Raw genomic sequence first — 253,133 nt, 5'->3', positions numbered from 1 at the left:
TTTTGCATCTCCCGACAGATTTTTGTCCTACAACATTCAGAAGCTTTGCAATAGGTTTGTGAGTGCCAGCTACCAACACCTCAGTCAGTAACATATGACTGAAAATCTGAACTTACACGCTGTATGAGCTGTTTTAAGAACAAACACTAAATCTGAACTTTACCAACAGTGAGAATAACATGAATAAACAACCAACCTTCTCTCAATGGAAACTGTGTAGCGTATCTCTCATTTAACAGGAGACAATATTTAGAATAGAGAACCTAGGAACTGAATTTACAAATGCTTCTTTAGCTTGATTTCCAAAATGGAGTGAATTAAAAATAGCTTGGTTATCTTCAGCTGAGCATCCAGGAACCTGTTTGTGTGTGTTTGTAACAATATTAAAAATTTCATACACACAAATTGTTTCTTCCACCTTTTTTTTTCTTTGACAAGACCAGTAATTTCAAGATACCATTTCCTCTTTCAAAGAAAACGCTTTTTATATTTCATTTATGATTAATAAATTCCTTTTATTCTGGAGCTGAGCTACAGAATACTTTATTAGACAAAAGGTAGAACGCAGAAGGCTCTGCCGAGTAATTTAAACCCAGCTGTCTTCTCTCCAGAACCTTCCTGCCACACATCAAGAAGTATTTAACCCCATTTCTACAAAGGAGAGCTGCCCTGCTGAGTCCCAAAGGCAGCAGTACAGAGCTTACCTTTAATCCTGTGCAGAATAATGAATGATACACTGCTGAGATTAGCGAGGCAGTATGAAACGAAGGTTTCTTCCTCTTTGTACTCTGATTCCACCTGAGTAAAAGCACACTGTTAAGACCCCTCAAGAATACAGAATCTCTAATCAAGATTTCAGCCTGGGCCTTTTAGTTAATTTAAATTTTAAAAAAGTGCCACTTTCTTCTGCTTCACAAGGACAGATTTTGTTATGGTTAACAGGGGAAAAAAAAAGAAAATAGGGAAGTCATAAGAAAGAGAGTGGAACACTTATGCTGAAATACTCCACTTTCAACCAGCAAACTCTCTCTTCCTCTGTTGTCTTCATGGGCTGAGCTTTTTTCATGCTTAGTCACTTGCGTCACACATTCATAACGAAGTAACATATTAATAATGTCCCCACCTGAGATCAACACACTTGTTACAGTGTCTGGTTTGTCTAGACAAATTCTGAATTCTTTGCTTTCTGTTTTCTAAACCTGTGGGATGCCTTCTCTTTCTGTTTTTAAGCTTTCTTAGTAACCAAGGGAGTTTGTAATTTACTTTTTAAACAAACACTAAGAGTCTCATGGACTCTGCTCCTCCAGCAACTGGGCTTTAAGGAAAATATCTATTATCTTTAATCCTTCGGGAAACAAACTAAAACAAACACAACAGCAAAATAAAACATGAGAATTGAAAGCACTCATTTCTGCTGTATGTATTTATAATATATAAAAGCAGCCACATGCTGTCAGGACGAAAATGCGGATGTGAGGACTTAAAAGTTAGACCAGAAGACAACTCTTGGGTTATTACCTCAGAGGGAAAAATATTAAAAGAAGGTTCCCTTTGTCAATAGCTGATGATTTGCACCAATTTTAGGTTCTAGTTTAAAAATAATGAAAAAAGTTGAAGCCGAGTAATACCGGGTTTCTATTTATTTCTACTCAAATGGTAATACTAAATTATAAATTCATCTGTAGATCACTCTATTTATAAGTAAACATAATTTTAACAGTTTAAAACAAAATCCTAATATTTATATCAAAATGGTGTTCAAATATGGCAAAACAGTTCATTTTGTAAGTTATTTTGTGAAAACATAACAAAATATGACATCATCTGACCAAAAAAAATATTAAAAAGTCAGTTTAAAGGCTCATGCAGAAATACAACTGGAGAAATAGTCCTTTATAGGATCTATTAAGAGCAGCCATCTCCCCGTACGTGACAGACACCAGCTTCCACTGGTCTGGCAGCACAGATGGAGGTAACACGCAGAGTGTTGACTTGATAACAGAAGTCTTCAGCAGAATGAGGAGACCTTGGCTACTCTTGTGGAAGGAGAGCCTCAGTTACAGAGCAAAGGCAAGAGCTAGAGCTGCTTTTTGATGATTTGTGTAGTCTAACAATAGCCGGACTATAGCACTTGGCATTGCAAGAGCAGTATTGTTGCAGAAAGGATATATTTTGCTGAGAAAATACCAAAACCAAAAAAGCAGCAGAAGAAAATCCTTGCTAATGCAGAAAAAGAGAAACAAAACATTTACAGCCTCCTCCTATAGTGGACATTGGCAAGGTACTCTGATGTGAGGGAGGAAAATGAGTCAACAGTATCAGAAATGACCAGGGCTGCAGGAGGAGTTGTCTTCTGCATCTGCAGAAGTGGCTGCAATGCTTCTCCATTGTGCACCAGACGTACGCTCTGTTCTGTCTGTAGCTTACCTTCTTGTGAAGAGCAGCTTGCTACCCCCAAAAGATGAGAGATAAGGTCAATGGGAAAGCAAGGTGTTGCTACACTGTGGCTAATTCTTTTAAATATTTTTATCAAAGAGAGGAAATAATGTGTGCAGAGCAGCAGTGGTTCATACTGGGTCAGTCAGGAAGTGTGGGGCTCGGTATTTAAAAGACACATAATTTTGTTTCTTGTTTCTGTAAGGGAACAAAAGCATACAAGAAAACTTATTTTAGCTAAAAAAAAAAAAAAAGCAAATTTAGGTTCATATAGATAGCTGAATTATCAATGGACATCATGTTTCACACTGACAAATGCCACTTCGGGTTTAATACATTGCATCTGCATCTGTAATTGTTATGGAAATGCCAAAGAGCTAAAATACTTGGATAATAGCACTGATAACAGCAGAACACAGGACAGGAAAACATTGAGAGATTATTAACTCTCTCCCTGAAGGTGAAGAGCAGAGGCATAATTTGTTTAAAGCTGTTTCATGTATATATAGTGAAAAAAGCCCTTATAATGAAAAAAGGTAGTCCCAGCTTCTGCTGTCCTTCCCTGCCTCTTGCTGTCTCTACCCCAACTTGGACGATGTAGATAATAAAGAAGAGGCCTAAGGCATCTGAAAATACAAATCCAAAACTGACATTGTGAATATTGCAAGTAGTGGAAAAGAAGGAATCGTCTGGAGGCATGTCTTTTTAAATTACAAACCAGCTTTTAATCTGGCCTTCCATGATCATTGCTTATTAGCAGTAAACTAGCTGACAGTCTTTACTGCTGTAAATGTTAATGAAAAATTAATGCAACAAAACCACTCAAGCTCACAACAATAGTCCTGGAACAGCAGAATAGGCTGGAATACCCAGAATTCGATCTCCATGTTACACAGGTAGTTGCATCTATCGTCTGATGAGGAAGCTGGAAGAAAAGTGACTCTGTAATTAAGCAAAGCATAAGATTTGTTAATGAAAAATCTACAACTGGTTCTTGTGATGACAAAGAGATAAAGGAAAAGCTCTGTTGTGCCAAAACATTTATGGACACCTTAAAATACATTAAAACATATCGCATTTGATTTGCAAAAAAAAAAAAAAAAAAAAGAGTAAGCCATTTGTCAAAGATACACTAAAACACTAGAAAAAAGAGCATTTTGCAAACAGAATAAGAATCACCAAGTTTTGTAAAAACTTCCATGATTATGAAAACCTCCTTGATGATTAAAAAATAAGTCCACGCTATAATTTCTGTTGAAATATTCAAGAATGCTCATAATAGTAGAGAGTAGAGCTGCCTTGGAAATGCTGTTCTTGCTGACATACCTTTTACAAAGTTTTTTAGACCTTCAGACATCATGGCGTTATTTATGTGTGTGCTGAGAACAGATCTGCTGTCTTCCCAGGCCTGATCAAAAATGGTGTTTAAGCACTCTATCAAAAATCAGGCTCTGCAGAAAACTTAGGATCAGGTGGAGATAAAATAAGCTGCAGTTGCTCCTCAGGGTGTGTAGAGCTCCTGCATCACACTGGTTTAGCCCTACCCTCTTTTCACTGGTCGAAGCAAAGGTGGACGTTCTGGGGATAGGCTGGTTCTACCAGCATAATGAAGATGTTTTCTAATTAGTCCTCCTACAAAGTGGAGAAGACCAGCAGTCTTTCTGGATACATTTTAGGTGAGAAAAGACATGGGGGATATGGCTGTACTTGTACAGAAGTGCTAGGTTACTGCAGGAGGAGAAGGTGGCCCAGGCAGGGTACAATCCTAGTTGATTTCACAGGAAATGGGTTTTCGTAAGAAATTACAGACATATTTTTAGCAGCTGATTTGCAACAGCTTGTTCAAAACAATACCCTAAAATCCAAACACAGGCACTCTTTATTTCTGTAGGGTTTGCTTTAGGCCCTTGAAAACAAAGACCATAATAATAATACGGCCAAGGACGTAACTGAGTCTGTGGTTTTGCAGCATCAGGTCACACTTCAGACACCACCATCTGATGTGCTGCTGTTGTGTGGCCACTGTCAGGCCCCTTATATTGAGATGAGAACGGTACTGGTTCATTTGCTTGCTCATACCGCTACAGGAGGAAGCCAGAACGGGGCTAAACAAAACCCTTGCAAAGCATCCAGGGGGAAACAGTGAACTCTATGGAAAGCAACTGGTATTTTCTTTCCTTATTTGACCTCAAATTGTTTGAGCAAATACGATGGAGGTTGAGATGCCAAAGAGGACAGGGACAGCTTTCTGCAGAAAGGCATCCGGAGACAACAGCAGCACTCAGAAAGACTGTATGCCTTCTTCAAGGGACTCAAAACGTCTCACTACAGTGTGGTCTTCCCAGTCCCCTGGCCAGACCCCCTGTATGGATGCAGATGCTCTGCACAGCACAGGTTTTGCATGTCGACGCAGACTTCCTCCTGGGATCCTGGCTGCAGCTGCACTCTTCTCTCCCCAGCTCTAAAACACCTTTGGGTGTCTTTGATCAAACCACTTTGTGCCCCAGTTTCCCCAGCTGTAAATCGGAGAAGACGATACTTCTCTTTGCTGGGATCTGCTTGGAGTACAGGAGGCAGTATTTGCAAATACAGTACTTATCAGCAAGGCAACCCTGCTAATGCTAGTATTATCATTACAAATGACATGGTTATTATGTTACTATTGGAATGGAATCTATGCTAACAAAAATTATGTTGCTCTATTTAGAAATTAAATCTGTGTGAGTGTAGCACTTAAAAAACAATTTGTGATTCTGAGGCCAATATGCAAGCTATACTCATCTATATTCTTCTTTTCTTAGCGAGCATACGATAGAATCATGTTAGCAAAGAAAGAATGTTTTAAAACAGCAGTTGTTGATGGCAGCTTTAGCATCTTCTGTACTAGTGTCCTGAAGGCAAAGGATTATGTAATAAAAAGAAAGTCAATATTACAGCACTGAGGTTTGAAATTAGTGTGATAAATTTAATTTTAAAACAATCCTGCCACTATCATGTACTTACAGATGATAAAGCATATCAGAGCAGATGATTTATAGTGTTGCCATTAAGAATATAATACAGGAGAAGACTGCCAAAGTAATATTCCTATTCATATATGTCACATTACATTTGTATGTCACTTCTGTTGCATTTCCTCAAGTTGGAAGGCTATTGTGTGGAGGCTGTAAGCCTCAGTAACCAAATGTGGTCCAGGTCCAGTTCCACTCCTCCTGCCTAGAGCTCTCATGTGGGATAAATCAGCAAGCCTCTATGAGCTCCTGGCTACTGTGGTTCCAAGCCAGTGACCCAGAAACACCAGTGAGCATCTTTGCATTATTCAGATCCACAAAATTTTCCTCTCCCAGGAGGTTAGAATATAACCTGTGTTATCTGTGAGCACTCTGACACATCTTTCCTTACACAAACCAGGATTCATGCTCTTTCTTTTAGTACCATCCATACCAGCCTTCCTTTTAATGATAAACTGGTGATGGCTCAGTGACTCTGAACATGCCAGGTGTTTCCATCATCAAAACCTATTATGTAGTGCATTTCTATGAGCCATGAAGAAGGCACATCAGTTCACAGGGGGAGAGGAGACATGACTGCTTTTCTTATCACTGTGGACTGCAGAGAGGAAGGAGCAACACAAGCTCCTCTGGCAAATGACTTTATTTCCCTAAGATGCACTATATGCAGCATTACCTTTGGCATATGAACAGGACACCAAAATAGAGTTAGTATCCCCATCCTGCAAATAACCCCTCCTCAGCTTCTCATCTCTGCTGTGTCTAATAATCTAATTTATTTGCACTGCTGCTTCTTCTGTGATACCACAATGCCACTCACTGCCTATATCCAGTATTAACAGGCTTTCTGCTCGGGAGTCATTAGTTAGAAATGTTGCTTTTTCAGCAGACGCAGCAAGTGTCTGGCTTGGCTGCTCAGTGCCTTTCTTCTTGGTGTGCACCCACTGCATCTTTTTTGACTGGTCTCTTTCAAAGGGGAAATATAATTGAGCAGCTAAATCTAACTGCATCAGCAAAGTCACCTCCAGACACCCCAACAGCCACCAGTGCAAGATCTACTCCAGCCCTCTGACATCTATGAAAACTCACCCAAGGGGAAGAGACACTCTGTCTGTGCCACAGCCCTTCACCCATCATAGATAATGAAACTGCATGACATGACCAAACGCCTTCACCCCACCTTCACCAGTTACATCTGCTCTTCCCAAGGGTGCTGGTTTTTGCATAGACATGGTAAATCAGATCAAGGAACTAATCCAGAGTAACACCAGCTGTGTTTTGTTTGCCTGGCATGAAGAAAAGAAGGTTGCCTTTCTTCTGCCTTCCACTTCAGACAATTATGCCATTACAGTAGATTTTAGGGCGCAAAATCTCCACTTTCTCAGTTTCTCAGTTTTAACTCATCCATGCAGGCTACTTGGTGCCTAATGATCTTTTTTGAGATAGTTTACAACAAAGATGGATTAAAGATCAAGTCAACTATTAGCTTAGTATGTTGCTAGCTTGACTTTCTTCCAGAGATAGGCCAGTTTAGCAGCTTATCTTCTAAAATCTGCTGTTGCACATGTGGCCTATATTTGAGTATGTTACATATCCCATGATAGAGTAGTTTTACTCCTTTGCACACTGTATGTTACTAGCCATTATACATTCTTTGGTTTTAGTAAATGCTACAGGAACTCACATAATTGTGCATCATATTGCAAATATTGGGATTTAGCCACAGGGAGGTGAGCAGCAAGAACAACTTTGTGCTAAAATTAAGCTTGAATAAAATGAAAGCGAAGGTCTACTAAGTTGTAACTAGAAATGGATACTGTACTGAACACATTCAGAGTACCAGAGTTTCGCATAGGTGAGAAGCAAACTGAATTTGGACTTCCTTGATAGTTAAATCTATGATTTGATGCTTTCATTAAATACAGTGTTTACTGGTAACAGCAGGAAGAAGACCATAATGCAAACAAATTTGTAGTATTGCCATCAAGTTGGACCATCCTTCTTTGATATCTGTTTAGGGCTCAAGGCTGTGTTAGGTCTTCAGCATGAGTAGTGTTTTCCTAGATTACTTGCTCTTGGGAGGTCTTGCTGATTAGCCTCCTAATAACTTTGGATGGAGAGCATTAGTGAAGATCTTATATAATAAAAAAAAACCACTTACCAAAGAGCAGGCAAGGACTCCCTGCCTCAACAAGCACAGATTGATAGCTTGGTTTGTTAGGTGGATATTTCAATTTCAAGACCTGTCTTACAGAAGCTTAGATTTATTACTGAACGTGCCGAAGTCCGTTGATGATCAATTTTCTGTATTATTACTGTGGAAAGGGTTCCATCAGCACTTGCAAAGCTGCCCATAAGCCTGTTTTAGCATTCACAAATGAAAGATGTCATATTCAAACCATGCCTTTGAATTTGCAACAGAAGATGCTTATTTTCTTGCCTGGAAGTGCCATGGGAGGGCAGCAGAGATTGTGAACCGGGGACCTGCTGTGCCAAGGCTCTGTGTGGACAGTGCTGGGTGGCACTGATTTGAAGGGTGTCCCTGGCCACCCTTGGCTGCTTTGGTGGCTGCTCTGGTTGCTGCCGAAGACAAGCTGCAGGGACTCCTCTACTCTGCACCGAATGTGTCATGGGATGCAGAGGCTGTGAGGAACCGAACGAGCCATCCAGAGAATAGATGATAAAACTCTACTGGGCCCACAGTATTTTAAACTTTTATTGTTTTTTATTTAGTTCTGATGGGAATATCGAGAAACACGTACAAAGCACAGCTCAACCTGGCAAATGTCACATTCCTGAGCTGAAACATGAACACAAAAGCAGTCGGAAAGGAACATAATACAGTTTGAAAGCCTGTTTCAGAAGAGATGTGTGTTCCCGTCCCTCTCATCCTGTGTCCACAGCTAGTTTACTTCAGCAGCAAGTTTCTCCAAAGCAGGCACAGAGACTGCAAATTTTCAGCTTCTCAACAATTTATAAGCAAATATTTATAAATACATTAAAAGAGAGGAGGATAGTGGAAATACTTGGTGGTCTACGCAGTGGCAGTGCTACTCTCCCCACATATAATGCAAAGAGCGGAGACAATGCAGAGAAGCCAAAGCCTGCATGTATCTTTCATGCCTTGAGCAGAAAAAGCTCAACACCGAGATTTCGGCTGCACCTGACCCTGATTCCCAGAGTCTCAGTTAACTCTGTTTGACTTGGTCATACTCGGCAGTTATTTTATGAAGAAGGAAACGGTGTCATTCATCACCCCGTGAGGCCAAACCACAGCTTCAATTCTTTCCTTGCATATTTGTGCAGTTGCCATGAGGTGGAGCCGTCCACCAAATCCCAACCGCGAGTAAACGCGACCAAGAGCTTTAGCTCTGATTTCTTTCAGCTCCAGCAAGGGTGATCCTAAGCCTGTGGCTGTGTTGGGCTGTCCTGATTACTCTTGGAAAAGACACTTTGTTCGGAGGCTGGGAGGGCCAAGTACAATTTGGAGTGGATAAACCCCAACACAAAGAGGCAGGTACAGGTGCTTTTCTCTAAACTGCCTCTTGACCCTGTAATAATCTTGTCCCCTATAACCTGAAAGCTTCAGATGTTCCTATAAGGCTCCAGTATGCCTCCTTTTACCTCTGTGCCCAAGGGACACTGCATGCTGGCTGCCAGGCTGGATTGCATTGCTCCACCCAGAAGATGACTGCAGGTGTCTTAGGAAGCCAAGCCTGTTCACAGAAACTGGTGGGACAAAGCCTCTCAGCATAAGTCTGACGGCAGCACAGACAAGGATTGGGTGGATGTTTGAAACTGGTCCAAGGCAAGCACTGTGATTCGGTTTCATTTGGACCGCTCCACCTTGAAATAGCTATTCTATTCCTGGTATAATTTTCCTGATGGAAATTTGAAAACCTGAGAGATTTTAATTTTGCAGGAACACTGTTTTCCACTTAAAAACAAGCATGTTGGAAAAATTCCCAAGAAGCTCTGAATAATGAGGCTGTAATACTGACAGGCGTAAACCCTGTGATTGTATGTCTTTCAATGCCTGGGGTCTATTTAAGCTATGAATCCCATCTGTTATGCACAAGGAAGGCTCCTGAACATCCTGATAAGAGAGGTGTGATTTTTCTGGAAATACAGCATACAATAATGTTTTCTAATATTTGGTGTAATAAAGGAAATATTGTCGTCGGTTACCTCACTGATCTGTAACTTTCTGTTGGCAAATCTTTTGCAGTAAGGTTATAATAACATCACTCCTTGGCATCTCTGCCAGATACTAAACTCTATTTTCTGTTCTGTCATATAAGCTGAGTAATTTATATGCCTGTTCAATACAAAAGGTGGTTATTATATGTTTGAAGAAAGAGATTTGACAATACCTGCCTTGTAAGAACTACCAAATGAGTTGTAGAGAGGAAAGGCAAAGGAAAATGCTCTACATCAAAAGGTGATAAGGCAGTTTTCAGATGGAAGATTAGAACATTGTTCAGGGTTCCACAAACAAATATGTTGAATTATAGACAAAAATCCACTTTCTAGCATTTGTCCCCTTGTTGCTGCAGTCCTTTTAGGGACATAAATCCCACTGAAGTCAAATCGTGTCTATAAACTGAATTCCAAAATTAATCCATAAGTAGAGTCTGTCATGGAAATGCTTATTATTAGTTTGATTTGTACAAGATGTATAGATATGATTTCAAATAAACATTATGGAAAAAATTACGTCAATTGCAGTTTTGTCTGAATAAGGACTGCACAGTATGAATGCTCTCCCAAAATAACACATCTGCAGTGATCTAAGTGGAGCTAAGCTAACATTCCCTACACTGTATTTTTACACAGGTAATTTTGTGTGACTGCTTAACCACATCTCTAAAATGGCATTGATTCCCAAAGCTTTGACAAATGTATAGCAGGAGAGCCCATTGCTCTACCCGGTGAGAAAAAGCAGTGATGGACACTGGCCTGATGCCAGCGCTGCTCTTCAATCTGTATAAAGATGCAAGTATATGGATTTCAGCTGAGGGAGTAAAACCACTTCACCAGTTGCAATTGTGCTGAAACGTGCCATACAGCCCAGCAGCCAGGCACACAACTTGAAGAGCTTAAGTAAGGCAAGAAAAGGAGGTGACAGAAAGCCCCTTTGGGTATGGGACTGTGTGCCAACACAGCTGCAAGGGAGCTGTGGAAAGCTCCTGCAGATGACCACGCTAGGTAACCCCAGCCCAGCCAACAGGATTCAGAACACAAAGTATTAAGTATGTCGGATTCCAAGAACTGTTCATGCAAACTGCCTTAATCCCGCTGAGCAAGGCAAAGGAGAATGCCTGAGCACCGTGGGAAGCAGCAGCTCGTCATAGACAGACATCCAACACTGTCAGACACTGAGCTCCTCTTAAAAGGATCATAGGACAAGCCCACCCTGTTTGTGCTGGTCTGTACTGTCCTGCTTCCCAGGGCAGTGCTGCTCCACCAGCCAGCTCCTGGGCCGCATCCATGGGGATTATCCCATTTTCCCTGTGCCCTGGACCCCACCATGCAGCCTGGTGACCCTCAGCAACTCCAGGGAGCAGGGCTCCTAGCGGGAGCATCCTCCTCCTAGGTAGTACCTGTTTTTTTGACATTGCAGAGGGACAGCAGACCAAAACATGGAAAGTGACATGCATCCTGCTTTCATCTTCCCCTTCAGAGAAGATGTTATTTTCCACTCTGAAGCTGGAAGTCCAGATCCCAATTCAGAGAATGAAGGATCTTATCATTACATCTAAATTAAAACAGGAAGATCATTGCCACTGAAGATGGAAGGGGACATTCCCTGTCTTGGAAAAGTTCACTTTGAAAAGGAAAAGCATCCTCACATTGCCCTGGGGAGAAGAACTCGGGTGGCTGCTTCTTTGCAGAGGCAGCTGGGGTAGGAGCCTGGTGGCAGTAGATGTAATCCTCCCTCTAGAGGAGCTGCTGAACTATGAACATGCAGAAGTGGATTTCCAAGCCAAACAATACCTGCTGCCTCGAGTGACCTACTTTTTTTGCACGCTATGTGAATAGGATGAGGCAATAGTTAATTTGGTGCTGAAAACTAAAACTGCGGGGCAGCAGCAACTATCACATGTTGTGAACCACGTTGAAAACCTCACTGCTTCATGACAGTGGTTACTGGACAATGCCCCATTTCAGACCTATGTTTTGGCAACATATCTAGCAGGAGCACAGCCATTTTCTACATTGAGCATAATCATTCAAATTCATTAGTCAGACCCAATGGGAGTTTTTCTTACTACTATGCATGGTAATTTAGCAAATGTAGAGGTTTTTAATGTTACTTCATAAATCACAAAAAAGTGAAAGGCATTCTCATGCTGAGCATCCAAGCAGTTCTGTGCATCTGGATGAGCAAGGCTGAGTGAGCAAGTGCAACTGTCAGCAGGATGAGCACACTGGCAAATCCAGCTTTTCCAACAGCATTGCCACATATCACAAGGCACAGCAGTTATAAAATCCCACCCAATGTCAAGTATCACTCTTCGCCTGGCCCTGTGCTAGCATGTCTTCTCTGCCATTATTTCATCTCATCTATGCCAGCAAATGCTCAGCTGAATCTGTACTGAGCCATCACTAGCTAAATTTTCACTGAGATTTTAAATGTTTGTCACCCATACAGAGAGGAGAAATAAGTTAACAAGTGAATCACTCTTTTGGACTTTGAATGAGTTTCTAGTGCCTGCACTAAGTGACTAACAACCATTTCAGAAGTTGGGATTTAGTATATTTGCTGATACTTTGACTTGACACATATTTTGATTTTTATTTTAGAACAACATCTGATTTCACGGTATATTGGCCAATCAAAGCGCTTCTCAGAATGACCCCTAGGTACCAGCAAGAAACGTAACTCTGATGATTGCAGCTCAAAGCCTGGAACGTTTAATCTCCCCTTTTTTTCCCCAGAATGAGATCCCTGATTCGTGGGCACCAGAGCTGATCTCCACAGAGAGTTGCAATCAAGTCAACTCTTTCTTTGCAGCACAAAGGAAATCACATTTCTTTGAAACACCAAGGAAATCTGAATGTGTGTTCCTGTTTAGCATGATTAAGGTGTCACATAGCACTCCCACACACCCCGACACAGAGAACTTCTTGCCGGCTGCTGATGTCAAAGCAAATCAGCTGAAAACACAGAGGGGTTCTGAGAAACACAACTAGGACACGCCAGGCAGGCTGCCAGCCAGCACCCAGTGTTGTATAGACCAGGCAGCCTCAAGGGCCACCTCCATGCAGGGCATGGGGACAGCACACCTCCTGCCCTCCTCCTGCAGGCTTTTAATACAAGCAAGGAGCACACAACATTTGCCATGTAGGAATTCCTGCGTGTGGGATGCTTGTTGCTGGTTCTAAACCTCTTGATAGCATTCGAGAACATCTCCAAGGGTATGAGTACATGTTCTTTGCTTTTGAATTTACCCAGAACCTTCTTTGTTTGTATTTCATCTTGGTCTCAGTCACCTGGGACATCTCTCTCTATCCCAGTCTGCCTCTTATCATCCTGATGCCATCCTTTTGCTTTTCTTCAGCTCTTTCTTCTATATATTTTTGCTTGTGTCCTGTGGTTTGTCCACTATTAACATTAATAATTTAGGGAATTGTCTGCTTCTGCTGAAATCAATTCCTATGCTACTGCTGGTAAGTGCTGGGCCTGGGCCCAAGAACCACTATGATGGGGCCTAAACAAGGCAAGCAAAATGAAAAGAAAGCAGAGGAAAATAGGCCCTTCAGTGTTCAAGACCAGGTTGGACGAGGCCTTGGGTGATATGGTTTAGTGTGAGGTGTCCCTGCCCATGGCAGGGGGGTTGGAACTTGATGATCTTAAGGTCCTTTCCGACTCTAACAATTCTATGATTCTATGAGTCTACGATCTTTTCACTATCCCGTGAATTTAGATAGGGAAGCCCAAAGCCTAAGAAACACAAGCATAAATTCTAGTTGAAATCCCTTCACTTTCAAAGCTTTCCCATGTATGTGCTTTGGTCCTGATGCTGGAAGAAGTAGCCTCAATGCAGGAGTCCCAGAAGGTCCACGTTACCTGCTGCTTAGGTACAGGCAAAGGGGACTGACTTGGTGGAAAATACATTGCTTTCTGCCTTTGTAGGTGTCCACCTAATGAAAATTGTAAAGGACTGAAGTGCTTGTGCAAAGCTATTGATCCAAGAGGCTCTTTCTAAGCCCCCATCACACTTCCATCCCGCTGCTAGGGACCATTTCCAAGAGCTACACCAACCTTATGCAGAAGACCTAATTTTTAAGCTGTCTGCTGTCTTGATGGCAATCCATTTCCTTGCAAGTGGCAGAGGAAGTAAAGCACATGGTGTCTCAGGGCTTAAGCTTTGTGGCTTAATGGGGACCAAATTATTTTGTTATTTCCTTCTCTAGCAGCTACACTGCTGAAGGCCACATGTGGGGAAACCGTCAACTGTAGAGGGCACGAACTCTGTATCAGAGAGACATTTTGTGTTCTTAAGCCCAGGACTTTAATAGCTCTGTGGGGGAGACAGAATAAATAACCAGACAATGTAGACAATGATTTCAGGACCAGGTATGCAGCTTAACTACGGCTGAGAGGATAAATTCATCTAATAAAACATCACAGAAGCTCAACTCTCATCCATGTTATTGAGCTACACAATTGAGCTTCTCTGTCCTTTCTCAAGCAGCATTTTTAGCAGAAGAAGGACTTATACATTTAGCTTTAAGTGGATGGATTAAGATGCTGTCCCCAGACACACGCAGGCTGCAGCTCTTCCTGATGGCAGCAGGTGCTGGCTAGCCAGCAGAGCACTTGTGCAAGGTCTGGAGCATGGCTCCCACTGGGAGCTGCCAGCACGCCACAGAGCACCCAGCCTGCCTCATCCCACACCCGCGGCTGGGAGGATTACCAGAGCACAAGGAGAAGCCAGCACAGATCCCAGCTCGTGCAGCCGGGAACAGGCACGCCGAGTAGGGTGTGAGCACCTCCACCTGCCTCCTCCTCAAGGGCTTGGCTGAAGTCCTTTTGGGGCCACTGGCCTGGATGCTGGGGACCCAGCACTTCACCCACCGAACCCTCAGCTGGGCTTGAGTCCGTCCTTACTCTGGTGTTTGCTAACCACTCACAGCACCTGATATGCAGAGACATGAGGATACACTTTCCTTACCCACCGGTGCCTGAAGTACTTAGAGGCTGGGCAGGAATGTAGTGCCAGTTGTGATGGGTTATGGACAGAAGCCAGAGCAGCGTACCATAGTCACATAATTAAATAACAAGAACAGATTAGGCAATTTCTGTGCTCCATGTTGACAAGCCTGAAGGAAAGAACAGACCATGTAATCAAAAGTTGGGGGAGTTTGTTCTTTATTTTGAACGAAAGACAATATTACAGTAATATAAGAGGTGGCATAGCATGCACTAATTATGCTACTGTGGATATTTCCCTCTTGCAGATCTAAGGATAAGAATGAGGTTCTTATTAAAGCCCAGGGGGGCAAAGAACTGGACGAGCTGGCATTCATTGGGAATGAAGTACCCAATTCATTTAATGCTTTTTCAATAGCTTTTGCCCCTCTGTTCAACTAACCTGCGTAGGAACACATTCTGCTGTCACATCAGCAACCTGCAATCAGAAAAAAATGACCTGTAATTCAACTTCCTTCAGGAACAGACCAATACCTGCATGGTCTTCTTAATCACAGATCAAGCTGAATTAAAAGTACAAATACACAATCTTCTCTCAGGAAACATCCAAGTCTTTGTTCTTTTGATGATTTCTGCAGAGATAGTCCTGCTGAGTCACTGGGTTTGTAGTGTCATGTGCTAGCCCAGGGCAGGGGCTGCCCGCTGCTGCCTGCAATCACCGGCTGTGGAGCCTCAAATGGAGATGTAAGGAGCACCTGGTTGATTTCCTTGGGCCCTCTTGGTCAAAGCAGCAAGCTGTGATTGGAATGAAACTATAAAGAAGAATTAATGTGACCTGTACCCAAGGCTTTTTAGCTGAATTGCTTCCCTAACTTAACTAGCAACTAAACAGCTAGTTATCTGGCTACTCATTTCCCTGACCCAAGGATGTAATTTGTTGACTTGACTTACCACCATCCAGGTACCAGTAATGATAGCTGGAGATTTTTTTTCCCCAAACAACTGATTTCAGGTACATAATTAGTTTAGATCCTGTTAAAGATAAAAGAAGTCTGCTCCTGATTTTTGTCTCTATGGCAGTAAACACTTCAATATCAAGTAACGCTTTCTGCAGCAGTGACCTTGCTTACTCTGCTTTTGGGAACCATTCAGATAAATGAGGCTCTTTGCCTTTTTAAATCACCTTTCTGAAATGATCTGTAGAGAAAAGCTCTGCCTTAAATGTGTCAGGCCAACACTGCCAAGATGTCCCCAGGCTTTAGCAAACCCACTACAAAGCCTGCCAAAATTAACCCAGCACCTGTAGTAAAGAAGTGTTGCCGCATTCAAGGGCCAGGTATAATGGGCTGCAGCAAGCCACACTCCACGCTTGCAAAGAGGCACTTTACCCTATTGTAAGAAATTGCTGGCTAACTGGTAGGTGACACTGTTCACTGGCATTGTCATTTGCCCCAACACCTTTCTGGTGGGAAGGCAACTTGTCACAGCCGAGATGTGTGTGGAGTTGCCTTATTTACTCTCATGGGGTGGCATGAATCACAGTTGAAAAGTGCAGTATGTTGAAGCCAGCCCGAATTCCCATGATGTGTGAGTGTGAGTCACTCAGCAGGGAGATTCTGCCAGGGTCCCTCCTGGACGACCCGGTTCTGCTAAACACGCCGGAAAACCCATGGATAAAAACAGCCCCAGTGACGCATGGGAGTGAGCAGGCTCCGGGCCTTTTTGGGGAAGCTTCTGAAACGCCAACGTTTCCTCTTGATCAATAATCTGGCTGGCAGAGCAGGGCTTTGAAGCAGCCCAGAAAACACAGCATTCTGCTTGCAGTCACTGCTGTTTCCCTGCGGGAAGGTGACAGCCTGCGTAACTCCAGGCAAAGGCAAGGCAAGGATTTCTCTTCCGTGTGTATTTAAAGCTGGGCCCTCCTGGAAGAGCTCTTGCTTACAAGGAAGATACTGCAGGATGTGAACAGGCTTTCTGTAATGTGCAAAAGAACATACGTAAAGAGTCCTATCCCAAGGTCCCACAGCTGATGTCTCTTTCTCCTCATCATCTCCTTTCTCTCTTCTCTCCACTGTTTACGGAGTTATCGTGGAATCTGTGAGCAAATCAGGCTGCATACTGCAGCCTGAACAATCAGAATGAGGTTTTTTGGCCTTACCAGCCATCACTCATCTGATCCTATGCTTACCAGAGCTGACCCTGTGACCATCACAGTGAGGGCACCTCTGTCCTCAGCAGTGAGTTCCATGCTATCATCCCAACTTGGACTGCAAAGAAAAGACACTGACAGGAATATATCCTTATAAATATCTCATTAATTTTAACCACAGGCAGCCGTGAGTCATTTCCCCTTAACTACACTCCTCTCTTGTGACCAGAAATCGGGTAGTGGAGATCTGGTGCTGTGTAAAATTCATAATTACTTTGAAATAATTTGAGAATCAGTCTCAAAAATTCAGGCCTAAAAATCCCCTTCAGATTTGCTATTAGCTAATGGCCTTTACTCCTACCACAGCTGTATGATAAACCCAAGTCATTTTACTGCATCTTTTAGAGTTCAAGGAGCAGGTTGGCCTTCCCTTCAACTGTAGTTCTGCCTCCTGGTAAATTGTGTCTTTTCCCTGGCCAAACTAAACCTGGTGTGAGGTGATGCTCACCCTTGGGCACCCACCACAGCGTGCCCTTGGTGGTGTTCCCCACTGCTGGCTGGCTCCTGCATGCTGCTGCCAAGCTTTGCTCTTCCTTCCCTTTCCAACAACTGCCTCAACTCAGCCAGCTCGGAGCCTGATTAATCGCAGCCCCTGAAGCCTGAAAGCCAGCAGTGCCTCGCATGCCAGCAGATGTTTCTCTTTTAGATGCATTGGTTCTTTCTTTTCTATTTCTGAAATAACAACAGCACGACCAAGATCCCACCCCGCAACTTCGACAACAAAAGCTGGAGCAGTACCTCGGCGCGCAGAGGCAACCGGAGGGTCTCTCTGGGTCACGCAGGGCTGGCTGCCGCTGCACTTGAAGTGATGCATCAATTGCCATGATAAATCACTGGATCCTTTAAGCCTGTACTCAATATCCACTTATAAAAAACCAAACAAAATTCCCCAGACTGCTTAATAGTCACTCAGGCCTGCCTTAAAATACACTAAAAAAAGAATCTTTTCAATCAGCTTTCATAGGATTTGTATTACACATTTTCACCGGAGGTGAATTCATAGCAGGACAGGCCTGTCAGCAGTAGCCACCAAATGACCTTCTGCAATGCTGGAGGGGCCTTTTGAATCCTTTTGGGCTGCCAGAGCTGCTGTGGGAGCTCTGGTTGGGATGTTCACACTTGGCCAGCCTAGGGCATGGCTTCAGCTGAGGGTAGCACTGAGATCAGGGCTGTATTCAGTTCCAAACCTTTCGCCAAATTGTTTTCCTCACTTCAATCACTGCTCCTTAGCCTATGGGTTCACCCTGGTGACTAATGACAGCTCTTGTCTGCAATCAGTGTATTTCAGTGGAATAACCAAACTTCAGGGGGAGTTTCTCACTTGTACTGATGAAAGGGGAGGGGGGCTGAAACATGGTGGTGGAGGATAAACACTGTTGCTTCATCTCATTAAATCCCCTAATTCTCCCGGGGGGGTGATCCCTGATGCTGAATGCACTCACAGTCTTTTAATACATCCCTTTCAACTCAAACCAGTCTGTGATTCTATGAACCTGAATCATAGCGGTGGGAAAGAATAACACAGAACTGGCCCACGTTGTGCTGGCACAGCCTCCCAGCAAAGAAATGGCTGCAGATGGGTTTGCTTTGTGCTGAATTTCAAGCCATGGAGGAATGTGCAATGTCCCACCTTCCTGCTCCGACACTGATCACCCTCCAGCCACTCACTGCACTGGCAACAGGACCATGCACACTGCGCCCTGTGGCTTGTGCTGCTCTGGGCAAGGAATGGGCTCCACACCACGCCGGGCTCCTTAAGCCCAGTGTCAGTCCAAAATGGGCCCCAAAACCCAGAGTAACCTCACTCATGAGCACATGGAGGCCAACAGCTTTGTTGAGGTCTTCATGACGACACAGGCATCCACACCAGCAAACAGGAGGTGACCCATGGTGCTGGCAGTGGCCGGTCACAGAGCCACCATGTGCCATGATGATGGCACAGCACCCTTGTCATTCTTGGGCCTCGCTGGGATGTAGCGAACCCCAGTGAGGGACAGGGAGTGGGGTGCAGCTCCTCAGCAGCGGGACAGGGTGAGGAGGATGAGGAAGAGGAGGAAGGCCCGGGGCCGCTGCAGTGCTGTGTGCCGGCGCTCAGGCGGGTTTCCTTGGCAGCCGGAGCTCACCATACCTAAGTGAAGATTTTGTTGCCATGGCAGCATTGATGTCATCAGCTCTGCAGTGCCTTAAACTAACAACTTTCTTTTTCTTTAGGTTTTTGCTTCTTCTCCCCCCCTCAGTTTGGGATTGGTTCTTACACACTTGTTCATCCCCCTCAGGACGTGACCCTTTCCATAGGCCCTGCAGCAGTATGCACCGGACCCAGACCCTTCCTCACATCATTCAAGTTCATAAACTGACAGTATTTCCAAGGAAGATGGTTTGAAAGCTCCCAAAACATGAAGGAGGTGACCTGGGGAGAGGCTTTGCACTGTGGAGATGGCCCACAATGGCAGACCTGCTCCAAACGGTGCTTGCAGCTCTCACCACACAGGTCCAGAGGAGGCCACGAGGATGATCAGGGGACTGGAGCACCTCCCATATGAAGATCAGCTGAGAAAGTTGGGGCTGCTCAGCCTGGAAAAGAGAAGGCTGCGTGGAGACCTCAGAGCAGCCTTCCAGTATCTGAAGGGGGCCTATAGGGATGATGGGGAGGGACTCTTCATTAGGGACTGTAGTGACAGGACAAGGGGTAATGGGTTAAAACTTAAACAGGGGAAGTTTAGATTGGGTATAAGGAGGAAATTCTTTCCTGTAAGGGTGGTGAGGCACTGGAATGGGTTGCCCAGGGAAGTTGTGAATGCTCCATCCCTGGCAGTGTTCAAGGCCAGGTTGGACAGAGCCTTGGGTGACATGGTTTAGTGTGAGGTGTCCCTGCCCACGGCAGAGGGGTTGGAACTTGATGATCTTAAGGCCCTTTCCAACCCTAACTATTCTATGATTCTATGAATGCAACGAGCTCACTGTCACACCACATGACAGTGGAGCTGCTGCCACGCACTTTCCTATCAGGACTCAAACAGACTCACCAGAGTGGAAATTCCACATCTCCATGAGGGACATAATGCCCAACAGCAGTATCCAAAGGCTGCACAGTGGTAGCACAGCTCTGGCCTTGGTGCTTGGATGAACTCCCCACATGCACCAGCGCAGTGTCACTCCAGCACTAAACCCATAATCCCTCTTCAAATGACATCCAGCATGGTGTCATTAGCTGTGACAGTGGGACCTGGCTTCTTCACCGGGCTCAAGCAAGGGGACTCAGACCTCTGCTGGCCTCAGGGATGGATATAACCCTGTTAAGCAAATCCTTGATTTCCATGGAGCATCCTTTAACTTCCATGTATCAGGACTATCGCTGTTAATAACGGACCAGTGCCAAAGTCTGGGTCAGGCTGTCCTAGCCAAAAGTATTCTACATTTTACCCAGTTCACTGCCATGTCAAAACAAGAACTTCACCTACATGACAGGACAGGAGTAGTGCTACAGCGCAGCTTGGCTTTCCTGGGCAACCCACTCACACACAGCCCTTTTCCTTGAGCCATGAGGAACTTCTGTTTTAGATGTAGCTGGGATTTTTATAAAGATCTGGTTTATTTTCATTGTTCTTGTTACACTGAACAAATCCTGCTTCTACACCACCTCATCGTGCAGAGTGGGATATGTTCTTTTCCTTAGGAAGATCTTGATGGGCCTCATTCAGCCAGCTCCAGTCTCGCAGGCATGGGGATGCTCACCTGGCCTCACTGCTTATCCCACCCATCAGGGCCGGGGAAAGCACCACAGGGTAAAACAGGACTGGAGAACACCACAAAATCACAGTCAATAGACTGGTTTTTAAATACTTCTTCTCTTTTACAAAAACAACAGCCAAGCAAAACTTGCATTTTTCTAACATGATGCTGAAACTGAGATTCAGGTCATTGTGATACATGTGTTTCTTCAAACTTCAAGGGTCACAACCCTGCCTCTTGGAGCAGCAGTAAATAACAAAACCAAGCTCCAAGATCTCAAAGCACCTGGTAAATGAGTCAGTACATTCGTTATCTTTAATGTCATCATAATTGGTAAAATATGGAAAGAAAAGTATCCCTAAGCCAAAGTTTCTGTATCTTAAACATAACAAGGTATACCGCATACCAAAGACACAAGCAACACTTTCATTAAAGTGAGACACTCAGCAGGTCAGCAGGACCCAGTATCCAAAACAAAGTATTCTTTTCAACAGAACTTAATAAAATTTAATACAGAAGCACTTACTTGCTGGTTTTGTCTGAATACATTTAAAATATATACATATGAAAAACGATAAGCCCTATTTTAAAGTTACAAATATATTTCAGCACTTGTTCTAGCTGTAGGTGAAAAGCATGAAAATGAGGTCTAAACCGAAAAAAAAGGCAATAAAAAAAAGCAAATACAGGGATAGCAGGAAAAATACCTGCATATTTAATATTACTGGCAAAAAGGGTATTCCAAAATCTGTTATTAATAAAAATGGTTTATCTCAAATATTTACTTCAGATGTTCCCCAGTCAATAGAAAAGAAAATGGAAAAAACCTGCATGGTAACATCCTCTTAAAACAAGTATTTTGATACATGTACTCTATTTAGTTGGAAAAAATCATTAAAAATTCAAGACACGGCAATATAGTTGACTGATGTGTTCTAAGAGGTACAGCTGGTTGGCTTTATAGGGGCTGGGAGAGGTCAGCATTGCCTTCAGCGTGAGAACGGTTGTAGCACTATGGCCCTGTTCCTCATAGATGTATAGAAAGTTTCAAGGAGCTCTTTTCTGAATTAGAAACCCTTGTACATATGAGGCAGGAGGTTGTTGCTCCTAGTAAGTTCTCAGTTATCAGGGAAGTGGAAATCCCAAAGAAGGGAACAATCCTAGATCCTGTGTTGTCCAGAAGACATCAATCTTGGGTGGCATTGCATCTATGCTTTGCTTTTGAGCCCATTGTTCCTATTTCATACCTCTGCTGCATTTACTTGTATTTCCAAGAGGCCTTTACCTCTTCAGAGTCTTTGGATGTCTTTAGAGGCTTTGATGCTCTCTGGAAAGTGTAAGAAGTGAGGAATATCAGAGGCACTTTCTGTGCTCGGTGCTGATGCTTAGAGATGGAGCCTCTCCCCTGCTTGGCAGGGGTGCCCCGGCATGGTGACAAGCCTGCTCAGAACCCACTGACAATGTTTGTCCAACCTGGGGACACACAGCCAGCTCTCGGGAGATCACACAGACCTCAACAGTGCACCTAGCAAAGTGCAGATCAATGCACAGATGCTCCTCCACACCCTGGTGCCATCTACCACATCTCCCATCAGGTCCCACAACCAGCACTCAGTTCCTTGTAGATAACCCAGGCTCTACCCCGTGTGAAAGCACCACATGAACATGACATACCAAATTCTTAAGAGGTACAAATACAGCCACACAAGAGTCCAGGTCAGCAGCTATTGCAGCACTCCCCTACAAGCCATTGCATTGTGAATTGTAAGGATTTTAGGCATATATTTTACTCTGAGCAACAAACAAGCTGTATCCACCCAGTGGGAGACTGGAGGCAACTGACACTTTGCGTGATTTGAGGTGTTTTGTCTTCTGAAACTCAAAACATAGCTGTGAACAGTGGAAGAAACAATAGGAAGGTAGTACCACTGCTGAGTTTTAACGAGGACATAAGAAAAATACTCCTGAAACAGGCAGTGTTACAGCTTTATGCTCTTCTTTATGCTCTTTAGACTTGCATCAAAGCCATTGCACTAGTTCAGGTTGAAAGCCAAAAACTGCAGGTTGGACAAACCCCTGGTATTCGCAAGTTGTAGGAAGATGGGCTGCAGTAACCTCCTAAATGAAATAGGGCAGCTTCTTAATGGCTCTGATTATGAGCCAGCTGCAGCTGAAAGGCAAGAGGGCATCATTATCCAGGTGAAAACACCAGGGCCCTGGTGCCACAGTAGGAAAAATAATCAGGGAAAGCTTTCTGAGCCCAAGCTGAGATACAGCAACTCTTCCTACGCCACAGGTATTCCTCCCCTTTGTAACCAACACAAGAATCCCTGGTCCAACACAACCCTTAGGAACTTCTAGCAACAATGCTCTGTAACTGCCATGGGCTGGAGGCCAAAGGCATCTGCCCTGGCTCAGAGATGACTCCTCTAAGGTGATACAGACCACAGGTACCAGGTTATTTAACAACACATTGGTCACCTTTGAGCTCACTCTGGTTTTGTTCAAATCAGAGCACTGATTTGATGGTTCAGGAGGGGAATGAGGCACAGGACAGTGATTTGTTGGAGGTCACTGCAGAAGGCAGGACCAGTGCTGTTGGGTGGGCTCACACATGCTTTTCCCTGCTCAGACCAGTTCATTGCTGGTATTCCAGCAACACTAACGTACCGTAGATGTCCAAGCTCCTTCCATTGCCCATGAGGCTGCAGAAGACAACGACTGTTACGGATTGCCCAGCAGGCAGAGCCTAGGGAGCAGCAGGCAGGAGCCATCACCCACAGGAGGAAAAGCAGCTGTGTCCAACCTGTGCTTCACAGAGGCTTAAAGCTCTCCTTCTTTGGGCAACTTCTCAGTACCTCATGCAACATCTCAGGGACATTTCTGGCTATTCAGGGCCCAGAAAGGCTTTGCAAAGAACCTGCTGTTGCCAGGGGAGGACAGCCCTTACACAGCAGTCACTGCTCAAGGGGAAAAGACTCAAAAAGCCTGACAGCTCCAGCTGTCTTCTTTCAGTGGGGGAGAAGTACACACATGGTTTATTCTCTTTATCAAGGGCCATCCTGTGACTGCTACTACTCCAAGAAGTACTAGAAACACAGTACAGCTCTTGTACTGCATGTTCTAAGATCTGTTTTGTGGAACAGGATAGAAAGCAGAATACAGATAAACAGAATACAGATAAACACAGGAGGGTAAGAGCCAGGTAACATGATGAAGGTGAACATCTGCAGAATTGGTTTCAAGTGGGTACCATTTGTTTAAAAGCTGAAGAGGTTTAGTAATTGTGTAGACAATGGAAGCAGGGTTGTGAAGCTTCAGCTGGATATTCTGCTGGAGCACAGCCCGCACACCGGTGTGTTTTATCAAGGGCAGTGAGCAGACTGCAAATGCAGCAGATTCCTACACTGGATGCTGCCCTGAAACACACCCTAACATACAGAAACCCCTCCCGAGTTTGGGTATGCCCCAGCATTCCCAGTACTACTTCAGACTTCAGGCAACCAGTGAGAAGAACAAAACCCAAACCACAAATGCAGCTCTTCTGATGGCCAGTGCAAGGACTCTTGGAGCCTGGGAAGGATTAGGAACAGTGCAGAGATAAATGGTCTAGGGCAGGGATGCAAGAACTGGCTGCACAGAGGCGCAACTGTCCTGCTTCTCCACCTCTCAGAGAATCATAGGTTAGGGCTGGAAAGGACCTTAAGATCATCTAGTTCCAACCCCCTCGCACTAGACCACATTGCCCAAGGACTGTCCCTTGTAGGGGCTCATGCCTTGAGATCTGATGACTGGTGGAAAACAACCCCTGGTGCTCTGCTTTGCAGATGGGAGGAGAGGCAGTACTGAGGCACACCGAGGGGCACAGAGCAGGAGTGCTGGTCCATGAGAAACTGAACATGAGCCAGCTTCAGTGTGTGCTCGCAGCCCAGAAAGCCAACCGTATCCTGGGCTGCATCCAAAGGAGCGCGACCAGCAGGTTGAAGGAGGTGACCCTGCCCCTCTGCTCTGCTCTCGTGGGACCTCACCTGGAGTATTGTGTGCAGTTCTGGTGTCCTCAAGATAAAAAGGACATGGATCTGTTGGAACAAGTCCAGAGGAGGCCACGAGAATGATCAGGGGACTGGAGCACCTCCCGTATGAAGATAGGCTGAGAAAGTTGGGGCTGTTCACCCTGGAGAAGTCTGCAAGGAGACCTCATAGCAGCCTTCCAGTGTCTGAAGGGGGCCTATAGGGATGCCAGAGAGGGGCTGTTCATCAAGGGCTGTAGTGAGGACAAGGGGTGATGGGTTCAAACTTAAACAGGGGAAGTTCAGGTTAGAGATAAAGTTCTTTATAAAGTTCTTTCCTGTGAGGGTGGTGAGGCAGTGGCACAGGCTGCCCAAAGAAGTGGCAAATGCTCCATCCCTGGTGGTGTTCAAGGCCAGGTTGGACAGAGCCTTGGGCTACACGGTCTAGTGGGAGGCATCCCTTCCCATGGCAGGGGGAGTTGGAACTACAAGTTCTTCAGGTCCTTTCCAACCCAAACCATTCTGTGATTCTATGCTTCTATGACAGCAGCATGGAGCAAGCTGTGAGAGCCCATGGCTCCTTGAGACCCCATCCTCATGAGGCCATGACCCTCCAGCTCTGTATCTCCCACAGCATCCCCACATCATTGGGCCAGAGAAAGAAAACACAAAGCACGCAACTAAAAGATACTCACTTACAGTTTATTTTTGCCTGAAATTATTTCACATCTCTTTGTACACAGCTACAGAACAGTAGTAGTAAACCATTGGTAAAAGCAACAGTGCTAAGGAAAATGTTGGCTTAATTTTTCTTCTAATTTGTTTTAATTCTTTCTTCCCATACTGCATCTTCATACAGCTTGGGATTTGAAGGGGGGAAAACCTGGCACGTTACTTGAGTTAAGACTCAATTCCCCTTTCACTCATTAAAAAAAAAAAAAAAGAGAAAAAAAAAAAAAAGAGGGAAACCCCATGATTTGGGCAGCAACAAAGGTTAAAAATAAAATATAAAATAAAATAAAACCCAAACCAAACAAAATAAAAAAGAAAACAAACAAACAAACAAAAAAACCACACAAAAAGCTATAGAAAACAAAACCAAAACAACAAAACCCAAAAGCTTGGCTTCCGCTGAATAAGATTAAATATAATATATTTTTATATATAAAAAACAATAATTGGCTGCATGTGAAACCTTGAGGTGCTGAAGAATAAAATAAAGAAATAAAGGTGTTAAAACAGAAGAAAGAAAACATCATTTTGTTTTGGTTTGCTTTTTTTTTAAATAAGCAGGTCTGTACAACAAAGGCTCATTATGAAAAAAAAGGATTCGACAGCGCAGATATAAAAGAAACCACAATTATTAAAAAAATCACCTTCTAAGCAATTGTGGAGTTTGAAAAATGTAGCAGTCACATTACAGACAGGTCAGAGCTATCAGATCAGCAACAACGCTATTTCTTCAGTCTCCCCAGAGGAACATGCAGAACAATGCGTGCACAGAACAGGTAGTGAGGGAAAGGGAAGGGGAGGGGGGGGGAACAGAACGAACTGATGCACAACATGGAGGGAGAGCTTTTTTTTCCTCTTTCTGAAATATCGGACGTACACAGAAAACAACGGAGGCAACTTGTAAAAGCTACAGAGTTTGGCGAATACCCCATTGGCAAAATACACGGTATCTCGTTCCTATCCCCACATTTAAACCTGACACAGTTTAAAAGACTAGAAAAAGCTTATAGGCTTCAGAAGGAAATGTGGCTTGTATTAATCTCTGCACCCTTCCCCCTACAACTATAACCCCATGAGAGATATTTTCCTTCCTACTTGGTAACAGGAAGGAAATATCTTATAACAGTAGAGGCATTTCGAAGTCAGAAAGGACAATGCGATGGATGTCGTGACAGAGAGGGAGTATAATACAGTATGCATTACTGAAAGGCAATTCTTCAAAGAGGACAAATCCTTTAACAAAAAAGAAATACTAATAACAAGACAGCAAACTAGTTTATACAGTTCTAAATGCAAAAAAAAAAAAGAAAGAAAAGGTAAAAGAATTAACAACTCATAAATAAAAGACAGGTCCCAGACCTGTTATTTGTGAACCATCTTCTTAAATAGGTGCATAATGTAAATCTTATGTACAAAAAAGAAAAACAACTACTTTGCGTAACAACTGCAGGACAAGGGGGGGGAGGTGAAAATCATACTGGTTTTGGTTTTTTCCTCTTGAGATTTCTGTAAGTCGGATTTTCTGGAGCAGAACTGGTGGCAGAGTTCTGACTGGCCAGGTGCCAGCCAAGAAAACCCAGGGAAATTAACGACAAACGAATTATTCTTTTTTTCTCCACACCGCATAAAACACAAAGGCAAATAAAACCCAGTCAGGTTTTTTTTTTGTTTTGTTTTGTTTTTTTTTCTTTATAATCCTCTTGCTGCTACAAAGTTTTTTTTTTTCTTTTTTCTTTTTTTTTTTTTTTTTTACTTTTCTATTTAAATTCATGTAGATTCGTGAAATCACAAAGCTGAAAGAATCCATCTGGGTCCAGGCTTGCCCTGTCCCCCCCCAACACACACACACACAACACCACTCCTCTCCCCCACAAGCACAACTCCCGACATTAGATCCCCAAAACTCACTGCTCTACAGGGATTAGACAAAAGTTATTTCTTAGTTTGTTTTTTCTCTGTTTTAAAAATCCTTTCCTCCTCACAAGAAGTAAAAGAGAAGAGTTGGAGGCAGAGATTTCACCACGCTTCGGTGTAGCGGACATCCACTTCCTTCAGATTGGGTAGTTTCGCCTGTGTGGGAGGGTAGGGAAAAGGCAGAATTAATGACCTGTGTTTAGGACTCATGGATAAAGTTCCTGGCAAATCCATACCATCAGCATCCTGGAAGGATGGATCTATCAGCCACAAAGTGCAGGGAGATGCACTACACCCTGCAGAGTACCACTGCAGAGCACTACACTGAGCAGAGTATCACTGCTGATCATCAGCAGTGATCTGGAGCACACAAATGTTAATGAAGGGACACAGTGGACACACAGGGACCAAGTCCAACTAGTGGCTTCGGTAGCATCCATGCATCAGTCACCAGGTCCAGATCAGGTCTCATTCATTACACTAAGGCTTAGCAAAACGGGGCTTGGTGCAACCTGCTCTAGTGGAAGGTGCCCCTGCCCATGGCAGGGGGTTGGAACTGGATGAGCTTTAATTCCTTCCAACCCAAACCATTCCATGATTCTATAAAAACCTTGTCTGTCAAACTGCAGCAAACAGCCCCACGCTACTTCTTCAGCCTCCGCTCAGTCACTGCTTGATTTTTCCCTCCATGCATTAAAACAATCTGAGTGTGTTTTATCAACTTCTGGTGTCTTTGTAGTCTCCTTTCCATAACTCACTGCTGTTGGTCATACTGTTCCTCAATCACCCTGCGTGAGGCAGAGGTGAATCTGCTGTTTGCAGGGTTCCCACTTAGCCGATCCTGTTTCCATGCTCCCTGACCATAATTGTATGGCTAATTCTCTCAAAACAAACAAACACATTTAATTAGGCTAGGGCATAATTGAGGAGTTGGAAGTTTCTAGGAGTCATTATTACCTCACTCCTTGATTTATGTGCATGCATATTTTGATAAGAGCTAGTCATAATCCTACAGACACTGCCAGCAAATAATTTTTCAGTTAGGCAATAATGACTTCAGTAGTGGGTGTTTATTTATTGTCTGGTTCAGCCTGCCTGGTACATATGTGGGTGTCTGTGTGTGTGCAAGTGTGTTTAGTGGGGTGGGGGATGGAGAAGGGAGAGGAAATGTCATCACTGGCGTGTGCCCCAAGTGCTCTCACAGACCAAGGGCAGAAGAAGGAAAGATTTGTATCAAAAACGTGTTCTTTGAAGTCTGAGCTGTTCCCAACAGACCTACAACCATGTGCCCCAGGGGAAGAAACTATTACCCTCCCTTTGAACACACACAGAGCACTGACAAAAATGGCCACTTAGATAAATCTCAATGAAAGAGGTGAGAGGGGGGAAAAAGTGACGCACAAGTTTCCTCAGCTTTTTTAATTCTCTGCAATCATCAGGCCTTTGCTCACAGCCAGTTCTGCTGTTCGCCCTGGCAAGTCACTTTCTCAGCTGCTGCTAAGAACTGTTAATGCAATACCAGACCAGAGGGAACTGGTTAGGAAAACATGAGTTTCGGTACAAACTTAGTGGCAAAGGGGCTCAGAAGCAGGGGTAGGACTAGGGGAGCATTTCAACAGACTGATTTCAGAGGCCTAGGCCAAATGCAGCATTGACCTTGATTGTCTGTAAACCCTTGAGGCCTGATACAAGCTCCATTGTGTGAACCCGTCTGCAAACCAGCTGTTAATTCCAAGGGGGACTTCTTTGCATATACAATTGGACACAAGCTTTGAAAACTTGATCTTGAAAAATCCACCCTAGCAGCATTGCAACCAAGTCCCCGGGGGAGCCCTGGCTCCACAGCCAGAGCCAAAGAGAGATGCTGCAGTTTGAAAGCAGAGCAGCTTCAGGACTTGCCTCAAGTTCGAAACTCAACCCAAGTTTGTAAGCCTGGCACAATCAAAGGTTTCAACACACAAGACAACATAGTGTTGAGTTTCTTCTTCAGCCTTTGAGTTTATAGGGTAAGACTTTGGGAGATGCAACTCAGGCAACATCAGAGTGAAGACAAAGTCCACCTAAAGTCATGAAAGCCAACACAGCTCAGGCAGTCTTTGCCTGAAACCACCTGGGCTGTTCCTCTCCCACAGCTACATTCTAGTTCTTTACACCATTTTGTTGGGGCAGTTGTAAATTCATGGTACAAATCTCACACGTCAAACTCAGGAACTGGGCATTTCTGCATGTTTTTCTGTTTAAAGCCCAGGTCCAGTCCAAAAGGCATCAAAGATAAACCTGTACCTTCCCCAATGCTTTTAATTCTCCCTTTGCATTCTGCATCATGGCTCTGTAATGCTGTTCACCCAATTACTTTTGATCCTGTTAAGAGTACAGGACACAGCTCTGGCGGTGTGAACTAGATTCTACCTGTCTCTGTATCCTCACCAGAAACAAACAATATGCTCCTGTTTCTGAAACCTTTACTGTTGATAGCACTGGTGAAAAGACTCAGTTTCTGATTCCATCTCATACTCATCTATTCAGCATATTAACTGTTTCCTGAGTCAGTCAAAGCCAGCAACCTCACAATGCTGTTTTCAGTCATCACCTCCCCAAAACAATCCAGTTCCCCCTCTTCAGATGGCTTTCATGCTACCCACTCCACAGGACCAGTTCTCTCTGCCCTAGGCGCTACTACCATGCACTTGCGAAATGTGCAAGTCCTTGTGGTCCAGCTGCTTTTCATCTTTAGTGGGTGCAATTCAGAAATACCTTGAGATCTTCGTAGGTATCTGCTGAAAGTTTGGTGCTGTTCATATTCAGGCTGCACAGGCTCTTCATGGCTGAAACAGAAAACACACAGATATTTATGATCATGCTGCATTTTCTTAAAATACCAAGCTTACGGTAGGTCAAAGCATAAACAAGACATGACTGTGTGCGGTGCACTCAGGAAAAAGCTGAATAGTGTAAAATATAGAAGTACAAATGGATAAACAGCTGTTTGGGCCCTCATCCAGGAAAAAGTCCCTATTTAGGAAGGGCCATTAAGCATATGCTTAAGTCCGCTGACTTCAAAGGAGTTCAGGCAACTTCTCATAATCAGTTTCCTGCACATTATTCTGCATAGTGCCCATTCTCAGTGCATGGTGCACGCAGAGGCCATGCTGATCCAGCAGTCCTCCCTCCCCCCATTTCCATTTTAGGCTCCAGTACTTAGCAGAATAGTTTCCTAAGATGAGCCGTAACTACTGGCCTGTCTGGCATGTCTGTGTAGGATCAAGCCTATTAAAGGAGCCCTTTAAACCCAACAGGCGAGGTTTATAATACACTGTGTAGGAAAGGGTTTCATTCTGGCACGCTGAGCAGCTTGCAGTGCACGGGGGAATCCTGAATGCTGCTTAGGTGGCGCTGCTCTGCCTCACCCTATTTAAACAGCAAGAGTTTCACCTCCCCAAAAAGAAGAAACAAAAAAGGGCCAGAGAGGGTACGAAACCTGCTGCTCACAGTTGCAAAACTCTTACAATAACTTGCTACGTGGTTTTGCAATCTTCCCCTCCTGCATCACAAGGTCAGACTTCCACCTGAGGGGACACCGCACACGAAACAAAGCTGAGAAGTCTCAGGGCAACAGGTCACCACGTGAGATTGAGACAAGTGCCACTGCTAAAGTCAGAGGCAGAGCCGGAGTAGATCTTGGACAGCAAAGCCCACTGAGCACGGGGCTCAGATCATCCTCTTGCTTCCCCTGCCTGCAGCTTTAACAGCCCAGCCACTTGAGCAGGCAGGGAGGAGGGAAGTTTAAACCCAAACACAACCAAAGCCTGTCCTAAGTCCCTGCGGAAGCAGCACCGTGGCAGCCGAGAAATCAATCTTCTATCTGAACCCACGTGAATTCTTCCGAACCCATGTCATTTTCCTCTGTAGCTTATTTTGGTCACTTACAACTAAGTGCCAGCAGCCCAGCATCTGTGACAGGCGTCTCGCAGAGGTTGAGCACTTGCAGCATCGTGAGGTGTTCAGAGAGAAGCCGCAGCCCTGCGTCTCCAAACTGTGGGGCAAAAGCAGAACTGCTTTCAAACAGTGCATGAACGTCACGTGCGAGCTGCTCAGTGCAAACATGGCACACTGAAACGAGGTTTGCAGATCAGCCCTTAAAGCCACACTCTGATTGTTTACCACAGCCTCAAATGACAGGAGAGAAAGCAAATAGTTTTATCCCTGTTTTTGCAGATGGGGAACAGAAAAATTAAGTGACTTGTGCACACTTAACCGCAGGCCATCATTTAATCAGAATGGTGCCTTTGAAGTCTGGACTTTGTATGAGGGCGTTCCCACCAGGGCTATACAAGATGGTTATGGCAGGCTCAGCCAGTTCCCAGCCACATCACAAAACAAGAGCATAATGCAAGTGGTATTAATTAGCTATTTTGGTCTCAAGAACAATGCACTATTGATTGGTAATTGTTCTATTGACCCACTTGGTTTCTGTTGTTGCTAAATCCTAGATTAATGGAAACCAGCATATCACAAAATAAACGGAATTTAAACTTCTTTTTTTTTATAATTAAAAAAAAAAAAAAAGATGATACAAAAAGCAGGCTCTTTGTCCAGTGAAATCAAACCCATTTTGAGCAAGAAGCATCAAAGTTTTCAAATCCCAAAGTTACATTGTTAGGACAAATCTGGAGGAGATGCAAGGCAGTGTTAAAACAAGGAAGCAATGAGATTGGACTTCATATTCCCCATGCAAAAAAAAAAAAAGAGGAAATTTCTGGGATACAAAAGTAGTTAGGAAAACAAAACAAGATTATTTACATGACATTTGGGTGGGGAAAAAAAATGCTGCTTTTTGTGGCTGCACTGAGAATAAATGTATTTTCAGTGAGCACTGCAAATAGGTGCTAACAGAAAATGGGGAAAACCTGTTTAATGGAGAACCTCAGAGACCAAAACCAGCAAGGAAATGTAGAAGAAAAATTTAACTTAAAAAGCTCTTTCAATTAACAACTGAATAATTTATTCAGTTAACTTGGGTTCTTTTTGCTTACAAAATAGAATCATAGAACTATAGAATAGTTAGGGTTGGAAAGGACATTAAGCTCATCCAGTTCCAACCCCCCTGCCATGGGCAGGGAATAACCACATTCTCATTTATAGTTTCCTTCCATTTATTCATTAGTTGAGTTTCTTTTTGTTGCTGTTGTTTTTAAAGAAATTCTGGTTGATCAGCATTCAGAGCAGTTCACTGCCTGCACTGCAAAGACTCAGTCTGCTTCACTTGACCAGATGAGCTGCACACAGACTCCTTTTTGTCACCTCAAATGGGCGAAAGCATAAGTGCTTCTCAGATGAAAAGCAGCACAGCAAAATACACAGTATCAACAACACCCAACTGGAACATCCAACCCAAGCAGCAACTCCTTTATAATTGAAAATAAAATGGAAAAAATAATAAAAAAGAAAGGTGGCAAAGAAGAAGCAGCCTCCAAGATGAGCTAGACCATAGACAGGCCCTGTAAAAATAGCACAAAGACAAACTCATTCTAAACAAGCCTCTTCACACTCTCTTCTCGTGCTGATGTAATGTGAAATTTCAGAATTAGTCAGCACTGTTTCCTGCTCTGAGTTTCAGTCTGCAAAGCACTTACCTGAGTTGACCACAGGTTCAGCTGCTTGAGAGAAGGCAGTTTAATGAGGTGCTCAGCACAAGCACTTGTCACATTGGTAAAGGCCAGGCTGAGGTTTTCCAGATTCCCAAAAGATCCTGAGCTTAGCAAGCGGGCCAGGTCTGCATCCTGAAAGCAAACCAGAGGTGGATAAGCAAGACTATCGACGACTCAGCCTGCAACATGCAACGGTATCACAGATGCTGTTAACCAGCAGGAGCTTCACCATTATAAGACTTGTTTACAGTAATAGAGAACCACACAGAGAAGTTTCAGTTTGTTTGGCAGGCAGCTGGGCTCTTGTGGCAGTGTTGCTTTATATACCCTGGGAAAAACTTATTCAGACATGAGGACTGAAGTGTTCTTTGCGTGTGTATCCTTACGAGACACAAAGGCTTCAGTGGGCCTTTTAACTTAATGTTTCACTGCAGGTTCTAGATCCAAACCATACTCAGGACCATCACCTGGCCTCAGTGAAGTTAGTCTGGGTTTACACCAGCCTTAACTGCAACAGTGATGGGTCTCTTGCAGACCTACATGTCCAAGATCCAGAACTGGGCATTGTGAAATCTGCTTTTTTTTCATGCAAAATTCTTCCCCAAAAATCTAACATTCCAAACCTGCACACCAGTATAAACCTGACAGACTGAGGCTTCAACTTGTACTGGAAACTGCTGCACAGGCCCAAGAGTGGAAATACACCCTTACTTGTGTAAACTCCAGCTGTGTTGACAGAGAGAGTCCATGACGCCCCTCTCAACTCACCAAAACCCCTGTGCCACATGGCAACCATACACCAAGTGTCTAAATATGTTACGATAAAGCTTGTTTCTCTATTGACGTGATTAACTTACGGTGGATTTGGATGGCAGTGTTAATCTTGTGGGACCACCTTTTCTTTGCTGTAAGACAGAAGACATTTTGGTCAAACAAGCTGCCATTCTACATTTCAGACCATCTGAAGTCTATCTAGCTCAACACTAGGGTGAACCCTGCTCCAATTTCAAAGCTCCCTGCCAGCCCTTCCACTTTCTCCCTGCTCTCTCTGCACTGACAGATTCTTTCCTGAGCGTGCTAGATGCAGGCCTGTTGCTACCCAGGGGACGTCCACTAAATGCAGCTTCATGCTGTGGGTCAGCATTTTGTCTGATTCAGCCTCCCATTACTTGGTTACTTTCACTTTAAAGAAAACAGCCTTAAAATGCTGGGCTAAGATAACAAAGGGGTTGAGGCTGCACAGCTGATAAAATCGTTTGTCTGACTTCAAAAAAAGCATATGCATTTCAGGCAGGGTTAAAGACAACAAATACAAGTGTGAAAGAGGGAAGAGGAAGATTGTCTGCATAGGTGAAAAAGTGTTAATGAGAGCACTCAAAATGTAGATCCCATCTTTAAAACCAGGAGGAAAAAAAGAGGGGGGAATCTTTTTCTCATAGGCTCTTAGAGCCTCTGAGAACTAGACCTAAAGACCATCTCATGAAATGGTTGTGAATGTCACAGCATTAAGAAATGCTGGCCAGCACTAGAACCATTTGCTATTCATACGTCAAAAGGTGGCAGAATTTGACAAGCTGACTTGCAAGATCTTCAGACATCAGGACTTCACCTTCTTTCACACAGATTCTAAGCAGGTTATTGAATATCATTTATAAACATAGTATGGGATTAGACACATCAGTAAATATCACACAGTATATATATTCACAGTAAAATCCTCCAAATACTGCTCCCATCCTGTTGTTAAACTGGGAATTTCACACCCTGCTTGTCTTTCTTTTGTACCTCCATTTCTGGAGAGGACAGACCACAATGTGCTATGGCAATACTGCATGCCCGGTGACATACCAGCTCTTTTAACTCCCTCTGCCTGTCACACAGCTGTTCATACATTCTCTTTCCCACGTCTGTGCTTTCCAGGGTAGAGATGATCTGGAGCTGGGTGTCGTTATTTTCAATGATGTTGTATTCCAGCATCAGACACAAAATCTAGCAGCAGAAAGAAAGAAGAGTGGTCACCGCAGTATTTATATTCAGTTGGTTCCAAATATCCTAATTACACTGGCCATCTAGTTTAAATTACTTGGGTAAGTCCTGAGAGCACGCATTATTCAGGCTAGACGAGAGGATCACAGCAACCTTTGCTGACCTTCCAACACAAGAAACCAATTTTTATCCGTAAAGAATGAACTCTAATGTCTGAAAGTCAGACTATCTATCCTGTCTTCCATTAGTGCTCATTCCTTCTGACTGAGAGGCACAATTACTTCGCATCAGTCCTGGAAGATGGATCCATGCCACAGCCTGATTCAGAACAGGTACAATCGATCCAGTATTTCCCAGGTACACTGGCTAGACTGCAGATTGGCACACTTGGGATATCAGCATCAGACCATCAGCAGCAGAGTAAAGCATCTCCCTAAGTTCTGGATTTTCTGTCCCTAAGCGCAAGCAGAATGCAGGTGAAGTGTATCCTGTCTGTGAGGCAGGTTAAGGCAAGGTCAGGGAGGCTCCAAGAAAAGGTGATGCTGGGAACTTGCTGCTGTGGGCAGAACACCTTACATCTCACTGGGAACATGCCTCACTCACCCCTGGTCAAGAGGCTGTTGTAGGTGCTGCACAGGAGCAAGTTAAGACACCAGGGAATGATTCCAAAGGGTTACATGGGCTTAGGACACAAGCTGCACCCCTCATGCTGCCTTGCCTTTCCAGCCACACATCATACCATTGCAATTAGAATGCAAAGCTTTTATTCCCTGCATCATTCTAATTACCTTTAATAAAAAAAAATCAAGCAACATTATATTCAAATTCACACAGCGCACTCTGTTATTTACTGGATTAAATTAGCACACACAGATCTAGCTCAAGGAAAAACTGTAATTCCTTCCACCTATTTAACCATGCTCTATTTCCATTTAAAATGCATGATGGCATTTATCAAGAAACATCTTCAAAGGAACCCAGAAAAAATATGTTTAAAACTATTAGTGCAACAAAAATAACCAATCATAGGCACACAAAAATCAGTTTATTAATGCAAGTAAATAAGGCTCTGTAAATGCAGTACTTATGCATTGTTCATTTTGCACGTGGCAAGACAAGCATCAGGAATTTAGTCATGGAACAGCCTTGTGGTTCTGAGTTCTGACCCCTCGCCACAGACTACATCACCATGGATGGCCATTTATCTCCCAACTTAGCCTCTCCAATTGACTTAGAGCAAACAATCTCTCTCCAAATATTCTTGCACTCACTGTTCATGCAATTTGCACTGCAAAACAACAATATTCCACTGCAGTTAATGAAAAGAAACATGACTGCTGGTTTTTGGTATGACACAAACCTGAGCTTGGTTTCTACAGTTCCACTAGACCTAATTCTTGGAAAGGCAGTGTGAAACCTGAATACTGCTCGTAAACCATAACCACGTATCTTTAGGGCTTACCTCAACCATTGTCTGGTTACCCCTTAAGGCCAGTAGCATGCAAGGTCCCAGTTTATTTTCAGCCAGCGAAAGCAGAAACTTCTTTGTTTTATAGCAGGATCCCATTAAAATATGCACCTATTTGAGAAACAGAGCTAAATTAGAGGTGTTAGCCTAAGAAACATATATACCTCTGGAAGCGACATTGTTAGACAGTCACACAAAACGTAGACAAATCTAAAGAAAAGGGGTCCCTCATTACCATTATGGTTGCAATCTCTCAACAGCTTTATTGCTGATTGGAAGTGATACCTAGTGAGATTAGAGGGAGTGGGTAGTTTTCCTCCATGAAGGAGCGCAGCTGACAGAGGCCTGATACAGGCTCCGCAGGAAACATCAAAGCAGCTGTGCAATTGTCCCCATCCCTAGTAACACGATGAACCCAGCCCCAGGGGAACCACAGGAGACTTTTCCTTCACATCTGTTTGAAGTGCCAGCTGGTGAGCAAGGGTTGTGTGGGCTGGACACCTAGGTAAAAGGCAGTGGTGCTGGCTGAACACTAGCCTTGCTTCAAGGGTGGTGACAGACAAAATCACCTGTTTGGAATGAGCAGACAGGAACTGACTGGGAAAGGAAGGAATGCCTTAAGAAAGCAGTCCTGAGCCCTAAGTCAGAGGTGACTTCATGTGCTTTCACATGCTCTTGTGTCATTATCTTGCTTTCTCTCTTGCTCAGTTTTCTCTGAAAGGAAAGAAATGCTGAGAACACTGCCTGAGTAAAACTCTCTTGAGTCCACTAGTTGACAACACTGTCCCGCAGACTTCTACCTCCAGAGAGCATCGGATGATATCACATAGTAACACCTATGGCAGAAATGCAAAGCCACTTTTACAAATGAAACGTTAGAGAGTCTCTTCTCACAAAAGATATTGGCAATATTCTTTCCCATTGAAAGGCCCTAGAGACTAGCCGAAGACAATTTCAGTTTCCCAGCTAAAGCCCTGTTTTATGGCCCAGACAGCTGATTCACCAGTTTGCTGGCAGAGCACTGTGTGTCAATTTGTAGTTTCCAGTGACCTGGGCAGTAAGAGCTCCATTAACTACAGTTAAGTCTACATTACAATAAACTTGTAAATACGTTCTGTGGTTCCCCTGGTTCATAGTATTGCCTGGACTATGTTCAACACTGCTGAAAATATCACAACCACGCCATGGTGGGGTCAGTTCTATGCAGATCATGTGCTACCATGCAATTCTTCTTCCTCGTGGCTTCATTACCAGCAAGGCCTTTAGAAAAAACACAAAATATTTTCTTAAGCATCCATGTTTTTAAAGGTATCCTTTAAAAACAGTAAGCTTAACGCCAAGAAGGATTTCATTTCATGCAGTTATCATTAAGCTTTTTAGGAGGTTTTCTTGAGTGATGGAAAATACTGATGCTACCACTTAATGCAAGGTCCATCTATGATCAGGATGTTTTCCATACTTTATCGTTAGTCATTAGCAGCTCTTTAAGTATTTATCAACATCCTTGCAAAGGGCACAGAGTACTGCATATTGATGTATGTTAGCACTGTACTCTCATGCACGCCATCTCCTGATGCTCATAAATATCGCGGACCACAAAAGCTCTCAGGAGAAATTATATAATTCTGAAGTTTTCTTTCCAAACTTAAAAGACAGAATCAGTAAAGAGGGACGAAACCTTTTGTGAACAGTCTTTGTCCATTACCTGTTTTAAAGGTACCTGATCCATCTGGATTAAAGTGTATAGTAAGTTTTAAGTGCAGAAACAGACGTGCATGTTCAGCAAGAGGCAGATGCACAAAGTATAGATCCCCCTGAAAGTCACTCCACTGTACACCCAACTTCAACACACGTTATTCCCCTTACCAGGGAAAGGAAGTAATACCATTTCCATCTTACTTGGCATATGGAGAATTAATAAACAGCGAGACTTACGTGACTTGACCCAGGCTGCACAGGAAGCCAGTGGCAGCATCAGCGATTAAAACTTACTATTTTCTGTCTAGTCTTTCTGAGAGTTACAAAAGAAATAACTACTAAGAAATAGAATGCTGGTTTCTAATACATCCCCACAACAATGTAATTGGGCAGAGAAACTGCTAACATATTTTTATATCTATATATCCACCCTTTGATTAATTCAATGTTACTGCTGGCTTTAAATTCCAAGGTAGCTATAAATGAAAACTATAGGTGTGGATGTGTGGAACAGCCTGTCGCACCTGCTTCCCAGTATTCCATATTCTGAAAGAGTTCTTTATACAGACAAACACATGTATTTATAAATACAAAAATACATATGCACACACACATATATATATATGCATGGTTCTGTGCACTACACAGTGCAAAAACAACCAAAGTTCAAGAACAGAAAGCTGTCATAGTAGCCAAATTGTGATTGCAAGGAATTTCAATCACTTTGGTGATATAAAGGTTTAGATTTCCTGGTGCATACTTGTAGTTTACAGAACCATGACAAAACCGCATTACTTACTGCAAAGAAGTTACTAAACTCACATTATGGCAGACACGTACCATACTGGCAAACAGCTCCCCATCATCATCACATGCCACTCCACCAGGGCTGTAGAGCTGGAACCAGCCATCCTTGCCAGCCCGCACACTCAGCAAGCATGAGTGGACCTGTCAAAAAGTGAAGACATTGGGAAGGTTACAGTTCCTACCAGTAAGCACGGGTGTCTCCCACACTTGGCCAAAAGAAGTCACTACAAAACCAGGGTCTGCTGGAAATTCACAGTTAATATTCCAGTCTACAGAGCTACAGGCATGTCTCCACTCACAGAATCATTTTTGCAGTACAAGCAAGGAGAGAAGCTGTATCATCACTCATTGCATGGCCTCTTTCATTCCCTTTACTTGAAAAACCAGAACAAAAACCAACACCATCCCCAAAAGAAACAAAACAAAACCACAAACGAAAATGAAACAAAAAACTACCATTTCTGAGCTTCTGCCATTTTTCCCCCATCCTACCGCCATGTGTGTCTACGCTTCTGATGTGATCTGCACACCAAATGCAGTTGGCTAATGGCTTGCTCCTTCCAATCATTAAAAAATCCTATTACTCCTGCTATAATAAAATGTGACCAGTGTCAGGGTGAAGGAAATCCACAAATTAACAGGAATACGTAAGAAGCTGCACTGAAGAACTGGCACTAGCAAGCTACCATTAGTCTAAATTTGGCCCACTGTAGAGATTACTGTATCTGTTCCCACAGCTTAATAGAGGAGTCTTAATTAAGGTTTTCTCCAGCTGATGATGTTGAACAAGCTACACGTGCAGCAGTCAGCCACCATGAGGCTACAGCTATGCACTCCTTCCAGTAACACACCTCCCACCCCCTTTCTCCTGCTAATTCATGGGAATTATGGTCATTTGCACACAATGTAACTGAAAAGCAGGCACATAAAACCTGTTATTTCGCAAGCTGTAAGGGTCCATGGATTTTGCTTTCCTTTTTTTTTTTTGTACGGAAGAAAAGCCCTCAGAAATTCAGAGTGAGAAGATCTTGCTGGTTGCAGTTTACTGCAGAGCAAGGACAGCAACTGATGCCAGACAAGGAGGTCACAACACGTTTATACATAAAGCTAGAAACCATTCATATTAACACCGTGTGCCCTGAGCGGCTATTACTCCCTAAGCAACATAAGCACAGCAAAACCACACCATGTTTTGAAACAAACTACTTAAGGAGAGATCTTCAGAACAAGCATTCTTTCAGCTCCCCCTGTTAATACTCTGTGTAACCTGTCAATAGACTCACTTCTTGCCTCAGGTCTTCTGCAAATCTCTGAATCACATATTTCAGCTCCCTGGGGGAAAAAAGGTAAAAGGACAAGAATAAGCAGTTGCTGGTTGCAGTATTGATGTGAGTGTCACATTTCTCTTCAATTACACTTTATATATATTCATGCACTTTACAGAGAAACAAGTTGCACTGCTTCCACAGGAAGGAAACGTGAGGGCTAAAAGTGATTACCAAGGACACTGTCTGTTCACAATAGCCTAGAAAAGGTTTCAGAGACATGCAGTGACAAACACGTTTGTAAACCCTATCAGCACTCAGTGCCTTTAGCCCTTGGGAGACTGCTGCCACAGTAAATTACAAAGAAAACTACATCTTTTTATTATTAACAGAACATGCTTACGGCCCCTCACAGGTAAAAACATTAGAGACACAATACTGAATAATGCACCATTGCTATTATTGACCAGTACAAGTATTTTAAGTAACTACCCCCCTTCAATAAAACAAGCAAGCCCCCAAAACTTACTTTGTAAATTTCTCATGCGCAAGAGCCCTGAAATTTAAAACAGAAAAGTATGAGGATTTGGGAGAAGGAAGGAAGGAAAAAACAAAGAAACAAATGGAAAGAAGGATGCAAGGAAGGGAAAAGAGAAAAAAGGAAAAGAAGAAAAAACAAAGCAAACCAAACCACAACCACTACTCAGCTCTTTCCACATAATAAAGGACTTGCTAAGATACTGCAGCACACAAGACAAAAAGAATAATCTTTCCAAACAGACCAGGTAAAGTCTCCAGGGGAGAAAATGAATGAAAACCAAAATATTACTTGGAACAAATCTTGTAGCTTTTCCTGAGTCCTGTCTAAGGACTTAGACTAATGGCAGTGAAAGCTCTGAGTCAGAAGAAAGCTAGTAGAACACTTACAATAAGGCTGTATCATTACAGAATTTTTGGCTACCTAGAAGAGTCAAGTGAATTCTTTAATTGCAGTGCAATTATAGTATGGTCACAACTAATTAACATCATGCATCAATAAAGCAATTAGCGGTCATTCTGTGAAGTGCCTTGCATTGTGGTATGGTTTACACCTCCCCCAGGACACACATTTGACTTAGGCAAATGATGCCTCTGTTGCCTATCTCCAAGCTCTTGCTGTAGCCCAGGTAACCCGGCACGGAGGATTAGACCTCTCTGATTCAAGACATCAGGTCATTAGGGGATGTGATAAGCTAGCAAATTGTACAATTACAGGTTGTAATGTTTGTCCGTGGAGGTCTGCATTTTATAAACACTACTGCTCATTAATAGGTTTCCGAGGAAGCCTGGCTGATCCGTAGGGTAGCTTCTTCATTTAATGCAAAATACAAACGATAAGGGTCTCTGTGACGCCAGTAAAGCATCCTCCTCCACTAAATCTCTCTCTTTGCTCTTCTCTGCACCAGCTTTCCTTCCTTTCCTGTCTGCCTGTCTGCAGTTAACCATTTTTCTCTTCTGTATCATCTTAGAGATATGGGAAAGGAAGATGAAGATGTCCTTCTGCCTCGAAGTAACTCTTCATTTTAAATCAACATTAGAGGCACAAAGCTCCTATTACCATCAGTTTTCACTTGACGTTATATTTCACCACAAAACAACAGTAATAAGAATATCTCAGTAAATACTAAGAGAGTGCAAACTTACTCCTTTGGAAATGGGATAGGTTGAAGCAAGCTGGCGAGGGCTGGTCTCCAGTCATCATAGTCTGACCTGAAAAATGAATATTCTGTTAACAGGTTAGCAAGTTTTAAACATGTTTGTCAACAGTTAATTCAGAAAGTCTGAAGTTAAAGTTGGTGCAGGCACCACAACCCTTCTGTTTTACTGAGACACTCAAAAGATCCACAGTGACATTTCCCTTTGAATTTTCAGCACATTCTCGAGCGAGGCACAATACATCTGGTATTCAGAATGACTTCCAGAGAGTCATTGTGACTTCATGTTGATTTTATGTCAACTTAAAGAGTTCATGAAACCTGTTGACAATTAATCACTAAGTAATGCTTCCATCTAAGTTGGTACAGCAATTACCAGGCCATTGCTATTTACAGCTCTGCTCTGCATTTACTTGGAATTTTTTATTTTGGAGTGGGTTTTTTTTGCTATAAAACATAAGCTCATTTGTAGAAACAAACATAACCCCCAGGCTATTTTGACCTTGGCACAAAGGAATGGATCAATTCAAACAGCACAGAGTCTTTAGCTTAAGAGGAGAGGGACTAGTGAAGGAAACACTGTGTGTGATCAGGTGTATAATAGGATAAATGAAGATAACCACAGCAGAGAGCTAAGGCCAGTGGACCCAGTATGAAGTGTCTGTTAGCACCACAGCTCCCAGCTGATGCGTTTTGTTTTCATCTCTGCTGTCAGTATACAGACAGTACACAGTATACTGCATACTGCAGACAGTATACATGTGGACAAGGTCTGTATGGCTCTGAGGAGCCATCCGTATGGGCATGCTCGTGTAAACTAGGATAAAGAGAATGTTTTGCATGCATTGGTCAGTGCAAACTAATCTGGCATCATATCATCTCAATCTACATGCAAAATACCAACTGCTTGAGCACATGTGGTAGAGCAGGTATGGCTTCTCGTGCAGCAGGAACACTGCACACTTCCATCCCTCTCCTCCAAATGATCTCAAACATTGAGGGGTTAGTTAGCACCTTCTAACTGCCCTACCAATGCACTGCATGAAAAGTATAATCATTGCAGGATGGATGAAGGATACAGAAGATAAGAGAATTGGAAAAGTCAGCACCAAAACAGGGCACAGAACTCAACAGCTAAAGCCCAGATCCCGGCACTGCCTTGTGAGGCCATTCTCACTCCAATTTATACTAATGAGTGCACACTGAAGTAAGAGTAGTAAATCTCATATGGGGTGAAACACTTTGGGATGTCTGTAGAAGGCAATGTACAAAGCCTACCATCTCCTCTTACTGCTGCTACCCTTTGGATTTCAGTTTGAAAAGTCAGATTATTGGCTGCAACTTATGGAAAATTTGGCACAAAAGTATGGTGTTTCTTTAGGATAGAACGAAGTACAATGTTCTCAAATGGACAGTAACTACTGATAGCATTAGAAACAGACAACATATGCACAGGAACCATTCCAAAATAATGCGCTTTTTTTTTTGCAAAGGAAAGGTTCTATCCCAGAGAAACTGAAGATGGATGCATTTCCAAAAGTCTCATCTATTTATAGAACCACAGACATCAGAAGTCTCTATAAATTAATAATACACATTATGTTGGACAGTCCACAAAGACATCTTCATGGCCATAAAGAAAACTTATGTGCATGAGCAGGGTATTCTTAAGAAGCAACATCAGTGCTGGCTCTTCGGTCCTCAAAGAACTGACAAGTCTAATGAGCAGTCCTTTAACAAGCATCTCTGGAAATTCCTACTAAACTTGTGACCAATTTTACTCTAAAACCAACACATTTTTATTGATAGATGCAAACAACTTTCAGAACAGGCTATTGGTCTTAAAGGAGAGAAAAGGCTGAGTTAGGAAATTCAAAGGTGTTAAAGGTGTTTCACATCACATGTGATACAGTACCTACAAATCTTGCCTCTAAGAAGCCTGAGAGGCACTTGGAAGCTTAGGTCCTGTGACATCACAGATTAGTGTTACACCACTAACATTACTCCTTGAGCAATCTGTGGAGTTCTGATGAGTAATAATGTGAACCAATCAATTTTCCATGGCTGATCTTCAAAGGAAATTGCAAGAGGAATTTAAAAGCTGCTTTGTAATGGACTAAGACCGAGTGAAACTGCAGACAGAACTGGACAGTATCACACCCTGACTTTTCTTGAAGCTGGGAGTTACGTGTGGCACCTATTTGCAGAGTAGGTCTGTGAGAGGACAGTGATAATAAACTATAGCTTGTTTTCCCAGGAGGAGAAGAAAGGAAGAAAACTGTCCCATGAAACACGCAGAGCTTGGTCACATGAATGGGACCCGAACATAACATCTACACAGCCTGTAATCCCTTCAATCTGAGCTAGGAAACATGAAACAAACATAGCACAAGAATAAAACTAAACTACTTATTAAAAGCCTACGGTGTTTCTCCTCCTCCCACCTATTCCCTTTTCAAAAACATCTTCCTTCTGTCTGTGCTCATCTCATTTGCACTCTTCTTTCACTTCAGACAGTGCTTTTTTCTTTTCTCTTTTTTTTCAACTCATTCAAAGCTCTAGCACAAGAAGAAGTGTCTGAAGCGGGGAAAGAAAGGGAGATAGATTAGCTCTGGCTGCAGTTAACAACCACTGCTATGAGCTAGACAAAGAGGCCATGCCAGGAAGAGGAGGGAGCACCTGTGACAAACTCCTTTTGGAGCTCTTCAAAGGGTGCTGGGCTGAACACTCACACTAATATACAGCTGAAATCCCAAACTGGCCTTATAAGATGTGGAGAAGGACTCCCTGATGTACTCACCTGGTCTGATTTGCACTTTTAAGGTGAGAAGCACCATGTGCTGGTAGGTCAGGGTGCCAAGTGGGTGAAGGCTGTCAGAGCAGTCACCTGCTGCTGCACACAGCTTTACTTACCCAGAAACCTATGTTGGCTAGAACACTGGCTTAACCATAATAATTAAGCCCCAACTGCAGTGACTTTGCCTCTAGGCCATCGTCGCTATTGGCCTGCCAACATAATACATTTTCCTTCCCCGGGATCACCTTTCACCAAAATGAAAACCTGCCCATGTGTCCTGTGAGGCACAAACAATCCAAAACACACTAGCAACCCGGGGCAACCCTGATAAACATGACATAAGAGAATCCACTTGGGATATTCAGAGCATGCCACTGACCTATTGGGGAATGCAGAGAAGGCAGGGGAAGCTCCAGTGGGTGCTTGCATTCAGAAAGCTGTCAGTCTTAACACCAAGAGATTGCATGCCCAGAGCCCTTTGTTTTTAGAGGGCAATAAAGACGCAAAGAGTAACTATGTGGAAGCAGCTTGTTTTTCCAGCTTGGCACAATCAAAAATCCTTCATGTAACTCCTCTGTTATCAGAAAATAGTAAGATGATCAAGCCCTCCAGTTACATACCTTATCCCTTCTTTCCCTTGCTCTATACCAAATTCCCTACCAGACCCCCTGTCATATAAGGCATAAACCTGCTATCTGGAAAACTGTGAGGCTTCTTTTTATGTTCACCCTTCTCTGAGCAGGACTTTTTTGTTTTTCAAAAGAAGAAAATGTAGAACCATAGAAAGGCCCTAGAAAGGTCCTGTCCTGGCTGCTGAGAACAGAAAAGGGTTCTTCCAGATGCCCAAACACTTGTACCCCTCTCTTGGGTCTTTGCGACCAGGGTAAAGTCGGCTCCTTGGGCAAACTTGCATTGCTGTTTCCTGATGCTAGTACACTGTGAGCAGTGCAGATCTGTTCTAGCCCAAGGAAGAGGAACCACAGCCCTTTTTACTGCACATGTCAGTACAGCTGTTCAAGCACAAGTTTGGCTGTACAAGGAATTATCTAATGCATGGAAACATTAACATGCAAGTAGGCGCTGGACAACACAGAGCATCTCTCAGATCCTCTAATTTAATGTGATGAAACAAAAGATTTCAATTAATTTACTGTATTTTCTACAGACCAGTTTAAGCCTTGCAGAATTCAGGACACACTGACTGGCCTCAGTAACACTATCAGAGTCCAGAATGCATTAGAGAATACTGACACAGAAGTTTGATTCATGTTTGAGCGCAGGACAAAAATACCATGTTCTACTAGAGACTATCTCCCCTTTAAAATCTGCCCTGACCTTGCGTCATCTGCCAGCATCCTTAAAGCCATCATTTTCTGGTCTCCTTTAGTATGCAATAGCTATGTTCTGTTACTCAGTTACATTAGAAAAGGATCAAAGACGTTCTTGGTGAATTGGTAACAGCCACAAAGATGAATTTTCTAATCTGCACAATTATCCTTCTGTGCAAAAAGTGAGGTATTGCAGTGATTATTAAATAACTGCTGCTACACTTGTATCAATATTAGAAGAGCTTCTCCCCCCCCCCAAAGTAAGTATTGTGTAGGGGTCAGGTGAACGATAAAATGTCCTATGCTGAAGGTACTCTTAAGAATCCTTATTTACTAGACTTTCAATAATTAAAATCTGCCTAAATAAATTACTCCCTGCTGTCCTAAGTTAATTATGTAAAAAAGATATCATTGTTGGTGACTCTCTTGTTTTGATGATAATATTGAGTCAGACACCTAAAAGAACAATGAAATTCAATGCTAAACAACTTATTTATGTTTGGCTTACCACTGTTATTAATAAGAACATTATTTTAGTGACTGCCTGCTGAGAGCTCAGCTACTGGATAGCAGTGGTCTTATAATTAATGTTTTCTTCCTACTGGCATGTTCTGCGACTCTCTTTATAGTCTCAGTTTTTCAAAGTACAGTAATAATATTTAGTGCATCAGAAAGCCATCGTTCAACAAGAATCTGAGCATGCAAGGAATAAGCACCACAACAGCATCATCTTGCATTTTTGTTAATAACTACCAGCCCTTCTACAATGCTTTTTTTCACTGGTTTAAGAGTTTAAAAATCAACATTCAAAACCTTTACTTGTATTTTAAAGGTAAGGAAACTAAGGCACAAAAAGAAGCAACTTAAAGCCTCCCAGAAAACCAGTAGCAGAATCAGGAGCAGAACTAACTTCTGCATTAATGCTTTCAGGTCTGAAAAAAACCCAAGGGATGAACAAGAATGGAAGGGAACCTAAATCAGGGGCTCTGCCTTAGAAACCATCCTGTATTCTCATAGGTTGTGACTTCTCAAGCAGAAGGTAGATTCTGGCAAGGCAGTTGAGGAAAACTGCACCAGTTTTGTAGTATCGCTGGTCCTTCACTATACACATGTATTCTGTATACACAACCTGTGTGTACAGAATTACCCTTGTACAAGCTGGAAAATGGCACAAAGCTGCTCCCCACCTACAACCTGTGCAGTAACAACAACACTGTTTGTGTTGTTTTTCACTGTTGGTATTGAAGAGCTTGACTTTTAAAAAGACAGCAAACACAGCCAAAAAATACCTTAAGGTACAGAGTGGAATAAAAGTTCTTAGTGTAGGAAATTATATGGGAATTGACAGCTGGCATATCCACTGTTTAAAATGTGGAGAGACTGTGCAGAAGAACATGCCCATTCGTGAATTTGTTTATAAGTGTGTGTCAGCTGCGTGATGAAACCAAAACCGTCAATGCTTAGTGAGTCAGCATGCAAGCCAGCATCAGGACTGAGAGAGTTCATAGTGTTTATAGAAAACATCTAGAGTCAAGGGGACAGGAGTAAATACATGATGTGTTTAATGTAGCACCTGGAAGTGTGAAGCCACCAGATGAAGCAAAGTCACATACTGTGCTATTTCAATGCAAGCTTCTCCAAAGACAGAGGAGACTAGGCCAGGGAAAAAAAATTAACAAAAACGATTAGACTTCAGCAACTTCCTGCTCAAGAATCTAATGGGAACAGTACCTTGGATTCCCCTGTTCTACCTCCAGTTCCGTATGCGTGCTTACGGATGCATTTGCAGTGATTTAAAGAACTGTGCTGTAGATTCGTAGTTATGTTTCTTGAAAAAAAAAGGAAGCATGGGAAAAAACTTTCACAAAATCCTTGATTGCTTAAAAATAATTAATGTAGACATACAAGAGTTTTGCCGAAAAGCATACTCCAACCCAACAGCAGAGCTGGCTGTCAAAGCAAAGAGAGTTGTTTCAGGGTTGTTTTAGTGCAACTTTATTACAGGCTTCCATTCTGCAGTCCACCTTTTGTTTTTCTCCTCTGAATTTATTTATCCAGGAGAAAAACAAGCTTTTCCTGAAGAACTTTTTATTTTATGTTCCTTCTGAAGATACTGAGAGGATTTGCTTCCCAGGAAACCACAGAGCCATCAGTTTGTAAAGGCTATTTGAGCATTTGTTCACTAACAGAGGTCTGCCGCACCAAAGCAACTGGTTGACAAACACAGGCTCCACTCCAATACAAGTAAATCCAAACAAGTCATAAAACCTCTACAAAAAAATTGAAGGGAAATCACCTAAGTGGAAGACAAGATACTGACCTCTACCAACTCCTGCTGAAGGCAGGGGAGCAGCGCTGCCTATCACTGCACAAGCACTAAGCCTAGCACAGACCTGCCTTTTTCTAGCTCTGTCTTGGGCAACCCCAAGAGCCCTGAAGGAGGCCAGTGGATGATTTTTTGGGGTGGGCAAGAACAAAACAGAAACCACTGACAACAACATCCCAGCTTCTGTAACATGCCCGAGGCTCACTGTACAAACAAGCTTTCCATTTTCATCTTCCCAATGCTATTTTTAGAGCATACTGGCAGTGCCAGATGTCTCTTTCAAAGGCTGGACTCTTCAGAGCTGGAGTTAAGATTTATAACCATGTGCTTGCTCGCCAAAGATGTTGAAGATGACAGGCCTGCGGGAAAAGCCCCCCATTGTTAAGATGACATTGTTTGAAAAGCTGTTTAGAATAGTTACTCACAGCATCTTGAGTATTTCAACGTAACAGCCAAGGATCCTGTCTGCCTGGGCACTCAGCTCAATGCTCATGGTGCTGCAGGTAGGACTGACCATCAAGCAGTCAATCAGGTTGGGCTCGCTGTCATTGCCAGCATTGGCTGTCATCTTCTGATTGGCTGTGTTGGTGCGCTCCATTTCCACATGGATCTCATTTGAAGTGACAATAGGTGGTTTGGTGCGGGATTCAGTCACGGTGGCCTCTTGAGAGACCAGATCAGGACTTGTATGAAGAAGGCGGAGAGGGAGATTAGGCTTTCGGTCACACTGCTGCTGGCATCCATTCCTGATTTCCTTCAGGCTCGGTGAATTGTCTCGGCTGAATTTTAAGAGCAAACAAATAATTTCAATGTACGAACAATAGCAGCAGAGCAGGAGAGAGCGTTCAACACTGAGAAGCCAAGATCTTTGGCAATTTCCCACTGCATTTCACCCCAGCCCACTGAATTGCTTTCTTCCATGTAATTGGATTACTGCAATCAATTCAAAACATTAAAAAGCTCCAATAGGACTCCTCGGCAGTCCCTATTCTATAAAGATTCAAGCTTTTCATTACTCTAATTGGCACGTCAGTTTAGTATAAAGGTGAACTTTCCTATCCAAGTTGTGCAAAGCTGTAACAGAATCCATGCCCAAGTATGTATCTGGCTACAGCACATGCCCAGACATTTGTCTGCAGCCCTCACGTCTGGAATTCCTGTTGGACACTAAGCAGCTCCTGTCCGTGCTCTACCATGAGGGAAGCCAGACAGGCATAAACAAACAGGAAACATAGCAGAGAGGAACCCCCAGTGTCTACTGGAAATGGCTCGTGTGCCAAGAGCTGTGGCATCTATTTTGTGGTTAGTCAGGAATCAGGTTTTCTAGAATAATGGAGACAGCATTGTGAAACCAGCTCATGTTCAGATCTGTAGATACACAGGGGTTTACACACCACCCCTCCCTCAAGACCTCAGCCTTCTCTTTGCTTTAGGTGTAACACACACTTCATCTGTCAGAAAGGGAGCAAAAAAGCCACTGCTCTGGGTAGTGCTTACTTCCCAGAGACGGTTGTTGAGCACTTTCATCTGCTGCAGGCCTGAAAAGGCTGGTTATGGTTATGGCTGCAGCCTGCCTTAGAGGAATATCTAGAGAGTGGCCAAGCTCAGCATGCAGCTGGCTGTTGAACTTCATCCAGGAAGTTACTGCAGTACTTCTGTACTGGGAAGTGACGAGCTCCTTGCAGCAACAGCACTGTCCCCACTTTCAAGCATGGGAGCTAAAGATGTGCGATAACAGGCTGCCATGTTTGCTGCCCCCAAACATGCCACAGTGAGTACAAGTGAATAAAGGTTCAGCATCTTTCAGGTTTTCAAGCAAAGAGCTTGACATACAATCGCATATTTCCAAAACCATGCATGTGATTGATCAGAACCCCCACATGTAACGCTAGCAATGAGGAGACACGCTCTCACATACCCACACCGATCTTGTTTACAGATGCCATGCACTTGGAAGTAATGTGCAGTCAGCTGGGAATTCATACTGACCTGTTGATAAATTCCTCGTAACACGAATAAATGGCTGCTAAGCAGACAGCTACAAGATTTGGCAGGACCCTGGGGTGGGGACATTGTCCAGTTGGACCATGCATGCTGAAAAACAAACACCAAGGTGACATCATTGTGAAGACTTCTGTGGGCAAAACCAGTCAGACAGAATGGGGTGCCAGACCTGGATGCACTGCCTTGGGGAAACTTCAAAAGGGCAATAGGAGAGAGTAATTTTAACCCTCTAAATCCCTTGTTTATGAAACGTATCTCTACAGTTGTACCCCTCCCCCCCCCGAAATTTCACCATGACTGAGCATTATGCAGTCTCAAGTTAATGGGAATCTCTCTAGAGAGCTCTGAGTCTCAATGCATAAGAAGAATGCACACACAGGCAAGTCCATGTGCTTCCAGTGTGCAGCTAAGCAGAAAACCCCAGCCTTATTTGAGAATTAGTTTTAAAATAAAAAATAAAATAACGAAAAAGATACTTCAGCAACATTGCCTCAAGGACTCTTCTGATTTATTTGCTGTTTGCCAGTACCAAAACGCACCAGCTACTCGTAACAGCCAGCAAAGAGATGAGCAGGGCTGTGAGAAGTAACACAGGTAAGCACATACACAGAACCTGAAATGCACCATACATTAAATGTAACTAACCTATGAATAAACTTCTTCACCACCTCCATTCCAGCATTCAGCTCATTCAAAGCCAGAATATACTCCTGAGTAAAGAGCCGCAAACGAGGGCACTTCCCAAAATCCTGTCCGAAAAGGAGAGACTCAGTGAAGATGGTGAAACATGCCTGCAATGGACATCAAAACTGGGCTTTCAAAAGAAATGAACTCAAAACACAACCAAATTCACTTTGTACTGTTGTCGTGGGTTAAGCCCAGCCAGTAACTCAGAACCACGACAATTATGCTGACAGCTTCAAGAGCACTGTGTCACTCCATGCTGAAGTGTTCTTCCCACTAATAACAGTGTGCATACCAATCCTCCTCTTTCCCCCATACCCACCTTGAAGCAAAAAGACATGTTTAGTGGAACAAAGCCCTACCTACACTTATAGTTCTTTTGTACACTTCACTTTACACCTTCATTTTGAAATGTATTCTTTTGTTGTTTTGCATTTTTGCTTACATAACTTATAACTCCAGATTTTTTTGAAATACAACTCCTAAGTAATTTTTTTACTTCCATTTTTCACATTCTATCTATTTGGGATTTTGAGAAAATGTTTCTGACATGCAATCAGTAAGTGATCAAATATAAAACCAGAGACGAGTTCTTTCTCCAGTGGTCTTACTCCAGGTACAATGTGATTTTGACAGATGAGCTGACTTTCTCCTAATCCTGAAGTCAGAAAAGCACCTGCTATCCAAAATCCCGCATCTCCACATATCACTTGCTATTTTTAGATGCGAAAGGAGTAGGATCTACTGTCTGGTGAGTGTTCCAGCATGTTTCTTCACATTTACACAGGTGTAACCTTATTATACAGCTGTTACTTAACTACAAGGATGTATATAAAGCGGTCAACAAGGCCCACTGAGGACAAACAAACCCTCCCAGTTATCCCTCAAGCAGCTGACTGTCAAAGAAGAGTCATCCTGGGAAAATAAATGGCAGGCCCCTTCCAACCTTAACCATTCTATGATCCTAACTGAAACTTACGGAAATGCCACAAGTGGTAACACCAGAGGTCTGTAAAAGGCACGATACACTCCCAAAGCACTGAAACCTTCTGTTCCTTATTTTAGTTTCAGGCATTTCTATAGCACAACCTATACGAACATTTAAAAGGTTATGCAGCTACAGAAAATTACCAAAAATGTGAATACAAGCCTAGATGTGAATACAAGCCTTGGCAGAACAATGTCTTCAAGTCTAAGTCTCACTCTTTGCTAGCACTGAATGGCTATCTGGTAACTTCACCCAGCAAAGGGACATTCCATGGTTGGTATTACAACTGAAAGTCATCAAACTTCTAACAGCTTCTGGCAGCTACAGATATGCTTGGTGCAAGGGTGCGAGACAGTGTGTGCTTCGTGTATGTTTGGTGCCATTTAATTCAATGAACATTCCTTGCAAGACAGTTTTTGCAGTTGCAATTTGTTTATGAAATTCCTCAACCCAGGTAGGTGTCCTAACTGAAGATAGAATGGAAGTCTAAGAGATCATAAAGAGGATGTCACTGCTGCCTGCTCTAAAATAAAACATCTCTCAAAGTAAGCATGATGCCCTGTCACCATACCAGGTACAGAGCAATACAAAGTCAATACTGTCTGTCCCCCAGAAAGATTAATAATAGTGCTTTTATTTTATTGAAACATTTGGGTTGAGCCTACAAACAGCTGAAACCCAAAGGTAAGGAGATGTTGCTGAGCACTCCCCAAGCAGCTCAGCATACCATAGTCTCCAGTACTGTGTGTAACAGGTTCAAAGCAATTATCAGCAAAACAAAAAGCTATCCTTGTTCTCTGAGATTTCAAAATGATAGATCAATGGAGCACTTTCTCCCTATTTTATATGTGGCTAACTGTGGAACAAAAACTTGCTGTAAATTTATTAAAGACCTCAGAGCAAATCAGCACCAAAGGTGGGAACAGACAGATAGGTCTCCTGCTCTAAGTACACTGAATTGCATGGGGCCTCCTAAGGTTATGAAGTTTACTGCCAACAATACTGTCCCCCTAAAGGATAACTTTATTTACATGCACACACACATTCTATTCAGCAGTACAGAAGTCCCTGAAGAGCAGTAAAGTGCCCAAATCCACTCCAATTAATACATGACACAGTAAATTCTCTGACTGCACACTGCGGTATAGACATGTTGATTTTCAATCTGCAAATGTTAAGTATGGTAAATATACCCAATTCTCTGAAGCTAACCAAATACAAGCATTACGCTATGCATTTACTTTTTATTTGAGACCCCTCAAGATCTCTGGATGCTTTAAAAAAAAAAGTCAGTCTGGAATCCAAGAATAACATTTACAGAGTATTTCATTGAACACTACAGAATATTCAAAAACGTTTACGTGTCTGCAGAGTGCAGGCACAGAGCCAGGACTGTGACCTGTTTGCCATCTTGGGCTTTCTACCTAGTTGTGTAAACTCAAGGAGTTAAATAATAATACTGTTATAAAAGTAAGAAATATTAACTGTTTTCTGCTAGGGTCATACTATACACAGCAGGATAGCAGGTGGTCTCTAAAATTACCTATCAGTTAGTGAGGAGAAGTTGATTGTGTAGTTACAGAGGTTTAAGATCCATCCTTGAGATCACAGTCAAGTCAACTGCCTTGAATATTTTGCTATTCTTTGCTACACCATTGTGAAGTGAAATTTCTGTAACTTAAAAGCTATGCCAGGAAACGTGTCCTCATCCACAAAGGATGGAGGGCTGGTAAACACTCAGACCTTCTTAGGAAAATAATATGGATCATGTAAGAGTATCTTCAGAGTTAGGTGGAGAACACAATGTTGCCATGGCAGTCTCCTGCATTTATTTCAATCACTCGCAAGGAACTGGCAATGTGAAGAGAGAAAGCCTGGGAGAGAGTAATCATAAAACAGCAGAGTACACAACTCCTGGACTAACGAAGAAGAATAGCAGAAACACATGAGGACATTCAGGAAACCTAGGTAAGAACTCACTGGACATGAGCCTAAAGAAAAATGGAAGTGCACAGAGCTGGGAGTGTCTTAAAAAAAAAATGTTGAGGGCCTCGGGTCAAAATCAACAAAGTCCCTACTCTGGTTTTATTATTTAATGGATTTTAAACCACTGTAACTACAAGGATGCCACGCAGGGAGTAAATAAGGAGCAAAGAGCCACGTGGGAGAGAGCTGGGACTGCATATACTGGCAATGCTGCCAAAGGAAACATTCCTCAAATCATGGCTTTGCTTAGATGCTTTTACAAGTCCCACTGATTGCTTATTAGTTCTGCCTTTACAATGCAACACATGATTGCATGCAGCATTCACTCTTTGAGGGGTTAGATTTTGGTATCACAGTGCTTTGATCATTACAGGCAATACAACTTCTAATTACAAAAGGTATCACAGCAAAACTTTCCCAAACTGGAGAACTCCTGTAACATGCACTCACCATGTTGTGTTTGAGAATCCTCTGTACCACTGGTGTGAACACTTCAATCACAACCATGGACCGCGGGCGCTCCCGGCAGTGCTGTAATGAGCAACAATCATTTTGTGAGCTGCAGAAATCATGGAAAGGGGTCTCCTCTTCACACCCTATGCATGGATTACACCAAGATTAACAAGATCCAAGGGCTAAATTAATCTTTCCTCGGATTAGGGTACTTGTAATGCTGCTCCTTCCTATATATTTGCTGGCATCCAATGGAAGATTATCATGGGAGCTCATCAACATGAGTCCCTTTCCCTGCTGCCCACTCTCCACAAAACTCACTGGATGTTGTATTCTGGGGAATTTTACCCATTTTAAAACTTGCCAGCAGTTTTAAAAGTAAAGGGATTGGGAAGAAAAAGATAGGTAGACATGGGCAGCATAATGGCACAGACCTCCTTTCCTTGGGATCCAGATTAAAAATCTGTGGTGGACCTTGGAGGGTACCAACAAGCCAGTCTCCCATCACAGGCTAAAACACACAATCTTAATAAATCAATCAGAGTAATTTAGGTTGGGATGGACCTTTTGAGGTCATCTGGTCCAACCCCCTGCAATCCATTGCCTTGAGTCTGAGGCTAGATATGACCCTAAGACTGGCTTAATAAAATGCAACAGTCAGAGGAGTTTCTGAAACTTGACTTAGATTCTGTAGGAAGAAGCTGATGATTAGTAACCCTGGATGGGAATTATAAATAGCATTCAGAATGTACCCAGTCATCAGTAAGCAAATTTAAGCTGACACACTAACAGGCCTAGAAGAAAAGTAGTGTTTTCAAATCCAAAAGCTCTGCAATCCAAAGTACTCAGAAGTTTATGGAAGCGAATGCAAAATACAATACAAGCATGGATTTACCAGAAAAGAGTCCTTATAGTTTTCCCACTGCCATTAACCAATGACATAATAACATTAGGGCTGAGTTATGCATCATATTACCAACTCATCTGAACACAGTGACTCCAATGACTTTTGCATTAGCTACATAGAACATGGAGTAGGACATCTGTGGTAACCAGACTGAGGTGTGGGAGTCTGAAGCTTTTTACTCTCACAGAGCATCACAACTATGCAGTCTGATGTACAAAGAGTATGGATCTATTTATCATAATGGTGCTGTTAAATATTTGGTTGTTGACCAAAAACTAAAATCAATTTGGGCCCGAGGTAAGGCACTATAGGAAAAAAACAACCAGCCCCTCAAAGAGCTACACTCATAGACAACTATGAGATTTCAGAAAGCAGAGCTGTTCTGGTACCTTGCAGAAGAATTCACAGAGGTCAGGAGGAGGATGGTTGTTTTCCAGCAAAGGTGCAATTGCCTTTAGAAAGACAGAAACAGAGAAAACAATTTAATTAGAGGATTGCAACTAGAGTTAGCATTTCACAGAGAAATGTTTTTCTTGCGGGGAAAAGATTACTTTTTAAAAGGAAGGACAAAAGTATCAACAGAGAAATGAAAGATGGGTGGGTTTGTTTTATATGTGTGTTTATTTTACATGTAAGCTCAAGCACACCTTTGCTATGCATCCTCTGTAAAATCTTGCCTTTAACTGTGTCAGTGCAAATATATAACACATCACAAAAGGAGCACAGTTTTTATAATGGTTTAAATGAAAACAGGAGCAGGCCAATTGCTTCAGGATGTAATACAACAAGGATGAATCAGGCTCCCTGTTTCAGTTACATCTCTCCAAAAGACAAAAAAAAAAAAAAACCACACATCCTTACATCCTTTATGAAAGAGTTCAAGCTCTTTTTGTGAGAAATAAGTCACTACAAGTACCATAGCACTGTTCTTACCTTGGTTGACACTATTCATCAAAATCAAGCAATCTAACTTTGCAAGTTGAGATTAACTATTCCTTCTCTGTTGCTACGCAAACCAATGTGCTTATGCTTGGTAAATACATTAGAGGTCATACCTGCCACTGAGGTTGTAATGAACTTATGTTGTTGTTACTTCCTTGGTAAATTAGAAAATGGCACTAGAATAATGTATTCTCTCTACGTGCTAGTGCCTTTGGGCTCTTCCAGTCTTGAGCTAAAGGGATTCCTAGGACCCATTTAAAAAGCAGCTAGCACATTTTGTATTAAGCAAGTGAATGCCAGATATTTTATCTGGATGGCATCTGGAGTTTCACTAAGGCAGCCTGCTTTGGTTTTTTGTGCTCCCTCCTGTCTCCTTAAGGGTTTCAGCCCCAGCGGCTCTGCTTACAATGACCCTGTTTCACAAAAGACACTTTCATGCACAAATAGGTCAAGATTAATACGAAACCCAAGCGCATCTGCAAAGATCTGTTTTGGTTACACACATTTGTGAAGTTTCTGCTCATTATCATGTGCTATACTTCTGCAGCTGTTCACTCTTCCTCTGGTGGTGGTCCAGCAACAGTGGTCTGATGGGAGACTGGGACACTATTCAGTGAGACTAGAATATCCTTGCTCCCCATCCAACAACACCTGAGCTAAAGATCTCCCTTCAATCCATCTTTTGGAGTGTTTGCTGTAGGGCCTGCCATATCACAGGAGTCATGTGCTGCGAAACCACCCAAGTGTTCACACCAATCTGGTATCTGCTGGAGGATCACTGCATCACGGATGCAATTGGCTGGTTGTCAGCCTAAGGAAATGAGCTTTACTGTTTCAGCCCAGTCTTTTCTGAATGTAGGGAATAACCACAACAGACACAGTCAAGTGGGTCATGACTCTGCCTGTAAGGTCAGTGTGGAACAGCGACAGCACAAAAGCACACTGTATTTTCTTAAGTGTGCTCTGGGCAAAATCAGAAACTTGCTGTTCTGCACTGCTGAGTTGTGGCAACATATGCTTCCCCTTCCTTACCAGGAAAGGATCAGTTGTAATATTGATCTATTCCAGCACCATCTAGAGAAGGAAATCTGGTTCCATCTGCATGGTAAATCACTGTGTACTTTCAAGACACTACATAAATACATAGTACTAGCAATACTTCCTGAGAGTAGCATAGATTAGCTGTATAACAGTGGTAAACTCTGAATGCCCATAAACTGCCATGTCCTTAATGGTTCAGGCACACCTACAGTAGGGCAGGACTTGAAGCCATCACTCAGAACTGATAAATAATGTAAGCAGAAAGGTCCTTTGGAAGACCCCTGGTCCAACCTCCCTGCTCGCAACAGGGCCACCTTGCATCTTTCATTAAGAAATCCTTCCCCAAAAACAACCAGCTGTAACTGGGGCCTGAATTTCCCTTGGCAATAGAGTGAAACGAAAGCTGCAGCAGATCTTGAAGAAAAGTAAAAGCCACTTCAGAAACTCATCTCAGTGACTGCTTCCGGCTAAAATGGTACCTTATGCTTATTAAAACTTATTGGTACCTTATGCAGTCACATCTAGTGGCAGCTACACACCACCTTGTCGTTCTGCAGAAAGAGTCATGGGGATGAGGTAAGATCAGGAGCTGGTGAGGTTTTCGATTAGATTACCACGAAAATCTCCTGGAAGTTGCCAGTGGCTGAAATTCAATTACAGTGATGGGAAACCAAGCAACTTTCTGATCAATCATTGAGATTCTGTATTTTGATGCACAAAAAGATGACATTCGATCCTCTTATTTCTGTCTCTAAATATATGCAAACTACAGAAAAGACTTGAGGAAGATATTTGCATAAATCAAGTAAGCAGGGGGTTAAACTGCAGTGCCATGTACACATATCCACACTACATAAACAATCACTTGCTCACGTACCATCAGCAACGGAGACATTCTGTATACGGTAGCGTTAACCCCTCAGGAAAATCCTAAGCCTGAAGGTTTTATAGGGCGGATCTGGAAATCACGTTTTTTGACTATGTGAAGTACATATATAGAAGTGAACACGGCAGAGTGTAGTCTAGTAAGGACATCATTTTGGGAGATAATTAACCCTGAAGGTGCTGTGCTTGACAAGGATACATTGTTGTTAGCCAGTTATGAAACAACAGAAATGACAAAACCACACAAATCACAGTAGAACAAATTGGTTTGATCCTGCCTCAGTTTACCACCATCGGTGGAAATGCTTTCGTGTTTGCCTGCTTCACTGGGGCAGAAGCAAGCATTAACAAAAGTGTCAACAAACCGTACGGATTTGTCCTTGGATTTTGTCAGAAAGATACTCACCACAATAATGCTCTCATGGTCTTGAGTGGTTAAGTTGTTGTTCTGAAAGAGTTGAATAGAAGAAATAAATGAGCAAAGAGTACTCTCAGTTGGCATCTCTGCGTACACAGTCTTCTTAACTACCGACAGCTAAAAGAAAAAGGCTAAAGACGTAAATTGCTTATTTTCAGAATAAAAATCATCACCTTGAAATCATTCTCTTAAAAAGAGGTCGTATATTATGAGGACTTGTGAAAGCTTCCGTTTTTCCCTCAGCACATTAAGATTCAAGTCATCGGAGCCATGAAAGCTGCGCACAAACACCAGGATGCCAGAGCAGGTCTTAATCAGTTGGAAAACTGAAGCTAGAATACATTTCTCAGAAATGTTTTCTTAAGACCAGCTGTATATTTCTAAGAAAATAACAGAAGGATTGTTGTGGTGCTGTACACCATTATGTTCGTGGCAGACTAACTGCTGCATTTTTCCTGAAATTCCTAGTATATACATTATTGCTACACGAATTGCCACCTGTAGAAACGAAGACAATGGAAGTCCAAGGGAGTTTTGTCACTCACTTAAGACATGAATCAGACCCATGATAGATTTATCATAAATAACCAAGAGAGAAACACAGCCAAACAAAAAGCCTCAAGAGAAAAGTGTTTTGTCTTGTTTCTGGAAATCTACCTAACATAGGTCAAAATCTCCTCCTCCTCAGCAAGCACAATTTCCACTCAAATCAGTAAAAGTCAGAAGCAGACTCAAAGGTAGAATTTGGACAGACCATGCTAAAATAAAACTCACCACAAACTTCTAACTTCTGTCTCCCATCTAAATCAGTGACTGTAGTGATAGGACAAGGCATAACAGGTTCAAACTTACACAGGGGAAGGTCAGGTTAGATACGAGGAAGAAGTTCTTTACTGTGATGGTGGTAAGGTGCTGCAACAGGCTGCCCAAGGAAGTGGTAAATGCTCCATCCCTGGCAGTGTTCAAGGCCAGGTTGGACAGGTCCTTGGGTGACATGGTTTAGTGTGAGATGTCCCTGCACACCAAGGGGTTGGAACTGGATGATCTTAAAGTCCTTTCCAGCCCTAACTATTCTATGATTCTAAATGCAGCAGTGTTTTACAGCACTACTGAGGTTCATACCTCTGAGAGCAGCTTTGAGACAATCTCCAGTGGTGCCTGGTGAATGGACTCATCCTGAAGGGGAGACGACAGCGCCATGTCCACCAGTGTCCTGATCTCCTTCAACACCACCTCCCAGCGGCCTGGGTTGTCGAGCACTTTCTTGTACTTATAAATCTTTTTCTGCAAGAAAAGTGAAAGGGTCACACTGACAACACCATCAACCCCTTGAAACAACTGACTGGATATGTGCTTCCTACATGCAACTGTCAAGGGGGCTGCTTTGTATTTTGGGTTTTGTCTTTTCTGACTACTGAAAAGGTGTACTTGAAACATTAAATGGAAAAGTAAACTGTATGTCAATACCAACTTGTTTTGTGGAAGCAATGAAAAACTGTGATTCCCTTTTTATATTTTAATGTAAATTTATAACTCCAAAACATTTTTTCTCCACCATTTCCTCTTGTAAACACTTCATTCCTCACGATTATAACAGATACCAGCTAGTGCACTGTTTCCAAAGCTGTAGGTCCTTTTAAAGAGAGGTAGTCATAAAGAAAGCAGGAGAGAGAAAGGCCATCAAAGCATCATTCTGTAGACACTTTATTCTGCACTGCTAATCGATGAATTCACATTCAGAATGAATTAAAATCAGTGTTATCAAAGTGCAAAATCCCAGTAAACCCACAGGCTTTCTTTTTCCTGTCTTGATCCTGAAAAGTCATGCTGTCATCCTCCAGTTGTAACAAACTTGTGAAGTCTCCATGTTTTTCATGCAACAACAGTTGTACTCTGAAACACTCCTGGCTGCCCGATCCTATCTGCCCCACTTCTCTGCAAGCCCCTGCTTTACATCTAGTCATGCCCAAGCTATTTCACTGATTGCCCTGTCCACAGACCAGCAGAAAACAATTCTTACCTCCTCAGCAGCCATGTTTCCACAAATGACTGGAGCAGAGGCTGCTGTGTATTATAAATAGTGCTCTTTAGCGAAAACCCACCCTCCCAAATCCCCAGAGGGGGCTTGATGCAACTCTTTGAGTTCAAGGAAACCATGACGAGCGTTACGAGGCCACTCCCAAAACCAGCCCGAAGGGTACAGTGGAACCAGGAAAGGTTGCCAAAGCAGTCATCGGCCCCTGGGACTGGTAGGGAAGGCGCTCTGCTGTTAGAGGACAACAAGTGCCAGGACCACAGCACTTGGTTCAGTTCACATACCCTTCCACTCACTGCGATGTGTGAATATGGCCCTCTGGCCAAACCGCAGTCAAGAAACCTGGAACGATCCAGTTTATGAAACTACGAAGTCTGGGCACTTCTATATGACATGAAACTATTGAGTGTTTAGCGCTAAAATTGGACCTTAAATTCCTAGGCAGCACTTCCAGGAAAATCATAAAAACTGCCCATGTGGTGCAGATTGAAGCTTGCAGACATAGCTGTGCATTTGGGGCTTTCAATAGCCAGTGCTTATTACACTTTGCAAAGGGTCAGCCTGCTCTGTTTTGTTTTGGCGCTTTGTTGCTTCTTGTCATTTCCCCTCCGCTCACAGAGGGCAGCCCCAGCAGGAACCATACGAACAGACTGGCTCACTGTTTATCAGCTACTTCCTTCCCACCATGGCAGCAGATTTAATGCTCAACACAGGACACAGCCACCTCTGTACCCTACCTGAAACATGAGAGAACAATGCGGAAAAACAAAGATTTCAGATGCCTTGCGTTTGTCAATGTTGTTAGAGGATGGGAGAAGAGAGTGGCACTGGGCTGACATGTCCAGGCTGATAAAGCAATCCAATTATCTTTTTAATTAAATTCATGCACGTACAAAAGCATGCTGGCAGAAGTTCACACTTTCAGTGCATTTTAAGCCACTGAAAAGCTAGAGGAACATAAAAACACATGCTGCAGACACTATCAAATGTGTTTGGGATTTCAGATACTGAGCAAAAATCTTTGTACTGAACTCCTTGGGGCAGTGAGGGTTGCCAGTGTTTTGAAGCCACCGGCATTACTTCTACCATAATCACAGATTTTCTTAGAATCTTGAATCAGAGTTGAATTTCTATTATAGTGCCTTTTTTTAGGGTCTTTTTTAGACCATCCCCAGCACTAAGTAAAATCTAAACTTCAAAGCCAACCAGCCTTGTAACGTGACGCAACTCCTTTCTGACTAATTTGAGGACACCAAAGCAAGCTAGCTCCTCTTCCATGCTGAAATTTATCCCTTGGTCCTGTACCATGAAGAAATCAAACTCAAAGCAGAATTCAAAGCTGGATGAGAAGCAGGAGCTGGGGGGCACAAGAGGTGGAGGACTGGGTTACTGCATCCCTGCCTGCTACGGGCTGCCCCTTACTGCTGAAGGAAACCCTCTTGCCCAACAGGACGCTGCTCAGACAACCCTATCACAAATATCTTTCTTCCACTGTCAAATACACTCTTGCCTGGGGGGGAGGGAGCAGTAGGGGAGGTTTCCTTTCCCCTTTAGATACGTCCATTAACAAAGTTATGATGATAATGACGTACATAAAAGAACAGACAGCAGGAGCTGTGCTCCCTGCTACATATGAGAGACCTAAGCTACTGCTCAGACCCGGCAGACAGTGACTTCAAGGGAGTATTGGGGACAGCTACCTTTGCAGACCACTGCAAGCAGGAAATCCAAAGTAATCAGCCTCTGCTTCATGCTTTCAGCACAAAGGGCTGTGCCTTACCGAGGTACTGAGCTGTAATCTGCGAACGGCATTGCAGAAGTCTGGAATGATGGTGGGAAAGCAGCGGAAAACAAATAAATAAATGGAGGAGCCATCCCCAAGAGGGTTGAACTCTGCTGTCCTGAACCTTTGCCCATGGTTACGCTGCTGTTTTTCTCAGCAGAATGGTTTTCACTGTTGAGCGCCTTGCTGAAAGCCTCAATTAAAGCTTGAAACCTATCAGTCGGCTACAGAAGCGATTTGCTGTGTATCAGCAAGCACTTAGCCAGCACCAAGCCATCTGCTCTATTCTACCTGTGCTTACTCCAGAGCAAGCAGAAACAACAATCACTCACAGGCTTAAAAGCAAAGCTGCCTGGTAAAGACCCATATCTGAGAACAGGCATGTCAATACGTGTGAGGAGTTCGTTCCCCCTGGATGTAGGTGTAAAAGATGCCTTCAGTTGCTGAAAATACTCACACAACATTCATCATTAATAGCATATACTAGACAAATACTGGGGTGGGAATCCAGTTTCTCTGGGATTTCACTAAAAGCAGCAGCTCCTGTGACAATTTATGTGAGTGAAAATAACACATGCCAACTTGGAATTTGACCCTCCTAGTTACTGACCAGCCAGAACCACACAGCTAGTGTCATTCCAAAATCTTGCTATGCTGACTTTAAAAGCAAAACCACTGAATTTAGTAAGTACCCAAAAGAAGCAGCATGGGGAACTGAGTGACACTGACAGGGGATCCTTCATTCTCAAATCACTCTAATTAAGTCTTGCAGAAACCCAAAGACTGAAGTGCCAATCCTCTTTTAGAGAAGGAGTCCACATGTGAAGAATTACTTTTCCAGTGTTATTAAGCAAGCAAATGTGACAAAACTCTGCAAGCAGCAGTCTTTGCCAACAGTGCTCAAGAGCTCCTGAAGACCACCGTGAAAAGAAAGTTTAGGAGAGCCTAGGAAACTTTCAGCTTTTTTAAGTAACATCGTTACATGTTTTTCAATCCCATAATAGCCTCATTCTGTAGCTCCGGCTCAAACACCACTTCCATGGACAAGATGATAACACCGATGTAGTTGACATCTAGGAAAAAATGGACTCTAATGCACAAAATTGGATGACATGGAACAACTGCCTTTTTCAGCCCTAGCAAGACCTTTTATGTTAGGCACATCTCCAAGCACCTGATACAAAACGGGCAAGAAATTTAGCCCTCTTTATGACCAAATTTCATCTCTGCTTTGTTACTAGTGGTCAGGAAATGTTCTGTGCTCTCGGGAACCTATTTGCCCGTCAGCAAATAATATCTTCATTACATTAAAAGAAAGAATTAATCGCCAACCCTATCCCAGCGCAGTGTATCAAACTAGCTCACTGATCTTCAGCCCTTTACCACACAGCAGCACGCAACTCATCGCTTCTTCACTGGGGAAGCTGGAGCTACTGCAGGCGCATACGCTGACTCGGAGGCTGCGTGTGCCAGCAATTGTTTATTTCTTGCTGAGCAACGAGGGCAGTTCCAGCAAAGGGAAAGGTCAGCCTCCCGCACAGAGGTCCTCCCCAGCTCATCACGGCGATGGCTGAGCCAAGCTAGTGTTACAGCTTCGTGTTGATGGCGCTTGTGTTAAATGGAGGTGCCTCTTGATAGATGCGAACATACGGAGGGGGGAAAAAAGCCACAAAGAGCAACACCAGAAGGGTCTTCTTCACTGTAGCAGCATGTATGTTAAAATGCTGCACCACAACAGGAAGAGTTGCTTGTGATGTTCAACAGACATGCTTGGTTCCTCCTATAAAGCTCAGGAGCTGCACCATGTATTCTTGAGCACCACCTGCTGGTATTCTATTAACTCCTTACCTTCATGGAAACAGATGGCATGGCATCCCCACGCCATGCTACATCCATGTTCCGCTTTTAACACTAGCAGGCATCACTTCTTTCCCAGTATTCTGAGAAATACGCAAGAGTAAGTTGTTGCTAGGAGGAGTTTCCCTGATAGCCAGAGACTGGCTTAAATCACTAGGTGGATCCACTGAAAGCCTTCTGAACTAAGCTCTTACCTGCAACGTTTACCAATATGAAGAAAAAAATGCATCTCACCTGAAGAGACTAGGTCTATAAAAAGTCTCATTCCATGCACAGGCCTGGGGCCAAGATAAGCTTATAGAAGCTTTTCCCAATCAGGGAATCCAGACTGCTCATGCTGTATCCGTACTCTTCATGACCTTCTCAAGGTTTTGCACGAAAGACTCTTCCTCTAAAACAGTTTCAAAACAGCAGCAGCAAACTTTTGCACTGTACCATGTTTTCAAATCAAGGCATTTTCATTTTAGCCAAATGCTAAATGCTGAAGTACATCAGCTCCTTTGCTTTGGTGGTTTCTCTAAATGCAACCAGTTTGGTCAAAGCTCACTTGCCTGCAAACTCCTTGCCACAGGCCAGAGAACTGGGGGGAAACATTATAAGCTAGACATGTCCTGATTCCCACTCAGTTAAGGTCTAAATAACACTTCATTTTTTGCCAATTCATGTAAATAAATACCCTGATGAAACCACCGTTATTTATTGCACTGAGACTGGCACCCATGAATTATGCCCTGAATAAATATATCAAATGACAGTCTGTGCCCTGAACAGCTCACGGTCTTGATGATTTAAAGCAAGGAGAGACAGAGCAAGAAAACCAGGCTGTTTTCCTTGAGGTTGTATGGGAATTCAGGACCACAGCAAAACTGAGATACTCTCATTCTCACACCTCCATATTAATTGCCAGCTCCTAAGGAAAAGCACCACCTTAGGGCACTGGGGCCTTAGCAAGCAATCTGAATGTTGATACCTACCCTGTTGCTGTGCTTCCCCATTAACATCATCTTCCCTGACCCCCTTTTTCAGCCTACAATCATACATCTATTTTTCCCCAGGAGTCTCTAGCACCTTGCTCCAGACCTCACTAATATCCAGGAAGGGACCCCAAACACTCAGACTGCACTGTCTCAAAGCCAACAGAGTTCAGTGGGTTCAGCAAGTGGTGACGTGGGTTCAGCTGTTACTAATGCACTACTGGAACAGATACTTCCCACAGGCATGGAGTTTGTCCTTTGCTCAGATGCCACTTGGACAGTACCACTGCAAAGTAAAGGAATGCTGAAATAAACAAATTTAAAAGGATGGAACATGGATGAAACACATTTCTGCCTGGACCAAGTGCAAAGTGGATGGGGGAGCAGAGGGCTCATAGGGCAGCCTCCTCACTTGCCTCCCAGCATGACACTGTACAGCTGCCATAATAATGCACTGAAGAACTTGCTCCTGAAACTCACTGTGTATCTAATATATATATCTCCATTTCCTTTGCACAAGGGTGTCACCTAACTGACCATCCCTTTGGGCTTCTGCTCTCCCATGTAATGACTACTGCAAAGATACCATTCAGCAACAAGGTAGGATGAGGGGATGGGAATGGAAGGATATTCTATCCAAGGGAAAAAAGGAAACTAATAGCACTGGGCAGTGCTATTCACTGAATTTCAGAAGACCTGAGATTTAAGAGGCTGAACTGAAGACAAATCTGCATGCAAAATGTGTGCCCGCCCAACAGGGAAGGGAAGAGGGTGTCTTTGGCAGACCTTCCTACTACTAAGCAGAGAAACTAGGCTTTGTTTTTGCTGGTGGTGTCTTTCTCTGAACTCCCTGCACTGAGCTGGTCAGCCACTACGATGCAGGAGCACAGCTGGCTGATCCAGACACAGCTCTACCTTTAGCCAGCTTTACCTTTACTCGAGATGCTATTTCCCCAGCTAGAAAATGCAAAAGGCCAACTGCGGCTCCAGCTGCACTCTGCATAGGCTAATGTGGTTACTATCGTAATCAGACCTGTCCACAGGGAAGACGGTTTTTGGCATGGCCGACATCGATGCATTCCCCGAAACCCTCCATCCCTGCTTCCATTTCCTTTTGGCAAACACTCCCATTCTTCAAGCCTCAGTTCCAGCACCAGCTTTACACTTCAGGTTGGCAAAACATCAGCTTTCATCCTGCACACAGCAACTGCTGTTCCATATTTTTCATGTCAGAGCCAAGCTGGGGTTTGTTTTTAATGTTGCTTTGGCTATGCGGAATTCCACTACGACTGCAGATACGTTCCTAACAGGAGCACAAACCACTCCCTACTCACAAAAAGCAATGGTAGAGATGCAGCTGCTATTTCGGGTTGCAAATCCCATGTAACATCTCTCCTCCAAAGGAGAAAGATTTTAAAAGATATTGTCCTGTGTATTTGGATGTTTTAGCTCGGGTTTTAAAGTGAAAGCCACAGAACACCTTTCCCTCCTGATCCTGAGTAGGAGGAAACACTTCATCAACTTCAATACAGTTGAAGAACACAGTTGTCCCACACGTACAGGGAAGATCTGCCCTAGCTGAAGGCTGGTGGGTTACTTACAAACCCTTCTGGTTGCTTTAAACTCTCATGCAGAATGAGTGAGAAAAACCTTCACATAGAGGTTGCTGGAGTCACATAAATAGGACAGGATCCAGACACACTGCTTGATGTACAGCACTGTAACAGCCTCTGACTCATCATCAGAGGGAAGATTTCAAACATGTTTAGGCACAACTGCCTCCTCCTCTTGCAGGACCTCACTGCTGCCTGCTGCAGCATTTCTGGCCCTTCTCACCAGAGCAGCAAATACTCAACACTGTCTGCATGCTGGGATCTTGATGTTCTGGCACAACCCACAGTTTCCAGAGGTGTGAGAGCCTGACATGCTCCTGTGTTTGAGATTATGCAGTATGAGCTGGAGTCAGCAAAATCATGTTCCATTTGAATAATAATAATAGAAGTAATAATAGAAAAGACCACTAGAGGAAAAGCAGGACTGTATGTATGATATACAGTCCATACTTTCCAAAAACTTCAGTGGACTAACTGCATTGCAGTGCATGGGAGAGGAAAAAAAAATAGTGTTAAACAAATTAACTATAGCAGGCACTGTATGACTGTGGAGTTCAGCATGTATCAAACAGAAAGCAGAAAGCACAAAGCACTGTGACATTAACTGCCACCTAAACGCAGTCCTTGCTGAGTGCTTCTTTGTGTGGAGACCTACATTTACTGACCACATTACACAATTCTGACATCAAGCTGAACTGACCCAGGCTTTACATTCATGCACTTTATATTCTACACATGACGAGTGTGCCTGCAGAGCCTAGCCCTTGACATCCGCCAGCTCTCAGCCTGTGATGGGAATAAATGACTTTGCCACTGCAGAGAAGAGATACGTGTGTAGGAAAAAAAAGAACATGCACAATCTTATCACCACTGAACTTTGACCAGTTCTGCCAACTAAAAAGCTGCGTGCAAGGCTACCGTGGAGAGCAGCCAGGCAGCATACCTGCTGTGCAAAAAAACCCCACACTCTGGCACTACACCCTTCAGATCCCATTCAGGCAGGAGAGAGCTGGCCACCACTGGGCAAACAGGACGTTGCTTCATCTGCAAGGCTGCAAAACGTGTGCCAGTCACTCCAGGCATGCACGAACTCTGCTCAGAAGAACTTGCCACCTAAGAAATCACCTCAAATTGGGATTAAGCAGCTACTAACACATCATAGTAACTGCTAACAGAAGATAATCTCTGCATGATAATCCATCCCCCTTCTATTTTCCAGGAAATGCCACTAAGATTAGGTAGCACTGGGTAGCACACAAAGCAATTATTTCTTCCCAGATATGCAAACCGGATTAGAAAGCCACGTCATCCCTTTTCCTTATTACTCTCCATTGCTAGCAGTGGACACCCTTGGCTTTTCCTGCCTGCCTCCCCTCTCACCAGTCAGCAGAACCTTCCAAATGGACTCTTACCCACCTGTTTCCCTTTCTCCTCCTTGGCAAATGTAGTATTTTGCTGAGTTTCTAGCACTGGCAACACCATAAATGGCTTTGAAAATGGCTTCTCTCCCTTGTGCACCTGCATCATCAATGTCGTCAGCAAGAGAGATGTGCACGACTCGAGGAACATGTTTGTGTCAGAAAGCTGCTGCAGAGCCTTAGGGAGAGCATAGATACTGGATACTGATGTGATGCTTGCAAGCATCTTAAAAGGGACTTCAGAAATAAGGGTATATCTGTCTTCACATCGCTGGGCTTTGGCACTCTGAGTTGTCCTATTTCTCGCTGGGAGATACCAGATTTCAGAGCAGCATTTGCACCTGAAACCACCACTTTGTTCCATGTTTTTTTATATCACATCTTATTGCACCACATCATCACAAAACCCTGAAGTTCCTGCAACTCTTTACTCAACCAAAATGCCACTGCATCTCTTTGATTTGCTCACTGTCTCTCTCCTGTGCATGACATCCAAGACTGAATCAAGACTTGTGACATTCAGTTCTCTCATCCCCAGGCTAGCTTCCTCACAGAGGATCAGAGGCCTTTGGGGTGCTACCAAAACCATTGCCCACCTCACCTTCAGGGACCAGCCAATTCAAGTCAGTCACTCACAACAACTCCATTATCCTTGATGGATCTTGCCTCTGGTCACACAGCCTAATCTAGTATTCTCATGTTAAATACTACTGTAAAGTGCCACAGAGACCAGTCTATGATAAACAGATGTGATGCAACAGCTTCTGAATGAAGGGCATACTTTTACTAACATTGCTTACTGTTTGTTGGTTGTTTGTTTTTTTCTGATTTTGAAACATTTGCTATTGTGGGTAAATAAAAAAAGACAAGGGGGTGTGACAGACAAGATGAGCATGTGACTTACTGCAAGAGCTAGGGAAAGTGAAACAGGCTGTGACACAACACACTGTATAAGGGGTTTTTGTGGATATTAGCAAGAGTTTTATAATCCTGTACTATGTTAGAGAGTTTGTGGGTCAGGGTTAAAGGGAGGACAGCAATGGGGATATTACTGTGGGGATCTGTTACAGAACGCCTGATCAAGAGGAACCTGTGGATAAAGCACTCTATGGACAGATAGGAACAGCCTCACGCTACCGGGCCCTTGTTCTCATGGGGGACTTCAACCACCCTGATACTTGCTGGACGGACAGTACGGCCCGGCACAAGCAATCCAGAAGGCTCCTCAGTTGTGTGGAAGACAACTTCCTTCTGCAAGTAATAACCTGCCGACAAGGAGAGGTGCCATGCTTGACCTTGTGCTCACCAACAGGGAAGGGCTCGTTGGAAATGTGGCACTGCAGGGCAGCCTTGGATGCAGCGGCCCCGAGATGGTTGAATTTGAGATCCTTAGGACAGTGAGAAGAGCGTGCAGCAAGCTCACTGCCCTGGACTTCAAAAGAGCAGACTTTGGCCTCTTCAGGAACCTGCTTAGTAAGGTTCCATGAGATATAGCCCTAGAGGGCAGGGGGGCTCAAGACTCTTGGTTGATATTCAAGGATCACCTGCTACAGGCTCAGGAGTGTTGCATCCCAACCAGAAGGAAGTGCAGCAGGAGGGCCAGGAGACCTCCTTGGATGGATAAGGAGCTCCTGAGGAAAATGCAAATGAAAAAAGTCTTATAGAAAGTGGAAGCAAGGACAGGCGGCCTGGGAAGAGTACAGGGATGTTGTCCGGGAAGCTAGGGACCAGGTTAGGAAAGCTAAGGTCCATTTAGAAGCAAACTTGGCTAGGGATGTGAAAGATGACAGGAAGGGATTCTATAGGTACATAGCAAATAAAAAACAGATTAGGGAGAACGTAGAACCCCTCAGGAAGCTCTCAGGAGAACTAGCTACACAGGATTTGGAGAAGGCTGAGGTTCTGAATGACTTCTTTGCCTCGGTCTTCACTGGCAAAGGCTCTGACCGCACCACCCAAGTCCTGGAAGGCAGATGCAGGGAGTGTGAGAATGAAGACCTTGGGACCACTGTAGGAGAGGATCTGGTTTGAGACCATCTTAAAACTCTGAACGTGCACAAGTCCATGGGACCATCCTGAAGGGCCCTGAAGGAGCTGGCAAATGAAGTTGCTAAGCCGCTGGCCATCGTATTTGAAAAATCATGGCAGTCAGGTGAAGCTCCCGAAGACTGGAAAAAGGGAAATATAACCCCCATTTTCAAGAAGGGGAAAATGGATGACCCGGGGAATTACAGACCAGTCAGTCTCACCTCTGTGCCTGGCAAAATCTTGGAGCAGATTCTCCTGGAAGGCATGCTAAGGCACATGAAAAACAACAAGGTGATTGGTGACAGCCAGCATGGCTTCACTAAGGGGAAATCCTGCCTGACCAATTTGGTGGCCTCCTATGATGGGGCAATGGAACTGATGGACAGCGGTAGAGCAGTTAATGTCAACTACCTGGACTTGTGTAAAGCGTTCGACACTGTCCCACACGACATCCTTGGCTCTAAATCGGAGAGACATCAATTTGATGGATGGACCACTCGGTGGATAAAGAACTGGCTGGATGGCCACACACAAAGAGTTGTGGTCAATGGCTCAGTGTCTGGTTGGAGACCAGTAACGAGTGGTGTCCCTCAGGGATCGGTGTTGGGACCGGTCTTGTTTAACATCTTTGTCGCTGACATGGACAGTGGGATTGAGTGCGCCCTCAGCAAGTTTGCCGATGACACCAAGCTGTGTGGTTCGGTTGATACGCTGGAGGGAAGGAATGCCATCCAGAGGGACCCTGACACGCTTGTGAGGTGGGCTGATGCCAACCTCATGAAGTTTAACCATGCCAAGTGCAAGGTCCTCCACCTGGGTCGGAGCAATGCCAGGCACAGCTACAGGTTGGGCAGAGAAGAGATTCAGAGCAGCCCTGTGGAGAAGGACTTGGGGGTGCTGGTCGATGAGAAAATGAACATGAGCCAGCTTCAGTGTGCGCTTGCAGCCCAGAAAGCCAACCATATCCTGGGCTGCATCAAAAGGAGCGTGACCAGCAGGTCGAAGGAGGTGATCCTGCCCCTCTACTCTGCTCTTGTGAGACCTCACTTGGAGTATTGTGTGCAGTTCTGGTGTCCTTAGCAAAAAAAAAGCCATGGAACTGTTGGAACAAGTCCAGAGGAGGCCACGAGGATGATCAGGGGACTGGACCACCTCTTGTATGAAGACAGGCTGAGAAAGCTGGGGCTGTTCAGCCTGGAGAAGAGAAGGCTGCGTGGAGACCTCATAGCAGCCTTCCAGTATCTGAAAAGAGGCTATAGGGATGCCAGGGATGGACTCTTCATTAGGGACTGTAGTGATAGGACAAGGGATAATGGGTTAAAACTTAAAACAGGTGAACTTTAGATTGGATATAAGGAAGTTCTTTCCTGTGAGGGTGGTGAGGCACTGGAACAGGTTGCCCAGGGAGGCTGTGAATGCTCCATCCCTGGCAGTGTTTGAGGCCAGGCTGGACAGAGCCTTGGGTGATACGGTTTAGTGCGAGGTGTCCCTGCCCATGGCAGGCAGTTTGGAACTTGATGATCTTACGGTCCTTTCCAACCCTAACTATTCTATGATTCTATGATTATGTACTATGATGTACTCAATGCACTAATTACACTGGAAGAAAGAAATGTACAGACAAAACTGTGCAAGAAATGAAAAGGAAATTTTTAAACAACACCTAGATCCCTTTTGCTCCTTCAGGCTTACTTAGGTCTTCTGACACCAAGAGTCCTCAACATCCATACTGCAGAGTTGGGCCCCATGACAGCACTTTAACAAGGCACACAGCATGTGTCAACTCAGAGAGTTAGGTTTTCACACCCGAAGCATCATGAGAGGAGGATAATTACAATCCTGGGAAAGATAACCAGTCTTGTCCTGCCTTCATCAGACAGCTCCTAAACCAGATTTTTCTGCAGCTAGAGACTGATTTTGGTGCTGCTCTGTATTATGACAGCTCTATAGATGAGAAGTTGTGATCTGGTGGAACTAGTGGTCACCATGACCTGGAAGTCCTAACATGCAAAGTTTTGGTCTTAATTTTAGCCCCGTAACAATGCAGAGGAACAATTTACCAGCACAAAACCCAACCTCCTGGCCAGCAGAATGCTTCTCAGCATTCCTGAGAAGCAATCGACTCCAGCAATTGTACTTGCTCCTCTTCAGAAATCTAAGTACCCAATAAGAAGCTGATCTGTTTTTTTAGCTGGTTTTGACACCCCTCTGTCTTCAGACCTACTATTAGTTTGAATAGGATAGCATCCAAGTCTAGGGGGAAAAATAAAGAGCTGGTCCTAACTAAGCTAAAGCAAGATAGAAAATAACTAACTAGTTTCTACTCAAATTTCACCACTAGGCCACAAATTGGCTTGAGTTCTGTCTGCTTAAAAAAGCCTGTTTTGGCAGTGCAAGAGGCATCTACGGGTATAGAAAACTATGTGTACATATGGCTGCATGAGGGCAGAGCAGCTCCAAGCACCAGCTCAGATCCAGGCTGGCATCTCAGCACGTTGCCGAGAGCCTCTTTCGGTTGGACAAAGTGCTGTGCTGACACAGATATGCAGCTCCCAGATTTAAAGTGATTCATGTTGAGCCAATGCAAAGCACAGACGATGATCAGCTGCCACTGCTGCAGACGTGCCTTATGGGAGGAACCTGCTCCAAAGTCCCTCACAAAGAGTGAGGGATTTCCTAATGCAAAGGCAGTGAAAGCTTAAAAATCCCCTAACCACTCTACCAGTTCTTAAAACACCACCAGTGTGTCATGAAAAAAAATGAAAGAAAACTTTCTGTCAGCATCTTGTCTGTTCTTCATCTATTCATTCCCACTCTCCCCAAGCGAGATCAATGCCCTTCTGCTGCAACAGCACTGCTGCCTCTTGCAAACTGAGATCCCAGAAACAAAACAAGGCCAAGATCTTTCAAGTAACTTCTGATAACAGATGGCCCAAGACTGCTAAAGCCTGCATGGGAAAATGAGAACTGACGGACTCCATGTGCTATGAAGATGTCCTAAGATGTCCTTCATGTGTACCCCTACACACACACACACACAAGTAGTAGGGGAGAATACTTAACTACAAAAAAAACATTAGGGATGTAAATGGCTGTCTGACAAGATTTCCGTAACGTTCCCCCTGAGTTTGCAATGAGGTTGTTTAGTCTACAGAGTGGTCAGTATTTTCAGTTGCCGCATGAAGAGCAAGGGGATGTCACTGCAGAGCCCCATGCATGCAGACACAGCTGCCTCTCATGTTACCTTCCAAATACAGAAGAATGAATCTTGGCAGTAAACATCAACCTAAGTATGAGAGGGGGCATCAGGAACTGAAAAATGCCAAAATATGTATTTAGTTCACTGGAAAGCTCTAACTGGTACTGGCTTCTCAGCAGCACAGATGTGTTAACACTCTACTTGGACCTTCTATCCATCCCCTAGCCCCTGAAGTCCAGTATGAAACTCCATCAGGATGCTTAAAGTCCAGCAGGAGAGAGGCTCTGGCTATCTTAAAAACCTGCTCGTGATGTCCCACAGCTGCTACTTCTGCATTCCACAGGAAGAATAAAATCACCAGCCAAAAACTTGTGAGCTGCCTTTTATTCATTAAAGCAAGAAACCCGCTCCTCCAAAACTTGTGTGTCATCACGACCTGCAATGCTTTCAAAGCCCCAAGGCTCTGAAAGGCAAAACTTAATTCCACAGCTTAGCTTTCCATCAACATAGTAATCAAAATACTATTGACTTGTATACAGACAAAAAAGAAAAGAAAAAAGAAAAGAAAAAAGAAAAGCTGTCATTTGCCTAACTGTATGATAATTATTTATTATTTCACCACAAAATAACAGAAAACGGGAACTAATGTTCTGTGAAAGTACCTCGGCTTTTCAGCTAAAGAAAGCAAAGAAACTGCCAAGACAATTACAGTTGTGTGTGCTGTGTAACCACCACAGAGAGGATCTGAAGTCCAGAAACTACCACTCCAAAGAACTACTGAGCTCTTCGAGTAATACTTTCACTATGCAGTACAGCAAAGGGCTATAGAATTGTCACAGAGTACCAAAGCTTCCTCTCTCAGATCATAAATTAGGTGATCAAATACAAATGACAGACATGGGCCCTTTTTAACCATAACCAATGTGCTTTTTTCCTGATCTCATAGTTTTAAGCCATAATTTACCAAGATTTAAGGCTATAAATTTCTTTAATGTCATCATTTAAATTCTATATAAACCCCACTCCTGTATCAGCACTATTTTTAATCATTACCATGGTGACAAAACCATAAAGGTGCTTTTTTACACAAGGAAGGCTTTGCCACACTTTCAAGAACAGTTTCTGTTAACTTAAGTTTTTTTCGCAATTGTAAAGCACAGAAAAATAATTCTCTTTGAACTTTCACCATTAGACAGAAAAACTGATAGTCACCCACAGCTATTGTATAAAAATATTCAGTTCTAAAAGGCAAAAAATTCATACCCTGGACACAGTAAAGACCAGAGAGCATAATGACATTCAGGTCAAGTATGACTTTATATGACAGCCAATGCCCTTGCAATTAATAGGGCTGCTTGTGCATGGAAGTGTTCATTTCCTGAAGACACAGGTACAACAATCCCTATGAGAACCAGGGAAGTATTAATCCAAAGTCAAGTTTTTGAATGAAGGTCAACATTACTTGTTGTAGCATTCAAATGCAAAGTGTTTGCAAATCCCAAATGACAGCGTTGCTCCAGTTCCCCAGTTCATGGGAACCAATACATGGAAGTTTAAACAAAGGTAGTATGATTGTTGACTGCAAGTCAGGGGCATGTATTCATGCTGGGCTGCAAGAGCATGAGCACAGGCAGCAGGATGAGAGAGGTGACTGCTCCCCTCTGCTCAGCACTTGTGTGACCACACATGACTGTGCCAGGTTTGGGGCTTCACACATAGCTTCAGACACAGCTCTGCTGGACAGGCTCTTACCAACCCTGTACAGCTTCAAAGTGTACTGTGCACTGAGTGAGGGAAAGGATAACATGGATGGGGAGAGGACCAGATGTGTTCAAAGGCCCCTTCCAATCTAAGCAATTCTACAATTAACACATTTGCATCATCCATGCTAACAGATGGGTAAACCCCCTAACCAAGCAGCACTACTCATTAGGGGCCAGTCGAGAGCTGGCTAATAGCATCAGTAGGAAAGACAAGGTATGGGCAATCCCTTCTTGAAGATCCAGGTCAGAGATGCACAAAGCTCAACCCGAGTCATGCTTTATGCTTTACATCAGGTCTGTTCTTTCCATATTGTGTCAATTCAGGACATTCCCCCAAAGGCTGTCAACTGACACATTTCATTGCTGTATCATTCAGCTAACTAGAAAACACAAGCAACCCACATCCCATGATGAGGGTGGCACTCAGGGTTTACTGTCAAGCATGCTAAAAACCAGCATGCCCTGTGTAACCTTTAGGTGTATTCCCTCTTCCTCAAAATGTAAATCAATACCTGTACTCTGCATCAGAAGAGAAGACCTAACTGATGTGTTTTTGACTGACAACAATAAACATGGTACTATATTACAAGCGGGTCTTTTAATGACTAATACTTCAAGCATGTGGTGCAACAGGGCTCAAAGTTTTTGCAGAGAATGGCACCTCTATGTGCTCCGTACTATACGAACACAGAACATTCTAAGCCCAAAGATGGCAAGATACAACAACACAGACAGATGCTTTCTGGGGAAATGCGAAGGGTATGTAGGTATTTTCTTGTGTGTGTCCTAAAATTACTAGTCACAGTACCCCAAAAAGCCAAGTTTAGCTGTGTTCAACCCCTACAAAGTAGTTGGTTACCACTGTATCTAGCCTAGATCCACAAAGAGCATTGAAATGCATGTGTTACTTTATTTTGTATATTCACAGAAAGTGTTATTATACACTGTTATGACTTATCAGCTTCCAAATACCAAAGATTACGTATCACGGTTACAATCCAACCTCCTTGGTTGAAAGGAACATTCCTTACACAATGGATTAATGATTTGTTTATGTGTGAGAATCTGGAGAGTTGTTAACATGCTCTGTTTATTCTCTAGACAATGATAGTTTGGCTTAGCCCTAACCTGAAAGAAACCAGGATTTCTAAAAATTGGCTAAGGTGGCCAATAATCCTTGAATTGTGATACACACAGATATCCAGATTAAATGAGGAACTAGGGGTAACCCTTCATGAGAGGGTTTAAATGGAAAACCCAAAGAGAAAATAACTACATAGGCAACAATCTGTCCTTATATCCATGTTTTCTTCAATGAGCCCAGCATTCAAGGAGAAAGTCATATCTAAAAAGCTGTGTAAGCATCCTGTCATCCAACTACTTAGCTGGATGACACATAAAACCACTTGGAGCTGGATCTAAAACATGGATAATTATGTGCTTGGTTTTCTTTTATTTCTGTTTATCTGTAGCATCTCTTTTATTATTCTTAGGATTGTAGAAATAAATTATTCTTGATTTTTGTTTCAATGTTTGTCTCTAGAACAGAAAATATTTCCAGGGTGCTGGGTGACAAATTTAATTCCCACAGCATGTTAGTCCTTAAAACTGCATTACATAAAAGCTCCCTTACAGACCTCAGCACCTTCATACAGGACCAAAGGATAACCAGTACATGCCTGAACCTAAATGCTTCCCCAAATATTTAACAACACTTCTATTCAACCAGCCATTTTCCAGGTAGCTCAGATTATATGCAGCATCTGACTCCCAAAGGCTTGAAGCAGAGAAAAAGGAGCCAGAAGGACACTGACAGAATAAGAACCTGCTCCCACAACTGTGATCTGTGGAGAGGCAATCCCCACTGCTGGAAACTCTCACAATATTAGTTTGCTATCTGTCAAATGGGTTCCTCCAGCCTTGTTTGGGCAGGGCAGTGGGAGTGAAGGTCTCCTGCTCCACCTACATCTATACTACTATAGCGGGGCTCTGGGCTCAGCTGGAGTCCTCAGTGCTTCCACCACACAAGTATGAAATTAGGAAGTGCATCTCTGTTGAGTGTTTTCCCCTGAGTAACTGCTCCAGCTATCTGCACCAGTTTGCATCTGTGTTTTACATGCCCACAGAAATGTTTTGACCTATTATTTGTGAGACCACTGGACAAATATACCATTCATCAGCACAACCACCCAATTACAATACAGCTGCGGCGATCTTCCTGCCAGCTGCTGCTTTGTGTAAATGACCCATTCCAGAAGAACAGGCTTCCTGGGGTTTTTTTTGGTGAGTTCCCTCACTACCTGCTTAATCATCAGACCATACAAATTACGGAGTGAGATGAACCTTGGCACCTGGCTCTTAAAGTCTTAGGCTATGGTACTAGTAAAGCGATAAACCTCACTAAGGTAGACCATGTAACTGCACCCTGCTCCACTTCTTAGGTACACTGCTTGTCTTGCCTCTTAGCTTTGTTGTGACCTCACTCACACCTGCCAAATGTCAACCGAAGTAAAGAGCAGAAAGCTACCAGGTGCTCTTCCTCTGAACTGTTAAGCAACAAAACCCATCAAAACTATCTCCATTATAGCAAAGAGGAATTCATTAGTGTAAAGTACCTGGGCAGTGACTAAACCCTGTCACTGTTCTTATGGGAAAAAGCTACTTGCTATTCTTGGTAAAGGGAAGGTCTTTCAAATAAAGATAATGTTTCACTTGTTTTTAAGAAATGAACTTAATGGGGGTGGGGAAGGAAGCAAAAATAAATTCTACTTTGCAACAAGTTAAATTACTCAGAGTTTCCCAAAATTAGAGGCTTGGTCAGGAGCATTGGAAAGTTTAAGAAATACTCCTTTAAAAACAACTCCCACAGAGCAAAGCTCCCTCTCCATGACTGAAAGGCATGTGAGCAAGCCAGGTCATTCTGTCTAGGCTTGCTTTTTCTTTTTTCCTTTCTTTCCACAGTTTAACTGATGGGGTGTGTGGCCAGGTTGCATTTTTACCACTCCTTACCTCTTTTTACAGAGCTGCAGCTCCGACCCCAGTTTTCCCCTCACTGCAGGAGCAAAGCTGGCACATGCCATCAGCACATCATTGTACAATCCTTGCTGGGGCCGAGGCAGAAAAAGACATTCCAGCATCATTTCTGTCTATGCTTTCTCTGATCATCCCTGCCTGCCAAAGCAGGAGGGAAAATAACAGCCACATGGAGATACTGTCTCTGCATGCTTTAAGCTCTTTGTTATCCTCAGGAGTTGCAAAGAAAGCAAGACTGGCTGGGCATTGCGTTAATGATACTGTCAAGAGGCCAAAATAAAGTGCCACACCACAGCCCAGCCTTCTGCTATCAGCACTCTGGTCCCACACTCATTTAGGCAATCAGGGTAACAGGCTGGAGAATATGCCAGTGGTCTGGAAAAGATCTTGACACTTGGCTTTTCCTGATAAGAACCTGGATCAGCTCAGAGTACAATCCTGCCACATGCTGATGGCTATACAAAGCACACCAATGCTGTAGTTTTGCCACACAACTGTTTTCCAACTATCAAACACACCTACAACAAAACCAGTTTGGTGGGAGGGACTTACTTATATTCTCACATGTGGCTGCTGTCATCAGGCTGGAATCTTGATATGCTACACAGCCAACCTGGCTGACTTCGCTGGAGCCCTACCAAGGACAAGTCCTGAGCTGAAAAGCTACTGCTTGTGTTTCCCACCACAAGACAGGAGAGGACAACTGTATGCAACATCTGGCCAAAACTTGTTTCCAGCTGCATCAAAGATGCACACAGATTCCATCCAAAGGTCAGCAGCTACAGTTCTCAACGAGGAATGCACTGTTTTTGAGACACAATGTTGTCACTGTGCTCCACTTCCCCTACTGAGGGCAATCAACCCATTGTTCCCACTGAAAATGAAAAAGGGCTCAAGACATCTGAAATCAAAAGTGCCATTAAACCAAAATCATCCTAAAGCATAAACACAGACTGATGCATAACAGATTGATCCTACTTGCAGTAAGCAACTCTAAAAGACACCCTTTCTCCCTAGTTTCTCAGGAAAAGAGAAAAACAAACAAACCCCCCAACTATCTCCAGAGTCCATAGCATGTGATCGGGCTGTGGGCATTCTGTAATGTATTATACTTCATAGTGCAAACCAAAACCATCCACTATACTGTTTAAATGTGAATTTACTGGCTATCTACTTTCTGAAGCCTATCATGTTCATAAAGCTGGGCTATATAACAAGTTAATTTGTACACTTCATTCATGTTATAAACAAGTTGAAACTGCATACATGTCCTGATTTACGGTTTCTGAAAGACAAGCACTTTATCCATTCTGGGCTTTTATAATGAAGGAATAGGGAATGCTAAAAGGTACAGGCAGACAAGAAAGAAAGGGAAGCACAGAACTTACCTTCCACTGCAAAGAATGGAACCACTGATCCCGCAGGTAACTGTTTGCAGCCTGTAACAAACAAAAGTTACAGAATCATTAGTTTCTACCAGCGTTTCAGATTACCCAGCCAAAACTAAGCAAACCACCCACGTGTGTGCCCTAAAACCAACGAGGCTGCCCTCACTATATTCTTCTGAACTTTATGACCCTGTTTAACTTCACCCCCAGCCTCAGAGTGAAGGAAAATCTTCACTCAAAGCTACAACTTTACATTATAAACAGTTTACTTTCACAGAAAGCACTGAAGATCTTGCTGCACATGTAAAACACTGAACCAAAACCTTACAAAACATTAACCACCTATGAAACAGTGTCCAACCTAAAGACTGTGAAAAATCCTCCCTGGCTTCAAGCAGGTTTTGGTCAGTACTTTAATGTCTGAAGGACATTTGCTTTTGCTATTAATCACCAGGAACAGAGTACGAAGATGGGTTGACATTTTACACAGGGGTAAGGCGTCCATACGCTATTTTCCCTTCTAGTCCTGTTCCTCGGCTGGCCTCCGATGCAATTCAAACAACATCTTAGCCCTTTCAGTGGTATTAAAACAGAGTGAAAAGTGTAGCACACACAGGGACTCGCAGCTACATGCACAGACTGCCTGCAGCAATGGCACAGATGTTGCAATAATCACTCCCAGTGATCGCCCATTTTTGTCCATATTGAGCACAGCTGCCAAAAACCCTCCGTGTGAAGCCAGGTTCGTAGCCAATGAAGGAATAGTTCAACTCTCCCAAAGGTCAAAAGGCTCGGTATCAAAAAACATAAAAGCATCTACAGTGACGTAAATATGCATGCCTTAACAAGGTGACATAAGCTTGAAGTATTTGAGTGGGTAGAGATGCCCTTTGGCTCTTCCAACTCTACCTTGCCACTGCCAATGGGTGATTTTTACTCACAACTCAAAACACTTCACACAACCAGTGAAAATTACAGGATAGCCTGTAAATTCCCATTAAAAACCCAAACAAAAACAAATAGTGAGGTACCTCACCAGCTAAAAGCCACATATTTCCAGTAAATTACAGCATCATTCATGAAATTTCACTGCCCGACACCTTTTCAGGTTAAGTATTCAAAATCCACATCATAGAATGCATTTCATTTCCTGACACTGGCTCAGCTGACTGATAATGGCAAGAATGGTTACCAAAACCATGTTTAATCTCAAGATCAGATACTGACGTCTTGGTGACATAAATTTGGACTGGTTTCTCTGAATTAAATGGAATAATGCTCGTTTAAATATGTATTACATATTTATTTATGAAATAATGAGATTCTATTGCTCCTCCAGAAGATCTCTAGGCAGTACAGCAGAGTAAATCTATGATAAATAATCTTGGCTGACCACAGGGTTTATCAAAAACAAACTTCCCATTCCATAAAGAATGCTGACTTACCAGAATATGAATTTGCTACAAATAGAAAAAAAATCCATAACTTCGTTTTCTTTTTTTCCCCTCTTTGCATGGAATGAAAAATTATGAAAACTTTCAGAGTGCAGATCCTCATGATATATTGGTGTGCCAAAATTCAACCATTTTCTTCCCATTATTTACACAGTATTTTCTGTATATGTGTGCATTAGAACTGATAAAGGCAGGGGGATTGAAACTAGACGATCTTAAGGTCCTTTCCAACCCAAGCCATTCTATGATAAAACAGATCTTTCATCTATGTATTACAGAATTTCATTTCAATTTAATATACTTCATACTATATTTTAATATAATAAAGGTCAAAAATAATTTGCCACAAAATGCCTGAAGAACATTTTTAACATAATCAGAATGCATGAATACGGTTAGATATTTTCTATCTTTGTCCAGACAAAATTCTTTTTAAAACCTCCACACTTCCTCGAAAAAAATCAATTTGGAATGGAACTGTTTTTCTTTTTTTAAGAAAATTATTTCATGGATGGAAACAAAAACCCCTTCATTTCAAATGCCAGCCTCAAAGCCCTTTAAAAAGTAAGTAAAGCTGAAAGCTTTTGTAGGCTTGAATATGTATACAAAGAAATAGCATAAATAATAGTGCAATTTACGCATCCAGTAATTTCTTAAAAACCCCATGTGCAGATTGAGTATATATGACCTATGCAAATTAAGATATTGCTATTTAAAATGATGAAATCCAAAATATTCTAGGGAGATGAAGTACTTGTCTCAAACAGGCAAAATATCCATCTGATTTAGTCCCTGGTCTGACTGCTACATGATTTGAACCAAAAACGCACTGAAGTCTAAAGTAAGAGCAAAAGCTAAAGTCCTAAATGGGAATTGGAGAACTGTTAATTACTCTGCTACTCCTCTGAGACCCCACTTAGACCACTGTGTGCAGTTCTGGTGTCCTCAGCATAAGAACGACATGGAGCTATTGGAGCAAGTCCAGAGAAGGCCGAGAGGATGAGCAGGGGCTGCAGCACCTCCTATATGAAAATAGGCTCAGAAAGTTGGAGCTGTTCAGCCTGGAGAAGGCTGCATGGAGACCTCATAGCAGCCTTCCAGTATCTGAAGGGGGCCTATAGGGATGCTGGGAAGGGACTCTTTATCAGGAACTGTAGTGACAGGATAAGGGGTGATGGGTTTAAACTGAAATGGGAAGTTCAGGTTAGATATAAGGAAGAAATTCTTTACTGTGAGGGTGGTGAGGCACTGGAAGTTGTGAATGCTCCAGAGAAGTTGTGAATGCTCCATCCCCGTTAGTGTTCAAGGCCAGGCTGGACAGAGCCTTGGGCTACAGAGTCTAGTGTGAGGGGTCCCTGCCCATGGCAGGGGGGTTGGAACCAGATGATCTTCAGGTCCTTTCCAGCCCAAACCATTCTGTCATTCTATGATACTGGGATGTCAGTAGCTACAGACTGTAAGATCACTACAAATAATTAGAAAACACTATGTTTAGACAAATAGTGCAACCAACCGGAGCCTTACAGAGAATGATAACAAGAAACTTGAATGAGGACAACAGCATCAGGCAGAGGTAGAACCACAAGTGGTCTGGACAAGAAAAGACACAAAGAATGCTGTAAAAGGCAAAACCAAAACCAGCAGGGGAAAGACTTGTTTAGCTTGACAACAGCAGTATATGAAAAGCATTCAAAAAGTAAAATTAGCAAAGTGATCAGGATTGAGGCGTGGGACCAAGCACTGTCTACATATAGTGTTAGCTACAGTAAATGAGAAGTGACGAAGCAAACTTGCATCTGGATCTAGGTTATGAGTTTCGGCCACTCTCAAACTAGAACCCCTCGGGAATGTGGGTTGTCATTCAAGACCACTTCCAAAGAAAACAAAGACAAAGACAACAAAGTAAACACAGAAGCAGAAAACCAAACCTTTAGGGAATCCCCACACTTCTATTAATGGTCAGAACTCAATGGTCCAAGGCACTTGGCGTCATTTCACCAGCATTCTTTCCACAGTGTTCACTAGAGATAGACTGAATGCATTTAACCCAACCACTATTATCTGCATGGAGCTGTCTGACATCGTCATTCTCCGCTTCTCCCAGGCAGCAGAGACTAATCCCTCCAGTGCACGCTTCCGCCTGACTGATTCCATCATGCTGCAAAACCACAGCAATGTGCAGGAAATGCTGCATCGTTTGCAGAGGACAACAAGGAGCTCGTTCTTGCACAGCATCTCTTGTTCCCCCCTCCTCTTGTTCAGGCTTACATTGAGAAAGGGACCACAGGGAGTATTTCTTTCTTACCCAAAGAACCATGAGCTTCAAAGCATGCTAGGATGACAGAAGAGTCACCAGGCTCTCGTCAGTGCTCATCCAGACATCTGCCCAGCTGATGGCCACCTCTGCACACAGTGACTTACTCAAGAATACACATTATTGTGCATGGAATATTTTGGAGCAATGAGCACCGAAGTGTAAAATAGTGGAGGAAACTACAATTCATGTATAGGGGCTGCACACACAGATTTACAATCTTATCTGATGTGCACTCCTGGGAGCCCAGCACTTCTGCACTGAAGTCATCACTTCCTAGGAACTGACACTTATATTTTTGTACTCCAGCTGAGGGCATAGCCTTCTGTATTTGTTCAGCTCTAGGGTACAATAAAAAGGAGAAAATGAGACACAAGACTTTAAAATAGGCTTTCCTTAGGGATCCTGACCACACAGGGAAAGTTGTTCTTACTCTCAGACTTGCCCACACAGTGCATCCAGCTCTACATGACTGATCTTACTGCTACCTCTTCAACTTAAGTAGAAATGTTTTACCTGTTGTTGCTACAAGTAGTCAACAAGATAGGAATGAATCACCATGGAGATTTTATAGCATATCTATATAAAATAATAATGTGGACCTTCTGTTTGTTGAGGCCACAATTCTGCTAAGTATTTTGTTCTCAAATGCAATGGCTTTAGAAGGGTAGAGGGAGGCACCCGGTGCAAACTGATGGGCGCTTCTTGCACAATCAAGCCCTCTGGTTGCTTTTGCACAATGACAACATCATAGAAAGTACTGTAGAGAACAGGAAAATGTGGCAGTAAAACTCCTAGAAGTGCAAGAAGATTCAGACTACTTGTAGCTTACTTATTATTCTAATGAGGAAGAATATTTAAGAATGCCTACTGTAGGTAATACCCTTTTTTTCCTGGAACTGTGTGCTGAAGGATTTTATAGTCTAATTTTGGGGGTGTAAATGTTCAGTCAGAAAGGAAAAGCCACCTGGGATCAGCTCCAGTACCAAGTTTACTCATAGGATTAATTTAATCAGCTTCAAAAAGACTGCTCAGGGGAGCAAAACTGTGGAAAAGATTAAATGTCAGCATACATAGAGCTTTGGTCAACATGAGTAAATTTACATCTCTGCTCAAAAAGGGGAAGTATTTTTCTCTGCACCCAAACTACTTCATTTCTTAGTCAACGAGTACAAATACACTTCTTCATTAACAAGCAGCAAACTTTTTAAAAGCAGATTTTCTTCTTGTTCACTTAAGTGGGAAACTGAACACTTTGTTTCACGCCAGCATTACAGCCCCTGCAGTGATTTCCACCCAGGCAAGGGGGAGGCAAAATAGGAACCTGTGTGCTGCTGAGAAACAGAACACTTGAAACTCTGCAAGAAACCAGCCACTACAGAAATGATGGTGAAGACCTTTAGCTAACATGCTTACAGCTCCACTGGTAATAATACTTCTACAGCAGCAAGCATCAGCAGAAAACTTGTCATTTCTACCACACATGCCATGCTATCAAGTTCCTTTAACAGTAAGTTAGCGCTACACCATCCCTTTTTACTGGCATGTGTGTTACTCAGAAAGATACAAGAACAGGCTTGTCCACGTAGCAAAAAGTTCCCAGGTTTTCCCTTACAACAGCGTCCTTCACACATACCCTTTAAGGGATTTTGCCATCTGAAAAGATGTGGCAATAAATGGGATTTGATGATCCAGGTTTTGTTTTGTTTTTTTAACTCACCCTGTTTTCATTCTCTGTTTCTCTCCCTTGTTTGCTTTCTGGCTAGCAGGATAGGGTTTGTTATGCTTTCCTCCAGCTGATACTCATTACTGGGACCCATAAAATATTGCAGGCTTCTCTGTACCAATTTATTATCAGCTACAGGAACAGCAGAGCAGCTCGGGGCTGCAGGAAGTCAAACCCTGATGGCACTGCTGCTTCATGCAGACTACAAAACCTTTGTATTGCTGATGCAAACCCCAGCCGCACCCCCACAACACCGGCAGCCCTGTGAAATCTGCCACTCTTCTGGCTTAACTCAAGGTACAGAGAGAGCTGCTGGTAATTGCTAAAAATGCTGTTTTCCTTGTGCGAATAATACCCGTGTCTGCTGGATTCTGGTCCTGGCACGATCTCTCCACACCAGTAGCATCGGCTGGACTTGCGCTTAAAACAAAAGCCAGGTTTCTCCAAGGAGACTGAAATAAAACGTTACTAAAAAACCCAGTGGGAACACTTGCTGTGGGGACTCCCTGGCAAAAACAGTGTGCTGGAGCACTGAGCTGAACGGGTGACTGCTGTGCTTGTCAAGGCTTCCTGCTCTGTTTGTTTTTCCTTCTGACTACACTCGATTGCCAACAAATGAATAAAGCAACACCAGCCATACGGATGGAAGTGGTGGCTTCGAGGCATTTAGGATCCATCCGAAAGAAAGGACACCATGGGAAAGCAGGCAGTGCTGCCATGCCTGAGACACCAGAATCTCTTTCCTGAGACCCTCTCTACATGTCTTAAGCAGGTCTTGAAATGACACCCTGGAAGTTTTCCCCAATGTCTTTCAAAAGGTTATGCCGATTATTTCACTACCAGTACCAGCATTCTCTCCACAGTCATCCACCCAGTACCATAATCAACACTGTGCTTTAAAAATGGAAGGCAGAAGAGCAGAAGTTCTGCCCCGTTGTTACTAAAGAGCTCACACACTTCTTCAAAGGCTAAATTCAGTTCCTGTTTCCTGGCCTTAGAGTTTGTGGCCTACAAGCTAGCTTCAGCAACACCTTTCTTCACACCTGCTATGCCAATTGTAGGGAAGAGAATAACACCCTGTGAAAGTTGACTGCCTCTTATCAGAAGGACCAGGAAACATCTCATTTGGCAGGAGGAAAGAAAACACAAGTCCCTATTATGCCTAGAAAACTGAGCATGACTCTCCAAAACTGACTGTGACTTCCACAAGGGAAAATGGACATCCCCAAACACCAGGCAGTGAAACACGTCTGTGCTCAGACAGTTGTGCTGTAGCAACAAACACTGAGTGGGAAGCACAGGCACAAAGATGCCTTTTCGATGCAATCCCAGCCCAGATTAAGCTACTGCTGCATGAGAACCAAATCCTCCTCTGAAACCCAGGTAGACACATCCTGTTGATCATGATCCGATTTCCTAGGAGGAGCTGCATCACCTCCGGTGCTGCTTGTCAGATTTCATGTGTTAAAATAGGTTGGCATGGGTCAGTATTGCTATGGGAGGACATGAGGATGATGTAAGGAAAGGTAATGGCACTCTTCCTTCTCTGACTCATTACTGTGCAGTAATGAGCCAGAAATAGAGCTTGGTGACAGCAGACAGGGGGAATGAGAACTTGAACATGGACTCTTGTGTTTGTCACAGAATCATGGAATCATAGAATCATTTAGGTTGGAAAAGACCTTTAGTATCAGCAGGTCCAACTGTTAACATAACACCTCCAAGTCCATTAAACCATGTCCCTAAGCGCCACATCTACAGGTCTTCTAAGTACCTCCAGGGATGGTGACTCAACCACTTCCCTGGGCAGCCTATTCCAATGCTTGACAACACTTTCCATGAAGAATTTGTTCCTAGTATCCAACCTAAACCTCCCCTGGTGCAACCTGGGGCCATCTGCTTTTAATCTATCACTTGTTACTTTGTAGAAGAGACTGACCCTCACTCACTCCATCCTCCTTTTGGAATTGTAGGGAGCAATAAGGTCACCCCTGAACCTTTTCTTCTCCAGACTAACCCTTCTCCAGTCCCTCAGCCATTCCCCATCACACTTGTGCTCCAGGCCTTACACCAGCTCCCTTGCCCTTCTCCGTCCCCGCTCCAGCACCTCAATGTCTCTCTTGTAGTGAGGGGCACAGAACTGAACACAGGATTCAAGGTGCAGCCTCACCAGTGCCCACTGCAGGGGCACAACCACTGCCCTGGTCCTGCTGACACACTGGTGCTGGTACAGACCAGGATGCTGTTGACTTGCCTGCCTGGGCACAAGCTGCTCATGTCCAGCTCCATCAGTCAGCAACCGCAGATCCTTTCCCACCAAGCAGTTTTACAGCCACTCTTCCCTAAGCCTGGAGAGTTTCAAGGGGTTGTTGTGACCCAACTCGATCCCCTCATCCAGATCATTGTTCAAGTTTTTAAACAGAACTGGCCCCACTGCTGAGCCCTGGGCAACACCACTTGTGAGCGGCCACCACCTGGATTTAACTCCATTCACCACCATGCTTTGGCCCCAGCCAGGTTTTACCCAGTGAACAGTACACGCATCCAAGCCATCTGAAGCCAGTTTCTGTAGGAGAACGCTGCAGGAAATGGTATCAAAGGCTCTATTAAAGTCTATGCAGACAGCATCCAAAGCGTTTCCCTCATGCACCAAGTGGGTCACCTTGTCATAGAATGAGATCAGGTTAGTCAAGCAGGACCTGCGTTTTATAAACCTATGTGAACTGGGCATGGTCACCTTGCTGTCCTGCACATGCCCCATGACTGCACTGAAGATGATTTTCTCCAAAACCTTCCCTGGCACCAAGGTCTGGCTGACTGGCCTATAAGTCCCCTAGATGTCAAACCACACAAACAGTATCCCCTGCTATTAAAGAATTTACGATGCAGCATGTGCAAAACATATGTCATAATATGAAACTGATATTAACCAGAAATATTAAATAAATTTGGGGGAAGTCAAAACAGTTCATTTAAATGTTCTTCTATACCTGAACTTCATTTAGATCAAGACCTTGGGAACAAACAAACAAACTAACAAAACAAACAGATTTTACCAAAAGCACACTTCAGAAACAGTACGTGTTTTGGACCAGTTCGACTTGTTCCACTATCATACACTTCCTCATACCAGAGTTGGACATTACATCAGAGAATGCCGCTGCTCCGACTAGCAGGGCAGAATGACTTTGTAAAAGATCGGAAGTCCCCATTTCCCATAAACATGTTGAAGTCTTTTGGAACACTGGAAATAACTGAAGTATGTAAGCACCGATTTCTTGGCATCTCTGTCCCCCAGCTCCTCAGCTCATCTTTTGGATGCTTAGATTCTACTACATGTACTAGAGAACATCAGCTGAACTCAGCTACTTGGTAAATCAAGCTTGTTGGATCTTGATCTCTTAAGTATACTAAACATAACTTTTAGTACTGGTTTGGATTTTTGAATACGCATTACAATTGTATAAGGGAAAACTATTTTTATATTCCCTTAATCTGACCACATTTGATGAATCGAGACACTACCGAAGACCAAGTCATACTAAGAACACTTTCAAAGTTTGTATTTTCAATTATGCTGAAATTCCCTTAGAGTTCTAATGTAACCTGATCCAGTCTGCTCAGCCAGTCAGCAATAAACATAACAGAAGCCCAGTTCACTCCACTTCTTTTGCCAGTCCTATGAGGTTACATAAAGACACAGATCTTTTCCAAGAAAATACCAAAGCTTCCACGCTAAGATGTTGCTTTCTCACAAATGTAACTATTTGTGTGTTCCATTTGTTGGCTTTTATTTAAAGAAACAAATGTCAGGCTGCTCCGGATTAAAGTCCGCACACCCTACCAATTTCCTTTAAACTCAGCAGGGAGCTGCGGGTTCCAACTTTTATCTTGTTTCCTATTAAGCAGGGCCATAAAGGCAGCTACCACAGACTAGAGAATACTTAGAAAGGGTGTTTGTAAAGACAGGTCTAACTATTCCAGCTGTTGAAACGCATAAATGCTAGCCACTAAGGAAATCTATGGAAAAACCAGTCAAAATTATCAGACAAAAAATATCAAAATCACCCATCAACTTGACAAATGAGTTTGTTATTAGTTCAATTAATGGACAGGGCAAAGAAGATTTCATCAATAATGAGGACTCTCATCTAGCTGTGGGGAAACCATGGCTCACCTTCCTGTGTTCCCCAATGTCACACACAGTAAAGGCTTTTCACACCATAGAATCAGGACACAGGTGGACTTGCAGCAGCCTGTCTGAAATTCAGGCTCCCTATACCCCCCCAGTAATGCTTAAAATTGGTAAGTCATTTTGAGCCACAGAAACTCAATAAGCACCAAGCAGAGGTGTTTATGTATGGCTGTGCAATGAGGCACATGCCTGTGCTTCAAGGACATGTGGAAAGACACATAAATGCCACCTATAGATCAGGAGAGTTAGATGTTCTCATGTCATCCCAAACATACTTTACTAAACCATTTTTGGATCAGAATGGGGGAATGGCTGCAGCATCCTTTTACAGGGCTGCAAAACCACAGGATTACACCAGTGAAGAAAAAGCAGCAGAGCTCCGGAAATATACTTCACAAAGGATGTGTCCGCGAATGTTTCCGTGTACACCTCTAAGCGTTTCAGAGTGAAATTTGCTATGCTGAAAACCATCAAAAACCTCATGACATTCCAAACCCCAGGCACAGGATCCATGTGAAGTGCTGAAGTGTTGTTTTGACTGGACTGCTGCTAAACAGCTCTGTGTACGGGCAGACCCATCAGCCTGTCTGAAATGAAAGCAAGGGAGAGCTGGACCTAATATTAACACAACTTAGTGCTAGTCATATTGGCTTCCCAACTCAGAGTCAAGTTTGCTGTTCTATGTCTCTACAGAAGTCTATAGCATGGAAAACAACAGACCAGCTCGGCACCTACCCCTGGGTTACTGAATTGACACCACTTGGGTTATTTTTCTCACGATCTGCAGGTTATGAAGAAAGTCAATTCAGAAGAGCTTTAACTAAATCCTCTCTAAATACAGATGGTGTCACATACTTTGTGGCCCTACAGGGGCTCCAGCAGGCAATTCACCACTAAGAAATGATTAAACACCGGACTGTGCGCCATGGATCAGTGCAATGTGTACCATGATTCTCTTGGACAAAGGATACAGCAGGCAAGGTCATCACCGTCATCAGGGCATCATTCACTATGTTCCCGCCTTTTTACCTACTGGACTACATTTTGTGCAGAAGTGGTATAGTCAATGTACATCCCAGTACATAAGCTCTATTAGTATCAATCCTTTGAAGTGGTTAAATAGGGAATTGCTCGGTATGCTCAAGTGGAAGAGGAGAGTTTACAGGTCATGGAAAGAAGGGCTGGCCACTTGGGAAGAATATAAGGCTGCTGCTAGAGGATGTAGGAAAGCTGCTAGGATGGCTAAGGCCTCCTTGGAGTTAAAGCTGGCGAGAGGGGTCAAGGACAGCAGAAAGAGCTTTTTCAAATACATGGCAGGTAAAACTAACACCAGAGGCAATGTAGGCCCGCTGATGGACGGGACGGGTGCCCTGGTGACAGAAGATACAGAGATGGCAGAGTTACTGAATGACTTCTTTGTCTCTGTCTACTCTGCCGGAGGCAGTCCTGAAGAGCCCTGTACCGCTGAGACCTCGGATGAAGATAGGTCAACAGAGCGGTCTGCCTTAGTTGATGAGGAATGGGTTAAAGATCAGTTGAGCAATCTGGATATCCATAAATCCATGGGTCCAGATGGGATGCACCCGCGGGTGCTGAGGGAACTGGCTGAGGTCATTGCTAGACCGCTCTCCATCATCTTTAACAAGTCTTGGGAAACGGGAGAGGTGCCTGAGGACTGGAGGAAAGCAAATGTCACTCCTGTCTTCAAAAAGGGCAAGAAGGAGGACCCGGGTAACTATAGACCGGTTAGCCTCACCTCCATTCCTGGGAAAGTAATGGAACACCTTATCCTTGGTGCCATCTTAAGGCATATCAAGGATAAGAGGGTTATGAGGGGCAGTCAACATGGCTTCACCAAGGGGAAGTCGTGCTTGACCAATCTCGTAGCCTTTTATGAGGAAATAACGCGGTGGATGGATGATGGTAGAGCAGTGGATGTGGTCTACCTCGACTTCAGCAAAGCGTTTGACACAGTCTCCCACAGCATCCTTGCGGCTAAATTGAGGAAGTGTGGTCTGGATGATCGGGTAGTGAGGTGGACTGTGAACTGGCTGAAGGAGAGAAGCCAGAGAGTTGTAGTCTATGGGGCGGAGTCTAGTTGGAGGCCTGTATCTAGTGGAGTGCCTCAAGGGTCGGTACTGGGACCAGTATTATTTAATATATTCATCAACGATTTAGATGAGGGAATTGAGTGTACTATCAGCAAGTTTGCTGATGACACTAAGCTGGGAGGGGTGGCTGACACGCCAGAAGGCTGTGCTGCCATCCAGAGGGACCTGGACAGGCTGGAGAGCTGGGCGGGGAATAACTTGATGAAATATAACAAGGGAAAGTGTAGAGTCCTGCATCTGGGCAGGAACAACCCCAGGTTCCAGTATAGGCTGGGGAACGACCTGTTAGAGAGCAGTGTAGGGGAGAGGGACCTGGGGGTCCTGGTGGACGACAGGGTGACCATGAGCCGACATTGTGCCCTTGTGGCCAAGAAGGCCAATGGCATCCTGGGTTGTATTAGAAGGGGGGTGGTTAGTAGGTCGAGAGAGGTCCTCCTTCCCCTCTACTCTGCCCTGGTGAGACCTCATCTGGAATATTGTGTCCAGTTCTGGGCCCCTCAGTTTAAAAAGGACAGGGACCTGCTGGAGAGAGTCCAGCGCAGGGCAACTAAGATGATTAAGGGAGTGGAGCATCTCCCTTATGAGGAAAGACTGAGGGAGCTGGGTCTCTATAGTTTGGAGAAGAGGAGATTGAGGGGTGACCTTATTAGTGTATATAAATATATAAAGGGGGAGTGTCACGAGGATGGAGCCAGGCTCTTCTCAGTGGCAAACAATGAAAGGACAAGGGGTAATGGGTACAAATTGGAGCACAAGAGGTTCCACTTAAACCTGAGAAGAAACTTCTTCTCAGTGAGGGTGACGGAACACTGGAACAGGCTGCCCAGGGAGGTTGTGGAATCTCCTTCTTTGGAGACATTCAAGACCCGCCTGGACACGTTCCTGTGTAACCTTATCTAGGTGTTCCTGCTCCGGCAGGGGGATTGGACTAGATGATCTTTTGAGGTCCCTTCCAATCTCTAACCTACTGTGATACTGTGAAGTGATTCTTACTTTTTCAAGGAAAAAAAAAATCCTATTTGATTTTTCATGAGTTATCCACAGCTTACACTGATCCTTCCATTTTCTGCAGAAATTGCTCACCCAGTTTCTTGACAGTCCTACCTGCAATAGCCATGGCTGTATATTTAAGTGAAAAAGTAAATTCCCACAGGGTAACATGTAAAACTGTCTTTGAAGCAATGTGAAGAACTATGGTAAGAGTTAAGTTGGAGTCAACTCAGCCTACGTTATGGCTGTTCAAAGTTCTCTGGGGGCACTGCAGCTGGGTTTTCAATCGCTTTTCTTTTCCTACTTGAAAGCAGCTCCAAAGTTCAGTGCTGTGGAGTGCTTTTCTGTCTCTAAAACTTGCAGTGACCTAAAGGGTCTTACAAAGCCTCAGAAGTGGATGAGGAAATCTGGAGTAACGTAAACACAGCATGTCCTATTTGAAAACCACACTTAGAGAACCAGCATATGTAGACATCCGTACAAATGTAATGTATCTTCCAGTGAAGATCAGGTATCTGTTTTAAAAAGGTACCTGTCAGAATCAGTGCAAGTTATGGGTTTTCTATAAGAATTGAAGGATGACATTTTTAACTTGTTTCGTGCAGTAATAGGACTATATGTAGACTATACGATTGTTCCAGGCCCGCATCAACGTGCCTTTCCACAGAGTATTATACTAATGCACAAAATCAGCAAGAAGATTTAATCGCTGTGGCCCAAAATTTCCATTCTAACTGTCAAACAACATGAAGTGTTTCAGACTTATCACCCTGAGCAAATTTTCTGGTGGTTAGATAATTTGACAGCATCGAGTTCTCTGCCTTTTCAGAGTCCATTTAATTAAGATTTCACGCATAGCAAACACAAGTTAAAGGAGATTCATAGTAAGAGAGAAAGAAAATTGTACTTTAATGTTTACTGTACCTGCAGTAAGACAGTACCCCCCGGGATCGTGAGCTGTAAACAGTACTTAGGGGCATTCTCCCAGGAGAGCAGTTGAACGTCTTCAATAGCACTGTAGGAAATGGAGTTTTCCATGTACCCAGTTGGCTGCAAGAAAACATAAGAGAGGGGAAAAAAATGCTTAATTAGTCATCAGAAGTTCCACAATTTCAAGGTAAGAACAGCACTGTCAAAGTTATTCTTGCTGTTGAAAGTATCTCCAAGATACCTAATTGGAAAGCAAAATTCCTGTACAGGCCATTCAACGGACAGATTCATCCAGACACCTTCATCCAATTCATTCAAGTGTTAAGATTATTCACACAAAAATAAAACCAGGTGAAACCAAGGTGCCCAAAATACAAAAATGTCAAACTGCATTTGTTCTGGACCCAAAATCAATGGAACCTAATTTCAAGTCGAAGGAAGAATGAAGGGGTCTGGCCATGCACGTGCTATCAGTGCACGAAGAAGCAGCACCCCAATCACACATACAGAATAGCAGCGTACTACATTAAAGTAGTTTTATTCCAATTGTTCTTCTCTCTTGCTGCATGGTTGATCAAGCACATCATCAAGATCTAGACTACTACATTTGAAAGTGGTTCTTGGGGCTCTAAAGATTCAACCTTCAGCTTTTGGATGCAAGCAAATGCAGAGCAACCAACCTACTCATCTTAGCCTATATGTAAGTACTGGTTTCCTTCACAGACTGCTGATGCCTAGTTTAAAGTGAAAGTCACAATTAAAAGATAAATAAGTAACTTTGCAATCACATGTACAATATAAATTGGTGGTAGTAAGGAAACAAACTTAAACCTGAAACTCTTTACTAGTAACCCCTAAATTCTTAGTCATTACAGTACAATTATCTCTGAGATAACCTGAAATATAAATGTATGTACACAAACATATGTAAACTTATGTCCTAAATGTAAATAAATACACAGAGATATAGCTGTATATCTACTGAGTATGCGTACACACACCATACTTTACGCAAGTCTTCATGTTGTTTAAGTAATTTGAGTATTTACCAGAGGTCCTTAATGATGTCATTTATTTCGCTTTGCTACAGCATAAGCAAACTCATCAGTATTGCTATGGCAGAGAAACTCTTTTTTTTTTTACAAAAATGATTAATCTCACCACATGGAAACCCTTTGCATTGGACATGACTTGAAAGGAGAATAAAGCTCATCACATTTATGAATTATTTTCTCACTATTACTAGTTTACATATAAGTTAAACTTCTCAAACTTACTCCCACTGTGCCCAATACATTAGTATTTTTAACCGACAGCCTTGAAATAAAGAAGGCAAGGGAGAAACCACATCTATTTCTGGGTCAAACGGGGCCAACCCTTAAAATCACAACACAAGATTCCTGGGGGCGAGTGTGAAACAAGCAAGTTGCATTTAGAACGTCTCTGCTTCTAATTGGTACGGCTTTCTTCCATAAGTTAAGTAGGTGGTGCATCTGGGAATCGTACTTTGAAGTTATACACTTCATACATGTTCATAAGGCCATAACGTCATCTGCCAAAATGCAGTGAAGGGCCTATCATCCACCTTTCCTGCTACACAAAGTCAGTTGCTTTTTTCAGCAAGAAAACCCCAGCAAGGCAGGGAACTGAACTTTTAATACCTTTCTCAGTAATGTTTGTAGTGGCAGTGCTCGTTCTACACCAGCCCTCACCAAAAACAATATTCACTGTCTCTTTAATGAAAACCTTGTTATGCAGGAAGTATGATAAACTTCTGCTTATTCATTTACCCACAATATTGTTCTACACTAGTGACTGGAATCCCAGTGGCTTAACGCTGATACTCTACGTCATGCACTGCCTACTGGAGAGTAATTATCTCGTTTTCACAGGAAGCCAAAGGCCCAAGATCCTTTGGTAATCAGCATTGTAACACTCAGGGAAAAATATGAAAACAGACAGCATAAAATCTAGTATGCTCAGGAGGAAAAGTTATCAAAAACATGCTCTGAAAAACTGGAGAAGGGAGAAATCCAGAACCAGCCGACGCAAATATGGAATGAAATGAATCAAAGCAATTTAAATTTCTCTCTTAAGGTGCTGACTGCCCTTAATACCCTCCATTAACTTCAAAGAGGATTTGAAGAATTCTCACAGAATCTGTTCCCAAGAGAAGCCTCTTCTATACCTTAAACCATCCTTTTAAACAGCAGTAAAGACAACTGATCCAGTTCAATCACAGACATATACAAGTAATTTCATCCCAGGCATAAACCTCTTCTCAGAGGACAGTCCTTTTCGTTAAGGGGAATGAAGAAACAGAGTTCTGCAGTTCGCAAAGGGTGGGAAGGCTACATGGAATTACGCAGGTGGTTCATCTCTCCAAATAAAAGCATTGTGCCAATGAGGTAGTTGATATGTCATTTGTATGATTTCACTTCCATACCTTCCATCTAGCCATAACACATGCAAAGCTTTAATAAAGTTGTTTGCCATTTTATTCCAAAAATTAATAGCTCAACTCTACTTTAATCCCTATACGCACCATCATATGCACTATTTCTGTTTTCATTACAAATACCACGTTCTAGGAAGTGTTTTCAATTCTGAAAACAGCAGCTATAGGCAGCTTCATCTCAGTTTTGCAGTCAAGAATCTAAAGCAAACTGATTTATCACTGCATGGAGCTCCTTGAAAGCTCCTCCTCTAGATGGTGTCAAACACTGACAACCACACACACCAGAGCTGTACAGAGCTGAAACAGCTGCCCTCAGACCTGAGACTTCCCTGTCCTCACAAAGCCATGGTGGTCCTCACAGAGAGACCACAACACCAAGGAGGTGAAGGTCAGCCCCACATAATGGTGTCCTTTCCCTAATCGCTGCACACATATGGAGGCAGGACAGAGCAGTGCTCCCCAGTTGTGTTTTCTCAAGACCAAGTACAGTTCAGCCGTTTATCAGGAAATGGCCTGAGGTAAAACCACAGCTTGAGTCACTGGCTCCTCTTAAAACACAGGCTATTTTGACATTCAGGTATGCAAACGTAGCTTACGGTGAATCACTGTGGTCGATAAATAAGCAGTGCAAGTGCTGGACCTCCTCATATTCCTGTTGGTCTTGCTCGCACACACATCCCCCCAGAGCTTCATCCTCACCCCCAGGTTGCTCCATGGGAAATTGAAATTAAAACAAAACACAAGACCAAAAGTGTGGATTCAGAGACTTGAGAACACCAAAAAATGAGACAGATCCTCAGTGGGTCACCACAAAGCATCCGGCATCAGTACTAGTCTTAAGCAGCATTCCCACCTCCATGCAGCCACTTCTCTCTGCCCACAGGATTATTTGCCTGGCTGTGGAATCAGGCACATCAGGGAGCACCCATTCAGCTTTTGACAGATTACTTGAGCTCCTCTGGCCCCAGTTCCAATGGGAACCAGAAACTAGTATGCTAACATAAATTAGGGGGCAGCAGTGGGAAGGGAGTGAGCAGTGAGGACCTGAATATTTCAGTCTAATTAATAATATGAGACAGTCAAAAGCCACTGCATCTTTCAGCAGTAATACATCAAGTCCTCCTGAAAATGCCTTTATTCGAAAAAAATAGTAATTTTTATTTTTATAGCTGTCAGTTTTGAATGGATATTTATATTTCTTGGCAAAGTCTGAAATTTATCAAACGAAGCAAGATAATGCACTGTTCTCATTCACTCTACAAAATTAATCCTGACTTTGGAAACTTTGGCCGGAGTATATACATATGTCAGCTTACAGATTTACAGTTGCAGTTTTAACTTCTGGCTGTTTGCTGTTGAACATGTTCTGCAAGAGACTCATAAATGAAAACGAAATTTATTACAACAAACAAAAACCCTAAGTCAAGGAAACATTTTTCTCCTCACATTAGCCTTTAGCCTCCTAACGAAACATGCAACTTCTCCATTGGGAAATCAGGTATGTTTTAACCTCAGTGAGAACTTCGTCTTTCTTCAGTTCCATAAAGATTTATTAATCATACAGCTTTGAAACAACTTTGTACCAGAATAGCCACAAACCAAAACCTACTATAAATCAAATCTTAGGGGAATCCAGTGCTCCCAAAACTCCAAGAACATGTAGGCTCACACGAAAGGACAGTTTTCCCTTAGTGTTTCTGGGAAAAAGTCAGCAGCAGCAGACTACTCAATAATGCAAAAATCTGCCTACTTGCTTTCATGGGAAATTCTAAAAGGGAAAGAATAAACATGATGTCTATTGTTAATACAGGGCTTGTATATGCACTTACTCATATAATAATGCACTAAATCCTCAGCTGTGTATTTTCCAAAGAAAGTGTCTAGAAAAGATGGATTCTACAAACGTAGATGGTTATTTGCATTAAAACATATTTAGACTGACAACTCCCACCAACACAGCAACAATGAAGAATGATTTTCCCAATTAAATACTCCAGATGGTGGGGGGAAACGGGGCTATTCCAGACCCTTGCTCTTCTACTGACAGGTGCTTATTTCTTTCTCGGCTGCTCTTAAGAATGAACCACGCTGCTGTAGCCCAGGATGATGAGCATATTGTATTACATACAAGTTTTCCATACCCAAATAAGATTCAGTCCTGATGAAGAGCATGTACGAAGAGCTGATTGGTCTCAAAACTTTGACGGGGGTGGAGACTATTCAGTCAGCACAATGAAGGGCAATGGACTATGAAACGGCTGAAAACAATGGGCAATTGCAAATAAATCTCTGTTAGGAGACATCCATGGCTCCAGACAACGTCCCTGCAAACACAGCTAGTTCAGATAAGGGCAATTAACATCTTTGTTCATTAACTCCATAACCTATCAGGCAACATTTATCAAGTTAAACAATTAGTAATACTACGCTATAACATGCAGCGCAGCACAATTTGTCTCACTCTTGATATGGAAGAATTTACTGCCATGCACACTTGTCAGAATGACTTGAAAGAGTGTAAAGTCAACGTTAATCTCCCAGAGATTGATGTGATAAGAAAAAAGGCTGAAAGACTAATGGCTGGGAGACACCCAACTCTGCCCCAAAGCTGCACAGAGGAATTTCTGAGCTTCCTTGGAACAACACTGAATCTAATCCATCACACTTCCTGGACCCCCAGCTTGCCCATCATCACCATTCCCTTCCTATTCCACACAATACGTAGGAGATTTCATGTGCTGAAGCACAGCAAAAACCCTCATTTGCTCTATTCACTGCGAGCATGACTACATTAGGTGAAACAGATGCTTAATCCAGGGAAACGGTGGAGAACGGATCTCTCCATGGGGCAAACCTGAATTATTTCTGCTTGGAGCTGCTGTGCTCCCAAATGCTTTCAAGTTTGGTAGTGCTGCTTGGTGGGGTTCTGGCTGGTTTTGCAGCTTTCTGATGCATGGAAACAAATTTGGACACAGAAGCCCAAATCTTCATGCTCCATCCATCCATGTTAGTTGCAGCCTACAATGTACTAGTGCGTAATTAATGATAGGAAAAAGAGGGAGTGGTTTTCCTACGACATTTGTTTGTGTGCAGTGACTGTGTCTACAAACACCCATGCCTGTATGGGTCTGTACACATGTACACACACACCTGTCTTTATGGCTACACACAGATGAAAGATAGTAGAAATATATCCTATATTTTTCTACACAGAAAATACATCAGCAACTGTCATATGCTCAGAGCAAAGCAGCTTGTGACACAACTTAATTGAGAAAAGCCAGATCCCCACCTGTGCTGATCACGCAAGAGGCTTCAGTGGAACTTCACTGATTTATACCAGCTGGGAATCCAATTCAGAAATTCAAGAGAAATTCGACCAAATCTAGCTTTGCCACAAAAATACGCATAAATCTCGTTCCTCTAAATATTTAAGCTCAGTAAGACCAGAGGCTGTTGCATTAACTAACCTTACCAACTGATAAAAATGTAAGAGCTGCCAGTAAGAAACAGGCTACCCCAAATTGTGCAGGGAAAAAAAAACACCCTTCTGATCTGCAGTGGGCCTGAGTTACCAGTTCTGTGGAGCTACAGAAAATGGACAGGCCAAAACCATTCCTCAAATAGCTGATAAAAAAACCTCTGGTCTCAGCATTAAGACATATGAGCTATAAAATCTGTGAAATGGGCACAGCAGACACCAGCAGAGGGAAGGACTTCAAATTGATTCAGATCTAAAATAAGTTTAAAGCACAGAACAGAAGTTCATCATTAAGAAGAAAGAAGGGAAAATAATGTCATATTATGGGATATGTACCGTGACATATGGAAAATGTCATTATTTAGCTGAAATGAATATCATTTTCATTGGGATTTTGTTTTGTTTCACTTTAATTAGGAGATCCTTCGCATTTACTGCCAAAGCCAGATGAAGGGGCACTGCTGAGTGTTCAGTTTATTTTACCCATGGAGCTATTTTAATTTCTGGTGTAAAATAAAACATGCATCTTGACTTTCTGAAGATGCTCATCATCAAGATGATCCCATTAAGCAGCCCATAAGAAATCAATCCCTTCTCTCTGGCTACCTCTGCATGACAAAAGGAATCCCACTGAGACTTCCAGGAGCACTGAGCACTTTTATCAGTTGCAGTGCTGATGTCCAAACCTCTCTGAGGTCAAACCTTGCCTCCCACTTTCAATCCTCTGCTGGCAGGGATGAGAATGTGCTGCAAGGTGCACCCAGTGCAGAGCTGGAGGCTGACCACAGCTCACCATCAAGATGGGGGCCAAATCGACCAAGTCACTGCCAATGGGCAGGAAGGCTGCTCCCAGACCAGTGATCAGGAGCAGGAAGAGGAGGGAGCTGTGTTTGACACAACCTGCCATACAAGAGACTTTCAGGCACTGGCCCAACTTGCCTGCCAAGATGCAGAGCTTCTGCTTGGGGCAGCAATTCCTCAAGCACCCACTGCAAAAATGCTGATAAAAACATGAGCTACAGCCCTCAACCCCCTCCCAGTGAACACAGGAACTCGAACAGAAGAATTCCTATCTCCTCACCAACCCAGAGGAAGAAAACCTCAGTTAAGGTTGCAGCTGCATCATCCTCTTGATCATGCCCTAGGTGACATGAGAAGCCTGAGGGATGTGGGAAAAAGCTCAGACTTCCTGACTCCAACTATGTGAATCAGCTCCAAAAGCATCCTCCTCCTCCCCCAAAACTGCATGACCATAAGGACCATTCCTTAGCAGGGTTCATGGTCTCCATCCCTTTGCATCTATCACTGCACTACATGACCTCCCCTCTGGGGAAGAAATACTTGTTAACCTTGATAAGACAGGTAGGTTACTTATCTATCTTTGAAATTAATTCAGGAAGGAAGGGACTCCACGAGCCAAAATACAGTAGGTACACACCTTCTTCAGAAGCAGCAATAAGTAACAAGAGCAGCAGGGACTTACTGCCTAAGACTATACACACATGTACTTCTGTGAAATGACTGACAGAGGAATATTATAAAATCCCTAACTTTTGCACAGAACACGAAACATCTACTGACTGCTAAACAGATCTTTGCTAAGTCACCATAGCAACGATGATGTGACAGAAAACAAAACCACATCCACAAACTGTTCTTTAGTCAAGGCTGCTCTTTATTTTCAATTCCCTTTCAATAAACCAGCCATATCACATGCCATGAAATGCATCAAACGCTGATAAACCAGAGCAGAAAGGGTTGTGTGTGAGGATTTCACACCACACAGACAGACATAATGTATGCTATACTAAAATGACACCCTTTAATGAGTACTTTAACAGGGGCAGCCCTGAGAGCTGGAAATGAAAGCTGCTTTCACAGAATTGCATAATGGTTGAGGTTGGAAGGCTCCATCAGATGTCAGAAAGTCCAAGCTCCCTACTTAAGTCAGGTCACCCTTAACAACATTACTCAGGATTGTGTCCAGATGGCTCCTGAACCTCTCCAGGCAATGAGACTCAACAACCTCTCTGAGCAACCTATTCCAATGCTCAGTCACCCTCACAGTAAAGTTCTTCCTCATGTTCAGGTGGAACCTAGTTTATGCCCATTGCCTCTGGTCCTAATGCTTGGCACCACTAAGAAGAGTCTGGCCTGAATCTCTTGACACCCTCCCTTCAGATGCTTAAGCACACTGATCACATCTCCCCGGATTCCAAATAAAATTTGTCACATAGAAAATAATCAGCGTGCTAAATAACTGAAACTGTGGACAAACTGACATGTACCACAAACAGGAGATTGCTGTCCAGCTGTGTTTCTCAGAACTCATTTAGGTAATTGCAGTAGCTTGGTCCTGCTGCATACTGTCCTTGCACTTACAGCAGCTTTTACTTCTCGTTTACAGATCCCTGAAGGCCTGTTGCTCATTATCTCTCATAGGTCAACAGAAGGTTAAGAAGGAAACCACATCTGTTATCAGTAGGGTCACATCCACTATGCAGGGATCTGCACCTCCCATGGAAAAATGCAGGGTTTTACAAAGCAAGAGGGCTGAAGGCAGCTGCAAGGGAAGAAATATATTCACCTCTGTCACCTGTGCGTATGAAGTTTAACCTGAAAGGTGATCCGAGTAAAAAGTACAGAACTGGGAAGAAGCTGAGCTATGTATGACCCCATGCCCTTTAGAAATACAAAATCAGACTTACGGGCTCTGCAATCCTGACAGTTCTCATCACCTTTTTAATGTACATACCAGCTCATTTCTTACTACATTTTTTTGTGAGATCTAGAAATGAAATAGTTGTGAAACTAGACATAGCATAAATGTTATATATTGAGGTTTTTGTTTAAACAAGTATTCACTTTATCACGCCCATGCTTTTTACCTGCAGAGCCATGAAACCCCTGGATGCTGTAACAGTCAAATGGTTTCCATAAACAATTTGTCCTTTTATTTTTAATTCATTTTTGATTTCCAGAATGCCACATCCAATCTCAATCCGATGAAGAAGTACAGGATAGGGAGTGCAGTAATCCAACTACGCTTCTAAATTCCCAATAGGGAATGTTCTATTCTGACCTTTTTTTGAAGAAAAGACAAGCAGGTCTTGAGCCCCCAGCAAAAATATTAATACAGCTCCCTGGTGTGTATTAGATAAAAGAAAGGACGTGTAGCTGAGCCTTCAAAAAAGCAGTTTTGTCTGTTAATGATAGTCTCACTAAACTCCTGCTGTTATTAGGCAAAAAACCCCAGTGACCTCCTCAGGATGAGTCACAGCCACTTGGAATCACCTTCTGCTACTGGCCGAGGTGGGAAAACATAGTTAAAGTGCCAGTGCTCTGTTTCACATGTCTTATTGTCAATACTAATTTGGATGGTTCTACAGAGCTTTAAGTGAGATCCAGCTCTGACATCTGCTGCAGCGATTCCCTCTTGATTCTGTCTCTCCCTCAACATCACACAATGACACTCTGACACTAACGGAAAGTGTCTCCCTTGTCAGCAGGAAGTCTTTTGCAGAACTGTGCTTGCACACTCCTGGCCCTACCCATAACCTCCTCCACCACTGGTCTTCCTCATTGTTTAATGACTGACCCAGTGTTTGTACTGGGAGGGAGTGTTGCTATTTAAATAGAGGGTAACTGAAGTATGTGTGATACCTCGATGGAAGGGAGATGGAGGGGGGATGGAGAAGGAGAGGGCAACTGCACTGAAATATCAGAGTAAATATTTGAGAAAAGTGTCACTTGACTGGTAAATGCATAATGGAGAGAACACAGAGCACCAGTTAGAACCTAAATTACCTTTGTAAGCTCCACTACTATGCAGAAGGATACAGTGAAGTATAGAAAGTGGTACTGTCTCTTTGGTTTAAAAAATACGAATTGAGTATTTCATTAAAACCATAAAGGCACTGTGCTCACAGAGAATGAAGTGGTTATGAAACTGGCATACCCAAAAACATTTTGTTCCAACACAATTACTAGCCTAGTAAGTTGTTTTTCAAGATAGGTAAATATGAGTGCCTAAAGTGAAGTATGAGCACCTCCTTATGAAAGGTGCCATTATCATCATCCCACCACACATCCTCTGAAAAGCAGAGAGCTTCCAAAGTGAGAGCAACCCTGCAATCAGGCACTGTGAAACTGGCAAACCCTTTTATCTGTGTGGCTCCTGAAAGGCTAGAGAAGAATTCCAAAGAATTGCAATAGTCCCTCCAGGGATCATAATGCATGTGGCTCTAAAGAAGTAAATCTCCACTTTATCAGATACTAATGCACTGCTCTTCTCTTTCACACTGTTTTTCGGAATCCTAAACCACTTGAGTCCTCCAACAATATTTTCTGTTCCAATTGGATGATTCAGCCCTCAACAAGGCACACTTATCTCCTCCGTATCCTCTGATACAGGGTTCACACATGGGCAGTGAAACAGCTAAATGTCCTCACAGCTTCCGTTTCAAGAGATCAGGCTGGAGCTCACAACACATCAGTTTATGCAGATGTGTCTCTAGATGATGCAATTTGGGGGGAAAAACAGCTACTTACCCAGCCATCAGCTAATGATACTCATCTGAAGATGAGAAGCAACACAAGCGCTTCCCAGGCTATGGGAGAGATCAGACAGCTTTTTGGATTTCCTCTGCCTGTTTACTTGACCATAAGGATAGCTACACAATGCTACACAATATCAACACAAAGATGGCTTATACAGTATGACTTGAGAATTAAACGTTCAGTGAAATAAACCTCTCCCAACAAAGCAGCTTTTCACATTAGACGAGGCTGACTCCCCGCCTCCCTTCCAGCTTCATATCAAAATCTGCTTTAAAATAATTCCAGCCTTTCAGACAAGCTAGAACTTCAGGTTGTATAAGCACAATGTCTGCAGGTTTCACTCCCACCCTTGGCAATTATATTTTGGTTTTCAAGCTCAATTACACCGTCAAGTCAGCTTTCCTGTGCATAATTCTGCAGCAACACCCTTGCCCTCTGTCAAAATTATTTTATTAATCTATTTACTATCTCTGAAGGAAATAGATGGCTTCTATAAATGTTAAACATTGCAAACAACTTTGTAGACTGAGTTTTCCACTTACGGAAGAAAGGGCAAGAGAAATGTACCATTTCAGAGCTTTGACCTCAACAACCAGACAGTTATTAACAAGGAAATCTGAACGATCCTTGGTGAACTGTTTGCCCAAAGTTTAGCTAGCCATAGATTTGCCAATGGAAAACTATCCGAAAGTTAGTACTACCAAAGTACATGAACACTTAACGGTAAATCTTAATCCCAACCATCAAGGATTTACAGCTACCACTGAGTGTTATGATGTGGCCTCTAAACTTTGATGCAAACACCAGTTGCTCCCCTGCTATGGCATTTTGCTTTTAGCAGAATACAAAAGCTTCCAAATTAGATATACGTTTGACCTCTATACCTGAGCTCACATTAATGGGTTTTGCCCACTTCTCCTTTTATCAGCTTTACCCAAGGCAGGAATGTGAAAAAAGGATAACCATTCCTGCCCTCCTCTGTGCAATTAAAATCCTCAAATACCATCACGTATCTGTATTTCACCGCTGCCGCACAAAGTGTAATGGTGATGGAGGAGGAGCCCTGCTCCCTCTAATCCACAGGGTAGGTTTTCTGCAGAGCTAAGACCAGTCCTGCGTTACGTACCTATGCTGCTTCCCTGGACAGCAGAGAATCAGTGACAATAGGAGCCTAAAAGCACAACCAGCTACTTGCACTAAAGTGCATAGATTTGTTTCTCATCTTTCAGTTCCTTAACATTTTATTTGATAAACTCAACTCTCACTAACCATGACTGAACAAAAGGGTATGTATGAACTTACTCTTGATACTTTCTTCCAATTACTTTGGCTACATGTTCTTACAGCATTAACAGGATATCTCATAGTATTGTTATGTTTGCAAACACAGAGAAAAACAGCCAGAGCAGAGTTTAGTAGGAAAGGTTAAGCATCAAGAATATAACACTTAATTTTAATACATATATCTTCCCAGATGTATGTAGGAAACATTTAAAGAAGAATACTTAATATAGAGATTGTTTAGCAATCATTTCCCCAGAGACAAAGAAAGAAGTTAAATAGAAAGCACAGCATCCATGTTAACCTCTGAAGAAGGCCCAAGAGATCAGCAGGCTTCAACTAGACATTATAAAGGCATTTTAGGGAAGTATTGTTATTGGAAAGGAAATATAAAGCTTGCATAATACAGTAACCTCTGCCTTTTTCTGTAGCTTGCACCCTGCTGAGAAAGACCTTTTTGCTTTCTCTTTCTGAAAAACACATAATTTAAAAATATCTATATCTGAACACCAAATCACAATTTATTCCTGCTTCCTTGCAACAAATTACCAGCTCTTACTGGAAACAAATGAAAAAGAAACTAAAACCGAATTCAAAACTATGTACTCAGTAGAAGATTACTTCCAAATACAACAATGTTTTGTAATATGTTGAATCACTAAACCCAACTCAAAAGTTCAGAGAACAACTAAGGAATATGCTTCTTTGCTTCAGATTTAAGCTGAGAACCTTAATATCAAATCCCATTCTTTGCAAAGTAAGAAAATCAGACTCAGATCCAAAGTACTGATATAAAGTTTGATTTTGACCCACATCCTAACACCTCCACAGCCAATCCTAGTAATTCCCTGCCAATACCCCTCTCAGAGCACAGATCAAAGTCTTTACTGCACATTCAGAGCCATTCCTATGATGCAAGGATTAGGCATGAAGAAAGAGTCATATTTTCAAAGGTGCAACTGCCTATGAGCGTATCTTGTGCATATCAGAGCATTACGAGCCCAGCCACAAACACCAGTGCCAGACAAACCACACCTCTGAAATTCTTGTCCTGTCTCCCATTTTCTTTTTATCTCATCTAAGCACAGTCTCTACATGCCCTGTTACAAGGAAGATCCACGTAGTCATCACCCCCTTTATGCTTCTATTTTCATTAATATTTTCATCAATATTTTCACTTAATTTCCAGTATATCCTTCATTTGGGAGGTCATTACACAGAGCTGGAAACACAATGTTCCAGCCTGTTGCTGTGACCCCTGCAAGAGGCAGCGATGCACCAGGAATGCCTCAGTGGCAGCAGATGTGCTGGAGATGTCACTGAGCTCTAACAGCACCTCTTAAAGCACAGCCCGCACAGGTAATCCTGGCAGTGATCTAGTACTAGATTAAATACATCGTTGTCAGTCTACAAATACCATATACGACTTTAAATATACAGCTGCAGATGCACACAAGATTCAACAACATCTCATAGGAAGTACTCTCTTCAGGATGAATATAAGCCTTGCCACTTTTAAGAACAAAGGCTGCATCATGAAGCACCAAATTAGTTATTTCAGTAGCTGTGATACGCTTTACTCATGAGAAGAGAGTGAAAAATAACTCTGTCCTTCAGTAACTAAGAGCAGTGAGGGCAAGACATTAGGAGAACTGTTGCTGCACTTCATTTAGAAGTCCAGATCCTGCAGATGCATTTTGAGACAAGCAACCAGTGGTTGCAACAACATTCATTACACAAGTAAAGAACTGCGTTTCAACGCCTAACCTTGTCATCTATTCCCTTACTCTTTTGTAACAGAATGAAAAGCTAGTGAATTGCCAATTGCAAGTCAATTCAAAACTCACGGGACGAGGTTTTGAGGACATCAGACTAGAAAATCACAGTTTCTTCTCAGATGTTAAAAAATACAGTCCCTGACTAATGCTGCACCCATTTTGTTTTCCCATCAGGAAAAAAACAGACTAGGTCAAAGAGGAATGGCAACTGTATTGTTCTTTCCGAGAACTAAGTACCACAGGCTCTCGACACTGCCACAGCAAATACACAAAGCTATTGACAAGGCCTGTTATGAGAACTGTCCATCAGCATTACCAGACACGAAGCATAATGAACCATGTCAGACCATTAAAATGTTGGATGAGAAGAGCTGAAGATGACACTTTCACTGCCAAAAATACTGGTGTTTCAGGCATACACACACACAAAATCGTACATTTCACTAGTGGCTGCAGGATGAATGCTACTGATGGTTTTGCTCATCCTCTCAACATCATTCAATACTGTTCTGAGCATTCTGATACAGTCCACAGTTGCTGAAGGTCTACGAGAATAAAGGAAACCCCACAATGTCTGAAACTTTACGGGATTTGTTTTTTCCCTAATAACCTACATCACACAATTGTTCTCCATACCACCTAATTAAAATACCTTTGAAATGACAGTCCTACAGGAATCTCGAACGTAAAGTTATCAGACCACTCCCAGAGATGACTCCAGTCACTACCCAAGTCAGACACAGAGGATCAGCAGTTTACATGTCATTATACTTGAAGTTTGGACTCCTTGAGATCTTAGTCGTCCCATTAAACCCTTTAATCAATTAATGACATTCATTAATATACACTGGCATTATTTGGAGACAGAAATTAGCAGCTCAACCCTCAGCACAGCTTTAAGAAGGTTGAGACTGAACAAGGCTGAGGATGGAGCTGACTTGGGCGACGCTCTGTGTCAGAGGCTGACACTTTAGTGTTGAGCTCTAATGAAATCTAATGATCTTCACAAAGGAAAACATCACAGGTGCTCACTGGAGTGCCCAAGACAAAACTAACTCTGTGCTAAAGAAGTCTGTGCTTTAAAAAATTCTCAGAAATAACCTATGAAGTATTATAGGGTTTTCTTATAAAGGTTTCTTTGTGGTTTTGTTTTGGTTTTTAATATTAGTGCTACATAATGCACCAAAGACCCAAAGCTAATGGCAATCACAGCTGAGGACACACAGTCACTTTACTGCACTCACCAAGATTCTGCAGTTCACAAAATACAAAATGTTACCAAGTGAACCCATCAGCTTTTACAAGTCTCTTGTATCTGATACAATATTAAGAGATGAGTATGAAGAGATGAGTTTAGCACCAGCCATCAGAAAGCAAGACTGCAAAAAGAGCAAAAATCCAATCAAATAAAAATAAATAAAACATCTGCCACATTACTCCTTTTTTCTAGCAACACACACCTCCAGCAAATGGAACAGTGAATTTGCAAATCCAGTGGCACTGATCAGGAATGATGCCCTCTCAGATGTTGGCAAGAATCATGCAACAAGACCTCTTCTATCAGAAGAATGTAATTTAGAACAACTTTCTGTGGCCACTGTTCAAATATAAGCCTTAAATTCCTGAACAGGGCAAGAATACTGAAAAACTGAAACCACTCATCTGGCAAACGCAATGGCAGGTCTTTTGTGCTCCTATTCTTCAGTGCTGCACTTTGTAACTCATGCATAACTTAAATTCATAGAAAACTCAAGAGTAAAACCACCATACAGTGACAAAGAGCAGAATTTAAAATAGTCCCTTGCTAGATGTTTTAATCCTCTTCTGTTAAAACAGTGTGTTTGTATTATGCTAAGTAACAAACTACATGTCTGCAGAATCCCTTTTCAATTATGAGCTAATTATTTTTATACAGCAAAACAAAAAACCCGAGCTGTGTCTACTGCTTCGCTCAACTTCTTTATAAATTATTCTTAAAGAGCAAATGAGATTCCTCATTCCAGTTGTATTTCAACATGATCAAGACTCACTCCTCACAGCTCAGAACCTGTAATGCTCTTTCATTTTAGGGACTATTAGAAATAAAAGGATGCCAATATTTTATCTGGCAGTCGAGCAAGCCTTTGAAGTTTGATGTCTACAGTGTCAAAAGACAGGTAACTACAGAACTTGGTGTGTGCAGACGAACAACTGTTTAAAAATCTGCAAGAATTTCAGCAGCACCCGGTGAGGATCTGTGCTCCCTGAGTGCATTCCAGTGAATGCTTCCACTTCTAACCAGAATGTGCCCATACACAAGGGTGTGAGCTTGAGATAGTGACCTTAAGTACACACAAGGGGAGTTTAACATCTACTCTCTACATGCTTAAAAAGAATAGGAGGAAAAAACACAGCATACCTTTCAGATTTCACTGTACATTTTTGGACAGTCTTTCTGAGTACTCGCTTCTTAAGCTTGGGTTTGCTGTGCTTGGCAGTCACTTTTGTATCTTTTGCAACACTCTGCACACACAGCCTGTGGTTTCATGCTTTGCTTCCCATTTAAAACTAACACTTAAACAGTAGCTTTATTTTTGTTAAATAAAAGCATTTTTTTTCCTGAATTCTGACATCTATTTCTCTTTTTCAGTAGGAAGGAAAAATCATTTTTATAAATGACACCAGTGATTGCTAGGAGCAGTGTTTTTTCTTTACCACTTTGATTCACTAACTCTCATTTGTGCTATTCCTCAACTTTTTGTGCTGTGTTCCATAAAAGCAATCACAGCAGGTATCATAATGTTGACTTCCTGGGCATTAGGCTCTGACAACACACATATTCTGGTTCTTGAGGCTCTGAGCTACAGAGAAAAATGCTTAGGTAAAGAACATGTAACACAAACAGACCCACTTTCTTGCAAATGCTTATGTTGAGTGGAGAAAACCAAGTCAGATAGATAATTTTTCTACATGGTTTGGGTGCTCACAGCAGCATCTGCTTTTGACCTCCTAAGCAAGCAAGCAAGCCAAAGGCCAACAGGTACCACCACACAACACAACAGAGACAGCTCCAACAACACACCGGTTCTGCTCCAGCAAGACATTCCCTGTGTTCTACATGCCCACCAAGTCATTATCAGCAATATCAGCTCCTGCCACCAACAAATCAGGCAAGGCTGGAGCAGACTTTGTGTTACTGCTCCGTATCACAGAATATTAGAATGGTTTAGGCTGGAAAGGACCTTAGTATTGTCTAGTTCCAATCCCCTGCCAAGGGTAAGGATGCCTCACCCTAGACTATCTCACACCCAAGGCTCTGTCCAACCTGGCCTTGAGCACTCTATCAGTGCTGTGAGGTGAGACTTGTGGAGATGCTTCTCTGCAGTGACGTGGTCTGTCTTTCCAACCACAGATTATGAAAACACTGTCAACCAAAGAGCTTCCTCCCTCACACAGATTTCCAGGACCAGCGGCGGGAGAGCTGAACCCTGCACTAGCACTCCCTAATTGCTTCAGCAGAAGCTGGCAGACGTCAGCAACTGGACTTTCTACTCCTTATTCCTTGAGAAATCAAAGAAAAATCTGTGGAGAGCAAGCCTCCAATTCCAGGTTTGGTGTTAAAAGCGGCTTGATCTTTGGCCAGCTGTGGAAGCAAGATAAAGATGACCTTGCATGCAGCAAGCTGTGCTGCTTGACCAGGGCACAGCAAGGGTTATTCCAGCAAGCACAATGTCAGTGAATGTACCGAGAGCGCTACTGTAATTGCACAAACATCTGCAGCTAAACACATCCCATGAGGAGAGGCAGACCTTTCAAACAACCAAACCTGGAAAATCAGAAGCATTTTAATTGCATGACAATGGAGAGGAGCCTCAGCTGCTAAGTTTGACCCGCACGTTGCTGCATTTCTGGCAGCTTTGTCCCGGCTTTCAGCAATCTGTGCTGCAGATTTTAACAGGTAGCTTTGACCTTTAGGGCTCTTGAGGGTTTCTAAGCTCCATATGCCTTCATTTAGGCCATGCCTTAGACTGTATCACCCTCAGACTTCTTGCTTAGCTCATTCTGAAACTTCTGTTTTCAGCTGAAGGAAACCAAGTATGTCAAATACAAAAAAGAAACAACACAAACCCATTCGCTGTCACACAGAGGTAGCCACTTTGTCTTTATTTTATATAAAATAGTGAAAAAGGCACGGCCCCAATCTTGAAGATCTGTCAAAATATAATCCTTTCACATGTAAGACGCCTTACTGTAAAGTAGCAGCAGCTGACCTCAGTTTGTTTTCTTAAACTGCCTAAATGAACTTGGCAAAAGTTAGGATGGCACCACTCATAACATGGCATCACACAAACTTACACTGTGTGACATTTCTACAAAGCAACCAATCACAGCCTGCAAGTTCCACATCCTCACAGGCACAGGTAACCCTAACCTCCTCAACTAACACTATTCACTTACCAGCAAAGAGAATGAGTTCAAACAACGTTAATAGTTCATATAATTCAACGGCAATCAGTCCATAAATTGTACTGGTGTCAGCTTTTGATGAAGCAGGGGCTACTGCATCCTTGGACCATAGAAGATGCACATCCCAAGCACCACAATGTGGGCAGTACTGACCGTGAGTGGTTCACACAGCAAGAGCATGAGGGATGTTTCACTGTAAATTACATTAAGTGGTGGAGAAATAAGGGAGAAACATACCCTCTAGGACAGGGGACAGTGTTCGCATTCCTGCTCTTGATCTGAATGCTGTTGTTATGAACGCAACACTGGGGCTTTGCAAAGTGACAGCTGGCTGTCAATGAACAGACGGAAATCAACGTCATTCAGCCTCAAAATCTCTTTGTCTATCCCACTTAATTTCTTTGTGCTAAAATCTTCGAACACAGCAAATACAAAGCCACCGTGTATTTGCCTCTGTAGGGAAGAAGCTGGTAATAACCACTGTCTAGCACAACTGTGCTTGGCATGGACTGTCAGTGATGAGCAGAGTCAGAACGAAGGCCAAGGGAAAAACTGGGTCAGGAGTGTTAAAGCACCTCTGACCTCGCACGATGTCCCCAGTGACCAAGGGATGAGATGTGCATTAGTGGGAGGCTGTACTGTTGATACTCCAGCTCTGTAGATAAACAGAAAGATTTGATTCTGGAAGCAGATAAACAAATCTCTTTCATCGGAACTAAAACAGATACATTTCAGAGCAGTGTGTAACTGCCACTGATCCTTATCACACAGTCCCCTTTTGATTTCAATTTCAGAAAAAGATCAGCTTACACACTGCAAAACAGTGCTGCAGCTAAAAACAACTCTCCACTTACACAAGCAAAGCCATGGCTAACCATATGTGGGATTATTTATCTATGTCACGTATCTGTATGTCAGTGAAACCCCCATTTCACCAGCCTCCTTCTGAAAAAGAGACATCAGAAAATTAAGTGCAACACGTCTCTTTGTTCCCTTACTATCCTACTGCCAACTGGAGAGAAAATGGGAGGTGTCACAGGCACAAAAGGAAATACTAAACCCAACAGAAAACACACACACCTAACTTACATGCAAAAGCAATCTCCAGAACCACAAATTATAACGAAATCTGAGAGGCTTAGAAGGAAATTACATATAACATTCATCCAGTTAGGAGAAGAAATGCAAGACAAACCTTCTAGAAAGACATGGGCATGCAGTTACACAGCACATAGCACAAGGATGTAAGTAGTCAGTAACGGTGGCCACTTGTATAAAGAGCAAATGCCACTTGTCCACGGGGACTCAGCAGACCTTGCTTCCCTTTGGGGTTCAGTCCCTGTCAGGCTGGATATTCACTTTGCCTCCCTGTGCCCTGGGTTCCCCATCCTCTAATATGAAGGAATTTTCTTTGTAAGGCACTTTGAGATCCACAGATGAAAGGCACGGCAGCAGAACTAGGTCAGACAGTGCTGATGTATACAATTATCTCTGCAATTTACGTGGCTGGAAAGTGTAATTAAAACTCTAGATCACTTTTCTCAAAGGTTCGGAATAAGACAGGATGGTTTTGATTCCAAAATATAAGGCATACATTTGCACTTCGTTTTGCAGAGTTGCATAACGACTTTTTTAAGTAAATGCTGCAGTTTAGAAGAAAGCAGAGAACACATCTAGGGATTAGCAGGCGCGTCATTTCCTATGACCTATCTATTACTTTACCAAAACCTTTAACAAAAAAAAAAAAAACACCACCACACACACCGACACAAACTTCCTGTGCTCTAACCACTGAATGAGCAAGCACAGTTACACTTCAAGAGATCCTCTGAGTAGCTGTACGATTGCACAAGCCACTGCATACAACACCCAAACCCAAATCCCAAGCTGTCGGTTTCCTCCCGTGCTACCTCACCATAAACCTAAAAATAAGGGCCACACATACCAGTCAGACTGGGCTACATGGCTTCTCTTGAAAGACATACACAAGCTATTGGCTTTACAGTGACATGCAGTGATAATGCAGCAGGCACATTTCTTCCTTTATCTTCTTATAGAACCAAAGCCCACAGGTTTTCCTGATCTCAATTACTAGTAGACACAGCACAAAACCCCCATAGACACAGCACAAAAACCACCATGGCAGTTGGCAGGAGCTGGCACCCTTTCAAAGAGCATCTGTGGAGTAGCCCAGCAATGACTGGCACGGGATCCCTTAGAGGTGGTCTCACCACAAGGGCAGAGCACCACAAGGACACTGTTTTTCCAGCCCTCTGCCCTTGCTGCGGGCACATGACATCACTTGGCCAGGCTGCTCCACCAGCAGTAATTCCAGCCAGAGGAACATACCAGCCACTCATAACCAAAATTATCAGGCTCCATCTCCAACACAGCAGCCAATACTGCCTTTGAAGTGGAAACCGAAGCCCAGGGCTTTTACTGTGTGAGAAGGGTGCAGATAAACAAGAGTCTGCCTTGGTTTCCTGGAAGAAAGGACAGGAGTGAGGGAAGCAGTGCATGGCTGGTGAGGTCTGATGCTTGATTCAGCTCAGAACTCAGCCTCCTCTAACTGCATACCTTTGCACAGGGGAAGCTGGGATGTTTGTAAAGGGGTGGAGGTGTAATAGGGAATGGCAGCTTCTGTGACCAAGAAACACAGCCGCTCACAGAGACAAGTGTTTCTTCACCCACCACCTATTTCTATAGACAAGACATCCCCACCAGCTCCCCAGACTGCAGAACAAGAAGATAGAACAAATGGAGCGAGACTGCTGATACCACCTTTCTTTTTATAAAAGCAGGTCTTTAACACTGGCAGCATAGTACAAACTATGTTTCTAGACAACAGTTTAGAGCACAAAGAAAATAAGCAAATCTCAGTGAATCTCCCCAGAAGTTACTGGTTTCAGTGGGCTGAATTACGGGGAGACAACAAATGACAATAAACAGTGAAGCAACACTTGCCCAGAGCTCTTTTTCTTGTCTGCTATACAGACAAAACCATAGGTAAAAACATTTTACAGGCCAGCAATACAGGGAAAACATAGGAAAAAGGCCACAGGTAAGTGCATTATCTTTCCTACTACCCAAATGGTTAATGCTAGTCTGGATGATCTCCAATGGCATCAAGATGATATACTCAAAATGAAAAGGCTATGTAAAAGTCTCTGCTGGAGCCCTAAATGTTAAGGTGTTGTGTTTTTTTCTCCTCTACCTCAAACAACTCAGCTGTTACTGGAATTTATTGGTTAAATGGCAGCAGAGGACTATTCAAGTAAAAAGAAGCAATACAACCACAAGGGAATTTATTTTATGATTTGCAACACGGTACAAATCCTGCCAACTACTTTAAATAATCAGAGCAAACCTAATTTCCTCTCACTGGAAGGATAGAGAGTATATAAATCCATGAGAAACAGAAAAAAGGTCTGTTTCATTTCTGATCCTCATGAACTGTCCTCATAGCAACTCTGACGAGTTATGGTATCACCCTTGCTTTTTTGACATGAAAACTAGTCATCTCTTCTTACACAGCATGAGAAGGATAAAAGGATGCCTTGCCCACAGGCACCCAACGTGCTGCAAGAACTTCTCCCAAAGCTTTCTTCCCCAGCAGCCCAGATATCTACTGACATTTGGACACAGCAGGACCCAGTGGCCTTTGCAGAAGGGCTTAGGTCTACTACAGGTTGTCACACGCCACTGTATGCCCTAGATATCTTTAAGTATATAGATGTCCCCTTATTCTTATATGGAGGCAACTGAACCCCATCCTTTGTAACTACTGTTCCACAAAAAGTTAGTGACTGTGTAAGACTGCACCTTCTCCTCCCTGTTTCAGCACCATTAAACTCTAAAGAACATTAAAATGAAGGTGACAGAACAAGGCTTTCCTTTAAGTGCTGGCACTGGGAAAATGAGAAATAAACCTGTTAGAGATGTAGTCGTATACACCAGCTGCACAAACCACCATTGAAATCCTCCTTTTCTCCATTTGGCATCTGTCAAAGAACAAACTAGGGAAAATAAGAAAGCAGAGGCTTTAAAGGACAGGGCAACTCTCCCAAGGCTGTTTACGGCTTGCCTCTTGTTAAAATGTTTATTTGTATTGATATATTTAGATGGGGTTTAAATGCAAATGCTCCCTTCTTCACGCTGATCTTTCATGAAGTCCACCAGTTACATCTGTTAGTATTTATGCGAGAAACAGCAACAAAAAATTTGCAGCTCTTGCAAACATGGGTAACCAACACATTATCATGTGTGTGGCTGTGGTGCACTTACACATTCCTTGCGGAGGAGATGAAAAGGCACAACCAGGCTGCAATCTAAAAGCACCACACAAGAACAGCTACTCCAAAGTGCCTAAACGTCAAGAAGTCTCTGCTGTTCCACAAGAGCTCAGCAGCTTCCCTATACATGCCGGAGATGCAGTACTCATTGTGGCTTGGTCCCAGGAGTCTGCAGGCAGTGAAGGTGGTGCTTTGCTTTATACAGAGACAAATGAGTACTCTCTCTTAACATTTCCTTCTGACTCAGGGCAGAACAAGACAAGGGACACACTGACTTGCTGTGATTTACACCAGTGACTGGCTGACCTGGATGGAGGCATGGCATCAGCACACTATCAGGGATTTTTGCAGGAACTCTGTGGTCATGCCTGATTAATTACTTTTAAGAAAGGCACCTGATGTTATAAACATTGATTTTAACTCAAGCAAAAGGTGTCATCAAAAAGGCCATTCATGCAAAAAAGACATTTTGCATTCATACAAAAATACACTCATGCAAATCCTTACAGCAGAGCCTACACCCAGGACTCCTGTCTCTGCTAGACCTTTACTTCTGCACCAGACAGACAAGCCTGAAAAGCAAAACTACAAAACTGGGAAGGACCAGCACCTGAGCCTACAGCAACAGTCATGAACCAACTCTGACAATCCCCATGCATGCCTCAAACCAGCAGATGCAATGAGCCACACTACAAGGATGGGGCACTCTCCCACTACCCAATTTTGATTTACAAAGATCAGCCACCAATAGGCTGTCCCAGAGACATCCTTTTATCTGAGAAAGGAGAAAGGAGACCTCTCCTCCTCCACCGTGGCCGGGACCTCCTGCAGCAGGGCTGGTTGCTGAGGAACACGGGAATCATTCATAAACGCGGCTGTTCCAACAAACAAGCTCAAAAGTGTGGTCACTGTATATTTACACAGTTGCTTTATCTACTGTAGCTAACACGGCGTGTTTGCTTCGGTTTTTAAAAGTACAAAGTACCCACAGGCAGGAGCACCACAGCGAAGATACATTAAATAAATAAAGAGAAACCTAAAGAAATGCTCACCAAGGAGGTGAAGACTTCACCAACTCACCTATGAAAACAGGCACCACAGTGTGCGCAGAGCAGAGGTCTGCAGGTCAAATGCCACTGATCATCCTCAGCATTGACCCCTTCCCCCAGAAAAAGAGTCAGGCCTGAAACGCTTTTACCTCTAGCTCAACATTTTTGGGATGCTTCTACTATGAACTGCTGTTGTCCTAAGAGCTCAGCATCAAGAGGAGAGAAATGAGCTGAAGGTCAGCACTGCCAGTGCTATGTAAATAGAGAAGAGAGACCCAAGCCAGGAGGCAGACACACGTATAAGGGCTCCCACTTGCACACAGCTGCTGCCTCTAACAAAAATCGATTGCTGTGTGATTGGAAATGGGCTGCATGCCTGGCCTGAGGGCCGGTCGGTAAATGCACAGCATGGGTGTTGCTTCCAGTACGACTTGTTGTAAAAGTTGTTGATTGGAGATCATTTCTGTTGTTGTCCTTGCTGTCAGCCCCTAGCAAAATGTTAATGAAGTTTTCTGTGGGTAAGATAAATGAGTTCAAATTCCATGTGTCAAAAAATCCCAGTAGGAACTGCGAGGCATTGACAAAGGACAATCAAATGAACAGTAAGTGTGACAGACAGATTAGATATCTCAGGACATCAGATTTCTAGGCCTGCAATTAACAAAAACCTCCTCACAACCCCTGAATTAGCTCTAGTCAGAAAAACTACCCTTAGCTTGTAAAGAAGGGGGATAAAAAAGGAAGTAGATCCTGTATGCATATAAAGAATACAGAAAATACATCAGGGTAAACACCTAGTTAAATCAATTCCGTTGTTCATTCAATCTTCTAAAATAAAAATTAACACCTCAAAAACAAAGCAGAAAGGCTCATTTGTGTTTAGTGCACAGAGCCGTGTTCTGCTCTGATCTATCAAATACTTGAGATATGACCAAGTTTCCTACAATCAAACATTCTTCTCCCATCAATTCTTCATGACTAGACATTTGCACTCATTCCAGCCAACAGGACCTAGGCATCTAGGATACGGACTTCTGAAATCACCATCACAAGCAGGCTTAGAAGCAATGTAGCTCCTCTGAAACTAGCTCACAAGTATCTTAACCCACTCACACAAAACCGGAATCACCCAACCAGCCGGTCTCCTTCAGAGCTTATCTTCCAGCCTATCAGTTTCCTCTCAATTAAACCTGGCTATTAAAACTTAACTGCAAAAGGAGCTATTCATTAAAGTTTTGTCACATTCTTGGATGAAAATGCTCAAAACAGATGTGAAGAGTTACAAGATTTGTAACTCACAACCAGACCAAAAATGAACATAAACAATAATGGTACATTTGCACACAGCATGGGAGATTCCCGCTCCTCCCATCTTCCTTCATGCTCCAGCGCTCCCTTTTCAGAGGATGGCAGCTGTTAGCAAAACAATGAAGGAAGCACGAGTACAAGAGTATTTACACCAAGAATAAAAGATTAGATCTCAACAAGCGATTTTCTCTCCTACTTACACAGACCAAGTACTCATGCATATATATGCACACACCAAGACATGCACAAAGGATTCTGGAAGAAGAGAGGATCTTCAGCACAACTGCATCCTTATCATCATAAAAGCACAGATCACTCTTAGTCAAATATTGCTAGAAATTACTAGATGTTCAAGTTCTACTTGTAATTACTATTTATACACTAAACAGTAAAATGATGATACACCAAACTCCTGTATTAGCAACACATACACTATAATATAAGCCACACACCCCAGGTGTGTGTGAAAGAGCAGGTATGTCTTCCCGAATTTATTTCTAGTGTACTTCATCCAGAGACAACATTAATAACTGGATAAACGTCAGTGGAAATGGTATCAATATGGACATTCTTTTGAATCACAAATGTACTTTACAAAGTAGAATTTGAGAAAAACCACCACCAGTCATCTGAAAATATTAAATAGATCTAATGTTTTAACAACACCTCATGACAACATATTGTCAAGTAAGAACTGAGTTCATTATGTTCCCAACTACCATAAAAGTACTTTTTTCTCCCACAGCAAATGTACTTTATCATTAAATTTGCTGGAACACCTGCCTACTTCTGAATGACCAACAAAAATTACAATCACCAAATTTCCAGAGAAACTTGAGCAAATTGTGTCTTCAGTAACCAGCATGCATTTCTGTTCATGCCCTTCAACATCCTCTGCTCTCTGCCTGGTTCTCTGCACTCGTTCACATCTGTTATTAGCTGGAGTCAAACATAATCCACACACTAAAACAGAAGCACCATTTCAAAAAAACCCCGTAACTTGTTGTCCATGTGCAATTTTTGTGTAACTGCAAGAACCATTCCTAAGCATGGGCAGACGCACAGTGCAACAGCTGAACTCATCTTCACCTGCCCTGAACAGGCAAATGGTGTGTGAAGTGAAAAGAGCAGAGCAAAAGTAAGGGACTGCACTGAAAGCGATGAAGAGTGGTGTTTTGAATGTAGCTGATGGAGAAGTTTAATAATCCCAGTACCTGAGTCTACTGGGAGATTTATTACGCAGGTGTTGACCTTCGTCAGCCCAGACTTTTATCAAAAGCTGTTCTATGAGAACGTTAAAATGCCACACCACATTGCAGCATTCACATCAAGTCTGTTCTCTTTGCTTCTCTCACACTCTCGAAAACTGAAAACTTCACACAGTGCTGAAATGACTGTGAATACATCTGTATACCAGCAGGTATGGAACACAGAGAACTATTTTTATGCTTGTATTTCAAGAGAAAGATTCCCCAGATTTCTCAGGAGATAGAATCATAAAATCATTTAGGTTGGAAAAGACCTTTAAAATCACCAAGTCCAACGATTAACCTGGCACTGCCAAGTCCACCACTAAACCAAGTTCTTAAGTGCCACATCTATATGTCTTTTGAATACCTCCAGAGATGGCAATTTAACCACCTCCCTAGGCAGCCTGGCCCAATCCTTGACAACCCTTGCAATGAATGACTTTTTCCTAATATCCAGTACAATATCCAGTGCAACTTGAGGACATTTCTTTTTGCCACAGAATCAAGCATAGTTAAGGTTGGAAGGGACCTTAAAGATCATCCAGTTCAAATCTTATCACTTGTCCTATCATTTGTTATTTGGCAAAAGAGACTGATCCCACCTCACAACAGTCTCCTTACAGATAGGGACCAATAAAGTCTTCCCTCAGCATCCTTTCCTCCAGACTAAACAACCCCAGGTACATCAGTCATTCCTATCAGTCTTGTGCTCCAGACCCTTTGCCAGCTTCACTGCCCTTCTCTGGATCCATTCCAGCACCTCAATGTCTCTCTTATAGTGAGGGGCCCAGAACTGAACACAGGATTCGAGGTTCAGCCTCACCAGTGCCCAGTACAGAGAGACAATCACTGCCCTGGTCCTGCTGGTCACACTCTTGCTGATACAGGCCAGGATGCTGTTGCCTTTCTTGGCTGCCTGGGGACAAGCTGGATCCTGTTCATCTGGCTGTTGACCAACACACCCAGGTCCTTTTCCACTGAGCAGCTTTCCAGCCACTCTTCCCCAGGTCTATAGCACTGCATGGGGTTGTTGTGGCCCAAGTGCAGAACCTCATGATATTGCCCACAGCCCATGGATCCAGCTTGTGCAGATCCCCCTGGTACTCCCTACCCAAGCAGTAGTGAGCTTAGGCCATGGGTGGTCCTTCAGAAGCCAATTTGTCTATCTGCAGTAATTAACAACTCCTCTGTGCTCCCTTGGTTTTCCATTTTGAGAGCCCTGCCCAGGGAGGCAGCAGTTCCTGGCAGCCAGTGCTGGCACTGAAAGCAAAACATACAGATGCCAATTTCTCAGCTCAGTGAAAGACAGTGAGAGTAAAGGCAGATAAACTGAGCTGTCTCTGAAATCTCCCGTGTGAGGTCTCTTCCCAACACAGGTCTATTGCCACCAAGCAATCCATTTCACCTTAGCAGAGCACTTGTAGAAAACAAGGAAAATCACTTTTCTGTGGACCAAACTTTACAGTTGCCTCATCACAGACACCGGGCTAGGAATTGATCCACCACACATTGTCTTTTCACACAACTGCAGATATTTATACTGGCCAATAAAGACTATGGGTCAGTCTGGGGACCAATGATCTAGGTCCATAAATACACACCTGGGATCCATAAATATCTGTAGAACCTTCCCCAACTAGCTAAGAACAGCTGTTTAAGGAAAGGCAACAGTAAAAACCTCCCTTCTCAATATGCTTTTACTGGCCAAACATTTTTTGGTAAAAAATCCCAAACCTTTGCGTGGTTCATGGTACCAGGGTTGGAAAGGCAACACATCATCCATGTTAGCAAATCAGTGAGCTCAGATGTGGTATTGTTTGTGTCAGACTTGCATATTAGCAAAATTTTGCTGGTCTCAGTTACAGGTACTCTCAGTGGAGTTTAAAACAATGAGCGATTAGCTCCCAAACAATGAATGGTGGAAAGCAACTCCTCCCAATGAAGTTAGGTCTTTAACAATTGCCATCACCCCAGAAACTGGAAGGACATTCCTCTTTTGAAAGACAAATACAAGCTAGCAGTGTCTGGCAATAACCTTGTTAAGAAAATCTGAGATTTTAAAACCAAAATTTTAGCTTTTTAGCTAAAAGGCTACTACAACATGGCAGCTGGTCTTGGGCACTGTGTAGGGTATTAGGATGAATTTACAACTGTAGCTATGACTTGTAGCCACAGAGGCCAACAGAATCTGCTTTTCTTCTCTGCAGTCCAGAAAGGAATCTACAGCCTGACATGAGCACAGGGAGACTTTTCCCCTGGGATACAAGGTCATCGACCCACCTTTACGTTTTACTTTCATAACTCAAGGCTTGATAAAACAGGACCCTGAACGCCGAATCTGACATCAACTTGTTAATCCTCCCTAACTGCAGTGCTGCCTCCAAAATTTAACATATTACCTGATAAAGGGGGGGAGGGAACACATTCTCACACAGACACAGATTGCACCACACCTTTCCCAGCAATGTGATGCTGGGAGGAGACGTGCATTTTAATGTACCTGGTGTTTCAGCATGCATCTGAAGAGTCATGCCTTCCCGGAGCAGACTGGTAGGTGGCTTGCCAGATCCATGTCCTGCACTGCTATTCAGGTCCCAGTGGGAAACGGCTGAAGACAGAGCAAAGAGCACAAACTCCCTGCCTCAGTTTTCAGTCATTCATGGTTAGGCTTGTTCTTTTCCTTTTCTTTTTCTTTTGTTTTGTTTTTAAGGGAAAATTCACACAATATTTTAGTCCTAAAAATTCCCAATTATAAAACCATAGTTACAAAAGAACTCTAGTTAATCTGTAAACTTTACAGGAGCACTGGGGCAAAAAACATATACCTGTACTAAAGTTTATAAGGTTGAATTTATCATAAGGCAGCCAGAACTGGATGAATGCTAGGTAAACAAAACCCTATCCCTGCCAAAAAGCTGAAATGCACTGAGCTGCAAATTGGTTTTCTTTTTGAAAAAAATCTGGTGCTTGGAAAATGAGTATGATGGAGCCACTTCTATAGCTTATGTGAGCCAGAACAACACAGAATAAACCTCTGGCTGAGAAGCCAACTTCACAGCTCTTTATTTAACCTACAGTCAGTGAAAAGGGACAGTTTGTCTCGGGCAGAGTTGTGATCTAACCCTTTCCCCTCCTTCTGCATTCCATTTCTGCTTTCCCACTGATTGCCCCCTCAACCAGGCTGGTTCAACCATCTGCAGGCCTGGGAGGTCAAAAATAATCCCCACTCCTTTCTTTGAGCACTGATGAATCTCTTGACCTCACTCACTGGCTGCCTGTAAACAGCTGGACCACCCAAGCAACGGGTAATGTGGGGTGGGAATGATGGGACAGGAGGCCTGAGGAGCTTCAGCCAGCACTTACATAGACACAGCTTTTCAGCTGACAGCTTTTGTCAGGGCAGCAATGGCCTTTTCCACCAGCTCCTATAACGGTACCCTCCTGTAGAGACCCCCCCAGATTCACACTTCTCTAAAACTAAATTCTGCTTTGCTTTTAAAGTCAATTTTTTGCACAGATTTATAGATGACTTGTTCCTATTTGTATAATACTATTTTCTTATAAAGCATTTTCAAGTATTTGATTTGGCTTCACAATACATACTCAGCTAGTTAGCCAAGAGAGAATTGATGGTCTGCATCCTCCAGCACCCATCCTTGCACTGTGTTAAGAATGATCAGGAGTATTTTCCCTTGAGCACAGATTTAGGAAAGAATACACAGCTAAATACATATACACTGGACTCCTACACGTGCAGAACCAAAAGCACTGAGTAGCTATCAACTCTTGATGGCATCAATGCTAGAGGCAGCATTGCAGACCGTACTGAAAATACAGTCACCTACTTCATAGATGCATGCATGGGTTCCCACTAACTGATCAGCAGCCCTGACAAACGTAAAACAAGTATTTTGTGCAACATTTATTGTAACTACCTTCATATTTACAGCTTCCACTGAAAGCTGGTTGAAAATTAACTAAAACTTTTACCACTTGCTCAAACTGAAGAATCCAACGCAGTGAGGTCAATAAGCAATTTCAGCTTCACAATTCACACTACCCAAAATACTGAGTAACTCCACAATTCCACCTAATTTTGTATTTTTTAAAAAGAATCCAAATTCAAAGACTGGGAAGAAATGCTAACACACCAAGCTCAGCTACATGCAGAATCAGAGGAAGGAATTAGCATCAGGGTCTCCCACACCATTCAGCACTGGCAGCCTGCTGCATCTCACAGCTCTAAAGAGCTTTGCTCAGGTAAATGATGAAAAGTAAGTCAAACCCAAAACCAGAGAACAGAGTTCATACCAGATGTGGCAAAGCTGTTGCTTTTCTCTATGGTCAGCCCTGGCTGTGAAATAGAGGCTGGCTGTGATAGAATTTCAAGGAGCAATGACCTATTTCAATGTTTTATCCTTTCCGAGCTCAACAACAGCTGAGAACACAGGACCTAGGCTGCTCAAGTGATGAAGATAAGTAAACTCTCTATCCAAGCATCATTGGGTTAGGCAATGCAATTCAAATCCAGAGCAGCATGGTGAGATGCAAGAGCCTGCTATAAGCTGCTGCTGGAGGTTATTACAAAAGTAAGAATTCCTAATGAACCTAAGCTTGTATGTGCCCACTTGTTATAAAGAGCGCTGCTCTAGCTCCCACCAGTCAGGTACAAGATAGAATCACTATCTGGTGTTTCCTAAAGAGAATTTAGACACTCTCAAGAGTAGCAAAGGAAACTGCTGTCCTTATGCTGCCAATACTTATCTCTGTCCAAACCAAAAACACAGTGTTAACTGTTGTTCAAAAGTACATTTTAGCATCCAAACAGGAAACTGGAATAGTTTTACACCACTTGTCTTGCTTCAAACTGTTTTAGCAGACAGCAATTCTCAACCTCTGGTAGCACCAGTAACATTTTCATGAGAAGCTGAGCATTCCTGCCCATACATATACATGCTCCTCTACTCACAGCTGCATAGCCAACTTTAAAAAGTGCAGAAGCAAAGCACATCCAGTAATTGTTTCCATTCAAAATGCCTTTTGTAAGCCAAACTCGGGGGGTGGTGCAAACAGAAGAGATGGGGTTTCCAAATAAGGATGTTCAACTAGAGGCCAAATTTGAGACCCACTGAGCATTCTGTAGTGTTCTCCATCAGCACCTCCAAAGGGCTCCACTCTACAGGAAAACTGGGCATTCGTTGAAGAGACTAACTTCAGATTTTGGCTAAGAAGATCACCAGCTTTAGTTAGGCTCTAAACATGAGCTAGGACACTTCATCTGCCATCCTGCATCAGTACATCCAGGCACGTCTGGTTTCAGAAGTCTATGCACTGGTGTACTGGTATAAAAGCCTCTCCATTATTTAACAGAGAACCCTGAATACATACATGCAACCGCTGCCTGCTGACCTACAATGAACTTGTAGACACGTTGATCTTATCTCTCTAACAGATGAGGTTTGCACTGACAGATGGACAATGCTACTGCTAAATTAATTAAAAATTAATACCATTAATGTTGGATGAGCATGAAACCAATTACTTTTGAGGTAAGGCACTTCTAAATAGGGGGAAAAGGGAAGCAGTTAATGAGGTTTGAAGGTAATACCTCCCAGCACCTTTAAAGATATTTCCTTCCAGTTTTTCCCTTTTTCTTCTGTTTTTTTTTCCTTTATCAATGCTTTTGCTAGCCTATACTCCTGCATTACCTATTTTTTTTAGTTAGCTAACTGTTATCGTACTTACTCAGATGTACAGAATGTAATGGCAACCCAAACCACTTCGAATTATTTCAAATGTCCGTTTCATAGAATATAATGTAACGGCCAATATTTAGAGAACAACTGAAAATACATCCAATCACTCCGTTTTCTACCATTAGCTTTCTGTTAGCACAAATCAAGTTATCCTCTCCTTCAGCTTCTCCTAACTGGCATTTGTACAATGCCCATAGATGAGTTCTCACTGCCACTCTCCTTACCCTTGAGCGGCAGAAGATTCAGGCTTCTGGGTAGCATGCAGAAGGTAAATTTTTCTGACATCACTACCCGCACAGTTTTGTGAGTGTGCCCATTGAACCATTGCTTGCAATCAGGTCTTCAAAATTACTAACCAGGGCAAAAATTCCGCGGTGCCAAGGAGTCAAGCTGAGCTCCTCATTTCTTAGTATCCACAACTCAATTAGCTGTGAATACCACACCAGCAGCAAAACAGTGTTTCAATTTCTGCTGGCACATAAATCTACAAACTCATTTTAGTGTTTGGATTTAAATCAAGTAACCTCTCCACTACATAAATCAGAGCTTGATACTTAGAAGTATCTCCCCAAAAGGAAGATAAACAGGGGTTAGAGGAGATTAGGAGAATTTTGAGATGTTATTTTAAATCTGAACTAATAGATCAGTTGCTACTGCAATTATCAGTTTTGTGTTTTTATATCCAACAATGGAAGATTAAACATGTTGTAACGGAAGATGACCGTATCTCCACAATGATGCCCAAATATTAGAAATCTGATAGGCACTCCAAGCCTAAAATGCAAAGAAACTAAAGAATAAAACTTTCTAGTGGTTGTGCTGGACAAGTCAACCTAAAGAAATGAGGAACCAGGTTATTAAAAGAATGCTATTCTTGACTTCAGTGACAGCACTTACACGTATACATTTCAGTCATATATACAAAGGGCTGTCAGAGGGCACAATATGCACACATTTTACTGTTCATGATGATCAAGACAAACTGGCAATGGATTTAGAGCTCTTTTTGCTTTAGCCCCTGCTGCAAAATTAGCTCAAATATAATGTTTTAAGTTCAAGGTGGTAAAAGGCCTTGTAGCCCACAACCTGCAAGGGTAGGTTACTCATAAAACTTCATGTCTTAGGACATGCAGTCAGTTTTAAAAGGACTTTTTGAAATCAATTTCAGTGGCAGGCACAAGTGACAGACTGCCATGTTTTGGCATGAATATGTACAACCCAACCAGCTTTTTGTAGGCCTATGTACAACACTGGTATTCTGTATTTCTGCTTAAAATGGATCAATTACAGCACATTAATTAACACAGCATTTAATTAAATACATTTAAAATTAGTGACGAGGTTTTTTTAGCTGCCTTTCCATGCAACTATGTTCCTCTTGGATTGTATATAACCCTCTTTTATGTTTCTTCTGTGAGGGCAGGGAAGGGGGAAAAAGGGCGAGAGCATTTGGTTTCCTAACTTCTGCTTTTCACCCACTTTCTTTGACTTACACTGCTACATCCCCACCTATTAAGACACGGCCCCAGAGCATCAGCAGGTCTTGGCCTAACTGCTCACCCAAGCAGTCCAAGGCGAACTGTTGGTACTCACTCTGTAGGACAGGCTCCACTAGTAATACCGGATGGGGAGGGCATCTGAAGCACTTGTCACATAGCCTGTCCCTCTGGCCTCTTCAGCTGCTGAACTACTTATTAACTTTGCTGCACTGGATTGTATAACAGCTTCTCTCTTTACCTTTTTAGTGTGGCACAAGTCATTTTCAACATCAGAAGCACCAAGCCTCCATGCCGAACAGAGATTAACACAGCTTGTTTGTGCTCCTGTTGTCACAACAGAATTTAGACTAGTGACTTGGTTTCAAAGGTGAACTTAACAACAGATACAAGCAGGTGAAAGGCATCACAATGAGGCCACCACCCAATTTCACCACAGAGCAGCCCCTACATACATAGCAATACAGCTCCATCACCAGTTTGTTCTTTGGCCTCTGATCTAAGTCCTCCAACAAGAATATTGATAGCTGCTGTGGAACCATGGTTGTCTGGCATTCTGTTTGACCTTTTAGATGGCATAGATACTCAGGAGACGTTCATAAAGAGGTGATGTAACTGCGCACAGAGTCTCTCTGTGTAATGCCCACAGCATCAGCACAGGTCTTTGCTGCTTGGTCATAGCACAGTCACCTTTTAACCAAAACATGCCTGTGTGCAGAAGGGGCATTCCTAGAGAGAACACCACTTGCATCAGATGTGACCTGAGTTTTCCTTTGAAATCAGTTTATTCACTCACACCCTTGATGCTTTATCAGTTACAGGGGGGGAGTATAAAATAGAAAAAGATGTAATTCAGTTGTCAAAAATCACAACCAAGTTGCACTACAATCCAGGCCGGCAATATCAATGCCAGTAAGGATCAATACTCCCACAAATAGTGTTATGCTGTGCCTAGAAAGCAGAGGGAGCAGTAACAGATACCTAACACAAAAACACCCTATTCTCTTCAAGAATAGCTGTGAAAGCAGTATCAATGATTGTACCATATGAACAAGTAATTACTGTCAGGACTCCATCTGGATCAAAAGTTTGGCGACTATTTTACTAGAATGAGTATCTCCAAGTTAAAACCAAATTTTGAGCTACAAGCCAGTACCTCCTTGCAATTCCCCATTCTCCTTCCTGTATAACCACAGCATTTATCTAAGGATTTTGTTGTTGCTGTTGTTTCTAGTTCTTATCCTGCAGAAGAACTTTGATTCAGTCAAGAAATTTTAATTGAAGATACACACACTATTATTGTCACTGCAAACAAACCCACTTTTCTCTTTCAAACTATTCTGTGGCACCCTTGCCTTCCCAATAAATGTAAGATGAAAAGAAACAAACATGCTATCTAGGTTTCCCTCTCTCAGACCCTAATAAGACTCTGATGAAAAGAGCAGAAACAAGCCCTGCACAGCTGTGAAGCCAGGGTTTTCAGGTGAAAACAGAGCGATTCTGGTTAAAGCTTTGTTCTGCCCAATTTCCTGCCTTTTAGAAAGCTCTTATTAGTGCCTAAATGAGATCATGCAGGAGGAGGTAATTAACTGTACTTTCTCACTACTGCTTACCTTGAAATATCTCATCTACATAGAAATGTCCTCAGAGCAGAGACCCAAAACCCACTCTCCTTCAGTCAACAAACATACACAGGCCAAACTAAATACTCTAATTTTAGATTACAGCTTTTCCAGCATTCACTGCTAGAATTACCCCTCTGGCAGAGGGGGAACATAAAAAAGCCTTACTGATGAGCTAAGATGTCCCATCTCATCCTCTTCCTTTCGCATCGTCCAACATACCTCTAGCGAAGAATCTAAGAACAGGGAAAAGCAGTGACTTCCCCTGTAATGCTCTTCCAGCCGTCAGCAATTCACGACTCCTCTGGATAGAAAAAAAAAATCCCACATAGATCAATTCCACTGCAAAAATCCCTTAAACTACATTAAAATAAATTGAGATACTTAAAAAAAAAAAAAGGACATAAAAACCAATGTCCAAAAAGCAAGTTTTCAGGTTTTACCAGACTTCTACCATACTCCAACTGTAAGGGCCTTATTCCCCCTTCTACAGTAAAACCATCCTCAAAGACAGAAGTACAATAGCACCAGCACAACCTGGAAATTGTGTACCACACAGGCAAAGGAAAAGGCCACAGCTATTAAAAGAGCTTAGAGAGCACATGGAAAGCGATCATTTTGCTTTTGTGCTTCTACTCCACTTAAGGAGCTTCTTGTTTGGAGTGGCACGTTTCAGGTGAATATGTCAATATTGACCAACAGAAGGTGGTTTTAATACAAGTTACTATTAATTGCTGGGTGTTTTTTTTCTTTTTTTCTTTTTAATTGCATTTTCCTCCTTGAAATTAACTTGTGAACAGCTGAGTGTGTTATTACATTTCAAGTTAGGACTCAGTTTATAAGCACAGGAACAAGCCAAGTTCTGCAGAGTAAATATAAACAAAATAATGCTACAGTTCCACCTGTAAAGGCTTTTATCATATTCACAAACTCAGACTGTAACTCAGGTTTTATCTTCAGCCCGTAACACTAGTAACTCATCAACCATCAACCACTTCCTGCTGAGACAGCCTCTCTGCTCGGCCAGTTGCCTTGCATGGCTCCTGATGTCTCACACCCCAGTCACTCCTTTCTCCATCTGAGTCCTATGACATGGGTGTACGCATTTAAGTGACTATTGCACTGAAGACAAGCCCACTGCCTTAGATGATTAATACTTTTATAATCTATTGTGCAAAGAGTTACAGATTAATACTGTTTCACAGGAGGGAAACCAACGTGGAAAGAGCAAATAAATACCATTCTGGAGACTATGGGCAAGATCAGCTGCAAATCAAAAATTCCTAGGGTATCATTCAGCTAAACACACACAGTGATGATAATAACTGCAAAGAGATAACTGAAAGTGACCAAAAGCAACACCCACTCAAAAGTTTTGTGTTCAAGCAGAATTAATAACTGATTAACCTAAAACTCATTAATCAAAAAGGTAACCAGAGTCACTGCCTATTTTTGAGGAACATAACTAATTCTTCTTAGGTATTGAGGACTGATATAACCTTGTTTTTCCTCGTGCATCTCAACAACTCTCCACCCCTCTGGCATTTCCATTGAAATCATACCCCATTTCTGGTTCATCTGAGATTACATCAAACAGGAAATAATGAACATGTGTGTCTGTTACAGACTCTTCAACACCTGAGGAGTATGAGCTGGAGCTAAAAAAAAAAATAAATCACTGATGTTGGAGCTTTTCAGAACCCAGTTCCACTCTGTGTGAGCATCACTTGTACAAGAGGCTCATTTAAGAGGAAGCCACACTGCTCAGTGAGTGCCTGCCCCAAGAAGTCATCAGGATTTGGATGGCAGACAGACAAATGACACAGTAAGGGTGGGAGCCCAGGCAATACTGTTCGCTTGGTTTCCAACCACCTCCTAAGTTCCCGTGCAGGTCAATATGCATGAATCACATTCTGAGATATGCTAGTAATCAATACAATACAGGAAGATGGTATGCTTGAAACAGATTTAGCAGTCTTGTGTTTACTCCTCAACACAAAAATTTACTCTGTTTTCATCTCACAGGCTGGCTTACTAACTATAAGTGAACTATCTTCTGTTCTGATCAGAGAATTACCCAAGAAGTTGAAACACTTGGTTATTTATGTGGCACAAACAACTTTATCCAAGGACACTTATTCTTCTAGAAGGAAATAACCAACCTCAAAAAACAAATGGAAAAAATGCAATGTCAGCATCACACTATTTCCTGAACTGTTCTATATTAGGTAATACACTATTTTCATCTAGGATACACCTAAATTGTGCAATTACCACAGTACCTCACCTAAAAATGGGAAGACGCCCACCTAAGTCTATTGCTGTTCCAAGATGAAGGGAAGAAAAGGGCAAGCACATTCTTCAAGGTTTTTCTGTGTCTTACCATAAACAAATGGTAAGAAACAAATATCTGAAAGAAATGGTGAGCATCCAGACTAGACCCTGGGAATGAGTATGAGAGGCTGATGGAAAAGCTGCTTTCAGTGGTGTCAAAAAATGTAGTGAGAAGGAGGAGCAAGATTAAAATAACAGTGAAAATACTAAGAGGCCATTGTATCAGACTGATCCACTATGAGGAACTGAGGAAAAAACTCATTGAGACCCTCTGGCCTGAACTGAAAAAGTTATCTCTTATCCCTTGACTGCAAGGCTCCTGACAGAGGCCGTCTTTGTGCATCTTTATGGCCATCAGCCCAAAAATAGGGGTTAACAGACAGAGAATCATAGAACAGTTAGGACTGGAAAGGCCCTTAAAGTCATCCAGTTCCAACCCACTACCATACCATGATATAGGGAATACAAACAGAAACTGATGAAACATTCTCGTTTACTGCACTGAAGACTAGTGACGGTATCTCAGATGTATATGAAAATCTTCAAGGCTCCAGAGACAACTAAGCTAGCTTTTCCTAGCACGCAGCTCTGCTTCGTGTTAATCTATTGTTGCACGAGTTAAACAACAAAAGTACTGCTGCGCTGCCAAACCGGAAAACCATGCGTTAGAGAAAGCCAAAGCTTTCACAAATTAGTATTGTGGGAGGCTGAGAAACAACTCGAGATTCGAGGTCTTCCCAGCAGTCACAAAAATAAAAGGCATTTAATGAAGGTTAGATTTTTAACTGTCTGTAAAGCAGATTGCTCAATGTCCAGAACATACATAAATGGATAATGTATGCAGACTACTCATGTCAGCAAAACCACGCGTCATTTACAAACAAGAAAGATTAGCTAAAAAGAGGGCTTCTCCTAAAAAAGCCCTCTCTGTCATTGGAACTTGTGCTCCAGAAATGCCACCTGCATAGCATCCCTTGTAACTGCTCATTTTTACAAATAATGATCCAGCCACTTGAGGCTTATTCTAAGGACAGTCTCAAAAGCCATGAAGGAAAAAAAAAAGGAACCAACCAAGTCCAGAACCAGACAACTTTATATTGTCCAGCATAATCAGTGAAAACTCAAATGCTCCTTCAAAATACAACAAAAAACAACATTACAGAGTTAACAATCTCTTCCCATGGTCGGTGCACACATACAGCCTCCTGCTAAGGTCCTTGGTTATCTGCCATACACCTAAGAACAACGGTAGCAGCAGAAGAGTCGTACCACATAACAGGCAGGATCTCATCCTTTTGCTGGTCAAACACTACCTTAACAAGGGCTGTAAACAAGCTCATAATGTCTGAGGTTTTGGGATGGGATTTTAAAGACTGGTGATGAGGAGAACCCTATGCAACTTCCATGGCATCTCATCTACAGCATGCAAACAAGCAAAAAGGCCTTTGGCCATGGGTAAACTACACGGAAAGTTACGCTTCTGCTGCCTTTTATGCCTCCCAATTTAAAACACGTAATTGTTTTAAATGGCCTCCTGGTTGCAGGTTAGCTTCAAATTTTGGCCATTACGGTTAGGTAATGAATGAAATTCCTCAACCATGTTGTTCTTAGAATGTGTTTTTGCATAATTATTTCTTTTGTAAAGAGTAGGCTACCACAGAGAGCACTTCTGGATGAAGCACAAACACTGCCTGCGTTTCTTCCAAAGAGATGTTTCACCTTTGACAGTTTTCAGTGCAAAATTACCTCAGTTACAAAGCAAGCTTTAACAGCAAGATCACTTGAACTTACAAAGCACCCCATCATTTAATGGCACCAAGTTAAGGTAGCAGCACCATTCACTATTCTAAATCACCTCCCAGCGTTTTAACCAAGTTCAGCATAGAATTGGATTTATAGTCCTTCTGTTAACAAAAGCACGGCCAAGACTCCCAAGACACTGCTCCAGAACAGCAACAGGCAATAATTTATGCTCAAGTGTTTGCACAAGAGGAATTCTATAGGATGTTTTAGGTGCTCCTAATTTGAACTCAGAAAACCAACTTCAAAACAGGAGCCTGCCAAAGGACTGTCATCATCTCACAGTGTCCCTGTTAAAACTTCTCTGCCCAGGAGAGGCAAGATACCAGACTGCCAAGGAGCTCAGGGAAAGGCAATGCTTTTGGGGCATCCAAGGATCAAAAATTGGAAAAGCACTCCCAAACAACGGTGTTTGTGACAGCTGAGAAAGTCTTTACTTGCTGAAAGGTTCTGGTCACTATCAAAGTAGGCCAGATTCAAAATGGAATACAGTTTAAAAGGTTTGGTAATTAGTATTTTCCTTGCCTCTGGAGGTTTTCATACAGGTTCAAACTGCCTCTTTAAATACTTCTAAAGTGTTCTTGCCTTATAAAGAATGGCCCTGCATGTTTAAAAACCTTAGCCATGTCAGCATTTAAAGACAGTCGAGTGATTTCAAACCTGTAACCACATGAGTGATGTGTGTGCACCGCAGACAGAGAACCCAACATAGAGGTACAATTAAAGAAGCCCCATAGCATCTAAATCTATAGGTTATATACAGACAGGACTATCATCAAGACCTAGAAAACGGCTATGAAGGTAACCTCACCATAACCTGCACTGCCCAAGAGTATCCATAATGGACAGTAAGGATATGGAGAGTATGCTCCATAAATGCCTGACTTGAGTCCCAGCTACATGACACCAAATGACTAAACCTGCAGAGTATGAATCACTCTCAGCAGCCACTGAATTCAGCTGACACAAAAGGATTTTAGCAGACTGGTTTAGACACCTTTATAAGAAGCTTTATACTTTATAAGTCAAGTAAGCTTAATTCCATCCCAAGTCTTTCATCTTGGGTTAGCAGCCTGGCTAAAGTAAACCTGTCCACAGCCCAAGGAAAGAGTGAAGGAGAAGAGACCAAATCATCTTTGCATAGAAATATCAAGCAAATATACAGAGAATTTTTATTTTTAAACTATATTTACATTTACACTGTAGGCTATTTCTTTGCATTTCTCCACAGCATCCACTAACAAGGCACTGAAGGTAGCAAATCTTGATTTCCATAGGCCTTCCATTCCTTCTTTTTTTAATGATTCCAATCTGCATTTGGTTTTAATAACATTAAAACCAAAAATAATATAGAAGATTTGCTATCAGAGAAGATAAGGAAAACAGATTAACCACTCAAAAAACATTGCACCTGATCAGAAACTTACTTGGGGAAAAAAGAAGCAAGTCAGCAAGTCCTCAAAGGCTAGTTTGGCAATGGGAGGAAGTTTCCAAAGCCTAAGCTTAGGGGACTGCAAGGCTTTAAGGCAGTCTGATTTCTAGGGTGGCAATGCTAAAAAGCATTGTGCAGTGCAGAAAAAGCAGCCAATTCTGCTGTATGTTTCTGAATTCATGATGAGCAGAACTAGTAAAGCGAAGTCCCATGAGCGAGACCTGAAGGTCTGTACAACAGCCAGAAAGCAGAGAAGAGAGAGAGGGAAGCAGCAGGCATCACATTTCAGCCCTTAAGCATCTCATGTCTTTGACCCTCTGTCTGATTCCAAGCTCAAATACAGTTCTGACGTCCAAGGTGTCACCCTATCTCCAATTAATCAAAGGAGAGTCCTGTTTAAGTAGCCCCTTCTCAGGAATCCCATGGCCTGGCTTGGAATTCGATCTCTGCCATAGCTGTCAACAGATCCACTTCTTGCTTCTCCCTTTCTTTTGTTTTCATCCAAGGCAGCTCAGTAAGCCTGGAATGAAACATGCACAGACAAAGCACAGGGATAGTGGGCCTTTCTAGCAGGAAAGAAGCATAGGGTTTTTGCTGTGGTGAGCAATGACTATGTTATGCAGGTGCTGAGGACAGGACTGCCAAAGGTATGCCAAAAGCTCTTGTTACCACTTAAGACCACGCAGTTAAACCTGGCAGTCAAAATAAATTCTTACCATGCTCTGTTACATGAAGCCCACTGTTTTCTGATTTCAGACTTTTTAATTGTTTACCAAGCCATCAACAAACCTTCCCGCAGTGCTCCCATAAGCATAAAGCATCTGATCTTTAAACAAACTGCCTGGAGAGACCAGTTTGATAAGCAGTGAAAAAATAATTATGCCATTGAGAAATCAATTTATTCTTGGGTAGAAATGTATTGCAGCAATTATCTTAAACACAGGGTGAAGTCCATGCAGAACCACTGAGCCAGACTTTAACACAACACGCTATGTCAGTGAAGTATGAGAAAGCTGACAGTATTATCAGAGATTAAGAGTCAGACTGACATATCTTTTCCAGTGACTTTTGATCAAAACATGCTTAATTGTGTAGAGGGAGGTCTCTGCTCTCCAATAGCTATGGCTTTCAACAAAAAACATCTTTACGAAATCAATACCCAGCGTTCTCCACACACACCTAACCTTTGTCCTGTCATTCACTGCCATGCATCTCAGATAAACACCATTTCTTTCCTCCCAGGTTACACCCATTACATGCAAACTGTAAATCAAAAACTTGAGAGGCCTGAAGTTGCAAGAAAAACTATCTGAATTCTTGTTCTGTACCAGAAAAGCAGGAACTCCCCCACTTTTTCCCAAATAATCTTCTACCCAAAATATCACAGGCAGATCTAAATATGGACAACTGTACAAGTCACCCCAGGACTTTGTGGTCTAATCACCAAGATTCTCCCGCAAGGGCTGAAAACCCTCAACTCCTACTTGCTCACAACGGAATTAGAGACATGTATTTTGCAGTTTAAACTGAAACCTGAGGGCTAAAAATTAATGCTACAATAAAGAATAAAGAAATCTGCAAGGTTGATCACATCTTTAATCCAACTCTGCAGCTGCTCATCCCAGTCCCAAGGTGAATCTGGGAGTCCTCACAGATGAAGGCTTGAGCAACATGAGAGCTCCAATTGAGAGGAAAAGCAAAGCAAAAATGGAGCTGCCTACTGTGGTTCATTCTAGCTAAGACTAAAGAAGGGGCTTGGTTGCGGATTTTTCATCCTTCCTTTCTTCCTGCCTTCCTAGTCCGTGAAAAAGAGAAGGCTGTGAATAAGGTTACAGATGGTAATCACAAATTAGAATCATAGAATAGTTAGAGTTGGAAAGGACCTTAAGATCATTAAGTTCCAATCCCCCCCCCCGCCATGGGCAGGGACACGTCCCATTAAACCATACCACCCACAGCTCTGTCCAACCTGGCCTTCAACACTGCCAGGGATGGAGCATTCACAACTTCCCTGGGCAACCCATTCCAGGGCCTCACCACCCTCACAGGAAAGAACTTCCTCCTTATATCCGATCTAAACTTCCCCTGTTTAAGTTTTAACCCATTACCCCTTGTCCTGTCACTACAGTCCCTAATGAAGAGCCCATCCCCAGCATCCCTGTAGCCCCCCTTCAGATACTGGAAGGCTGCTATGAGGTCTCCACACAGCCTTCTCTTCTCCAGGCTGAACAGCCCCAACTTTCTCAGCCGATCTTCATATGGGAGGTGCTCCAATCCCCTGATCATCCTCGTGGCCTCCTCTGGATTTGTTCCAACAGATCCATGTCCTTTTTATGTTGAGGACACCAGAACTGCACACAATACTCCAGGTGAGGTCTCACGAGAGCAGAGCAGAGGGGCAGGATCACCTCCTTCGACCTGCTGCTCTTGATGCAGCCCAGGATACGGTTGGCTTTCTCCATTTGGTCTCTCAATTTGAATCTATTTCCTGAATCTTTTGGCAGATCTTTCGCTTTGCACACTCTCACAACAGATCACAAAGCATAAAGCCAAGTCCTACAAAATGAGAATTATATGAGAGGACCGCCTCACTTCCTCCCTCCTGACATCTCTCACTTGCAAGCACATACTTATCCAAATATACATTCAACTGGTAATCAGTCTTGTTTTCTTAGTTATCCACAGAGGAGAGCATAATCCCACACTTTCACACAGATTTTAACTAAATTAGAATACTTCACTTCTCTGTTCTAGTGCTGTATTTTGATTCACAATATTTTCACCCGTTTTCCCTATGGAAATACTTTCTGGTTCGTGAAAAACAAAGGGAAGGATTGACTGAAGTATTTCTAACTAGTTCGTACCTGAGAAAAAGCTCAATAGCTTCTTCAACCTCACTTGGCTCTACTATGCCTTTCTGGGTTTGGTTTATGCCTTTGGCTTTCCATTACTTGATCATTATTAAGTGATTAAGCAAGGAGAAATCACCTCCATCTTGCAGATTTCAAATCTACTGTATTAGAAGTTTATGTTAAGCAATTTTTATAGGCAAGTACTCATCAGATTTTGTGCCTGCCCCCTCTCCCATCTTTCCCATTCTCCCTGCAGAATGTTCTTGCACATGTAGTCTCACTCCTCCCATCTCAAACAGGCACGATGCATACTGCACAGGGAGATCTCAGGGTGAGAATTACCTCTTCTATTGTATTTGCCATGATGAAACTGAGCCCCTAAGACAGCTGTCTGAATGGACCCAAACAGAAATCTATCTCTCCCTGCTCCTGATCACTTAAAGGATAGCTGCATCAGCCCACTGGGAAATGCAGAGTTAAATTTTGGCAAAACAGGGCACTACTCTCCTTAAAGCTAGTTAATGTGCTGAAAACCCAAAGCCAACACACTGGGAATAGGAAGTAGAATTACTGAATGTGCGTCACTGCTTCTAGGTTCCCCTTTTCTCCTGTTGCTGAATTACTGTAGCTTGCATGTTCTCAAGGGCACAAACTTGAGTAACAAAAGGAAAGCCATTCACCCGACCCACTGAGCTGAAGAACTGCCATCATTTTTGGTGGAATTTCAATGATCACTTGGTTCAATGAAAAGAAAAAAGGCTACTGGGGCCAGTAAGGAACAACACACGCTGCAGCATTTTAATAAGTTAAGCCATTATAACTTGCTCAGCAGAAACATCAAGAGGTTTTGTTTGCTTAAAATGAAACAGTTAAAGTAGCTGTTACAGTATTTGCAGTGACTCTTTCCCCAGACTCGGAGCTATTAATGACTGTAATCCTTGCTAGAGTGTGATTTAGCAATAGTCACGCTGACCCAGTGCAACATATCATGGGACCATACAGCTTCAGAGCACTCAGCAAATATTAACCTGGTTATTCCCAAAGACACGGAATTCCCATTTCTATTTTTCAGGTGAGGAAGCAGAGACTGAAAGCAAAATGGTGCCACACCAAAACATCAAAAGATGAGAAGAGAGAACCAGGTCTGGGAAATAGTGTCACACTTGTAGATGAAGGATCTATTCTGTAATAGAAATGTCATATTTTGATTGCAGCACAGCAACTTGCTTAAATCAACCATGGTATTTCAGCAGTACTCACATTGTGCATAGCTTGTGCAAACCAGTACTAAAGGTCAGTGTATTTAACAGCTACATAAAGTTAACATTGTTTATTGAATGCTGCTGGCCTAATGCAGTAAAAAAAACACAGACACAGGGATTTGCTCAGGATGACCACAGTAGAGCAAACCCTAATGTTTAGGGTGAAAAAGAATGAATGCCCTCAATTCTTTAAATAATACAGCACCACTGAATGTCTGCAATTCTGGTCAGAGCAAGTTTCCCATGTGCAGTAAAACTCCTCCTGAGGAAAAAAATGGCTTTCTTTTCAGGAGGTTTCAGTCCCAGTGTTTATCATTCCTCTGCTGCTCATTGAAAGAACCAGGCAAACAGAAGAGAAATCTGACTCACTGCAATGGAGAAAACATCACGTTCATCCTGTGAGTTAAGGCAACTTCTCCAACCAGAATTACTGCCTTTGCTTTCATTCCTTCCTAACTTAGCAGTTTCAGGTAATTCTGCAACACTTGCTCTCCGCCTTCAACACTGGGAAGATACAGTATTAATTTCCCCTTTGTTAGTACCAGGGGGTTTCTAATTTCCCAAGGGACAGAAATTCCTTACAAAACAGTCAACAACAATGCTAATGAAATGGAAGAAACACTTGTCTGGTACCATATGGAAATTAGTAACAACATATTTGCCAGGCAAGCTGATAACCTGCTTTCTAAAATTCATCTCTGACCCCCAGAGGTAAAGAAATAATGAACAAACAGCAACAAGAAAGTTATGAAACACAGGAACTGACAAGCGAGGTGTTTTCAGTAGTACCGGAGATAGAGATACTGGCTGATGCTGACCTATTTTCCTGGCCTTTATTACACATTCATACATGTGACTGGGAAAACAGATTAATAATGCCACATAAGACACAGAGGATCAGAAAATATCTTCAGCACTGCAGAACAAGTCACCCATGACTAAGAAACGGTGAATTGAGAATTCCTTGGTGAATGAAAAAGGCTGAATGAGGTTGAACGTTGAACGTTATTTTCCAGAAGCACATAGTTAAATGCTTTATTTCATGTTTGTACAAGGATTTTATGATATAAACCTGTCACCAAGTATTAGAAACATCTCTCAAAAAACAAACCCTTCATGATGAGGGGGGTGCTGAAACAATTCTGTAGATATTTTTTAGTATTTTCAAGAGGGTGCATTCCTTTAAGAACAGTTCTTCAGGTTTCTTCATTATTATTATTTGTACAATTTGAACACAATTTGACGTGTAAAACATTAATCACCAAACATGTTTAGTAACAACTGGCTTGCATGTCAAGAGAAGGTTCTATCAGGGTTATAAGTGCTTGTATACAAACAATTCTTTTTTCAATATTAATTAATTTCCATTGTTCAACTTGGGCTTCTGAAGCTCTTGTTCCACTTCTTGCTCTGACTCAGATTTTGAATATGGCTTGGTACAAGAGTCCATGGCTCCCCTTCCCACCAAAGATACACAGATAACACTGGCCAATTATAAAGCCTATCATGACAATGCACGTCATGATTTATCAGATTCACTGGGTAACAGTCCACTATAGGCATCTTACAAAGTGGCAGAACTACACCAGACAATGTTAATGCTTACTAACAAACACCCCTTTGTACAACATCACACCAGTAAGGAGTTTGCCACTTGACACCTACTATATACAAACCTAAAATACTTTACTAATATCCTTCCCTGTAAATGGCATTTCCCAGAAGAAAAACAAAGCACTTTCCCATAATAATACCTGTTAGAAATCATGATCCTTAGCGTATGCAATACTTACAGAATTGGAGAATAATTAGTGTTGGAAAGGACTTTAAGATCATCTAACTCCAAAACCCCCCTGCCACAGGCAGGGACACCTCACACTAGACCATGTCACCCAAGGCTCAGTCCAGCCTGGCCTTGAACACTGCCAGGGATGGAGCATTCACAACTTCCCTGGACAACCCATTCCAGTGCCTCACCACCCTCACAGTAAAGAACTTCTTCCTTATATCCAATCTAAACTTCCCCTGTTTAACATATATATAATATATATATTATATATTATATAGCATTTTATACACTAAGTATATAGTGTTTTATACACTAAGTAAAATTATTCCTCAGAACTAAAGTCTCAAGATCTAATCCAAGGGCCAGCATAGCCAATTCAAACGTCCCCCAATTTATTGCCTCAGGCTCCTACACTGCAGTTGTGTGAGGCTGTAGCTCAGGACCAAGGCATGAGGATCCTGTAAACATTTACCATCACAAACAGCTCTGTCATAATGAAACAAGTGTTTGCCAGATCACTTCCTAGTGCACCTCTACCTGGCTTGATAGCTTCTTGGCTCTGATTCTGCACACTGCAGAGCACTCGATTTCCAACAGGATTTGACAGCATGCAGTATTTTGCATGATCAAGACCTAAGAGTCCTGGCTGTTGATTCCTCAGGATCTTAAACTCATTCTTAGTGTGGTTGACACCTAGTTTCATTTCCATTTGGGACTGCTAGAAAGCAGTCTGAAATTAGCACACAATTCCAGCAAGCTGGTTTCCTAAACACATACCCCAAATAGAAACAAACCAGACATTAAAATTCAAATAAAATAAACCCATTTCATCATAATTTCAGAAGAGCCTTTTGTCTCCAGTACAAGTTCATTGCCGTAATATTTGCAGTTTACATTTCTGTAATTCAAAACATTTTGCTTTTGGTTGGCAAGCTTTATAAATCCAATTCAGTAAGGCATCAGTTGCATATACAGACTGGGGCTTCCTAGTGGGTAGCTGTTCTTATTTGTATTATTTAAATTCCTTCCCATTGACCTGGACAGCACGGCAAATGATACTAAAGTCATTTTACAAATGTAAAATTTTAAGAAGAATCCTCCAAAATTCATGGGATTTTCTTCATATACATCTAGTACAAGTCATTCAAATGGTTGCAGCACAGCTTTTAAACACCCAAGCAAATCCTCTTATATTCTGCAATTTGTGGAAACTCCTGCTAGCATCTAATGGAAGCTTTCTGTTGGCATGTCACTGCAAAAGTCTCAGTGGTTTAAATTAATTAACATGCATTAGGTTGACAGTTTAGAACAAACATCTACAGTTTCCAAAAAAACAACAACAAAAAAGTCTGATAAAAAAACCCCCACATTAATTTCACATCTAGTTTCTCCTTTGCATTCAAAACCTAAAGCAGACTTCTTGTTACCCTGTCACTGACCCCCACGTACCATGGCAATGGCTCTGCAGGCAGAGGTAGGCTAAACAGGGTATCAGTGTTACAGTTTACTATCACCGAGATGACTACATGTGTAAGAAGCACATTCCTCCCATCACTGCACTTACTCCATAAGGAAGCCAGAAAGGGCACCAGGCCAAAGTCTGGTAGTTAAGCAGACACGCTATCGGGTTTCCACATTCAAAGAATCTTGCTGCCAGGGAAGCATGAAAACTGCTTCCTACAGGCTGGGTGGTAGCGGGAAAATGAAGCGAAACCTGGGCAAGCACATTATGGCACTGATCTGCACAGGGCTTTTAAGATTTCTATCTAGCTGAAGTCCAGCTCTCAAAACACAGCAGCTTCCTCTTATCACCCAGCAGCTCTTTCATTTTCAGCCCCAGTTCTTTTATCATTGTCCCCTGACAGTTTTATCTCCAACAATCCCTTTTTCGAAGGCCAGAGGATCTCCTGAGCAGTTTTTAATCTATCTGCAAACACACATACAACCGTTGTGCCTGCCACAGCCCTTCTCCCAGCATCTTCACTGTTTCCAAAGAGAAGCTCTGAGCAGCACCAAAGGAAAGAAAACTTCCCATGACTCTAATATATACCTCCTGCTCTGTCAGGCTGACTCCCAGTTCCTCCAGGGCAAAGCACAAAATTCACCTTCACATCTTTCCCGATGTGACAAAGAACGGAACCTGGTTTCACACAATCAGGTGACTTCTGATGTAGGGTGTATCAGGCAGATCAGTGTGCTACAGCAATTTATCAGCAGCAGAAGACCAGACTGAGTCAGGAATTGGTTTCCTGATCCCACGCCAGCGAGCTCAGCAGGTCAGCCCTGATGGAAAGGTCACTCTCCAAAACAACCAGGTCCAGGCCCTATGCAAGGAGCCAACAGACAGAGCAGACAGGCTCTGACAAGGAGTTCAAATGAGGTCCACACTCGAGGTGAAAAGCCCCACACAGTGCACAAGCAAGGGAAGCTTATGGCAACTAGTCAATCCATGCCTGATGTTCCACACAGAAAGCAAAACAGTCCTCAACACCCAAGAGATGCGCGTCAAACACGGCACCTCACAGGAAACAAAGTCGTGTGCATACAAAAGCTCCGGTAAGTGATGAAAGAATTACAAGACATGCCAGGGCTGAAATGTTTCCTTTTTTATGGCATTTCTCTGTAAAAGAGCTCATTTACTGCTGCCCCTGGTATTCATCGTTGCACAATAACTTCGTAATGGCACGTCGAACTGCTACCATGTAGTGTGTGAACGTGCTGGCCAACATTCAGCTCACATTAGAAAATTCATCATGAAAGCCATTAGTTATTTTAATGCACGTGGCTGTTCTGGCTGCTTCTGAAAGGTAAATTTTGAGCAGGAGCTGTTACCCACTTCATTTTCATACAGAATCCAGCCAGAAAGACACACACTGGCTTGAAGACCAGAGGGAACAAAACTGATTAATAAAGTAATCCTACTAGCCCAGATAATATGTAATGCAGTCAGGCAAGTGAACTTTCCTAGATGCATTTCTGTCAAACAAGGTCACTGCTATTCCCTTGTTAAAAAAGGAGTCGTCTTTTACTCTACAGAAAAGCTTTGCGTTAGTATTCCCTGAGCAGCCAAATGTGCATACACAATTGTAGTGAGACTCCCAAAAAAACACAAAACGTGGCCAACACAGAGCATTACTGGAAACTCTCATTCCCTGACAGCATTGTCAGGCTCCTGTGTCCTACCTGTTTTGACAACTTTCCATACCAAAAATGATCAGCTACACCAGAACACCCGGCAGACCACACACACACACACACACACACACACACACACACACACACACACACACACACACACACACACACGAGGATACAGTGCAAAGCCTGCTGAGAGAAGGAAAGCTCCACAACAATTTCAGTGAAAGTTGGGTCTAACAAAAGGTCGATAACAGATACGGTTGAATTAAGCTTATCTGAACCTGGCCAATCAGAAGATAAAGCTTAAGGTTTAAACCAACAGATCTCAAACCCACTGATGTCCTGCAGAGAGTTTGTGTTGCATACTGTTAAGTCTACTTCCCTCCAGCAACTACACTTGTTCAACATAACACTACCTTTCCAATGCTTTTATCCCCACATAAGCTGCTGTGCAGTCACTAGAATGTTGAACAATAGGTCGCCCATTCAGTCACAGTTTATTTGCATGCAAGGCGAATTTCAATGGAGTGCTTAAATACAATGGAGACAAGTTCTTGCCTAAGGAAAGATAAACTACAGTCAGTCACTTTATCCTAGAACTTAATTCTGATGCTTTGGGGGTTATGTTTTCCCCATCAACAGTTTCTAAGCCATTTAGGCAGAAACATTTGCACTACAGAATCTTCCCTTTGGTTGCTGTCTAACTGTAGGCATGACACACACCTCCAAATGAATTCTACTCCAGCGTGGTCATAATCTGAATCCTGACCCAACAACAGGAATCATGATGAAGAATCACAGCCCTAGCAAACATCACTGGTGTTTTACCAGGCATTGGGTCCCAAGTAATGCAGTTGCTTCAGCTGCATGGATGTCGCACAAGCCTCTGTTTAAAAACTGCAAAGTGGTAATCTCCTGCTTTTGCTACTTTGAAACTGAGGAGGCAAAGGAAAATATCTGAATGTGCAGTCCTGAGGTCAGAGCTAAAGTTTGATTTGGGTTGGTTTGGATTAAGGAGAAACGTCCAAGAACAACTCACTGATTTACTTTATTTCAGGACTTGGCACACAGCTTGGACCCAGTTCAAAATCCAATGACACTGAGCCAGAAAATGCTACAGAAAGAGCAGAGATAGGAGACATCTGGACTGTGTTAGGAACTTAGAGCCACAAAGCCCTTTAAAAAAATATTCTCTGCTCATGTTGGGACTTCTCTTGTTTTTGTTTTGAACAATCCAAATGTTAAAACTGTGTTTCAAATTAAAACTAAAAAAAAAAAAAAAAAAAAAAAATCAAAACCCAAAACCCAACCAACAAAGCTTCCTCTCCCCCAAGAAGGGCAACCTAAGCCAATTAAAAAGACTATTTTATGATGGCAGATGAAAAGTGAACAGTCCTACAGAGAAAGTGGTAATTTCCAATAGCACTGAATAAATGCTCCTGAAGCATCATCTTCAGTATTATTACATCAGTGCAAACTTCCCACACAAGTAGGACAGCAAACGTGTCCTATCAACACCTCTGATCATTCAGGATTCCTGCTCTGACACACCATTTTAACCTATCCAGCGAGTACTGAAAAGAGTGGAATTACATAAAACTCTTCTTTATGTCTAAAATACTGTGGTCTGGGTTCTAGGATATAACTAGGAAAAAAAAAAATTTAAAAATTACCATTTAACTGTTTCCATCTTAATTCCATTTTAATTGTCATCGCCCATGGCAGGAAGGTTGGAACTAAATGATCTTTAAGGTTCCCTCCAACCCAAACCATTCTAGGATTTCACACATCTGGCAGCAGTCATGCTGATCACTACAGCTTCTTAAACACAATGGGAGTACAATGGGATTTGTGCACTCCCGTTCCGTAAAGGCCCTTAGAAAAATTAATTAAAGATGGATTTGGGAACAGAAAAAGTTACTACAAGCTTTTGATATTTATTACAAAACTAGAATAAATACAAGATTAATTATTCAGAGAAGTCTAGCACAAAATTGAGCAGTTTTATAAATCAATTCCTCAGAAATTCCACTTGATGAAGTCTGATTGATTAACCCTTAGAATAAATACATACAGTAAGCAAGCCTTTTAACACCACCTCTCCAGTGGGAAAGCAGGCAAGGCTCCCAAGGACTTTGCTATGGGCTATGGGTCAGTGGTAGAGCTGGAGGAACACAGGAGCTTCTGGAGCTTATAGGAGCACACTGACTATCCCTTGATGAGAAGCAGGAAAACAGACACCTTAACTTTGGCATTTTAGCCCAGGTAAAACAAACGTTTTGTTCTCATTCAACTTTCCTCACCTGCAGCTTTCCTATCTGCTGCCTGACAACTACTGCCAGAGAAGTGTTGAGATGCACAAGACACAACACACGTGTAGCAGCATTCTCATCTGTAAGAGACTGCACCTCCACTAACTGTAGCGAATGAGTACCTCGTCCCCCTCCAAGGATGAGATCAGTTGACTGTGCAAGGTTTGCAACAGTGCTGGGACCTTTTAAGATTCCATAAAACATGGGTCAAGCCAGCATAGGATGAATTTCTCTGCACAAAAACTACATTTCCCAAAGCCTGTTGGATATAAAGAATTCATAGTACCTTAAAATAAGAGTTTTTTTAATAAAAGGCAATGTAATTCTAGCCCAAGCTGTCTTCCAATACAAGTTCAAGCAGGACACTTTAAAGTGAATAAAAAGAAAAAACAGAGTATTAAGAGAAGAGTCTGAGCAGTCAAATTCAACACTTTGACCAAAGACAAGGCTCAAATATATTCAAACAGGTTTGAGCGGAAAGTCTTTAAGGTGTTCAGCAACAGTGAAAGCCCCTGATAAAAGTACATTTAATTTTAAAATAAGCTACTTTCCACCCTTCCGATTGTTGGGAATGCTTTCTTAAAATAAACGATAAAAAAACTCAGCCCATATTTCATTTATTCCATATTTTTTATTATTTATATTAATTAATAGGACACAGTATCCCATTCTTCCAAGTACATGCTTTGGCACAGCAAGGACTATTCTGCATTCAGCAACATGCAACATTTCCGGCAGTCCAGCTCCAGGAATAGAAAACCAAGGGAAGGCAAGACAGCCAGATAAACAAATCACTCGGATACCTAAAAACCCTGGAGATACTGCAGCTATTGTCATTTTACACCTAAGCTGCTCTGAGACATTCTGACAGTGCCAAATGTAGATGAAAATAATTAATTGGCTTCTTGGAAGTGGAAAAGAATTCACAGAATCATGCTCCTAAGCAAACAATCCAGACACTAAATCCTGCACAGGACATTTTTGCCTGCACTGAACACTGCCCCGTCCAACACAGTATGGTGTTTGTTGACCGCACCACATTTGTCCAGTGCTCAACGACACACCTCATTGAAGATTATTAGTTGTGCCATCTGCAAATTCTTTGGTATCTCATAGGTCTGATGCTGCTTCTACAACCTGCAGTCACTTGCACCATCAAAATTTAACTGTGAACTTCTACCAAGCCTGTACCACAGTGTTCTGCCTGCTGCGCAGGAGGCAAGACTGTCAGCTCTCGTTCAAAATATTTATCTAAATCTAAAATTATTTCATAAGGCAAAAAGCAACAGCCATACAGAACTGACAAAAAAGATTACCTGCGACATCAGATTTTCCTGATGAAATCCATCCATGGGTCCTGAAGGAGCTGGCAAATGAAGTTGCTAAGCCGCTGGCCATCATATTTGAAAAATCATGGCAGTCAGGTGAAGCTCCCGAAGACTGGAAAAAGGGAAATATAACCCCCATTTTCAAGAAGGGGAAAATGGATGACCCGGGCAATTACAGACCAGTCAGTCTCACCTCTGTGTGTGGCAAAATCTTGGAGCAGATTCTCCTGGAAGGCATGCTAAGGCACATGAAAATCAACAAGGTGCTTGGTGACAGCCAGCATGGCTTCACTAAGGGGAAATCCTGCCTGACCAGTTTGGTGGCCTTCTATGATGGGGCTACAGAACTGATGGACAGGGGTAGAGCAGTTGATGTCATCTACCTGGATTTGTGTAAAGCGTTCGACACTGTCCCACACGACATCCTTGTCTCTAAATTGGAGAGACATCAATTTGATGAATGGACCACTCGGTGGATAAAGAACTGGCTGGATGGCCACACACAAAGAGTTGTGGTCAATGGCTCAGTGTCCAGCTGGAGACCAGTAACGAGTGGTGTCCCTCAGGGATCAGTGTTGGGACCGGTCTTGTTTAACATCTTCGTCGCTGACATGGGACAGGGGGGATTGAGTGCACCCTCAGCAAGTTTGCCGATGACACCAAGCTGTGTGGTTCGGTTGATACGCTGGAGGGAAGGAATGCCATCCAGAGGGACCTTGACACGCTTGTGAGGTGGGCTGATGCCAACCTCATGAAGTTTAACCATGCCAAGTGTAAGGTCCTACACCTGGGTTGGAGCAATCCCAGGCACAGCTATAGGCTGGGCAGAGAAGAGATTCAGAGCAGCCCTGCAGAGAAGGTCTTGGTGGTGTTGGTCGATGAGAAAATGAACATGAGCCGGCTTCAGTGTGCGCTCGCAGCCCAGAAAGCCAACCGTATCCTGGGCTGCATCAAAAGGAGTGTGACCAGCAGGTCGAAGGAGGTGATCCTGCCCCTTTATTCTGCTCTCATGAGACCTCACCTGGAATATTGTGTGCAGTTCTGGTGTCCTCAACATAAAAAGGACATGGATCTGTTGGAACAAGTCCAGAGGAGGCCACGAGGATGATCAGGGGACTGGAGCACCTCCTGTATGAAGATCAGCTGAGAAAGTTGGGGCTGTTCAGCCTGGAGAAGAGAAGGCTGCGTGGAGACCTCAGAGCAGCCTTCCAGTATCTGAAGGGGGCCTATAGGGATGCTGGGGATAGACTCTTCATTAGGGACTGTAGTGACAGGACAAGGGGTAATGGGTTCAAACTTAAACAGGGGAAGTTTAGATTGAATATAAGGAGGAAGTTCTTTCCTGTGAGGGTGGTGAGGCACTGGAATGGGTTGCCCAGGGAGGTTGTGAATGCTCCATCCCTGGCAGTGTTCAAGGCCAGGCTGGACGAGGCCTTGGGTGATACGGTTTAGAGCGAGGTGTCCCTGCCCATGGCAGGGGTGTTGGAACCTGATGATCTTAGGGTCCTTTCCAACCTGAACTATTCTATAATTCTATGATTCTAAAGACTGCACCTTTTGAGTGACACCTCTGTAGCCAACTAACTTCAGCCATGATGCTCCTGCAGAGACATCTAGAAAGTAAAGTTCTTCCAAACCAATGGAACTCGGCCAAATCAACCCAATGGAGTTATCAATCAAATCAAATCAAAGCCCAGCAACAAACCAACCCTCTTTACTGCAGACAGTATTCCTCTTCTACTTTCCCATAAGAACTCAGAAAGCCAAACCAAGAAGCACAGATGCAGGCTGGAGCTACAAACCCCAGACTACATTTCCTATTAGTCCACTCCCCCAGGAGCTCAGGAGTGTTTAGATTCTGACTTGTGGTTTAAGTCCATCTGTGCTCCTCAAGTATAAACATCTTCATTGAAAAGAGACTCATCCTGCACAGCCATTCACTACTGAGCTCATCTGTGAGAGACACGGACTGGCACATTTCTATGACAACCAAAAAGAAATTAGCAGCTTGGCAAAATTTAAACAGCTTTTTAGCGCCTCTCTATTGTTCCCGAGGCTGCTTTCTCTTCCTCTAGCATGTATAGTTATCTTGGATATACTGCCCAGAACATCAGCTCTCTCTGAACTGGCTCTCTTTTCACTGGGGAACAGGGATTTTGTAAGATTTGGATTCAAAAACTAGAAGAATCAAAGGGTGCACTGTCCTACCTAGTTTGACTGAATTAGACATGCATATACAACCTAAGGACACAGTCCAACAGGGACCACAGAAGACTGAATCAATAAAGCGTTCCCCAAAAAATCCTCTCTTTAAAAATAAGGAGGAAGTTCTTTACTGTGAGGGTGGTGAGGTCCAGGAACAGGCTGCCCAAAGAAGTTGTGAATGCTCCATCCCTAGCGGTGTTCAAGGCCAGGCTGGAAAGAGCCTTGGGTGACATGACCTAGTGTGAGGCATTCCTGCCCCTAGGAAGAGGGCTGGAACTATATGATCTTAAGGTCCTTTCCTATGATTAAGTCCCAGTAGCTTGTTTTGTTTAAAGATCTTGCTGTGGATTAACTCAACAAGAAAAAGCAAAATTGTAATTTTCTCTCAATTAAAATCAACAAAACTCAAAAACAAGTTTCACCATTTGAAAACCATCTTCCCTTGCTGGATCTCAATCTGGGTTCTTATTTTTACACTATGACATCCTAATTTAAAAAAGAAATAAAAGGTAGGGAGGAAGCAACAGGCACAATATAACCAGTACAATGGTTTCTTTTTCCACCTAGTAAAACCACACAGATAGAACAGGGAAAACATGACAGTATCTTCTTCCTTCTCTTCACATGGATCTCATGCCACTATACACATAATGACATAAAATTATGCCATATTTCAGCCAAGATATAGGCTTCAGCTCAAGCAGCTTGTACATTTTCTTAAAGCACTGCTTATTTAAGAGTTCACACACTAAAGCAATTTAGCACCAGAAAAATAAAGCAACTCTTTCTCTGACATATGTTGCCAGTCAATGCAGAATTCACATTGTCCTTATGTTTGTTATTCCATCCCCTCAGATCAGTGACTGCCAGCTTACACGATTCATTAATTGTAAGTAGTTAAGATTGTTTTTAGTACTATGGTACAGATGCCAAATCACTCTTATTGATTCCCAACAAGAGAGAAAAATGGTATGACTAAAAACAATGGAATGGACTCGCAGGATCTAGACAAGCCAAGCCACAAATACAGTGCCAGAAGAGTAATTTTTTTTTTCACTCCCATCTTAATTTTTTGATATTTAGTCTCAAGCCAGACTCTGCTGAGCAGGCAGCCTAATGGATCTTCCACTAAGACTCCTTCATACTCGTAATAGCTCAATGCCATGTGACCAAAGGAATAATAAACCACAGGAATAAAGAGATTATTTTTTTAAGTCACAGAAACCTCAAGTGCAACTTTGTCTGTTATGGCCAAATTTTCTCCTGCTATCATTAAAGGTTTTCCAGTTACATATAGACTGCACCCATCAAGTCAATGATTTTCATCTCGACAGTGTTTTGACTTGATCTTTTACTCACAAGTCATTTTGTTTAATTTGCTTCAGACATTTTTCTACACACGATTCAGAGCAGTGATACACCGCCAGGCAAAGTACTGAAATGTTCCCAAAGGCATAGATGAAGGAAAACTCTGTTATTAGTGGATCTAAAAGGTACTTCTTATTACTTAACCAGCTTGCCACAAAGAGTGTAGGTAGCACATTACTGTTCGCGGTAGATGTGAGCTTGACTCATGCAACAGAAACCACTACAACCTCCTGGTGGAATCAGATGCTAGAAAGACAAAAGGCATCAAAGTCCAGCCCTAAGGTCTCATTGATTCTCTCATAATTGAGGATAGCAGTGGTACATAAAGCCACAAGAAAGAGCATCTCCTTTCGCTCCAGCTCTCCTTGCTCAAGGATCAGATCAAAAGCTGTAAGATACAATGATCTTCAGAAGTGCTTTATACTTACAAATTCAATCAATGGCAGAAATCTTCACAGAACCACAGAATGGTTTGGGTTGGAAGGGATTAAAGCTCATCCATCTCCAACCCGGCCAGGGACACCTTCCACTAGACCAGGCTGCTCCAAGCCCTGTACAACCTGGCCTTGAACAGTGCCAGGGATGGGGCAGCCACGTTTTGATTTTGACCAATTTCTAGTCAAATGAAAAAAAAAAAGTGCATCCCATATTTTTAAGCAGTAGCTATTACACTGTTAAACTGTATTTTTCTGCGCAATGTCTCCCACATCATAAAACTAACACAGGGAGAAAAACTCAGGCTGAAGTGTCTTAAGAGGCCACGTGATAAACTATAGCAAATGCCATGGGACTGATTCCATACTAGCTCTCATCTGGACTTGCAATGGACAAGACAGTTGGAAATACAGGCACTCCAGTGAAGAAGAGAATTAAGGTACTTCTGATTCCGAAAACTGAGATATTGCACATGGTAAGACTGATTTCCATAAGTGCAGCACATTCCCTTCTCCAGTTTAAATCTGCAAATGGTGGGCTGCACTGTTTATTTTCTGCTGCCCACACAATGCATCAGATCTGTCTACTAGGAATACGTTACTATCTGCAGGAGGAGTATGCTCCCCTGAGATATGTATACTCCCATCCACTCTGGAACAGGCAAAGACCACACAGTATCACGTTGTTTCCAGCTCTCTCCAGCAGTATCCTATGGCACGTCCTCTCTCCCCAGTATAAAGATACACCACTTCTGAGATCAATGCAATCATCGCAGATGGTGACCAGTTACAAACAGGAAGCATCCGTCCTTCTGCTGTATTTCACAGAAGAAACCAGCAGCAAACAGTTCCCTCATCTCCACTGCTCACTTCTGTGCACTCAGAAATGCACATCTTCACGCTGCTGTCTCTGTCCCCAAAGCAGATAGTGTGGCAAAAAAAAATTCAAGCTACATGGCAAGAACTTCAATATGGGCAATACGCTGGGCAACATACACAACCTCTTTTTACAACTACTAAGATTTACTCACAACCACAGAGTTCCTGTTTTCTCCCTATACGGATGAGACTTCCAGTTCCCTGATGAGGAAATGAAGTGATGTGACATGAAGCAGCTCATGAATCTCCTCAATTAATGCATTCTGCACAACGGAGACTTCCAGGGAATTATCTGCAACCACAGCACTGCCTCATTCCCACTGCCATGTCCCTGAGAATGAGTCACTTCAATTCCCATGTTCTTGCTGCAGGCAGAGACAGAGTCCTCTGTCTTTGTTAGTCTGGCTGGAATCAAATGCTGAAACTACTCGCACAAAACTTTAATTAGGGTTAACTTATTTTCTGCAACTATTGAAAGCATAATTACCGTCAGCTCTCCACTCTTCATGCTGACTAGAACTTATGCTACAGGAGACAACATTCCATCCCACCATCTTCAGGGAACAACTGTACAAGTTTATAAACAGTACCAAGGGAGCAGGAGGCTTGCAAGCCACGCATCTCCAATGCTGAGCTATATCACAAATCAACTGCAAAGCTATCTTGGCACAGGACCTAAGTTGCAGGAGGAAATAGGACAGCAATGGCTGAAGCCAACATGAGTAGGTCACTCTGGGACCCAAATACATGGCCAAGCTCAGTACCATTCCACAGTGAGACCCAGGGGCACCACTCTCATTTCTGAACGTGTCAGCCCTTTCTAGTAAGTCATGGGAAGTGGAAGGGGGAAGAAGAGAGTTTTGAGATAGGAGGTAAGCCTTACTGCCCTCCATCATACGAAGGGTCAAGAAGGTCTGCTAAGCCTGCTCTCCTAAGCCACTAAACTACAGCAATATTTAGAAGATTTAAAACATATTATTTACTTTAAATAACTTTTTATTTAAAAAAATAAATTGCATTTAAATTAAATAATGCCAATTTAAAAGATATTTTATCACTACCAAACTGGTTTAGGGGATACAGGAGTTTGACAGTGGCTGGTTTTACACATTTCTGGATACTGTAATTTTCATTTAGAAAAAACTTCCCAGAAAAGACACAGAATCTGTGTTAGAAGTGTTTTAAAGCTTGAGAAAGCCTTTGCTGAATACAGCTAGTAGTCTGTATGTGTTTCATGTGATCTGCAAACTAGAAACACTGGAATTTTAGGCCAGGAAGATGTCATTGACTAATGGGGATTCTCCCTTCCCTCTGGAGTATAGGTTTATAGAAGAATAAGATCATGCTCTCCAGGCAAGTTTATATGAAATGATTGATCTCCAGCCAGCTGCAGTCAAGACATCTGCTTGTTTTCATTTCACTACAGGGAGCTTCACCCCCCTCCTTACCTCCAAAGGCAGCCAAGATTATATCCAATTGTAAAAAGAAAACTTTTAACAATTTCAGAACTAAAACTTGAGAAACTGGGTAAATTGCAGAGGCCTCAGACGCACCTCTGCCCCACCTAAAGCATTACAAAGAACATGAAGTGAAAACTAGGCTGAGGAAGTCCTCTTTAATCGAGTCTATTGACCTTAGCACAGACATCACTGCTGTATCCTGTGCTTTACATGCAGATCTGCCCAAACACATGAAGGTATTTCTTTGTTTTGAGAATCTCTCACACATTCCACATGGGATCATGCAGACGGGTCCTCATGTGGTCAAATAAAGTTTGTGAACCCGTGCCTTTATAGCTTTTCCATATTAATCCTCACTCTGGGCATATATCCAATTAAAGCCTCATGTATAGATCACTAGGTTACTAACTGGCTTGCATACTTGAGGGCAGGGGAAATAACAAGCTCATGACTACATAATTTAACACTGCCTGTGCTTTCACTTTTACATGCACAAAAGTCTTTTAATCTAGTCTTACCATAAATAAAGAGTAATAAGGCTTGCTGATAATACAGTTGGGTCCCTACATGCTGGAACACACAAGCTCGTGGTGAATGTACTTACATTAACACTAACACCAGTGCAAAGACGACAAGGTCTTTTCACGAGCACGCTACAAAAACAGGAAGCAAAGGGGAAAAACTTCACAGTGTTTGGAAACAGCAGAGCATTGTTTGTACAGGCTTTTCTAGCAAATGCAAGAGAAAATAAAATGGGTAACATGAAATCAGAGCACAGCACAAAAGTCTCAAGACAGCAGCTCCCTAAAGATCTCCAGGTTCAGACTACATAGACAAGAAGATGCACAGGGTAGGGGGGGTTTCCTCTTTATTTCTGCTAAGAAAATCTGACAAATAAAGACAGCCAACTTCCCAAACCCTTGACATTAAGGCTAGATAATGTAACGGAGCACTGCACCTTCACCTCAGTTAAAGAGGGTATGATACACAAAGAGGTATTAGGAAACACATAATCCTAATTGTAAAACAATGCCAAGTATTTCCATGCGTTTTTAAATATCGTAATATTTTTTAATACTACCATATTTAAGTATTTCCATGATTTTTAAACTGCATTCAAAGGGAAGATACAATGGCACAAGCCTCACACACTGTGGGCTGCCCCAGAAGGCCACCTTCACCTCATATGAAGAGGCTGCACTGCGCACTACATCCCTTCAAGATGAGTCAAAAAGCTCCAGTCACAAGCACGCTGTGGTCACTAAGTCAGAGACTTCCCCTTTCAGCTGGAACACACAGATCCGCTCTGTGAGTTGAGGCTGCTTTGTTTAAGTTTTTTAGTATCATCACCTCTTTTCTTCCCCTTCCCTCCTCGAGTCCACTCAGCCCATGCTGTAGTACCGCAAGTGCTCACAGCCTGCACAATATATACATAGTGCATGCAGTTGGTGCTGCCTCAATCCTGGCTCAGCACAGGTTTAAAGCAACAGAGGACTGATTCTGTATTTGGGCAAGCACCAAGGAGGACTCAGTGCTTTCCCACCTCATCTATCTCCATGAAGAAACAGCTTTATACACAGTCAATTCCCACGACAGATTTGATTTCACCAGATTTAAAGTACATTAGTCAACCCAAGTCACTGGGGACATTTGAAATAACTTAAAATAAATCAAGAGAGGATTAATTTCAAAGGAAGCATTGACACAACACCAAAAGAAGTGTAGGTTAGTGTTAGGAGAGAAGTCATTAGCAGTATTTCTCAATGCCAATAATTTTTTCACCACAAACAGCACAGCAAGAAGATGTTACAGTCTTGGGGCAAATGCTGGGCTCCAAAGGCAAAACGGTTACCTAGAAGGGGTATGTCAATATTTAATACCAAAGTGCATGTCTGATCCTGCACATTTCATTTAATTTCAAGCTCTTCCAGCTTTATTTCCTGTTTCATTCACAGCAACCAGAAAAGATGGATTACCTAACCTTAGAGAACGTGTTTTCAGTCAGACGAGACATGTTAACTGTGTCCATCCTTTCACCTTCAGCACCAAGTTTTGTGCCAGCACATTCTACGTTTTCTTCAATGTCCACATTATTTGGTTGCAAAGCAGGTGGGATTGTCAGTGCCAGGAATCCACTCAAGCTGCTTGCTCCTCTGGGAGAAGAGGAAGAGCCTGTTCTGTGCCTCTGGATGTCAAGATACTTTTTAGTTAAAAAAAAAAATAACACAAAACCTATAAAATTATTAGCAGAACCAAAATAAAATTAAAAAAAAAATGAGTTGAAAGAAATACTGAAAGTAATGACTAATAACTTGTGTAATCTATTTCATCAATGTTCCTCACCTCCATATGCCAGGAAAAAAAAACTGGCTGTGTTTCATAACAAAAACGATCAGGAATACTACTTTGAGCCCTTATGACACAGCTGGAGCTGCTATTCCTTTTGTAAGGAATGCATGAAGTAGTATCAGAATTGCTGCACTGAAAGAATAACTGCACTGAAAGAATAAGCTGAAGCTCTTTTGCCAATACTACAATCATGCCACTATAAGCTATATAATATAGGCAGAAGTTTACAGCAGTTGCACAGATTTTTGTCTTCTTCAAACTATGACTGAACATCTGTAACCTGATATTGTTTCCTCTTTCTCCAGACATTTAAATAAACCTCTCTCTGTTGTATGTTACTGTTGGATAAGGAACCCTTCATTGAACACGATTCATCTTCCACAAGGAATCAACAGGTACTTAAACTATGGGCATATCACAACTGAGTGGTAAAACAAGGACACAGACGGATCCTGTTCAACACAGTCCATCCAAGTAGATGGAAATCTCCTCTGCTGCAGAAGTAAATGCTGTTCTTCAAAGAATCACTGGGCCTTTCACAGTTTTGGTCCCCTCCTCCCACTTTTTCTCAGTGCCAAAATACTAAGCAAACTGTTGAGATGACAGAACACTATAACTATAGTCACAGCATCACGGAGCCAGAGCATTCAAGGCAGGCTCACACTCACAACTCTCCGTCAATCTCTGATACCCAATGGGCAAAGAAACCTCTTGTTGTGCAACTACCTTTCAAGCTGACAGGAGCAACTTAACACTGAGATCCCCAACTAGAATAACTGCAGATACCAGAAAAAGTCTGCAGAGTTGCATTAGCTAACACTGATGGCTCAGAGATCCACTATTTAAGAGCCCACATCTTTTTACTTTCAGTTTCCTACTTTTTTTACAGCTTACACTGTAGCAAATAGAAACCTGGTGTTTTGGTATGCCTCTGCAACCCTATTCTTCTCAAACGATTCCTATATTTAAGAGCTCAACATCAAGAAGTTTGTATGGTAAATCCAAGGTATGAGAAGGGAAAGAGAATTACCGATCTTCTCAAAACCAAATCTCAACACCCTGCTTGTATAGTAATTTTGAAACATCATTCTCATACTGAAAATTTCAGTGCAGTCAAGGTTTCCCTGACTTACTCTTTACTGCTGAATTCAATCTAACAGCCTCTAAATCAAAAGCTAAGTGGTAGGCTGTCAGAAGTGACTATTAAGCGAACATACAAAGCATGCACGCCTCAGAAAGCAAGAGACTTGAAGTGATTGGCACCTGGCTCCACGACAGGTATTTTCTTTGCAGGAAGATGGAAGGGTAGCAAAAAGAACACAACACCCTGGGCTACATTCTGCTGTCAGTCACTCTCCCACACTTCCACTGATTTTTAAAGGAGGTTTACAGCCATTAAGAAAACAAATAGCCATCAAACTCAGGAGGGAAGATGCAGCCTGCCAGCCAAAGCAAAGGAACTAAATTTCTGCTCCAACCCCTACCAGTGATTTATTGTGAACATTAGAGCAAGGCATAACATGCTAGTGGTTCTTGATGTCCAACCTATGGGTCAACTCCAACAGTGAACCATAGATGCACACATCAACTGCAAACTAACCATGAACCAAAGTAGTAGCAGACATGTCTGAAAAGTCTGGTCTACATCTGTCTCTTTGTTTTCCCCGTGTATAAAAACACTGACAGTAAAGCACTCTGAGATAGCTGAAGTATAGTGAAACTGAAACCCAGTGACTTATAGAATTAAGTCATCATACTGTGATCCAGAAAACATTTTTTCTGATTACTGTAAAGGCCAAAGATATTTTTTTTCTTTATTTCGTACACAGAAGGTCAGACATTCATATTTATGGAAAAAACATACACACCCTCAGTATTTGATTTAAAAGTTGGATTCCACTTGACAAGTTTCATAAACTTGGTTTTTTAAAGCAGTTTTTACTCTACTATTAAAAATGCCTATCCCTGAAAATGGATAACAAAGTCACCCAGTCTTATGTTAGCTGCTTGCTCAGAGAGAGTAAAATCATGGCCTGCTCACAATACGCAATGACTGTATTATAGCAGCAAACAAAAAACTCCCTGGTACAACAGAACCCCAGTACACCAGGAACCAGACGGGGCAACTGACACCAGCTGATCGCTAAAGTTTATATTCAAATAGCCAAAAGAGACAAAGACTGGCAGGAAATGGCCACTGCCATGTGAAAAATTACAATATCACAGTTTTACCACTGAGAAATACCTGCTCTGTACTGTCTGAGCCGTACTTTGTGAACACACCATTGGCATCTTCAGGAGGTTTAGTGAGAAAAGAGTTTTCTTCTCAAAATTACCCAAACTGTCTACCTGCACATGCAATTACCTGATTTAGCTCAGTTAGATGTTAATTGTCCGTACACAAATAAAGAATGAGGTAACTTTCTGGTTTACAGAATTCCTGCCTTACTTTTGGGTTAACACCACCAGAAACCTCATCCATAAAATCTGCACAGACAAATGTACACATCAAAAATATGTACAGCTTCTAAGAGAAAACAGATTTTATGATTATCCCTTTCAAACAGTTTCTCTTGAGGCCTAAGGAAAACATTATGCAAAAAATAAACATGAAATAATTATATTTCTGAATACAATGAATGTATTCCCAAAAAAAAAAAAAAACAACCCACCTCTGATTTAGCTTAATCTCAGCTTTCTTCAGGCAATGTTTATTGTGCCACATGTGCATCTTTGTAATCAAAATCCTACAAACATAAATCCATTTCTGTGTGCTTTTAGGGTTTCAGGTTTAGGGTTTTTTCTTCAAAAGGAGAAAAAGACTTTATTTTATTCAGCACTTCTCTAAGCACTGGAAATCCAAGAAGCAAAAGCCCTTTAGTGACAGTTCCAAACTCCTGACATCTCCATTAGTATCATGGAATTAAAGGTCTGAAATTTTAGAAGCATTGGATATTCATTTTTATTTCATCCTTTTTAAAGCCCTGGTTATTACTCTTCTCAATGAGAGTGAAAGCAATTTCTCCTTCTAAATTTTCCTTCCGATGAGAAAATCATGTAGTCTCAGTCACAGGAACAAGAGCTTTAGAGAAACTGCAACATACTTTGAAAAGCACAAGAGCTCTCACCCCTGAAACAAGTGGTAATTCTGAGCAGACAACGGAGAGACACACTTCAAGGGCCATAAAAAGCTCATTCCACTCTCAACCTCAGATTCTGCCACTGCCTACAAAGTGAAAATGGTTATAGCTGGAAATATCAGGCAAGATGACAGCAGACGCAGCAAGAAATTGGGGGTATCCCCTATAGAGGATACACCCCCATGCAAACCTCAGCCAGGACCACATTCCACAGCAGGATTTCAGCAAATTCCAAGACCAAAATGGGGGGGGAGGAGGTCAACTTGCAGCAAGCAGCATTTTTTTCTTCATAAACTTCTATTGCCTGGGGAAGACAGGCAGGGGGGAGCTGGCACATGTCCCATAAGGCAGCAGCAGTGGCTGGCAGGACCTTTCTGGGAATCCTGCATGAGAAAGGCATGCACCCCAGTGCAGTGTGACCCCAGACCAAGCCAAATCACATTCCCCTGCATCACTGACATGGGCTCACACGCCTCCCACAGTACCTTCACTTTTCAGCTATGGGGATGACGTCGGTAAGTACATTTGCTGACCCACCACAACTCTACTGTATAATTAAGCATTAATACACTGCAGCAAACCATGTATCTTCCCCAGCTTTGCAGTGCATGAATGCACAGAGAAAGCACTTGGTCCCATGGTCTGTCATGCCTTTATGAGGTTCACTGCTGTCCATGCCAGGCTTGTCAGACTGTGGTTAGCAGTCCTCATTAGTTTCTGTCTTCAGTCTCCATATTCCCCACAGAGGAAAGTAAAGTCACAAACTCACTTTCCATCAGGACAGCACCTGTCTGAATATTGACATAAAAAGGGGTAAAATACCAACAGCTTCTACACCAGTTCTGTCTAACAGTGACGTTTCTAAGCCTCTTGCTCATGAAACAGCCAATCAAAGGAAAAAAGCAGGGCTCTATTCTGCAGAAGCCTGGCAGCAGAGCCAGCCATCCCCCGCAGCCAGCAGCCAACCTGAAAGCTGCACAGTGATCTTTCCCTGAACCTTTCTGGCTCTCTGAACAGCACATCCTGCCATTCACGTTACAGGCAATGAATGGTAATCCCTCTCCTCATATTACCCTACTGATTTCAACAGAGCGAGACCAAGAATGTACGTGACCAAGTGTACTTCCAGTTCAGATTTTATTTGTTACAACTTGATGGGCTTCTTCAGTTCAATTAGTAATGGCACACATCTAGCAGACATGTTCAAATCCAGAGGAAAAATGTGCCTTTTTTCCTAAGATTCTCAAAAACACACACACAAAAAAAAGAAAAATACTTAAAATTATTTTAAAACATACTGAAATCCAAGATGAAAGCAAAAGGAAACAGCCTGCACCATGAACTCATTCCCTGGACACTACAGTCTGTGGACTGGCGTGTTAATCTGCTTTTGTATTTCCCACCCTATCGGTCCTGTCCCGTTAAGACATCGGACAGCCTAAGTGGCGAAGTCAAGAAATAACTTTAATTAATGGAAATGCCAGTAACATCAGATGTCCACAAACCCCGAAACGAGACCCGCTTCCACCAAAACCTAAAATGTATTGTTAAATTATCCTGATTTTTAAGCCTATGTAGTGAAGGCCTTTTAATTTAGCATCTGTTTCTGACTCCTCCATGTTTTCTCTCCACAACCACAAGAGTTGAAACTTCACTCACAGTTGACGTGTTTGGCTATAATGTATGCTTTTCAATTGTCTTTTCCCTTTCCTGGTATTGCCCCTGCATTCTTAAATATTGTGCAAAACAGGAAAATTTTACGCAATGATTTAATAATACATTGTTTTTGGCAGCAATTCCAGCCTACCATGTTTCCCTTTCTCCTCTTCCTCAACAGTCTGGCGGACTATACAGTGAAACAAATCAGTTCCTTGATCCAGTTAAAAGACAAAAAGTCTGCAAAAGGTTCAAACAGAGATAGTGTTTCCCAACCAGTTCACACAGATTTTCCCAATGTGACCCTGGAAACTGTTAAGCACATAGAAAAGACATATTGACACAGTATGGCACAGATAAAGAAATGAACAGCACAGGCCAGGACAGCATTACTGCCATGACACTTCATCATCAGACTGTGCAATGAAGTTACTGAGTGCACATACCTGCACAAGCACGGTATATGGATTATACATGCTAAAGTATTAATCATCTTCAAGTACACAGTTGTTTATGGAATGAAGCACTACATACCTATAAACACATGCAGACACAGAACAAACCGATACAACTAGCACTGTTCAAAACACTAGTAAACAAGCCACAACCTACCCATGCAACCCACAATCTAATTACTTGTAAAGACTCTGAAATATTTGAGGTAAGTCTCTTCTTTCATAAATCCTATACAGGGAGATAAGTAAGCACCTAGTAATCCAAACATGCTTTCTAACACAGAAGAAAATGAACGTACCCTTTTTATTGTATGTTAAAACTCACTGTTATTTAGGAGCTTCAAACATATAAAGCAATTATAAGCAATAAATAGCTAAAAAAAAAATCACTCCTCTCTATGTGCTAAACCTACCACCATTGTCCTCTGAAATGTCCTTCAGCATACACTGTTCTGGCAGTGATTTTGGTGGGACTAAGGCTTCAACCTGTTCTCCAACTTTCACTAACAACATAAACCTCAACTTGCAGTTGAGGTTTGTCAAAGCAAATGGGACTCTCAACACAGCCTTTCAACTCTGAAAAACTGAAGATCCTTTTTGTGGTTTACAGAATCATAGAAAGGGTTGTGTTGGAAGGGATCTTTAAGGATAGTCTCATCCAACCCCCCTGACCTGGGCAGGGACATCTTTCACTAGATAAGGTTGCTCAAAGTCCTGTCTAACCAGACCTTGAACACTTCCAATGATGGGGCAGCCACAGCTTCTCAGGGCAGTACTTCCTTTCCTAGAAGGACCACACCCTGACTTCAATGATCTGATGATCCAGCATCACCAGTTAGAATGTTCTACTACAGAAAAGAAAGATGATCTCACAGTTCCACAAAGGCCCAGCCCCAGGAGGGATGCTGAGATTCTCCAGTCCCTGCTTTGATACAGGATCAGGTCTCCGCTGAGGACCAGAGGTAATTTAGAAGCTTCCTCAGGGGGGCTATTACCACCATGCTGTGGCTATCACCACATCTTTACTCCCCAGCCAAAACAAAAAATGAGGCAAAAGTATTTCTGAGTATACTTTTTGCATGTAAAATTTACTGCCTGGGTGTTAACACTAATAGCCTTGAGAGTTCTCACTCTATCAATGAATACAGCTTCTGTTTTCATATTTTATATAAGCTCTGCGATATATAAACACATACCTTAACACTACAGACTTATAAATATCCCTTTTAACCACTGTAGGAACTATATTTTCAAAGGTATGTTTGATAGGCATTAAACAACTTTAAAGAAATACCATTTTAGGTTTTCTTATGCAGAGCTACTAAGTAATACAGCAATAAAATAAGTCTGTCACAACACAGTAACGTTCCATTAAATCACCAGATCTTCAGGAAAGTTTGGGTTTCATTACTGCAGGCACATGCCTACCTTTACTTCTGAAACAGAATCTCAATTTCACCGGCATAGATAACACAGAGCAATTTGGTCTCAATTTGCAGAGAATTCTAAATTATCATGGTTATATGCCAATTACAAGATCCAGTGTGTTCCCTGATGTGCCTGAAGAAAATACCTGATAGATAGAAACAGGAACAGGCAAATCATGTACACCAAAAACTTCTTGTCAAATGAAAGCAGTCATCTGCAACAGTAAAGAATGAGAAATATTAAATTTAAATAGTAATTTATCATTCAGACAAATTCAGATTAAAAAAATATTGTTTTGTTATGTATGTGTTCATACTTATTTATACATGCCATGATGGCAGGTCTATCAAGCTAGTTATATTTGTAGAGCCCCATCAATAACACAGGGCTCAAGGACAGCACCTGGTTTACCAAAAAGACAGTTCAGTTTACTTTTTATTATTATACCTAATTCATAATAATTCTATTTAGGATCTGGCTAATGCTACAGTATTTCTTTTCAAGGAAAGCTTTAAAACAAAAGAATCTTTTAAGATTGTTTTGAAACTTCTGAGTTGTGCATAATACTTCCCACTTGAACTAATTGTTTTTGAAGGGAAATTTAATTTTAAAAAGTATGTTTTTCTAACTAATGGGAACCTGTGCTAAAGTAAACAATGAGTTCGGCTTGATAGAAGTTTTTGCTCTATCTTTACCAAAAGTAGGAAGGAAAAGACATGCAATAGCATGCTGAAACACATGCAGTAGCAATTGTTGAATTTCAAATAACACTTAGAAGACAATTTTCTATTCCACTTCTACTTGAGACAGATCATCCTGCCCTGCCTCATTTAATATTAATTGGTTATGTTCCTGTCTGTAGAAGAAAATATAAATGCAGTTCCTAATCCACTTACTTTGTTTCAAATATACTTCTGATTAGCTATCCTGTCAACAAACTCCTGTCCTCACATGCCACTTTTGTACAGAAAAAAAGTGTAAAAGATGCATCTTTTCAGGACTGTCACCAGCTCTGAATATAACATTACCTTAAACTCAACTTACCTGCCAAGGCAAAGCCAAGAAACATGAAAAGGGCATGAAAGCCGAAGTTTCCACCTCCTTGAGGGGTATTAATGAGTAACTTCATGGCTTCAATTATGTCTTATCTTCCCAGATGGGAATTAGAGAGGTCAACCCTAGCCAGGGAAAACGAATCGCTTGTTTATTCTTCCCCTGTCTGCTGTGCATACATATGTATCACAAGTCTTTCTCACAAGCCAGTACTCTAAAACTCATTGTCTGAAACATCTTCTCCCAAGTGGTGCAAGAAAAAGAAGGAAACAAAAAAGCAGGGCAGAGACATGAAAGGGACAAGGCAGAAGGATATTAAGAGCATGGAAGTTCAGTTATGACAGCTACCTTTAAACTACTGAAAATTAAATTTTAACATGGCTGCTGAAGATAGCCACAGGGTTATTCTTCACACACACAGAAAGAGAGTCACACAAGGAATACCAAATTGGATTTTATTTCTGTCTTTGTTTTTACAATCGCTGCCCTTCAAGCTGTGCAAGGACAGATCTCGCTAGGAAAACAAAAATTAGTAACAGAACTTCATCTGAGTTTGGTAGGTGTTTATAAAATAAACATTATCTGTCCCATAGGGGAGAAAGTCAGATTCATCCCCAGGCAAGCTGATGTCTTGGCAAACTAGGTTTCTGAGTATCAAAATTTCCTACAGGGACTTTAGAATTTACATTTTTAAATAAATAGATAAATGGAGTTACAGATATGTATTTACTTTCACCAAATAAATCTTAACTAGAATGAAAGCCTGGGCAAGATGGGAGTGAAACTGTAACAGTGAAATGGTAACTGTGAATCTGTACTGTATTTTACCCATTCTTTCACAAATGAGAAATGTGAAGCAAACAATGGAAACAACACATGAATAGATAAAACTCCTAACACCTACAGTTATGGAACTCTCCACTCCACAAGCAAACACTTTTCCAGTGCATGTACCGATTATTTTATTAACATGGACCAACTTTAATTGTACCAGGTGTTTGCAGTAACATTTCAGTGTAGAGAACATTATTTTCTTCCTCCCTAAATTCAGATAAAATAGGAGTCCTAATACTTGTTCCATCACATTGTTGCGTGGAGCTTCTGCTATCTTGTCAGCACAAAACATGTAACTGTCTAATTAAAAAACAGGAGTAATTACCTCTCACAAAAAAAAAAAAAAGTAGGTAAGGTCTCATTATTCAGACTCATATATGGTCACATACAGTGTCTACTCATGGAAAAAGCTGCAGATGAACCACCTGTACACAAACTAATGCAAACTCCTACTTTACAGCTCAGGCATTGACAAGTAAGAGCTTGTGGGGAGTAGACTTGAATTCAAATACGTGTCTCAAGTGACAACAAAAAGGACAGAATCAACACATAACTTACCCACTGTAGTCAGACATAATTTGCCAGATCTGGATTTAGCTGTCATTACAACTTTTGCTTTCAAATGCAAAACAAAGTGATGTTATTTTCCTGTTCAATTTTATTCACGTTACGTAGAATGCAGTAAAACTCGTCATGCCAGAGGATTTGCAAAGGGATGATGTGAAGATTAATTACTAGCTGCTCATAAAGCACCCTGCCTGTGGAAAGCCCTGTGTGTAAAAATGACCCTGTTATCAAAGTTGTTGAGTGCTCCCAGTGCTCGCTTTCAGTGAACGGTATGGATATTTTTCCACAGCTCCTGAAAACCAAATCAGTTGTGTTTAAATACCTACCTACAGTTTCAGGAAGTTTTGGCATTGTTTCTGTACCTCACTTCTGCAGGGACTGGGGGTTAAACTGCCATGGATTTTGCTTAAACCCTACCTTTTCAGCTCAAAAGAAGTTAAATCAAGACATCACAGAACCAATGTCTGAAAGATACCCGATAAACATACCCATGCATTCAGGCAACAAGCGAACACGACCTTATCCCAGTGCCCTAATTACTTTGTGGAAACCAAAGACACTATTTGAAATAATAAAGCACAGATATTTCTGTGACCAATGGTATTTACTTGGTGAGTTAGCGCTGGAACAAAATGATAAGGAGCCAAGACCAAGCACAAAGAGCACTGCTGAACAAAATGGAGCCTGCAATGGTATGCACAATGTTTTAGTATCTTCTTGTTGTTTATAGACATGAAATAATAAGGAATGAGAACACCTCAATGTTAATTAAATCACAACCCCAGAGGACTTCATACATTTTTTGAGAGATGGTTTCTTTGGTGACAGGTTTGCCAGCAGCTAGAGTTTGGAGTCTCCTGTACAAACACAACTTCATGCCCCGTGTTGCCACATCGCAGAGATTAACATCTGAAGCATGATCATGCCTCTCTCTACCGGCATCCTTCTGCTCAGAAATAATCGACTATGCATACTGCCTGGAAAATGCCTCCACTGATACTCACCTTCTCCTCTGTGCTGATGGTATATTAATACAATGAAGAAGCGAAGAAACTCACTGGGCTCATGTCTTTTGGGGGTTTTATCAACACTTGACCAAGTTTTTCCTTCTCCCCTTACACCATAGATCCGTCAAAGAAAGGAAACATTACCTTGGAAACATCCTCGACAGCCCGGTGGAAACAGCAAGCAGGGATGTCATTGTGGCACACAGAATTGCCCTGTTAGCACAGGCAGCTGGCCTACCTGAAGGTTAAAGAGGCTCCCACCAAAAACCTGCTTTGAATACTCCACACCAGAGCATGATGAAGGGGAGACATTTATACGTGCCCCTGTGTGCCAAGGGGTGAAAAAAAAATCCACCCTCGGAACACAACCCCAGCTGCATGAAAGCCATTTCAACACACCATTGACAGAAATCCACACAAAAGCCAATCCACTCTCATACCACCAGTGTCCTATAGGAAGGCCAGAATGAAGCCATTGAGAAAAATGAGACATTCACATATAAATCAAGAAACGACAGCATCTTAGTGCTGAATGATTAAAAATCAGTGCAAAACATGTTTTGTGTGCTGTTTTAATCACTGTTAAGACATAATACGGGTGTAATCACATCACATTCTACGTGAATGTTCAAATAACACTGGCTATGAAATTTTAAGTTGCATGTGTAAACGTGAATCAGATTCTTAACGACTGTATTCCATTCTATTGTACAGCTTTTGTACTGGTGATATCACCACCTTGCATTTTTCTCTAGCATCATTTTTCACTAGGAAGAAACCCTGAAGGAATCTCCATGTTTTACGATCACATTACCAGTGTCTGGGCAGGGTATGATACGACTGTCAAATCAGAGCCCCAAAACGAGGCCTAAACCATCCAGACGGTGCAAACCGCGAGCCTTTGCTCTCGAATTAAAAGCATCTCTCACCTCTGAACTGGCCAACATGCCAGCAGGGATCCGCCGGCTTTGGGTTGGTGTTTCTAGGTGTAGCGATTTCGTGTCAGTGTTATGTTGAGATGGGAGGAATTAGAAGAAAAACGGGGGGGAGGGGGCGAAAGCCCGAGCGATACTGATAGAAATAGTGCTAAGAAGAAGGTTACTGGACTTGCCCGGGAACCCCCACCGAAACTGCAGGATTAAACATCCGCAGCATTACGAAGAGGGAACCAAACCCCCGCAGGCATTCCGGGAGCCCCCCCTCCTCACACACACACACACACACACACACACACACACACACAGAGCCCGGGGGTCCCGGCGCGGCCCCGCCGCACACATCGGCACAGGCGGCCCCGTCCCCGTGGATGCCCCGCAGGGCGGGGAAGCCGCCGGGGCCGCGTTGTGGCCGCCCCCAGCCGGGCCCGTCCAGGCTCTTACCGTGGCCGAGGCGACGTTGTTGTCCGCCAGGGTCAAGTGGTGCGGTTCCCACCGCCGCAGGAACTTGGAGGTGAGGATCTTGCTGAGAAACGTCCGGGGGTGCCGGATGACACACACCTGGATGTCCCCCTCCTGCAGCAGCTTGTACCTCATGCCGTTGCAGTGGAGCGGGGCTCTCCGGCACGGCGCGGCACCCATTTTATTCCCCTCGGGAGCGGACATCTCGCCCAGCAGCGGCTTGCTCTCCTCGGTCTGCCTGCGGTCACTGGCCCCGCTGGAGCAGCCAGTGCGATCCATGGCAAAGCCCCTCGGGTCCGGGTGGCGCTCGGTGGCAGCCGTTTGGGGACACCGGTCTCTATGGCGGTAGAGACGGGTGTAACCAAGTAAAATTAAGATAAAATAAAAATTAAAAAGAAAAAGAGAAAAAAAAGAAATTCAAACCACACTGTGTGGGTTAAAAAAAAAAAAAAAAGGAAAAAATTGTGACGGAAAAAAAGAAAAAAATGCTAAAGGAAGATGGGGGAAGGGAGTGAACCGCACCGGAGAGGGCAGGGGGAAAGGGAAGCGATAAAAATCGTTATTCGAACTTCCCAATCCGCCCTCCGGCGGGTCTCCTTCGCCTTCAGAGCGCCGCGTCCATGCTCGCGGCCAGGCGCCGGCCGAGCAAAAAGGGTCGGCTCCCGGCGAGAGCTGCGGACAAAAGCCGGCGGCTGTGGCTCCCAGCGGAGGCTGCGGAGAGTCCGGCCACCGGTCCGTCTTTCCCCGCAGGCTGTGTCCGCGGGACTGAACGGCGGCGGCGGTCGCGGTCTGCATATACGTGGGTACGTGGGTGCGGGTGTGCGGGAGGGGTGCGGGAGGAGCGGGGGGTGGGGGGGAGCGGGAGGGGGGGGGAAAGGGGGGAGAATGTGTGTGTCCACGCGCGCCGCCGCCGCCGCCGCCGCCGCCGCCGCGGGAGGAGAAGGAGGCGGCGAGAGCAGCGAGCGCTGCCGACAGCCTCCAGCCGGAGCCGCGCCGGGCTCACCCGATTGGCTGCTGCGGGGTCATGTGCCGCCCTCCCTGACGTCAATGGCGGCGGAGCCGCCGAGGGCAGTGGCCGCGCGAGGTGCGCGGGAAGCGGCGCGCGCGTGTCCCTCGCGCCCCTCCCCTTCCCCTCCCCTCCCCTCCCTCCTCCCCCCCACTCCCTCCTCCCCCCCAGTCCCTGCCCCTCAGAGGGGGCGCGTCCCGCTCCTTTTCGTTCCTTTGCGTTCCGTTCTGTCCCGTCCCGTTCCCCGCCTCTCTGCCTCTCCTCAGGGGGGCGCGGCTGAGAGCAGCGAGCGGGAGGTTTGCGGGTACACGCGTGCCGCGTTCCGCATCCCCGAGCGGGGAGGCTCCGCCGCTACCACTCTGCCGTGAGGGAACCCCCAGCGCAGCGGGGGAAGATGTGAGGGAAAGGCGGCGGGGATGGTGAGGGAGATTAGTGAGGTAAATCTCGCTTGGTTTCGGCCCCCGCGCTGACTTGAGCCCCGGGGGTGGTCGTCTCTGCCGCAGGAATAGGAAAGCGTGAGGTGCCTGTGCGCTACAGGTTGAGTTTCGGGGTACGCGCTCCTGCGGGTAGGGGCTTGGGCAAAAGGCGAGGGAAGCCCCGCTCGCAGCGGGTGCCTCTTCATCAGCGGCTGCCGCAGGTGTTCCCTTGGATGCACGGCGGGACTGGGAGCCGCTGCGCTCCGCTGAAGCGCTAGCCAGGGAAGGGCAGGGATCGGAGAGCAGGTACAGGAGAGAGGCACCTCGGTAGTTGCAGCGGTGAGTGTCCTCCGATGGTCCGTGAGCTAGAACAAGCGTTTACCCAAAAAAGAATGATGAACTCCCTTACTAAGACCTCTAACTGCTTAACAGCTCAGCTGTGTGCAGTGTGTGTGCCGTGTAAAGAGGAATGGCATCGTTTATCCTTGCCTATTTCTCAACTATTTAAAAGGTAGCTGTAGAACGTGGATTCCCTTTCCAATTCCCTCATTTGAACAACGAGGTTAGGACTATGTACACTTTATATAGTACATGCGCTTGCTGCTAAACTGTGGAACTCATCATAGTGGGGGTATTGCAAAGGTCCAGAATTCAGAAGGAATGTACAAGGCTGGTTTATTTAATGCTAGAAAAATACTTGGAGAAAACAAGTTTAAAAGATTAAGCTCATTTCTAGCTGAGGGAGGTTGGGAAAAGGATGATCTGTCTAACAAGCCAGTTATTTCGCAGCGTGTACCTCTGGCTGGGTGTCTCGTGGCATCTCCTAGTGCAGTAGATCTCAAACAAGAGGTGCCAGCAGGTACGAGGGGAGCCATGAGCCTACCAGAGAGAAAGCCCTTTCATCTGATATGCACACATCACGAGTCACACACATTATCTGTGAGAGAGGCAAGCTGCAGCTAGAAAGGTTTGGGAGCCGTTGCCATAAAGCCTTTTGTAGTGACTGCTGTCAAAGACAATGCATGACTGGCTGTACCACAATTAGTGCAAGCATGTCCATCACTTGTGTTGTTGCAGAGTTGAAACAGGCTTGCATTTGACAGGAGAATTGCTGTTTAAACATTTTCAGGAGGGAAGGCTTTGTCATCTATTGATTACTAGCAAATTTGAAGGACATTTTTTGTTTTATGTTAGCTACGAAACTAAAAAACTAGGATGTTTCTGGAGTACTCCTAAGTACCAGGTGACAGAAGGATGCAGAAGTACACAATTTGGCAAAGGTGAGCAGAAAGACGCTCATTTAATGAATAATACAACCAACAGGAAGACAAAAATTTCTTACAGAGGTTCAGATAGTCAGTATCTTTTAGCCCTGGTAATTACTTACCTCCCGAACTTAAACCAACCCACTAGGTATTGTGCACTAAACAGTACAGCAGTTCCCACGGAGTTTTGGATACCATATACTGCTAAGGGTGAATGATGCATGTATGTACACTGAAATAAAACTAGATCTACTCATAATTGCATCTCTATGTGCATCTGCAGAAGAGATGACTTGCAAACTGAACTTTAAAAGGACAGCTCTATTTAGGTGTAAGCTGTTTACTGCAGCAACTGTCTTTTTCTAAGAATCTGTAAAATGTCCAGTACAAGGGACACCTGTTCTTGTTTGACCCAGCGCACTGTTGTGGTACAAACAGTAATGTATCAATAGTAGGACTGTGCGTATACACTCATCTGCACGAACATATCTTCCCTCAGCAATAACTGCAACCAGAGTGACTATTTAGGTGAAAGTTTGTGCAAACTAGCCACCTGCTCAGCACTGCTTTAAATCTACCATAATTGTCATCTCTGAGGTCTGCTTGCCAGCAGGAGGAGATTTGTGAAGAGGCTGGTGTTCTTAAGTGAAATTCCTGGCAAATTAAAGCAGATGTTTTCCACTCGTGTTCCATAGAAGGCAGCAAAAGAAAAAAGCAAGGCTGGTCTATAGGGGCAACCCACAAAACACCTGAAACAATCCAAGTATCCGCTGGAAATCCACCATTCCAAAGTATTGAAATCCACTGAGATATTGCAAAAGCCCAATGCATCAGCCAGTGCTGCTCCTGTCCGTGATGGAGGTCCAAGACCTCAGAGGGGCTCTGCACTTGCAGCTCTCACTGAACCCATGCTCTCAGACTGCAGGTGTTCTCTCTCAAGTGAACTCGGCACAGCACGGTAAGATCAAGGGATTAAATCTCACACTGCCTGCCAGAACGGGGCAACTGAAAGCCCTGTCTAGGCAAGTGAAATTGAAACACACTGCTTCCTGCACAGCTTGCCAAAATGCACATCCAACCTGCCCTAAATGGTTGGTGTATGACCCGAGGCTAAGCACATGAAAATTAACACCCCTCCTCATATCTCTTATAAATTACACCAACACAGGTTGGATGAAGCGCATTCCTGGCTTTGTGTTTTTCCTCTTCTGGCTCCATGTGGCCCAATAGACATCTCAGGTACACATGCTTGGCAGTATTTCAAAGTGGGTTTTAGGGATTGCTGTATGTTTTGGTTTTCTCCTCAGAACCTCATTTTTGTGTGCAAATCAAACCAGAGTTTATTGTGGAAGTAGGAGATACTCATGTAATAAAACTTGAACAACTAAATCATAATAAATAGTAAATCAGTGGAAATGTACCTCTAGTTACTTACAAGGTGCTTATGGGTGTGCTGTAGGGTTTGAATAACTCAAGAATTTGTGAGGTTTTCTACAAAATACTTAATCTCTGTGCTGGAAAAGAAGCACAGTCTTTGGAAATAAAAACTGAGTAGTTTACTGTCATTGATACTGCTATCAAGTAGTCCTTTGAAGTCAAGGCCTCTAGATAAATTTGAAGGAGGAAAGAGATGGAGACCTCTTTTGCTCTGCAGAAATATCAGTGCAATTGGACCAAAATGAGAGTCGGGCTGGTGGGGAAGCAGGCAGAGGTAAAGAAGAGAGATGTGACAGAAGGACAGTTCAGATCTGCATGCCAGTCCTGTGCCACATTCCTGAGCTCTGCCTTTTCATTTGCCTTTCTTTGTGTCTTGCTCTGTATTTATTATTCACTGCCATTTCATAATAGGCTTTGTAAAGAGAATCATCACTTCCTGAAAGACACCATAGCCTGGAAAAAAATTTGCAACTACCAGGTCCAGTCTTAAAAAAAACCACATTTCAGCATTTGGTCTCTTGTCTGTCAACACGCAAGTCCACCAGGTGTTTTGCAGAGGCCATTGCTGGGAGCCAAAACAGAATCACTGTCCTGACATAACTTCTTAAACTTGATAGCACCAACTTACAAACGTGTTAAAACGATGTGACGTTCTGAAGGAAAGGAAAACAGCAATTTTGAGTAGTGCTCAGTGCCAGTAATACAGCTTGTATAACAGTAGGGGGCTTAGAAGACGCATGAGAAAACTTGAGATGCCAAAACCTATGCAGGAAAAATATACTGCCTAAAGGCACCTAACTTGAGAGTAAATCCACACAGTGGCATGGGCCAGATACAAACGCTGAGATGCCTCAAAAGGCGATGCGCTTACCAGGGGAGAGAGCACTGTTCCAGAGGGGCTTTGCTGGGTTTGTTGTATACTTTAAAAGAGAAAACAAGAAAAAGGAATAAAATATACCCTTACTACACCTTTTAATTATTCCTGATGTATTTTACAGAATGTTACAGTATTAACAAATGTTTTGGCAAACTCTTTCCCTAAGTCAATCCTTTTATTGTCTCTCACTGAAATTTTCTGTCAGAGGCTGTGATGGCCTACCACATTCACACTTTCTGTCAGAAAACATTGCTGGTCTTGTCTGCTTACTCTGTCCTTGGGAATTGTCTGTACAGAGGTGCCAGATTCAAGTTTTTCCAGGCAGAGAAGCAGGCACCAGGAATTCCCAGCTTGTATTCAATATCCGTTCAGACTCTCACACAGCAGCTGTCCCTTCTCATGTTTGAATCCTTGATGCACGTTACAGGTAATGGATCTTTCTTCCTTTCACCACACAGAGGTGCTGTGTGGATTATGGAATTCATTAGTCAATGCTTGCAAATTGCCGCTGTTGACTCAGAGCAAATTCCTGCTATAAGACTCACTAGTCAGCTCATTTTCATAACAATGCTGTATTGATAAAAAAAACACTTTTAAATCATTCCTTAGTGAAACTGGGGAATCCAACACATTCAAGCAAACATATAAAACATAAAAGAGATGCTGTCTTAGTAATGCTAAGCGGCCTGCATTTGAAGTTTGTTTAAATTAATCAGCATGGTGGTGTTAAGGGGATTCAGTAAGTTGTAAAACTTTGGGAGACAGAATTATTTCCCAAACAGAATTGTTTCCCTAAAAGGGGTGATGGACGTTTAAAACCTAACTAGATAAAGATTAAAGAAACCACCCTGCAAGGAAGAGTTCTTAGTTGCCCCTAAGGGAAGGAAGGACTTGATTGGGGTACCATTTATCACACACACATGGAGATTACATTTATAAGCATCTCTCCTTTTCCTCAAGTTTCTCATCACCCACCTCTGAGCCTAACACTAATTTTGGAGGGCACCTCACAGGTGGAGTAAGTAAGAAATCAGAATCTGATGTGAACTTGTAATTCTCTGACATCTCTGACACCCACATTTCTAGTCCTCTGTTTCACTCAGTAGCAGCTGTGTTCTTTTTTTCCCAGCTTATGCACATTACACTATGGGGCTAACTGCATGCTGCACAGACTCTGATGACAAGTATATCTTTGATTCCTCACTGACATAATGCACACTTTTGAGTGCATGATGCAGAAATCCTACTTTTTTCTGCCTGTCATCATCAGATGTTCTCATGTAGGGGGATGTAGGATGAAGCTGGTGGTAGCAGTTGCTAGAAGGAGCCTGCCATCTGCTGATCTGAACCATGCTCCAGTCTGACTTTCACCTGATCTGGTATTGGTAGGATGGAGCACTACACAAAGCACGTAAAATACATCTAAACAGAAGCAGCATCAACAGACCTGCTGTGGTGAAGTGAAAAGAGGAAGTGCCAACTCTATAACCTCAGATCTAAGTCTGAATTGGATAAACAGAAACAGGCAACTAAAACAACTAGATAGGAAGGAAATTAGCAGAAGATGCAAGGAAGATGGGGAAGAGCCTGAAATGTCTTTTCTGCTTTACTGCACCCAATCAGATAGGGTAACTAAGGTATCAGCTGTCCTTCCCCTGTATTCACCCTTCTGAGTGACAGCAGCCCTAAGTGTTGAAGTTCTTCCCTAAGAGCATGTGCCTTCTTCCAGAGCCACACATGCACCCAGGCATGGAAAAAAAAATGGAAAAAAAGAAGAGCTCCCAACAAAATTCATCAGGCTGCCATCCCTTTTTCCTTTAGCGCTTACTGCCCTCAAGATGTATGCAAAAACCTGCCATTTGGCAGGACATAGCGAGAAGTTACCATTTCCATTAGACTATCTGCATTATTGTTCCCACACCGAGCTAATATTTCCTATTTCATCAATAGGTCACATCCTACCAGCCATTCCAAGTTGTGAGTGCTCATCAGTCCAAAATGCTCTATTATCTCTTACGTATAAAACATCACCATAACACAAATAAGCATTAAAAGTCAAAGGGAAACGGGATATGATGCAGAGCTGAGAGCTTGTCACAGTGAGATGAAGTTTCCCCAAAAAAGATGAAGAGCAACTAGAAAAGAAAAAGGTAGTCAACACATCAGAGAAGTGTGTCTTCACTAATGGGGATGTGAATTCAGAATTGGACAAAATGCTGAAGGACTTGGACTCTTTTCTGAGAGACCAGAGGGAGAAAAGAAAAAAAAAAGGCAGAATAGGAAAGAGCATCAAGTATTAGCAGGATTAGTGTTCACAGATACTTCCTCTGGTGAAGAGATGTCACAAAGTCAAAAAAAAAAAGAGAAGATAAATTATTATCCTTAGTTACTGTGTTTATTACTGAATTTCTGTGTTAGAAAAGTTTCAAACCAAAATTCACAGAAGGCAGCCGAAACTCTCACACTTGACCTCAGTTCTTACCTTAGTATGAACAGGGTTATAAAGCAAAGTACAAACTCCAATCTGATGATGGTACAGGCTTGCTGGGGCTTTGTTGTGCTAAGCTCCTTGTAAATATATCTAATACAGTCCTTGGACTAAGAGGTCTAAGAACACCAATACAAAGGGCAGAGAATCATCAATTTAATTTATCCTTCATGACTTACAGATTCCCAGATGCAACCTAAAAGGATCAACTGTCGGGCTATACTGTGATAATTATATGCTTTGTAATTTTTATCTGTCCCTTAGCTGGCTATAGCTGATTTCTTGGAAATACAATGCGTTTGGGGACTTTACAATTTAAGGGGAGACAGAGAATAAAAGAAGGGCAGTGCTTTGTGCAGGGCAAATCACTCTGTGGCACATCAGGTGGGGAATGATGTGCCACAGAGGAAGAAGATGACAAATTGAGAAAATTCTCTGAAAAGAACAGATAGTCAGTAATGGACAGGCTGTACCATATACCTAGAATAAAAGCTTCATGCATCATAACTGGGGGGGGGAAGTAAAAAGGATAGAAAAGAAAAAAATCATATATAACTTTGATAGTCTCCCAGGTTGCAGCTGACTCACAGAAATCAGAGTTTCTGAGTTAGTACGGTATTTCAAAATGGAAGCATTTTATATGATCTATACATTTGGCTTCCAGTAGATAAGGATTTTTTTTTTAATAAAAATACATTAAATGAGGAAAAAAAAGGCTAAAAAGTGTACACCTTGACTGAGCTTTTCACTAGTGCTATGGAAAGCTTTCAAATACAAACGCAGAATAAGACACTGGGAAAACATCACTTATCCAGTACCAGCTCTTGAAGCCTTTAGTAAAACCTGAAGCATATTAGGGATGGTACAGGTGTTACTGCAAGACAACTTGTTAATTGGTTAACTCCATCAGCAAATTGCAGCGATGCAGGTATCCATTTACATGTTTACCACATCTACACAGGTGATGGGAGGAAAGGGAGGAGCTGCAGGAGTTAGTGGATGTAACACCTGGGCTAGGTTACCCTTGTCAACAGGAGTAGAATAAGGGCATTCTATGTGTACTGGGTCATGTTTGTGAGTACAGACAGCTGGGGTTTGGCCTCTTGTTTCTCCTGTGGTCAAGGACAGAGGTCATTACAGTCCTAAACACTACCCAAATTTTAACAGTGAAACAAGAAATGTTAGGTGGGTTTAGCAGGATGGGGGCACTGGGTAGAAAGGTTCAAATAGGGATTATGGGGCTGATTTAACATGTTTAGAGGCCTCATATGATTGAACTTATACCTCAGTATAAGCATATTGAAGATACTATTGAATCCCGCGGTTTTAGGTCATCTAAAGAGATTACACTTAGCTTAGCAGTTGTTTTTAATGAGAAAACCTGTATGTGGGACAGAAAAGAAAGACGTTCAGCTGGTTTGCTTCATGCAGCTGTTTCAGTCAGCTTCTATATGTGGCTAAAATGCCTCCTGAAGTGGGTGTGAGGGTAATCAAGTACCAGGTGTTAATGGACTGCAGTATTTTCTAATGCCTTGTATTCTGAGGACAATGAGCATTTGAGAAAAAGTCTATTTAACACATTGGGAGCTGTGTAGCTGGGTTCTGGGAATACTTCTTTCCATGATTGTACACAGGGAATTCAGACTGCTTTCATGTCTTTTAGAAAGAAAAAAGGAAAAGAAGGCTGAAGAGCAACCCAAAGAGGGAGTTCAGGGATGCAGGTTCCAGGAATCATGCCTTGCCTGGGAACAGGGGATCAGGCAAGACTGCTATGCTGTTATCATACTGACCTTGATTATGAAAGCATATGGGTTCACACTTGCAATGCAGCAGGAGTTGCCATGTCCTTGGATAAGCCAATTAGTCTGCAAGATTGAATAGAGATTTTATCACCTTTAATATCTGGTGCTGCTACTGCCACTGCTTTTCAAAAATAGTCTCCTGTGCGCCTTAAAAGTGATGATTTCATTTATCAACCAGTAAAACCCCAGCTTTAACCCATCTGCCTGCCCTGTGTGTATATATCTGGGTAATTTAATGAATGCTTCTGGGTGTTGATTTACGTCATTGTATCTCTATATAAGCATGCCTCTGTGAGCATGCTCTTGGTTGATTGTGAGCGCCTATTGTTCGCGCTTTGTGTGTCTGTGTCTGTGTGTCTGAATGTGACTGTGTTTAATATCTTCCCCTAGAAAAACCAAAGAGTCACACGTTTCATGAGGTTGTTTGTTACTTAAAAAAAAAAAAAAAAGGAAAAGAAGGAGGAGACAGTAAAGGATAATTTAGAGAGAAAAAGGGGTAGGTTTGGCTACAGTTAATCCTCTGCCTCAGTGTTCACTGGAGAAGATGGGGGAGTTCATTACAGACATTGAAACATCTCAGGGGAGGATCACATAGATCATGCTGAAAGAGAAATAGAAACACTAAATTATCTGGAGGCTCACAAAGCAATAGAGCCAGATGTCATCTGACCCCAAAGCAAAACCAAGGTATGCCCAGGATTCCCTTAGAAACCATATGCAGAAATAGAGAAAATTATTCCTAACTGCTATCAGTGAGGTATATCTCTGGGATACCAGATTAATTTTGAGCCTATAACCTGCTTCTGGTTGTAATTCCAGCTCACAGGGAAAGATACTATTCTGAGTTAGAATGCAGAACAGAAAAAAACCCAAACATTAACATCAAAGTAAACGCAAAATCTCCCAACATGACAGAATCCCTTGAAAAATAAGCCTTAACAATGGCCCATTAACATTATCATGAGTCTCCTCAAACCAACAGCTAAAGGGTTCAGATGGATTTTCCAGCTCCAGTGCCCAGATCACTTTGCACACACAGCTCGTTTTCCTGCACTTAAGCAATCATGGGCCTCACAACCCCTTCACTGCACTATTTGGTCAGTTCAGCTGCAGCATAAACAACTGAACCCAGTGGCACCTCACCAGGGTAAACAGCAGTGGTCCTGTGTGCAAGACAGTGACATCCTCCATCTCAAGCAAGAGAAAGCCAATTCCCGCTTTGGAAGCTGGTACACCTCCTAAGACCACAGATACAGTCACTGCTCATGTCTTGATATACCAGAATCAGAGATTTTTGGCATTGGTGGCTGGGTATTCAGAGGACAGCAAATCTGCTCCTACCAGCTTGTATTGTGCTTTGTTAGACAGACACTGCAAATACAAAAATGTTTGTGCATGGAAGTGCTGGGTATATTACTTACATCCTCCATAATTTTGGCTTCCATCCAGCACAGTTCCTGAGAAATACCTGGGACATTTCCTATATATCCTCTGTTTGCAGAGGGACTCCTACACAGCACAACTCTTCCCAGTAGTGCTATTAGACAGGAATAACATCAGCTCTGATTTTTGCATGCATTTCCTACAAGAGGTAAAACAAACTGAGGAAACTGGGACTTATATCCCCACATACAATCCTTCAAGTGAAAACTAATTAAACATTTTTCTGCAATGAAATAATCTCTTTCTTACAGAGAAAAACATGACTTGGGTTTTGAAAGAGTTGGACACTTACAGGCTATCTTCCCTTTAGAAGTTTACACTAAATTCATAAGCCTTTGACGATCCTGTTCATGCCAGTTCTTTGCAGGAAGCTTTCCCTGTGTTCCCAGGCATATTTCCCCTAATTAACATCCTCCATGAAGTCACTTCTTTCCATCCGTACATCTTTCCCCAGCGCCCTGTGTTTCTCCAGCCTGCTGCCAGCCTGGGATGCCAGCAGTGACCCCTCTGCAGAGACCCCCAGTGCTAGCAGCCACGGGGTCCATCTGCCCCTAAAGCCCATCAGGCTGTTCACCAGCACTTAGCTGCGTGCATTAAGAGGGGATGTTGTCAGCCAGGGCTATTGTTTTTAACAGGAAGCAAGTTTGGCTGCCTCTGTAATTGAGATTGTGGGCAATAAGCAGGGGTGTGGTGTGCAAAGCAAACAAGGCAGGATTAACAGCTCTTTTCACTTCTGGACAAGGAATCAGTATGGCGGTGGCCCACAGGATCCTGTCCCACATTGGCTACGGCTTCTCCTCGTGACCACAGCCAGGAGTGAACAACCAACGTCCTCCTGACTTTTCAACTGGTGAGTGAAGATAAAAGACCAGGCCCCCATGTTCTAACAGACCTTTACAAGTTCCACATCTTGAAATGAGATTATGAGAGAAAATTAAGAACAGTCTTTTCCTTTCAATAGGTCTTTAAAAACAATAACCAGGCTTTACTGTAATTTATTTACCCTCCGCGTGCCAACTCTCAAGCTGATATCTCCTCTGTGTACCAAGGATATATATAGATCTAAACGTGGCAAGAAAACAGAAAGATTTTATTTATTTTGCATAAGGGCAGCAATGTGGGGAATTCTTTTTTTCCAGGAAGAACTCATATCTGAGAGGTTATTAAAGAAATACTATGAGGTAAATAAAATCCAGATTATATTTAGCTCAAAGTAGGTGACAAATACTGACCAGGTTGACCATTGCCTTGCTGAAACTCATTCAGAAACCACTGTTGAATAAAGCACGAGAACAAAGAAAACAGAAGAGCACATATTCAAGATAGGTCTTGTATATGCTAAAGTGAGCAATGCTTTTCTGTTTATTGCCAGCATTTTTAAAACCTAATTGTGAATGCAAGGAAAGGGACCTAATATCAAATGCTGGCCTGCATTCTGCTGAAATCACCTAAACTGCTAGTTTGAATCTCCAGAACTGTCTGAAAAACCCTCTAGCTACACATAGGACTGTTAATGGCAAACACAAAACCCGCGTTCCTTGTCCTGCCACCTCCATGGGGCCACACAACATCCTTCCGTACCTTACCAAGGCCAAGTGTGGACATCATTCCCCATCGCAGCAAATGTGGATAGGGCAGGCTGGATGGAGCAGGGGCAAACAGAGGAAAACTGCAGATAAGTTTCCTTGCCAAAACCCAAGTCTGTGATAAAACTAGCCCAGACATCAGTGTGGCAGTGTGTATTAGCTCAGGAACAAATTCAAAGCAGGGATGAAGCACCCATAAACATTCATACCCCTGGATCCAGACATTCATTTAATCCCTAACACTTCACATGCGGGGCTGAGCTTTGAGGAGATGCCCTAGATCCATCCAATGATCAAACACGCTTCAATTCACTCACAAGGGAGAAGTACCTCATTTCACCAAGGAAACCCTACCCTCTTCACATCTCCCTTCTGGGCCATCCCTCCCCACGGGGCAAGTGGGTGCCGCTGGAGGATCATCATTCTTTCCTGGCACAGCCCCTAATCCACCCAGCCTGACTGCAATGAGATAGCTTGCTGTTTGGGAAAGAGCAGCCCTGTGGGGGGAGAGTTTTTAACCTATTCTTGCCTTGTTCCGTGTGAGGAAGCCATAAAGGCTCTCTCACTGAGGCAGCTGATAAAATCCCCTCCTTTGTTCAGCAGTAGAGCAGAAAGGACATTTCACCAAAGCAACTGGAAAGTAACTTCAAGAGTTATTAAAATCTGCAAGCACTTGCAGTCATTTATGTGCACTCTACTGAATGACCATGTAATTATCAAACAATTCACCCACCTCTGCTAGGTTGTTGGGGTTCTTAAGTGAAAGTGAAGGATTGTACTGCACACCCGAGATAAAAGAGCCTGCAGAAAGCTACATGAGACTTTGCTATGCTAACAGTTGCTGTCTGCAGTCAGAGTTCCTTCTTAAGCAGCTGAGCACTGTAAAGCACTTGATGGGACACCACCTTTGCCTAGGGATAGATTTTGGGTGAGATTTTGGAAGAAAGGTTTGCATACAACTAGCGTTTGATCACCGCTGGAATGCTGTTTTCCTGCTAGACACAACACTGATTTTGTGACCCTGTGTTCTTTTACAAAAGAAGAGTGACCTACAAACCCCCATCATTTCATATCTCAAAGTGGTGGGGCAATACAACCTACATAACAGTAATGAGTCATTGGGAAACAGAAGGATCAAGCTCCAAGGATCTCCTCCTCAGCACAGGCCTGCAAATACACTGGAATGATTTGCATTCCACAGCTTGCAGAATTCACAGATAAAAATCAAGCTTGGCATGGCTAGGATAGCTGAACAATATTTAGCAGTAGAACAATGAACCACCTGGGAAAGTACATACCTATCCAGATTCAAGAAGGGAAGTCACTTTGGGCAAGATGGTTCTTTGGGGATTGCCTGCACAGGGAGGTTGGTACAAGGTAAACTGAGGTTTGAACCAGGGTGTGTAAATCTACTCCAGATAAAGGTGGTGTCAACAGTCTGGTTGTTCTCAGTGCAGTGGATGAAAATTGCCTGTGGCTTTTCTGGCTGTACTGGAGTGGAGGTCCCCAACAATCAGAGAGCTGGAACAGCACTTCCTAGCTCTGCCCATAGCCTGACGCCTTGGCTTGTGCAGCAACTGCAGATGTTGCCTGTTCCCTCATCCACTGCAGGGCAGGAGTTACTGCCCCCATAAGAGGAACTGGAGAAGCAAACCTTCAGCTCTTCAAGCCCCCCAGGCCTTTCTTTACTGGTGCAACTACATGAAGCAGTGTGAAAGCTACACCAAATTTGGGATGAAAGAGCAAGACAAAAGCAGCACAGAATCTCAGTGTGAGCCACCAGGCTGTGAATGGGCACAAATGAAGTGTGGATTCAGGTCCTGTCATGTAGGGCTCAGGCTGAAATCGCAACCAACCACTCTACTCCCACAAGTCAGGGATGTGGGTGACCTGCAGTCTCCTTCTTCTGAATGGCAACACAAACAGCAACGACCTTCGGGGAAGGAAAAAGAGAGGCAGTCCTTACTGATGCTTACTGATGGTGACTTGTAGGTATGGTTTTGCTGAGCCCTTTTAAGGGAGAAAAAAAGGAAGAAAAGACCAGAATAGGGCTAAGGAGGAGCAACAGAAAGGGAGCAAGCCCCAGGCAGATGCGCCCAAAGCTAGGGGCTCTGATCAGACTTCCCTGTTCCTGCACCCATCAGACATATGACCTGGCATGCTAATACTGAAAGAGCATCAGAGGAAGTGAGATTTGGCACAGTGTGCCAGCACAGGGAGACAGATGCGTTTGGTCCATAGTGCAAGACCAAGGCCATCTGTCTACAACACCACAGTGTCTCTCTCCAGCAACCTCTGGCCTTGGCTGTGTTAGCTCTGGTGTGCAGCACCAGAGAGGAAAGACGCATGGGGTTGTGATGAACTGCTCACCCAGGCATCTCTCCATTCCCATTTTTGGGAGCAAGGCCATCTCTGCCTGCAACAGAGCCACATACGGAGCTTTTCCCACTGAGAGGCTGCTGTGGGTTTCCCTGTGGCCTGGGTGAGGGCAGCTCCTTCCTGAGCAGAGCCACAGTGATGCTGATGTGGCAGAACAACCCTGCTGCCACATGGGAGGGATGGATGCTGCAGCAGGAGGACTTAAGCCCAGCAAATTCTATGAGCCACGCCTGCTCCTAAATTCTCTGTCCTCTGGGAATGCTCCAGATTTGGTGCCTGTGTCGGGGGACCCCTGGTAGGCTGTGGCACTCTGAGCCCCAGGATATCCATCAGCAAAAGTGGCATTCAGGCTTGATTTATCTTGCATGCTCAGAGTAAGTTTACATACCATTTGCATAATGCTTTGGGTGAGAAGTCTCAGAGGAGGTTAGGGTGTCACTTGTCACCAGATTGCCTTGTGAAAGCAGATTGAGGTGTGTGAATCTACTAAGGAGGCTTGCTTAAATCTCTGAGGGAAGGGACTCAGCCTCATTCCTCCTGCCATCAGAAATGCAGAGACACTCACCTGAGGTTTATCTTGGAGATTATGGCACATTTCTGCTGGGTAGCAGAAGAGGGTTAAGATGACCGCAAAAGCAAAGTGAGCAGGGAGGGCTAAAGGTGGAGCAGTTTCATCTTGTTCAGACTTCCTCCTTCCAGCAGCATCTCTGTGCATTGAAGCATTACAGGTGAGATCTCTGTGCATCGTGGTGGGCCCTATGGCAAAAGGAGGTACTCATCTACAACTACAGGACAGTTTCAGAGCAGGAGTATGGCAAAAAACTATCTTACAGAAGAAGTCAGCTGACAGCAGGCTTTTCTGTGTGTCAGAAAGCAAAGTCCTTCCAGTTGTGGTATCAGATGCTGTGTGGGCAGCCTTCCCACCCCTTGCCCTAGTCTGCACCCTGTTGTGGTGGCTCTGCTCCTCAAATAACATCTGAAGCTATTGCAGGTGCTTCAACAGCCCCTGTTCAAGGAGGGGTGAGAGCCTTCTGTCATCACAGATTAGTGCTGCACACCGGTTCAGCTCTGTTCTTTCCTATCTCAAAACAAGGAACAAGACAGAAGCATCTTCTCCAAGGAGATCAGGGGATGACATTGAATGACTCTCTGGCATGTTCAAAGGTCAGCCTTTCTTCAGCCTGCCAGTCATACAGATGGTGCAAAGGAGGACAAGGGCCAGAACTGAGGCCATCAGGGAACTGTCCTCCATCCTCAATGCTGGACCATTTGCCTTCATCTCCGCTGAGTTTCTTGTAACAGTGCACCTAACTGCTACCTGCAGTCATTTGCCAATAAGCAACACGTAGGGCACTTGCAGTTAGCCAAAGCAAGAACAGCAATTAACCAAAGGAAGCAGGTAAGATTTTAGATCCTTTCTGTCTCCGAACAGTATATTGTCTAAACTGAACTACTACTTTTGTGGCTGGTTTTTTTTGGCATGGAGGAAACTTGAACTACCATAATTTCAAGTTTCTAGGAGTTTTTTGTTCATAGGAAAAAATAAGTGGTTAAGATTTGAGGGCCTCAGTATAAACAAAACCAGATTGTATTTATGAGATTAGGGTTTAGTATTTGTGGGCAATATTTGTGAATTTGGTGACACCCATGATTTAGTAGGAGTGCAGTGCAGAAACACTAAATCTACAGTGTGCTTTGGACAAACCACTTAATCATTCTGATTCATGGCATCCAGTGCTAATGAGAAGAGTCTCCTATGCTAAACTTATCACACATGCAAGCTTTGTTTTGCCAATCAGGACTGTGCCAGGGAAGCGCAAATACCCAAAGATTATAGGCAATGGGGATGGGTGTAGCAATAAGGATGAACTTGGCAATTACGTACCTTCAAGAGAGAGGAGAAACTTGTTTTGACTTGCAAATGGAATAAACCTGTCATAGCTGTGATAAGAGTCACCCAGCCTAGCAAGAACTAGGGGTTTTATTCAAGTTTCTTTAATAAACTGGTGTAGTGGGGGAGTGGAGGAAGAATCTGTGAGAAGCTCTGCTTAGAACACACTCACTTGGTCCTTCAGACTCCCTGATCTGTTCTGCTTTCAGCCATGTCCAAGCAAGGCTTCCCTGTCTGGCAGCCTCCTACATTCACAGAGGCCTTGCAAAGCCAGACCAAATACAAAACCTAAGCATAGTTTGTTGGACTGGGGCCTTACTTTGCAGCGTTAATGCTGCTTGTACCGCAGGATCAACCCCAAGAGCAACACTGACATGGCATGTTGGAAACGGGGTGTTGGTTCGCAGGAGTATAGATGCCTGTGGCTGTGATGATGTCTATTTTCTCTATGGAACTATGTTGTTCTGGTGTTCTCTGACTCACATAACTCTCTTTTCCAAATGGCTATATGTGATCATAAAGAAAGAAAGGGCATTTCTTTTAACCACAAATCCAAGTACATCTACAGAACTGAATTATTACGAAGAAATATTGTAGGAAAATGTTCTCTTGCAATACTGCCAATGACAATGAAAGAGTGGAAACAGAGAAGATGTCTAGTTAAAATTCACTTCTAGAGATGCAAAACAATTTGGAATTGTATTATACCTTCCTTTTAAAACTCAAGGATAAAGTAGGCAACAGCTATGCTACTCCAAATAATTCTTGGCATCTATTTATTTATCTGTTTAGGCAAGGGAAATGTTCACTTTTAGGACCTTTAGAAAAATGCATTTGTACAATAAAGTGCAAATCCATGGAGCATCTGTCATCTCAGAACAGGGTCAGAACTTTGTGCCATTTTAATTACAACAGCTTCAAGGAACAGGTTAAGCTAAGATAATAAAGGAACTCCAGAAAGCTGGGGTGAGCAGTCAATAACAAGTATCAAGAAACTTATTAGATTTTGGTTATGTCGGTCACTCGGCTAATACCTGGAGAACATAAAATGTCATTCAGCATGGAGGAAAAAAGTCAGGAAATGCTGCACACACTGAACCAAATAGTGGTGCGTCAGTTCTGATGCTGACACGACACGTCTGAGCAGAGAGAAATGGAATATGTCTGTGTTTCCCAAGATTCCAGCTTAGGAAAACACTACAATGGCATAATGCTATTCCTGTACCAAGTAGTGAGTCCAGCCTATTTCTCTGAGCAGGGCCTGTTTAACCTCAGCCACCGCCCCACACCTGAGGGGTTTCTTTCAGACTGTTCTTCCTCAGTCCTTTCCTGGTCTCATTTCTTAACACGTGGGTTTCACAACCACCTGGCTGCAAACCAGTTTTGTTTTCATTTTAGCTTGCACAACCTTTCTGCTGCCTTTAGACATGTATAGGTAGCGGGGGGTTCGCTTTTCCAGCTTCCATTGAAATATTTGTAGTAAGATGGAAAATCCCAGGGAGCAGTTGGAAAAATGAGAAGGCTAGAATACTGCACACCAAAGGGAATCAGCGTTTGCTAACTCCTTCGTTTTACGTGCATGTGATTCACAAACTGCTTTATGAAAACGGAAAAATGGGTGAGGAATCAGTCAGGTCCTGACAAAAAATAAACTAATAGTAACAACCTAATTTCCATGAAAACGGGCTGGTCTCCAAAGCATCTGCCAAGAGCAGACAGCACGGTGCTTGCAGCTTCCCTTTGCTCTTCAAAGCAGGTAGAATGAGGAATGTTCTCATGGCAAGCTCTAAGATGTGGTACATGACTTTCAGATGAGGGAATTTCATGTTTCTCCCTGAATATTTCACACTATGACAGCAAGGAGAACAGCACAGACGTAGCTGAAATGAGGAGATGAACCGAAAGGCTGAAAATGGATTCTTCAGCATTATTCTGTAGTACAGGGAACCGAGAGGGCAATTGAAACCAACATGAAGGAAGATGTAATTGCAAATCAGCAAAACATGGTGAAGCACAGATAGCAAGAAGCAAAGAATCATCCCATCTGATGCCCTTCACAGAGGAGAGCATGGTTCTTAGCTCCATGGCCAGCTGATGCAAATAGATAGGCCCTTTCCAAGGAGATACTCAGATCTCATAGGCACTTTCCAAGGACGCATTCAGATTTCATAGGCCCTTTTCAAGGAGACATTCAGATCTCATGGGCCCTTCTTAAGGAGACATTCCAGTCTCAGACCCAACAGCCCTTGGAGCAGCATCTCTCTCTCCTCAGCACCGGGTGAGTCACTTCAGCCATGAGCATCTCAAGGAGAAGAGCTCTAGGGCAAGCTAAGGAAATCACAGCACAGCCCTCCCAATCCCTGCAAGGTCACCACATCCAATGACGCAAGCAAAACCAAGGTGAACTGCGAGCAGGCACTGATTGGAGGCTACAAGGCCATACCTAACCCACTGCCTCATCACATGTGCACTGTGCAGTTACTTCAGTGTATGGGCCACAGCTCTTACATCTGAGCCTGCAATAAAGAGGATGAGCAGGAACATTAGGGACTCAACCATACTTGGAGAAGAGGGCTCTAGGGAAAGGCATGGAGTAGGAGAAGAGGGAGGCAGGCAGGAGATGCTAGCCTGGATTTGAGGAGACGGGCAGCACTGCTCGAAGGAGGCACCATGGTAACACCCTCACCCTGTCGCTTTGGTCGGGAAGCTTTTGTCATTTCAAAGCGCTTCTGTTGTTTGTGACTCCTGCCACTGACTGGAACAGGCGAACAGATGTTTATGGGGTCAGCAAAACCCCTGCTGCACAGGGCCCTGAAAGGAGTCCTTATTGTCTGTCCTGAAGCAAATCTCACTGTGCTTCAATGTGCTCTTACCTTTAATTGCTTTTCTATTCCTGAGGCAGAAATAAGGCACAGGAGAGCAGCAACAGGCTGTGCAGAATGTCAGGGCCACGCTGCCCGCAAGGTGAACCCTGCACTCACCGTGTCCCTGGGGTGGCAGCACTCATGCAGGCACCAGGCACAGCAAGGGATGGATGGATCCAGCCCCTTCCTGAGCAAAGCACCCAAGCCAAAAAGCAGCCCACAGTGGTAAGGACCTGATGTGCTGCAGAGGCAGCAGGGTGGGTACTGCAAGGGGGATCTGCTTTCCTCCTCAAGAGAGAGAACATTAAAGTTGCCCTTAAGAATGAACAGGCTGTCAATGCATTTAGAAAAGCATACCAGACTGATTCCAAAGCCCTCTTTCCAGAGGTCCTTCCTGAACGTACATCACACGCAATGGAAAAGGACGGCACGCCTGGCAGTTAGCATTTTTCACCTGTGACCCAGGACTGATGGCTGTTTAACGCCCTCATTTTAATCCGATGGCATGCCTCAGTGAGAAAAAAAATCCCTGTCAAGAGTTTGGAAAGGAGCTGGAAAGAAACTAAAGTCACGCTCCGCACTTCCCCTTCCCTGCAGAGATAGGAGCGCTGCTTGGCCTTTCCTGGCGATAAGCATATCCTGGTGGTTAAAAATACCTTTAGCTCTTACCGTAAATTCTCCATTAGCCAACTCCTTCAGCCCAGCCCACGGTGCTCGGGTTCACAGTTCCTTAGAGGCCACACGTGACAGAGCTTGAACTGTGGCACATCCAGATGCGCTGGAGAGAAGGCAGGAATAATGTCCCTGGTGCTGCTGGCATTACCTGGAGCAGCAGGAGCTGGTGAGTGACAACCACTCATCCCGACTTGCACCTTCCACAGGACCATGCATTACCGTTAGATTACGCCTTCACAGATGCTTCCAGACAGAAAGCAAAGGGTTGTGTTGAATTCTGAACAGCAATTAATTCTGTTAATCTTACATTTGCAGTGATCAAAGGGCTGACTTAGCAACACAGAGCTCCGCAAACAGCAGGGCTTGCTGATGGATTTGCCACTCCAGAAGCCAGGAGCCACTTACCTCCTCTGCAAAGCTTGTCGTCCTTCCCACATTACCTCCTTACCTGGAGAGCTCAGCCTGGGGAAAGCCTGCTCTGAGACCTCGGCTCTGCAGAGGGCACAGAAGCCGCCTCTTACCAAGGAGGCACCAGCCCTGGGAAGATCCTGGCTCAGCAGAGCCGGGGCTGCTCCCACACCCCAGCACCTTCACAGCAGCTGCACTGTCATTCCTGCTAGGACAGAGGTGGTGGGATGCTCTTCTTGCAGGCTGGGATAGAAGTGGTCCATTCGGATTCCCTGTGGCACTGATATGCCAAGCCCTGCTGTGTAAATGCAGCACACAGCTGCCTTGGTTGGCCCAGCATGGTGCATGTGGGGTGGCAGAGGGAGGACTTGCTCCAGGCCATTGAAAGCCTTGGCTGAAAATCCTGTTCAAGGAACCATTCCTGGATTTCTTCTGCAATATTTTAGAAGAAAACTGAGGAGGTAAAAAGGGGAAGAAATGGAAACTCGAACTTTTATCTCCTTCGTGCATAAAAGGTAAAGGAAAACCAGGCGGCAGCCCTCTTCCCTTTCTGTTAGCATTCCAGGCTGTGGAATAAAGATAAATCTCAAGTTCACCCTCCTGTCTTTGTTCCCCAGGACTTAGTAAGACAGGGGAGATACGGCAGAGCCCATCTACGCAGCCATAACCATGGGAACACCAGCAACAAGGGTAAATCAACACGAGATTCCCTATCATCAGCCCATATTTACACTGGAGGCCTCGGGCTCTCTGCACCAAACTGGCTCGTGGTTCAGGGCCTGTGCTTTGCTTGGTATGGCTGTTGAACTAAGCAGAAAAAGGTTGTTACTGTGCAAATATCCACCTTTCTGTCCTAACACCCATCATCCCTGTTAAAATACATGTTCAGAGCACCCAGCACTCTGCTGTGGCACTGCCTTCTCACTCCACCGCCCTTGCACAAGCTACCCCTAACCTTTCCCTTGACCCTAACCTCACATCTGGCCTTGCCTCAATATCCTTTCATTTAAGAAAAGGTATTCAGAGCTCTGGGTGAAATAACGAAATTTCCTGAAGCCCAGAAGCACAGGACTGCTGCAGTCAGTTTATTGCAGTCACTGCACTCCCACCTCTCACTGCAGACAGTATCCCTCCCATTAACAGTCTGGTTCTTGTGCCTTGGCAGAGGCAGCAGCAGCAGAAGCAGTGGCTGGTGCATCAGTAAAGGGAGAAGTGCAGCATGAAGGAGGCAGATGGTTTAATCTGGGTTGCAGCTGCTTGGCATCTTAAGAAAGCCCTGAGCTCTGAACTCGCAGAGGCTGTGTGTGCATGCTGTGGTGCAACTGAGGATTGCCACAGACAGGGCAGCCCCGTAAGGAGCTGTTCGTACCCACCCCTGGGAGCACTTGTGCTTCACATCTTTTTTCTCCTCTTCTTTTAAAGTGATGTGGAAACACCAGGACTTGTGAAGAGGGCAAGTGAAGGTGATGCAGAGGAGAACAGAGACACAGAGAACAGTGAGGGTAAGCAAAAGCTCCTTCCCATTTCCATGTCTCATGGAGTGGCCACCAAACACCCATGGGTCCACAGCTGTAACATTCACTGCCCCAAACAGAGGCAGAGAGGGACCGTTCCCGCCTCCCCTGATTTCCTTAGCCTTTCCTCCTCCATTTATTTCCTTTGGGTTTTCCCCTTTCATTAAACTTCTGGCATGTAGAAATGTTAAATAATAGAGCAGATAACTCATGGGAGATGGTATTTATAAAATGTACTGCTTTCTTTTTTTCTTCCTCTTCATTTTTCGTAAGACCTGGAGAGAAAATCTAGAAGTATGTCCTTCCTTCCTCTTGAAATTAGAGAGAAAAAGCATTAAGGAGCAGTCAGCAAGTTTTTCAAACCATCAATGTTTTATTTGGTTAGTTTATTAAACACCTTTTAAGACAATTAATTTTGGTCTGTACCCTTCTATAAAATAATTCAAGTTCTGAACAAACCTCCGATACATAAAGCAAAGTTACTTTTACCATATGCAAATTTCAGATCAAAATACAACACTCTCATTTCTTACATTTATAAAACCCGGTCAAATACAAACGACATTAAAAAAGATAAAACACTTCCACTTATCCTTGGTACAATATTACAGCACAATTTGCACAGTGGCAACTAAGTCCCCAAAGCACAAGTCAAACACTTTAGAAAGGGAACCTCCCTTTTGTCACCCAACATTATACTGAACACGTAAACGAAGCGAGTGCTACTTAATCCAGGAAAATTCTTGTCTCCCTTTTCGTCTCGTGAGCCACAAAGCAATGCTGCAAGGGAGGTTACTGGTAAGTAACCACACAGCTTCCCTGCTCTGCTCTTACAAACGATATGTGCAACTACTCCATAAAAGTAAATGGATGGAGGTGGATCAGACTCTGCACTGGGCAACTTATGGCAACCGAAGTAAACCAAGGAAAGTGGATTTTCCTAAAATCAGATCATAAAACTATTGGGAAAAAAAAATGAAATCAATACCAAATTATCTGTGGGTACAACTGGAGTAACTGCCTTTTTCTGTGCTTTCAGGACATACACTATAGACTCAGAGTGTTTTCAATTGTTGAGAGTTTGTTCCATTGCAAAACTCGATGTTCCAGCTGTAGGTCAAAGTGCCATTGAAACTGCACATTTTTTCTTCCATTATGAGAACCCACGGTAGCATGCAATGTTCATTTGCTATTACGCCTAAAGCTTGCACTTGCACTAACCTATGAACGAGGCGGGATCCCTTACAAAACAGGAACAAAATACAGGCATAAAACTATAAAATGGAGGTGTCAGTTGACAAACATTCCGAGGAAGCCTTATAATAACACCATGAGAAGAGAACTAAAACCAGAGCAGTAACAGAAGGGTCTGATGCATCAAACTTGGGTTATACTTTGCATAGGCAGCCAAGGCAATTGCACTGCAGGGCAACTGAAGGGTGTTTTTACCTGCAGTTCTGCAAACCCCTTCTTTATCTCCCCCCAGACCACTAATTTTACTTATAATTCAATTGTAAGTTCAGTTCCTCTATTCTTAGCTAATGTAAAAATGTGCATGTAATTAAATGGAAAAATACACTATTTTTCTTTCTTCTCCCTCCCCTAAACTTATGTCTTCTCTGCTGGGATACGGCACTTTCCAAAACCTTTCATGTCTGTTAACATTAGTATTATCCCAACAGAATACAGAAGGAGAATTACACTGCACAAATAGTACATTTAAATAATGTTCAAGTGTAAACAATACAGGATGGAAACAGCTTAAAAAATCCCAGCAAAAACTTAATTTCCTAATTTAGTCTTTTAAGTGCAATTAAAACACGGCCCTTCTCCCAAAAGATCTCTCCATAATTAAGCTACACGACTAGGCTTATTCCCTTAAAGCTACATACCCATGCTACAACTCATTATATTGACTTAATGCAAATATCTGTGGGGGAAAATTAATTTACAGGGTTAATTAAAACCTTTGTAGTATTCAAAAGGAATGGTAGTAGAGGGATCAACCATGGAAAATGTGGTAATACACATTTTTAAAAAATATTTCCAATAATTCTAACACAAAACACAAGTATATTTTGAAAAATGCATAGAAACCCTGTCAATACAAAAATCCCCACTGCAGTTACACAATTAAACAATTTTAATTTAAATATTTTATGTGCTTTTCCTATAAAGGCCACTTTGACATACAAATACAAAAGAATTTACATAATTTCCCCCCCCCCAAATAAATTATTTGTTCCTCAATTAAAAATACTGAACATGGAAACCTAACAACTCCCTTGATGCCAGCTGCTTATCCACAGTGGCAACTTCCAAAGAAAATCTCCAAATCTCCAAATAGTTTCAATCACCAAAAGAAAGGAAAAACAACTTCAGACTTTGTTCTGCCTAGCACTAGGGAAAACCTGGTTAGGGGCTGGAATAGGCTGAACCCCTTGCACTGCATGTGCTGGGGTGGGAATGAACACACAGGAAACTGCACAGATTTTTCTGTGTGTCTCCCATGTTGTGCATGCACTGAAATCCCCTTTTGAAGTCAGAGAAGCAAATCAAGCCTAACTTGAATCAAAGATCGACTAGTGAATGGTGTTAGGAGGGAGAAGCAGTGTGATGTACAACATGGATTAAGTAAATAACAAATGCAGGTGAACTACTCAGAAGAACGCATGTAAAGGTGAGGTGATCAACTAGTAGCAAAGACCCATTCACGGGATGTAGAACTAGGGGAGAACAGTGTACCCGTTTCATTAACAGGGGGAAGAACAGGAACATAAAGCACAAACTTAACTGGGTAAATGAAGCAACAGGAGAATAAAGAACCTTTACCAGCAGTCCTGACCACGTGGCCATTTATCCCCAAATTGCTATGGAAGCAGCAAAATCAAACTCACATACAAGCAGTGGAAACGAAAGCTCAGTTGGGGTGGATTGCAGATCAAGTCACAGGTATTCTTTACTGTAAGCACCACACCCACACCTGAACAAGACAGGATGCACTAAAGCTAGACCTACAGCTACCTGGAGGGGCACAGCAAAGCCAGAATGCCTGACACGCTCTCCAGCAGAGATGCAAACATCACAAGGTGGCCTCTAACTCGCTCCAGAGGGTAGCCCACACTGGTGGATTTGCAAGACAATCTCCAATTGACAACAATATGAAACTGACAGGAGGGATACACTTTGACAGCCCATAATTCAGAGTTGCAACACCTATAAACTGACTGGTGAGGCAGGGAGAAGTAGGAAAATCACTGAACAAGAGTTACTTGGCTGCAAGACTCTTGGGCAGCCATTGTGTACAAGTTCTCCCAACCCTGGACCAAGGACTGGCTTTGGAAGGACACAAGAGCTGTGCAGCTTCTGTATCACAAGGAATCTAGCTCTTTGTTGTGCTATTGCATAGTTTGACTGAGGCCAAAGAGCATTTACGTCTCATTTTTCCTTGGTTTTAACAGAGATAACTCAGCATACTCATGTCTGAGGATTCCGAAGCCTGGCCCCAAGCAATTAATGGATCAATTCCTAGAGCAGTTCAGGAAGATTTTTGGGGTGGGCACACAAATGGATACAAGCAAAAACTCCATTCCCACAAAAAGCACAAAGACCCACAGAAAACGTAGCCCATAAAAAGCCTGTAAGAGTAAACACATCTGTAATATGCAAGTCCAAGCACAACAGCTGGATGATGGGTATAAACCTCGCTGCCAAGCTGCATGCCAGCGATGGTCAGCAAGGCCAGGTGAGTGTTTCTACCACAACACACTGATGTATTTTCTGTAGAAAAACCAGCAATATATTCTGACAATACCCTGGTACTTATCAAGATCTCAGATTTGACAGAATGCTGAACCTTTATGAGAGCAGCACCAATGTGGCATTAATGTACCAACGCCCTCCTATTACTCAGTTCACGGAGTACAGATATCATAGTTGGATTAATCAGTTATTTCATTCTCTTACTCTAAAAAAGCACATTTTTACAGTGCAAATTCAAACTAAGTGTACTAGTCATCATTCATGTAATATATATTTCTGTAGCCCAATCCTACAAGATTTATGGTACTCAGTAAAGATGGTTTACAGAGGGAAAACTGAAAGTAGCACATGTAACATGAAGTTCTGCTTTTGCCTTTTGAAGGCAAAATTAAAACAGTCTCAGCTTGTCAGGCTCCCACTTCAGATTATTCAGCAGTTAGCCTACAAACTGGGACAAGATCGTACATTTCTGTTTTCTCAAAAAACCCCCAAAAGCGGAGGGGAAAACCAGGGGACTGGCCAGGAGCTCACCAGTTATTTAGGGCCATAGTTGCTGTTCCACCCTGTAGAAACAGTTCCAAAGCCTCCTGAAACCTAATTTCAGGTTTCAATAGAACAAATGCAGAATGTTAGATCTCCTGTAGCACTCAGCCTAAAAACCTGTATGTCTTATACTCATGTAAGGGACAGGGTGAACCCATCTTTACCCACCCTGCCAAGGCGCAGCTGCAAGGTTCAGACTCTGCACGAGCCTGACAATGAATGGAGCTGCTCTTCAGCCTTCCCTAAAACAAGAGGATCGAGGATTTCGGGGTCCCCCATTTAGTGGCTGTTTTTCAAAGCATTCTGCATGTAATGCAGATACTCCTCATAAAGGCCACCAGCCCAAGGTTCCTGGCAGTCTGGGTGAGTTAGGATGGTCCAGAGAACAGCACCCAACATGTCCTACAATCCTAGAGTGGTTTGGGTTGGAAGGGGTTCAGCACACACAGGAAACTGGTGACTTCCCTAAGCTCAGCAGCTCTGTGCTGCAGAACAAGGCAATCTGTGGCCTCTTCAAAAGGCTAAAGGGCTCTTAGATTAACAAGACTGAGAAATACTAAACTGGGACTGTGAGGCCTTTTCAGGCCATAACCTGATGTCTGGAGATGGGACAAGTTCAAATATCACCCCCAGCTCCTTCCTACTGCTCCACACAGGGCAGGAATATGACTTTTTCTCCTCCACAGAAAGAAAAAGTTCTAGCAGTGATTAATCACCGAATCCACAAACCAAACTGATGGTATGGATTAAATAAAAACACAGTGCAATAAGGATGACAACAGAGTTCCCACCCAGGACTGAGCTTCAGCTCTCTACTCCACAGCTGCCTCCTCCTCAGTCCCACCAAGCTGATTACCCTGCAGTGATGGCAACACTTGGTACCAGCCCTCCTCCTGCCTCCCAACCACTGGCACCAGGGGGTGAGCCGAACACACCTTGGCAGCCAGATGGCTCCAGAACAGGCTCAACTGAGGCACAACCTTGAGTCTAAGACACAACCCACACCTGGCCCCCCGCAGACTGATGGAAAGAGCCACATGGGTCACAGTGTCCCAGGCAGGGAGAAAACAACACATCGCCAAGACCTTGAGAGCAACACCATGAAGATTGGTATTTACAGAAGAGACACAGTGATCCCAACAGAAGGCTCTGGAATTAGCAGGTAATTGGTAGAGAGCCTTGAATAGCTCTTTGTTTCATCCCTACTGTTTGTGCCTTGGCCAGTAAGATGATTGCTACGCTTAAGTCCAAGTTAAGCTGCTACTTAAAATTGTATAGGACAATGTTTCCCGTAAAGCATTCAGGTTTGCCTTTATAAAGAAGAAGAAAAAGGCAATTTTACCCATTACATTTTGTATTCTTAAGGCCTTTGACAGTCCAGAAGCTGTCCTTATGAAAAGGGATGAATACTCCAAAAAGACCAACCCAGGAACCAAACACGAGCCAATTATCAGCCTACCTTGAGTCAAGCACAGTGTAAGGAATTTAAAAATATGTCAAAATAGCACCTTTAGAAGCAGAAAACACACTTTTTTTTTTTCTCCTAATTCTTCAAGCTAAGCAAAACCCTGCACACCTGAAGATCCTAAACAGATGGGCAAGCACATCATGACAGGTACAGAAGGTGGGTATTTATTTGGACAGTTCCTCCTCCATAGGTGAGTAAATGGGACACTTTATGGAAAAAAAAAATCCAAATTAGACATTACAGAAAAATCAGTGAATCTATATTGAGATAATCGGTCAAGTTCACAGGCAAAGCAGTGCAGAGTAGAGGCAGAGAGATAACCATCTGATCTCTCCTTAAGAGAGCAGACACTTATATTTTCTTAGACAGATTTTTTTCCCCTCTTTACAAGTTGCCAGGACAGTCTTTCAATTACTTCTCTCATTACAAGTATAATAGTTACTTTCAAGTAATTTAATTTTTTATTTACTTTTTACAGCAGCTCCAGGTCAACCTTGGTCTTTTTTGTACAATGCAGTTAAAAGTAAACTATCCTTGGACAACGGCATCATTCTGCCCCACTCCTGGTGTGCTTTTAGCTTTTTGTTGAAGGACAATATGCAATCTGAAACAAAACAAAACAAAAGAAAGCAAAACAAAAGATTTGACAAAGTGAAAAGGAAAACAAATGAGGTAGGTGGGAATAGAGGTTTTTCCCCAGGGAGAAGGCAGCAGACTTCCAACCACGAGTAGCACTCATAGAGGGGAGTGGGCTACAGATGTTCTATCTACAGGATTGCTCACAGATGTTCAGGTGATCTCTATTCTGCTAACATTAGTTTTACCAGCTTGATGAAAACTCATTTAATCATTTCATCATCTCCCCACATACACCAAGTGGAGTGAGACGATGCAGAAGTATGCAAAAAGCCAGTGCACAGAGAGGTGAGGGGTGTCTGGATGCCCTCCAACCCCTATCAGCTCTTCACAGTGATTGTTAGCAAAAGCAATGTGCTCAGACGTACATTTGGGGCAAGAGTGAAGGCAAAATCTTGTTAGTAAAAGTGAAGGGCAAAACATCTGACACCAGCAAGCAGTGTTATTCAAGGTGTCAGTAATCTGCATGTTTGGTCTGGACAAGGCTTTGAGGATCAATTCTCAGCCAACCACAGCCTCGACTCCCAGCAACAACCCAGACATGTTCCATACACCAAAGGCAACAAGGGGTAGCAATGACATAAGCCCTGTGCAAAAACAAGGCTGTTACCCCAGTAGATGCACACAACAAGGCCATGTGCAGTAAAAGGAGAAGCTTGTTTTGCTGATACTTTCATCCCCCTGGACAGAACCAAAACATATCTTGGTGTTTCTATCAACTAAACTAAGGTACAGAATAGTCAACATACATTGCAAAATACAATCTCAGACCCTTAAACAGAAAAACGTTTCAATTGCAAGAAGTAAATCATTAGGTTTTGGAAGTCAAGGAGGTAAAAATGCTTAAAGTTGACTTATCAGCTGTTTCCCCAAGCAAACACAAGCTAGAACCGATCTTGGTTTCTCTAAGCCATCTAGAAGAGTCCTTTGGAATGCTTTAAGACAAGTTCTGAAAGAGTTTGAAATTGAAAATATTTCTTAAGAGGGTACTCCTTGGCTTCCCTTCAGAAAGAAACCTTAACAAGAGCTTTAAAGAATGCCAGCTCTGTTCAGTTTGAGCACCTTGCCAGCTCCCCTGGTGTTCTGGTTTACATACTCTAATAACTAAGCAGACTTACTTTTTAAAGACCTAAAAAAAGCAAAGCAAGTGACAAGGATGACAAAGCTTTCCTGCTATCGTGTAGATTAATAAAACAGATGCTGCCAAGACGAAGCTTTAGCATGTGAGATCATTAAGGTGCAAATCCCAAGAACAGCAACGAGGTTTCTATGGCATATATGCCTACCACATACCACATTATGAAATTTGGAATTTCCAAAACGGCTTTTGCTTTCATCAGGTCCAATAATATTCTAGTTCTTATTCTATTCTGAAATGAGCAGAGGTGGCAGCGTGCTAACAGAATGCACAGGAATTATACTTGGGAAAGCAGCCCACTGTGCAGCCTGCTAACATGGTATCAGACTTTGACTGGGTTTAGAACTATTGATGAGCATAAGTTGCCTTGACCAAAGCAGAGGATGTCTTAGGATTAATCAAGAGGAATGGGACATAGAAAGGCAAAGAAAACAAAAAATAAATCAAGGGCATTATGTGATTATTCAAAGCACCTGGTATTAAAATGAAATAAAATTACATCCTCATGTTTTATCTTCAAAATAAGGTAAATTACATGGACAAGGCCTCTTTTTATCCTATTATTGTAACCAGATCCATCAGCTTTCACAAGGGCTCAGCATACTCTCATCTAATTATGAAAATTCAAGGGCGCAAGTAGGCAATGGCATTGAGCTTGTTCAGTTCCTGATACTCTGACAGATGTTCACTGTTTACAGGAACCCCTGCAAAGAGGTTTAGCCTTTTACACTGGAAAGTTCCAATCTTTGTCTCACTTTTCAAGACATTTCAGTAGCTTACTTCAAATAACCTTCAAATAACTCCTTTATGTATTTTAATGATTAATAAGCACCTACCTAAAATAAGCTGTTTAAAAAATACCTTTAAGATTTTGCATCACTAACAAAGTTACAACATAATCACCTGTTGGTAGCGGTTTATAGTTTAACTCTCCTATCACCTTACTCCTTTTAGAAGATGTTTTTAGCTAGGTAGGCACTTTGCATGGTTTTAGTCTATTCTAACAGCTCACCTGTTCATCAAAACTTTGAGAGAACTGATTACTGGAGTGTAACAGCAGTTGGATTTCAGAGTCACACAGGACATGGCTGATCAGAGATGCCACCTTAAAGCCTGGCTGCAACCCTTCCTTCCCATATTAAGGAATTTCCCAGAAAATAAAACCACCAAAACCCATAGGGATTCTGGAGAGGAGGTGACCAATCTGTCAGCAAGCTTTAGAGCACGCAGCTTTGGCCCTTGCAGAAAAGAAACAGGGTTTACCCAAACGTCACTGGCTTCACAGCCATGTCTCCAAGTCAGCCTTTACTGACTCACCTTCCCAATCCTAAGTGACCAGACAGATATCCCTTCTCTTTCCCAAGCAGCGTGCCACAGAAACACATGCCCTGCTGACACAGCTCTCAACTCCAACAGCAGGCAAGGAAGAGCAACAGAAAATTGCAAATGTCAAAAGGCCACAGCACTGACAGCTACAACACCGGCCTGCATTTGATCCTTAATGGTAAAAGGAAATACTCCATGTGAAGATGGAAATAGTAGCTTTAACTGCAAAACAAACATGTATACAATTAGCACCTGGCCCAATCACCTGAAGCAGCTGTTTAAGTATACCGAAGAGTTAACAGAACACAAACACCAAAGCTTTAATGCTAACACTAGAAGCAGAAAGGATCCACATCCTAAGTCAAACAGAACTCGCTGGAAAACATCGCTGTGAGTGGCACCAAAACATACCTCAGTTACCATCGTCAGTATGCCTGTACCCCTGGGTGTAGTCACACTCCCAAGACATTGCATTCCTTCTGCACATAAGATTAATGCAAGCAAACTGCATTTTATCTAAATATTTATAATTTATAATAGTAAAACCTGCTGTCAGCTGCCATTTGTTATGTACTTGCATGGCACTAGTGCTCTAACAAAGTGTCCATATGCATCACAGGGGGTGATGTCTCAAGGCAGCTGTGAAGAGCAACACAAACATGCAGAACAGTATTAAAAGATTTACAGTGTTTTAAATAACATTCATTAAAAAACACAAAACACAAACCCAAACATAACAGAACCACTGGTCTTCTTTTGGAAGACAGTGAATTTTAGGCATCTTCTATATTTTAACCAAACAGTTGAATTTTTATGCACAGAGGAACCCAAAAGTTTGGCACTTGTAACAACTTGCATTTGTTATTGCATCCTACTCTTTGCATGGCATATGCGTGTTACCAGAACCCACACAGGCTGTACAGCCACAAGAGATATGGAGCCAGGCAAAGAAACTGCACTTAAACCAGGGAACAACCCTCCCTAAACCCCTCACTTCTGTACTTGTGCATTTACCAAGTCATTCAGGCACAAGAAATACAGCCAAAAAAAAAAAAGGAATTTAGCTGCCTGGTGCTTTCTGGAAGGGGTTTTTAATGCAAGCCAGGTGCTTCAGAAGCTCTGATGAAAAATCTCCTGTTTACACTAAGAACTCTGCTTCAGAAGGCAGGCTGTACCGTGTGCAAGGAATATGCAGTCAAAAGCAAAAGGAATGGAGCTTGCCCACAGTTACTGGTGAGTGCATTTTGTCAATTAGCTTTTGTTTAAGATTCACTGCTGTTCTTTTGCACAACCTCATACTGATTTGCCTTCAATTTAAAGATGCAGTACCCTCAAAGCTACAGAAAGTCACCTGACCGGGAGCAGCTGAGCTGATAGGTTTTAGTTATTGTGGAAATGCTGCAAGGAATAGCTGATAAAATATACGAGAACAGGTAAAACTTAACAGAAGACTCGTCAGAATGCCTCTTTTTCAAGTTATTAAAACAGAAAGGATGAGAATTTGAAATCGAACACTGACTCTTCAGGAATACAAGCATCTCACAAAGCCAGATAAGTTACAGAGACCAGGCCAAGCCTCTGCCTCCCTAAGAAACCCAAGAGATTTACTTTATGAGAGGAACAGCACTTTACTCCTTTATGTCTGTCATCACTACTCCTGCTGTGGAGAGCAGCCACAAGACTACACAAATAGAACATGCATGGAGAACGCTACTGTGTGCTTATGGTACCGTCTCTTTTTCTCCCCACTTGCACTCTCAAACTTTGGATTTTACCCTTAAATTAGCAATTACAGAGGTTCTCAAAAAATAGCCTCTGGCACACAGAAAACAGAAGAGGAAACTTTTGGAGGGGTTAAGAGCTGGAGTGAGGATTGAGCCACTGCTACTCCCATCTTCCACAACCCCTACCCCGTATTTGGTGATTACAGTCATAGAACCCTAAAATGGTTTGGGTTGAAAGGAATCTTAAAGATCACCCAGTTCCAACCCACAGACTGCAAACTCACAAAATGCATGGAGTTGCTTCCCATATGGTTCAGCCATCACACGCAGGGGGTACACAGCCATCAGGACAGCTGGCGTGGTGGCACGCACCAGTGAACCCAGTTCAATCTATAGCTGTCTGTACATGCTCAGGAAACTGGTGACCTCCCTCCACACAGCACTCCTTCTGGTATCAAAGCCTCCCTCCTCTACTGCAGTCAACTGTTTCTCTCTTGGGAAAAGTCAGGTCAGTTCCCTATACACCACCAGCTGTACAATCAGGCTCCCCCTGAGGAAAGGAGAGCCTCGGATTCAAAGCCTTGCTCCAGACTGGGAGGCAGCAGAACCTGGTTATTGCACGTCTCAAGAAATGCATTCATCAGTGGGCTTGCAGATCAGAACCGGCCAGACCCTGAAAGATGCACACACAGAGACTAGAGCATCTCCAGGGTCAGCCCCACAGACAACAGAGACTGGCAATAACCCACACTTCCTTAAAGCAAGGCCGAGGAAGCCAACTCTGAGATCTAGGGAGTGCTTTAATCTTCTGCTTGAGCATGCACCCAGAACTCCAGGACACAGTGTCTCTAGAGACTTGATCCCTGGCAGCCAACATATGTGGCTTAAGGAATTAAGTTTGTACCTGTTTGAGGTGAAGAGGCTTAAATTTCTTGGTCAAATCTCACTGAGTGCATTTGCAACACACTCCAATTACTAGATTTGTTGCATTTATGTTAAAATTAAAAAGTAGGACTACTTATTGTTAATCCTACTTTAAGTGTAAACATTTTGTTCAATAACTTTAACTGAAAAACACTTCTACAGCATATACAATTTGGACTTATTATGTGTATTTATTACTTGGGGTTTCTGGATGCTGAATGACTTCAAACGTACTGGGAAGCTACAGGGACTCAAGAGATAGCAGCCTGCGATATTCTGAATAACATTTTCAAATGCTTTGTAAGCCACTTAGAAAACAGCTCAAAAGTGAAATAGATACTTAGGAAACATTCATCACTTTTCAACATGGGATCTTGGCACTTGTCTAAGAAAAAAAAATTGAAAAATGTAAGATTTTTCAAAAAAGGGAAGTTTTACAGATAAACTAACAGCACTTGATTTATTTCACAAGACAGCCAAGGATGGAAATAGTTCACATTTCTGTAGTAAAGCACTATATATAAATTTAAAATCTGAAGACATATATATATATATATATATACACATACACCAAGTTTACTGCAATGCATAAATATATAAACTTTCTAATATGCCAACTAATATAGGTCAGAAAATTGATGTATATAGTTCAAGTTTTGCAGCACTTCAGCATTGTAAAAAATAAAAAATAAAATAAATAATGGTCAAGGGTTTGGCTGCTGCCCTCTTTTTATCCCCCATTCTTTTGCTCAGAGTCCCAGTAATCCCAGCTACACACCCGCGCTATGGAGGGACTGAGCAGAAGTAAGTTTAAGAATGTCTCTTCAAGGAATATTTAGTGAACTATAACTATTTTGTACTACTTTGGGATTGTATTTCAGCATATCTAAGATGATCCCATAAAGATGAAGGTTTACACTAGCAACTGAGGGCAGAGATTGGTTTGTCTGAGGTCCACAGAGTTGCAGAGTGGAAAGTATTGTATGTAGTTATAATACTGGTTATACAGTCTTTTTTTTCTGAAGGGCAGGATGTCTTATTTCTATTTCCATCTTATATTATATCCAATATTCATTTTAAATAAATACAGGTTATGCCCCACCCATCACAACAATAATGAAATTAAAAATTGAGGTAAAAGTGTTCTACCAACTGATCTTGACTATGAACAAAACTCAGAAAAATACCACTACTGATGTGAACAAGACTTAGTAAAAAAACAATGCAAGACATTAAATTCTTCACTATAACCATACCATAAAACCCAGCTTTCAAAGTCAGACAGCAGTAAACAAGACTATACCTTAGCACAGAAATCGTTAGTAAACCAACTTTTGATCGCAATTTAAAGTCACTGTAGAAATTTTTCTTAACTTTTAGTCCAAAAATCATGTTTTCTGAAAAACAAATACAGGCTTGTCATGTTTCACCTTTGTTCTATCAGAAATAAACTGCACTTTTCTATAATCCCCAGTCTTTAGAACCATTTTTAGTTAGCACATGATCTGAAGTACAAAGGAACACACTTATTTTAATTTGTCAAGTTTTGCTGATTTTAAAGCAAAAGCTGCCATCATTATTAACCACTCCAAACACCATTTCCTTTTTACTTCAAGGAAACAGCCACCAGAGCCCACACAGGAACACATCCCACCCACCTGTACACCAGTTCATCAGGCTATCCAAATGACAGAGTAGAAAAACACAGTTTACTTCTCTGTAGTATACTGTATCCATTTCAGATTAGTCCATTTTAAATATATTAACAATATTTGTAGGAATGAAACCATTGCAAATGAATGAAAAAACCGTATGTACACACCTCCAACATTTTTAGGCACAGACCTTAACTTTTGAGAAAGGACTAGAAATCAAAGGTGCAACAACCAACATCTCCTATGGCATTATGGTCAAACCAGTATACCAGAGAGGTTGGTTATCATATAGCTTCTGTGTATTACAGCTATCCAGTCCAAGATAGCACATTAAGTCTTATCAGTTCCCCTCAGGGGAAACACATCTGAAATCTTACTGTCAATAAACTTCGCCAAAGGAATACCAATTCCCACCTATTTCAGACATAAAAAAACCTCCTTCGATAACACAGTTCTAATCTTCCAAATGGCTACGACTGAAGGTGTTTCATTAATCCCCTTTTAATTTCCCCCCCTCTCTTCTTTTTAATGTATACTTAAGTTATTTGCTCCCGAAACAAGAACTGAGACTCAAGCTTTTTAAGCATTTAAAACAAAAACAGTTACCATACCAAAGCACAGCATACAGTGTAAGTTTCAGCTGTAATTTCTCAGCTTTTCCTTTATATAGAGCTATATTATGGTGGACTGTGCAGAATTCTTCCAGTCTCCTCCTCTGCCAGCACATGGCTCACGGAGAAGGTACGCGGATGCGGAATAACCCCTGTTGAAGCTGCAGGCGAAAGAGCTTGCAGTTTGCAATCCGCAAAGCCGCGCAGCCGGTGCGGCGGAGGTCTGATGGGAACAGTGGTTTAGTGCGCTGCCAGGTTCCTGTGCTTCTCTTAAATTCTCTAACATAGTCATAGTTTGTACCTAAAGTCACACGTGCACACACACAAAAGAAGAGATAAAATGCTTAAAATATAATGTAGCTACTGTCACATTTAACCTGCAGTAATGCAAACACACGGATAAGAGCGTGTACAGAAACACAAATCAGTTTCTGGATGCATGACTGAAATTATTGCCAAAAGGAAACTACTATGACATTTTTATCTACTTAAATCCACCACATTTGGAATTCTGCTCTTTTATATCTTGTAGAAAGCCATGTTACACATTCATATACCTATATATGGCCATGAAAGCATGCTGTCTTTCCAGTATCTTTTACAGTATGTGGCCAGATGTTGAAAGCTGAATACTGAATATGAAAATGCTTACTAGTACACATTTATTCAGTTGGGATTTAGAGCCTAGAGTCACTATCGCATCCATATGAACCACTGGATCATGTTAACAAACTGCAGAACCACCTGCTTACCACCGCAAAGGCAGAAGCACCTACAGGTGCTAACATTTGTAATTATATTTATACAAATGCATAACATACTCTTCGTCTTGATCTCCTATTATCTTCAAACTGCTAAGCAACTAAATGCTTTAGTGCTGAATCAGTTTCTGAAGAGCTCCAGTGTACAAAACCAAACTGTATGTTTCTGTATGTCCAACATAATTAACCACAGTACCTTATCAGAACATAGTCCCAGCCTTTTATTCTAACAAAATGCAGTCTCATTAGTGCCAAACAAACTGGAATAGTGCCAAGACTGGAAAAAGATATGCAACAGAAGGTTATTAGCTCTAATTCTGACCTGTATCAAGATCTCCAATCACATATATGCTGGCTCCGATGGGCACAGCTCCATATACGAAAGAAGAACTAGTTGGGATACATAGGTTCTGGTCATTTAGATAAATCCACCTGTAAAAATAATAATAATTAAAAAATGGTGATTTTTATTGAGCACATTAAAACATCTGGATTATTTTCGCAACTGTAATCAGTAAAAAGTACTTTTTCAAATACATTAGCAATTTAAGGAGACCCAAGGAGAGCCTCTATCCTCTGCTGGATACTAGGGGAAACCTAGTGACTGAGGATGAGGGAAAGGCTGAGGTACTTAATGCTGCTTTTGCCTCAGTTTTTAATAGACAAACCAGCCATCCTCAGGGTACTCAATTCCCTCAGCTTGATGGCACAGATGGGGAGCTGACTGAAGTCCCCATTATCCAGGAAGAAACAGACAGTGACCTCCTGCTCCACTTAGATGTATACAAGTCTATGGAGCTGGATGGGTTCCACCCAAGGGTACTGAAGGAGCTGGCAGAGGAGCTTGCTAAGCCACTCTCCATCATCTATCAGCAGTCCTGGTCTAGTAGGCAGGTCCCTGAGGATTGGAGGCTGGCCAATGTGACACCTCTCTACAAAAAGGGCAGGAAGGAAGACCCCAAAACTCCAGGCCTGTCAGCCTGAGCTTAGTGCTGGGGAAGGTCAAGGAGCAGATCATCCTAAGTGAGATAATAAAGCACCAGCAGGAAAACAGAGGGATCAGAACCAGTCAGCATAGGCTCATGACAGGCAAGTCCTGCCTGACCAACCTGATCTCCTTCTACAAGAAGGTAACCCTCCTGGTTGATGAGGGGAAGGCTGTGGACATTGTCTATTTTTACTTAAGTAAAGCCTTTGATATTGTGCCCAACAGTATTCTCCTGGGCAAACTAACTGTTTGTGGCCTGGATAGGAGTATTTTTCACTGGGTTGGAAACTGTCTGGATGACCGAGCCCAAAGATTGTTGGTAAATGGTATCACATCTCGTTGGCGAGCGGTCACTAGTGGTGTCCCTCAGGGCTCAGTGTCAGGGCCAGTGTTAACATCTTCCTTCATGATCTGGATGAGGGGACTGAGTGCACCCTCAGTAAGTTTGCAGACAACACCAAGGTGGCTGGGAGCGTTGATCAGCTGAAGCATAGGGAGGCTCTGCAGAGGGATCTGGACCAGCTGGATCGATGGGCTACGGCCAGTGGTATGAGGCTCAACAAGGCAAAGTGAGGGTCCTGCATTTGGGTCATAACAACCCCATGCAATGCTCCAGGCTTGGTGAAGAGTGGCTGGAAAGCTGCTTGGTGGAAAAAGACTGGGGTTGCTGACTGACTGAGCTGAACATGAGCAGCTTGTGCCCAGGCAGGCAAGAAGCAAACAGCATCCCAGCCTGTATCAGCAATAGTGTGTCCAGCAGGACCAGGGCAGTGATTGTCCCCCCGTACTGGGCACTGGTGAGGCTGTGCCTCGAATCCTGTGCTCAGTTCTGGGCCCCCCACTGTAAGAGAGACATTGAGGTGCTAGATTGGGTCCAGAGAAGGGCAGTGAAGCTGGCAAAGGGTCTGGAGCACAAGACTGATAGGAATGACTGAGGGACCTGGGGTTGTTTAGTCTGGAGGAAAGAATTCTGAGAGTGGACCTTATCGCTCCCTACAGCTATCTGAAAGGAAGTTGTGGTGAGGCGGGGATCAGTCTCTTCTCCCAAATAATAAGTGATAGGACAAGAGGTAGCAGCCTCAAGCTGTGCCAGGGGAGGTTCAGGGTGTATATTAGGAACAATTTCTTCACAGAGAGGATGCTCAGGTATTGGAACAGGCTGCCCGGGGCAGTGATGGAATCACTGTCCCTTGTAAGTGTTCAAAAACGAAGTAGACGAAGCCCGCAGAGATATGGTTCAGTGGTGGTCTTGGCAGTCCCGGGGGAATGGTCTATGATCTTTTAACTCAAAAGCAGAGTGTACAAGTTCATTTCTTATGTAAAGACTCTCTAGTTCAGGACATCCTGGCATTTCCTAACCAGGAAAAGCAATTGGTACTGCTGTATGCGAAGCTCGTAATACTTGATCCTGAAGTTGCTTTATTTCAGAATCACTCCACTTATCTGTGTAACTGATTTATAATATGAGTTCTTGCAGCCATCCAATATGACTTTCTGGATGGGAACAGGCATACAAGGGAGCTTTTTCTACAACAATAGATAGAAGACTGGCAATTAAAATTGTAATGGATTTGGAGGAAAAAAAGTAAATGTCTATTACCTGGAACTGAAATAGACTTTCCTGATCACCCATCAGACTCTTTTCGAATCATTTTCTTGCTCCTACTGTAACCCTAGTGTTCATTTCAAGTGTATTCTCATTTCAACACTGAAATCAGCCTGACCTTTCTATCAAGGGAAAAGCAATTTTCGATGTTAAAGCCTTTGGAGACCAAGTAAGTAGTTTCCTCACCCAGTGGGACACTGACTTGTAAAGATGTCCCTTTTATCTAGAGCTGGCAGCATCCTTTCTGTGGTTCTGAAACTATTTTGTACAAAACGCTGCTGCACTTCTGCAGATGCTCTCACAGTTACTGTTTAGAGAACCCTAAAAACATGCAAATCAATGCTATTTTAGCACAGCAATGCTATTTAGCATTTTTAGTTACTGCTCCTAGATCTTTTATCAAATAATTTACAGAGAACATGAAAGCTTGAAAAACTTTTGAAAAGCATCCCATAAACTTTCATGGCCATACCTGGTTAATTTGAGAGAAATTAACATTAGGAAAAATTCCTGACAGATACTGCTGACCTTCGAAAATTCTGCATTATCTTAACCCATGATTCAGAAGCAAACCTCTTCTCTGGCACTGAAGGATATGCTGCTACTTACTAATTATCCTGGGGAAAGAGATCAAATTTTAAAGGCCAAATGAAAGGCTCAGCTGTCCAGTACTGTCTGTGCTGTACATGCAAGGATTCTGATTCTGTAGAAAGCAAGGAAACGTATCATAGCAGTCACAGAGGAACTAAGAGCAGCAGAAACAAGAAGCCTTCTACACTGGTTCAGAACCCCTGTTAAAGAGCAAAACATCTCACACCATGTTACATTAGCTTCTTTCCCTGACTGTGCAAGAGGACACAGTATTTTCACTGGTTGTTGTGGTTTAAGCCCAGGACACTGGTTTTTAGCACTAAGTGACCTAGAAATAATGAAAACTGAGTATGTGGCAGAAAAATGGAGGACAACAACTGTTAATCCCTTTCTTTTTTCTTTCTAAACAGTAAATACAGGCCCACGTTAAGGAAGAAAAAAACCACAATTAGACAAGTTTAGTCTAGCTACTGACCAAGTTTAGGCTTGGAAAACATGTGAATTTTATGAGCTTATCTGCACTAAATACTCAGGGCATCAAAGTTTAAATAAAAATACCCTAAACATATGAGGCCTAAGCATCTTCCTATGGCATATCACGGAAGGATGACATAAAAGTTATGTGCAGTTGCCTGTGAAAAATCATTGTCACCCTTTCTCAATGCATATACTTTAAAAACCAGCCAGAACTTTTCAGGAACAGAGGCTTCAGCAGTTAAAACTAGGAAGGAACAAAGACAGGAAGGGCAAGGGGTCACATTTCTTCAGAATCTGACTAAGCTCCAGCTCCATGTGGGTTGTGCCTGCTGTTTGAACAGCATGGAAAAAACACCATGGCAAGAAATTCAGAGTCTTCAGGAATCTGAAGACACTCCTTGGGACACAGCTCTTGCATACTTCCCTGGGAGGGCTTTACTCAACCCAAATCAGAGAGTAGCAGGGAGGGAAGGCACGTACCTCTGTAACCACAGACAGCAACAATTACTCTGAATCTGAAATATGCTTCCGCTAGTGTTAAAAAAAAAAAAGGAAGGAATTCTGATTCTTTTTTCAGTCTTAAACAAAAGAATCCATCCACACTGCTGTGATTAACAAGCAGGATGGCAGGTGTTTTGTTTTCAAGTGAGAAGTAAATAAAAAAGTGATACAGAATCAATGTATTCCAGACACATCACCTAAAGCTTACACCAGCTGTGAAAGGAAGCCTACAAATGAATGAGAACCTTCTCCGTGTTCCTCTAATCTGACAGTGCTGTCAGTCACTTTGTTTTCTCATCACATTTGCATAAGGATTCTTCTAATGAAATTCCTGCACACTGAATGGGAGAATTTTCCTAATTACACATACTATCTAATTTGATAGGTGGACCACTCGGTGGATAAAGAACTGGCTGCATGGCCACAAAGAGTTGTGGTCAATGGCTCAATGTCCAGCTGGAGACCAGTAACGAGTGGTGTCCCTCAGGGATCGGTGCTGGGACTGGTCTTGTTCAACATCTTTGTCACTGACAGGGACAGTGGGATTGAGTATGCCCTCAGCAAGTTTGCCAATGACACCAAGCTGTGTGGTTCGGTTGATACGCTGGAGGGAAGTAATGCCATCCAGAGGGACCTTGACACACTTGTGAGGTGGGCTGATGCCAACCTCATGAAGTTTAACCATGCCAAGTGCAAGGTCCTACACCTGGGTCGGAGCAATCCCAGACACAGCTACAGGCTGGGCAGAGAAGAGATTCAGAGCAGCCCTGCAGAGAAGGACTTGGGGGTGCTGGTCGATGAGAAAATGAACATGAGCCGGCTTCAGTGTGCGCTCGCAGCCCAGAAAGCCAACCGTAACCTGGGCTGCATCCAAAGGAGCGTGACCAGCAGGTCAAAGGAGGTGATCCTGCCCCTCTACTCTGCTCTCGTGAGACCTCACCTGGAGTATTGTGTGCAGTTCTGGTGTCCTCAAGATAAAAAGGACATGGACTGTTGGAATAAGTCCAGAGGAGGCCACGAGGATGATCAGGGACTGGAGCACCTCCCATATGAAGATCGGCTGAGAAAGTTGGGGCTGTTCAGCCTGGAGAAGAGAAGGCTGCGTGGAGACCTCAGAGCAGCCTTCCAGTATCTGAAGGGGGCCTATAGGGATGATGGGGATGGACTCTTCATTAGGGACTGTAGTGGTAGGACAAGGGGTAATGGGTTAAAACTTAAACAGGGGAAGTTTAGATTGGACATAAGGAGGAAGTTCTTTCCTGCGAGAGTGGTGAGGCACTGGAATGGGTTGCCCAAGGAAGCTGTGAATGCTCCATCCCTGGCGGTGTTCAGGGCCAGGCTGGACAAGGTCTTGGGTGGCATGGTTTAGAGCGAGGTGTCCCTGCCCATGGCAGGGGGGTTGGAACTTGATGAACTTAAGGTCCTTTCCAACCCTAACTATTCTATGAGTCTATTATTCTACAATACTGTGTTACTAGATCTAGTTGACTACTTAAGATACTGCTGAAAGCATTTTCTTATTTTTGTGATGTTTCAGGAGCAAAAATAATACTTCTAAGCAGTTTTTACCAAGTAATTCATATTGCTTCTGAACAAGTATCTCTCCCTTATCTCCCTCAATACTGGCAAACTTTCATAATGCTTCTGAACCAGAAGCGCATGAAGAGAAGAATGCCTACCCCACTTACAGACCACCAGTGGCTATACTCCAGGACAGAGATCCACCAGCAGGTCTTGCAAAGAACCCTAAGGCAAATTTGTGCTATTATTATGCAATATTCACATCAAAAACAAGAAACCCAAAACACCACAGTGTTTACAGACAGCATCCAACTCTCCACACACTTATGCAACACTAAATGGCATATTATAAATTAGGAACTCTGGCAGAAGGACTGACTGACCCATGAAGGTCCTTAAGATTAATAAGATTTCCTGCTGTTTACAGAGTAAAGCAATGCTGGAACACAGAGTGAAGGATACCCTTAAATCCCCATGAAAGAGGAGATGGAGATGTAAATCGATTTTTAGCTCAACTGGTATTTTAAGCAGGGTACAATAAAGCACATTGAGCACAAAAAGCTCAATCCATAGCCTTTGGAGGTTAAAAAAAAATAAAAAATCTACATCCTGCAGACCTGCACTATATTTGCTATCCTTTGGTCATCTAAAATTTATTCATGGTTGTGACTCAGAAAATAGACTGACAAAAAATTTATTAATTGAAATTACAAAAAAAAAAAAATCTCACTTCCAGAAGTACTTCAAATGTAAGAATTATTTTCTACATTATCCTGTCCACATTTCATATATATGCTGCTACCCACACTCACTTATTTTATGATTTGCTTATACTGCATAGCTTAAGAGGAGCCTCAGTGTTTACTCTTCTGCCACCATGAAGATTTCAGCACATCTTCAGTCTTTAGAGAAGTCTGCGTCATGGTCAAGAATAACAATTTGGAAGACTGTGCACTGTGAGTTACTGTGGAATAAGTTACTGTCAATGTAAGCAATATTAAACAAGTCTAGTCCTTTAATCCAGTCAAGCCAGAATTATGCCAGTTTATATGAATTAGTATGTTTATATACTGATCTAAGTACACACTTAGACATATACACTGAGTCAAGCTCAGATCCTCATGGACTCTGGATGATGCCAGGCCCTGTGTTCTCAGGTAACGAGAGCCAAGGCACGTATGAAAGATGATGCCGATCACACACGTGTGCCTTGCTGCACGTACCTGCAAGCCAACAACATTGAATGGCTGAATTCACAGGACAAAACATTCCTTCCATTCAAAAAGAGAGTGAGTATGGGCTTACTTAAAAACAGCTGGAGAAGTCTGTAGCTCATTACAAAGCATGTAGTACAGAGATGTAAAAAAGCACTGAGTCTGAGACTGCTAGGATTTATACGCTGTGCTTTCTGACTCACTGCTGCTAAATGATCTTGCAAACACATTCCTCCTTCCCAGAGATCTCTTAATCCAACACTTTTAGACTTCTCTGTGCAATACACACATACACTGTCAGTGTCGTATTTCAGTATTACTCCTCCACTGTGACCACAAAAAGGGTATGTGCTGTAGAGTCTGAAGGTGCTTATATCATAGAATCCATCCCCACAACCCTCTGAGGGTACCAGGGTACCAAAATCAGGGTAACTGTTCGACTCCAGGAGGTGGAGCAGTAGGAGATAATTGCAGTAACACTACACCCTCTCCTGGCCAGTAACACTACTCCTGCCTCCCAGGGCTGAAACTAAGGCTGTCCAAAGCCACAGTGCACAAACCCCTGATAGCAGCACCCACTGCAGAAGCTGGGCCATTGTCTCAGTCTTCGCTGCTTTCTATTTCCAAAGGAAGACACATAACCTGTGTATTACCTGCAGTGCAAGCACACACGTATTCGGAGTTAAATGTCTGAGCTCAAATTCTGTGCAGTGGCAGAGCAGAAAGGCAAAGTCTGAGTATCTCGGCAGCCCTCAACACGTGCCTCCTGCAGCAACTCAAGATACAGATTACCTGCTGCTACTGTCTGTCCTCCCTCTGCACCACCACAGCGCTGGTACCACACTATGTATGGGGTGTAATAACAAGACCTGAAGCAACTGGATGATTATTATGATTCTACTCGAACCCTGTAACACCTCTAGGATGCCGCACATCAGAAGCACTGCCGCGCCGCAGCCAGCAGGTGGCACCAAAGATTTTTCAAACTCTGATTTGTGGGAGCTGTATCTGAAATAACCTACACAGGTTCAAACATCGATCAGCTATAAATGCTTGGAACAGAAATGCATGGAATTTCTTACCTCTAGATTAGGAATTCCCAAAATGCGAATCCCTGGAGATAGGGCTGGATCATGGAGAAGCATCCCTGTACATACTTCCACTCCTCCAGACACACTCACAAGGAGCCTAAAGCATGAGTACCGGTAGGGGGCAGCGATACTCTAACACTTGGGGGAATTGCAGGGTGCAAACTACCTGCATATTCAAGGCGTTTCTGCTGCTTAAGCACACTCAAGACTTGGTGGCTCAGGGCTTTAGGCCTGGTATCTTAGAGGGACACACCACTGAAGAAGACAGCCCTTTGTAAGAGCCAAATTGTATCATAAAAGGTAAACTGAACAACAGAGATGCATGGCACAAATGTAACATGCTTTGAAGTGCTGCAGCAAGGGCGGGGGGGAGCAGACAGGTGAGTGTGTAAGGCATGTATTTTTTATCTTTATAGTTGCAGCTAGTTACCTTTTAAACTCATCATGATAAAATTCAGATTTGCACGTCACCATCTCACTGGCTTGACTGTCATCACGACTCCTGACGCCGCCAAATACATAAAGCTCAGAGGCAACTCCACAGGCCACCGCCCCAAACCTGAGAATCCAAAAGAAAAGTAAATAAATGCAATATACCAAAACAATTTCTTATATCCTTCTGAACTTTCTCCATTTTCTAGATTTATATACACACATACTCCTTATGTTCAACTAGATGAGTCATGAATATAAATTGCAAACACCTAATTCAGACCATGTAAAAGAACAAAATAGAGAAGTATTAATCTCTGGAAAAATTCTCAAATACTAGTTGAACTACAATTTCTAGTTTTCATTTTGCATTAGGGAAATATTCCTTGTAACATCAGGAGTGTGTTTCTACAAAATTCGTATTTATTGCCAAGATGCTCATCTTTACTCAGCCAAGTTAACTACAGGCCACCAGAAAGACATGATGAAATCCATAGGTCATCTTCAGGGATTCATCAAGGAGAAGACAACTCCTTCTCACCAGAGTGTTAAAGGAAGAAGTTTGTACACAGCAGCCTAGCTCTCCCCTTCCATTTTCACTCACCTTCTCTCTTTCAGAGGACAGATTGCTGTCCACTGTTGAGTCCTAGGGTCATAACACTCAACAGATTCAAAGAGTTTCCCATAGGAGCCTCCACCCATTGCATAGATTTTCTTCTTCATAGCTGCATAGCAGCCAATCTTGTGGAAAAAAAGAAAAAGCAGATCTAAAATGACATGCAACGTATTGAGAGCGCAAAACCAACTATATGCACATACACACACGTATTTAGTTGCCTGCACCATATGTCAAACAATGCCACACAAAAATCCTCAGCCACAGTTTTGTTCTGGTATATAAAAAAAACCAGCTGCTCTCTCTTATTTCATTTTGAGACTGTTATAACTTCTACTTGAAACAAAAGATTGGAATATATACATATATGTTGGCATTGACTATTAAACAGTAAGTAATGTGATAACATACAATGCAGTTTTTACCTTTCTAACCATGGTCAAGTCTGGCTGCTTGGTCCAGGTCCGGCTATAAATATCGTAGCTCTCCATAGAGATGAGTTCCCTTTCACCATCCTCACCTCCCAGGATATACAGAATTCCATCAATTTCTACTACACCAAAATTATGTCGTGCCTAAGGAATATCAATAAAGTCAAGACTGTAAAACATAACCGCCACTGGGAATAAATCAATACAATCTTTTTTCCGTATATCTGTCTACAAAGGGTTATTGCTATTAATGAGTTTAGGTTTGGTTTGGGATTTTTAATGGTGAAGTCCTAAACTCCAGAATAAGATTACTAATTTATTCAACTAAACAAAATAAAGGGTATTCAAAAAATACAGAGCAGCAAAAGCCAAAAGAGACCACACAGAAACCTAAGAACAGGGCTTGGCCCTATTTCAGTTTGCACAGTAGCGGTCTCCATGATGAAGCTGTTGCTTTCAGGTCTCAACAGCAGCAAAACTCAGACCCATTATCTGTGAAAAGGCAGCTCTTCTATTTTTTACATAGGAGAACAGCTACCCTCAGTCCCACGGCAAACAGAAAACACAATATATTGTAAAGTCTTACTCACAGTAAGCAGGAAACAACGCATCGTAACTACAAATGTAGTCAAAACTACACGCCTTTGCCAACCAGAGACTAATGAGGAAAATCCTGTGGCAAACAACAATTTCTTAATAAACACCCTATGCTGATTTAAGAAGATAAAAACACAGGTGTATTAAGGATTTATGTTTACAAATAATAAACTGTACTTTTTGATGGAATGCAGATTTGAAGAAGGAAGCATTAACTCAAACCAAACCTAAATGGGTCTGTTCAAGCCAAGTTCTGTATATTGGCCAGTCCTCTCTCCACCTTTTCTACACAGTCCAATTCCTTTGTCCACTTAACAGTTCTCTTGTTTTAGAAGTCCAGTACTGGCAGAACATTAAGTATACTATATGGCTATTTGGTTATGAAAGTCCTGAAATTTTGCAGTTCATTTTTACAGCCAGGTCTTCACTAATTGTTTAGTTTTTCCATATCCAGCAGTCAGTATCGGACCACAAGTATAACAGGTTATAAACACAAGTCAGTCTGTAGCATGATTTTGAATGTGTAAGTTGCAAGTGACTGGAGATTCACAGTAAAATTCCCAGAAGAAAAGGAACATCTTGCCAAAATACAAACTTAAATCCCAACAACGAGATAGAGATCTTGCCTCATTCATTGGTGGTAAGGAGCTCCATGAATTGGTATCTGGATCGTATTTCTCTCCAGAGCTTAGCGTTCCCTTGTTTTCATCCTGACCACCAAGCACGAATAAAAACCCTTCTGTAAAACAAAATGCAATGTGATCTTAAGAGCAACACTCACACTTGTACACTGAGTGAGACAAGGTGACTGGTGAGCTCTACCCTGGAATTCACTAAGAGATTCAGACCAGTCACAGGTCAAACTCTGGCCTGGAGAAGGTAAAGCATATACTTGTATCTCGACTAAAGTCTACCCTCGCATATACTCTTCAACATATTCAGTGATGCAGCAACTAGAATTTCCTTAAAACATGGAATACTCCTGGAGACACAGATGTAGCAGATTCCCACAAAACGTTGGGGGAATAAGACACTCAGATGACAGGGATTTTCACAGAATTAAGTAATGTTTTGGGCAGACAAAGGGGAAGCATGAAATAACCCCAGTGCAGTCAATCTTAAAGAAAAAACGTAAGCTGTATTTTGAAGCACTGATAAGTTTTTATAATATTGACTTTACAAATACAAAGTTCCCCTTTACCTGCTGACAATACTCCATGATTGATCCTTGGAATACTCATAGGAGCAAGTTCAATCCAGAGCTGTCTATTGGGATCATAAAGAGGACACATACACCGCATCACTGAGGTTGGTTTCCGTGATCTGAACACAGTGGTGGGGAAGGAACAAAGAAAAACAGAAAGACAAGACAGTTTTACGAGCTTACTATTAACAACTTGTGTCCAAAGATTGCTTGTTCGTTTTCTAGTGTATTTGGCTTTCATAAAGTGTGGCATTTTCTGGTAGGGAGAAGACCCCAAAACCAAACGTGTGTAAACTGAGTTTTGTACAGACATGAAACCAGATGTACTTCATTCGAACTCTAACTGCCTGTAACATTTTTTTAGGAAGGAACTTTGAGCAAACTAAGAAGAACCGATAGAGAGTACTAGTAATGTCTGAGCAAACCAATGACAAACTGACATGCAAACTGTTATTGGACTACTTCATTACACCTCTATAAAAAGCAAACATCTAAGTGCTGAACTTATTTCAGCAGGACAAAAACCTCCCCTCCAGTACAGGAGGCACCCAAAAAAACAAAAGGGATTATTGTGCAGAACAGGAATTTTCACCTGGCATCTCAGATGCACCAATAATAACTTTTTGGGGGTACGACAGCTATTATAAATGAACAGTTAAAGCACATTCACTATTTTTAAGATTTACTATAGTGCTTTTCAGATCATCAGAAAAGAGATTCTCCAATGATCTGCCTTATTTTGAGTACAGCCTATTCAGTTAAATAAGAACCAGACAACACCTACCAAACAAAAACCGTGTCCTACTCTCTTGTATACACTGCATGTTAGAAAATTATCACAAAATAACTATTTATTGCTGAATCACTCACAAAGGTATTTTAGCTGTGTCTGACCAACTTAAAACCAAACTCAAATGACAGAGTAATAAGCCCATTAGGTGGACATATTCTATCCACACTGTGTTTTCAGACATGCCATGAATGCTAGACACTTGACTCTTTACCAGCTGTGACAACCTGTGGTACCACTTCATACTTACACTCGTTCTTCTCCACCAACAGTCACTATACATTCTGAGTAGCCCCGGGGCTTGAAGGAGGCCAGCATCGCCTCTCCCTGCTGTGGTGGTGTGAGGGGAATGTTGTTGCATTCTTTGACGATCTCCCTTACCAGCGGTTCACTCATCATCTGCTCACGTAAATATGCTGAGTCTAAGCCTGAAACCCACACTGCTGACATGACATCCTTCATGTGAACCTACAGGAAAAGAGAAATGTCAGAAAATCCCCCAAGCTTTGCAGAACACCTCTAAAACACTCCTACATACAGAAGCATCTATATTCATTAAAAACTTAAGTTTTTTTGATATTTGGAAGTAATAACAAAACTTACAAATAGTGTTATTAAGAAAATACATCATCTTCATCGTTTCACTACAGACGTGCTACTTGCTTTCTCCCCACAAAATCAAGATTATACCAAATGCCAGAAAGTTACCTTTTTATTTAATACTTATTAAATAATAAAGGCAGCAGATAATACTTCATCAACACAGCCCTCACCCTGATACTGGGTGCATCCGCTGTCTGCATTTCAGGCAAAATTCAACTAGTTCTATAAATGCAAGATTATCCCTGAACAAAATGTCTCTATTTCAAGTTCCTATCAACAAAAATAAACACTCCCATTTGGGCCACATTTAAAATATAAACATTTGGATGTCCTGACCTTTCTTGATTCAGAATCATGAGAAATCCACCTAATCACTGCTTCAAAGACGTATTTTTCATTTCCAACATTGAGCTTTTCCATCGACAGCACTTCTTTCAGTTTTTGAGGAGTCAGTTCCAAGAATTCCTCTGTGCTGCTGACATCTCGAAAGTGAGTTTCCAGATACTCTGAGGCAAGGTAGTGAACATGATGCAAACAATAGTGCAGTGCAAAGTCCCGAATACCAATACAGTTCTCAGCAGCTATGCAACCTTCTAAAAACTCACAGCAGAGAGTTTTTAAGTCTGTAAGCAGCAGGAGATCAGCTGCCTGTACCACATCTTGGATAGTTTCTTCATTTAGCCTGATCTGAAAGAATTAATTTAGAAGTTATACTACTATCTCACTCATTAATTTAATGACATGTCCTCATTCATTACAGTCATTCTCAGCGGCTAAAAAAATGTATTGATGCCAAGGTAAAACTTAAGAGAAATTTGTATGATAGAACACATTTATAAATTAACACAGGGACTGAAAGGCATTTGCTTGACAGGAATTCTGTGCCTGAAGTAACCATAAAATTGCTCATCTAAACTGAGAACATACAATTACTTTTGCCTCAATAAAAAAATAATTATATAAAATGCATATCCAGATCATAATGTCAAACCACATCTGCCTTTTCTTTTTCTGATGAAAACTAAACTAATTCAGCAATCTCCACCTCCAAAAAAAATGGACACAACAGCTAAGGCTACTGGCACAGAGATCTGAAGGGACATGCAACCAGAGGCCAGAGAGATGGGCATGAGGGTCAGTAATGGAAGATGCCTGATGTACTGCAATGTTCAGTGCCAGAGTATCAATCTTTCTTGCTCTCAAACCAGCTCTTTTTTACACCTATCAAAGACTGCATGTTTTAAAGCAGGTTACTAAAGGCAGCCACAAATTTCCATACAAGCATTTGACACTGACTCATTTAGAGCTCTTCCTGGCTTCACTAGAAGAGCAGAGACAACTCCTGCAGAGCCTATTCCCTCTACTTCACATGCACAGCCCCAGCATGACATATCACTCTATGGAAGTTTTATGACAAAGCTTTAAAACTCAATAGGTTTATCTTTCAGGACAGCAGTGTTAAAACCCAGGTTATTTTACCAAATATTCAGTTTCTGTCTAGTTTATCTGAATACCATACCTGCCCACTGAAGATGTAGTCTAGTATCTCTTTCATGATATCGACAGATATCCCTTCAAGTTCGATCTTGTACGTTGAGCCATCGTCCTTTGGAGGATTATAATTCAATTTTGTTCTAAGAGAGGAGAAAAGAACAAAAAGAAAAAGCTCAGAACTTGGACATTTCTTGCTCTTGGTTTCCTGAAGAAACAAATGCTAGCTGTGGATCATGGGAGTGGTTAACAGGTATGTTAAAAACTTACAATATGATGTGAAAACTGTCTCTCAAATTAGCACAAATAAAGATGTATGTATTGTCTCTAGTATCACTCATCACATTTCCAAATTCATCAAATAAATCAGACTTCTAAGCTACTCATGGCATTAGAGAGCCAAAGTTAATTTTTCCCAGGTCACTCATCACAAGCACTCAAAAATTTCACTCAGAACTTCAAACAGAACAGCAGCTCTGCTGACAGATGAAACACAAGAATTTGCTTTAATAAAGGTGGAAAAAAAACAAAATAAACTAAAACAAAAAACACTTTAACAACAAAAAATATTTTCAATGAGCAGATGTGACCAGAATATACACTGGCAGCACAAATATTTGGACTGAATTACCATTTTGTGTAGTTTATAAGGTTATCAGCCTAATGCTATGCCTGGCTGTAACTAAACTGTGAGCTCACAGCTGTAGGAAACAGCCCATGTGCTGATCAGCTGAGCTTTAAATATTCATTTGCATCAGTGGATGCTTCACTTATGAGCAATTTCTTTAGAAATACCAGGGAGAGTTTGATGTACCTCTGAATAGAACGGAGGGGAGCTGGGGGAAAAGATGAGGAAATAATAAAAATAATACAGCAGACAGCATCATTTTCCATCTTCTGTTAGAGCAAACACTTTTTCCAGGAAAGACAACTACACATGCTCAAAAGGGAGCAGTTTCCACCAGTCTAATGAACCCAGCTACAAGAGCTAATAAAAGATCATTTTGAGCACCTTTTTTCATGCTTTTGGCAATGAAGAATACATTCTATAAAAAACAGAAAATTTCTTTCACTACCTTCACATCTCTATCACAGCACATTAAAGTAAAAGCCTTAAAAAAAATTTTATTCATTTGAATATATTCCTAGACAGAGTAAGTTTCTTAACGTGAAAAGCTGTAGCTTTTGTAAGATGAAAGAGTCAGTTCGACACAGTCTTCTGCTGTCCACACTCATACTAAGTAAATATATAAACAGGACTTAGCTAAGGACAGATTCTGCTTCACTTATTCATATCAGAATAAATAAGTTTATCACAAAAGAAGACATAACTCACATCAAACAAAATCATAGACTATACAGAGTTATTTGAGTGTGAATAAGGATGGCAATTTTAGCCCTGAAGTGAATCATATTTGTGGCATTGTTCTCACATGGCTTTTCTATGCTGCAAGAGACCTATCACCAGTGAGCAGAACCTCCAGGAGATAACGCTACTCTGATGAGTGTACAACTGTATGAGGTCTGAAGCTAAACTGCCTCACTACTTTTGTACAGTACCTAGCACAAGTCATAAGACAAATAACAATGATATAATGTGGGTGAAGAAATTGTTTATTTCATAACATTTGGAATGAGACTAGAAAAGTTAAGCCTATTCTCTAAAGTCTACATGACCTCCAATAAAATGCATGCTGCAACAGCTGACATTTGATTTGCAACTTGTCAGCTAAAAACTCCTAAACAGAATGTACATCACAAGCAGTACTATACAACATGTAGCTCAACTCACACCATCTGTGCACATATGGAATGTGCACTTTTCATGCCTACAACCCCCAAAGGAATGAAAGAGCATGTACATACAGAGTTAACACACATTTCACCCTAAGAGAGTGAAAAGGCTTCTTTATGCACATTTTCAAAACTATTCAAACTACATCAGTTTTATATCAACTAGACTCAAGTTTTGGGTTTCTTGTTTTTTAATAAAAGCTGCATCTGGGATGAAATCGTGTTTTCTTTTAATTTAACATAACATGTATCAAGGCTTGCAGCATCTGGTTTCCTTCACAAGAGAGACAGATGGTATTGGGACCTCATACATATCAGGTACTCATAAGTAGCTGGTACGGTTAACTACACAGTGGTACCTACACGGAATTTGGGTAGTCCAACACATGGTGGAGCTCATAATGGATGCAAAGCATGTAACAAACATGTTTCATGCCAGCACTAATCGGAAGATTATGGAAAGGACTGGTGCTATTTATCACCACCTTCCATCTTAGCATAACCTGTACACACCCAACCTAAATCACCCCATTGCAAGGACTTTATGCTGGCGCCTCCTGGTAACAAGAAAGTGTTGTTCAGAGGTTTTGGGTCTTATCAGGCTAGGTGTTCTAATTACTGGGTACGTTTTCAGGCATCAACAGTTGTTAACCTGAAAAGAAACAAACCAGCCACTGATGCAAGACCACAACATAAACCCAAAGCAGAAATATAAAAAGCTTTGTCTGTCCTGAGAAGCAGTAGGTAAACATCTATCCCATCACTTTAATTTGTTAGTTAATAAACTACTAGGTTATTTATTTCGGTACAGATTTCTGACATTAGAACCATTTCCAAACAGCAGCTGAAGGTACTCTTTGTCCCTCATGTCAAGTACTGCAGGACAGCTACTTGCTGTTGGTAAGAGGGAAGGAGTAAAATGATGCAAGAACTTAGTATAAGCAGGTTTGGGGCTGGAAAAGTTTAAGATAGAAAATTGTGAGTCCAATGTGGAAAGAAAGCTGGAGGAGGAGAATAAAGTAGGATGTGTGTAAGTGGAGGGCAAGGAGCCACACGTCCTCTTGCATCACACAGCATCAGCTGTTACGAGCAACCACACCTTGCTCACAAACTGGGATCTGGGCATCTTTGCAACAGACAGAAGAAGAAAGTTTCAAAACACATTGTTCCCAGTTCAGAGCAGACAGCTCGCAGTGGTCCTGGTCCTCTCTTAAATTTAACTTTAGAAAAAAAGTTTCTAGATGTGCTTAAGCAGATAGTTTCCAACCTGCCAATATCCCACAAGGGAGGATGTGTTCTTTCCACCATCCTCTTCCCTCCCCACATTCAGCCTGTGAGTTGTGTGGCTAGAAGTAGCAATCAGTAAGCCAAGCGGCAGAGAGGTACCCAGCTGCAGCATGACTGCTTCTAACACATGCACGTGAGAGCTTCCTACTCTGGACACACTTTAAAAGCGCTCTAAGCTGCCAAAGCTGCCAAACCACAGTAGAAAAGGCTGCCTTAGTCTTTCTTAATTCAGATGCAAGAGCAGAACATCAAGATTCAGAAGCAAATAAAGTTCCCACAGCCAATCAGAAAACCTGTTCGCTAGGAGCAGAGCAGAACCGAGACACATACAGAGCTGAGGGAAACAAACCGAGCCAGCTTCTTCATCCTGTTCTCTTAAGTAATTTAATTTTCAGCAGCTTGACTCCATCCATGTTTTAAAACAATGTTTTCCATTTTTTTAATTAAGAAGATCATCATTGTAAGTTGAAACTGCTTCCAGTAACATAGTGTTCTATAACTGTGTAACATCCACACCAACATCCTCTTGTAGCTGGTCAGAACTGCTTGGCACATACTGCACCTTCAGTAAGTGGTATAAGAACAACTGGGTTTATGTTGTGTTTTGATGTTGTGTGCCTGTGACAAATTTAGAATCTGCTCTTCCACATCACTTAAGGAATACAATCCTAATGAGTCATCTCAAATGGCACTACATGAGGTAGAATGAGGAAGAAAAATTCAATACCTCTTCTGTCTATGTAAGCAACAATATAAGCAAGGTAAATCATTAAAACGAAAGCAAGGGCTTAAGAACGAGCACTGCTACTGCTAGGAGTGACAATGCATATCTAATGGCACAAACCAGATTCAACTAATTAAAAAAATACCCAAACAGACGTATTTCAGAGTTCTTGTTTAAGTTAAGATGGATCTTCCACCATATCCCTAACTTTAGAAGAGGGAAAAAGAAGAAAAACAGTCATACTTCCAACCTTGCAGTCAAGTTCCCTGCAAGAGCACTGTGGTGGGATAGTTAAGATGCACAAGGAGCACATAGAGGAAGGGTTAATGTGGCTGAATACTCATTTTCCCTACCTTTTACAGTTGACAGTTTATAGGAGGAGAAGTAATAATGTACAAAACCCTAGACAAAACAACAAACAAAATGAATATCAAAATAAAATGTTCAGCCACCACCGATTAACACTTGCTCACCTGATTAAAACATATTCTTGTGGGAGTATTTTTTACCTTTAAAACCTTTGCCTTATTTGTAAACTGTTATGAAAAGACGAAAGGTGTTTCTACAACAGTGACGTGAGTTATACTGTTCCCTTTATGAACTTTTGGAATGCTTTAATCCTTAAAGCTCTGGTGTATTGGTACTTAAACAGGTAAAGAAAACATCTGTCTGCAAAGACTGTGCCTTTGTACATGAGAATGCTCTAGACCACGTTCACCTCAAGCAGGTTTACGATATTTAGAGTGAACAACAACTGAAAAATCTGGGAAACAAAAGACAGACACTTCGCTTTTGATGCTTCGCAACACAATACTTTTACCCGCTCCCACGTCATCGCACTGCAAACAATGCTCTTTACTGACCTACTTACACAGCTGTAGGAGGGTGCCAGGAACCAAACTGCTGGAGACAAGAGGGAAACACTTGGAAAGGAGCTCTTTCCAAATTAGTGATTTTGCTCCAGATTAACCATAAGGACTAGTCTACACAAGCTTTGCCAAGATTGCCACACTAGTAAACCATAGTATTACAGTAGCAAAGCCATCCTTCCAATCCAAAGAGTAATAAAATTGGGGTTTGGTAATATATCCTTTACCTGCACCACTGTTTGGGTCTTCTCCAGAGAGCATTAGCAATTTAAAATGAAGTTATGCCTCCAACAAATGTTTCCAGCAAAGACATGCACCAAACCCAAAACATGCTCACAGGAATGACTCAGTCCCAAAAATGACAAGCAAGTACTTTGAGATTTTGCATCATCAAGGAGAAAATGTAAAAGACTCTACTTTTGATGCAGTCTCCTCCTGACCTAGGCTTCCTTATGCAGGCTTGAGTCTTCAAGTACAAGATTTCCACGCGAAATCTCAGTCAAATTTACGATTGACCATTTTAACGGTGAAGTTTTTTCATTTGTCTACCTTTATCCTGCAACATTTTCCCCCATGCAGGCTCATCTTTCTGTATGCAAAAAAAACCCTTAATAATCACATTATTAAACAGGTCAGGCACAAAAACATGATGCAGCAGTTCACTCCACCCACTGCCATTCTCCAGAGAGATATTTTACAACCAAATCAGAAGGTTTTCTTTGAGGTCGCACCCTGGCCTTTAGCACCACACATTAAAGACAATCTTCACCACGCCCTGCAAGGATGCCAGCGCTCAGGATTTAGCTATGCCTCTTGTATGTCTCTCTTCTTAAGATTATCTGTTAACTGCACTTTCAGCTCTCAAAGCAGAAGTAGTCCACCTAATAACACAAAAACCTGTACAGTTGCTTTGCTTGGTGTAAGAAAAACAACAATAAGGAATGACTTAATTTTTTCATCTGTTGGAAAGTTTAAGTCAGGCAAAAATTTCATGCTTCTCCCCAAAAAGAACAAAGTAATTCCTTCAGCAACAGCAGCAGAGGGGACAGCAAGAGCAGTAAATGCCTTGTGGGCTTCACAGAGTTTTTTTGTTTACCCTGAAAATCTGAAGTGACTCTGATTACGCTTAGCTCATTCAGACCTAGACACAATCTAAATTGGAAATCTACCCTCAACCAGCACGTCTTGCCTAAACATGCGAGTTAGCCCTAAGTAGACAGAACACACACTTGACAAACACAGTCCCCAAGAATGGACCCTTCAGCCTCTCAGCAGCAGTAAGAACCTCCCATCTCATTTTACTTTGGGTTTTTTTTAGACAACTTTGAAAACAACCAAGCTGAGCCACAAACAAGTCAAACACAAACAATGCAGATGAGCTGGCTGCCGGGTACAGGCAGTTCATGCCATGCACCTCGTACACAGCTTGGCCTCACCTATGTGTGCAGCTGAGTAGGCCTGGTTTCAGCATTTGGCTGTTCAGCTCTTCTCACATGAAACGCAGATCTATTATGTACCAGCCTCTATTAGAAATACCTCAGACTGCACTTAGAAAGGTGTTTGGGTTTTTTTTCTTTCTTCGTTTTTGTCCTGGGTTTAGCAGTAGCAGCCATTTTTCTCTTTCTTGGTAGCTGGTGCAGTGCTGTGTTTTGACTTTCGTCCTGGGAACAGAGCTGAAAACAATGATGTTTTGGTCTGGCCAAGGACTCTGTGAGCCTCATGCTCTGCCAGGGAGGAGGGAAAGCTGGGAGGAAGCAGAGACAGGACACCTGACCCAAACTGACCAAAGAGGTATTCCATACCGCAGCACACCATGCCCAGGATGTAACTGGGAGTTACCCGGAAGGGCTAAGGACTGCGGGGTTGGAGGAAGTATCGGTCAGTGCTTGGTCGGGCTGGGGGGGGGAGTTATCGGTCGGCTGGTGGTGAGGTGGTGTGTTCTCTTCCCTTGTTATTTCCTTTATCATTACTATTATTGGTGGTAGCAGTAGGGATTTGTGTTATACCTTAGTTACTAAACTGTTCTTATCTCAACCTGTGGGAATTTCATTCTGTTTGATTCTCCTCTCTGACCCTCTGGGAATAGGGGGAGGGCAAGAAGGGGGGGAGTGAGTGAAAAAGCTGTCTGGCTGGGGTTAAACCATGACAGTTTTTAAAAGGTGGGAAAAAATTATCTAATTTCTCTTTCTCTATGGGCAGCAGACTACATGGCATGAAACACTCATCACAGCATCTCCTTACGGAATTAAATCTGTATCATATTTATGCCATTTTTGTGCTACACACAACACTCAAGTATATTCACTAAATAGACAATTTGTGAGATTTCCATTCCACATCAACTGAAAATTTAGCTTTCTTCTAAACAGCACTGTTACACCCAGTAGGTAGCAGTTTGAAACTAGGACTTCATCAGAAAAGCAAAGAAAGACATTCCTGGAATGCAATTTTAAACCAAGAAATTAACTGTATCTTACTTAAAGACATGTCTTCTAAACAGTTTTCTTCTAAACAGCACTATTACACCCAGTAGGTAGCAGTTTGGAACTAGGACTTGATCAGAAAAGGAAAGGAAGATATTCCTGGAATGCAATTTTAAACCAAGAAATTAACTGTACCTTACTTAAAGATATGTCTTCTTTCAAATTAACTCCACTTTTGATCTTGCTACAAATGCTCTTTTAGAAGGAACAAGTACAATATCATGCCCATGCCATTAAATTTACCATTAAATATATTTACGAAATGCAGTGCCGTGTAGATCGTCTCTAATAACAATAATCCAAACATTCTTGTGACTTATTAAGATCATTATTTGGAAAACACCAATGAACCTGCAGAGAAAACATGGTTTAACCAGGGTTTTATATCTCACTTATCCTTACAGTATTTCTCCTATGGGAGAAATAAGCATTAGAGTCAGATTTTCATCACTGCTGGTGAATATGAAGTCGAATGGACATTACCAAGTGCATGAGTAATGCCATGGGACAGCTGGAAGATGCAACAAATGCTGTATCTCTTTGGGAATCCAACTGAGGGAGGCACCAGCTCTGGGCACAGTGGGAGCTGGAAAACACATATGTAAGACTATCGCAGAAAGTGATGACACAGCCAAGAGGAAAGAGGAAGCAGAAATGTGGAGATTTCACTAGCACAAGAAGGAAGAGCGAAGAGTCTGCAATTCAGAGCACTAACCGTGTCCATAAACAATAGCATGCGCTGTACCAGGCAGCTTAAAGTCGTTCAGGGGATGTATACCAACATGCCTGGGGACATAAAACTGCCACTGACTACATGGTATTAAGAAGGTATTTCCTTCATAGGCAACAAGCAATTCTGAGCAGACCATAACAGTGACTTTTTTTCTTAGTTTTCTTGGAAATATTAAGCAGTGGCACAGCTATAATATGGCAGATGAAGAGGAGACTGGTGACTCCCCTATGTATGGGTAACGTTACGCTGGTACTCAGTACCAGCACAGAGGGAAAGCTTTGTGCAATATATAAGAGGTCTGAACAGAGAGGGGAAAAAACAAGTTCTTTAAGTCCATCACTTATTTTCCACATTTGTCAGCCCACATGAGGAAAAAGTTCCTTTTATAACTACAGCTGAGACCAATGCAAACAAAACAGGTTCAAGGAATAAAAACAAACACAAAACCCAAAACACAAATCAAGAAGTTCAGACTCATCAACTCCAGATCTTTCTCCAGACACAGAAGCACCTTCAGAGCAGCCTCGCTCCAGCCGCAAAATACGTTTTAAAGCTTGTAAGAAAAGTCATTAATAAAAAAAGGTTCTTTTAATAACAGAAGTTTTGCCAAACAGAGCAATTAATGCAGGTGTGTAAAGGCAGCCTACAGAGTATAAATTACCCAGACATCCCAAGCAGCTCCATCCTGCCACACCTCCTTCCACCCCAACTCGCCTCTTACATCAGGCACGCAGATGAACCACGTCTGCAGATACAAAGAAAGGACAAGCAATTTCATCTCAAGTTCTCCTGCGTAAACAGATGCTCTGATTTCCAGTTCTCCCTTTGTCTGACGTGTAGGAGCAGCCCAACTGTATTTTCTTACTATTTTGAGCTAAGAGCCTTATTGCTTCCTCCCTTCAGGCCATCTTTAGGGGCTTGTTGCAGCAGGAATATAATTAACAACTCCTCATTCAAGCCTGGTATAGTGACTTTTAAATCCCTTTTTAAGCCATAAGTTTTTAACACACCTTTATCACTGTTGCCCCCCAACTACTTATGCAAACAACACACATTTAGGTGCTTCTGAGTTATACCAGGTAGAGAATTTCTGGACAAGGCACTATTTACAGAGACTTTACAACTCAGTTATCACTAAAGCATCACAGGTGACAATTTAGTTTATTTTTTATTTTAAAAACAAATCCAAAACAAAACTAGGCTTTAGGAATCTTGAAGCAAATTCTGGCCCCATTTCTTTCTGACCTCCTACAGCCAGGACAGCCTGTGAAGTCCTCAGGAGGCTGTCAGAAACAGACTCCTTATAAGAAACCTTGAAGACAACATGACTTCAGAGCCCTTCTTGATAGAGCAGTAACCACAGCCCTGCCCTACATGCCCAGTGAAGACAGAACAAGCCCTGGCACAAGCACAGCACAATTCAGCCACAGAAGAACGTGAGAGCACAGGGTCTTGACAAGCAAATACCTGCCAGCTTCAGCAATGCTTTGTATCTGTGACTTCAGTACCAGTCCCAAATAGAAAAAAGTTCTAAAACTCTACAAAAAGTCTCTATAAATGTCAGTAAAAAACAAGCAAGTACCAGGAAATGAGCACCAGAAGCAACTGGCATGCCTTGGCTTCCACACTGCCTTGCTCTAGAATATTTATTGTCTAACAAGTGAACAAAAACTGCCAAATCTCACCTTTTTGGTGTGCTGCAGAACGGACACTCTGTCCCACCTTTCATACCAGCACTTAGGGATGCTCACAGACACCCTTACATAAGGCAGACTGCCTTCTCATGGTTTCACAGCAACTCAAAGTGTTCCAAGTGCCAGCATACAGAGAAAAGGAAAGGAAAGGAGATCAATGATGGGGACATGTCCCATCACATGTCTGTGGAAGTCTTTTTCGGCAGAGTTTTGAGGCTGTGCAAGAGTCTTACAAGGCCTGGAATGTTTTAGGGATGTCAGAATGTTGAACAGCACAAGTGAGAATATGCAAATGCCATCAGGTTACTTCTGGCCAAAAACCATTCACAAGTAGTACAGCTATTTACAAGTAAATGGAAAATAATGTGAACTTAATTTTACATTTTCATTTTGTTTAGCTAAATTATGCTAAAGATGAAACTACGGTTACTGGTCCATCAATAAGCTAGAAAAGCCTTGGTGAACAGTACAGACTACATACCTCCACCTGTAATCTGTTCACACAGACACATGAAAACTAAAGACAAAACTTGCTCAGATAACAAAAATATCTTATTGTCATTTCTAATACTGCACCACATTCTCTGCGTAACGACATTACATGCATCTAAGAATTTGAGCTTAAATACCCTTGTTGTTAAGGTGGTTCCCAAATGCTCCCTGTGATACAGGCAAGCAGACTGTAAGCTAGCAAGTATGAAGAGTTGCAAGTTTCAGCTGGCCAGGAACAACTCATGCCAGGCAATGACAGATCTGTGTGGATGAGAACATCTGCTGCTGCTGAGGATACCAGGAATACTTGGACCAAATCTATCCTATAAAAGGTTCGCAGATATATGCTAACAGCTTACGCCAAACTTACTAGCGCAAGCATGGTTTATTCTGGTGGAAGCACTCCTATGCCACCATAACTTACACTAAATAAATTAAATCACGGCAACAGAATTGTATCTACATTAGGGCAATTGCCAGGATACAAACTGCTAGAAAGAAGCACAGGCTTCTGGTAGATTTGCTACAGAAGAGAAAATCAAGAGCTAACCTGGCTCGAACTTAACTTCTCTGGGACGCACAATAAGCATCACTTTGAGTCAAACCACTCTCTGTCCTATGGCATTTTCTTCCTGAAGAATCCTCCTGTTCTCAGGCTCAGGAACACACCACAAGATGTTAGAGATACGCAGAAAGACTTCCCTGTTTTGCAAATGACAGGATTTGCTCCAGGGGCAGAGGGATTAGATAAAACTTCACATATTGTGCAGTTCTGTAGGAAACCTCACAACTACCTCAAACCTCACAGAACTCGGAGAGCTACAAGCAAGTTGGTATTAGGCAGTTGAGGCAAGACCTCAAGAATCAAATTACCACAAAAATTTAAAGTCCTACTGCTTCCACAGACTGAAAATGTATTCATGAAAGAGGCACTTATTTTCTTCTGTACATGCAGAAGCTAGCTTATGGACAAGAAAGCCAGATGCGACCCGCGACACCAGTAACACTTCTGTGCTTCCGCATCCCTGTCCTCTCTCCGCTGAAGCTCCCATTTTTTAGGTGCATGGATAATTCAGTTGCCAAATAACTAGAGGAAAGCCTCATCAGTATAATTTACAAGTGTCCTACTCATAACCAGTCAGCCAAACAGCTTCCATGCAAAACTAAAAACAGGTAACGCTCCTCTCTCTGAGGCTTCACAAATCCTTCAGCACACACCAACTCTGCTCACACCCAACCACCCCCTGAGCCCATGCCTTCTTACTTTCCTACTCACACCCTAAACTAAGCACTCATGCAAACCCTACAGATTCTGAACTCGTCCACCGACTTGCCCAGAGCCACAAAACATAACAACACAGCCAGATACAGAAAACACCATGGCAGCTTATACTTCCACTGCTTCACTGCTGAGTACATTTGACATATCCACTCACGTTTCTTCCAAGTTTCACTTCTGAATTTAGTTACTGGATTTTTCTGAGGTTTGTACTGGAATTTTTCAAGTGAAAGCACCCAAAATCAATTGGCAGTTGGAGACTGTAACAGCCTATGGTACCAGAGCATGCCTTGGAATCATCTACCCTTAAAATACAAGGACTTAAAAGTCTTGCATCTCCTGCAATAACTCTTTATATCAAAACCTAGACCAACTGTTTTATTTAAAGGTCAACACTCAAAATAAATGGGATTTGAGCAGGCTGGAGATAAAATTCATCTCCAAAAAGAGCCACTGAAACATTACTTTTGGCTGGAAACATCATCCTCCAACACTAGTAACCTACCTGACCAATTCTACCCCATGTGGAGACCAGATGGACTAAGAGATAGATCCTGGAGCCATAAAAAGAAGAGAGACAGGCAGCAAGTAAAAATTAGGCTCTGCAAAGGCAGGTAATACAGATCTGCTTCTTAATGTGCCATGCAAGAGCTAGGTAAACATATCTTTGATACTATACATCTTGCAAGCCTGAGGAGAAGATGAGTAAGCTTAAAAACTAAATAAAAAACCCACTTAACTATACTTATATTTTAATGCATGTAACCTACTTTCACACATAGTTAGTAAATTTCTTCATGGGATGTGACCCTGAACAATTCCAAGTTTAAAAAACCCACAACTCTAATGACTACAAGCTTTGTTGCTACTGTAGTTATGTCTGGGGCTCTTACTCCTCACACACGCTTAAGTCATGTTTCCCCAGTCCCTTTTTCAGAGATGAACAAAATGCAGTACTTAAAGATTAAAATCTTTGAACATGTACTTCTCCATGGAATAATTTACAGTATGTTTTAATTAAGCAGTCTTTTTCCACAGTAAAACCCAGCATACTTTCTGTAAACACTGCAGGAAAGATACTGAGGTGCTGGAGCAGGTGCAGAGAAGGGCACCAAAGCTGGTGAAGGGTCTGGAGAGTAAGTCTTACCAGGAATGGCTGAGGGAACTGGAGGAGCTTAGTCTGGAGAAGAGAAGGCTCAGAGGGGGTGTTATGGCACTCCACAACTACCTGAAAGGAGGTTGTAGTGAGGTGAGGGTCTCTTTTTCCAAGTTACAAGGGATATCACAAGAGGTAACAGCCTCAAGCTGTGCCAGGATAGGTTTAGACTGGATATTAGGAAATTTTTTTTCATGGAGAAGTGCTCAGGCATTGGAACAGGCTTCCTGGGCAAATCAACATCCCTTGGAAGGGTTCACAAACTGTGTAGATGAGGCACCCAGTGATACGGTTTAGTGGTGGTCTTGGTAGTCCTGGGGCAGCGGTTGGACCTGATGAACTTAAAGCTCTTTTCCAATCTAGATGATTCTATGATTCTAAACTCATCTTTCTGTTACAGCAGAACAGTAGGTTTTCCAAGAATATGGCTTTTTTTACCTACAGCAACCCTTCTGAACCTTAATTTCAGATATAACATACAATCATCTAAAATAAGATGACCAACAACCTAAGAAGCATTCAGGCATTTTGAAGAGTACTGGATCAATGGTTCATTCCAATTTCATGTCTTCCATTTGTCTTTCACTACAGTTTACAAAACTTCTTAAGACAAGCAGTGAAAAAAAAAGTTATTGGTAGTACACAGGCTCTGTGAATTTTGAAAATTCTTGCTGATCTTCCTTTTCTGTGAATTTTATTTCATTTTACACTCAGCTCTAGCTGGGTAGGTAGACTGACTAGCTTAAACCGCTGCACAGAACTGCTGCTCTGTCCACAGTCAGCACCCATGTAAAATTTAGTCACCAACTTAATATTCTATTTATTTTTAGTTTATTCCTGTACTTGAGAAAGTCAAAAGTTGTACTGCAGCACCCAAAATACTGCATTCCCTAACAGCAGATGCCAATGTGACACTGAAGTAGGCTCCATCTTATTCTGAGAGTAGCAGACAGACTCCCCATCCCCACCTTGAGCTAATATGCAAATCTTATGACAACTTCAGAGGAAGCAACAGCTGGAAAGAAAGTCCAGCCATTACCAAAAGTCTGCTACAGACTTATGATAATCCTGTGTTTAAATGATACCAAAAGGTCTTCTCCTACTTTACAGACTTAAAATTAATGTCTTCATTACCTGCAAATTATGGGACTTAAAAATAAAAACCACCTGTACGTTTTGTTCACGCTTCCTGACATGCAGCTATGTGCTATGAAGATCTTATGGTGGGTATATCCTGACTTGGTGTCAGGGTGTATAACCACCGAGTATGACAGAGAAGTTCAAGCTGCTGTTGACAGCTGCAGCAGGACCTTTCATTAACTGGGTTTCACTGAAAACACAGGCCAGGATAAGATGTTTGCCAGGCCACCCTGGAAACCGTGACTGTGCTAATACAGCTCACTGTCAATCGGCTTGGTTTGGCTGCACACACTTCTTGCCAGGAGTCACCGGCTCTCCCGGCTCTGGCACATTTGGTAGCTTCCAAGTCCTGTTCTGGATACTGTGAGGGCACAAGGGAACAGGAGATGGGGAGAAAAAGCAATCTCTTAAATTTAGAATCTGATGTACTTCAGAACCCACCACCACCCGGAGCTCTGTCGTGCTTAGCGCTACCAAAGAGAAGACAAACGAGGCTGAGGAGCAGGCGAGGGAAGCTCTTGCAGCAGGCACACCGCGCACAGGCACCGGCCCCGCAAAGTTCCTTGTTGCTGGGTCGGTTGTTTACACCAGGCACTTGGCAGCATTTAACTTGTTCAGGGCGGTTTTACCCGGTAGTTAAACACGCCGCCTCTCGCACCTGCACGAAGCCACAGTTCAATGAGCAGGCGGCTCCTCCAGGGACACTCGGGCCAGGGGAGAGCTCTGCCGGGCGGACACGACCGGGCCGCCGCTGCCACCGGGGCGCTCAAGCAAACTCCGGGCACCTCAGGCCCGCTCCGCCCGGCCCGCCGCCGGCCTGCCCCGGCTCCTGCGCCCTCAGACGAAGCCGAGCCTGCTCCTTACATAACCGGCCGCCCCCCGGAGCGCGGCCTCCCGCCGACTCACCGCCCGGGCAGGGCGCGGGCCCGGCTGCAGCCCTCCTCCCCGAGCCGTACCTGATGTAGGGGCTGGCGGCCGCCAGGATGTTCTTCTGCACCGGGATCTCCTCCCCCTCCAGCACCAGGTGCGCGTCGCAGAAGCGGCTCTCTTCGCGGAAGGAGCTGAGGGCCCGCAGCAGCCTCGCCGGGTGCTGGGGGTCTGACACGGCGCTCGGCCCAGACATGTTACCGAGGGAAGCCGTGCCTCGCCGGGCCGGCCACCTCAATCACTGCCCTCACACCATGGCTTCCAGCCCGCCGCTGACATCATCTCCCTGCGCCGCCCCGCCGGCCTACCTCTGCGGGGCGGGGAGAGGCGAAGCGAGGCGAGGCGGAGGCGGTCTCGGATGCCCGGGGCGGGGTGACGAGATGGCGGGGGCAGGGGACGGGCGGGCTACGGCCCTAGGGCCCGCCGGCCTGCCCGGCAGACAGACAGACCAACTGACTAACAGGCCGTCCCGTGGCCTGATCGACTGACGGACAGGTTTAAAATGTGTCTGAACCCGCCTTATTTATGTCTTTCCCCCCCTTCCTGAGGTGAACATGACAGGCGTTAGCTTGAGAAGGTGAGAATTAAATACAGTGAGACCCGTTGGGACAGCGCCGCTTTCCCCAGCTGCCCGCTGGAAACAGACTCGTCCGGCAAAATGAGGATACTCAGGTCGGTGCACAGGGGTTTAGGCCATATAGTTAACGTGCTTAATTGCACATTAAAAGACGACTTGATTCCACCTGCTGCTGCTTTCTTCAGCAGCATCCAGTGTTCAAGTAACGACACCATTTACACTGCGTGGAAGTGTTTAAAAAACTGACTTTTACAAGGAGAGCAAATGGCTCTGCAGCCTCTGCTCCCACAGTCAAGAGCAGAAATGAGTTTCTCAAGTTACGAAATACCCCAAAGGCCATCACACGTTCTGTTTCTCCATTGGGAGAATAAGATTTTCAGGGGTCCTGACCTAGCAAAGCTATGGTGGGTCACATGTGTTTATTATTTGGATTTCTTTAACTCAGTGATGTAAAAATGCCTATCTTTGTAATGTGGAAAACTTTATTGTATAAATCATCCTAATCTAATCCAATGGTATCTCCAAGTGACTGATCCACTAGGAAAAAGAATAAAAGGCATCTGGAAATGTCCCCATGGGGAAAATAAATGAATGACTTCACAAAGGCAATGTTGTCCTTCCCAAGCGAGACACAAGGGTGTTTTGTTCTCCGAACGGAGATCTCAGCTGGGACATGTGCATGTGCAGATGAAACAGCTGAAGCACTGCACCAAGTCCTGCCCAAAGGGAGTGTGAATAGCCCTGTTTAAACCTGTGTTTACAGCTCAACCCTTGCCCAGGCGCCTTCTGACTGGAGAGGGGTCATTGAGAGCATACCATGCTCTGGGTTTGTTGTGCAGCTTTGAACAGGGGTTTTAGAAACAGCAGACAATGCATTTCACATCCTGATATGATGGAAGGTCTAAAATTAATCTGCATGAAACACCAGCAACTTTTTGCATCACTTCTTGTTATAACGTACCCATTTAAAAATATTAGAAGGTCACTTCTTCTGGCTTGGGTATAATTATGCAGGATGCCAAGTGTAGAATGAGGAAGAGGACAACAAATCCAGAGGATGCATCCTCAGCTCTCTTTGAGGGTAATGAAAGCCAGAGAGCACTCTGCCTCTTGACTGCGGGTGAAAGATGTGTTTTGCTTGTTATTAATACTTGGGTAATTGCATACTCAAAGGAACAGTGGTTTAAATTATTGCGAAAGATGTCATTGAGTGGCCTGGTTATTTAAAAAGAAAAACACTGGTTTGTTTCTGTGCCTCCTGCATGGCTTGTAACGTAGGAAAACATAGCTGTATTTCTGGTTTTTAACTCGTCCTAGTAAACAGGGCTCCTGCTTCCTCCTGCTGCCTATGTGGGGCAATGGGACAAGGTGTAACAGATAATATCCACTTCAAGGGAACAAATTAATTATTATGCTTTGTTATTTGTTGTATTTAATGAAATACGCTGATAAAAAAAAAAAAAAAGACAAACCAAAGCATTCTACCAACCAAAGGGCCATTTGTAACATCCTTGAAGTAATTATATGTATGCATACCCATGGCCTGATTCTCTTGCTCAACTATGTTTTTTTTCCTTTAACAGAGCTATGTATCCTTACTGTCTTTATTTGTAGTCACTAAATTTAGATTTTGTTTTTAGACCATTACAGTAATTTCTCAAGTTCAGCTGATTTATGACTTAAATTGGTGCAAAAGAAGAATAAAACCTATCAGTCCCTCAAGATTTCATTCACAGTGAAGGGTGTTGGGGAAGCAAATCAAATTACAAGCTCACTGCCATGTGCCAAATTACCAAAAAAAACCACAACAAACCCCCAAAAGAAATTTGACAAAGCCTATATGCATTTCCCCTTGCTACTGTCAGCCCATAAATGGTAGTGTATTACCCTATTCAGGGTAAATGTTTCATCAGATTACGATTGCTACTGCTAAAAACATTGTAGAACAAATCTGTGATTAGCCATATGTTTTTTATCCATATTGTCCCTCCCACAGGAGGATACAGGGATTGGCAAATCCAGATTTACATCACTGTTTTTCTCTTCAGGTTGACTACAGACTTGATGCTAATCAAATCCTGTGTAATACTCACCAAGGTGCTTGTTCTGCTCACAGGCAAGGTGCACAACAAAATGACCACGCACTAGCTGTATAACATGCACAGTTTATTAAACAAGCACACTAAAGCAAATAAGCATACTAAAGCAAAAAAAGCACATTAATGCGAATCAGGTATGTATCTGTGAATAACTACAATAAAGCAAATCATATATATATATATATGTAAGTAGAGCACAGAGGAAAATTAGCAGTGCATCAGATCATTACTGCATAGACAGAACAGAGATCAAGAAGAAATACATTACCAATCACAACTAATTATCATCCAGGCCCATCTTCAAGCTGGGAAGCCCCACTCCAGCCAATGCCAGGACTCTCAGGGACTGGGAAGTTCCTATGTGGTACATCCACCTATATATAGGTGAGGTTCTGGATTTGGCTACAAGAGGGTTCCACTTTTATACCCTTAGAAAAATAACCGGGTTTATGCCAGATCTGTAATTGTTTACTCATGGGGCCGTGCAGTTTCTTCTGATCTCACTGGTGGCTGCTCTGAGAGCACTGACCAGGTGCCGCAGCATGGCCAAGTATGAAGGTCATAGGACAGATGCACCTTTATGTTTTCCTGCCTCTTTCCGATGAACAGGAAACATAAACATGTAGACTCTACTGAATACACTTTGGCAAAAACCATATTTTGGTATGTCTCTCAGTCATGAAGGGGAATCAACTCTCAGCGTGGTTCCCATTCATTACAGGAATACAGCATACTGTTTTTAAAAATCCTATCCAAGACAAGTTCTTATAATTTATTTTCTGTGGTTTGCAGTATGCATGAATATAAGCAACACATTTGCTTTCTTGGGCTGAAGAGAATAAATCTGATTTGTTTTTATGATGAATATTGCCATCATGTGATCATCTAGAATTAGCTCATCAGATACCAAGTAACTCCTGTATCCAAACTCATGATCATCTGAAAGCATAACACTATGAATTCTACACAAGAAATTCTGGAGACAAACTCTTAAAAGGAAATCTATAGTAACTGTTAGCCTTTTGATTCATTACACCTTATAATGCCAGAAGTATTTGTGGAGACTTGTTAAATCCAAACTTTTTTGAATTAGAAAAAACAGCCCCACAGCTGGTGTCCTTGCCAACATGAGAAGTCAGTTTTCTATTCCAGTGCTTGTTCCGTATTACAAGAATAAAACTCAGTTTCTCCTTCAGAAGGTAAAGTTCTCTTAAATAGAAGGATTAATATGCCTTGATAACACTGAAGATAACTATTTATGCAGACACACCTTACTGAAATTGTCTTATTTCCATTTCATGGAATGTATAAACATCTGAATGTCCAAAACTGCATATTTTAACTGTACAGCTGACCACAGTGAACTCTTGTTAAATGAAAAATAGCCTGTATATTCTTTAGAACTTCAAACTGCAGAGGCTCAAGCAGAGAAAAGGAGGTACATTTGTTGCAGAGCAAACAAGAACTGTGGATGATGTTGGTTCAGTTCCTGCTCTGCTGTAAACATCTTACATAATGACAAACCAGTCACCAAAGCCCAGATTCCCATGTGATGAGGAGATAGTAAATGACACTAGTTTCATCCTGTTTTCTACCTGTGTAAAACACTGTGAGCAGCAGAGATGTGATGAGAGTGTGTATAAAAAGAGAGGTACTTGAGTAGTATGTTGATGCATACAGACCAGATGAACACCTAAAATGCATGGATGTACACCTGATTTTCTCCATCAGTAAAAATGCCTCTCACAGTAAAGGTAGCTGCAACAGGAAAATACAATTCAAATTTAAAAAGCTCTCATTTGAAGAAAAATCAACGTCCCAAATCAGAAAACAAAAATACGTTCGGGGGTTAGGAAATGCCATTCCTGTAACAAAAGTCAGTCATGGTATACTTGGCATTTGCACTCTGTTGAGATGTGCTTTTTAATTGTGACTATGAATGAGAGTTGTGTACTTTTATTAGGAAGCATCTTACAGGCTATGATAAATCCATGTCTGAATATGGATGCTTCTAAGCACACAATAAAGCAAATGCTTGGCTATATGAACAATAGCATGTTGTTTCAGCTACTGTGTAGTTCAGATGAGGTTTAAATTGGGTCTTTCACTCTTGTACCTAAACAATTTGTTGCATGTGTGTATCTGAGTTCTGCTCTCATTTATATATGTACTGTTATTAACAGAGACTAGTAGCAATACTAATAAGTACTGCATTTCTGTTTACCTTTCACACAATGTAATCATCTAGCTACATGAAATACCATGTCAGATATTATCCTCAAGGAAAACTTATTTAAATATGAAGTGTTTAAGTTTTAATAGCACTAAAGTATAATTGAATGCTACATACACACATATATTCTATTTCTACTTACTCATTTTTGTCAACATAAAAGGGAAAAACAGAGATTAATTTATTAGCAAAGCCGGGGGGGGGGGGGGGGGGGTTAGGTTCTAAATTAGAAAGTTGTAGCACCTCAGTTTAATACTTTGGTTATGGTGGACTTTAGGAAATCAAGCACCAAGAGAATGCATTGCCATGAGTTATTAATATCATAGCAGATAGTGAGGTTTTAAGGCAGGAGACAACTTTCATTGTGAGCTGCAGTTTTGAAACAGTCAATGAAAGTTACGTGAGCTGCAGACACATGTGACTCATGGTATGCATCACCCTATAAATACAGTACTTTATTTGCTCAGAAAGCTATATTCTACTCAAATAAATCATTTGTTGTTACCTTTGTCTCCTATTCTGTGCCTCACAAGTTGTATATAACATTAGCATTTCAGGCTGATCATTCTTCTTTTGGACTAGTTATGTACCATTTGTGCATATAATTATTTGTAATACAAGTTATCTCTTACGACATATTATATATAGTTATTTAAGAGTTTATATTTAGTCGTTTCTTCTCCTAAGACAGACTGGTTCCTGGAAAATATTATCCCCCATTCCATATAAGGTTGTCTAAGCTTGTGTGATAGGGCAAGTAGCATTTTACTCAGTTTCAGTCTTAGAATCTTTCTCTGGTATAAACATTCCGTGCAGGTCCAGATGCAGTTCTACATCTATTATGGCTCGGCCCAATTCTTTGAACGTTTTAGCATCCAAGACAAGTAGGAAGGGTGCTTTCTTTGGATCAGACACCACAATACAGGTCAGAACAATACCTGTGACATACAAATGAAGAATTAGAAGCCCATAACAGTTACATCAAGCAGAAAAACAGTTCTTGTTTCCTAAGAATCTTCGGACACAAACTGAAAGTCTACTAAAAGAACTACCGAATGCTTCCCTTCTTTCCTGGTGTGCCTGCTGTTCATTGGGAAGGAAAAGCAAACAAACACTGAATTGTATGCCTGTCAGTTATGGGACTCATCCTTCTAACTATTTCACATTTGCCTTTGCAAGGAGTCACTTGAGAACAGAACTGGATCAAGATTTCAGGGATACTTGTAGTGCCACTTTATGTTCTCATCTGTAACAATACTGACTTCCCACAGCTTCAGCAATTCCAAACTATTGATAACTCCAGCTCCAAGGCTCTCTGAAAAGTCCTAAGCATTGGTTTTATTTTTTTATGTTTATCCTGGGACATTACACAAGCTGATTTTAGTCTAATATTGCTTTGGGTTTCTTTTCTCTGTGGGAGTAAAATGGCTGGTGCTAATTTTAACCTCACAATGCAAGCAACAACCCAGATTCCTCGACTAAGAACAATGAAACTTGTGAGATTTAATGCAAAACTCATGTAACCCCATCTTTCAGAATGTTGTCATCATTTTACCATCATCCTCTTCTTTTGCATCAGGGTTGGGAACAAAAACGGGCTCAGAAGGCCAGCAGTGGTCCTCTTCCCAGTGGAGCATTTCCTTTGTCTGAACATTGAATTTTGCGATCTAAATTGTTGTGACCAGAAAAGAAAAATGTCAGTGAGCCAGACAGTGGTTTATTCCAAAAGTACAATATGGAGGATTAGCGAAGAGCTAAAGAGCAACAAGGCATGTGCTGTAACAAGAGGGAAACACTTGAAAAACATTAAACTTTGGAGTTACATTTAGTGGCTGCAGAATCTAACAATGTTCTTTTAATTCCATTTCATTAGATTACAATTACACCTTTCATTTGTGGGCAAGAGCTTCAGTATAATTAATGCCCTCACTATAAAGAGGAAGAGTCCAGGGCCCAGACATTTAATTGACATGCACCAATCACTGCAATTCTGTAGTAATTCAGGAAACTGGATTTAAACCTTCTGGTTTATAATTCTGTGAATTATTTTCTTTTCATTGTGACATCAGTATTTCCCAAGTCTTTCTTACTGTTAGATAAAGTATATATGCCAGAACAAAGGCTGTTAATGGTGATGTGTAAAGATCAAACCAATGGGGCAAGAATTCCACACAGACACTGGTATTTACTGAAGATTTTCACCTCAGTACTAATGGGTTAGGGTTGTATGGGGTTATATGGCATTTTCAGTTCAATTCTGTTAGGGCCTTTTCTTTACTCACACAGATGCAGTTATATTCTTTTCCCTTTTGACCTTTTTAGTCAAAAGATACGTTTACACAAAAAATTAATCTATCCAAATTACTGGAGGAAGAATTTGGAAGAATTCTCCCTTCTAACCAAGATTACAGAAATTTTGCTATCAGACCTTACCTAAGGATTATGCATGCTTGTTGTGCCTCCGTTGTTCTTTATTGTGAAAAAACAAATGTGATATGAAAAAAAAACCTTCTAGCAGCATTTTTTATTACATTAGAGTCAAGCACGGATTATCTACATTGAAAATCACGAACTTGCAGATTTGTTTGAGCTACTCTCAGAATTACTGCAATAAATTTCCTTGCATCATGCAGAAATCCAGATTTATTTTGTAATCAGTTGTGGTAATTATATACAAGAACCAGCGGTGACCTCAGTTTGCACTGCCTTACAGTCACAGAATAAGAATTATTAAAGTCTGTCCAAATTATACAGGGTTTGTCCATACCTAACTGCAGTGTTTAGAAGCTTTAACTTGATGTTGAAAACAAGAGTTCAGTTTCTGGCCTCAGAGCCACACGCTTTGAATTAGCATGTATGAATGAGATGAGGCTGTTTTTTGGGCCAAACTGGGAAAGCATGGTCTACTTATAACTGCTTTAATTTGATTTGTTGTCTACAAATGCAGTTTCTGACTTTGTAAATGTTAATTATACCTTTGTAGGAACCGGACTCCATTTGACTTCCGTTGCATAGACATACTTGTATTTTTTGCCATTATAGTCATAGTTGATGCGAGGCAGCTCTATCCCTGGGTAAAATAAAGTTAAAGACTTAGGAACAAGTGAAGAAAAATTACTCAAGTATACATTTACATATGCTAATCTTCAGGATGTTATGCCCTGTGAAGAACTTTGACCATATGTTGAATAGATTTTGTACGCCTGAACTTCTAAAAAGCTGAAGATGGATATTAACATAACATAACAAAATTAAGCCAGGGTTGTTTGTTAGTTCAAAAATGGCAAATTTTTATTCTTAAGGATTCATTATAGTAGAATTTATGAGGATTTGGGGGGTTTGTTTGTTTAGGTTTTTTTCTTTTTTTCTTCAGAAATACATGAGACGTCAACATCTGAGATATAATTGGAGACTACCATTCTAAGGAATTACTTTCACTTTAGGTAAATATATATTCCTTATATATTCCTGTTATTATCCCCTGAAAAAAGTGTAAAATATCACTTTCAAAGGCAATCTTTATAAAATACAACGATAACTGAAGTTACTATTTACAACAGACGTATTTAATTAAAATTACTCTTGCAACAATTAGATTTGCAAGCCATATTAACAATTGTAAGATCAGAGTTGGGATCCTGTGTTAGTATTAAAATGATGTAACTTCAGGCATTTAAAGGATTTCACTCTTGGTAAATATATACATAAGAGGTTCAGGGTCATACATTACTGGATAGCCTCTTAGGAGGGAAGTAAAGAAGAAAAAGATTCTCAATTGCTACACTAAATGCATTAATTAAAAGTTTTGTTTCTTTTACCTTTGTAAAGATCTTACATATATAAAAAGCTGTTAGGTGTTATTAGAACGCATCTATGTGTGTTTAAAATAACATATTTGAGAATTGTATAATGGATATGTCTCACCTTCACACAGGGTTTCAGGCTGGCAATAGATGCTGCCATCTTTCTGTTTTACAGCAGTTGCAGTAGATGGAAGTTTGACTAAGTTAGAACCTACTTCAGCATCCTGAAAGAGACATATGCTGAGAAAGTAATATCTCTAAGAATATGCTTCTAATTTAGGTATTTCATCAGGTTTGATATTAATACAGACAATTTTGGGATTAAACAAAGAAGTTCCTTTATATGGTGTTTCTCTTATAGCATTAGATTCTGACTTCTTCATTAGAAATCTTGTTATATCCAAAGGATTTGAGTATATCACAGATTAATATATCACATTTTTAATAAAGCAAGCCTTTAAAAAAGTTTAGATAGACATGGCTATGCTCCAGAAGAACAATAACTTGATTTCATAGTTTGTGAATTTAATTAATGAAGATGTGTTTCAAGGAATTAGGCATCTAATTCCCATTAGAAGTCACCAAAGTTTGTTTGCACCTGCTATAAACTGAGTGCAAAAATAGGTGTAATGCACTCTCATTTTTAATACACTATTGCTGAATTCTGAAGATTGAAGGGTAGTTTGGACAGCTGGTGTGATCCAACACACCCTTTGTCATTGCTGTGTAACTGTTTTTGAGACATGAACAAAGCAGTAAGACTCTAGGATGTAGAGAGAAAAGTATTATCCCTTCCAAATGTATCAGGCTGAAACTTGCCCAAGTTGTTGGGCAGTATAAAATCGTCCCTGAAAACAATGATGTAAAATGATGTTTTAAATTAAACTGAAAGATAAAATCTTTCCTCTTCCTGATAAATCTCTCCCTTTAATGAAATCTTCTCATTTTAATAAAACAATTTCAGCAGTTGGGAGTGTGAGTATGTGTAGGCTTGAGTAAAGTAAAGTGGAACAAACAGATTGTGCAAAAACTCATGTGTACCCTTCCACTCAATGGCCAAGTTCATAAATCTGCTCATATTTGACAGCATTTACAAATAATATCACTGGTAAAGAAATGCTCAATAGCCCTGTTCTCCATAATGGATGGTATTTGAACCTACATCCATGTGACTGTAGGTCCAGCTGTTCATTGCCATTTCTCACAATACATACACAAAACAAAACTCCTGCATACTTTGTGTATACAGTATTTTTAAAGAATTAGAAATTTGCATGTAAGGGCCAGCAACTAATAATTCACATATTATTCACACTGATGTATTTTAGATACCTAGTCAAAGAAACAGATTAAAAAGACATTTTCTTTCTACCTTGTCGTACTGTAGAGGAACAACAAATCGTTTGCAGGTTGGCATGGAGGTAAGCTTGGTATTCTCTTCAAAGTCTTTACTTAGGTTTTTTAAGTAGAACATATCATATAAGCTGTTGTCTGTATAGGCAATAACATCAAATACAATGTGGCCATCCTCTTCATAAGCATTTACATGGTGAAAAAGCACCAAAGCATCCGCATAGAACTTGGTGGATACTTCTTTTTTAGTCCTCCTGTCTACAAAATGAAACCAAGTCTGAAAGAGAGGAAACGTTATTTTAAAATATTATCAAAGAGCAAATAGTTATTTAGAAAACTGTTTTCTAATGGTAGCCATCAACATTCTAATGTACTGTTTGTTTCTGCTGAAGCAAATGAAGAACTCAGGATTTGCTGCTGGGAGACAGGAGGTTCCAAGCTAAAGACCAAAAAATGCCAAAGTAATATGAGTGTGGAAAAGCTTTAATATTACTGTTGCAAATTACATTAGACTGGATCTCCTGTCAGATGCAATACATCTGATTATTATAATACTGTATAATAATGTATATTATCCACAATACATTATATATGTATGTATATACACATTATATATGTATTCATGCTGCACATCTTTTTGCACAAAAAAACCCCACAGTAGCATCCCAGACATGTAAGTTTGTTCCTGGCCCCCCCCATATCATAGAATCATAGAATACTTAGGGTTAGAAAGGACCTTAAGATCATCAAGTTCCAACCCCCCAGATACTGTATATTGTGGTTAGTATACAGTATTATAATGTCTATTATCCACAATACATATATAATGTATACATATACCATATTGTGAAAGGGATGCTAGTGTGGTTTCAAATTTCTCTGGTAGCACACAGTATTTTTAACAATGCCAAACTATCCTCTTTGTCAAGCACTTCAGCATCAGGTACTTATTTGTGAAGCTTCTGAAGATAGGAGAGAGTATTAAAAAAATACAGCTTCTAAAAAGATGTGCAACATGAAAGTCAAGGGTTGAAGAAAAATGAAGCATTACTGAAACTAATGAACCAGATGAAAACCAGAGCAGTGTGGAAGAGACTGGCCTGGCTGATTCTATTGCTCAGCATTAGGAAAAATACCTTCTCTTCGTTATTATAGACCAGGCAGGAAGCCCAGCTCACGCGTCGTATGTAAGCAGTTGCCAGTTTGACCATATCCAGTTTGAATGGCTGCTCTACGAAGACAATGTAATTTTCTGTGATTCCAAAGCTATGGTAGTAGCTTGGGTGGAGCAGAGAGCGAGAATGGATGGAGTATAGCACTTCCAGATGTTTGAAACAAGATTTCTTCTTTTCTCTTTCTGAATATAAATGATAAAAAATAAAATTATATTTCTTATAAATTCCAGTACCATCCTGTGATTGGATTTCTCCCATGTATGAAGTAGAGCAACACGTTATTCTGACTTTATTCCTACTAAGAAAGTGACGTGTTTACTCTTGCATACGGAACATAGGTGTTTGCATCTGAGTGAAGAAACGCAGTAATATCTCAATGCTGGATCCATTTAGACAGAGCTCCACTGCCTTAGTATTTGATTCCACTGTTTACTGTCTTCAGAAGTTCCAGCACAGAGGAGAAAGACTTCAATTAAATCAGCAGATCAAACGTCCCTATGTTTTTGAACTTCTAAGGAGATGTTCCTGTTTGGCCTATACTGAATTTGTTTGAGCCCCAGCTAGAAATGACAAACTTATCTTTCAGCTGTGGAAGGCCTCTTGGTTGTTCAACCAAGGGACAGACATCATAATAGCAGCTAATTTGAATAGGCAATATTAAAGAAGATTGTCTTGAAGAAAAAATAGCAAGCAATTTGCTCTGTGAACAAAGGACTATTTCAGCAAGGCCTAGCGTAGGCCAGGTTAGAGAGGAATTTACTCTCTATTAGGTATTGTTTGGTATTATGCTTCCCTATAATTGCAATATCAGCATTTTAAGAGCATTTTCGTTTATGAAGAAAATTAAAATTTACAAATTAAAATTATATGTACTGCCCTATAGTTAAAACTGGTTCTGTTCATTCTCTTTCTACACATCACAATACAGGGAATGCAAATTCTTCTAAAAGAGTTACTTCACTCTAGTAATATTCAAAGTCAAATTCTTCTGAATTTGTAATAGCACATGCGCAGACCAGCTAAGAAGTTCTCCATAAGTTAAAATTAACAAAATTAATGCTATTGGTTTCTATAAGAGCTGTATCACCACCCCCTAACGTCAGAAGAAAAGAAATTGCTAACAAGTTTATAGAAAATACTGATGAAAGAAGTATCTCACCTGGCACAGAGGGAGGAATCTTAAATATAACGTATTTTGTCTTCCCTTTATCAACTATTGAAGTACCCATGTTGAGAATATTTCCTGCACTGTCATAGTGTGGGTGAGAAGTTGCCAGATTTACTGCCATGTATTTGCTGTAGTCAACCTGGAAAATCATACAATAGGAGATATTAGAGATGCGTAAGAGAATTAAAATTGATCTAGGCTAACAGCATAAATCCACCAGCTTTTTATCACTGGCAGCCTTTATTGGTCCCCTATTTTCAAAAGATCTTGAAATTTCAACAAGCCAAATTACTTACGTATGTAATCAAATGATTTCCTGATTCAAGGCTAAAGCACGTTACAGAATCTGAATTACATTCATCTCTCCCTTGCAGCTATATAACACAACAGGAGGACTGGCTAAAGAAGTTACTCTGCAAATGCCCATTTAATCCTGAAAGCAGTTTATTTAATTGGGCTGTAAGTCCAGCAATCTTCTGGATCAAAAGGTTTCTATTTGATTTAAAGTTCAGAAATTGTACTCTTAGAGTACTGTGTGCTAGAAAAAACTCATTGTATCTTTCAAGATTTCACTTTAATAATTAAGTAATATCTTGCATAACATATTTGACAAGTAGTCATATAACTGACCTACTGAATTGCTACTTATGTAAATCATTTGATAACTACAGAGGAATGGAAATCATCCAAAGTAACCATGTCATCCTGGTATTATTCCTGCAACCTTGCTAGATTACGTTCAAGTAAAAACCCAGTTTTTCCCAAACTACCTGGGATTTCATTTTGAACTCATGAGTTCTTAAAACAACTGGTATCTTCCCTCTTCCACTTTATCATGAATTCAGAAGTAAGAGAATGTTAGAAGAAGTGGGGCTTTTCAGGTTAACATGTGTCCTGCACATGTTTAATGGACCCTTATGAGCCCCATGAAACTTTATTCATTATCAGACAAGGAACTAGAATGACAGACAAACATTTATACCTTCTCTAATGTCTCCAGAGTCTGTGGATTAATTTTCCTGATGAAGTTAGTCTCACCGGTAGCATAAAAATCATCCCCAGTTTTCATAATATTGATGAGGCAGTTGTCTGTGAACTCAGGAATGGTGTGAGACAAATAGGAGAATGCCCTGTACAGAGGGAAAATTTGTGAAAATCTGGTCAAACAGCTTCTATCCAGAAGCTGGGGGGTTTTTGGTGTATGCCTTCATAAAATAGATGGATTCATATAATCCCTGATGGAATATTTTAGCTCCTGGTGCTATCCTTTACAATTATGATTTCAAATAAGATTCAACTTCACATACGGGCTTGACAGTTTTTCTTATTAATGTAGGATTTTATCACATTTACCTGAAGCCAAACCAGTGTTGCTTATATCCCTTTTGAACATAAAATACCAGCATTACCTGATTATAACTGAAAGAATGAAAGCATTTTATCTCAGGGTAGCAAGGCCATCAGAGGTACTTGGGCCAGGAAGGAAGGATGGGTAAGCTACTTGCATTTATTAGGGAATACCCATGCCAATTCTACAAGACAGGGGATAGGTAACATAATGGCTTACACCTTGCCTCTCATGTACACATACAAAGCTATCGTACTTCCTAACAGTATGAAAGCAGCTACTGCAGTAATTGCCAGTGGTTCTGATTTTGAATGTGGGATTAGTTCGGGCCTATTGATGTAGTCCTTCAAACCACTGCACCTGACTCAAGAAAGAATTGTAGTTTTTCATCACTTTTTTTTTTTTTTTGTAAACATGGTTTTTAATCAAAAAGTTTTCTGATTTTATTTAAATTATTGATGCTTTTCATCTTTTAGTTAAATGAAATTTGCATAAATGCGTTCGCCATCGCTTAATCTTTTCCTTTCTTACTGCTTCTCTTCTTACAGATTATCATTTTTATAAACTTCAAAACACTTGAAAAAGATTTTTTTTCAAAACTACAACAAAATATTTGCAATAGTGAATAAAACACCCAATATTGCTGCTAAAATAAATATAAATATTTGCCTTAGAATAACCCACAGAGAGTACAATGCTTGGATCTATCTCTTTCAATATTTAGCAATTGTAAACTTAGAAAACAAATTTTGTGTTTGTAAATACGAGTCCAGGGCAAAGAGAAAGACATCTGTGCTGGAGAAAGAAGTAGACAGGAGAGTTTTGCTGAAAAACAAAACACTGCTTACTTGGCAAATATGTTTTTGCATGGATCTGGATAAGCCATAGTTCCAAACTCAGACACCACAATTCGGTTTGCTTCTATATTGCTGTTGTACGTGTCACTTCGGAGATACTTGCTTCTGTAGTAAACTTCACCTGACAAAGGCCAAACAGGTTTCGATCACATTTAATGCAGAGTTCTTTCGAAAATTAGCACAGGTGAAGTCAGAGAAAGAGTTTCTCAAGCAGCTGTCCTTTAGCTAAGAAACGTTTGCAGTGAAGCCAGCAATGCCCCTAACTCCCTCATTTGGAAGGCTCTCTCAGCTCTCTGAGGAGGCCAGGGCTGCTGTTGTGGCAGCTGAGATTGCTAGCAGTTTGGCTATAGCCCTCGACTTGTAACACATTTGGACAATACTGGACGACTGGGGAGAGGAAAGAAGGGATTTGGATAAACTATTCCAGTAAACTAAGTCTGTGTCAAAATGATTATTTACACATTAATGTGTGTGTGGTGGTAAATCTCCTGTATTGACAAAATTAAGTTATGAGAAAGTAACAAATTATGTGAAGGAATCAATATCCATCCTAAACAGTTTAATGGTACACTAGAATTGAACTAACTGAGCTCTCTTTGCTTTAGGTAAGTAATATAAAATGTACTGGTCATTTCTTTATAGGTTATTTTGTTAAAGATGTAGAGCTGACCATGCAAGGAGATCCTGCAGTTGCATTAAATGCCTCCAGTCACACAAACTAAAAAGGTAAACCCTGGAACAGAGGATGAAAGGAGTAAAACCCTGCTCTTCTACAGATACATAATTTTTGCACGAAGAATCTAGGTGCAAAAAATCCTGCCCCACATTTTAAAACAGCTGAATGTGTATGAAGTGCTTTAGCTGAAAACAAAATACGAGGTTGGTTTGGATAGAGGAGCTGCCTGTTTTCTCTCCACAAATATGACAAGTAGGAGGACTGCTTGCAGGGGTGTCAAGTACACATAAGCGAGGTTTGGTATGTTAAGTGACACAGTGGCCCAGTTTCTTTCCTGGCTGCTGTTATAGCTGCAGCCAAACCCCAAAGGAGTAATGTTAGGCTTCTTTGAAACTAGGCTGTTCATCCACAAGAGAAAAACCTTTGGGTATTACAGTTCCTGTACCTGTTGATCCAGCTGGAAACTTGTAAGCTCTGGGTGGAAGGCACAGGCTGCCCTGCAGTGACCAGCTCAGAGATCAGGCTGTCCTGCAGTGCAGACAATTTTGAGCTTTGGCACTCCAGAAGAAAGGAAAAACATAAAAAAGGGGGAAATCGCTTTGCAGAGATGTTCCTGCTGCTGTGGAGAGTGAGGTGTGAGTACATGTTTGGAAAGACCTTCCCCAAGGTAGCTACCACCTCACCACACATGCCACACTGCAGATGAAACATACAATCTGATCACACTAATCAAATTGGGAATTAGCAACACACCGCACCAAAATGTAGGTTTTTAAGGGTTTGGGGTTTTTTTAATCTGATGTACAAGAACTTACCATTTTTGAATGTAAAACTATGCAGCAGAGCCATGCCATCAAACCAGTGGTTATACTTAGTGTCCCCGATTGTGTGCATCCCCGGGCCATTTCGGAGAAGTATCCCTTGCAACCATGTGGGCAACTGACCTATAAACAAAAAGGAGATACCATCATCCATTGATTTAGGTGAGGAGCATGTTAGAGGACAATTTTCCCAACAGCATAAGCTTCATATAGGCAGCTACACTATGGATGTGTCAAGATTTGTAATAGCTTATAGTTATGTCGGAGTTTGGGTTTACTAAAATGTGATCTGCTCAAAAATGTGGCACTAGTAATATTCTGCATGAATATTGCTGTATGAGATCACTATAAGAAGATGAAATTGCTGGAATAATTTGCTAAATAACAGGAAGTAAATAAGATCAGACCTTCCTTTCCTGCAATCAGATTTTAAAGTGATGTATTTAAACCTTTGTCCTCAAGCCAGGAAAAGCTAGAGCCTGTCAGAAATAAACACATTTTATAGGTTATATGACTTGCACCCGCCTTCAGTTCGTCAATTTAAACTTCAGGCTAAATGAATTCCAGTGAAAATTTCAGTAATAAAATTACAAAGCATAATGTAGTGTCATTTGGGGAGTGCTTTTGTGACACTAGTCATAATGTTGGTGTTTTGAACACAAATAAAGGGTAGGGATATTATAATGAAAATACGTAAGTACTGTTGAGGTTTGAATAAGAGATGTTCCTCTCAAAACCCTGCAAGAAATACATTGCCTACCATTTGACACACAGAATAACAGCAATCAAAGAATTTCATTAAAGAGCTGAACAAAGCATATCAGATTGATACTCTTCACTTGCTTCTTTGTGTGTATGCCTCCTCAGGGAACACTGAAGATCACAGGCTATTTATCCACACAATGCCTGTGCTGAACAGTGTCTCTGCATAAAATGTTGTTCCAAACTTTTAATACCCCTTATCATTTAATCCCATGTTGAACATATTGACACACTTTGTAATTAATAGAATCATAGAATCATAGAATAGTTAGAGTTGGAAAGGACCCTAAGATCATCAAGTTCCAACCCCCCTGCCATGGGCAGGGACACCTTGCTCTAAACCATATCACCCAAGGCCTTGTCCAACCTGGCCTTGAACACTGCCAGGGATGGAGCATTCACAACCTCCCTGGGCAACCTATTCCAGTGCCTCACCACCCTCACAGGAAAGAATTTCCTCCTTATATCCAATCTAAACTTCCCCTGTTTAAGTTTTAACCCATTTAACCCACTGTAGTGATTGTCCTATCACTACAGTCCCTAGAGTCCCTCCCCAGCATCCCTATAGGCCCCCTTCAGATACTAGAAGACTCCTATGAGGTCTCCACGCAGCCTTCTCTTCTCCAGGCTGAACAGCCCCAACTTTCTCAGCCGATCTTCATACAGGAGGTGCTCCAGTCCCCTGATCATCCTCGTGGCCTCCTCTGGACTTGTTCCAACAGTTCCATGTCCTTTTTATGTTGAGGACACCAGAACTGCACACAATACTCCAGGTGAGGTCTCATGAGAGCAGAATAAAGGGGCAGGATCACCTCCTTTGACCTGCTGGTCACGCTCCTTTTGATGCAGCCCAGGATACGGTTGGCTTTCTGGACTGCAAGCGCACACTGAAGCCGGCTCATGTTCATAGAAATGTCCTCCTATGGAAATGCTCAATTTTGTTAAAGCTGATGCAGTTGCAGAGGAGTAACAATTGTTTTGCTCCAAGATTTTCCAAGATCCTAGAAGGACTTTGGCCACTTTCTAAGAGAATATTTCCTTTTTTGACCATTTTAGGTAAGGGAAAGAGAATCATGTGCCATATCTTTAAACAAATTACATTAGGGACACAAGTTAAAAACATCCGCCTGCAAAGGAAGGATATGGAGTAAATGTCAGCTTTACATAAAATATAGTCTCAGTCAGACTAGCTAACTGCATGCCACAGTACTCACACAACTTGATTACTGTTACGGTTCTGGAATGTGGGAGGAAGATAAAATATTGTTGACATAATGGATGGACTATCATTATTATTGTTATTGTTACTATTATTATTACATATTGAAAGAGCCTTGAAAACCTAACCTTTCTTTCCTAATACAAGAAGTTCCAATGTAATAATCATAGGGGCTTTTTCATAAGATGAATAAGATTTAATCTTTAATACAGATAACTGCACGAAACTTGAGTAGCTAAAAACAGTTGATGAGAAGACAGTGAGGAGTTAGCAGCAGAAAAAATCCTTCAGAGAGAATAGGATGGTGATCTTAAAGAAAGTATATATTCAAAACTGATACATCATTTTTGCTTAGCTGACTAGTGAATATTGATTGCTGAACAAATTTAGTCTGCTTATGCCTAAAATAGAAGCATTTCTCTTCTTGTCACTTCCCTTCTTCCTGTTTTCTGTTATTTGGCAACAGGAGACTGTAGGCTTTTGTATTGTCAATACTATGGGCGACTGCAGTGTAGTGACTGTAGTCTTCTGTGCCCCCTACCCTCCTACCAATGCCATTAAGCCCTCTAAATCTCTGCAATGAGCATGGGCTGCAATGCTAACATTGAGTTGGGTTGACTGCACATGGTCTTGCTGCAACCAATCTCCGTTTCACTACGGTGAAAATGTAATACTTCTGCTTCATATGAGGTCTTGTGAGATTTCGATCCAGTCCAACTGTCTTTTGCTTTGGGGCCATCATTCAAGAAAAGCAGATATTTCTGCAATTCAGTGAACACCTTGCAGCTCCTAGGGCTAAAGATTTTGTTTAGAGATTATTCCTCTATGTCAGAATAATGGTGCTTATTAAGTACCAAAACAGGCAAAAATTATTTTTTTTTTCTGGAAGAAATAAACAGGGAAAAAGGGGATCTTCTTTTTAAGGCACTGAGGATTTGATGCAGCTTCTGAAACTTCTGGTGTAAGTCAGTGTAGTTTCTGGGACAATTCCAATATGAAAAGCACAGTGCAAAGGGTTAAGATTTTATATGAAAGTTCATCCTAGTGGGAATTAAGAACCTCTGTAAATCACACTGGCATCAATCAGCATCCTAAAGTCCTTAGATATCTTTAGAAATCTGGACTTTGTATCATTCTGCTTCAGATTTTCATCTAAAGTGGAAATAACTGTACTTTTCTATACCACATGAAGACACAGCAATGGCACTGTAAGATCTCCAAATATATGGACACTATTAACTATCATAGTAACAGTCTCATGGAGCCAAAATACTGGCAGGGCTCAGGGTTAGCAAAATATTTAAAAAGATCAAAGTTCTCTTTAGTTTTCATAATTGGGAAATAATTATTCCCATTACCAATGAAGGAATATTTACTGAAAAATGAAGGCTTTGTTCAAATAAACCACTGCATAATACAGATCAGGGCTGGTGATACGTAGTTTGTTTGCAAACAACTTTGAATGTTTCAGTAATAAGTTTTTATTTTGAGGAACAAAAATGTCATAAAACCACTGCAAACTGTGGCAAAGCACTTTGAAACAAAGTCTTTTCCAATTCAGCTACCAAACTGAACAAGTCCTGCAGCACGTTGTACTCAGGAAGTGACTTTGATACTAGATGTCTGCCTTTCTCAGGACTGTGTATTACAAACAGCGCAGCATGTGTTTACTAAATAGGGGTTCTCACCAACAAACCTCTCCTGTAAATGTAGCAAAAACCTCTTCTGTAAAGTACAAAATAGCAGTGAGAATAATAGATTGATCAAGGGTTTACCCCCAGACAGCCTTTTAAAACTGCTTCAGTAAAAGATACTTTGCACAGATTGACTTCTGAACCCTCTTTTCAATGGTAGACCATTGCCTCCGTTACTGCTGCTTTCCTATTTAGCAATACGACTGCTGAAGAGTCCCAGTTTTAGTGACTGTCTCCAGGAGGCAGGGAAGAGTGTGAGCAGGCACAGAGAGGGTAGGGAAGGGTTACAGCAAGGAGAAACCGAAAGCCAGAGCAGAGCCATGGGGGAGGGAGCGTCTGTCACCAGATTAAACCCCGAGACTTGTCCCTCACCAGCAACTCCAGTGAATCCTGTTCAGACTCCCTTGAAAAGTACACAGAAATGTGAAATGAGGAAAGTCCCGCAGCTGGAGCACAAATATTATCCGAGATCAGTACTTTACACAAAACTCACTTTTCTCACTTCTGCAGTTTCCGTTTTCCAGTGTTGTGTTGGGTAAACAATGTCGAAAACACCAACATAACCGCACGTATTAGAACGGGTTTTCTTTCACTTACCTTGCACCTTAGCTTTTATGGGCTCTGGATGTTCTTCTTTATTCCTACCAAATATGATCTCCATCTCTCATGCAACGAATGCGTTGTGGGTGCTGTGCTCAGCTGCTCCTGCAGCCCTGGAGCTCCCCTCCTGTCTGGGCTTAGACCAGAGCTTGCCTCTTACGTATAAGGATAAGGTCAAACTGCAAAGAGAGCTAGTGGCTCGTGGCTTATAGATCGACAATTTATACTAGCTGATCTTTAGTCCCTAGCACATACACTAGAATTTTGCCCATTCTTATTACAGTGAACTCAGTGATTCAAAGGAGGAGCAAGAAAAACCTGTTTGCTCTCTAGGAATCTATGTGAAGCAGCCAGGCACAAGCAGGAATCAGGGAGAATTATTCTGGAGCATCACCTTCAGCATTTCAGGTACAAGTTTAGATGCCATGAAGAGGTGCTTGCTCCATTTGGCAGGTAGGGAGAGGAAAGGAGAAGAAATCTCTGCCCACTCTACTGAATTCGGCTTTTTGGGAAGTGACAAACATTTCAGAGCAGGGTGTCATCCTTTTCCTTCCATTCTGTGGAATTTAAATCAGGCTATAGTATTAAGTAACAAACTATCATTACTAACAGTCATGTGCTGTGTTTCTTTGTATACAAGCTGTTCCAGGGTGAACTGAGTGGCACATCTTTGAATTAAACGTCTTTTCACAAATACTATAACATATTCTCCCCTATGTGACCTGAAGCCACTCTGTGTAAGCATAGCAGGAACCATTAAAAGTAAGGGGGATTTTTAATTTCATGCTTTTGTTTCTAGATAAGGTACTTAACTGAGTTCAA

General features: G+C 42.3%; 3 protein-coding genes across 5 annotated transcripts; all 3 read right to left on the bottom strand.

Moving 5' to 3' along the window:
* Positions 1–25,239: 25,239 nt before the first annotated feature.
* CMIP (c-Maf inducing protein) lies at positions 25,240–167,447 on the bottom strand. 3 transcript variants are annotated; one of them, XM_061372795.1, is made up of 22 exons: positions 167,119–167,447; positions 166,579–166,933; positions 93,335–93,460; positions 79,621–79,671; positions 59,652–59,813; positions 58,518–58,559; positions 55,633–55,695; positions 54,334–54,414; positions 50,871–50,974; positions 50,211–50,315; positions 48,647–49,000; positions 41,760–41,825; positions 40,606–40,632; positions 40,095–40,143; positions 38,827–38,952; positions 36,301–36,417; positions 34,701–34,841; positions 33,710–33,757; positions 32,838–32,984; positions 31,132–31,237; positions 29,959–30,029; positions 25,240–27,360 (listed from the first exon to the last, which is right to left on the bottom strand). In XM_061372795.1, exons 2-22 carry the CDS (start codon positions 166,873–166,875, stop codon positions 27,307–27,309), a joined length of 2,337 nt encoding a protein of 778 aa, XP_061228779.1. In that variant the 5' UTR covers positions 166,876–166,933; positions 167,119–167,447; the 3' UTR covers positions 25,240–27,306. The 3 variants fall into 3 exon arrangements, with proteins under 3 accessions (XP_061228779.1, XP_061228780.1, XP_061228781.1); XM_061372796.1 differs by having other exon boundaries at positions 38,845–38,952; positions 166,579–167,447; XM_061372797.1 differs by lacking the exons at positions 166,579–166,933; positions 167,119–167,447 and adding an exon at positions 161,739–161,896.
* A 32,892-nt stretch (positions 167,448–200,339) lies between these two features.
* On the bottom strand, positions 200,340–232,215 carry GAN (gigaxonin). Its single transcript, XM_061372790.1, has 11 exons — positions 231,956–232,215; positions 217,377–217,491; positions 216,194–216,544; positions 215,505–215,722; positions 214,462–214,583; positions 213,880–213,999; positions 212,658–212,800; positions 212,221–212,357; positions 211,615–211,743; positions 203,518–203,627; positions 200,340–202,735 (listed from the first exon to the last, which is right to left on the bottom strand). Exons 1-11 carry the CDS (start codon positions 232,120–232,122, stop codon positions 202,554–202,556), a joined length of 1,794 nt encoding a protein of 597 aa, XP_061228774.1. The 5' UTR covers positions 232,123–232,215; the 3' UTR covers positions 200,340–202,553.
* A 3,138-nt stretch (positions 232,216–235,353) lies between these two features.
* BCO1 (beta-carotene oxygenase 1) lies at positions 235,354–252,787 on the bottom strand. Its single transcript, XM_061372789.1, has 11 exons — positions 252,309–252,787; positions 248,031–248,159; positions 246,531–246,660; positions 245,317–245,464; positions 244,326–244,473; positions 243,128–243,348; positions 242,011–242,268; positions 240,760–240,862; positions 239,811–239,905; positions 238,391–238,502; positions 235,354–237,773 (listed from the first exon to the last, which is right to left on the bottom strand). Exons 1-11 carry the CDS (start codon positions 252,370–252,372, stop codon positions 237,601–237,603), a joined length of 1,581 nt encoding a protein of 526 aa, XP_061228773.1. The 5' UTR covers positions 252,373–252,787; the 3' UTR covers positions 235,354–237,600.
* Between the last annotated feature and the right edge of the window lie 346 nt (positions 252,788–253,133).

Source organism: Neopsephotus bourkii, unplaced genomic scaffold (assembly GCF_033783945.1).
Source record: "Neopsephotus bourkii isolate Nb327-2 ecotype Australia unplaced genomic scaffold, CSIRO-AGI_Nbou_v1 NB_1616, whole genome shotgun sequence".
In the NCBI taxonomy this organism is placed as follows: Eukaryota; Metazoa; Chordata; class Aves; order Psittaciformes; family Psittacidae; genus Neopsephotus; species Neopsephotus bourkii.
Note: the sequence above shows the minus strand (reverse complement) of the source record. Positions and strands in the feature narration are given on the sequence as shown.

Coding starts and splice junctions, on each gene's coding strand:
- CMIP (XM_061372795.1), bottom strand. CDS start 166,875: ATGGATCGCACTGGCTGCTCCAGCGGGGCCAGTGACCGCAGGCAGACC. Junction 55,696..58,517: donor ACCATGAGAGCATTATTGTG/GTGAGTATCTTT, acceptor GTCTTTCTAAAG/GCAATTGCACCTTTGCTGGA. Junction 54,415..55,632: donor TCTGTGAATTCTTCTGCAAG/GTACCAGAACAG, acceptor TGCTCATTACAG/CACTGCCGGGAGCGCCCGCG.
- GAN (XM_061372790.1), bottom strand. CDS start 232,122: ATGTCTGGGCCGAGCGCCGTGTCAGACCCCCAGCACCCGGCGAGGCTG. Junction 203,628..211,614: donor TATCATGATGAGTTTAAAAG/GTAACTAGCTGC, acceptor TTATTTTTACAG/GTGGATTTATCTAAATGACC. Junction 202,736..203,517: donor GATTGGAGATCTTGATACAG/GTCAGAATTAGA, acceptor GTGTGACTTTAG/GTACAAACTATGACTATGTT.
- BCO1 (XM_061372789.1), bottom strand. CDS start 252,372: ATGGAGATCATATTTGGTAGGAATAAAGAAGAACATCCAGAGCCCATA. Junction 246,661..248,030: donor TAGTTTTACATTCAAAAATG/GTAAGTTCTTGT, acceptor GGCCTTTGTCAG/GTGAAGTTTACTACAGAAGC. Junction 239,906..240,759: donor GCCTGAAACCCTGTGTGAAG/GTGAGACATATC, acceptor TATTTTACCCAG/GGATAGAGCTGCCTCGCATC.